Here is a 288,358-nt window from a genome sequence, read left to right on the forward strand (position 1 = left end):
GCCCAGATTTCTTACTCACCCTTTATGTGGGTTGACACATGTGGTCCCCTCTTGTAAAGTTATTAATCTGAGAAAAAATATTAATTTACTAAAGTGTACACAAACTCAAGCTCTAGACTGACCTGAGTAACGAGAAGGATGCAGAGTCTTCCTTTTCCTCTTTTTAGGATGTTCATTCATTTTGAACAGTCTACATGAACTGTAAAGCAGAAACATTACAGAATTAGAATGTTTGCATCTAGTTCATCTTTCAGAACCTTATGAAACAATACAAGCCTTTTGAAAACCTGCATATCAAATACAAAAGCTTTCTCCTACTCCCTCTTCTTGCTCCCCAGCCCATTTTGATACAGTTAAGAACCCACTAAATGCACACAACTGCTGAAGTTATTTCACATTCCTGTCCTGGAGCAAAAGAAGGTTCACCTTAAAGACAGACAGGTCAGAACTCCAGGTACTCCAGCACTCAGAGTCATCTACAAGCCTTCTCTCCAGCACCCTTTTTGTCAGAGACATGACATTCTGAGGCACAGCCCTTCAGAAACAAGTTTTAGTGTTTAAAATACTAACACAGTCATGTTCTCTTACCAAAAATCCTAGATTCTTCAGTATCAGGAAGCAGAGCAACTAAGAAGCTGATGGCTGTACAGCTTCCAAATGTAGTGAATGCATCAAGCCAAGAAGAGCTTCACCTATGGAGTGACAGCATTTAAAAACATTTAAAATTTTAACACAAAACAGAAAAAATACAGAATCAGATACAAGTGATACAAATACTACAATGAATGAATCTATGGAAACTGACGCTAGAAAACAACAAAAGAAGTTGCTATAAATTTCGCTTTAGAGCTAATCAGAATTAGTAAGTTGTATTTATTTTTCTTTTGTCTCAAGTTAGTTGCCTTTTGCTGCACTTGGCAGCTCCTGAGAGCAAGAAAAATATTTGGAAACGAAACACAAATATTTGAGCTATATACGGGACAAACAGTCTTGCAGAAGAAAAGGCTGCGAACAAGGGATGTGATGTGGGCTGCCATGATTGAAGAGCACTCGCGGGCCCAGGATCCTCTGCAGTCCGTGCCATGCACCAGAGGTGAAAGGAGGAAAAAAAGGCCCTCATCAAGTCAACTCTGTCCTCCAGAGATTAAATATTTTATACTGAACGAAAATTTTGTTTCAAAGGATGGAAAAATCATTGATTTTAACGCTCTATCATGATCTAGAAGTATCAGTATCCTCACCGTTTTCTGTGATTGCAAAGGAAGAACCGACAGCGCACTGACACCGCAAGTCTCACCCCAGGTAAGGCGCCTGAAAAGCTCAACCTTTTCTCCCCGGATGGGACCGCGGGGCAGCAAGGCAGGCTGTTCTGTGCCTGCGGCTCTCCCCGGGCCTGAAGGCGGGATCCAGGCCCGGAGAACCGGGATGGCGATGGGCCCCGGGGCGGCGCGGCCTGCGGAGGCCGCACGGGGCACGCCGGGCGGGAGCGCGGCACAGGCACCGCTCCGCCTCGGCCGCGGGCAGGGCGAGGCCGCGACCCCGCAGGGGCGGCGGGAGAGGGCCCGGCCCCGGGGCCGCACCGGGAGAGCCGCGGGCCAGGCCGTGAGCCACAGCTCACCTCCCCGGCGGGGCCGCGGCTCCCCGTGCGCTGCGGCCGGGACTCACCTGCTGGCTGCCAGTGCCGCTCCGCTCCGCTCGGGCCCGCCGCGGCCGCTCCTCCCGCCCCGCCCCGCTCCGTTCTCCCCGCCCCGCTCCTCCCGGGCCCGGCCCCGGCGCTCCGCCCTCCCCGCCCCGCTCGGCGCGGGCCCGGCCCGGCCCGGCCGCTCCGCGGGCGAGGGGCGGGAAAGGCGCGAGCGGCCGCCGCCCGCAGCGCCCCCTGGCGGCCCCGGGCGCCTCCGCACCCGCCCGTCGCCATAGCGACGGGGCCTAAATAAACCTTTAGTTTATATTGTTCTGTGCTCGATACCGTCAGCACGGCCACGCTTGCAGCTACAGGCCTCGGCCAGGGCTGTAAGGCAGCTGGCAGCACGTCAGCCTGCTTCAGAACAGTGTCAGCACTCAGATTTTACACAAATGAGAGGGTGATGGCAAAGCCGAACCTGATAAAGCTCAACTTTACATTTTGTGTCAATGTAGAAGCTGTCCCTTAGAGCTACTGAACAGGAGAATCAATATAAAGTGTATCATAAATATATATACAGTACAAGAAAGAAGTATATACTTATAAGAAAGACAAGAAGTTATTTTTGGAGAGGATCCAGTGGAGGCACAAATTGAGGAGGGTCTGGAGCATCTCTTGTGAGGAGAGACCGCAGGACTGGCCTGGTTAGTCTGGAGAAGAGAAAACTCAGAGGGATCTCATCAATGCACATAAATATTGCAAAGGCAGGGGCCAGAAGATGGTGCCAGACTCTTTGGTGATTCCAAGCAACAGGATGAGGAGCACTGGCCATAAACTGAAACACAAGGAGTTTCACCTCAACACAAGGAAAAATTTCTTCACATTGAGGGTGTCAGAGCCCTGGGACAGCTGCCCAGGGAGGTTGTGGATTGTTCCTCTCTGGAGACATCCCAAACCCTCTGGATGTGTTACCTGCTCCAGGTGACCATGCCTTGGACTGGATGATCTCCAGAGGTCCCTTCAAAAACTAACAATTCCACAAGTCCGTGAAATATGTATAAATAAGGGTTTGAAAATCCAAAAAAATCAACCCTCCCTTTTCCAAATTTATAATCACATCCCTTTTTGCTGATTTCATCTTCACTTTTTATCATGCCAGGGGAAAAATTGTACTGGTTCACAAAGCAGAACACTTCAAACATCATCTTACTATTTTAAAAAAATACCTCATTAATTTTGAAGACATGAGGGAGGCCACTACGGTCCCTCATTTCCATGACTTAGAAAAATTCCATAAGTTATTTTAAGTGCTTCATTCATTGAATTGTTTTGCTCTGGCTTAGCCTGAATTTACCTAGTTCTAAGAAAAAGTTTTGAGTTAGCAGAATCCACAATATCCCTAATGGTGTTGCTCCACTATTAGTGAAAAAGAAACTATATCCTCTTCTGGCCTTAGTTTATTCATTATCTGGCAGATGAAACCAGACTTACTCTGTCTATAAAATCCTACCTTTAGCCTTTGTCCTGAGGCTGGAAATGTGCATTTAGCATAATGTGATTTGCTTAGAGGCAGATGGAAAGGGCTTCATCCTCTGATCACACAGGAGTTTTGGTGGTAAGGAGCAGAACAGAACTCGAGGTGTCCTTTGCTGGTACACTGCTGAGCCCTCAGACATGAAATAAATGTTGTATGTTTGCAATCTCCTGCACTGAGTTACCAATCAGGGAAGATCCTGGTCTCTCAGTTCAATTTGTTCCCTGCTTTTTATTCCAGCCATGGCTGCTGAAGTTCCCTGAGGTTTCCCCAGGACAGCTTGTGTTAAAGGTCTCATGAATTGGCTACAGCCACCCAAATGGGCGGATGCCCACATACTTCTCCCTCTGTTCACCAACATGTTTTCCATGCAAGTGTTCCAGGAAAGCATTTTCTCCAGTTCCCAGCGGAGGGCAGTGATGAGAACCTAAAATCCAAAGAACCAAAAATAGCAAAGGGAGAGGAAAAAAGCCCAAATCCAAGCCCAAGGCTTTGCTTTGAATTCAGTCCTGCTTGTGAGGCAAACTCAGGCGGTCCAAAGCATCTTCTGTACCTTTTAACTGATTCACTCTCCACCCAAAGCAGCACAGCCCAACACCACTTATGTGAGATAAAAAGACAAGGCTTCAAGTGAAAGAAAAACATCTGAGGAGAATCCCCTTTGAAGCTGCAGATCCAGTTCAAAGTCACATGCATCAAACAGAGCTATCAATGCTTTAGACAGAAAAGCCTAAATGAGTCTTGTTTTCTAAACCATCACTTGGGATGTTGAGAGAGCTCTGGGTGAGGTTTTAATCACTCAGAACAGATTCCAGCTAAAAACACAGAAAAGTCTATGTGACATTCACATTCTTGTTTAAATGATGCTCATTTCAATTAGTGGGGATGTATCCTGACCAAAATAAGCATGGGCTAAACCCTTTCTTCAAGGACAGCAGCTAGCATAGCTCACTGGAGGTAGATTTGTTAATGTTTAAAAGGACATGTGGGAGGTTACTTGACATATCTTGTCTAGCATCAGGTTCTTGGCTCTTTTGTCACATGGGTTCAGACTCTAGATTGAGTCTTTCCCAAGGCAGGGTGGAAAACAGACTGATTTCTGAGCATAAAATCAGGAAGGCTTACTGAGATTCCTGTGCTAAAGCAAACTGCCCATTGCAAATCTTTCTTGTTTCACCAGCATTATTTTGGAAATTTTCTGTGATTTTTTCAGGTTTAGCCTTAGAACTACCAAAAAAATCACACCCTGTCACTAAATGGCAGTAAATCTAAAATTGTATTTGAACAAGAGCTGATGATCCTCTTATCCTGAACCATCCTGTGCAACTAACACACAGCTGTAGCCGCTCACAACAATGTAAGAGTTAATAGGAAAAGGTAAAACTCACCTTACATGTAATAAACACAAGTTTAACCTGTTAGTTCAGGTTACTGAAGTAGCTAGCTCCAAACCCCCAGCCATACTTTTCAGACTAGAGCTCTGCTGAAGCTTCAAAATAAACGTAAGGATGATGATGATGTCCATCTTTTATTACAGAGCACAGACTGAGCACCTGCTGGAGCACAGCCCTTCTCAAAGCTGGGCAGTGTGACCTGAAACAGAACTGACCAGTGTAAAAAGATTACTGAAAAAAAAGCTGACTGAAAGGGGCCTGATTAAAAACACTGACACTTGCCTCATCCCTCCAAAAAAAAAAAAAAAAAGTGAAATCCTCAGTAGAGAACTCAAATCCTTCCCAGTTTGTTAGCAACTGGAGTCCAAAGTAGGCCAACATGCCCACAGGAGGAGTTCCTTTGCAGCCTCATGCAATTACACTGCCAGTGAATAATTCCCCCAAATACGTTTGTCACTCTTTCAAAATTAGTATTGGATACAAAATATAGCTTTGTTTGTTTGCTTGCTTGTTTTTTAAAATTGTAATTTTGGTAATGAAAGCATGAAGCATATTTTTCAAAACCAGATTAGTTTAGCAGGGACTGTAAACCATCCAGCTGAAACACTTCAATAACATCATCTTTCTTGTCACAGCTTTTTACAGCCCACGTCTAAAACTAAAATAAAATTACTTATTTTGAGGATCAGCATTTACAAGAACAAATGCCACATGCATATAGGACTTTTCACTCCTAAATAATGCAGATTCTATTTCTGTTCCCCCCAAATTAACTGAGGTATGCAATTTCCATTTCCTTTCTTCTAGCCTTTTTCAAAGGCAAAGCTGCAACACCAAATCACACACCAAGACTGAATAGTCCTTAAATTCTTGCTTCAGAATTCACAAGTGTACCAACCATATCATTTTAATTTAGTTGTTAGTATATACATTAACACTCAAAAGTGTGATAAAAACCAAACAAAAGTAGTTTTTTTTAATAAACAGCATGATACAGACCGCGAAGATAAATAAAAAGCAGACTTTTTACAGTTTCCCATGAACATGAACTACAATAAGTATCATAGGCCAAACTTCTGTTACTTGAGTAGCACAGCAGAAGGGTTAAAAAAGGGGTTGTGGGTTTTTTTTATTTGAAGTACTGCAAGAGTATTCTCAGTATGACAACACATGCATCTTGCTGCATCTTAAATACTTTTTGGCCCATTATTACTAAAAATGTCTTGCTTTCTACCTAGTTTACCACAGACCTTTATCACAGAATGACACACACATGGCAACATCCCCCCCTGCCCCAGTAGTGGTTATTTCAAAGGTAATTGTCTCATTTTCAAAAGATAATTGAAACATTGGTGGGAGTTTTTACTTTCCCTTTGATGCAGCCAGGTAACGGCTCCCAGCTTCAGTGAAGTTACACAGAAGCATTGAGAGCTGACACCCTCCTGGGCTCTATTCACCCAAAATGCCAACAGGATCCTGGGCTGCCTTAGGCAGAGCAGGTCAGGGAGGTGAGCCTTCCTCCTGCCCCTCTGCTCTGCACTGCTGAGGCCACACCTGGAGCACTGGGGTACAAAGCTGATGTGGATGTACTGGAATGGGTCCATGAAGGGCTATAAAGGTGATGGATAGGAGAGGAGGCTGAGAGGGCTGGGACTGGGATCTAGTCAAATACTTGATAGGGAGGAATAAAGACAGGCAAGGCTTTTCTCAGTGCTCACTGAAAGGGTATCAGGCAATGAAACAGAAGATATTTCATATAAACATTTTGAAAAACAATATTGACAGTGCAGTTCTCTTTCTCAGACTCTAAACCCAGCTAGACAATGTCCTGGGCATCCTGTTCTACTGCTGACCCTGCTCTGAACAGGGCTAAATGAACTCCAAAGGTTTTTGCCAGCCTCAATGGTTCTGTGAAAATTCTGCAGTAGTATTGCCATCCACAATGACAACAATACTTACAAAATTTCAAGCCCAAGAAGCCAGGACTTCAGACTGCAGCCATATATATTTAAAGCCCTTTTCTCCACCAGGGAAGTAGATTTTGATAGTGTAGTGGATATTCACAGTTCAAACTTGAAGAGGTGCAAGGGGGCAAAGAGAAAGGATGATACTCCCAGATAATGAATTACACATTTATCTTCACATGAGAAATTAAGAATTTGGACCACAGCTGCTATAAGACAAGAAGATTAATCTATTCCTTTTCTTTTCCCAGCCCCAAATGAAACACTAAGACAATTTTGGACAGCCTGGGGCAGATGATAATTCAGGATATAGAACATTATTAATAAAGCCTGAAAACAGATTAAAAAGTAGTTAAAGAAACAAGGCAGAATGAGATTCCAACCATGAATATCCATATTTTGGCTCACAGGAATTAACTAAACTACAACAGACATAAAGATTCTTGAAAAAACAGCTTCTGCCTGAATTAGGCTTTCAGAAACTTCAGCAATACAATTAAGTCAGGTTTAGCTGTGATTAATTCTATGACTGGAACAGGAGTCTAACAAAATGGATGCAGTTACACTGAACTGAATGGCTCCTGAAGCAGTTTAATAACTACTGGGAATCAGGCACCAGAATTTCAAGAAGAATCAAGACAGAATAGTGTATTTTTGCCTTCCTTCTGCCGCAGGAATATTTCATCACATACAGAAGTGACAGTAAGGACACTTAAAACACACTTACACAAACCTGTGGGGACACTAACTTCAAAGTACAGGCAGAACATTGCTTCAATTGATCTTCTCTTACAGATATTTTATGATGTTCTTATGCTCTGGGCATGTCCCAGAGGGGTGTTGCAGAGAGGAGAAGGGACAGAGGGATTCACCTCTGGCTTAGAGTCAGGAGCACTAACACAGCAAGACCTCAGACTTTTCAGAGTCTAGCCATAAAGCTCAGAAGTCCAGAACACTGTATGGCAAATGAGGAACAATGATTTTTCCTGAGTGTGGGTTCAACAAGTCTGTATGCTACAGAAGAGGAGGAAGAGGACAAGGAACAAAAATATTGAAGTGTCAAGAATGTAACAAACTGTAGACAAGATCACTGTGCTTTTGGAGAGCTGAAAAGGCTTCTTTGCTAGCCTTAATTAGGACTATTTCAAAGTAAAATTATTAAGTGTTTAACTGGGCTGCTACTAAATATTCCTCTCCTTATAAGAACCTTTCATACTGAATCATAGGAATAAATAATCTGGAATTTCATATGCTGTTGTGAATCCAGAGAGATTCTGATGAAGTGTCATGTCAGCATAAAATGAAATCAGAATTTCTCAAAACCTATAGATTTGGTTAGTGTATGCAAATAGAGAACTTCTATAGCCAGTTTCCAGTTGGCATCCCTTCATTAATGTGGATGTAAAAAAAAAAGTAAAATTAAACAAAGAAAAACCCCAAACTAACATGAGCTGCAGGGGTGGTGAGCTACACATCACTAAGGACAGACAGAGCCTTTCCTAAACTGAGAGAACTTCCAGCACAAAACAAAAGATGCAAATTCATTATTTGTATGAAACATGTATTGCAAAATTAAACTGGGATTCAACAATCTGCAACAACATCCACAGCTATATAGTGTTTTTAGAAAACAAGTGTGGTTCTTCCATTCAAGTAAAACTAAAACAAGTGAAAGAAGTTAAAAAAAAATCCTAGAAGCAGCAAGTTACAATTCTTTCTGTAATACCACACCACTTTCATTAACTTGAAGTATTTTCAAGATGTCAAAGACATCAACAAAAATAGTAATTTCAAGTGGCTTTTCTGATATTTGTGTTTTGAATGGGTCCAGCCCAGGTCTGCAACCTGTACAGACATGCAAAACAGGAGGAATTCATAATTACCAATAAGAACAGACATTTGAACATGCCAGTTACACAATGACAAAGCAAAGACAATACCTTCAAATTGTCAATAAACATGGGCTACTGACCACTGAAGGGCATTTAATACTTTACAGAAAAAGCAAAGTTGGCATAAAAACCCACAAACTCGCCAAACCACCAACAGCAGGGTCATCACAAAGTTCTTACAAACCTGGTAATTTCTGTATTGGCCTCAATATGCAGGCTCCTATCTTTTCCACAAAATGCCAAATCACTTAAAATTTTGGCTTTATTAAAAAGCCTTGAAAAAAAATTAAAAATTATACTGGAAGTCTGTTTCACCTATGAAAAAACTACTAATGCACCTTTTCAGGCAAAGAAATATGCATATATAAAATCAGTACAGGTACTTTTTCTGCTACATTTAGGAAAGCAATGAATGTAATTCTAAGTAAAACTAATATGCAGCAGCCTGTTCTGTCTTTATATCAAACACAGTTTCACAGCTGAAAAAGTTACTGGTTTTAAATTTTATTTTGCTAAAACACCATTTCCTAATGCTTTTTGATTAAACACATGGCCCAGCACTGGGCTCCTTGCTCTGGCAGTCTTACAAGGAAGTTCTGCAGGAGCAAGGAGCCCAGATGCACTTCAAGCCCAAAATAAACTACTTTAGTGTTTTGTGCAGTGGATTCCCAGAACAAAGGGAGCATTTTCAAATCTCCGTGAAGTGGGAATAGTTACAAATAAGCCAAATTCCAAGCTATTCTGTAAAAATCTAGGACTCAGTTACAAGTGCTTTCATGGTCTGTAAGCAGATCTTCCTTCTGATACTGAGAGCAGATGACATCCACTCATTTCCACCAGGGTAAGCAAACAGTGCCTCCACTATCCTCAGTGAAGTTACATCAGCACCCAACTGCCGTGACAGGATACAGTAATTAGGGTTCAACACTTTGAAGCTGAGAAAAGGATTGTTGTTCTCTGTGAAACACTGGCAGAATGTTTTTCAAATGCCCATCCTGGTTATGCAAAAAACTGGTTAAAGCCCAGGAGCTTCTCCTACTTTTTAAAAACATTTGTTGAAAGCCTACAATTACCCTGAACTGTGTTATGTCTGTACCACTCTGAAATTTCCTTTCTTTTACTACATGATTCTCATAATAACTTCTACAGTTTATGTACAACATTTAATTGCAGTAACTTCTGGAAACAGAGCCTGACTCCTCATACCTCTGTTTGGGCAAAAAGGGTGCAGAATACTGTGCTTGAACTGAAAGACATTTATACTCATATTTACAGAAGGGCTAGGAAGGGGCAAAGTACAAACAAATTTGGCCTAACAACATCCAATAAATTTGAGTTGATCTTTTCACCCAGGCTGGAAAAGGCTGACCATTTCTTGCATAAACGAGGTAAAGCATTGTTTCAACACCAGATAAATACAGATAATATAGCACCTAATGTGTCTGTGCAACAGTTTTACTCAGTTATATTAAGAATTATAGCCAACAGGGTTTCAGATTTTGTGAACTAAACTTAAACTGAAACTAACCCATTTTAAGAGCTAAACCATTATTGTGTGTTGACTGCAAAGTAATAGATACATGGGTAACTTTGCTCTAAAAAGTACAACCAAGCTTAGCAGGAGTTAAAATATTCATATGAACAAAAAGGAATATGTAACAGTCAATAAAAAGAGCAATGGGAAGTCTATTGGACTACTCCAAAATATTTTGTAGAACTAAGGAAATAAAACTTCACATTTCCCACACTATATTCTTGGAGCTTCTGTAGTTTTCACAAAACCAGGTTTCCCCCCACAACATCAAGTATCCCTGTGTGCAGCAATCAGCTGCAGGATCCTGACTTTGAAAGTGTCTTGAAACATGAAAGCCTTGGCTTTACAATCCCCAAAGTCTTTCATCACGTAATTGATTGCACATTTTTAATATATTACAATTTGCTAAATGAAGCCAACCACTCATTACCTCATCAGTACAGCCTGCACAAAGTACAGTTTATTTATATGCTTATATTCTAATCTAACACCAACTGTCAGCATATTTTATATTACATGTGGTATTGCACTTTCTGAGTGGCACCTTGGTGCGTGTTTGCAAGTGAACAAGCTGAACCCCCAAAAGCCCCAAACCTTTGGAATTCAAGTGCTGCCAATCTAGCAAGTTTAAAATGTCAGGGTGAACATCACCCCCAGAACTATTATGGGCTTCACTAACTTTAAAAAAACCTGTTTAGGAATTAGAAAAACAGTCCTACCTGAAGTTGTGCATAAGGGCAATCTGAAATCCTCGGTACTCTGAACAGTTTCAAAACATGGTGCCAATTTCATTGATTGCACACATTGTAATTGTGTTAAAGGACAACAACTAGATTTACAAATATATATTACACACATGCACAAAACAGACAAAGCTATAAAATGTTTGGTAACTCCACATGCTTTGAGCTAGCCAACATATCTGTCTGCTGAACTGCTAATTATTGATCATATTGAGAATCTAAATTGCTATTTCTGATGTATCTTACTGGATTCAACAACCACTTCCAAAGGAGGAAGAAAGAGGAGAAATGGTAGACCCAAATTTCGAGGGTTTAAATGAGCGCACTTGGAATAGCCACTGTATCACTTCAGTAATGTGAAGAGTGATTCCCAAAAGTTTTTTAGAGACTTAGGCCAAGTTCACCACTGGCTTTAGTGGGTAGATTCCCACTACTTCACTGGTACTTGTGTCCTCTTTCACTAGGGCTGAATTTGGTCCTAGGAGTATGTCTGGTCACCTTCAGTGACGTTAATGAACACGGGAGTCTTGGACAGATAGAACTGGGTTGCAAAATTAAGAGAGTTAATATTGGACAAATCATGTAAATAAAGAATATATATTAATAATAGTTCCTATTATATAAATAGCCTTTATAAAAAAATAATCTTTCAATAATTTTAATAACTCACCTTTCTTTAGGTTCTGGAAAACATGTATGAAAAAAATCTATTCAGTTCAAGTTAGATTAAAGCAAACCTAAGATGAACACTACAGCTCTCTGTTGCACTAAACCCAATTCTGACCATTCAATTTCCAGGTTAGTCAGCTTTTGGGGATGATAGGGAGTTTCTTTGTGAAAGTATGAATTGCACCCCTAGAAATACTGAGCAGAAGAAACACCATACTGAGTGGGCTTATTTCCTACTGCTTTCAGAAACTGTGCACATGACAGACCCAGAAATCGAAGGGCCTCCCAAACCCCACAAATGTTAATGCCTCTGAGCACATTTAAAAGGCACTGTCCTCTCACTACTGCTTTTAGATCTTTGAGCTTCAGATTCTTTCCCTTTAAACTATGCTGCATTCAAGTATTTGCTATCATGTGAATTCTCTTTCCATTCTTCACAATCCAGCATAGTCTCTACCTGCTGTACCAGATCTAAGGTAAGATGTGACAGACTCTTACTTTTGCACTAGCACTATTTTCTTTTTCCTTCTAATTTATCCTATCAAATGAGAAAAGGAAACATTCTTCCAAGTTTACCTTTTTGAGCTTAAGGCATAACATGAATTCTCAAATCACAGAATATGCTGAGTTGGAAGGGACCCACAAGGATCATTGAGTCCAACCCCCAGTCCTGCACAGGACACCCCAGGAATCACACCCTGTGCCTGAGAGCCTTGTCCAAACACTCCTTGAACTCTGTCAGGCTTGGGGCTGTGACCACTTCCCTGGGAGCCTATTCAGTGCCCAACCACCCTCTGGGTGAAAAACCTTTTCCTAATGTCCAACCTAAACCTCCCCTGACTCAGCTCCATGCCATTTCCTCAAGTCCTGTCACTGGCCACCAGAGAGGAGAGTTTGGTACCTGCCCCTCCACTTCCCCCCATGAAGAAGCTGCAGAGCCCAATGAGGTCTGAGCTCAGTCTCTTCTTCTCCAGGCTGGACACAACAAGTGACCTCAGCTGCTCCTCACACAGCCTCCCCTCCAGGCCCTTCACCATCCTCGTGGCCCTCCTTTGGACACTCTCTAATAGCTTAATTATTTTTTTTCAGATTGTGGCACCCAAAACTGCCCACAATATTCAAGGTGAAGCTGCCCCAGTGCAAAGCAGAGTGGGCCAATCCCCTCCCTTGCCCAGCTGGTGCTGCTGTGCCTGATGCTCCCAGGACAGGGTTGGCCCTCCTGGCTGCAGGGCACTGCTGGCTCATGTTCAACTTGCCATCGACCAGGACCCCCAGGTTCCTTTCTGCAGCTGCTGTCCAGCCTCATTCCCCAGTCCATACACACAACCAGGATTGCCCCTTTCCAGGTGCAGAATCTGGCACTTGCCCTTGTTAAACTTCATACACTTGGTGATTGCCCATCTCTCTAATTTGTCGAGGTCCCTGCACACATTGTACTAAAGCTTAATTTTTGAAGTTTATAGTTTTAGTGCTATCTGAAACCCTGTTTTACATTATTTTCCAACAGTTGTCTGAACAATTCATCTCTTTTCTTGCCATAAATTCTAATGTTGTTCATGGTTTGTGCAATTCCTATGCAACCAGTCTTTGCTGCTAATGGGTATTAACAGTGCAGTACCCACGAGCGGGGTATCAGTTCTTGTTTTCTTTGCTGTCAGTTCAGTTCAAAGCGTGCTGCTTTATTGTGTGGAAGATCCAGTCCATTTTTGTTGTCCAGCCACCATGGTGAGCATCATTCATTTGCTTCATGAAGTACTCAAGAGCCTCCTGCTCAGTTTTGTCCAATGCAAGGGTCTTTCGAATGTATGCAATATCATCAAAGGACTGCAGTTCTGGCATTCCTGAGCCAAGCATCATGGAGAAAAGATTGATGAAGAGATTGGCATGCTGCCGAATTGCTAGGTAAGCCTTATAGCACATCTCCTGAAACCTGGAAGAGACCAGGGGAAAAAAGCTCAGTGCATTTCTCTGCTGGATGCATATTACTGCTTCAGCTCCAGAACAGTTTTGCAGGCAACCAGACACTAAAAAAGCAGACAGCCTTAGTCTATGATGTAAGAACACTATAATGTAGCTGAGAAAATGCACTCATTTTCCTACTTAGTTTATCTTCATTTGTGTAAAGATGAATATAGTGGTCAGACTAACACAACATCCAAAGACAGGCTTTCTAGTCTTAAACCCCATCTGCAATTCATACAACTATTCAACAGGAATTTATGTGAGCTCACAGGGCCATTTTCATCACTGCCACTGACATTTCAGATTTCAAAACACATTTCCTCATACACTGTTAAAATCACTGCTTTCCTGGCTATCTTCCAAGTTGCATTTCTCCTGTAGTTTTAGCAGCTGCTGCTCCTTAGGTACTCTGAAAAATGCACTGAAAACAGGGCATTCACTATATCACACTGGATAAGAAATACTCAGGTTAAGGGAAAAAATGCAAAAAAGCTTCACTGCAGTGTTCAGATCAACACTATAATTCAAAATCTGTCTTCCATTGCCATCACCATAATGAAATTAAGATTAAAATTGAAACCTCTCAAAGACTGGATTGCTGGAAAGAGATATTAAGAATGACTATAACAACAGATTTATTTCTTTACTGCTATTATTTTAAAGTTCTTGCTCAGCAGGTTCTGGCCATTGTCACAAACTACACAGGCCAACTGAAGAGCTGATATCAGAGCAGCTACAGGAGAGAAAAGTATGGTTGAATGACCAGCAATGCACACAACATCCTACATTTAAGAATTTTCAGTAGCTGCCATCTCAAGAGCATTTTAAGCGTAAAGTCAAAGGAACTTCAGATGTTTGAAAAATTACCATCTTTATTCGCATGTATGCCAACCCTGCAAATCTCAAGTGAGATTTCATAGACCAAAGGTCATGTCAGTGCTAACATTACCCACTGACTTACAAGTGATGGCTGATCTTCAACTGAAGAACTAGAACATACCCACTGCAAGTAAACTAAAAAACTACTGTTCAGTTAAAAGATCTAAATATGAAAAGTCACCAGTAGTAAAGTGCATTTTAGGTAGAAAACACTCTGGAGGTTAAATGCTTAAAAGAAAGCTCACCTTTCAAACTCCCTCGTTTTGGTACATTCTTGGGCTCCTTTACTGATCACTATTAAGAAGTCTTGTGTTAAGACAAATGGCACACGCTCTCTTTTGTAACCAAATTTTTTCTTCTTGTGATCGAGGAAGTGCCCGAAGTCAATGTGAAACAGCTTGGAAAGACAAAAAGATATTTTAAGACTAATAATTCCTTGTTTAAATGAAGTCACAGTAAAATTGATCACTTACTTATAGTTCAGATAGATTTTTTTTCCCCAAAACAAACTCATACTAAAGTGAGGATGACCTTAGGGTATGACTTTAGAAAAGCATCTCTTACCTGCCCATCATCTTTGACCATGATGTTGCTGTTGTGGCGGTCACCAATGCCCAGGATAAAGGTGGCAACACAGTAGCCAGCACAAGAACGTGTAAACAGGTCAATAGCTGCATCATACCTATTTGAACAAAAAAGGAAACACCTTCCTCAGATATTCTAATAACACAGAAGTGTACATTTCTCTTTTGCAAAAGAGCTACCAGGCAAACAAGGAGGGGTAAAAAACAAAACTAAAACCAGATGAGAATAATTATGAGCATAATCTCCCACTTGATGAACTTCAGTTTCCATCAAGAAGCAGCATATGGCCAAGAAAAGCAGGGAATCTCACATGTCTCCTTTGTTCTTGTCCTTGAGCCACTGGTGCAATGTATGGCTGTTGAACTGCAGGGCTCCTTTTAAGCCTCCTTTACACTGAATCTGCATGATGGTGTGAGAGCTCCTCACCACCTCGATGAGTCCCACGCAGTCACCGATCGACAAACAACCATAAGGCAACATCCTGAAAGACAAAGGTTCATCCTTGGCTTTTTTTCTTTATAGAGAATGGTGGCAAGAGGTGGGAGAGGATTTTTTTGGTTTTTTTGCAGATTCCTGTATCTGACATGGGGAACTGTAACCATTCTGCAAACCACTCTTGGACAAAGGCTTAATTCTGCCACTTGCTACAGCACTGGAGAGAAAACTGTGACCCATGAGAGATGATACAGACCAACAGGTCCTTTTGTCTAGGTAAGGAAATGAAAAGTGGGGGTTTCCAGACAGTGCACAGACAGCTCCTTTGTTCCCACCTAAAAACGTACCGCACAGCAAACACAAATTTGAAGGTGTAGCCTGTCTAGGATCAGTTTTCCAGAAGCAGAACAGTTTATCCTGAATGCCCTGCAGAAGCTGCTGCACCCACACACTGCCTGGAGGTGGAGAAGCTCACACAGACTGGGCAATATCTACTGTGTGACTGAAGATACCACCTACAAAGAGTCACTGCTCAGCAGGGCTGAGGGTTTGGTACCTTGTTCAAAGCTAAACCTACAACACAATCACTTGGCCACAGTGTGGCTACTCTGCCTTAGCTCTTGTATCCATTCCTTGTATGTAGCTCACTCAGACCCACTTGAATGAGAATTAAGTCTTTTTCAAATATGATCTCATGTTTATAAAATCCAGTAGTTTAGTTAACTGAAAAAATTAAATATTGCTCTAACATGCAAAAAATGTCTATTTATAGCATTTCATGTATTACTCTTGGGAAAGCAGAAGCAATCTCTGGAAACAAACCAATAAGATCAGCATGACTTGGGAATGACCTCTAATGCTTACCGAAGATCAAGACCCTGATTTTGCCAGATGTTTTCCATAATTCGAATTATCTGAAGTGTCAGCATGTCCTGACGCAAGTCTGAAATAGTCAGATACATTAAATTTGCAAATTTTGTAACACCAGAACCTTTGGTTAGATCTCACTTTCCTTTCCCCCCAAAACTATGTCTAAATACATCTAAAGGTGATGAGGTTTGCATAGTTTAGTGCAGATTTTGTTCCCTCAGTACAGAAAAGCAGGTTTTAAATAGTGAAAAATGAATATAAAATTGTGGTGGCGATTTTAAAAACCACACAGTAAAACCAGGACAATGGAATCACAGTTTACACATCTGTAATACCTTGAAGACATTTACAAATAAAAGAACAAATATTAAATAGCATAGTGTTCTACCTTGACAGACTGAGCATCTTAGAACATATAAAATCTGCACTTGACTGAGATAAATACTTATTTGTCTCTGCTTAATTGTTCTGGAAAAGAAAACAGCTTGCTCAGCTGATCTTTTAAAAATATATGTACTTTACAAGCTTACAAAAAACACTAATTAAAAGGTTAGGAAAATAAACAGGTATGCAGCTTTTGAATTACAATTATCTTTCCTTACCATCTCCATTTTTAAATATTATCTCATTGTTCTGAAATAACAATTCAGACATAATATCTGGGTTTTCCCAGTTCAACCACAGCGGCCTTTTTGCAGATGACATTATCCTGCACTCCTCAAGCCTAAAAGAGATAAGATTTCTATGAAATAGGCATCACTTGATTCTTATACCACGTTCTCTAATATTGCTAACCTCTCCCTGTTTTGGTCTGAACTAGCACCAAATTAAAGATGCAAAGATAAATGACAATCCACCATTTTTACTTCCAGACTCACACTTAAATTAGTAAGTGCTATGTTAACCAATTGCTAAGAGTTGTGTTGTAAGGGAATATTGTAAACATTCCTTTGGCAATATGAGCTCCTGACAACTGGAAAAAGGACTGCAGTTCCTGGCACCTTAAAGGAACAACTAAAGGTCATGTTGTTCCCTGATTTGTTAAACCATTAGACTGAAATGACTCTACTGTTCATGGATTACTCTGCTACAAATTCTGTTCCGTGCACTTTGAAGATACTGACATTTACTAAGTTAACAGTCAACCTCAATGCTATTATTATTATTATTACCATTACTAAACATTTACTTTAGGGATACAGTACCGAAGGTTTCCCAGTTGATGTGCAGGATTAAGAGGAGAGATAAAACCTTGCAAGGCATCCATAAAATCTGGCCGTCTCATTTGTTCAACAAGGAACTTCATCTGTACCTGATAAATAAACACATTCAGGTCTGGAGAACGCTATTTGCATGTAAATGAAGGCATCAGATTTTAGCTTTGTTTTTCAAGCATGGTTCTGCACAGTTATGACGTAAGTACAGCTCAGCTACATGTTACACAAATTGAAACCTTTAACTTTATATTATATATAACTTTATATTTATATATATTTTGTATTTATATATAACTATAACTTTCTCTTGCCTGGAGAGCTAGACAATGGCATTACACAGAAAAGACTGCAGCTCCCCAGAAAACATAACACCTACTGAAATTAGCCTTAACACTTTCCTCATTGATCCAACAGAGCAGCTCTAAGCAATTTCTGTGACTCAACAACAACAGTTTTGATGTAAGGACAGCTTTTGATACCTTCTGGGTCTCATCCTTTTTTTCCTGCTTGAGAATATCTGTGAGGTTAATCAGCTTCTCCATGGCCTCCACCTGCCTGCTCAGGTGCTTCAGGTACATTCCACACGCTCGACAGTAGGACTCCAGAAGTAAACCAAACCTCTGACTGACAGTTTTGTTGTGCATTTCAGACCTACACAGGGAGCAAGAACAGTTACAGCTTAGAGACAAGACCACTTAGAGGTGCCAAAAATGAAGCTGTACTTCTGACATCTTCACACAGTCCTAAAATACATCCCCTCAAACAATTCCCTCCCTTATCCTTGGTGACACCAAGGCAAGTAGAAAACTGAGAGCACAACAAAGATGCCTTGCTTCTATTTCTGGTCTGATTACACCAGCTTAGAACAGAATTTTTAGGTGACCTCTAGCTACAAGCCAATATGTTGCCGACTGAGCTATCAAGCCTTTAATAAGGAAGTAAAAATAAAGTTTTTACTAGTCTTTTTCAAAGCTTTACCTTGTTGAATTGGGTGGCTTTCTTTAGCTCTCATATATGTGTAAAGTTTTCTGGATGGGGCATTAGGCAGCTAACAATAAGGGAGGTTTTCAGCAGTCTCAGACTACCTTGTTTTTAGAATAAACATCATCAGATACAAAAAAGTACAAGTCTAAGTACTGTTAAGTAGCTTTGGAAACTGCAAGGCATGATTTCTATCACCAAACTATGTATTCAAACTCTTAACCAATATAACCCAGTCTCTAAGTGGTAATGTTTTTCTAAATAAGGTCATTTAATATGTCAAACCTTTAGAACAACTAATTGTTTCTAACAGGAAGCTCACCACCCCTCAACATGATAACAGACTTACTTTAAATGCCAAAAGAAGAAATGTCCTATCCTTTGATTGGTCAGTGCCTTCTTGAGCAAAAATCTCACAAGCTGATTATCTAAATACTGCTCATATTTCAGAACCTTGTTAAGGATAAAGAGAAAATGTTAAAAAGTCAGATGCACTTATTATTTCTATGAACAATATACAGATTAAAGGCAGTTAAATAAAAAGCCATCTATGTTTTACATTATTTTTTTCTGGAATGACTGATCTTGGTATTAATATTTGAATGTGTTAGGCTTTGAACAGTATATGCCAACTGTGCACTGGCTGCCTCTATTTCAGGAACTTACCATCTGATGCTTGCTTTACTGTTACCAAATATTTTAGCCTCAACTTGCTCAAAATTTTGAGAAGATGCTTCTGCTCATCCTTTCCCATATGTTAGGACAGCTGAAATAGCTGCCTGTTCCAGTTGGTGGAACAGTTTCGCATCTCTGCAGAATTCTGACATTTAGTACCAACAAGCAAAACCACAGCACTACAGAAAAATCAGCATTTCATCTCCTAAATATCAGCATAGCAAACAGACTTTTGATGACCTCTTTTGCTGTTTTAAGCCTCTGTGATGATTGAATACACACAAGACAACAAAGATGCCAAGATACCTGTACCAGCTGGATTAGGTACTGGGACAGTTTGTCATCTGTCAGGGACTTCTCCAGACAGCGAACGGCAAAAGCTCGCACCATGGGGTCTGGGTAATTGCAGTCCAGGAGCTCCATGGCTTGCTCTGGTTTGATTGAGGGCCAGTCCTTCACCAAGCAGTACATCTGTGGGCAAGAAGGACAAGCATGTTACACCTTTGCAGTGGTCAGGGAGAAGCTGTAACACTCAGCCATTAGAAGGCATTGTCAGACACAAACTACACTGAGTAGAAGCTGTTTACTTGCTGCTCCTCTTAGTCAGTAATTCAGTATTAGTTGCCAGTTGACTTTGCTTTATCCACTCTAAAAAGAATGAAAACAAAACCTCACATTTAACTGTAACTGACAAGTTGGCAACCTAGCAGGGCTTCAAGTAATGCCAGAAAGAGGAAATCTGAGCTAAAGAACAAGAACTACAGACCAGAGACACCTGTCAATCATAATGGCAACTCCAACTCTTCATTCAGTGTATCATGCACACATAATATGTTTTTAACTTCCAGAAGTTTTCTTTAAAATAGTATATTTTAAAGCTTCTACAAAACCTAGCACTTCTTCAGTGCTTTGTTACCTGGGCCACTTCATCTCTAGAATTCCACTTGACAGACAAAAGTAATTTGGGCAGAATTTCTGGAGTATTCACGCAATAGTGTCTGCAAAAGAGGAAAAACTCGCATGTACAAAACATCACTTTTGCTTTGACAGCCATCAACTACATCCCCACAGCCCCCACCTTCTTCTTTTGTCAGCAAGGTGCTGTCAGGACCCAACCATGCAGGTAAAAACTACAGTAATAAGGAAAATGGGAACTCATTCAACAACTTGCTGTTCTCCACAAGATTATAACCAAACCAAACAATGCAGAATGCTTTACAAGCCTTGTCTAAAACACTAACTCCTCAGCATAGAAAGGAACAAAACCCACAACAAATTTGGAATGAATTGTGGGAAGTTTGATTATAACAAGAAGGGTATTTCTTTGGTTTGGTTTTTGATTTGCAATACCTGTGTCTCCAGAGGAAGTCCTTCTCTTGCTCAGTGATTTCGGACAAAGGGTCTCTGGTACAAATGGCTCGCAGTTGCTCCTTGTCACTCTCTGTTAATTCACTATCCCGAGCTATTCTGTTACTCTGCAGAGACAGTGCCACATTAGCCCTTCACACAACTTCCTTTATTGCCAGACCACACACATGAAATACAGTATTTTAACAGCACAGCAATCACTACAGCCCATGTCATGCAGTACTATCTTGCTGTATCCACTTGTAACTGAGAGTTTAAAATTTAGAAAGAAGATGAAAGACTAGGCCTTTGATCTCTACAACTGCTTTTAGTCACTGCTGGCACAAGAAGAGGTACATTTCAACTAAATCAGCTGTGTGGAGAAATAGCAGCAGTTGACATCTGATGAATGACACAAAGTGAGACTGGTCATTTCCGACCCAGCTTGAGATTGCTGAAGGATGCTGAAAGGAGTGAAAAGGATTCAGAACTGAAAAGGCAGAACATGGGGGATGAAAATAGGTAGAATGCTGTAGGAAAGCCTGAGTAACAGGAAGAGGGAAAATATTAAATCACAGTTAGTGTAAGACATTCCCCAAAGATCACAGAAAACAGAACTGCTACAAACAGAAATTAACTACACTGTCAGTGAAGTGAGTTTCTCCTCCTCACCATTTTTTCTTTGTGCCAGATGGAACAAAACAATGAGCTGAGAGTACAGAAGCCCAGGTATGAGCCTGGGGAATGTTATTTACCAAGAAGACAACTGTCTTTAAGCATTTTTAGGAGCTCTTAGTCACAGCATAAACAGCAGAAATGCTACTGTATGATGGACATCCTGCTGAGTATCAAGAGGAATCAAACGCCCACAACCTGCTGTTCAGGATACACTAGGACAGGATTGCTATAAATACCCCCAGAATTCCCACTCTGGAAGCTCCCTGCCACCTCCAAGCTCTCCAGCACAGCCAAACTCCACCACAGGGCTCTTTTTCACACAGACCACGGGGTTCTCTTGGGCAAACCCAAGGCTTTGAACCACCCTCCAGAAGAAAATGTAAAACACACCAACCAATTTCACAGCCTTGGCTTTAAATAAAGAACATTTTTAGCTTTACTGTTTTTCTGTTTTTACTTCTTTTCATCCTCCAAAAATGTGCTTTGAAGAAAGCTCCAAACCTCACCAAAAAGCGAACTGTAATGCACACATTCTGTCTGTGGAAAAAGTGAGATAAAGGACTACACCCATGTGTATGTCCATCAATTCCCTTAAAATTCCCTGTGCTTGTGGTCATAACTAGCCTACAAAACAGACAGGAAAGAGTTCTAAAGCACCTTTGAGTTACACAGGGAGGCCTAACTATAAACATGAAGCTGCAACAAAGAAAAACAGCATCAATTGAAGGAGAATTGCAACTTTTGAAATGTTAAACAAAGTAGTTTAATACCCGAATAGTGATACAAAAATGGCAAAGCCACAGTAAAACAGTTTCTCTTTGGATTGTTTTGGTTGGTCAGGGAAGCATTAGGTCACTTTACTGCTAATATAAAGAAAAGAGAATATATTGCCCATTTTACCAAGAACGCAACCAAAATTGGATTTTACAATAAATGAGGATGTAAGAAAAGAAGTTTTGTCACTGACACACTAAGCAGTAAATAATACTTTCATATTTGAATAGCTAATCCTGGAGGGGGAGTTTGCCTTACCTGCCCTGCGTAGCTGTAGTTGAATCCCAGCTCCCGTGAAATTGTCCAGTTTGCGTGTTCTTCAATCACTGTCATATCCGGAAACTTTACAGGGTTGCTAAACCAATCAAATTCCAGCTCTAAGCATGGAGTTTCCTAAGTCAAGGGAATTCAAATTACTTTTTCTGCTGAGTGACAGCAACCAGAATACAGCATATTTTGAAAAAGTATTCTTAAGGGGGAAGCTGGCATGCAAATACCTTATTTGGATTTGATCCAGTAACACCAATAGGATTCAACAAATCCTCCAGCCCATGAGGTACTGCCCAAAGATTCAAAGCCATTTTCCCAGATACCAGAGTGTCTGTGTAATCGAACATGTTTATATTTCCCCAAGCCAATGGACAATGCTCCTTTAAAGAGATTAAAATATGATTTTCTTCAGTGTCATCTATGGATTACTGCAGAGCAAGCCAGGAGAAATAACATTTTCACCCCAGATCAAGTTGTTACATTCCCAGATTAGCAGAAAGCAAGTTGTGGAAGCTGTACCATGTTTTTCTATGAATGCTTGTCATGGCAGTCCTTTAACAAAATGCTCCTAAAATGTAAACACATGCACATGTCTTCCTCACACCAGAATAAATCAGGATGATGGAGAAAGTCTTTCTGACAAAGAGATTTTTTACCAAGTCCTGTAGTCACAGAACAAGGGGTAGCAGTTTTAAACTTGAGGTAAATATTTTTAGATTGGACAAAATAAATACAGTTTTTTTATGATAAGGGAGTCAAGCCACTGGCATAGGATGCCCAGAGAAGCTGCCCCATTCCTGGAAGTGTTCAAGGCCAGGCTGGATGGGGTTTGGAGCAACCTGGGCTAGTGGAAGAGGGGTGGAAGGGGATGACCTTCAGGGACCCCTTCTAACCCAAATCATTCTGTAAGGTTCACAGACCTGCTTGTAGACAAACACTCTATATATTACCTGTGACACACACTCAAACCCACAATGTAATGATGCTGTTGGCTAAAAATTAAATGTTGCATGTAGATTCTTAAAAATTACTATTTGAGATCATGCATTAAATGCTAAAGGAATACAAAATTGCTTTGCTTGAAAATTCAACTCTAAAGGTACAAACATTGTCCTTTGAAAATAAATAGGTTAGTAACATGGGTTTTGAAAATTAATTTTAAAAGCATTTCCACCTCAAAACACTAACATGTTTGGCACTGCAGCATAGGCAGGATTTACAGTGCTGAACTGATAAGCTTTTTTCTGTGTTGTTTAATTTCCAAACACGAAAAAACCCCACAAGAAAAGAAACACCCCTATTTTAATCAGATTCAAATCAAACATTGCACTAAGACTCACTGCCAGGACAGCATTTACCAAATATCTTCCCAAACTTGATTTAAGTAGCTTTGGCTGATTAGTGCAATAAGCCCATGAGGTATTTTACCTCCTTAGCACCCTTGCGGCCTTTCACAGAGCAGATGGAGAGGCAGAGCCGAGCAGCACGTGGGAGATCAGGAATGTACATGTCATACAACAGCCATTCATTCCATCTGCAACATTCAAAAGGCAGAATTAAACCAGGTTAAAGGAGACATCATTGACTCAGCCAAAAGGCATTTGTTATATTCCTAAACAGTGTGTTTGCATACAGAGCACAGCTTCTCACTGGAAAAGGGTCCCCATGTATGCATGTGACCACATGCACTGCTTTTGGGAATGGAAACTTCCCCAACAGCCTTCTAGCCCCAACACTGTTTAAAAAGTCATGGTTGGTTCAATTCCTGCAACCTAAAGATAATGGATTTGCATATATGCTACAATGATGTAAGGTTTAGCTTGTGAAACAGTTTTCCCTTCAGGGGAAAAAAGGCTACTGGGAAAAAGAGCTTTCAAAATCAACTAAATTTGAACTAAAGATATCTGCAAGATGGGGACAGAATGTGGAAATCCAAAGCAATATTCCTAAGTCAAATATTTTTCTATTTACTATAGTAATAATAGCACAGATTGGTTCTACAGGAAGAGTTTGAATTTGTTTTCATGAACTTCTCTAAGCAGAATTTAGCTCTCAGTTGGTAGAACTGTGCTTTTGAAGAGGAACTTCTGATCCAGTTTCTTCCCCTAAGCGGACTGTCATACAGAATTTTCTCAGTTGAAAGAGACAGCAGCTTCCAAGGACACCATTCATTTTTCTATGTATCTGTAGCTACTGAAAGCAATTTTACAAAGAAATAACTGTGAAAGCCCTTCTCTAAGAATTAAAGAAATTGGCAGATAAACTTTAATCACTTTTCATATGTTCATTTTATATAATACACATCTGTGTGACCATATCCATGATTTCAAGGCATAACTTTCACCACCTTTCCAAGATTTTCTCTAAAATACTTTTAACTATCAGCTCAAGTACAGCAGTATTCAGGGCAACTCAGGAAGAGAGCCTATTTTTCACCAACTATGTACATTATTGGTCCTTTAATTATAATACCTAATCATATTCATAGAAAATGTACAGATAAAAGTAAGAGTTTAAAAAATTATTATTATTCTGACATGAAGTCAGAAAATGCAAGCAAAGAATTACTTCTGTACACACACTTTGCATCTAATCATAGGAGGTGCTGAAATTTCACACACCTTCATTAGCTACAGTTACGAGAACAGGTGGCTAAAAGATGTCTCTGCTGTTTATATATGCTTTTATAAAACTTCTTTTTACACTTATAGGGTGATTTATTTTCCCCAGGTAATATTGATGGTTTGTCAAATATCCCAAAAATATATTCTATATTGTACTATTATGTGCAAGACAAAATGCTTGTGTTTGAATTAAATTAATGCTATTTATATATATAGGCTTATGCAATATATTTTTACAAAACTTAAGGTAAAGGATGCCCAGCCAGGAGCTCCACCTGAGTAATGGCTAAGCTGAGACTTTACTCCTTCAGTGCTATCATTTATGATGCCCTGAAAGTCAGGTTTTCTACAGTTACTCAGGTATTCATCTTACCTGGGATTAGAACAAGGTACCCTCTGAGTATTCACATTGTCACACAAAGGTTCTCCTCCATGGTAAATACCTGTCCTAACATAGATCTGAAAACAACACCCATATTAGTCTTTGAAACGTTACTATAAACGAAATTTGTCATTGCAATGAACACATACCATGATTACAACACATGATCCTTTCACTTTCAGCAAGTGAAAAACAAAACCAAAACTGAAAACCAAACAGCCCCACCACTCCCCAAATTAATTCATGCTTTGTTGGGTGGGAAGCACTGTTTATAAGTATATCCTTCTAGAAAAAGTATTTTGGTCTTTTTCCTCATTAATTGCAAAACTAGTTCTTAAAAAACAGAGTAACAATAAACACTAAAAAACATTCCTGGAATTTATTCTCAATTCTTCCTGTGTCAAGGTTCTGTGAAAGCAATTCCAAGGAAAGAGGGCTGTAGATGACTTCAATGGAACTGGACCCTACATCTGCCTTTTGCCCCTGTCACTCCGCACCTTTATTTTCATAAACAGAGACAGCATCCCCTCACCAAAAGCACTCTCAGTTACTGCAATACATTCTTAAACATAATTACTTAGAAGACATAACAACATGGGTTTTCTTTTTCTATCCATTACACACTTTGCTGAAGTGCTTTGCAAACTGAGTCCTGCTCCTACCAGGCAGAATATGTAGCTAATTACCACAACTGACACTTTTTAAGCAGAAAAGTTTCCAGATGCTAAAATATGGGTGTGTTCTTTAGAATTAAATACTCCAATTTAAGTAAATTTTCTAACACGTTAAATAACGATTCTTTTCCAACATCAAAACGGAACACTCAGGAGTGAAACCCTGAGCTGCTGAAAAGCCATACCTTGTCTATGTCTCTAATGTTCACATTTACATAGGTTGCACAGAGGATCCTTATTCTCAGAGCACTGTTGATAGTCCAGAGGGATTTGGTGGTGGCCTCTCCGTTCATGTAGGGCGTGGCAGTGGAGATGCGCCTGGAGTAGGATGGCATGGTGAAGGTGTCCAGGGGCAGCTGTGTGTACAGGCTCTCCTTGGCCATCAGCATCAGGTTGGGCATGCGGCCAAGCATGATGCAGCTCCTTATGTACTGCAAGGAAACAACCAAAATGCTGTCTTTTCAAAGTCTACACTCTTCAGGAGATAGAAAAGTGGAAGAGCTTATCATGTCCTGCATGCACACCCAGTGTAGTGGTGCAGCACCCAGCAGTTTGAACATGCTGTTGAGTTCTGAGATGTGGGAGGCTAAACTGGAGAGAGAGATGGGAGCTGACAAAAACACCAGCCAGGTTTCTTCTAGAGCTCCTTAGCCTCAGCACAGTGCAGCACACAGCAGATGCATATGAGCTGCTCCTGGAAGCAACTGAGCTGTTTTGGAACAGCAAGGGCTGTAGCAGCCTGCAGTGCAGCACAGGTGACTGATACTGCCAGTCCCAGGCAGGGAGCACAAGGTAAGCAGCAAACACCAAATTTTGGTTCAGATGTGCTCATTACCTTATGCTCAGCACTGATCCTGACACACTTCACCTGTCCATTCAGGTCTGAGTGCTGAGAGCATTTAGTCTGGCTACACTACCACAAAACACAGTGTGTTAGGACAGGTCCAGCCTGAAGTTAATGAGCAAGCTCTGCTGGGGCACAGCAAAGGCAGGCCAGATGCTTCTGAAGAAACCACGCTAGATCAAATAGGTCTGGTGTTTGATCTTCAGATGACTCTGCAAAATTATTCATGTATGCCTGCACTTGTTCCCCAGCTCCCAGAGTACAGAGATACTTTTCCCATTATTCAGGATCCCTCCTTCTCTCCTCCACTGCTCCAAAGATCAGATGTCAACCATTTTAGCTGAAGGAATGGGAGCAGTTTATTACAATACATTCCTCCAAGAGGAAGCAGCAGGAGCCTGTCAGGAAATCTACAGGGTAATGTTGTCTGCTCCAGAGAGGGCTGCTCAGATGCTCTTCTGTCCCATGTTCTCACACTCCCAGTGCTAACAAACCCAGGGCACACAGACACAAGGAAGGCTCAGCAATGATTTCTGTAGTGCTGGAAATCTACATTTTTTATCTTATTAAAGTAATGATAAAGCTGTAACAGGAAAAGTTTTCTCTTTTACCACCCCTTTAGGACAGGATTTACAGTACAAATGGTTGTTTCATAATTTACAATATGATCAAATTTCCTGCTTTATTACATCAGCACCATTCAAATATAGCTCATCTCTTGCCATCAAATGTCTAGGCTATTTCTGAAAGTACTATCTCTGATTTAGCACTAATGTTAGAGAGAAACATTCAAATAAGAAAAATTACACGAGTGATACAAATTCTAGTTCAAGCTACCTTTTCTCCCCCCTCTCCCTTCTGAAGCACATTTGTGCACACACTGTCACTTCCTATGTTTTGGACTAATTTAATGAAAAAGCCAGACCTAATAATGACCATTTTTCTCCCCACAAATCTGGATTATTTTGGTGTAGCTCAAAAGAAATCCTTTATGTTACTCACCTTATACTGGCTCAGTGGACATTTTTCTAGCAAGTATTCATCACAGCCACAGACTTTTAAAATATATTTGCCCTGGTACTCCAAGACACAAAGTTTCAGTTGTTCAGATGACAGCAACATACTTCGAGTTTTCTTCCTAATTGCTTCGGCAATAACTTGCTCAGGCACACAGTCATGATTGATTTTTAGGGTGTATTTCTGCTTATCATTGTTTGGTGAGACTATTACCCAAATCACCACTATAATTTGCCCTGGAATAAATGTAAAATAATGTCAGGCCTATAATTTTCAATGCAGTTTCCAAACAAAAAGCACAAATCCAAAATAATCCCCAAACCAAATAACTCCCACGCCTCCCCAACACAGAGATTTGCTTTTAGTATTAAAAGAAGATGTAAACAAGATTCATTGCCTAAACTGAGAGAGGGTTTATAATTTCTGCACAGAACAAGATGCATTAGGTCTATTTTTGACTAGTGGAAATTCAAACTTTTAGCCCTGAGGTTAAAAATATTTTTATTAACTGAATACTACTGACTATTTGGCCTCCAAGAAAACAGCAGTAACTCTTTCATATTTGAGGACTGCTAGGTAACTCAGTGATTCAGCATCATTTAATTCCAGATATCTGAATGCCACAGAAAACTGCAAAGCCAACAAGCTGCTCCCACCCACTAAAAAAGTCACCTCTATTTACTGGGTTATATTTAAAGATTCAGTTGGAATAGCACAATTTTAAATGTCCTTTTGAATGTAGAGCCCATCAAGAAAATTATTCTTAAGAACTTAAAGTGCAAGATACTGCTGGAGTGTACTAAATACAGCACATAAAACAGTGACTGCCAAAATCAACAGCTGTACTCTTTGATTTCTAACACTGAAAATATATTCTGTTTCTGCTGTAAATATTGCCCTTACCTTTATCTAGCTTGTTGTATATGTGTTTGGGGAGCTCAGCTGAGGACTCTACATTTGGAGGATAGACATAGAGAGCTCTGCTGTGTGGGGCATTGGCATCTCGCAGATCCACGGCTTCTTTGCAGACATTGAGGATGTTTCTTCTGAAGTCTTGTACTTCTGGATCCTTGACCATGTCAAACTCACAGACAGGCATGCCAATAGCAAAACCTACAGCATTGGAGCAGCATGAGGAGATAATTGTAACTGACAAGTAGAGCTAAAAATTTCTACAATTGGTTACAAAAAAAAGCCAACTTAAAGCAAAACACAGCCTAAAATATGTGCCAGCTTCTACACGTATACATAATTGTTTTATATCATTCAAGAACTACACAGTTCTAATGTTAAGTGCACTCAGCAGACACAGAAAAGGTTAGAAAACAGGTGTACATTCCCTGAAGATCCTGGAAGCCTTAAATCACTGCTCTCACAGCCAACATTCCTCCTGAAGGAAAAGGACCAGGACTCAATTTCCTTTGAGGTCAGCACAGAGTTTCCTAAGGGAACCAGAGGAGCTGTGAAATCTGATTTTTTTTAATCTCAAACCCTGGCAGGATTATTAGTCACTATTAGGACCATAATAAACTTTGCTTACAACTGAATGACAGCCATTAACATTTTTTAAAATTACCTACATTATTTAACAACTGCAAAGAGTGCTCCAAGAGACACTGAACTTCAGCTCTTTACACAGATTCATATAATAACAGTGCATTTCTTTCAGGTCCTCAGTCTCAGATGTAATTCCATTTACTTTAATGAGATTGCTTGGATAAATCATCATTTATGCATGAGTGTTCAAATGGAAACTTTCAATTGTTGTGTTGCATGGTTACCCAAACACTGCTCTCCCCAAGTCCTGAACACGTTGAGCTTTACAAAACTGAAGTAATTTACTTATTATGCATTCGTCACAATTAAATCATTTAACAATTAGTAGCACCTCAGAACAAGTATTTCCAGTTGACAAGTCTCTGCCACTGCAGTACACATTTGTTAGCAATGAAACAGGAGCGGGTATGTTTGTACTGCCCCAATTTAATACTTAAACCAAGATGCTGGAACAAATGTGCTTCCTCAGTGGGTCATGGAAAATCATAAGCTACTCCAGAGATGATTCAAAACATCACAATTTGTCTTGCCTTCTCATCTCCAGCCTCAGGTGTTTTTTTTCCCTCCTCTCCCTATGCTCTTTTGTAAGAAAGGGGAAGGGGAAAGATGAAAAAAAACCACATTTCTGAAATGTGACTTTCTAAGCAAGCTAGAGCAGTATTAAAATCTGTGTCCACAAGTGTGGTTTAAGATTTGTATTTAAATCTAGAACTTACACTTCTTAAACACCAAAATAAATTATAACTGGTTTCCCAAATAATAGGACAGGTGTTGTTCTGTAGTAACATGAAATCCTGCTAATAAAAGATGAGCAAAAAGATTCCCTCTAACCCACAGGTAACTACAAATTCACTTTACAAAGCCAAGGTGAATGAAACACATCAGAAAAAACTCACTGATTATAATTATTGGCTTTACTACGACCAGTATCTTTGGACATTTGATGCAACAACTGGCAGCTATAAAACGTGACAGATACAGGTGACAAGCAAGATCCATTTCAATTTCTTGTATTTTGGAGAGGATAATCAGTTAAACAGATTATGTTTTAGAAAAAAAGATAATCTCACCTATTTCTCTATTAAGAATCTTTTCTTCTCTGTTACCTACTGGTTCAATAACTTTTAGGAAAGGCTGAAACAGTCGCAGGTCACAAAGTCTCCGTGTTTCATCAAAAAACTCTTCTCTCTCTGCTTCTTGCGTAACACTTACAAAAATGTAAGAAGACTCATCCTGAAGGAGCTGATAGAGAGGGTACTTCCTTGCTTCTTTAAAGAGTTCATGTTTAATAGTCAGTAAGGTGGCCTCACGGAGGCATTCTAGAGTCACTATCATTCCATTGGGGAGGAGACACTCCACCAGGATCCTGGGGGGCATCAAGTGGATGCCCCATAGTTCACCGGATGACGGCCGGGGAGGCATTTTTAATTCTTGGGATAACTTTGTACTTCAAGCTTTTCAAGCAGTGGTTCGTAGGTGTAAACCTGAGAGAAAATCAGAAATTTAAATGTTAAAATTTTAAATATAGGCATCATCAGGAATTTCAGATAAAATGGTTCAAATGCCACTTGTAATTGTGGATGAATATTCATGGCTATATTTTACATGCATAAAAAAAAGACTTGATAAAACTAAGCCTAAGAACTTGTATTTAAATCTAAATATCTGGTCAAACAAAAACATTTAATAGACTCACACTAGTTTGGAAAAATGCTAATATATACATATATACTCTTAAAAACAGAGGTTTGTTTTTTTAGCTAAACTTCTAATTCATGAATAGAACTCTTCAGCAGCGAGGGTTGAAAAAATCTAATACTCAAATTATTACAGAAATTTTTAACCAAATCTCAAGACAAGCTCTCCACACTTAATTTGGAAAGTAAAGCATTAATTATCATTTGGATGATAACACCATCAGCTCTCAAGTTTAGCTAAACCAATCTTCCACACTTATTTTTTTTTCCCTCATCTCAAACTTCTAAAGTATTCAAAGAACACATACATAATAGTTTGAAGTATTTACTAAAGACTCCAAACTTGATTTTAAGAATCCATGTACACACAAGGCTTGGCCATAGCTGTTTCAGATCAGTATAAGCTACTTACACCAACAACAAACCCTTTTTTCCATGAATGAGACAGAAGAACTGAGCCCCACTAACACTTTGTAGCTGAGCTTGTTTTATTTAGCGCCAATGCCCAGTTCCAGTTCCCTTTGGCAGCTGCATGAATGTCTCTGCCAAGCCAAAGCAAAGAAAGGGAACACATGTGACCTTCTATCTGTGCTGCTCAGGCCATCTTAGAGCAGAGGAAATGAGTATGAGAGAAAGAGAGAAAATGAGAATGGTTCAGAGTATGAGAAAACCAGAATCTGGACAGAGCAGAGATGTTTTATAGCCCAGTGGGTGAGGGGAGATGCCAAAAAGAGCAGAACTCCCCAGCAGGCACACAGTGATACTTCACCAATGAACACTCCTAATCCCTACCTATTTTTAATTTCCTTAACCAGAGGCAGTATTTGTGTACTTGCAAAAGAAATCTACTTTGTTCAGAATGTTTTCACATACAAACTGTTCACATCTGTAACAAAACAAAGTTGCTGATCTGTGCAGTCATTGCTCTTAAATTTGGAGAGATTCATTGCAGAATCATAGAATATTAAGGGTTGGAAGGACCCTAAAGACCATCTCATTCCAGCCCCCCTGCCATGGGCAGGGACATCTTCCACTAGCCCAGGATGCTCCAAGTCCTGTCCAACCTGGCCTTAAACAATTCCAGGGATGGGGCAGCCACAGTTGCTCTGGGCAACCTGTGCCAGGGCCTCATCTTCCTCACAGTCAAGAATTCCTTCCTAGCCTAAATTTACCCTCATTTAGTTTGTACCCTTTACTCCTTGTCCTATCACTACAGTAACAGACCCTCTGAGGACTGCCCCTGTATCTCAGATTTCTTAACAGAAAGGAAGGGAAACCCACAAACCAACAGCTTCACATCTTTTCTGTTGGATCTGTTAGATCAACTTCCTGAAAGCTCTCACTGTGGAAAAGCAGTGGTTGCAATGCTTGCCCCTTTGCTCAGCAAATTTTTAAAACATGTATTTATATAAAAATGCATTTATATATTATGTACATGTAAAATTCATACATAACATTTAATATATAAGTAAAAGGAAAAAAGTGATCCTCCCTGCTGCATTTCTTTCCTAAAAATTTTCTTCCAAGTACATCCAGTACCTGCTCTTGCCACACTTCAGTTCTTACAAAGAAACATTAGAATGAAAACGATGTTTTCCCAAATCCACCGCTTCCTAAGCAACTCTGAGTAGCAATAGGGTTGTCTTTTTTAATCCCTCCTTTGTAGTTTTTGTTTGGGCTTTTAAAAATATCCACTAAAGTATTGAAGTGCCACTGCAGATTTAGAAAAATGCTTTTCCACTACCACTTCATGCATATTTAGAAACGCTTTGCAACTGACTTCTTTTTAAGAAAGCACTTAAAGAAGCTGTTTTATTCCCCTCATCATGGTAATAGCCTCAGTGAGCGGATGCTGAAACGGAAAGCTCTCAGCACACACAGTGTATTTACAGAGACAAACTTGGGAGGCTTACCAATTACAAAACATTACCAGTGAACCCAAATAACACCGTTCAGAGTAACTTGAAGGTTCCAAACCACTAACTATCCTCAGCTCACAGACAAAACGAAATGCACAAGTTAAATGGCATCTTTTTGATCAGGCACAGAGCTTCCCTCTCCATTTCACTGAATCACATGCCTATTTACATTTCTGAACTGCAAACACAGGCAGAAGCACATCACTATTATGGCACAAACCAGCACAAAGCCCCCAAACAAGCAAGAATATGCAGTCATATGAGCTTTCCTGTCCACACACACACAATGATAGTACAGATAGACCACAACCAGATTAAATATTCACAACACAGACTGAGTTTATACCAGCAGCCTTTTAATTTCAGTTCCACCATCCTGCTGAGGCTCTTCTGAACCATGAGAGCCCATTCTCACCCTGCTCAAGGCATGTGTTCTCACTCCTCACCCTGCTGGCACCGGGGCTCCCTGAGCCAACTGGTTACAGATCAGATGAATGGAAGAGGCAGAGGACAAGTCACTTCCCCTTTCTTGTGCTGCCTTCTGTTGCTTCAGCCCCTTCCTGAGATCCCCACGGAGTCAGCCTAATGCAGGTCTGCACTGGGGGGCTGCCTGACTGCAGCAGTGCTGGGCAAGAGCAGCTGAAAGGATGGTGCCACGTTCCACTGCAAGTCTTCGTCCCTCCCTACCAGCAACAAAGAAACAGAGGCAGGAGTGGGGAATGCACACACATCAAAAATGTAAATCCTTTTAGCCCAGCATCTCTTCAAATTAAGCATCAGCCTTGGCTTCCTTAAAGAACTGAAACCTTAAATGACAACTCAATACCTTTTCTTTAAAAACTTGCAAATGGTCCAAATGTGACATCCCAAAATGTACAATTTTTAGAGCAACTGCACCAAGACAGCAGCTTTTGTTTCAAGCTGGGATACAGCATTTGCTGGAATGGTGCAGGCAGTCACTCTGTGTGCACATTCATTTCACTTGCACATGTAAGCACGCCTCCAGGGTTTGGATTTGGAAAGCAAGAATGTAAACAGAAACAGTTTTGAAGTATAGCTGGCAGCTTGTGTTTCTGTGTACACTTTCAAATCTGGAAGGCTGCCTGGAATAAATAGAATCAATTATGTTCTTCGACAGTAAAAGGACTGTAATTTTAAGGGAATTCTAGAGAGATGTTATTTAATTCAAACTAAGGGGACATGCAAACACTTCAAATGAACACTTCATCACACCTGCAATCCCTGACCCTCCTAAAGCACCTCAAACATTTTTCCCCTGCCAAAAGCTTTGGGACATCTGGACTAGTGAAAAACAATTTCTAGTTCTGAGATTCCATTCAAAAAGAATAAACATATATGAGGGAAAACAGCAGGAAGATAAACATTCCTTCCATAATACAGATTCCTACTTGCTTCCAGAAACACTTGGCATATGAATGCTAATGCACATAACCTATTTTCTTATAGGAAAGAAATCAGCTATCATCTGACATAGATGATATAATTCCTTACTAAGATTATGAGATTCCAAGTCTAGAAAATTTGGTAAACTATGACAGTTTTATTGCCTCACAGATGAAGACACACTCTGCATGTCAGGGGGGCAATCTAGGGGAAAAATATTATTGTTCACTTTAGTAGCCATTTTAAGCCTGTCTGTCATCAGCACAAGTACCTACAGCTACTCTTGAGGCTCTGCAAGAAGTTCTTCCCTCTCTAAAATACCAGCTAGCAAGAAATGTAGAAGCATACCAGGAAGGAAGAAGTACACTGTGCTGTAATATTGTGTTATAAAGTACGGGATGCTTATGCAAAGAGGTACACACATCCCAGTGACTGAGCACTGAATAATCTGCACTGCTGTACACATCAGGCAGTGTTTCAAAACCCATTCAAAAGGACAGACTGAACACTCGATACAATTTTATCAGCCCACGTTTAAAATTGAATGAGTCATTCAGCAAACTGCTACACTTTAATTGAAGTCCATTAGTTTTTCCAGTCACAAGACAAATCCCATTACACTGTTTTTACAGACAGGATGTAGCAATGTTTTATAATATTTTGTGGTATCTTTGGTATCAGAGAGCTGCTCATTAGGATTTGTATCTGGATTTGATTCCTTTTCTAGGCAGAAATTTCCTTTAGATTCCTAGCACTGTCTTCTATTCATTTAATGATCCAACAATTTATGATCCTCATTTCCTGTGCACTCACGTGTAGGTTAAATGATTTTCCTGATTCTCTATCACACTGGCAGAAATATCAATTACAAGTATGACCCCAAATAAACCTTTATGAAGTACTGTGTAATCCCCAAAACAGAAGCTGAGGGTTTGTGCAAATAAAACAGTTCCTGGAACAAGAACAACACTTTTCAGAATGCAAGGGACATCTCAATCTTTCTAAATGCCAAAATGTTTTATTCTCACCATCAGACAGATCAGGCACTCTAAAACATGAAGAGAACTGGGCAGAGTTGTGTCTAATTTTGCTGCTGTCCAAGCCTGCTGTGTGGTGACAGTGAGACTGCCCCAGACTAGGTATTTTCAGTACTGTCCTTTTGTTCTTCCTGTTTGCCAAGCTGGCACTCTTCCAGAATCCAGGAAGACTAGCACAAAGATGTCTGAAACTGTCCTCCATGAAAACATTATTATGCACAGATTTAACTGGTAAAAATACTGCTTTGTTCAGAAGAGAAAACAGTAGACTGTTGCAGGCGTGTCTTATTTCATACGTATTGCTTTCGTCCTTATTTCCCAGAAAATGTGCAGATACCCGGAACTCCTTATCTGATCACAAACAGCAGCCCAAGGGAAGCAAACAGGAGGATTTAACACTGTCAAAAACATCTTAGCATTTAGATTCCTTCTGAAACTGGCAAGTATTTACAAACCCTACCAATTTTATTTGTAGGTACCCATCTCCTTCACCCTTCAAAACCAGTGCTGAGTACATCTGCCTTGTTCTAGACAGAGCTAAAGCCCCCTAAAATTATTGGCAACAACTACAGAATAATAGTACTGCTGAAATCCAAGATCACTCTTTCCTGTGAATGCAAAAGCTCACTAGAAATTAGTGAAAAGAAGTTACACTTTAATTAGATATGAGAATATGGGGTGGTTATGTTTCAGAGCTGCTCTCTTTAAAGTTACCTTACACCGAGATTTTTTTTCAGAATACAATATTCTCCTAGTGACTCTCAGATACTAGGAATAAAATTAATGGTGAGGTCATCCTGAAAAAAGAAGAACTCACTACAAAGTATTTCCCAAGAGGAACTATGTGTGTTATGTTGCTGCAGGATCAAACAGCTGAAACAAATCCAAAATGATCAGTTTAAAAAGATTTACTATTGCTGGAGTATTTTCTTCCTCTCCAAGTGAACCAAAAGACCTTTGTGAATTCTTATTCTGAAATCCCCTTGCTCGCCCTCCCCCACCCATGCAGGCACAGTGTTTATAGCTTCCCTCACTGTCTGGGAGCCATGAAAACGGGATCACAAGAAAGAAGCATTTTCAAGTTGCCGGTGACCTCCAGAACTCCCACTATGACTGTGCCTTCTCCCTAGGGATCCCATGACATACCAAAGGCAGAATATCTGTCCTAGAACATTTTCTTCCAGCTAAAGGCAGAACTTTTTGTTAAACAAAGAAAAGCCTGGAATTAAATTTTCATTTTTAGACCAAAATCATTCAGAATTCCACCTCTAGCTCCACCTCAAAGGGCAGGATTTTGTTATTTATAGAGGACTAGTAGCCATAAAGCACAACAAAGAATTAGAAAAGCAACATACCATCTATTTACACTTCACATATCTGCTTACTCACTATTTCAGCAATTAGCTTGGCTTGCTGTGTAGCAGGATAAGAATTACCTTTCCACCTGGCTCTGTGCTGTTTTTCCACAGTAGGCTGTGAGCTCTGAAGGTCAGTGAGCAGCACCCAAATTCTTCCAAACTGTTTAAATCAAAAGCTTTAAACCTTGGCAACAAAATGAGAGCAACATGCCATTTTTATCCATAGAAATAAGGTCTTCCTCTGATTATACATTTTTGCTTAATACTCCATTTCATATGGCTGACAAACATTGTTTTATGTGAACATCAGGAAGAACATGAAGCCAAAGCACACCACAAAACCTTACTCTGCTCCTTGCTGCAAATATTAGTGGTTTCCATGTCAGCTTTCACATGCAGTTCTGCTTTTGGAAATTAGTGCCAGATGATGTAAACAAAAGCTTACTCTAGAATGTAACTAATGAAACCAGGTTTGAAAAGTAACAAATACTGGTTATATGACTAAAAAAATATTAAAATTCCACCTTAAATAATGCTGTTTACTTTTCTTTCCATGTTTCTTCCCATCCTCCCACCTTCCTGGGATATTTGGAATGCAGACAGTAAACAGGATCTTTAAAAACAGGAAGTGCTGGCACACAGACAAGGAGCCAGAGCAGAGTTAATCCAGGTGTTCTGCGCTCCAGTCCAGTTTGAATCCCCACCCAACACGAGCAGCTGTGGAGCAGACTTGGAGCTCAGACCCAGGGCCTTTCCCAGTGCTGATCTGCCCACATTGGTCACCTTGGCTTTTAGAAGTAACTGCTGCAGCACGATGAACCTCCAGTTGTATTGAGGAAGAGGAAAGATTTCCTCTCCCAAGTTTCCCTACCCAGAAAGGCAGGGAAAGAATTGCAATAAAACTCCGGAGGTGCTGCAGACCTCACACAGCTACACTTGCCTCTCTAACACAAGCAACAGTGTAAAGAGGGTTCAATTATTCATTTACATTCATCTTTACTCAGAATAGTCACCCTGTGAGCCCTTTCTTTACTAAGAAGCAGCTGAAAAAGACATCAGACTCAGACTGACTTACAATATCTTATTTACTTCTCATGTAACATTTCTTAGGATGTAGTCTGGCAGCAACTTTAAATTGAGATAAAAGTGTTTCTGCTGCACCAAGTTACTCCAGACCCTGAAAGCAACCAGTGTGTAAAACCAGAAAAAGCTTTTGGAGTGGTAGTGGATAGCACCATCCTTGCATCTTCACAGATTTTTAATAGCAAGCCTAGAACAGTGAACTGGAAACAGAAGTTTCTGTTCTGTAATCCAAATATAAATTAGCTTTCCATTTATGCTATCTTTACAGATTTCTCTTGCCAAATAGTACTTAACAGGAACATGGGTTTAGTCTGCATGCACTTACTGAATTGAGTTAGCAGAAATCATTATCTTTTATTTACAGGCAAACAGAGGATAGCATGCAACTTCATTTTTGTTAGAGGATTTGTAATGAATCACATGTCTCAGCAAAAGCCATGGAAGTAGGTTGTTTTATTTTTCTCTTTGTTTAAACTCCTCAGCTGAAAAACTGAAACAATGCTTTCTCCACTGAGCTACTCCTTAGCTCCCTTTTCAAAACCATTTGTTGAGCGAAGGAAGTTTGTAGCAGAGTTAACACAAAGGCACAGCCATTGTAATGAAGAAATTCAATTCTGCAGCTACAGCTGTGCTATAAACAGCTGAAACTCACCCAGTTCTCAGCAGGTTACCCTATACATAAGACATGGAATAAGACAGCAGCAAACAAATCTGGTTCCGTGCAAACCCTGCCCTGTGGAAGCTGTTGTCTACTTCCACACAAGCTACAATCACAACAGGAAAACACCACAGCTTTTCAAGGGTCAGTCAGAAATGAAGTCCTACTCTCTATCACTTGTTTGTGACACAGTCAATGGTGATTAACTAAATATTTATTTAGCAGTAGATGATAACCCTGCTGAAAGGTAAACAGCAACAGTTTTCCATAAAATATTTTCAACAGACCAAGACTGTCCTGCCTACCCCCCACACAAAGTGGGGATAATATTCATCTGCAAAGAATTTGGCACTATTAATTGCTCCCATCAGGCTTCATCTTCCTAGAAGTCACAGAACACATCAGTGTATTGCACCTAAGCACAGAGGAAAACTGGGCCTTCTATGGGAAACAACATTGCAAGACTAAATTCACAATTTTGTAAACTTATCTGACTGCTTCACGTAAGTTACAAAGAAAACTAAGTTCCTCTGAAACCTCGAGGAATGTTTGTTCTTGTTGTAGCTGTTGACCCTGGTTGAAAAGTAAGAACTTTTCTCTGCATTTACAGGTTGGATACCACAGTCATGGTGCTCAAGACATCAATAGGTTTGAATTTGTGTTCAACAAGTGCAAACAAACATGATTCACTGTGACTGTGTGTGTCAGCAGGCCCTGCATGCTCCAGCCTGAAGCACAAAACCAGCTCTGGCAAACTGGGACACAGCTCTTCAGCATCCTTAATCAAATGTTTATCATCCCTGTACATGACTGTTAGAAGCACCTGTTATGATTTGATGTTGAAGTTCCATGCACAAATAAGGCTGAAAATGAGACCAAATGCCTGTTCAACAATATCAACATTATTCTGCCACATTAAATGCATAAGGGAAAGAGTAGAGAGAGTGAGTGCAAGCAGAAGAGTTACCAGCATGGATCCTGGGGTGTCCTGTTGGTCCTCCAGTGCCTGGGCTTTTTCACAGTGATGGTAGAATCCCACGAGGTTCACTCCCAGTCAGTTTTAAACCATCCCTCACTAGCACGAGAAGCTTGAGTGGGTTTTGGTTCCTCGTTAGCATGAGAGGTGAGAGTAAGTGTGGTTTTCCGGATTCTCATTAGAATGAGGCAGAGAGGGAGTGGTTTTCGGTTTCTTATTAGCATGAGAGGTGAGAGTGGGAGTGGTCTCACCAATGCACATGGTCAGGTCTTATTTGAGGGGTCCTTAAGGGTCTGCTCTGCTGGTCCTACAACACACACATCCCACAACACCAAGAGTCTTCTTTGTGCTCCCACCCCTTGGCTGGTGCAGTTACACACTTGTTATCTAACACACCGCAATGGAGCATTGCTGTGAAAAGCATCACCTTTGGTCAGAACGGAAACTGTTCATTTTTGTGGCTCATAGAGGCAGCTCTGGTGTTTCTGCAACACGTTTCACCACTGAGCAAGTGCTTAAGGCAGATGCTGCAAATGTTATCACCCCTTTCCTTACAGCATCTGCTTTGCAAACCATGCTGTGCAACACAAGCGTGGGGCTACTGAGACACGAAGCTGTGCATCCTTTTTTCCTCTATTTCAAGCTGCAACCCAAATTGTTTCTCTAACAAGGTCAGTGTAACAGCAATTTGTGGTTGATGCACGAGAAAGAAATGACTAGTGTTTGTCTAAATAGATAATGTTTGTAGTGAACATGAACTTCCCAAAGAAGTGACATAAGCTCATAGGCATTTAAGCAGTGACTATCGGTCACATCTCTGCAGTAGTTCAGGGACTTACCAGCTTCCCAGTTTAGAAAGTCACTTTCATATCCAGATTAAATGGTCTGAGACTAAGGCATATGCAGCCTACTACTACAATCACAGCTCTGTAAGAAGGACATATTAAACTGAAATCCCTTTATTTTAAAAAAGCCAAAAAAATACTGGTACTATCAGTCACTGCCACTGAGAGAATTTTATACATTTGCACAAAGAAGTATTTTTTAAACACACGGATGGTTCTTTGGAAGCATTTCATTAATGTTTTTTAGGTGTATATATTCAAAAAGACTGAAATCAGTTTTCAGCCTGGTGAAGCTTAACCATGCAACAGAACAGAAGACCACAAAAGCTCAAGTGTTTTGGATTTAATTCCCAACCATCAAAAAAACACCAATTATGGAAGCATATCTATCTTGCAAAGCATCTTTTTTGTTGTTTAAATAAATAACCTGCCCACATACCAGGACAACAAGAGACTGGAATCTATAATCACATTCTCATATCACCCTGAAGCTGTTTGTGATACTGCACTATCTGCTGATGTACAATGGAAAGCCTGGAAAAGAGGTGATGAAAGAAGACTCGAAGAGCTGGATTACAAAGCACTTTGACAACATATTTAGGAAGAGTTTCCATAGTCAGGAATAGGTTTTGCTATCCTTTTTTTCAGGTATAAACTCTGCCATTTTCTTGCCCGTTGGCCTCTGTTTTCATCTTTATCTCTTGGTGGTACTTTTTGCCATTGCTCCTAAACTGTCAAAACATTCCAAGCTGGGTATCTGAGATCAAGGCAGTGCTGCTGAGCAGTGATAACAACATTAGTGCTGCATCCTCCATTTCAGAGCAAGCTGAAGAGGAAGGCAAGTTATTAGAATTTTAGATGTTCAACTTTGCTTGAAACACGAGCAAAAGAGTTAATCTCTGCCTTGTCAAATAAAATGTTAAAATCAATTTAAGCCCTTTCTTTTAACTAGAAATCTCTTATCCAAAACTTCATGTAACTATATAAGTTTATTACAGCATTACAATTTCATATATTACCATTTTACACTAAAATACAAATTTATCACAAATCAATCTTTGTAAAAAACTTGCTAGACTGGCAGTGGAACTCACAGGCACATCCTCAACTATACACCCCAATCAAGACTATTCCAGCTGTCTGGCTGTTGTTCAAAAAATAGCTCTTAAATATCAGAGCCCTTCTTGGGACAAGTGCTTTTTACAGTACTTAACACCTTAAAATTGAAGATTTCACAGGTGACAGCAGGAAACTGCAAGAAGATAAAACACAATATATTTATCACTTCCCTCCCACCAGTGGAGACTGCCTTGATAAACTGGTAAGTAGAACTGGTTGTTCAACATCCACAAAGACAGAAGAGCAGTTTTCAGTGTTATTAGTATCACTTCCACTTTTATTACTAGTCACAGCATTTCCTGATTATTCAGTAAAGAGCTGGCGATATAAATTTTAAAAAATGAAGACTAAGAGGTATTTTTTAGAGTCTAAGCAGTTTAATGACATCACCAGCATATTTTGGAGTATTTGGAATGACAGTTTTGTCTTCCCTTTTCCCAGAGGAAGTTAGCTCTATCTAGAAACTTCTTATGCACTGTTAACTTCCATCTTTCAAACTGTGCCTGTAGCCAAGACTCAAGTTAAGTGTTTTCCAGATTTAATGAAAAGCATCTTAATGGCACAAGCACAAAAGCTGGATCATAACATTCCTTGTCACAGAAAGCATTTATTGAGTTTTGTCAGAACTGAAAGGGAAATTTGAGAAAGAAACAATTCCTCTCCACTCTGTCTGCACGGTAAACAAGCCTTTACTCCTCTGCTCATTCTCCCTCTTTTGCACTTTTATTTTCAAGTGTTTCACATTTAGTTTGCCAATGTCTTTGCAGAGATCAATCTCCTCACTTTTCCAGCAATTCAGATGTTGAAGTCCCAAGGTAGTGGAAATTTTGTTCTATTAGATTCAGATCACAGAACAGGCATGTATTTCTACTTATGGCTGAATTAGTCTCAGATGAAATGCTGAATCTTCAATATTTTCCTTTCAGTAATGTTCAAAGTCTCTTTCTTTGTTGATTGCTGATAGCTGAGAGAGGGAATAAGGCTGCAGCAAGGAGCAATTTTTTTATTCAACAATTTAGTGTCCTCTGCAAGGATCCACAGCTAGAGCTGAGAGATAAAGACACTTCCAAGACAACAAATGCAATTTCACCAGAAAATTCATATTTTTGGAAGGAACAGGACCCAATTTAACAGCAAGAGTTAAAAATCAGGAACAGTCTTGGAGCATATTGGGCAAGAGTCATTCATCACCATTAGCTGCTAGATTAAGTATTGGCAAAAGACTAACGAGTATGAAAAAAACAGTGAAGTCCTAATGACAGATAAGTTTTCTGACATGTTGTACAATCTAGGAGGCAACCATCCAGCTTTCTCTTTCCTGTTGGAGAGAAAATAACCCAAGGGATGTTTCTCTACATTTCTTTGCCTTAGAAAAGGATCAGAATATACAGATTTTTTACAATAAATGTGACTCAGCTGTCTCAAAATTTCTGGGAACTTGCAGTCAGTCAATTCAAAAAGTCTCCTGCGTTCAACAAATATGCTTTGTGATTCACAACCCTCAAAAGTTACATTTGCAAAGGTTTCTTTAATCAGAAGGTGTAGGCAAAACTACCAAGCTCTTTCTGCATAAAAATTCACAAAAGTAAGTTAATTAAAGCGAATGTGTTAATGAGTAGATAAAAACCCCCAAACAACAAACCCCACTCTTTGGGATTTACCTAACCCTGTACTGGTGAAAAGCAACAGGGGATGAAACCAGAGATCACTGAGCCTAAAGTTGTATGTTTGATCAATTGTTTGTTCTTAAACTCGACTGAAGCAGCCACTTCTACTGCTGCCAGTCAAGCAACAGCTTCACCAGTGCTCCATCATTTGTCCTGTTCAACTCAGCAAAGATAAGCTGGCCTCTTAGAATTTTGTTTTTACATGTCTGGGGTTCAGGTATGTGAGCACAGTTTTCCAAAGACAGATTATAACCATTTCCAGGGAGTTTCCTTAGCAGACACAATTGCCCAAGTGCTTTTATCCCTGCTTTGCTAGCTTTGAGAACACTGGAAATAGAGAACAAGCGATGATGTCTACCATCCCTCACATTTCTTCTTTGAAATATACAGGAGTCTTAGAGTGCCTTGCACAAAATTTGTGTCAGAATTAGCTAGAAAAATACTTTTCTAGAGTTCAAGTGTAGATATATGCCATATAAAACAACATATGTGCTGCAAAATCATTCAGTATTGCATAGACTGAGAAGTCAGATCCAGAATTACATAAACCATACTCAGCCTGCTGCATTTCCATATGACTACAAGTTAACATGCAGGATTTATAAAAATGCCTCTTTTTCTTTTTTTAAACCAGTTAATTCCCTCTACCCCCTAGGTGGGCTTGGTTTTGTGCTTGATTTTTTGTTTGTTTGATCGTGTGGGTTTGTTTGTTTGGGTTTTGTTAAAGTTAATACTATACCAGTGCTGCAAGAGCAAAAAAACCTGCAGCAGTTAATACCCAGAGTATTACTTCTGGTTCATTTAACACTTCATTAACCATTCAAAAATAGATCTGTAGAACAAATTCAGTTGAGAGGAACCTCTGGAGGTTATCTTGACCAACTCTGTAATCAAAACAAATCACATACATTTGTTGTCCAGCTAAACATAGAGAGAAACAAATCTATTTGCTGCTCCCATTTGGATTAGGATACTACAAAGAGACATTTGTAACAGAATTCTTTGCCATGACACATTCAGCTTCAAGAGCAAAAGAAAATTCCCATCCAGTTTTAGCGTAAATATTTTTGTGGCCTCTTCTAGTCATAGCTACAGACAGGCATCATCCCCTTGGAGCAGCTGGATGTCTGGCTTTTTAAAAGGATGAGACAAAACTCCCACAAGCATGGCACGCAATAAAAAGGCAGAAAAAACCCCAAACCTTAGCTCACACTAGAAGCCAAATCTGTTCTCCAGTTAGCCAAACTCCCATTCTTTCTTCCAAGTGCTCCCGTCCAACACCATCACACACACAAAAAATGCAGATATGGCCCACTTTTTCCTCAGTGGGAGGATTTGTTAGGTCTCACATATTTTTCAGTAATTACAAACCAGTAAGTAGTAAGACAAAACTTAGTTTTAGAATGGTATTTGAAGACTAAACTAGAAAGATGAGTTTTGCAGTACTATTTTTGTCCAGTTATAAATAACAAAACCAGTTTCTGCATCAGTATTGAAGTTAAAACAAAGTACCTTGGCTTCTCCTCACCCAAACACAACACTCCTCAAATGTCCTATTAACTACAATCTTTGTTAACCTTCATTAATGTACTCAACTAGGCACAGCAAAGCTACATGACACCAATCTAGAGCTGCTGTTATTTCTTGTGTGATTTGGAACTTATGTATTATCATACCAATTTCCTCTCCCCCCTAACAGGCAAACAAAACCAATAGAAACAATCTTCCATTTGGAAATGGATATTTGCAAGGTGCTCAGGGTATTCCTGATATCCAGAGAATCTGCACCAGAAATTTCAAAGATTACATAATGAGTTGATGTTTTATGAACATAAGAAGGCAGCTTTTGCAGATGGCATGTCAGCCTTAGGCTTGTTGTCTAGTCGTTTACAGATAGTTTTAACTCAGAAATTAAAGTCATGATGACCATCAAGGTTGTTCCAAGCTCGTATTACACAGGAGCAAGCCATTAAAAAGCACACCACATACACTGAACTCTGAGGATCTGTGGATCAGGAAGTCCATTCCTTATGCCATAACACCTTTTAAAGGTGTGTGTGCTTTTCTTCCAAAAACTGGAAACCTCTTGTGAGGTTACTTAGCTCATTTTGTGAGATAGCATGAGGGTAAAGCATGAACTCCTTGCTGGCTGCAGAAATTATATTCTGAAGCTTTGAGCAACTTTTAAAGAAGAGTTATCCAGGAAAAAGTATCCCCCATTTGCTCACAGAAAGCAGGAATAGCCCGATTATCAGAGAAACTGTTAACTAAGTATTGAACCACTTTATGACTTCCAATAAAAGCACAATTGCTTTGTAAACAAATCAGCTACACCTCCTTTCCCGAAGAATACTCCAGAAAGATGAAAAAAAAAAAAGAAACAAACCCTCTCAGAGACATCATTCATGCAGTAAATAACAAACAAACAAACTTGTCATTGATACAGAATAACAATTTGGAGCAGCCAATTAAAGCACTTTGGCATGGATTTGTAGGCTGGGATTTGCCTGTCCTGAAAAAACGTGAAATGCTGTCTCCAGGTTGCCAAGAATGGTACCAACCTAACACCTAGGAAATGCAGGGCATCTCACCACTCAAATTCCAACTGCACCTCTGGAGCTGCTGCATTTATTATCCTAATGAAAAAGTGGAATATTTCATGGATCCCAAGGAATTCTGTGGTTTCAAAAATTCCTCTGTGAACATTGTGAGCTTGGTTGATGTGTGGTTTCTCTACACTGGCTAACAGATGCTTCTAAATAAGTAACAATTCTGAAAGAAGTTTCCAATGCTATTCTTTGAGAATAAAGTTATTTATTGTAAAGCTTTAAGTGCACATGGGGCTTTATTTTAGAACAGCTTATCCAGTCAGTTCCTCATAGCAGACCCACTATTAAATCCCATCACCCTGAGTACTAGAATATTCCTAGGAACTAACAAAGTTTACACACAAGAAGTGGACTTTGATTACTACACTGCATTATAGAATTGCAGCATGGAAGCAACAAGTATGAGTATATCTTTGTAAAGTAACTGTGAGGTGGAAGAAACTAAAGAATTAGTCAGGTCATGATGGGAAAGTTTAACTTCATCCAATGTGTTAAATTTGAATGCCTGGTATAGAGCTCAAAGCAGAGATCTGAAGGTAAAAATAACTAACAGAACAGATTTTTTTCTATTAAGTTCTACAAAATCTAGACTCAGAACTCAATTTACCACTCCTTTATAAGTTTGCTGCAGAATTAAATCAAGAAAAGCATCATATTCCCTACTGTCTACTTTTAAAGCATATACGCTTGCCTCTTGTTTGTTCTGTATGGGCACTGCTTATAAAGTAACCTGTGTTCAATCAGATCTTTAGTCAAAAAGAAATACAGACAAAAAATTATAAAAAATAGAAACATGTTCATAACAGCTACAGAAGTAATCGGCCTGATATCTTAATAATTTAAGGAATAATGAAAACACCTACAAAACCCCCAAAGAAAAACAAACAGGCAGTTTGCATTAGTTTGGCCAAAGTTTTGCTAATGTAGACTCTACCAGAAAACACACAAATACTGGTAGGAAACAGCAGTTTCATATTTAACATGAGGACAAACCGATCTCTGAGCAGGGTAAAATAAGAAAGAAGGTTTTACAGGTAGCAGGGACGAGGCACTGCCAGTGCCAGCCGAGCGCAGCTGGAAGCAGAGCCCGAGTGCCAGGATCCACACACACACCCATCGGGAGAGGCTCTGCTCCAGCGGCATCACCCACCCCATCCCCAGCACGGTCGGAGCACATCCACAGCAAACAGCTCCGCTCCAGGGGTGGAGGCACCCACGCTGCAAAACAACAAGCCGCTATTCTTCCTCTCGCGGGTCACGTCCCTGCGAGCACCCCGGGATGCGGCGGGGCAGCTGTCCCGGCCGAGCGCAGCCCCACGGCCCCTCACAGCCCCGCGCTGCCGCCGGAGCCCCCGGGGGAGCGGCGCTCCGGGAGCGGCCCCTCACGACCCCGAGAACGGCCCCTCACGACCCCGCCGCGCCCGCCTCACTCACCCGCCCGCCGCGGCCTCCCCGGGCCGGCCGCGCCCGCCGCCTCCCGCCGCTGCGGCCGCCCCGCTCGCCTCGGCCGGTGCCTGTGCCCCGGGCGCGGGCGGCAGCGGCGCCGGCAGCCGCTCCCCGACAGCCGCCGCCTCCCGCACGGGAATAACAGGAAGGGAGCGGGGCTGACCCCGGATGGGGAAGGCACCGCCCGCCGGAACGGGAACCGCGGCGGGGGAGGCGGGAGCGGGCTGGGGGAGCGGGGTGTGCTGAGGGATCGCGGGCTCGCCCTGCCCCGCTTGTTGCCCTAAAGTCACTGATACCCCCGTGCCCTGTACGTCGTGGCCCGCCTGACCCAGTCGTGACCCGTTTTTTCCCACTTGGATCCCAGGTTTCTTTACAATCAGCATCAAGTCGCTGTACGTGAGTCCGGTGTTTTGTTGAGAGAGTGGCCCGCCAAGCGAATGCCCGTACAAATTAGAAATCGAAGAGAAATAACACTGTAAATATGCACTCCCAAGTGGTGTCCGGGTTTTCAGGTGTGAAATGAGAGCGCCGGGCTGGGGTACCTTGGTGAGAGCCAACAAGATGCAACAAGTGAGGGTGGCACTGAGGTGGTGACAGGGAGGAGGACAGGGATAAGCTGCGTTATTAATTGTTAAGGCGTTTTTGGCAAATCACTCTATTGTCAAGGGATATTTAACCTTTCAACAAGAGAGATGGCATAAGCAAGTTTTGGAGCCAGGTGTGAACATGTGAGGGCGTTGGTGAATTCTCCTACATGGAATAGTTCTCCAGGGTTTAGGATGGGACCACATTCCCACCGCGGGCAGGCTGAGATGCTGCAGGGGCAGCGCAGGAGGTGGGAGCAGGGCAGAACACAGCCAGCAAACACAGGGCAGAGCAGGCTCCCTGAGCACTCCTTTGCATTCCAAGCTGCCCCTTTGCTGCTTCTGCTGCACATCACCACAGCTCCCGATTCCACCCTGCAGCATCCCTCCCAAGGGAGCCAACAAGAGAGCCAGAGAGGGACTTGGGACAAGGCCATGTAGTGAGAGGACAAGGGGGAATGGCTTTAAACTGACAGACGGCAGATTTAGATCTGATATTAGGAAGAAATTCTTGACTATGAGGGTGGGGAGGCCCTGGCATAGGTTGCCCAGAGAAGCTGTGGCTGCTCCATGCCTGGAATTGTTTAAGGCCAGGTTGGACAGGGCCTGGAGCAACCTGGGCCAGTGGAAGATATCCCTGCCCATGGCAGGGGAGCTGGAATGAGATGGGCTGTAAGGGGCCTTCCAACCCAAACTGTTCTATGACTCTATGACTCTGATAAATGGATCTTTTTTAAAAGATCTAACAAAAATTAGTAACAATCAGTGTGTGTAACCAGTGGATTGCCAAGTGGGTTGGCTGGTGGCTACTGTAAAATCTGGGTGATGGTTTCAGCTTGCAGTGACTCCTCAGCACTTTCCTGTTCCGACAGAAGGGGAGAAAAACCAACAGAAACTCCATGTGCTTTGAAACAGGGTGGCCCAACCACGCGGGTGAGGCCTTGGTGGCTCGAGGGGAAATCATTACTCATTTTGGCTACGAGCAGCATGAATAAGAAGATGTTTATATATGCAAATCAGGTTCATTGTAATGTCTGCTGTAGAAAAAAAAAAAAGATAATTATATTAAAAAAAAAAAGAAAAAAGGAGTAAATACCCTTGTGCAGAAGCACGGGTGAGGGACTGGAGAGCATTGGAAGCAGCTCGTGGAGGGTGTTTGGCCCGGCGGTGACCCCCGGAGCGGGGCTCGCAGCGGCGGCTCCGCCCCGGCCCGCCCCCGGCCGCCGTCACTTCCCGCAGCTGAGGGAGCGAGCCGGGCCCGGCCCTGCTCCGCGGTAGGTGCGGGGTGTGCGGGGTCTGCCAGGGCTGGGTCGGGGCGGTGCCGCGGGGTCTCGGCCCGGTTCCGAGCCGCTCGGGAGATGCGGATGGCTGTCCCTGCCTCTCGGCTGTGTCTGTGCCTTCCCGGAGCGGCGCGGCGCTGCCGTGAGGCTGCGGTGGTTCCCAGGCAGTAAGGTAGCAGGGCTTGTTTCTATTGCTTTCCATCCCCCAGACTGCGAGGCAAGCGGCTTTGCGGGAATGCCTGCGAGGAGTCGGGATTTACAGCCTGGTTTCTGATAGCCCCGTTGGCGTAAGGGATGGTTCTGGGTCGCTAAATGTGTATCCTCATGGGGAGGGTCAGTGCTCCTTGAGGTCGGGCTGTGCGTGGTGTGTGTTTGTTTGGTGCTGCCTTCAGTCCCTGCAGCGTTACAAAACAACCTGGCTGGCAGCGTGAAGGGTGTAGGCCCGGTCCGTGGCCAAAGGAAACTTCCTGGCACAGTTACATGAAGGGATGTCCATGTATTGATAGACGAGTGAACTTGAGAAGAAACGCTTCCTGTCTTGAAAATAGAGCAGTGAAACTCACAGCTTGTTCACGGCTTTCATCTCTGTCGTTGGGTTTCCTCAGCTGCATTTAAAAAACAATTCTGGTGGGGAGATGTGGCTTTCTCACTGTGGTTTATTCTTTTCACCAAGGAAAGTCACTCCATGCCTTCCCCATCCTTATATTTGGGCCAGATGAGCTCCTTTCCCAGCACTGTGCTGTCAGTGGGGAGTTTGCTCCCCTTTAGGTGGGCATTTCCAGGTTGTGGCACTCGGGGCATGGAGGCTGCGTCTCCTCCTTCGGTGCTGCCCTTGGGATGCCCCAAATGAAGGGAGGGCGAAGGGCTCTGCACCTGTCCCCCTTTCATCCACTCAAGGACAGCTGGAAGGGGATGGAAGTGTGTCCTGGCATGGCTGAGCTCTGAGAGGTGCTGTGCTGAGGCAGAACGGCTCTTCAGCTCACCCTGAGAGCTCCAGGTCCTTACCCTGCCTCGGGCTGTGCTGCCTGGGGTCCCTGGTGATGATGCCTTGTTCCTCTGCTGTGTTGTAGAATAAAGATTTTACAGCTTCTCATGTGAAGGGAAAGAAGGAGTTAAAAATGTTCTTTTTCCTTCTCCTGGGCAGGGTAGCTGTATCAACCAGAGTAGAGGATTAAAGGGACCTGTAAATAAGCTGATTTTTTTTTCTTATAAATAATACCATGAGCATAACTTGAGCAATGTCAGTGAATAAAGATGGCTGTCAGAGGAAAACCAGAATTACGTATATTGCATAAGCCAAATCAAGAAGTCTTACTATCGAAATTGCTCATGCAGCCTTAATTTTATCTTCAGACAACTGCTTACTTTAAGAGACAGTAAATGATCCTACAGTTAAAGATTTTCTATTACATTATACCTTTTCCCCTGTAGATACAGATCCTGTAAGTACTGTGTCCTCTTGTATATGACAAATCCCATTTGTGACAGTTGCAAGAAAATGCGATGCAACAAATGCTCATGCAAAATTAAGCAGATGAATCTCAATTGCCGTTTACTGTACATCGCTTTATGTTGCTCTGTGAAGTATTTGGCTATAATTTACTCTCATTTTAAGGTAAGAGGCCCATTATACTCATGTAATAAAACTCTGAAATTAGCTGGCATGCTTACCTGCTTGCATAGTTGATTTAAACTGCCTTGATAGGCCTGTGTTATGATGTATTTAACCAACATGAATATGAACTTGTTCCATCTGTACTCCCACAGAAATTAATTAGACTGTCTGCAGAGTACTAGTTGAGGAAAATAAAGATAAAAAAGTTGTATTCTGTTCTGTTTAGCCAGGGTCATGTGTGCTGAAAATAGGAGAGGGGTTAGGTAACACTACAGAATTTACACTGCTGATGGATGATTTGCAGCACCATTCGTGTGTGTCCACTTCCTTCTTTGTGGTGGATTCCAGCTCTGAAATTGTACAGAGCCTTGGTGGTGAAGGAATAATATAAACATGAAAACTCATGGTCGCTCTGTTAATGCCTTAAAACATTGTCCCCAAGCCAGTGCATACTGCCCTTTTTTTTTTTTTTAATAATTAAAATTTTTTTTTTCCTTACCTGTAGTTATTAGTAATAATTGAACTGCCTCCAGTCTTGTATTAGAGTAAGTTTGGGTTTGAGATAAACATTTCAGAAATGTTTTTGTCACTTGAGTGCTTTGGTTCCATATATTCATTTAAATTATGTTTTATTTTTCCTTATAGAACATAGATCTCTCTGGGAAGAGAGATCCAAAGATAATGCAGTACCTAAAATTGCAGGTATCAACTGGGATTTTCCATTGCTTGAGTGTAGAAGGTATTTATCTTCAGCTAATTTTAGCAGATTGAAAATCCCGGAAGTTATCCCAGATAAATGCTGTCTGCTTCTTCAGCTTCCTAAATGCCTTTGAGGTCCCTATTTTCAGAAGCAGCTTGGGAACAAAATTCCTTGGTACAATTTCATTTACTTTTCCCTAATTTTCCACAGTTGTTGTTTTAAAATTCAGATGTGTCTCATTATTTGCTTAAACAAATGAGCAAAGCCCAGAGTATAAACATGGTTTGTACCAACGCAGCTCTAGCTGGGAATGATCTACAAAGGCCAAGATAATGCTTTTCTTGATCCCAGTGTGGCACTGAACAGGATTTGTTATGATAAGAAGCTAATAAGACATTAACAAAAGTAGTTGAGCCTTAATTTGTAATGTGACTTCTCTGTCTTATTCTAGGGATGTTCATCTGGGCTATAGATGTGATTTATAAACTTTAATTAAATAAATCTCTCAGAACCTCATGTTGGAAATGTAGAGCTAGTTCTAATAACTTGAATTAACTGAGAAATAATTGAATAAAGGTTAATATGAGATAAGTGTGAGATAGGTTCTCCATGTTGCAGAAGAAAATGTAGCTTTAAATGTTGCATTGGTTGTAGTTAGTAATGGAAATGTGAAAAATAGCTCAAGGTCGTTCAAGAAGACCATGGGAGAGAGCCCTTGGGAGCTGATTGTACAACAAGGTGTGCTCCAGCTCGTTCCCACTCTTTCTCTTTTGTTGGCTTACTGGGGAAAAGCTTTTCCTTAGGAAAGTCTTTGTGAGTATTTGCGGGATAGATGTGATTATGTACTTTACATCTACCTATATACAATAAATCTGCTATGAAGTATTCAGATTCTTTGTAAATGTTCATGGCAGTAATCCGCTGTAATATTTGTTTAGGTCTTGGAGAATGAGTTTACCCTTGGGCTTCCAAAGGAGGATGTGGACAGTGGTCGTATCCCAGCACTGACACAGCTCTGTGTGCTGAGCATGTTGTATGTCCCCACTTCTCTTGGGCATGGAGCAGTGGGGAGAGTGTGCTGTTGTCAGGTGCTGTGGGTGTTAGGAATCTTCACCTGCCAAGAGGGTTCCAGGGGACCTACTTCTTATACAAGTGTCTTGTAATCTGGCCCTGGTTGTCTGGGATGCTGTTGCTGTGGGCGGTAAAGTGTTGCAAACTGACTTTATCCTGCTTGGCATTTTGAAAAGGCATGAAGTAGAGGCAGTGGAGCTACAGGAATTGCCCCTGGATCCTTCATGATCCTGTTCTTGTTGCTTATTTCAGCATTTGTGTCTTTCTGGTCTAGATCTGAAGAAGACTCCTCCTCCTTCAGCAGTAGTATGCTCATAGTCTTCCTGGCCAATGATTCTTCTACAGCAAGCAGGACTTCTTCCTCATCCTGAGAAGCCTTCATCCCTTCCTATGTCAGTGGCTACAAGGCCAAGAGCCAGCTCACCACCAAAGTCTCTCGGACTGGGGCCTTCCTTTCATCACACACAAGAAGAGGAACTTGCCAAGGTGGTGGAGCAGGACCCTATGCTGGAGGAACTATGTAAGCCCCTGTGCTGTAAGCTTTGCAATGTCACTCTGAATTCGGCCCAGCAAGCCCAGGCTCATTACCAGGTAAGGAGAGCAGCAGGAGGCTCAGCTTTTGGGGTTGCTGCATCTGCAGCTTGTGGAGGCATTCCTGTGCCAGCATGAGCTCTGCCAGCAGCGTTGCTGTGGTAGCACAGAGGGAAGTGTGGGCTAATGCAGGAGGACTAACTCAGCTTCTCGAGGGGGTTTTGAGTGCTGCACACCAGCAGCAGCATTCAAGTTACTCATCTGGAGCTACCTCTGCATCACCTCATGGTCTGGAACTGCTCTGTAGAAATATCTTCACTCTACTTGGATTTGCTGGTTTTCCAGACATACTGCAGTGCTTTCATTTAAGGTGTTACTGGAGCTTTTTGCAAAACCTCTGTCCATGGGGACAGAGAAGTGGTGTCAAGATGGCATGGGTGAAAAAGCAGACACTTAGGATTTTTCCTTTGTTTTATGCAGTGTGTATTTCACATCTACACTAGTTTAGTAAAATTCACCTTCTGATTCCAGACATGATTTTGTGAGGCCTGGATAGGTGTTTTCTGCTAGATCCAGCTGTGCCATTGGGAAGGGGGCTGCTGCCATGTGTTTATCAGGGTCTCCTTTCTGAGGCTAAGCACAGCGCTGATCTGGTGGGGCCTTTTAAGCAAACACTCTCATCTGCTGGGTTGCTCAGATCAAATTTATTTTGTTTGAGCTGATCTTGCTGACGTGTCTGAAGTAGGGAAAGGACTCTTTGCATAATGGTTCTTGTTGAGAGATTGAACATGTCAGCCTTCCATTACCCCATTTTGCTACACCCTCTCTGCCTAGTGCTGTGTTTGCATGAGTATTGGAGATAGTGACTTTCTCCACCAGTGAATACAAAAGGGTGGTTGTCTGTAACCTCAGGATAGCAGACACAGATTAGAGATTTGCTATTGGCCCTGAAAAAGTGGTATCCTGCTAGTGAAGGGGTAGGTTGGATTAGTGTTACACTTTTAACATCTTATTTCTGCAGAATTTCTGCCATGAGAGGACAGAAGTGAATTTGTACATACTTTCATTTGCCTTACTCTGCATCCACAATGCATATATATGGTCTCATGTTGTTCTACCAGATTTTCAGGACACCAAAACCAACTATGGTATGTGTTTACCAAGAGAAAATAAAATATTAAGTGGATTTTTATATTTAGTCTCATGATCTAACTCAAGCTTGCAATCTGTGTGTGTGTACAGGCTTATCAAAAAACTGTGCAAAGCAGTTGATAGTCTTAAATCACAAAATACTGGTTTAAAGTGAAATGGAATCAGACTGAGAAACTAATTGTAAGCTTATTGAGAAAATCAGCTGAAGATGAGGCCCAGTCATTCTAGCTGTTGAGCATTTTGGAGAAAGGGAGGATTGCCTGCATCTCTTAAATTCAGAGCTGTTATTTTCTGAGTGACAGCTCCTTTACCTGATCTGCCACCTTCATGGGCACTTTCTCATTTCAGTCTCTGGATGCCTTGTCGTTCAGAGTAAGATACTATTATTAGGACAGTGATTAATGTGGGTTATCTTTGCAGGGTAAAAACCACAGTAAGAAACTCCGGAATTACTATGCTGCCAACAGCTGTCCGGCACCTGCCAGGATGAGTAATTCTGTTGAGCCTGCCCCACCTCAGGTTGTCTCTCTTCCAACTCAGGTAAGGCTGAGAAGGGGACTGAGATCATGCTTGCTTGTCACCTAACCCCCAGTAAGGATAACCAGATCTCAGGCTTTGAAGGATTACCACTGGAGTTGGGAAAGAATTTTCCTTGTGATGGCACATGATGGTAGAAATGGCCTGTTGTGAGCTGTTTGCTTGCCTTTGAAGATGCAGATACTGATCTGCCCTTGCAGCACAATGTTGGACTTCAAATGTTCTGTTTCTGCCTGGCAAATACTTTGATTCCTAGGTAAGTCCGATGTGCTGCTGATTGTAGCTGTTTAAGGGCAGGTATAAAACAGCATTGCTGGAATTGGATTTGGATGTGAGGGTGTGGCGTCCGCTCTGCACAATCATCCCTCTGTTGTGTGAGGGAAGCCTGCATGGAAAAAGTGCTTTGGTACTCCTACACCCATTGCCTAGGGCTGTTAGCTAATTCCTCTTTTGTTGCTCCTTTTGAAGTGCTCATTCCTGTGTGCAGAGTGAATGGATTGTTCCCTCAGTAATCCAGATTAATTCTGTTTTGGGCATATTAGAGCAAAAGAGATGGTTTTTGCTATCTCCTTCTAGAACTCATCCCTTGGGTTTGTCATGAAATGTGACAGCTAACCTGGCTTTTGCCTGTGACTGTGCAGGGAAGCACAGCTGGGCCCCAGGGACTGAAGCTGTGCCTGTCAGTCCCTACAACCTAAACCTGTGTTGTCTGTAGGGAAGCAGAGAGCATTTGCAGAGTGGCAGATTGTTCCTGGCTAGAGGGAGCCACCAGAGGGAGACTTGGCCCCGTGTAAATTGGCTTTTCAGCTCATGGATGTGAGCTGGGATGGGGTGGGTGGGGTCTGGCCTGGGGCACAGGGATGTGGTTGCTGTACCTGCCAGGGTATCTGGTGGTGTGTTTTTAATGGAAGAAATGGCCCATGGCAATAAAAATATGCTCTGGGGCACGTGAGGGTTCACACTGTAAGCCAGAAGTCAGAATTGCATGTCCCCAAGTTTGAGCAGTATCAAAGGAGATGTGAAAGAATGTTGGCTTGTCAAGTGCTGCAGTGACATGGCTGCATGAATCACTGCTGCTGCACTGTTTACAAAACACTTTCCCTGTATGTTGCTTGCTGAGGAGGCATGGTTCCTGCCTGGATCACTGTATGTGGTTTGACTCCACAGACAAGGTGTCCTTCACATAGCAGAAGCTACTCATGTGAGACTGGGTCCTTCCTTTGAAGTCTGGATCCAGGTGTCCTCCTACCTGAATGTTAAGGATCAGAGGTTTGGCAGCTTTGCTGCTGGTTTTTTTTCCCTTCTTGCTGTGGTCGGGGAGCTGTGTAAAGACAGGGTGCTGTGGAGAGATTAGGTGGACTGTAAATAGGAGAGAGAAGCATCCCTACCTCTTTCTCAGTGTGAAAGTCGCTGTTCATCAGCTCCCAGCAGTTAGGAGGAGTTAAATCATTGCTGTGATGTAAACAAGCCTCTGTGGCTATTGCAGAGCTGTTTGTTCAGATTGCTTTTCTCTCTACCTTAGGCCAGGAATTTGCAGGCTCTCCTGGAGGCTGAGGCAGGAAGAATGAATTTCTTGTAAGAGCACTTTGGGGAGAACTTGAGAGTGTCCTAATCCATGGGCTTTAATTCCAGCTCTCCTGCTGTCTGATGAAGACGGCAATGGTCTCAGTCCCTGTGATTGAAATATTTCAGTGATTTACCCTTCTTGTGTTTCACATGCTGTCTCTCCCTTTGCTGCTAGATGGGATCCAGTAAACCAGGTGGCAGAGTGATCTTGGCTACAGAGAATGATTACTGCAAGCTTTGTGATGCCTCATTTAGCTCTCCGGCTGTGGCACAGGCTCACTACCAAGGGAAGAATCACGCCAAGCGGCTGCGTCTTGCAGAGGCACAGAATAACTCATTCTCGTAGGTATTGTTCAACCTCATGCTCAGGCTGAAAGCGTGTGGCAATGTCTCTGGCAGTCCTTTTGTCAGAAAACTCTGAACTGCAGCTGTTCATATTTGTTTAATCTGCAGGGATGCCTCAGAGCTAGGCAAACGAAGGGCAAGGAAAGAAGGGAATGAATATAAGATGGTACAAAACCGAAGAAATACGTATACGGTTCAGAACAACACAGGTAACTTGGAGCTTGCATCTATTCTGTAGTTGGAATAGTAATTAATAATAAACAGACTTATTTTTCTTCTGTTTCTGTGGTCTGTTTTAGGAGAGTCAGGTTGTGAAAGGAGCTGGTCCAAGCTCTGCTTATACTTCATGTCTACATGATTTTTTTCCCCCAGCTGCTAAAGTTGCTTTGTTTTGTCAGCCTGCTTGTTAGTTCTTTTTCTCAGTTTGTAACTTAATTTACCATCTGCCTGTCTCTAAGGCTGCTCTAAGTGGTGACAGTTTTCCTGCTTTATTTTCTTGGCAGGTGGCCAGGTGCTTTGACTCCTGCTGTGGCACATCAACCTGTACTTGCACTCCCATGACCAGAATGAGAGAGCATGTTAGCCTCCCTCTAAGACCATCTGTTCCTAGCATAGAGTCCTTCCTCAGGTGTTAGATACTAACTTTGCCTCTTTACTATGATTTAGAGAGTGTACTACAGTCTCCAGCCAGGCATCTATTTCTCTTTTTCATTTTAAGTTGTTTTACAAGCACACATTAGCTGAAACCCTGATTCCTGGTGAAGCTTGGTTTTATCATGTCATTCTAATCACTGTTATGTGGAAAAGATGAATCTTTGTAAGTTCTATTAAATATAATTTTGTGAGTTTTAAACAGAGGCAGCTAATTCTAATCAAAAGACTGTTCCAGTTCTGGAATTAGATGGTTAAGAAAATAAAAGAATTTATTGATTACCTAAATGGTTAGACTCCTGGTTTTCAATAAGACTGGGGCATTAAGCCCACGCTACTACTTCATAAAATTCCAAGTGCTGCCCTGTGGGCTGCACCTCTGTAAATCTGGAGATCAGCAGAGCAGTTGTGGGGAAAGTAAGGCTTGACTCTAATCAGTTATAGAAGCAAATCTTTGTCTGCTTTTCAGTCATTCATTGGACTTAAGCATTGTCACTGAGCTGCCTCAAGCTTTGATTCCTTACAGGCAAACCAGACTTTTCTGTTTTCTACCCAGGTCCGTACTTCAATCCCCGCTCGCGCCAGCGGATCCCCCGTGACCTGGCCATGTGCGTGACTCCCAGTGGCCAGTTCTACTGCTCCATGTGCAACGCGGGCGCCAGCGAGGAGATGGAGTTCAGGCAGCACCTGGAGAGCAAACAGCACAAGAGCAAAGTGTCTGAGCAGCGGTACAGGAACGAGATGGAGAACCTGGGCTATGTCCAATGACGCGCCACCCTCGGTAGTAGTTTGCAACTAGAGCAGCTTGTCTCTCGCCTGCTGTTTGCCACATGCCCTGCTTTGTGCTCCATTGGGTAGGAGTATGCTCTCGAGCTGTACATGTAACACCTGCAAACTTACTGGTATGGTTAGATTTTTTTTCTATCATAGTCGGCAGGATGACGCTGTGCAGGACATGAAGTGTTTTTGGTGTTTGTTTGCTAATTATCTAAGGCTCTTCATTGTGTTGAGTGGTGGGGAGGAACTGTGTCTTCTCCCCAGCCTTCTGCATGAATATGCAAAGCCCAAGAAGTGCTGGGAACTTCTGTGGTTCTTCCACGTGGGTGGACCATGTGCAAAGCCCACTCCCCTCTTGGCACACCACAGAGCAGTGCTCCAGAATGCTTCCCTACAGCAGACTGAATCTCTGGGCTGCTTGTTAAAGAGGGGCAGGAGTAGGGCCTGTGAATGTGTGAATTAGGTGGTGTGCTTGTCCACACTTTGCTGCTTCTGGCCCCCATTACAGTCCAGAGTAGGTTCTTTTCACATCCTTGTAGAAAGGCTGTGCATACCTCTTCTCCTTGGAGGGTCTTTCCTCTTACTGCTTCCTCTGTGATGCAGATTCCATTCTGAACGTCTGACATGGATTTCAGCTGATTAGCCCCATTCAGAAATATTCTTCTACTTTTGATGTTATTGCCTGGACACCTTAATATACCATGGGTGTAGCTCATCTCCCTGAACAGTGTCTCTGGGGATCTCAGTGACTTAATGGAGTGAACTGGAAAGCAAACCTGCTCAGGTGAGATGTGCTGTGCTCTGATTCTGCCTTAGACTGAGTCAGGTTGAGAATAGATGGAAGGAGCTGTCAGCTGTAATTTCTTTGCATGTTGATGTAGAAGAGAGCAGGAGTTGTTGTCTGTCCTGCAGCCCTTGCTCTGGAAGAGCAGGGCTGCCTGGACTCTGAGTAGCTGATATTGGTGTGTCCCACTTCCATGCCATTCCCTGGGCAAAGCCTAATGGGTGTTCATAGAACAAAAATGAAACTTCTGGCTTTGAGCTAGAGTTACCAATATTGGTTGACCTTTCCCCCTTTCTTTCTTTTTCTGTCTCAGGATGGGTTTTAATTCCATTCCTTGAATTTGACTGTTCTAGGGACCATCAAAAATTCAAAGTTATTTAGGATTTAAATGTCAGGGTGATGATTGTTTGAGTAACAGGCCTCATGAAAGTATTCAAGAAACTTGTTAAGCAACTTTTTAATTGTAGACAAACTCAAAAAGTGTGTGTGTTTGTTTTGATATTCCTTAGCAAAAGTAGGAAGGGGATAAAGAGCAGAAGTAGGGCTGTCAATTATTCTTCTGCTTGTTTGGGTAGATGTGAGGAGCTGTGATGGGAGCCCAGTTCAGTGTCATTAAGACATGGTCTCCAATGGCAAGTGCAGCACGTTGGTGGCTTTTGTTGGACCTCATCCCCCAGTGTGCTGCTGGAGCTGTGCCCTGACAGTGTAGCTTCACTGACCTCAGTGGCAGATGCAGAGAGAGGGTCCAGGAAGCACCATGGTTCATCTCTCACCCCTCTTCAGGCAGCTGCAGTTTTAGATGCAGCTCCATTAGTTTCAGTAGGATTTTACCAGGGATAAATTGTACCTAGTGCATAGTGTTGAAGGTAACTCCCCCACCTCCTTTTATTGCCATTCTGATCCTGCCTCTTGCATTCCAGAAGGACTTTCTGCTTGCCTTAAAAAGTGAAGAATGAGTAACAAAAAAATCCAGATAGTCTATATTCATCTTCCTAGTCCACCTTCAAAAGGTTTGTTGCACTTGGCTGCTCCTCAGAAATTGAATATTGTTTTCTTCAGCTCCCTGAGTGAGCATCAGGGAGCCATACAACCTGAATGCAGCCTCCTTAAATCCAGGCAAGGTGAGTGCTTGCAAAGTAGTTGGAAACAACCCCCTAGATCATTCCTTGCCCTGCAGATAGGGACAGAGGAATGTGTTTCCTCATGGACGGGGTTCCTTCCCCTCCTTTGTGCAAAACTCAGTTAAATGGGGTTTGTGCCCTGGTGTGCATGGGAAGGTAGAGCAGGTGCCCAGGTTGTAGAGCACTCACTGAACAGTTCTGACAGCTTTGTAAGTCTGTTTCTTCTGTGCTTTCCTGCCCCTGCCTCACCTTCTGTGTAGCCTTGAAGAACATTTGCCTTTCTAAAATCTTTCATCAGCCTTTCCCCTCATTATTTGTATTGACAGAAGGACTCTGGTTTTCTCTTTGTGTCCTGTCCTTTGGTTTGCCAGCCTGACACCGCTGTCCAGAGGGACAGAGGGAGTTAGATGAGCCTTACCACAATGTGCTTCAGCACAGAGATCCCTGCATTATGGTTAAACATCCCTCTGGCTGTAAACTAAAGCGTGGCATTTCCCACAGGCTGCAATTAGTGGCAGAAAAACATCCCTTTGTGAAATTTGAGCTGGAGGAGCTGTAGGTACTGGTGCTGTCTGGCTTACTGCTAGGGATGAGGAGGCATTTTTGCTTGCTTTCACATGTTCTAAAAATCAGCTGTTCACCACTTAGCTTTGGTTACTGCTCCTACTCCCAGCCCAGCCATCTGCTCCTCATTTGGCATTTCCAGTGACTGCTGAAGGTGTCAAAACCTGGTTTGCTCCAGCTGTGCAGATGTGCCACAGCACAGCTGTGTGCTGCTGCTTTTGGGAGGGTGTGTGAGGGGCATGCAGGGGTCTGTTCTTGCAGGCTCCTCTCTGCTTGGGGCTGAGTCTGGTTTGGAGTGGTGACTTCAGTCTGCCCTGGACAGAGAAGCCTGAATCTGCTTTGTTCTGTTCAAGGGAGAACAAGTGAATGTGGTCATCCCAGTGGTTTCAGAATGGTGGCTTGTAGAGCAGGTGTACAGCAGGCAGTGGGACTCAAGTGACAAGGCAGGACAGATTTCCTCCATGGAAGGAAAGATGTCTTGCTGGGAGAAGCAGCTGAGACTCACTTTGTCCCAGTGCTCTTTGTGGCCCTTCCTGCAAGCAACCAAGGCTTTCCTCTCCCTCTTCTGCTTTGCTTAATGGCTTGTGATCCTCCCACTCCCATTTCAGCATAGGAAGTTGCTGACTGCAAAGAGAAAACACCCAACCTCCCCATTATCCTCAGGGTTCAGGACAATCCAAACTCATAATTGTCAGCATTAGATACTGAGTAGATCCTGATTCTATTTCTTTTTGTGAAAGGTGTTCTCCTTTCACAAATTCTTCAAAAATTGAAAACACATTCTGGGCAAACCCTTTTGACACAGGTGGGCTGGGGAGAACACTGTACAGCTGAAGTGCCATTTTCCAGACCCAATTAATCTTTTTCTCATGTTAAACCAAGTACCAAACCCAAGAAACAGGACTTCTGTGAAGCTGTCACATTGGCCAGTAGGTTAATGACTTTTGCTGCTAGAAACAAAATGTAAATCAGTATGTTCATATTTATTTTACTGTGCTGACCACTAATTGATTTGTTAATATTTAAGGCATTATGCTGTAGGTTGTTTTTAAGTGGAAAAATTCTACATTGCACTTTGCTTTTGGATCAGAACAATTATTTATTGTATTTGTGAAAATGTTTTTCCTCCCACATAGCTATTATTTTTCTTTTCCTTGAAGCAGAAACCCAACCAAGCCTAAACAGCAAAACCCACCCCCAAACCCCCCAGCCAAATCCAACCTGTGGATCTTTTCATGCTAAGCAAAATGGGGATCTCCTTGAAACTTGTTATTAAATATCCATTTCCAATTTCTTTTTCCTCAAATGATTCCTATGCCAACTTGGGGTGTTATTTTTAGAGACACAAAGTTCATGCTTCATTTAAACATTCATTTCTTTTAAGGCAAGGAAGTAAACCATGTGGAATCCATGAATTTGTGAGGAGTATGAAAGTGATACTATATTTTGTTTGTATTAAGCATTAGCTGTTGTTTTGCTTTCTGCACTAATGAGTAAATCTGTTCTACTCTTGCCTAACATTGGTCTATTTTTGACTTCTTTCTTCATGCACATTGACAGGAACCCTGAAAACTTCTGTGGGTTGCTTAGGATGGTCACCAGTGTAACAAAACGCAGATTTTTTTCTGTAAAGCTGCTTATTTCCTTTCCTAGGTGCCCATTATAGGGCATTAGAAGGGAAAGCTATTGCCATAAGCATGGATTCATATTTTAGCTTACTAATGCATGATGTCCTTTTGCTACATTACTTAAGTGATGCTCCCACTGTAACCAATGGGAAGCTTGCCTGGGTCAGGAGTAAATGAAATACCCAAGGCAAAGATATTGTGTTGGCTGGGGCCAGGCAAGGTACATTGCTAAGTTTGTCTTTTACTCCTCCATTTGGATTACAACAGACTTATGGTTTTGCTTTTTGAGGACCATGTATCTAGTTCTATAAGGATTTGGTCTTGCTCCAGCTAAAATAGTTTGAAGTACCTTGACTTTAGTTGATTTAGGAGCAAGGCTTGAAAACCTTCAGGAATTTCTCACTGCTGATGTTTTATACATGGTTTTGTTTAGTGATTTTTTTTTTTATTTTTAATTTTACAACCACATATACAAGGATGCTCTGGATGAGATGGAGATATGTTGCTGATTATGGGAAAACAAATGCCAAAGGATAACAGAAAATGGAGAAATATGAACCTGGTTTCTTTGAAGTTAGTGGCTAAGCTTCTTTTATTTTGAGCTGGGCTTACCACCTTCATAAAGTTGGAAGGGAAAATAAAATCCACTTTGAAATAAATGTGGTCAAACAGTACTTCTGGCAACCTTCCTTTGAAAAATGTATCACAGATAAAATGTGTCAGCTTACCTGAAATATCTGCAGGTAAAGACAGAATTGAATTTTTGAAAATAGAATGTTTTTCAGTTTGTATTTTGCAGGGGAAAAGTTACTTGATTTAATTTCCTTCTGCATCTGTCCAGCAACATCATTTGCAAGTGCTTTGAACATATTTCATCTAGAGCTTTCTTGTCAGGTTGTTTTGTACATTTTTCCTTATTTCCTTTATATTGTACTGACCCCCGTGAGGGAATACTTGATGAAAATGAATTTTTTTCTTCTTCTTCATTATATAATAAACCATCTTGCTCTTACCATTGTGCTGCCCTGATGTGTTCCTACTGCTCATGGCTGGACTGTTAGCCCAGGACTGAGTGCAACTACATGAACATGTTTTCACACACTGACAAAGGAGTATAATTCAGGAATTTGTTATTCTGGAGGAGGATCAGTGTACTTTCAGCTGTTTCTGAGAGCCAGCTGAGAGCTGTCTTGGCTTTGGGAGTGCTCAGCATCTGGCAGGATGGGAGCCAGGAGGGACACAAAAGGCTCTGTTTCTGTCTGTGCTTTCCCCTTGAGTGGACATCACAAGCTCTGCAGCAGCCCCAGGCTGAACCATGGACTGACTTTCAACTCTGACTGTGAAAAGGTGGGGGACAAGCTGAGCCTGATACTTACATTTGCACATTTTTTTACCAGAGTGCTGTCTCCCCCTTTCATTACTTGAGGGCTCCAGAAGAGCATATGCTTATGCAGCATAAATGACTTTCCAAACAGAAAGGACATTCTGAGTGCAGCTTTGGAAGCAGAGAAAATCTGATTTTTTTGAGTTCAAGGTAAGAGCAAAGCACAACCCTTCAGTGGTGCTGCAGCCATGCTGTTGGTGCAGTGAGCTGTTGGCTTCAAGGGCAGTGTCCTGGGGGCACGCCAAAGATGTTTGGGGGTGTGGCTGCTGTTGGGGTGTGGATCTGTTTGGGTGTAAAAGCAGCTGTGAACAGGGATGTGTCCCTGCACTCCCCTGTCCTCTCATTCCAGACACTGGGCCCTTACAGAGAGCACTGACACTGGTGGAATTATCCTGATTTACCAATTGGAATGAAAGCTGCCTCTGTGCTTAGGTGGCTTCTTCTGTGCTAACAGGGAAATGTTGGAGGCTTTGTGTTCTCACTTATGGTAAATAGAGTCATAAAAACTTGTAAGTGCAGTTTAATGTTAAATCTCACTCCAGCCCTTCACTGTTTATGTTCATCCAGGCTGTGTTTGGTCATCCTGGAAACCAAACCCCTACAAAGCAGCACAATATCAGATTTCTCTGATAAATCACTACCTTTTTAATACTTACATATGGTAATTGTATTTTATATCAATTCTGTAGCAATTTGGTACAGCCAAAAACCATAGTGACACACAGATACCTGGGCAGCCTGAGAGTCACAGGCATTGGCTGAATTACTCAGCAAATAAAGTACTATAAAAAAAAAGATGAAAATCAAAGACTAAATTTGTAATTTGAAAGCATAAATAGCCATCCATCTGCTTCTACAGTTAGCCTGGTGTCTAAGGATTTCACGTAGGTGTCCTGTAACATTTTACAGTTGAGGAAGTAAAATCTGGGGGAAAAATGATTTGTCCAGAAAGTCCATAGCTGAAAAGGAACATTGAACCCAATGCTTTTAAATACCAAGCTGCTGTCCCTGCCTCATCTCCATCCAACCTCCCTGTTCCCAGGATGATGAAAATTACTGGATTTTAAAACCAATTTGATTAATAATAGTTGGATTTTCATTGTTCATGTAGTGGCTTTATAAAGCATTAGGACTTTAGCATGTGATTTAAAAATAGTGAATCCTGGCAGAGAGATCTTCCAATATTGCTTCTGCCATTAAACCTTAGTGGAGACGTGGAAAACAACAGATTTTAGGAGGATTGTAAAGGATGCAGGTTTGTCAAGTGCAGGTTTGGAAGCTCTTCTGTATTCATTTATGTCCCCTTCATATAAATTCTCTTTATTCCTACTTCTAGTTCTCCTAGAACATTTGGAGCGAAGGCTGCTTCTCTCTTTTGAAATAGTAATAAGCTACTGTAACAGATAATATCAAGGATTTATTGGCCTATCCTTCAGGGAATGATGTGCTCTCAACTGGGTTTTCTTCACCTCTCTACCTGTGTGAAACAGCAGAGCTGTGTGAAGTCACTGGAATTACATGAGGGTAAAGAGAGATAGGAAGATTATCCACAGTGTATTATCTGAGACTAAGGAATGTAGCAGGTGTTAGCAGCACATATCAAGATGTTTAAAAAGTATTAATCTAATGCTTGTTTCACAGTATCAAGGTACAAAGATTCTGTGAGTGAAAGAACAAGGTGTAGGGTTCTAAGAAGAAATGAACACAGTTGCATGAGAAATAAAATAGTTTGCATTTGGTGTGTTGGTGGAATTTTGTGCAGGGATTCAGTATTCACCTGAAGAAGCAGACTATGTACTTTACTAAATGCAGCATGACCAATAGTGTGAAAAGCACAAAAGTTGAAACACAGGTATGAAAAAAAAGTCAAATGGCCAAATCCCTGTGCACCAGAAGAGATGATGACATACACCTTAACATCTGATATTTTGGGGAGTCTGGAAAGAATACTTCAGAATTAAGAGACTTGTAGAAACAACATCATGATGTCAAGAATCTCTTATTGCAGCTGACTGGAGAGTTTGGGGGCTGAGATGTCATTTATGACAATAGCTCCTTTTATTCTGGCTGAACCTGTGTAAGTGGGGATTATTTCAACAATTATTTCAACAAAGGGGGAGGCTCCTGTGCAAGGCAGGGCTGTGGTCTCAGTAGCCTCCAGGGGCAAATTCTGCCATGATGTGCTTGCTTGTCTCTTTGAAGACTCTTCCTCCTTGTTCTTGTCCACTAATTATTAAAGATCATTTCCAGTACCTCCTTATTGCAGCTTCCTCTAACACTTCACAGCATCTCAGCAGAAGCTTAATTAGGAAATGGCCAAACCACTCAGCACATGAGATTTTGGACAAGTGGCTCCTGTTTGTAAAAGCTGGTGAAACTCAGAACATGTTTGGATTAGCAGGTCTGAGTTCTGAGAGAGGAGCAAAGCCATTCATCTGCAGGATATTGCATTTATTTGTCAGGTGGGGTTATGGGCTGCCATCCATTCAGCTGCTCTGTAGCTGGCATCAAGGTACCCAGGAATGAGGGCTGGATGCTTCTCCTGCCTCCTCTTGTGCCTTCTCTCAGTGGCTGTGTCTTTGAGGGTCTGTTTTTGCCCAGTGTATCTTTGGTTTGCCTTGTCACAGTCACAAAAGTACAATTAACAGGACACCTTGATTTAACTGCTTTCATGAAGAACAGATTTTTATTATGCAAACTCCAATTTCTAGTGGACATTATTGAAAAGTACAAAGAAAATGGGTAACAGAAGAAGAATATAAATAAGAGATTTTCAAGGTTGTGGTGACCCTAGGCACACAAAGTGAGGAGGTAGGAGTGGGAGGCAGCTGTGGATAGTTCCAAGCTGTTTTTTGCCAATCCCACAGTCCCAAGACACTCTGAGGATTCACTTGCTGTACTTGCAATTATACCCTGAAATTAAGTCTGATAAAATCCAAGCTGCACTGCTGACCATGTGAGTTTCCCTTTCCCCGAGGCTGACCTGCAGCTGCAGACAAGAGGCAGGATGCAGGAGGCTCGGGGTTGTTCTGCAGAGCCAAGCAGGCTCCTCCTCCCACAAGGGCCAAAGGCAGCAGGCTGGGTAAAGCCCATGTCCTTGGGGTGGGCTGCTGTTAGCCTGGTGTCAGCACAGAGACATGACAGCCATTATAAAAATGTAAGATTTAGCCACGTACCTGGAGCTTTGGAGCATCAGAGGCTGCGGGTGAGCAGGACACAGGCACTGGGAGGTCAGAGTGGCTGCATGGAGCAGGATCTCTCCTCTTCACAGGGCTCTTGACAGATGATTGCATCAGCCTGGACTCCTGTCATGCACTGCCCAGGGTCCAACATATGGGACAGGTTTCTGCAGACACCTTGTTCAGATGGATTAGCATTGATCTTCACTCAGCTCCTCACAGCTGCTGGGAAATGCAAAGGTGGGGCAGAGCACAGCTATAGGTGTAGACATGCTGGGGATATATTAGGGCATAATAAGCTTTCAAGGGAGTTCTTCTTAATTTGGGGACAGACTGTATATGCTAATTATATGGCAGCAGTCTTGGCAATTAGCATACATGCTTTCAACTTGCATTTCTGATTGCTGTAACAAAGCCAGCGCTGCCTTCTCCACTCACTGACTTCAAAGGCTTTGTCTTGATTTAAGAAATGCTGTCTGAAGCTGTTAGGAGAAAATGAAGCTGTGGTACTGCCACTGTCAGGCTGCCCACTTAACAAACTGCATGGTAAATGGATGAGCAGCCAAGCTCCCTGCAATGGTTCATGAGAGCTTTGAGGCTGGAAAATGCCAGCCAGCATTTATTGTCATTGGCATACAACATAATATTCCCACAGTGAATACAGCATAGGTCTTCCAAATCAGAGCATGTGTCCCTAAAATATCACCCAAAGGTACACCTTAGGTCCAGACCACAGGCTGTCATACATAAAAGAGAATATTGCAAACACATCCCAAAAGGGAAAGCAATAATCAGTGGAAGAAACAGGAATAGAAACAAAAAGAAAATTTGAAGTTCCCTTGGATGATCCTGCCAATCCTGGGACCCAAGACCAGCACAGGTCCTGAGTAACATTTAAAAGCATTTGGCAACTTAGCTTCTTCATCAACCCCAGCAGATATTTTAAATTGCTGTAGCATTTCTGTAAATCTGGTTTTAAGTTATCTTTGGAAACAAGACTTAAACCCCCAAGCTAGTTAGTCTTTTACAGAATTTAATCCTTAGAGGAGAGTTGTCAGCATGTGGTCGTGCAGCTGCAGTGGGTGAAGTTGTAGCCTTTGAGCCTGGCTAGAACTCTCCAGGGCAATTCCCTGCAGAGAGCCAGAGCTGCCTGAACTGCCTACACCAAAATTAAAGATTACAGTCCCCTGTTGCTGCCAGGGTGCATTTCTGGTTCCAGTCTCAAGCTACATGTTGCACGTAGAAGCTCATCTCAATGCTGCAGTGCCACAGCCAAACTACAAATATTGGAGTGTCTTTCTAGAGACTGGTTGAGGTCACCCTGTGCTCAGCAGGTGCTGCTCAAGTTGATCTAGATTTCCTTCAGAAGGAAGTGAAGCTGTGTCACATCATGCAGGAGAATCATTTACTGCTTGGCATTTGGAATAAAACTTAATGTTACACAATTATAGTGTTGAATGGCTGGTGGCAATTTTGCCAGACAAATATCACATGTCTTTCCCAGAAGGATTGAATCTTTAATATTATTTTGATGCTGGAGGCTTTTCCAATTTCTGTTTATTAGAAATGGCTTATCTATTTTGGAAGTGCTGCCTTTAGCCCAATACAGCTGGTTCCACCTACAGCACTGTGAAAAAATCCTGTCTGCAGCATTTTGCTTCCATAGACTTGCTATATGACCAAAGCAAATTGTCACCTTGCAGAAATTAGGCCTTTGAAGGGCTAAAAGAGTGTTAGCTCTTCATCTGCTTTGTGTGCTTTGAGGCTCTTTCCAAAGAGTTTACAGCCTCAAAGTGTGGAAATGTATTGCTGATGGGAAATGTTGAAAGTTAAGTGGTGTGCATGGAGAACCCATGAAGGAAGAACAGAACAGGGCTGTGCCAGTGCAGAGCCAAGCTGAGGAGGAGTGCAGCCACCTGGCTTCTCTCCCCTTTTTTCTATCTTTCTGTTATTACCTTTTTAAACCCAGATCACCAGCTGCAGTGGAGGTTTTTGCTATGAAGCTAAACTGGTGATGAAATGCAGTGTTTTGGGTGGCAATCTTGTTCATTTGGAGCACAGGTACAAGGCCAGATGCCCTGAGTCCAGGCAGGCTCTATTACTTGGAAAAGATTTCTACTTGCACAGAAAGAGGCCAGTTTTAATCAGCATCCGAAAGCCCAGATTTTCTATAGAGCACAGAACAGGGAACAATTGTTTGCTCCACCTTCACCTATTTGAGCCACTGCTTTTACATTTTTTATTTTTTTTAATGGGACCTTGATGAAGTCATTATATTTTTCTGTCTCATGGAATCTTTTCTGTCTGTCTGGAAAGAGCAAGTGTGGGATGACTGCATTATTCCTATTTCAAGGGAAAAAAAGAGTATTCAAGGTGTAATACTTAAGTGGCAAATCTGACTGTCCTGAATGTTCATGTAAATGCAGTGATACACTTGAACCTCCTTTACTAGGCAGTAAAGAAGGCATTTTTATTATGCATTTTATGGGGCTGAGGAGATGAGTGAGCAATCCCTCCTGAAATTCTCTAACAAGTGTTTCATCTTTATTCCCTGGAGGGATGGCTTTAGTAACTGGAAAGGTGAGAACAATAGAGAACTGAGGTCAGTTTTGGCAGAAATGGGTCACAGTAATTCACAGCTCAAAAATAACTCAGATTAGTTGGTATTCACCTTCTCAGGCTCCAATTTTGCCACCTCCCTGCAGGTGCAGCAGCTTTGCTGTGCTTGGACAGCACTGACCAGCCTCTCACCCACTGCAAGCTCAGGCTGTGATTTTCTAATTGTCTTCCAGAAAATTAAGAGAAAAAATTGCAAAACTCTTGTAGGCCCTTAGCATGTTTCCATGTGTTTGAGCCTCCTGGATGCAGAATTCCCACCAGTCCTCAGCAGGGCTGAGGCTCTCAAGTGCTGGCTGCAGCCAGAGAGGTGCAACAGAGGTGGCAACACCTTGTGGTGACTCTTACAGGTGCCTGGAGCACTCAGGATGCTGCTGCCCCAGAGAGGGGCAGGTGGGATGTCTGTCCCACACCCCTGTGTCTGTCTGTCCTGCTGGCTGCCCTGCCTCACCCAGCAGCTTGGCCCCAGCTCAGCCCAGCCTTCCTATGCTGTGATCACACCTCCTGATGGCACTGCAGACATACTTTTAGAAATCCCCAACAACTCCCTCCTTAGACCCATATTTCAAGCTCTTATTTAATGTTGCCCCGTTTTCAGAGGTTTTAAGAAAGGTGGCAGTGCTCTGTTGAGATTAGGTTGTTGTTTTGAGGCAGGCAGAGTGATGGCATTTTATTTTGATTTCAACAGCACACCCATTAGGATTTTGAAAGGTAGTAATATCCCCTGGAAACAGAAGAGGGCAGCTGCTTTTTGGGAAATGAAGAGTGCATTGACTATTTTTGAGAATGAAATAGCAGTCACTCAGATCTAGAAGAGAGCTTTTTTTTTTTTTTATCCCCATGAATGAATAAAAATAGCACAGTATTTCAGGGCTCGTGCTGGTGTAATTAGTGTGTGAAATAGCTGGACCCCCATCACCTTCCACTGAGTCCCTGGGTTTTGTCTGGCAAAATTAGATTCCTTGCAATTTTATTGCAGTGTAATTAAAAAGTAACCAAGGGAATACAGAACTCGGTCTTCGGAGATGTTCAGCTTCAGACAGGGTAAAAAGCATCTGCAGCTCACTGGATTGAGCCAGTTTCTTTATTTACTGCCCACGAGGAAAAAAAATGCTGTCAACTGTCTGTATGCATGGAAAAATCAAGTTTAGTAAATGTTTTTCAACACCCCCAAATGCACGGGGGTTTTTAAATTGAAAGAGGTTTTCAGTTTGTATTACACAGCAAATGCAAAAATTCCAAACCAAAACATCCTCCTGGAGTGAAACCTTCATTTATAATTTCTCAAATAAGGCATCTTGATTTTTCAAACTTCCATTTCCAACGTTAAAGTTTGACAGGAGATTGCAATGAGGTTAAGTCCATCCAAATCTTTATTTCCTGGCAAATATTTGGCTGAAGACCATGGAGCTGCTCTAGTGTGCAGCTCTGAGCCCTGATTTCAGACCCAGAGCAGCCCTGCTGTGGCACTAGCCCCAGCCTGCATTGCCTTCAGCCTGAACACCAATTTTTCAGTGTACACAAACAGCACACAGGCAGTGCAGCCTCGTAGCACAGCGTGGCCAGGTTTCCATAGGAAATTTCCCATACCTGATTTTCCACATGATTCCTGTTCCTCATGCAAAACCCACAATCTCCTCTCCCAGGTTCCTGTGGCTGGGCTGTGCTGGGGGCATGGCTGGATCCAGAGTCAGGAAATTGGGTCTGTTTTTAAAGCCAAAATAAAAGTACTGAATCCCATGAAAACACATGTCCTGGATGTGTTTGCCTCATGTTTATTGTGTGTTTCCTGGATGCCACATCCTGGATGTGGCTCTTAAAGAGAGGGGCAGTTAATCCCAGTTTATGTGGGACTTGTACTTCCCAGTGCCTTCCTTGGTCCAGGCAGGAGATCTGGAAAACTCAAGTGTGGCTTCTCCCAGTGTCACAGTGACTCCTTCCAGCACCTTCCCAGTGTCACTGTGTCCTTCCAGCTCTGAAAACAAATGGGAATTTTTGTATTTGGCTGTACCAAGAAGCATGTGAAAAACAAATGTTCTTTTTTTTTAAATAGCTCCAAGGCAGAAATAATTAGAGACCCTCCATAATGAAACAGTACTGACTGGAAGGGTAGCCCAAAACAGACTGCTCTTCTGATGCAGGAAATAATGAGGGCTGCCCTGAACTTTTAATCAGAGGCTCAAATTTTATTTGCAGCTCCTGACGAGGATAGCATCCCTTAATAACGCTCCTGACAGTTCCAAACTCCTGAAATTAATATGAGAGCAATGAGGATTTAATGGAAGCGCTAATTACAGATGCTGGAATTATTCTGCTGCAATTCAAAACCTCTGATGTGGAGAAACTCTTAGCACGGTTGGGCTGTCATCTAATTTCTATGAAGTTTTGCTGTGAAAGGTGACCCTGGCTTCACACACCTTCCTTCTGTGAGATGTGAGCATCTTTCCCTCACACTGACTTCCACATCTTGCAGAGAACTGGGGTGCAAGCAATTAATTCTTCCTGCTCTGGAGACAGTACTGCTCATATCCCTCGTGAGTGCTCTTCCCTCTATTTCCCCTCTCATGATCAGTCACAGTGTCCTACAAAAAGCCTGTTCACATTCAGGCTTTTTCCAAACAAGCTGACTGGTTATGCAGGAGGATAAAGCACAGATGGCTGTGGCATTTTGTGCCTGGAGTGCCACCTCTGCAGCAGGAGCAGCTGAACTTCACTGAACAGCTTCTCTGTGCTTCATGGTCTCATTTTTTAGACCAACTGGTACCAGCAAATTGGTGTCACTTCAATTGGTCATTCAGGGATTGGTGGGGCATGGATGGAAGTAGAGCCCAGGCAGCCCTTAGGAGACAGAGAATGATCCATGGGGTGAAGCCACCTCAGCCTCTAACCCTGAGCGCACCTCCCAAAAAACACAGATCTTTGGGAACAATCTGACATCATCAGTAGACTTACTTATGTCTTTGTCCAGAGCCACTCTTTACCCCAGACTTCCTCCCTGGGGCTGGTGGGCTGTGGGAGGTGGTCCCTGGCAAGTGACTCCTTGCCAGGCTGGGCTCCACCCTCAGCACCCACCTGGCTCCTTGGAGCCTTCATGGTGGTGCAGGAGATTGCTGCTGGCCTGACAAGCTGCTCTGAACACCCTGAAGGACCCTGTCATCATCCTCCTAAGGGTTTTGTTGGGGTTTTGGAGACTGGCTGTATGGCAGCAAGCCCAAACTGCCTTCCTTGCATATCCTGAAAATGCTCTCTCTGAATGTTTAGCATCCAGGAAAACAAGAAGTAAATTTAAAGGCTTTAAAGGGAGAGCTTCAATTTCCGAGATCAGAGGAAGTCACAGACTGTGGGGCTGGAGAGGGATCTTCCCCAAAACGTGAATGTCTTTTGATCTATGCAACTTTTTCTAGTTTCTTTTACAGCCAGCTGTAAAACCTGAATCTTGATATTAGTTCCAACTGTTGAATGGCATTAGATGATTCATCTCTGCTATTAACACAAAAAAGTAATACCATTTTCTGCTTTGCACATAATGCCTTTTGAGAAATAGATGAAGACATAAGGGACACCGAAGAATTATTTAATCTAAGCTTTTTTCCTTCAGCCCTGTATTTTGTCACTCTATTGAATGATTACACTCCAGTTCCTGCCCTTCCCCAGTTACTCTGGAGACAGTGACAAAGGCAGGAGCCATCTCATCCTGCTTCACTGCCCCTCTCCTAAGGGAGGGGTGTGCATCTTTTATCAGAAAGTAATAAATGTTCTTTGGTATAACCGAGTGAAAAGAAGGAGGGGAAAATCACCAAGCTGGTTTCAATATGCTCTGTTAATAAGCCAGAGCCACTGTCATAAAAATGCCAGCACCAGCATTGAAAATCGAAATACAATCTCAGCGATTCAGCTGTGAAATCTAATTTGGCCAAAGAGGGGGCTTGGAGATTTTCCACCCTCTCTGGTCAACATGGAGTCATGTGCATAAATACAAATATTCCTGGGAAACTTTGCAATGAATCATATGCTCTGTGGCAATAAAGATGGAGAAGTTTTTATTGTTGTGGTAATTCTTGGCATGGGATGTGGATTTTGCAGCTGAAAGACAATGGCCAATTTTATGGATTTTTGAGTTCTTATTTATTTGTGAGGACCCTGATAGAGTGGGATTTGAACACACCATTCCTCTACCCCTCTGCTATTAAAATGGGGAGCAATAAATCAAAGATTAATTGGTAGAAGTAAAAATTACAGTCAGGAAAAATCTTATGGTATTGAATTTTGGGGAAGGATATTTGTAAACCAAATATTTAATTCCAAATGTCACAGTAAAATAATATTCTCTCTAAATGTCCCTGGAATCATGGACCATGTGCTGACTTGTGGATGCTGGGTGTTGAGCTGTCCTCAACTAAACCTACTAAAAGTAAATAATTTTGAAATAAAAATGTTGTTCTAAAAATTGAGAATTTTGAATGCTGTGAGTGGGGAGAGAATGACATTTTACACAAACATCTTAAAAACTCCAGTTGTCTATATAACTTAGTGGTGGGTGGCCTCATAACATCCATGTTTGTGTTTACTGGGGTTTGTAAGTGCTGTTATAACTATGGGAAATTATACAGAAAGAATGAGCTGACTTCCCAGGGCTGGGAACAGAAAATCTTTTCTTCTTTAGTGCCATTCTTGCACCTGCTAAGGGTTTATCAAGAGGAAGCTGCATTTTTCCCAGCACATTATTACTGTGATTGTTTCCCCAGCACTGACAGCAACTCCAGCACTTCCTCATTATGTGGGAGATGTGCAAGAGCCTGCTCTGCCTCTCATTAAAATCAATAACTATCTTCCTTAATTAGCATTCCAATTACAATCAGTCTTTTAACATTACTATCAATTAGGCACAGCACAGCCATGCCCTGTTGTCTGAATTCTTCCAAGTGAGCCAGGTCCACAGGGGCTGGGTGGGATCATGGGCAGGAGCCAGACCCCAGCAATTTGGGTTGCATCCACTCTCTGAAACAACAGACACAGCTCAGCTGGCTTGATTGCCCTGCTCCAATCAAATGAATAACTTGGAAGTGTCAGAAATGTGATTACATCCACAGAAAAGTGAACCTTTCCTCCTTTTTGCCTCCGTGCTGGATGCTGAGGGCTGGAGCCACTTTGGTATGCAGTGAACTTCGCCCAAAAATGAACACATGCAGGTTCTAAGGCAAATTACAGTACATGGAGCAAAGGATAACTGGCTGTGGAGCTGCAGGTTGGAAAGCCAGAGCATGAATAGTGCTGGGTTTATTCTTCTCCAAGCCCTGGATATCAAGGAACTGATGTAGATGTTGAGGAGGCACCAAGGGAGCTCGAAATGATTGATGTGTCATCATCACTCCTCCAAAGCGCCTGCCAAGGGGGACCTGGGATGGGGCAGTGCAGCTTCCAGGGACTGGAGCTCGTGTTTGCTGTGCAAGATTGTTTCTTCAGATTGGGATCAGAGTATTTGCAGTGCTTCAGTCAAATAAAAGGAAAAAAAAAAGAAAAAAGAAAAGAAGAAAAGGAAAGAAGGAAAGTGTTTTGATGAAGTTAAAGCACAGAACAAACCTGGTTCCCTGATGGCTCTGCCAAGGTTTGCTGAAAATTAGCTGCTCTGCACATGGTGATATTTGCTAGCAAAACAGACTAAATGATCTAAACCAAAGCACATGGGGCTGTTATAAACCTCCTAAGCCTTAAATCAGAAAATTGCTTAGCACTGGCAATTTACTCTAACATGCCTCCTCAATCTAATAGAGATTATCCTCTGAAAAGGTCTGTTTTCTACTCTGAAAACTCAGACTCCCACCTGTTTTGCTCTGTCCCCAAAGCTTACATTACATTTGCACTATTTAAACTCCTGACTGTTTTTTATACTATTCTGTTTTACAACCACATGATACATTTGAATTAATTCTGCATGTGGGAAAGAGAGGCAGACAGAAACCTCTCCTTTGGAAGTGAGGAGTATTTCCCCTTGGAGCTCTGTACTTCACCTCCTCTCTCCATTTTCCTTAGCTGAGCCGATAGAAGACCCTGTTGGCAAGGATAGCAGTTGTCCATGTGGAAAAGTGACCTTTTAATTTATATTTTTCGCTTTCTTGGATCCAGTGAGCATCTGGAAGAAGGAGTGCAGCTAGTGCTGCTCTGCCAGAGGGTTTTCAAGGGCTGCCAGCAGCTGGTCCATGTAGGGAAGGCAGGCTGCTCCAGACCAGAATGCACCTATTAGCATTAATTAAAAGGCAGAAGTGTCTAAGTGTGATGGAGCTCCCTGTGTTGCTCCTGGAATCTCAGTCTTATTTATTAACTCTTTGCTGTCCATTGGAGGGCAGTCTGCTGTGACCACATCAGTGAGGATGGACTGAGCAGGGTTTTGCTGCAGGAGGGAGGATGTGAGCTGCACAAAATGCGAGCATGGCACCCCAATGTTCGGGGCCAGCTGAGCAGGGTCCTGAGGAACCTGATCTGGTGGGTGCCATGGCTGAGGGACTGCAACTAAAAGATCTTTAAAGTCCCTGTTAACCCACACCACGCTGATTCTTGTGGCCATTCAGCCCAGACTGCTGTCAGAGCAGGAGATGGGGACTCAGGGGCAGGAGCAGAGAAACAACCCCCCTTCCATCCCAGCTGCCTTCTTTATTCATTTACATCTCACAACCAGATTGAATTTATCTAGATGTGCCAGCTCAGTGAAACTTCAGTTTCTTCTCTTAACTGCTGTGATAATCTCACCTCTGCTGCCTTCTGAAAATAGAAAAAGCCATGCAGATAAAATGGCCCATTTTGATGAGTATCTTTGAGATATTTCTGCTTTCTTTTCTTCACATCACAGAAAACTTCAAACTTCACCTCAGCACCCGAGGCTGATTTCAATTTACATTAATTTCAGACAGCACAAAGTGATTCCCTAATAGCTGAGAGCATTGTTAACGCCTCTCTTTTTTTGAGGTAAAGAAAGAAGAAAATGGTCTAAAAGAAATTAATATATTGTTCATAATAACAATTTGCAATGAAGCAAACCCCTTAATATCCCTATGAAAGTTCTTGAAATAAAACACGTACAGTTCCCTGTTTGGCTCTTAATTCTTACTTCACACTTTTTATTTGCTGAGCTTTTGGATTTTCTGAGCAAGATGGGAAAAATGAACTCTTGGTGCTCAGCTCACAGGAGCCATCTGATCAAAGAGAAGTGACTTTCCTCCCTAACCCTGAGTAACTCACCTGCCTTCCACAGGTAAGGTGGGGGTGAGGGAAATCCTCACTCTCTGTGGGGTTTTCCAGTTACATTACAAGCTCTGATGGGGAGTGTCCAGGGAGAACTTCAAAGTCTGGTCACTTAAAAACCCCAAATCATGGTACATATTCTGACAGAAAGGTCAGAACTCTTGCTTTAGCTTGGGAAACTGAAGAATGGTTTTATTTAACAGCAGTGCACTTATCCCCCTCGGAATGTGAATGAAGATTAATCCTCGTCACGCTGGGAAAGACTTTGCTTTGAAATGGCTGTTAGAGTGATTTTAAATTAACATACACAGCACACAGAGTGAATTCTTTTCCTCTGAGTGTGTCCACTCTGGGCACTTTTTACCACAATTTAAATTGACTGCCAATTAATGTAAAGTAGTCAGACATTTTTAAGGCCAGGGTAGACATTTTCCCACATTAATCTGCAAGCTGGTTGATAATTAATCTGAGACATCTATCCTCCCCACCCCCAGAGACAGGTAAAACTATCAGGTACCAGACACATGGTACTAAAAAACATAATTATATCTTCATTTATAACAGCTAAGGAACAATGTTTAATTAGTTACATGATGTTATTTGTGGACAACTGACTTCCATATAGTCAATGCCTAGAATGCCTCAAGTCATATATTTGGGTTTGAAAATCATCTCAGGAAATCATTTGCTCCTTTGTGTTTCTCTTCTGACCTCCTTTAACAGCAGAAAAAGAGAATGAAAAGAGCTTTATCAAAGGTAGGATGTGTTCTTTTTAATAATGAGTTTATGGATTTTTTTTTTCAGTCAAGGAAATCTCAAGAAATGAAGCAAAATATTTCTCTCCAAATATTTATTCAGCCTGAAGTTATTTATGACTTCCTTCAGTGAAAAAGGAAGCATTTTTAGAAGAGACAGGCTTCTACAAAGCTGTGGCATGTGTAGGTACCTGCTTCACCTGCCATCCCTTGACTGTGGATGAAGGGACAGGAACCTTTGCATTTATCTGGCATTTTCCATTCCCTCTGTACACAGGATAACCCCAGCCTCACTGCAAGCACAGAACCTGTTTGGTACTTTCATTCCTTGTTTCCCTTGTCTTGCAGAGATACCCAGCACCCACAGAAGGAGCATTACCTCTCTGTGCAAGGCTCCTGCCCCTCCTCAGAGCCCACCCTGTGAGGAGCTCTGCTGTGCCTGGTGGAAGGCACAGGGCAATGAGCAGCTCACAAACCCCAAACCCACCCTTTCCATGCCTTCTCTCACTTCTGAGTGAGCACAACCCCTCCTTACAGCTGCTGGGTGATGAAAACCCTCCACCCTGTGAGCTGATAATGGTGGTTGAGCCAAGCTGGTCCTTGAGAGACAGAAAAAGGAGCTGGCAGAGCCTCCTGCCTTCTGCTGGTACCCACCCAGCTCCAAAGTGCCAGTGCTTAGATCTCCAACAGCAGACATTGCCCAGTGCTGCTGTGACAGATGCTGCCAAAACCTTTGGGGCCACTTTTCTTTGCCAAATCAAGGCAAAATATTTAAGTAAGGGAGACCAAGTGGACTGTTCTGCTCCCAAGACTCTTTGTTGAATTCATTGCCTCAGGACTTGCACCAACACTTCAATGATGAGTTCTGCTGGCCCCCCAAAGCCCCTGAGCCTCAGACAGTGTCTCAAAGTCAGGATGCTGCAGGAAGCTCAGAGGGATCTGGTGAGCACAGTCCAGCCTGGGCTGGTCCATCTTCCTGAGTCTCTCTTACACTAATAGATATATAGATATATAGATATATAGATATATAGATATATAGATATATAGATATATAGATATATAGATATATAGATATATAGATATATAGATATATAGATATATAGATGTATAGATACTGGTCATACTGGGGCAGTGCAGCCTCTGGCAATGCAGACAAGACCCACAGACACCTCCTGTTAAGAACAATAACACAACTGTCCCCTTCACTTGCAGAGATGAGTTTCAGCTTTGTGATTTCTCCCCACACCCCATCAAAGCCCCTCCAATACTGTCGACACCCCTGTGGCTTAAGGACTTGAAAGTTCTTCCAGAAAGGTTGGAGGAAAGCCCCTGCACAAACATAGAAAGGTTCTTAATCAAAGTCAGTAAGTGCCAGAGCAAAATGAAATGAACTTTGGGGTGAAAAATGGCTTTTCTTTTTAAGAAAAGTGGATATTTTCTATTGATTTTTTTCCCTTTACTTAGGATTTTGCAGCAAATCCATAAAGAAACTTTCACTGCACTGTTCTTGGAAATAAATGGTCCACATATTATACACATTCATTTACACCCAGCAGATCTATCTAAAAAGAATAGGAACTGATTGAGTTAGCTTTCTGCAAATGGAAAGGGGCTTGGCTGTACCAATCTTTTTGCAAAGTAATTTATCTGCTTGAAAGTTGGATCATCAGCTGTAGTTAAACCTCATTTTGCTTTCAAGATGCTTGTTTTGTGCTTCCAGTCTAGGCTTTTTCTAAACCATCACGAGCTCAATTTTTAGCTTAAGTTTGCACAAACTTCAGTGAATTGGATCATGACTAGGGATGAGCCTGGCTGCTAGTCCAGTCTAACCACTGTGTGATGTCCTTGGTGGGATAACCAAGGCAGCTCCTGGGAAACAGCCCTGGGTAAACAAGTAACACCAGCATGGGTCATAAGCTCTGAGGAATTCTGCTTTTTTTAGTGGGGATGCTTATTAGATATTCAATAATGCTTCTTGAACCTAAAGCTTTCCACATCCTGTTGCCCTCTTTGTTTGCTGCCTGAACAGCTCACAAACTATACAGAGGCAGAGTGGCTTTTGGACTTTGAAAACTCCTCTCTCCTTCTCTCCTTTCCCCATTGCATTCTTTCAGAGGTGCAGCATTCCCAAATCTTTCACTACCAATAGTCATCTTTGTCTCCTTGATGAGTTTTTTCCTCCACCACCACCACAGGTCTTGAAGATTAGCTGTCCTACTGCCCACTAGCTTCACTTTGATTTCAGCCCTCTCAGACAGAGGTTAAACCTGAGGAAAAAGCCTCCCACAGGATCCTCTTTCCTTTCCACCCACTCACATGAATCAGCGAGTGATTCTGGGGATGGGATGTGGAGGGAGCAGCTCAGGGCACATCCCCAGACCCTGCACGGGGGAGCTGAGAGCTCAGCATTCCAGAGATGCTTTCATGTACTGAGAGCAGCAGCTCCTGGTTTTCTCTGCCCTTAGCTCAGGCTGGCTCTGAGGGATGTCCATGTGCTCCCCATGGCTTTAGGCACACCTGCCCAACTCTGAGGGATGTCCATGTGCTCCCCATGGCTTTGGGCACACCTGTCCCTTGGTGAGGGATGTCCATGTGCTCCCCATGGCTTTAGGCACACCTGTCCTGGCTCCAGGGGATGTCCATGTGCTCCCCATGGCTTTAGGCACACCTGCCCTGGCTCCAGGGGATGTCCATGTGCTCCCCATGGCTTTAGGGAACCTGCCCCTTGGTGAGGGCAAAGCCCAGCGAGCCCCTGGGCTGTCACACCCCAGGAAGATCAAGGTGCTCCAAGTTTGCAGGCACAGCTGAGCCCACAGTCACACCAGCAGAGTGCTGGGGACATCAGTGTCACTCACCCCAGCACGGAGATGAGGTGCTGCTGCTCAAGCTTTTGAGGGCACACACATCATTTTGTGAATGAGGAGGCAGAAAAACAAAGCTGAGAGAACATCCTGAGCCCCAGTGGCTGACAGCAGTCCTTGGATCCAATCCATGGTACCCATGGATCAGGATGAACAGAACCAAACAAGCAGCTGCTTTGTTGATGTCCCCTGACCTGCAGAAATGTCTGAAAGCCTGGCTGGCTCCAGGGGCTCTCCCCTGAGCTGGTGGATTCTGGCTGAGGTCTGGAAGTGATGCTCACCACAGGCAGGGGTGTGCTGCCAGGCCCTGACTGTCTTTTACCTGATTTGCAGCCCTGGGGGAGGAAAAGCATTCAGAAATCAATATTAGTGGATTTTAAATTAAGTACTAAATCATCTCACCTTCAGTCAGTGGATTTACTCCAGAATGGTTCCTTACAAAAATTTACTGGTTTTCCATGCAAAAAAATATGTGGCAAGTACAGCACAGCATGTATTCACACCCACCCTCAAAAAGGAAACAGTAAAAATTCCTTCTTCCTCCCTAAATCTCTATAGAGACATCCAGATTTACCTCACAGCAAGTCACTGGTGAAAATATCATGATGTAACATTATTTGGGGAATAAACCCCTCTTATTGTTGCATGAGGCATAAATACAACAACATCATACATTACTGGTGAGATTATAAATGTATGAATATATGTGAAAATGACCTGCAAGTTGTTTTTCTCTTGGCTGTGAGGCCAGGTGCCAGTAGCTCTGATCAATGTACACTTCCACATTACTGCAATGCAAGGGAATCTTTTTTTATTCTAGGAAACACCTGTGATGGAAAAACAGCAATATAAATACTTCATCATTTCAGCCACAGCTGCTCTGTGGCTCTTGTGCTGAATTCTAAGAGATAGTAAAACCCGTAATCATTTCCCTCTTGTGTAGTTTGTAGCCAAAACATAATTACAGTAAAACACCAAGCTTTGCAGAATGCCAGAGGTGAAATCGTGACCCCTCTCATTTGGATGTTTTCAGCCATGTGTGCCTTTTGCTGTCCCCAGGGGTGCTCCTCAGGTACCCACCACACTCCTGGCAGTGGGAAGGGAGTTTGGAGCTCTCAGTGAGCTTCACCTGGTGCTCTTTGTGCTGCTGTGCTGTGGCTGTGGCCAGAGATGATCAGAGATGCTGGAGGAGAAGCTCTCCTGACAACACATCAGGACAGATGAATTTCTTAATAAATTCTTGTAGCTGTGGGCTCTTGGTTTGACTCCATCAGCGGCTGCTGAAGGCTCCAGATAAGGATGGCCCAGCCTGCCTGGTGGGAGCTCAGGCACTCCAGAGGTTCCTGTGATGCCAAATCTGCCTGGTAATTGATGGGCCACAACCTGCCTGTCAGTGTCCTTTTGTTTGGTGTTTTTTGGCTGTGTCCAGCTGCTGTGGGGAGGTTGTGGTCCTGGGGGAGCTGTATGGTAGCTCTGGAAATAGGGAGCAGCTCTGTCCTTGCATGATACCAAAGGTTTTTGTGAAGAATATGGAGCTGTAGGTGCATGGAAATGCTGATGGATGGCCACATTGTCCTAGGAAAAGTGTTTGTGACACTGGGGGTAGTGCCCCAGTGCTGGCCTCATTCACGCCCTCTGCACGGGGGTCAGGATGGTGTGAACAGACTCACATTTACAAATGAAGAATTATAAACTCTTTCAGGATTCTGTCTCTGAACTGGGCTCTCTGGTCACTAGTGGGAGGATCTGGCATCAGCAAATTTGCTGTGGTGAACACTGGACTTTTTGTGGGAGCCCACTGGCCCTGTCCCAGCCTGGGCTGGGTCAGATGTTCATCCCTTACACTCTTTTTTGCACTCTCTTTGCTTTTCATGTGTCAAAGATCTCCCACCAGTGAATGTCAGGATTTTTTGCTCATGAGCAATTGCAGACATGTTAATTCTTTCTTAAAGAGACTTAGAAAGAGTCAAACTCCATACCCTGGTGCACACATTGTATTTGGTAATTAAAAACTCTTATCACACCAAGTTTTGGTTTAAGTATAGTTCATAATTCCCTCTGGACTACAGAAGGAGAAAGTGATTCTAAAGCAATGTGTGATAGAGCAGACTGTGAAATTCTGAAAGCTGGGTGGGGAGACCTTTCCCAAGGAGAGTTGGAGAGGGGAAACTGGAGAGACAAAGAGAGAGAAAGGGAAGAGAACAAGACTCAAAGCAATGAAATATTCACCCCTTTCTGAATAAATACCTGAACTATTTTAAAATCCCAACTGCATGAGAGAGGAGGGAGGAGAAATATTGAAGGGCAAAAGTAACAATGAAGTTTCACTGTGACTTGAACCAACCCACTGTGGAGGGTGCAGAGAGGCTGGCAGTGCCACCAGGGTGTGACCCTGTCCCTCTGGGCTTCGTGCTGCTCCTGGGGCTCTTTGCTATGGGACCACTGACATGGTTATCATCTTTAGCTCAAAAAAAGAAAGTTTGAAATGATGAATGTGAAAATGAGGATGGGTTTTACTACAATAGAAACCTGCCCCACACCTTGCTCTCCACAGCCCAGGGCATCCTCTGAGGATTCTCTGAGTGCTGTCTTGCCCAATGGCTGAAAAATAATCAGCATTTTTTTGGAGTGTCCATAATGCTCTGCAGAGAAGCCCAATGCAAGCAGATAATCAAAGAATGGGAATGGGTGTTTATTTCTTCACTTTTCTATTCATTCAGCCTGACAATGCACCAAGGGGAAGGTCACCCCCTGTGCTGGGGGTGTCAGGGGTGTCAGCACTCCTCCTGGCTGTGCTGCTGGAGCCCGTGACACGCTGCAGCATCCCCAGATTGCACACACATCTGCTCCAGCACCAATTAGTCATGTGATGTTTGAAACATCAAATATTCCTTCCCTGCTTATCAACACTGCAATTATGGCCTGTCAGGGTTTTATGCTCTACCCAAAATAAACACCCAAATGTTCAGGTTAACCCTTTAGCTCTCTGGACTGTGGGGTTGCAGAGCAGTTTGTGGGGTGAGCAGGGTCCACAGGGCTCCTGCTGTGGGGTAGAAATGGGGGAGAGGGGCAGGGACTTGTGCAGGGTGTGTGGTGCCAAGGCCAGGCTCAGAATTGCAGCTCTCCACTATTTGTTCAAAGGCTTTCATAATATTTCACCTTTTTTGCCTTGTGATGTTATGAGTACAGTGCAGCTACCTTGGCTGTGGCAACATTTTGAAGCATCCTTGGAAGAATTGATGATAATTATTTTAGAGCCCCTTTTTCTCCTGAGTCATGTTTCTTTTTTTTCTGTGTAACTGAATTTCTACAGGAAAGAAACATATTTTAAGGGAGTTTTAATTTTCACTATTAAAGGATGATTTGCTTTTGATCTACCAGCCAAAGATTTTCATTATTTTATTTTACAAAAAGAGAATGAAAACGAAAAGGTTTAACTAATTTTTTCTCTCTCTCTCTTTTTTCTTTCTTTCTTTCTTTTTTTTTCTTTTTCTTTTTCTTTTTTTCTTTTTTGTTTTGTTTTATTTTAGAAGAAGAAGAGGAAGATAACATCCTTCTGCGTTTTACTCAGGAAAACTGAAGTTTTCTTTTTCTCAGCTGCTTGAGCCTATGTTAATACCATCATGGGACACACTGCAAAATCTTTTTCCTGGACAGAGGTTGCAGAGGCTTTGCTTCATTTTGGTGGCCAGACAGGTCTTGTGTGCTGGTCTGCACCACTCACAGCCCCTGCTGCCCTGCTCAAGCCTTACCCAGTGGAGCTGTGAAGGCAAAGAGGGCTTGAGACATTTTGGGGTACAGGGAGGAGAGGTCAGGCTGTGCTGAAATATTTGCTGTGAATACATCCAGCAGTTCACCACTGCTGCAGCCTGGATTTTTAGACCCAAGCAATCTGAGTCATCTTTCCTAGGCCACTTCTGCCTTTTTAGTTTTTGGATGAACTTGGCAGCCAGTGCTCAAGAAAGACCCTTGGCTGTGTCAGGTGAGGAGCAAGGGGAGAGGCAGAGCCATTTGGGAAACCTCCCTGCTTGTGCCTCTGGAAGTGCCAGGGTCCCTGTGTGCTGCTTGGGCTCTGCATTCCCCCCTGAATTCACCCCAAGGTGAGCAAAGGAGCAGAGAGGGGTCACATATGGGCACTGGCTCTGAGGGACAGACCTGACTCTGCTCTTCCCTTCTTCCCCTCCCCACTTTTCACACCTCCCTTGGCTTCTTGTGCAGTGTTTTGTTTGGAAACTTGGAACTACACAGCAGACTGCAGTTAGTAATAATGATGTGCAAGCTTGCTTTTTTTTTTTACTCTCTATTGCTGCTTAATGACCTAAACCTCTTGAATGCTTTTGATAAGTTGACTGAGGTGTATATATTAAATTCCTGGTGTTTCTGCTGTGAAGGGCTCCTAGCAATGAGCAATGCCAGAGCTAATCTGCAGCTCTCAGGGCCTGGGCATGCTGCAGCAGTGTGAGGAACCACAGCCCAGCTCATCTGGAAGCCCTGCTTTATGGATGCTGCTCCAACACCTCCTCTGCAGAAAATGTCAATGTCAAACAGAGAAGAAAAGTGATGGGATTGAGTTGGAGTAAGAGAAGCTCAGCTGTGTCCCAGCCTGCTCTTTATCAGTGTCACACGGGACATTCATTATCCAATTTTATCTTTGCCTTGGGATTTATTTCTTCAAGGGAAAGATTGGTGCTCATTTTCATCTTGAATGGTAGTACTGATCCAGTGCAACATTCCAGGTAAATATACCCAACTTCTACTTTTGCATAAGCAGCCCTTTTCCTACTATTTGTTATTCTACCTTTTGGAGAATAATGTTTGGAAATTTTTTTTCCTCCAGGAGCTGTGTTGGAGGCTGCCTTGCACTGGCTGTTGATGGGATCTGGAAGACAAGCTATTGCACAGGACTCTGTGCCATGCCAGACAGGTTAGCTGAGTGCAAACCTCCTTCAGAGCTGCCTCACAGCCTGCCTGCTTTGCTCAGTGGCTCCTGTGGCAGCTGGAAGCACAGCTGGAATGCAGAGGTTGGGAGCATGCTGCTGATGAGAGGTGCCAGCCCAAACAGCTGGGCTGTCAGCAAATGCTTCTGGGCTTTGGGAGGGCTTCAGGGCTGAGTGGCCAAAATGGCTTTAGTGAGCCTCTAAAAATGCTGCTGTGACATAGCCCTGCTCTTCAGGGCCTCCAAAGACCTGAGTTTTGCATGCATCTGATATTTCCAAGGCAGTTTAGTGAGTCAGAACAGACCACATATGTCCTATTGCCTAAGTCCACATGGCAGCATGAGCTGGGCAGGGCAGCCCCTGCTCTGGGATACTCACAGAAGTTTCATCTCCAGACAGACATGGGCAAATTGTGACTCCAGGGGTGCAAGCTCAGCACTGGGTTTGAAACTTTGCCTCTGTAAGATAAATACCAATTTCCCATGCCTGAGGACAGCCAGCCTGAGTTTCCCCTCTCAGGCAGCCAGCTCAGCTCTCTGGGGTGTGCTGCTCTGCCCATCCCATCCTTGCAGCACCCAGCTCTAGCCCTGCCTGCTCACCAGGGACAACGAGGAACTCAAAATAACCCAGTTCAGCTCCAGCTGCCAAACCCAAACCATCACCTAGAATCTGAGTGCTTTTCCCTGAGCTGTTACTGCTGCAGGTTCTGCTCCAGAACCAACTGCCCCTGACCAAGTCCTTCAGGTCTCCCAGGCCAAATACAGCTGTCATTTCCCTGCTCTATCTCTCTCTGTCCGTTGTGCCTTTTCCCCACGCTCCCAAAGGCTGCAACCTCCCCAACAGCAGATTTGTGTGTTCTGGGGTGTTCAGAGCATGAAATACCTGCTCTGACTGCTGTAGCTGGAGCCTGGAATATGTTTCTCTACACCACGGTCTGGTTTGTGGTTTCTCTCAATGTGATGATTCACTTTAGTGCAAATGCCACAGTTGGGTGATATCTCATTTCAGTACCAAAATGACATTTGATTTGTTTACAGTGGAGAGTAAATGAGAGTAAGAAATATGTTACTTTGAATTTCAAAGAGAAAATCCTCATCTGAAGAGATCAAATGCCTTCTTTGTACCTTTTAGGATAAAATGCTTTTGATACTATCACAACCCACCTTTGGAAATTTTGGGATCAGAAATATTATTATCCAATAGAAAAAGATTTTGCAGAAAAATCAGTTATTCTGCTTCTGAGAGAAATATCTGACACCTGTAGAGAGATATATTACTGGGGAAGCCTTTCAGTGGCTGTACATGAAGCCACAGCTGCTTCTGGCTTGCCTGAGTCCAATTCCCAGCCCAGCAGAGCTGGAGCTTGTAGCTGCTGTGTGTGCTCAGACACCCAAGGACAGCAAGGATGCTGTTATCAGCTCTTGTCCCTTGCAAGGCATGGGCGAGCTCACGCTGGCTGCTGCTGGCAGGTAGCAATTAACCTTGCTAATCAGCAGCTCTCTGAGGAAGGAAGTGTGCTGCTCCTGCAGGGAATTCGTTTTTTGCTTCAGGTTGATTGATATTCATGTACTTCAATATTTCAGCATTCCTCTGCTAAGAGTGTCAGGTCTGGCTGGAGCAGGAGGGATTTTTCCTCTGCTAGAGCAAGGCAGAATTGCTCTGCAGGAGCTGGTACTTCCCTGCAAATCTGATCTGGGCTGGGAGCTGCTGGCATGCTTAATAACACTTGAGGGAATACAGGGGATCAAAATCTACAGGGGAAAACATCAAGTGAATTGAAGTGCCAGAGAGAAAATAAGGATTTGAGGTGGGATTTGGTGGCTCCCAGGAGGTGGCTGCACTGTGCTGTCACTGGTCCCATGAGCCTGGCTCTAATGTGGGTCTTGCACTCGTGGTTATTTAAAACTCAAAGATAAACTGAGTTGGAGAGTGTTGTTTGTCCCATGTGAACAGAGCAGGTTTGGAAAAGCTTGGATTTCAGTTATCCATTGCCAAAGAGAGTGTCTGGAGGAGTGCAGAATGCCTGTGAACCCCTTAGCAGGACCTGGCCCTGGGGTACACTCACTGGTAGCAGGCAGATGTTGCAGTAGGTTTTAAAAGCAAAATTTTTTTCAAACCATGATGTTCTAAGTTTGGATTTTCTCATTACTAATTTTTCCTTCCTGTGAAAGGAATCTTTATTAGCTGTAAACCCCTTCTGCAAGACAGATGAGCATTTTTCTACTTGAGTCATCCTCCAGCAATGAAAGTGAGTCCCCAAATTTGGGGAAAGATATTTCACCCCCTCACACAATCATATGTATTTACAGGCTGTATTTTTGCAAGGGGATGTACTATAATTTTAAAAGGCTGTTCCTTTGCCAAGGCATCTTATAAAAGACCATCAGAACATGCAGATGTGGTGCTCCAGCTCTCTAGGGTGCTGATTTAAGGCATTTCTGGTGCCCTCATTACCTTTCCTCACCATCTTTAACCATGCAGAATTGCAGTTGGAGAGCAGAGTGGTTCTGGGTCCCAGCACTTGCTCCTCCAGGTTGGATGTGGCCTGAGAGATGCTCATGCTTTGTCTTTATTTAATGAAACCATCACTTGTTCACAGATAGTTTTCCCCAGTTGAATTTATCAGTTAAACAACTCAATTAAAAGGCCAGAAAAGAGTCCTTAAGGGCACTGCCTTTCATCACTGATGAGAAGATGAATGCTGTACAAAGAGATTGCAGAGATGTGACAAATAGCATTGCAAGTAAACCCTGAAAATAGAAAGAAAAGGAAAAAACATTCTAAAGCAAATATCTACATCTTCTGTATGTGTTACCCCAACCAGGCCTGGCAAGACAGCACAGCCCCTGCACCCTGGGTGTGCTCTTGGCTGATGGGCTGGAATTGCTTCCTTGTGGCCTGGGGGTCATACAGGGCTGTTGTGGTTGTACCCTCTGCAGTTCCCATCCTGCAGGGATTCAGTCCAGGGCAAAATCGTTCAGACACTCCACCAGGCTCATGCTCTCCTGCAGAAAGGCTTTATTTTTTAAAATTATAGTTTTTATGGAAAATCAGTCATTAAGTTTCCACTGAGGCTGGTGCTTACTTTGGTAGCTGAGGCAGTTTGAGCTGTGTGTGTCAGGGCTCAGCTCTGTAAAACCAGAGCAGAAGATGTGTTTGTGTCCAAGGAGCTCCTGGTCTGTGATGGCACATCCCAGGTGGACACCACTGGGCATGGGGAGCAAGCAGCTGGTACTGGCTAGATGGGAGGGACAAAAATTTTGCTATAGGACAGTTTTCTGTGTCACTGTTCTATGAAAGTGAGCTCCTGGACTCCCATGAAATTTTGCTGGATTTTTTCTTTCTGGGCTTCTGCCTCCTTTTATTAAAGCACAAAGCCAGGGACAGGGCTTGTATTTCTGACCCCAAGGTCAGTTGAGTCAGGAATGGAAGGTGAGGCTCAGGCCCAGACTGAAACACAGAGTCATGGAGAGACATAGGAAAAGTCTTGAGCTGCTACATAGCTCACATCTAGACTGTCTCATCCTTCATAGAATTGAGAATTATTGAGAAGGTAGACATTTTTTTTTCACTTCTAACGCTCAAGTGTTTGCAACTTGTGTACACTTTTTTGTTTCCCAAGAAACTGAAGATGCTACACGGTGCAAATGTGTTATGCATTGAGGTTGCATTAATTCTTTATATTTCCTGTGCTGGAGATATTCTGGAATCACTGAGCAGGAGCTTTGCCAGATTCAAAACAAACATTGAAAAAACCCAAACATGAAGTCACAGAGAGCAGGGACCATTGAGAAAGTCTGTTCCTGCTCTGTCTGTATGGTGCCATGGCTGTGACCCTGCCTGAAGGTCATTCACTAGGGCAGGGTCAGGGGTCCTGTGGGAAATGGGATATCCCTGTATCATCCTGCATATATACAAGTGGTGCAGCATGGAAGCTGCTCAGGCAGCTCTATTTCTGGCATTTTGTAACTTTGGAGTGCCTGCTTTAGCAACCTGAATAATGTTCTTTTAAGTATAGAGTTTAGGAGGGTTTTTTTTTTTTTTTAGGATGTAATTATAATCTTGTTCTACATAATTTAACAGCATCAGGGCAGGAGATTTTTATCCAAGGCTGGAAGTAATTGTCAGGCTAGTATTGAGCAGCCAAGCGGCTCGAGGGAAGGACAAAGCTGTGCATTTCCCAGTCACAGGGTGGAGAAGAGGATGAGCCCACCCTGGGTCTAACACAGAGTCTCTGCAGGGCAGGATGCCTTGTGAACATTGAAGGGGCATGTTGAAGGGTAAAGATCATCACCAAAATATCTGCACCCCAGATGGTGAAGAAGTGAGTGACATTTGGAATTCACTGTTCCATGGGTATGGTGCATGCCCAGAGCTGACTGCCAGCTCCTGTCCTGCTCTTGGTGTGAGGTGTGAGAGCTTTGAGGTTATCTCAGGTGTGGGGCAGTGTGGTTTGGGAGCTGGGAGTGTGGCTCAGCTCAGCAGAAGTGTCACTGATCAGCAACTGCATGAGAGGGCCCTGGGTGCTCCCTCCTCACTGTCCCCTTTGGGACCTTGAGTCCCTCCTGCTGCTGGGTCCATGGCAAGCTGCTGGTGGTGATGGCCAGCACCAAACTCAAGGGGCTGCTTGCCCAAGCATCTGAGTGTGGGCTAGTGCTGATCCAGTTTACACAGCTCTGATGATGGGAACTAGATGGGATTCCATCTTTGCTGCTTTCCTGCATGTGTTGATGTGCATGGCCAAGATCTCACCTGGAGAGAGGCCAGAAGGGGTGGGAGAGGACTCAGAAAGGGTACCAGGGAACAACTGATTTCCTAGACCATTAATTTGCTATTTGCAGCCAGAGTGTTATTGGCTCAAGATGAAGGGCTGCCAGGGACAGCAGTGGAAATCTGGGACTGCAGAGGATTTCTCTACTTAAGGTCACTGCTGAGTGGCACAGAGCTAATGGCACGACACTGGGGAGACAGGAGCAGTGAGTGCCTCCCAAATTCCTGGGCATAGAGCTGTGGGTGCTCAGGTCAAGGAAGTTGTGCTGCTGGGACAGGGACACTTGAAGCTGCCTGGTGTCCCCTGTGCCCTTCTCTAATCTGGGTTGCAGTCCCTCTCTCCTGCCATCTGTCTCAGACTAACCTTCTGGTTGAAGTTATCAGGTAAAGACTCCTCATTTTGACAGCAGAGGATCTGGATTTCCTCTAACGCCAGTTCTAATTTTGGTGCTCTTTAATAGGGGAAAGCCTCCTGGACAGCTCTGCCAGCTCTGTTTCTGATTTTCACTGCATGCTTTGAGTTGAAAGAGTGAAAAATGGACTGTGATGGAGTATTAGCAGAAAATCAGGTTTTTAAATGAGGTTAACCAATTTCTCACAGCCAAGTCCATCACAGCTTCTGACTTGATCTCTCTTCCTTTGACCAGACCTGTACTTGGGGCACTTGCCTACCAGGTGTTGGGATGTCCAAACCCCTGCTCCAGCAGGTTCCCCCACAGCACATTGCTCAGGATTGTGTGCAGATGCTGTTTGAGTAATTCTGTTTTGATACCGAATACTCAAAAGTTCCAGCATCTGGTTCAGTGGGCCTTCCTTGGGAAGCAGAGATTTGTGAAGGGCCAGGTGTTGTGCTCATTAAATGAAAACCTGGATGTTATTTCCAACATGATGTGTCTGCCAACAGAGAATGAGTGCCCTGAACCTTTCCTGCCCTGGGAAACTCCTGTGTGTGAGCAGATAACCCTCAATTCTCCTGAGCAAAGCAGAACATCTCATTTACTCATGTTTGCTGTTTGTCTTTCCTTCCTGGTGGCTGTTTAATGGGAACCTTGGATGTGGCAGTTCACATGCTGTGGAAAATCTGCTCTGGGACAGATTTCTTGGCCTCTGTTTGGCTCTTGGGCAGGAGATCTTGTTTCGTACTTGGGGCTGAGACCCAGAAACCCTGTGTGGGGTTGGGAGCCAGCAGTGCTGGGGGGAAAGGCAGTGCCAGAGATGGAAAATGTGCTGCTGCTGGTACAAATTTGCCTTCCCACTGTCTGTGAGCACACAGGGAAGTGGTGCTGAGCAAGTGGCCACTAATCACCCCCAGATCCCTCTGTGTTGGGTCTGCAGCCTCTCAGTGCTTGCAGCCTCTCATTGCTCAGCTGTCTTGCTGTATTAATGGCTTTGAGCTCCTTCTTCTGAGGGAGTGATTAAGGGGTTGCTGCTTAGTCATCAGACTTTGCTTCCTGTTTAATTTCTGATGAATGTAAGGGAGAGCTCAGGTGCACCGTGATGGAAATCACAAGTGCCTTCCCTGGGGAAGGGTTCCAAGGTGCTTTTCCTTTCTGCCCCCTGGATTTTGGGGACTGAGCAGCTCAGCAGCCTCTGGCACAGCAGAGCCTTGGCTTGTGGTCTGGAGTTAACTGTGCAGGTGTTAAAAAGTGCTTGGTAACTGAGAACAGAACAGTACCTGCAGCTATGCAAAAGAATTACCAAGGGGGAGGCTTTAGGAAGGGCAGATGAAACCTGCCACCTTCTTCATTCACATTTTCACATGGTGGAATCACAGAATGGTTTGGCTTGGAAGGGACCTTACAGATCATTAGTTCCACCCCTGTCACAGGAAAAAACACCTTCCATATGATGCATCAGAAAACCTGTCACAGGAGGCTTAGAGATTTTAGCCTGAGCTGAGTGGGAAGCATGTTTTCAGTTTCACTATATTTTTTTCAGCTGTGAATGGGAAGAAAATCTTCAAAATATTCTGCAGGCCAAAAAGGGTTGAAAAAAAAAAAATAAAGTTGGGTCAATACAAAGAGTTAGGTGAGATAGTGGTAGATCACTCTAGGTTTAGATTTTGCTTTTGCATTTTTTCCAAGTTTCAAAAGAATAAAAGAGACATAGTAGAAATGGTGTCTTTATAAAGGAAGGTAGTTTTTGTGTGCACTGAATGTCACAGCTTTCTAACATTTTTTTCCTGAAACATACTGAAAATTGAGCACACTCCTGGACAAAAAAGCTCTACTTTTTTTCTTTTTTTCCAACCTATAGCAGTGTCTGATCCTGCTGTGCTAGAGTGAAGGGTATGAACATAAATTTATATGTTCATATAAATTTATATTTATTCCCTTAAATCTGACCTGCCTGACTGCCCCTGGAGATGCTTCTAACTTTCACCTGCTTCTCTTGAACTTCCAAATTAAACAAACCTTTTCTATGTGTTCAGTGAGATCTGGTCCTCCATCTCTGCCCATGTTTTATAAGTAATTTGCTGAGTTTCTGCCTGGAAATGGCCATATTTCAACAGAACTTAAAAAGCATTTTAGAATGAGCATCTCTTACCATCTATATTACAATAAATCACTAAGCAATGAAATAAACTAAATTCTTACATAAATAAATGTAGTTCCATTAAAAATAAATGCCTTCCAGCTCCTTCTATGAAAATGGAGAACTAGAAAAAGCAGACAGGCTGTGTGGAGGGCTCTGCTAATATTAACACTTTTTTTTTGAGTGTTTGGAGATATTTGATTTATTTAAAAAATCTTGGTGTGAATTCACCACACAGCATTGTTGATTTTTTTTTTTTTAGGTCATATCCAAAGGATGAAGAAGCACTTTGTGTCCAATGAAGTTTGTTTTACACCTAGCAGCTGCAGGTCAGGGACAAAAAGAGGCTTGTTGGGGAACCAGCAGGTGGCCAAAGGCAGCATCAGCTCCTCCTGGCTCACTGGGATTTATCAAACACAGGAGAGGACAGAGCCTGGAAGAGCCAACTCATAATGGGCCAAATGCTGTGCTGGCCACACTCCTGGGGCTGCAGGACACAGAATCCACTCACCCAGGGCTCTGCATGCAGGGTCCTCCCTGATTTACAGCAGCTCCAACAATTGAGTCCCATGGCCTGACCACTTTGTGTTAAAAAAAAAAAAAAAATATCCAAGCAGCCTGGTTTAAGTTTAAACACAGAGTAGGTCCACATGAACAGCTCAATCCAGCAGCTGTAACACTCCTGGAGGTGCTGGGCTTTGCTTTACCCATCCTGGTGATCCCTGAGCTGACCATGGGCTTGGCTGGGGCTGCTGCTGGTTACATCCTTGTGATGGACACTGCACTTCACTGGTGGGAGATAAAAATGGAAGAACCTTTCTGATCAACCTCACAAAAAAACCCCACCTCAAAATATTCAGTGAACTGATCAGTTGCTGATTTTTTTTTTTTTACATCAGAGGAGCTTTTATGTTTACAACTATTATTTTTCAAGATTTCCTATATAAAATGTTTTCTCATCCCTAGATTTTAAAATGTTTCTTCAGTTCAAACTGAAAAATGGGAACATTTTATTTTCAGAACGCTAAAACAAAATAATTGAAGTTTACTCCTGCTTTTCACTCTATCCTGCAGAACAAAAACAATTTGGCAAAGTTTGTATTCAGTTGTGAGATGTTTGCGAACCCCAAAAGCTGTGTGTGGTTTTCCTCTGCAAAACTGAATGTTGGGAAGTGAAAAGTGCTCAGTGGAGCAGAAAAGTGAGGGATTCTCCCAAATCTCTGATGGATGATGAACAGTACAGTGGCTAATGGAGAGAACATGCTCAGAGTCTCTGGAAAAATTGTGTTGCTGCAGAGATATTGGATAACATCCTTGAATACCTGGAGCTAATTTAATACTGGTGTGACTGTATGAGAAGGGAAATTAGCTGAAAAATTATAAAGGTCATATTAAATGGACAATGCCACTCATGACAGAGTTTGTACTGCTGTGAGGTCAAAGGTTTGGCAGTCAAGTGAGAGCAGGAATCCTCCTGGCACAGATTGACACCAGCCAGTTCTTTCTCAGCAACTTCTTCCATTGAACTGACATTAACCCTAACCCTTACCCCAACACTATTTTTCAAACAGAATTTAAAAATTCATTACCCAAGTTCACTCTTATCCTCTGAACAAAAGAAAAAAAATAAAGTCACAAGGTGGGACTGTATTCCCTATTTGTCCTCCAGGTGGGAAATCACTGCATCCTTGAGATGTGCCTCCTCTTCTTGTGTTTCCTGATCCTTCTCTCCTTGCTGCATTCACCCAAGCTCACCCTGCAGATAGGTATTCTTCTGCTGGGTACATTTTGTGAGATAAATTGACATCTCCTCAATGAAGAAAACGAAATCAAAATAAACTCTCTGTTGTCCTAGCCGGTGACATTTAGTAAATCTGCTGCGAGGTGCCAAATTTCCAAGTATTACAGCAAGGATGTTCACACTTCAGCTTCAGATTTAGATGTTCCAGAATAGGAATAAGGCTTGACATATACAATCTAATTAAGAAAATAACAACTACTAAAAGGCCTTGGGAATTTGGTATCTGAAATACTTATGAATGCTTTAAATCATTTTAAATCACACAAGGGTGCTTGTCACAGGCTTCTGATGCCTGGAAATACTGCACAATCTTGCACCTCTCCCTGTTTTCCAGGACAGGTCTTTCCCTGCTGTCCCAAATGCCCAGCTAGGACATCCAGAGTTGAAATGTTTGTGCTGGGAACAGTCAGAACCAGTGTTAGAAGCAGGGCAGGTTTGCCTGGCTGCTGAATTGCATTACATGTTTTTCTCATTCACTTGAGCTGCCTGTAGGAACATCAATGCCTTTTGCAAGGGAAAATATGACATTAAAACAGAACAGAGAAAGAAATAGGGCAGGCTAACATCCCTGCTGAAACACCACCTCTCTTTGGGGCAGCAGGAGTTGTCAAAAATCCCATTTGCAGTGCTAACACTTCAGTAGGGGGTTAAGAGTGCCAGGGATCAGATGGATAATTCCCTTCAAAATTATTGTTTTACCTCACTCCATCCAATTACTCAAGTTGTTTTGCTATCCCACAGATCTCTCCCTTAATGTCAACAAAATGATTATAGCCTACAACAGCAGCAAGATGTTTCACCCACAGGAGCTCTGGTGAGATGTTTTATGGCACGATATGTTGAAAGCAGCGTTTGATGTGTAAATGTCAGGAACAATCAGCTTCCCTGTCACCGAGCAAAAATACACAAACACAGGCACCAAAAATGTCCCAAGGCACGTAAATCACTGTGCAAATGGCCAGCACAAGTGCTGGTGGTGGTGTGGAAAAGCCACCAGGGCAGAGCTCTGTGCAGCATTCCTGCTTTGGGAATTGTGGTTGGCAGCACAGCCCAGCCCCACTGATGCTGAGGATCCCAAATCTCCAGTGCTGGCTTCTGCAATTCCAACGTATTGATCAAACCTGAGTGTTTGCCAATGGACATTTGTGAATTCCCTGGTGCACCAGCACTGCTCTTGCCTGGGTAATGGAAGCTACAGAAAGCAGTTTGATTAAACAAGCCAGATCTGAAGGCAGAAGATACTGAAATCTGGAAGATTTAATTGAATATTTTTATTACATATTTTTGGAACCTTCATTATCCCCCCACCCTCCAGGAATTTAATTACCTAAGGAAAATTATACTACTGATTACAAGATTGCAGGTTTATTTTCACTGCTGAGAAGTCTTTTTTTTTTTTCTTTTTTTTTTTTTTTACAGCTCACATTACACTTGCATGACTTGTTTTGTAACATCTTGAAATTTTTAATGCTATGTTGAGGAAAGGTACTTACATATATATATAGATGAACTAGGCAGAATACTTGATTTGCAGTCTTTTTGAAGGGAAAAATGTAATTTTCTTGGTTTGAGTAGGCCTGTATATGGTTTCTTTGAGCCATTGGATAATGAGTTTACAGGATTGCTTCCAGGATGTGCCTTGTTTTGTTCTTCAGGCTGGGTGCAACATGAGGAACTGAGAGAGATGTCTTTAAAACGTAAGAAGGAATGTTTTCTATAGGGGAATAAAAGTAAATTATGCAGAAATTGTGACTACAGTGTGTATGAAATTAGACTGGCAAGTATACTGTGGTAAATATCTGACAGATAGGACAACAAGTTAGCCAGATTCTCAGTTTTTCCAATAAATTATTGCACCTGGGTCTTGTAAATCATAATTCATGTCAGCACTGCGTCGTGAGTTAAGGTCAGGAGAGATTTCCAAATGCATCATGATGATTATCTAACAATTCAGCTAATAGAGCCGTAGAACTGGATGAGATTTTTGTCATTTCCCATGTCATAGCAACAGAGACCTTTGACTGAAACAACATCATGAATATTGGATAAGATCCTGCAGTGCTGCTTCTCCATGTTATGATATTATCCAAGAATGAAGGTTACAGATACATGAGTTGTATTGTTCATTTTCCAGTGGGTAAAAATAAAGGAAAAAAAACCCCTAAACAAGTTTCAATACACAACTGGATATAATATAGCTTTTTCTTTATATATATATATATATATATCTGTATATATCAAGTAAAAAAATCTAAAATAGTTGGAAGTAAAAAATGAAAAAATAGCGGATAGTGTTATTTTTTTCTTTACAGTGATATGGTAGCAAATACAAGACAAATGAATAATAAACCTTTACAGAAGGAGTTCTGGTCCCACCTCCATCAATAGGGCTCAGACTAGAATACAAAATGGAACAAGGTGGTTTTTGCTTTTTGGCTACAGCTTCTGCAAGTGACAAAAGTTATGTTGATAAGACAGAAGAAAATTATAGCACTACACAAAATAAAACTCCAAAGTGTTTTCCAAAACACCTTATAAACACCTTAGGGTACAATTGACTTCTGAACTGAGGGAGCAAACACAAAGCATCACCAAGTCCTACTGAGGCTGAAAATACTGTATGCTTATCCCAACCTCAAAATACATTCTTTTTGTGCCATCTTGCCATAAAAAACCCTAATCAGTGCTTTGCCCCTCACCCCTGCAGCCAATATTAAAAAGCCAAAGCCACAAATCCATTGAATGAACTGAACCAGGTGTGAGACCTCAATGATGCACAAGTGCTCGGCTGCCCTTTGTCCAGCAGTGAATTTCCCCAGAATCTTTTACACCAAAAACATCAATTGACTAAAGCCTGGCCAATGGTCACACTGAGCCCTATCTTGGCTGTAGAAAATAAAGTACTAATCCCAGCTTAAAACAAGATCATAGAGACAATCAACACAAAACAGGAACTTCTTCAGTTGTCTGCATAATAATAACATCATGTTTGCATATAGAACAGCTTTTGCATTATTGCTCTACTTAGAAGAATATAGTAAGGAACTTATACCAGACTTGCACATTACAAACTTAAGGTTCTTTGGTGAAGAATGAGAAGAACAGTATTTTTGCTGCAGTTAATTTTCAGAGGAGTCTCCTCTCCTATCTGCTGATCCTCTGGATCCTCTCGCAGAGCAGGGACAGGTACTGAGTCAGCTTGACCATGGCGACGATGGCAACCCCACCGATCATCATGCAGGTGGGCCAGAACAGCGAGTGGAACAGCACGTTGGAGCTGTACAGTTTGGTCAGGATCACGTTCTTCTGCACGCCCTCGGGGTCGTAGAAGCAGGAGAAGCGTTGGTACTTCCTGAAGTTTTCCATCACCACGTTCACCAGCGACATGGATTCCTCGTAATTCTTGCCGCACTTGGGGATGTACGAGCACTGGGGAGAAACCAGAGGGAGAAAAACGTCTCCAAACCTGTTACAGTGTCTGTTTTCAGGTGGCAAGTGGGGAAATCTCGAGATGATTATGCTTTTCACAACAAGAGTGGAATACTATTACGCTAATAATAAATTTATCACAGCAAAACTCAATATTTTGCACATCTACAGAATTTCCCATTGGAGAACCTCCAAGTGCTGTTCAAACATTAATGCTTTAATCTGCACAGTGCCTTGTGAGATAGGTGAATATATTATTACTGCTAATTTACACATGCAAAAATAGAACTGATGAAGTACCTCTTCATCTTAAGTGGCACACATATGCTTGCAGTTAGATGGGTAATTGACTTTCTGTAAATACAAATCTGGTAGTTTAGATCCCACTTGGCTTGGATCAAAGTGATCACAGCGGGCACAGGAGTTCACTCAGAGGGGAGAAGGATGAGGAGAGACCTTTACACAAATATTCTCATGGGGGCAATGCCTCAGCTAGAGACAAATAAGTAGTGTAGGTTTTCCTACTGACTGCCCAGAGGACTTTCATTAGGCCTCTATCTGAAAATCAACCTGGTTGCCAGGGGAGCTCTTAGTGATGTTTTTGCTTTTGAACCCAGCCTAACTCCAACAGTTCCTGCTCTCTGAAGATGATCCTGGAATGTCAGTTTTAGTCCCAAAGGAAATAAGATATGGGGGTGGCTCTGTCTAGCACAGTTGCAACCTAGATTTCCAGCAAATACTAAAGGCAAATTGTTTAAAAAACTGCCTTATGGAGCCCATACATTGAGGATATTTCATGGGAAAGGTAGGACAGTGACCCTGGGCTCTGCTGAGCACTCCCTGCCAAGAGCTGGTGTGGGCTGGAGGCAGACACAAGCACTGAGGCCACATCTGGACAACTTTTGACCTAGAGCAGAAACCCCTGAACTTCCTTTGCTCCTGGTGCTCTGGAAGATGATTGATGGGAGCAGCCCAGGGCCTCTCACTTCCTTCTCTTTTCTGTGCACTTACACCACATCAAATCTGGAAGTTTTCTGCACCTGCACAGGATTTTGAATGGAAATCTGCTCCTTGACTTCTTGTTGGACATGCTGGGAGGGACCCAGCAGGCTGCTTGTCCTGTTGAGAAACTAAAGCAGCCCCACGTAATTTAATGAGAAAGTGAGTTTTGCAAAGGAAAAAAGATGTCTTGACTAAAATAATGTGACCCATGGGTTTTGATTATTACTGTTTTAATGTACATACTTTATAAATGTCCCTCTGTTCTTCTTCGTGACACGCCGTGACTTCTTTTTTTAACATCCTGCAACAAATCTCTAGTCCTAATTATGATCAAAGGATTAACCTCATAACAGGATTTGATTGATTCATTGGCAAGTTATTAACACAGAATATGATTTGAGGCATGGCAGAGAGATTGTCTGTCGTTAGCAGACTGGAGCATTAATGGTGGAGCGTGGCCACACTGCCATTATGAATATTTCATAGAGCTCTAGAAATTAGAGATGAAAAATATCAGAGCATTAATATCTCATCCATCTTGCTGCTGGTGCGTGCCTGCTCCCTATAGGATATTCTCTTGTACTCTGACCAAATTTGTCTTAAATGTCCAAAGTCACGAGCCCTCTTCCAGTGCCCATGAGTCTTCAATAGATCATAATCTGCTAAGTAGGGGAAATTTCTCAGTGAAGCATTCCTCATTTTCCCTTAATAAATTATCTGTTATCACTGTCATAAGAACAGTATTTCCAGTTCAAATCGGTCTGTGTTGTGGTTTTTTGGGGGGATTTGGTTTTTTTCCTTGTTGTTTTCTTGCTATACATTTCTGTTTCTGGTATTCTTATGAAGTATTCTGAATGAGGTGATTAAATGAGAAATTGGCCACTCTTGCAAAATACAACTTCCCATTGACAGAAAAAGGGAAGTTGATTTATTTTGCCTGGTATCCAGACTCCTTGTGCTGTCTCTCCAGGCTGTGCTCTCCAAGGTGTGTGTGCCCTTTACTCTGTGTGCTCTCTGCCTCACTCTGGTTCTCCTGGGATCCTGGAAACACTTTGGTCTTAGCTTTGAGAAGGTCCTCAGCACAAAGACAATAAATTTTGGTTGTGGGGTGCTCCTGGCCTCCTTCAACATCTCAGCTTTCCCAGTGAGATCCCAGGGATAGCACAGGGCTGTGTTTCAGAGGTGTTTGGCAAACAAGTAGGAAGACTCAATAAAAGGATGCATTGATGTTTTCTTTGTTTTGCTTAGTTTAAATTTTTGATAGTCTTCTCCAGTGCCTGGTAAGGAATTTTTTATCAACAACTGTTGTGTTGTACCTGTGGATGTAGATGATTAAATCTATGTTTTTTGACACTTCTGCATTGTCAAACACTTGGAAATCTGCAAGTAAACAAAGTCTGGTGCTCTGCCTCAGGTGAAGGTTCTGTGATACAGCATGAGAAGGGTGATTCTTGTGCTCCTTGCAATCTGAGCACAAGAAGGATCCACCAGACAGTTAAAAATAGAAGTTGTCATAAATGTTTTCATCTCTACTTTCCTAATATGAAGGATTGGGTAGGTATCCTGTGTGAACTACCTCTGGACACATCCAGTCCAGTGCCCTGCTCAGTGCAGAGCTGCTCAGGGACTTGTCCAGTCAGGCTATGAATATCTCCAAGGATGGAGATCACACAACTTCTCCAGGCGAGCTGGAGGCAGTTTCCCTTAAATCAATGAAGATGCACTTAAAAGGCTGCTGCCAGAAAATCCCCCAGCTCAGGCTGAGCAATGAAATGCACAACTCTCATCATACATCTGTGCTTGGGATTGGTGTCCAAGCTGAGCCTGGAAACTGAGGCAGGATGTGAGAAAGTGTCAGGATGTCAACTTACACCTCTTTGGGAAAGTGCAACAAGTTTGGAGAAGGGTTGAAGGAGGAGTTCTGTGTCTGAGTAGGCCTGGATTGATTCCTCCAGATGGAATTCTCAGTTGCAGCCTGGGTCTACGGGAATCCACAGCTGAGCACCTCTGCTTCCCCTCCCTGCACCAAGCAAACTCCTTCTTGGCTTATAAATACCTGAGTCTTCAGTGAGAAACCCTGAGAGTCCACATCACTTCTGAGTCTCAGGCAGCTGGAGCTGATTTTGGTGATTAAATCCTTCTTGTTATCTACTAATGGAGAACTGATAGAAACCAGCAGTAGCTCAAATGACATGAAAAGAGTCAAAACTACATAATATGAGATAAAAATGGGGCCTCTCTAATTGCTTTAACTACCAGAGCCCTTCCTCACAGTGACAGCCTGGCTCTGTGACTGATTTACCTCTTGCAGAGGCTGTTGGAGCCTTTGGCAGCTGAGGAAGGAAAGTGCAGCCATGGAAGCATTTAAACTATTCAGTCTGTAGTAATGACATGGGGCTGGGCTTGTCCTAAAAGGCTAGAGATAAAGTAGGCACAGGGAGAGCAATGAAAAACTAGAAAAAAAATCTTATGTGCTTTTCTTGGAAAGACTAGAGCAGCTTGACAGATATCTGCTGACTTCCCACTGATTCCCACCAGAGACTGGCAGCAGCATGCTGTAGATCTCAGTATAAATTGTACCTACTCCTTATTCCACCTTCTGAGCTGACAGCCAGGTTAGACAGCAATTCTCCTGGATAAACCATTATTTAAAATCAAAGAGGATTTTGCTCCATCCTTGCTGGTTGGTGGGGAGAAGAGAGAGACAGGCTCCAGATGCTGCCCTGTCTCTGTGTGTGGGTGCCCAGCAAAGCAGAGATCTGGGTGGAGGGGTGCTCACCTTTTGAAGGTCACTGGAGTGTCAGGACTGTGCTCTGTGTTGTCTCCAGTAATGTCAGAGTTCAGTGAGCCAGGCATAGTTTTTGTTTCTGGTTTGGTTTTTTTGGTTTGTTTGTTTATTTGGCTTTTGTTGTGTATTTGTGGGTTTTGTTTTTGGGGTTTTGGTTGGTTGGTTGGTTTTTGTTGTGTTTTTGTGGGTTTTGGAGGGTTTTTGTTTTGTTTTGTTTGGCAAGGGTAAAGACAGAGAGCACAGATCTAAGTGGATGGAGAGAGGCAGCTGAGCACCCATCTGGAGCATCACCACCCAGCCCTGCTCAGGACTGCTTTGCTGCTGCATGGGGATGCTCTCTGGCCAGAGATGGGGAAAGCACAACTGGAGTGCTGAGATTGGTTGTGATGATTTGAGCTTGGAAACTCTGCTGATCTGAGCCACGAGCAAGAAGACAGGTAATTTATAGACATTGCAAACTTCCACTCAAAGCTGCTTTTGTATTCAGGTCACATAGCCAGCTGCATGTCAGGAAAACCTAGGAATCCTCCTGAGAGCAGAGCTTAACCTGTAAAACAACCTTGGGCTGGAGAAGTATTAACTGTGCCTACACTAAATTAAGAGGAGGTGGCATCTGGGAGAATTTCAAAGTCCGTTTCAGCAAACAAAAATGATCAATAACAGAATGTGGAGATTTATACTGAATCTCTCGATTTATTTGGATCAGTGGAGCACAGAGATTTATCTGATCTCTTTTAATCAAATTGAGGTGTGAACATCATGATTTTGCTTGTGACCCAGCAGGAGTTCGGTTCTGTCCTGCCTCAGGCTTCACAAACAGTGAAAGCTTCTTCCTGCACTGATGCCAGAGCAGAGGGGAAAAAGGGGGAACTCTTTTCCATTTCACACTTCAGATCCAGAGGACTCCATCTCTCAGCCACAAGAGTTAATTATCCAGCAGAATAAGCAGCCTAGTGCAACCATGCCATGCTTTGACTAATTTTAATATCACTTCATCTTAATATGCAGAAGTAATTTGTTCTACTGAAGGGCTGCCATAAATAGAAACACAATAGGTTACGTTGTCAGCAGCCTGATCTGGGGCTCTGCTGCTCTGGGGTGTGCTTGCCAAGGTTGGGGTTCAGTGACCTTGGATAACCAAGTACAGTAATTTCACGATTATAAGCCGCACTGAGTATAAGCCGCACTTTCGGGTGTCGGCAACTTTTCATTCTTTGTCCATACATAAGCCACACCTGATTATAAGCCACATGTTACAATGCAGAGTGTGATAAAAGGTGTCTGTTCTATCACCATCTGTTGAGGGTGGGGCAGTGATCCTGATCTCTGTGGGAGATATTCTGCTAATGGGCCATCCATTGAAACCAGGCAGGGCATTGTTCTTTATCTTTTCACAGCCCATCCTTCCTCCATGAGTCATTTTCTGCTCATGGCCATTGAGTCCCACTGTGGGACTGATAAAATTACTGCATCCCATTGGGAGTTGCTCCAGCCAGGGGGAAGAGCCCAACATTTCTTACCAAGATAAAAACAGAGGTTTTGGGACACTAAGGGAGCCCCTTTCTCCACTGGACTCCAGAGGAAAACCGGATTTCTCCACATCACCACTGGAGCTCCGGAGGGAAACTGCACCTTGTACAGGAGCACTGCTCCAACTGAGCCACATCTGTCACTGCAGGAGGATGCAGCCACCATGGAATGGGACTGCTGCCAACACCCTGCCTGACGGGTGTCAGGTTGTACTCTGACTGTGTCAGGGTTTGGGGTTTGTTCTTTGTAGCACTGTATTTCTATTTTAATTTCCCTAGAAAAGAACTGTTATTCCTAATTCCCATATTTTTGCCTGAAAGCCCCTGGATTTCAAAATCATAATAATTTGGAGGGAGGGGGTTTACATTCTCCATTTCAAAGAGGAGCTCCTGCCTTTCTCAGCAGACACCTGCCCTCCAAACAAAAACAGCAACTTTTCATTCTTTGTCCATATATAAGCCGCACTTCGGGTTTGGACCAAAATTTTAGTCAAAATGGTGCAAATTATAATTGTGAAATTACTGTAGTTAAAGAAAACCTGGCACCTGTAAATTCATGATTGCACTGCGTCCCAGCTCACTGCAGTTTGTTCTCTCAGGGACAGAGGTGCTGTCAGTATGAAGAAAGGAAGAGGAGAGGGATATTCCCTGTTCCCATCTCGCTTTTCTCTGTGCAAGGAGCTGGAGCTGCCTGTGAAAGGGGAGTGATGCTGGGTCTGGCACACACGGCTGTGCTGCCACTGCTGGAGACCCTTCTGTACCTCTGCTCACCACCTCCTCATCACACAGGAGCTCTCTGCATCCCCTCTGGCTGGAGTTACTATGACATCTGTACTTGCAGAAGCAGAGAGGGGAATTCTTCACACTTGCTCAGAATAATTCCATTAGTTCAGCGTCTGGAATCAGGTAAGTTGTGCTGTCAGGATGAGGCAACTCCTTGTCTTATTTACACCCCAAAGCCAGGCCTTTTATATTTATGCTGCTGCTTTTATCTTGCAGCACTCCCCACTCAGCAAACTTTGAGGATGTTTGCAGGGTAAATGCAGTGACTGTAACCTGGCAGCACAGCTGCCCTCAGTGGAGCTCTCGGGCACAGAGTTTGCCACCAGGGATGGAGATGGGCTCTTGTCTCACCTTGCCTGGCCCAGCAGAATGGCCATTTCCATTCTCACTGCCATATGGATGCTCCCTGCACATTTCTGGGGATGTTCACTGTCATGGGGAGCCATTCGCTGCTGGGAAGTGACTTGTCCACAGCTCCACAAGAATATCAATGTGACAAGTGCTGGGTGATCCCCTGAAAGGATGAGGGAGGCACAGCCCCCCGTGTGGAATGGATGGAGGCAGAAATTTTCCCCTCTCCAGATGTGTGAGCTGGGTTTGTGCACTGATCTCTGCTTTCTCTGCTCTGTATTTGTCAGTGAACAGGAGCTGGAAGCGCTATATTGCTTTTAAGTGAGGAATGGATGTAATGAGATGAGAAGCCCTCCAGAAACCCATTTAGGAACAAATTTTATTCTGTGCTCCTACCTCAGAATTAATTTTCATTGTTTCCTCGGTGTGGTAGAGTAGAAGCTTCTGGCCAGAAGAGGTGAGATTAACATACACCTGCAGGCAGGGGTACTGAGAGATTTTCCAGCACTCTGGACCGCAGTTAAATGAGCAGTTAAAGGTTTCTGTGATGGATGCATTGAGAAGCGAGCACTGAGTCTCTTCTGTCCAGACACTGAGCAGGAAAAAAAGAGACATTAGAGCATGGCAAGAATAGGCAAATAAGCACTAAAGCCATCTCAGGATTCCCATCAGAGAAATTCTGGGGGCAATTTGTAGGAGAGGCTACGTGTTGCAGCAAAGCCTGGGCAGTCTCATGTCACACATTGCATTGTGTTTTATTCTGTAGTACCCAAACTTTAGCCTGTGGCACAAAATTACCCTATTCACTTATGTCTGTGTATAAATGGAACTGGAGCTTTGACCCTGGAGAAGGTGTATTTGAAAGGGTGTCAGCAGAGAGAGGAGAAAATTGAGCAGCCTGTGCTGGGGAGAGCACAACACACACAGTGCTGCCTGACAAGACACCCTAGCTAAGACCTGAGGGTTAACTCAAAATCCAGGTCAATTTGAAGTGAAGGGTGAGAGGACAATTTTGAATTAGCAGGATGGATTCTCATGTACATAAAGATATAGGAACCCTCAAGTGGTACCTCATGCAGCTCTACCTATGGGAAAGCTTTTCCTCGTGGAGCTTGCTTGGTTTTCTATAAATTAAGTCAGTGGTTGTAACTTTCCTGGAGGATTCCATCTCATCTCCAATTCACCAGAGGCTAAAACTGGAACGATGGAGCCTGGCTGCGCACTAGCAGTGTTTGCTGGCATGTATTTAAAGATCTCCAGCTGTGTTTCCCTTGGGGAAAGGGCACACTGAGGGCTCTGCACAGAGCCCTTTGTGGGCTGGGGAAGGTTTCACCCAGGGTCCCCTTTAATCTTGCTCAGCCCATCAGTTCACCCCCAATGTGGCTGTCTTGCCCTACCAGGAAGGGGATGAGGGTCTGCTTGCCCCCCAAAAATCCTATGAGAGTCTTTACACAGTAAGTGATATAAAAGATTTCTGACTAATTCTACAGCTGTTTCACTTTGGCAGTAATTCTGCTTGCATATTCCGTTTTACATTTATATTAAATTATGCTGTATTTTCTGGGGGGAAATTGAATGAAAGGATTTTTTCCCCCCTCCCAGGCAGTATTTGTTGGAGGGGTATTGCTATAAAGGAGAACAGCCCCTGAGGAGAGCTGTATTGAAAAAAGAGACAGCAAAGGCTCCTGGGTTGTCTTCTCCTCACTTTCACATTTCTGGCTGCTGTTTTATTCATGCAGGGGGGTAATAAAGCAACACCTACCTACCACAGACTTGTGAAGATGGAATAGTTGATATTTTGGAGGTGCTTTGATATCTTCTGGCATGGTTTTTTTTTTCACATATCGCATAATATAAATCAACTATTTCCATGTGAGCAATTTTGACCTTAGCAGCCTCTGCAATTGACCCTGATATTGCTGAAAGATCTGGGAGAGCAATTTGGAATAGCAAATGCCCTTGGATACCTAACAGGTCTTGATCTCAGTTTTCAAAATCTAAATCTTGCCTTGATTTAAAAAGGGACAAATAACTTTATCCCATAAATAAGATGCTGCAAATCAGTACAGCTCATCCTCATCTGTATTCCTCATCACTTCAGGGTCGAGAGGGAATATTCTCATGCAGGTGCACCAGTATAATTGAGGATGTTCACACCAGTTAACTGAGGGCACTTCTTGCATGTGCCTAAAGAAGCAGCCTATAGTGTTTTACCCAAAATATTCTAGGTATGTGCCCCTGCCTTAGCGTGGTTTGGAGCATGGCAGACTAATATTTTGATCCCCAGCTACACATTTTTCATTCTCTTAACTCCACCAATCAGGGCAGAAAAAAACCCATCACAGTCTTATTGCAGTCTGAGCTGGATTTTAAATAGAGCTGATGCTTGAAAACTGATTGCAAATGTTGTTAATGAATCACAGTCCAAACTCTCTGCTCGGTGGCAGAGGAGGAAACCAGAGAAAACCTCAGAAAAATTAAGTGCAGCACAGGAATGATGAAAGATGGTCTTTGGCTTTCAGCAAATTACTATCTTTCACGAGGATTTCACTTGTTAAAATGAAAGTAATAACCAACATGGAAAACTACATGCTACAAAGAGCTTGATTTCTTTCCCAGACTAATTCTCCATCCTTCATTTGGAAGCATACCGTTTCTCAAGGCTGCAAAACAATTTTTGCTCTTCTGTCCTGAGTCTGGGCTTTGCAGCAGCAGCCCCTGAGAAGCTCACAAGGCTCAGCAGACTGCAGGCCAGCTGATATGTTATACCGGTGTTAAACTGGGCCAAGTCTAAAGCCTGTGGATCGAGATTTTGTCAAGCAGGGATTTAAATCTTCCCTCACTTTATGCCAGCATTACTCGAACTGCTTTCACTGTGGCCGTGCCTAATTTACCCTGGGGCAAGGAAGTGCAGAGTTAGGCTTGTGCTGACCAAACCAACAATTATAAAACTTTAATAAAAAGAGTCAGAAGAGTAAAGCACATGAAGTCAGCTGGAGCAGGGGGTGTGAAGCCAGGGCCAGGCACGGAATTACCTTTGCATGTAGGAGCGCAGCAGCGTGATTCCCAGCAGGAAGTACATCATGATAGAGCACACCATCATGGCCAGCCCCAGCAGAATGGCCCGGTCCTCTCCAGCTTTTAGGGCTGTCACTGTTTTCCTTTTGTCCAGCAGGTCGTGATCCCTGATTTTTTGGTAAATATTTCTGAGGTTGAAAATAATACATTCTTATGTGAAGTTCATATTTAATCATCAATGCAGACTCTACAGGGTGGGCAGTTCCACCTCCATACCCATCTCGTGGGAGAGAAAGGCTTAAAGGTCCTCAGGTGTCCTTTCTCAGCGGGTTTCACTCTGACCTGGTGGAAATGTATTCATCTCCAAAATAAATTACAGCCATTTCTGAAAAGGTAAAAACCCCTTACAGCAAATACAAACATTAGACACTTGTGCCAGCTCAGTAAATAGTTCTTTGGTACAGCCTCTTTGGCTCAGGAGAATTATCCCAGAGGTGCATTTGACCTGCCAGTGCCATCTTAGGCCACTAGAAGATGTTCAGGTGTATGAGGCATCTTTTCTCCAGCTGAATAGGGTAACAGGTCTTGTGTTACCACATGTAGGAAATATGAAAGAAAGTCATAATTAATATTATCTGAAAGGACCATGCTCTCTTTTGATTCACTACAGGCTATGAGTTTGGGCAATTTTCCACCCTGAATGTGACTCAAAGCTCTTGAAAGACTATGGGGATTTTGCAATTGATTTCTGTGGGGTTTTTTTTTTTATTGGGAGCTTATTTACTTTATTCATAAACCAGCACTTTGGAAGCCCAGTTACTCATTACAGTGAAAACCCTCACAGAGAATTATCCACCAGAGCTATTTGTTCTGGGATTAAAAAAAATAAAAGAAAAGAAAAAGAAAAGAAAAAGAAGATACAACAAACCATTCCCCCTTCAGCAGAGAGTCCTTTGCATTTTCTAACCATAAGTCCTTCTTTCATCTCCGAGCCTTTGATGATTCAATGGGTCATGAGGACACAATGGTGGAGAAGGAAATATTTGAGTACATTTCAAACACACTCAAACTTTGTGGGTTTAAAATGTACTTACAGACCTGAGGCTGGTCAAAATCTCCTGTGTTTTCTGTTATGGTTCTTTTGAATCATCCAGGCAGCACCCGAAGCACCCGCACACCTCTGAGCCCTGGCACCACCATAACATGGACACAGTGGGAGAAGTTCCTCTTCTACTGTCTGCAAAATGGCAGGTGAGCAACATCAACGTCACTTTGGGCTCTAGCAAACCCACCACTCCTTTTAGCTGAAGCCACCACGTTTCACTCATCCGTGGAAAAAAAGAATAAATCACTGAGTCGGGTCAGCCAGAGAACTTATATTGACTATTAAGGATAAAGAAATAGAGATGAGACAGATGTAAAATCATACATAAACACAGTTTGTACAACAGCAAAAAATATGTTTAATCATAGACTCCCTGAGACTGGAATTGAATTTCTATTTAGATGATGAGTCATAGTCAGGAAAAGCACATATGGTGTGGGGTTTTATAGCAAAAATCTTGCTTAGATGGTACTGCAGTCAATAATCTCCTGTACCTAAGAACCCTTGTGTTTTTTTTTATCCAACTGTAGTTTACAGCTTTAGATGTCCATGGTTTCTCTTCAAAACCGTCCTTTAAAACTTGTCAGTGTTTTCCTAGTTGGAAATGAAATGGTAATTCAGCCTGTCAAGATTTTCTCTGCTGTTCAGGAGAAAAAAATATATTGTAAACTGACAGATGCAATTGCCTTCAAAGAAGTAATGTAGAGTAATAATCTAATGTTACTTTTCTATTATTATTTATCAAACTGTATTTAACTGCTGCCACTAGGATTTGCATTGCTCCCAAATGGAAGCAGACAGGAAGGCTCAGATTGTCATGCAGTTCCAGCACATTAAACCATCACACAGCATAACTTATGTCAACGTGTGGGCATAAAACAGGCCCAGGGCAATCACTCACTAATGTCACAGCACATAAAAGGGATACAAATGGACAATTTAAAAACAAATAGCTAATTGAGATTGGTTACAAGTGTTTCCCATGTGGCCTTGAGCCAAGGAACGTGCCATCAGAGGTGGAAAATGATGGACTGAAGGGTGTGTAGTGAAAAGGAGCTGCCTGGCAAAGGTGACTGGTGACCCCTGCCAGGTGCATCCTCCAAGCTCACCCACCACAGGAAATAAAACCAAAGAAAGCTCTGCCTCGGAGGTCAGGCTTGGAGCACTGCTTCCATTGCTCTTTTGTAAATATTTGTTATTCAAAGCTGTGCACAGCAGCAATGTGATAGCCTGGTACACCTCACTGAGAGCTTTTTCCCCCTGAATCCCTGCCAGGAGTCAGCCTGGTGACCCTGCTGGGTGGGTGGTGATGTGGCACATGCCAGCCCATGGCCACAGCCAGGAGACAGCTCTGAGCAACCCTCCCTCCTCCTCCTCCTCCTGCTTGTGCCTGCACTGGGGAGATTCTCTTTGGGTGATACTGGGAACATCTGCTCTTTCAGAACTTCACATTCCTGCCCCTCGAGCCCTGGTTTGGGGAACACAGTGTGTTCTGCCATTATCTGGCCACAAGCAGCAGTGTCAGCACCTCCCTCACCGGGGCAGCAGCAGTGCCTGCACATGAGCTGTGTCAGGGTGGGTTCCGTACCTGTGAACTTCTGGCACAGCCCAGGGGCTCTCTGCTCGGTCAGCTGGAACAATGCCGTGCTTAGCTGGCTGATTTGGGATCCCAGAGCTGCACAGCCACAGTCAGCTGCCTGCTGAGCTGGGTTTAGGCACAGGTCGCTGCATCCCAGACACTGCTCATCTAACACTTGTGATTACCTGGGATAACTCCCTGTAACATCCAGGGGGGCTCTTTTCCAGCTGTCAGAACACAGGGTCTCCCTGACCTGTGCAAAGGCATTTAAAAGGAAGCAAGCCCCCAAGAACAAAAGGTCTTTGTGCCCTTGATCATTTCCAAACTGAGGCTCTCCCCTGCTAAATTTCCAGGGGATAAAGACTGGCTGCTCTCCCCAGGCTGAGATGCCAGAGAGGAGATCCCAGCTGTGCCTGCTGGGGACAGAGCAGAGGTTTCCCTCTGCATGTCCCTGCACAGCAGCAGTGTGGGGATCCCTCTCAGCAGATCCTTCTGTACCCCCTGCTCCAAAATGAGCTGTACTAAGAGCTCTGTAAAGAGTGCTAAGTGTCCTCACAGGAAAGCTAGAATAACCAGGCACCTGCAATTACTTGATTTATTTCAAATAAAGACAGATTGCCTACCTTCAAAGCCCTCCCCTTGCAAATGGACCACGGTTTGACACTGAGGGAGGCTTTGCCTCCTCTGGCTCCACACAGTTGTGGGGCTTGTCAGACAGGGATGCTTGCCTGCCTGAATAATTCAGAATGACTTTGAATTCACATTCATCACAGTTGTTATGCAGATGTCACTCAAATTACCTCATGGTGAGGTGTTTACTGATATCAGAAATCCTTGAATGCAATGGTCAGAAACTACTCCTGTATCTTATCTGCAGAATTCCCTGTGTTCAGGAATTTTTCTGCTCAGAAGCCACCTTCTTCACATTTTTCTTTACAGGTGTATTTGGCTGTAGTTTTTGCTAGTAGACCTATGGAAAAAGGAAATCTCTCTGGAGCACTCAGAATAAACTCAGTGATGGTTGTAGGTGGATTCCTATAGACATTAACAGATTGTTCACTCAGCCTCTTCCTCACCAGACTGGGCCAAACCAAACCAAACCAAACCAAACCAAACCAAACCAAACCAAACCAAACCAAACCAAACCAAACCAAACCAAACCAAACCAAACCAAACCAAACCAAACCAAACCAAACCAAACCAATGCTTTGTTTTTCAGTGGTTGCAATGGTGTGCAGAGCCTCTTTGACAGCTGAGAAAGAATGAGGGCTCCACTACTTTTCCAAAGCAAAAAAAAGTGGTAGCTGGGAATTATCAGTGGCTAAAACAGCAATGAAATGCAGATATTCTGGTGCTGATCCTGCAAAAAGAGGTACCTGAGAGATACCTTCCAGCCAGGAGGAGGTGATTCCTTTAGAGCAAGTGGGTCATTGCAGCCCAGTTAATATTATGGTGCAGCCCCTCAAAAGTCTGTGGTTGTAGCCTATGTTGGGTGACAGGTTTGCTGATCCATATGACAATCTTCCTGTCTGAAGTTGAAAGAACAAAATTCCTGGGAAAGGGTCATTTGAGGTGAGTCATTTCTCTAAAAGGCTCCACCTGTTTGATATAATGATGGCACTGGTGACCTTACATGTGTTACAATCACTGCCAGACACTGGAGGATGAGTTTCTCCCACTAACAGCACTTGCTCTGTGTTCACACCTCTCCTCTGCAGTCCTCAGGCTGCCATCAGCACTCTTATTTCCATCTTCTTTTCCTCCCTTTCCCTCCTGCATTTTATTAATCACTCACAAAGCACTAAGAAGTCCTTCTGTGCAGCACTACAGAACCTTTTGGGAAATAAACCCACCCCAAGGCTTGTCAAGAAATCAGAATTTACCGTGGTTGGTGTGTAGGCACAGAGATGCTGCTCCCAATTCCTGTTCCTGCAGGCAGCAGGGATGAGCTGTGCCTGGATTTACACTGACCAGACTCTGGTGAGCCCTCAGCCCAAGTTAATAAGCCTGGCTTCGAGCCATGGTGAGAGTCATAGGCTGTGCTAATCAGGAGCTTCCAGCCAGCCCAAAGTGTGGGCAGGTATCTCCTCCAAGTGCCTAACTTTGGCCTATGACAGTGTTCCAATGTAGGGGGACATTGGCCTGGGGAAATTCACTTGAAGAAGAGACTGGCAGAAGTACAGGAGGCATTTAAACAACCAGCTCCCATGAAAGTCCATGCTGCAAATCTGGCCTTTTTGTCTTCAAAATATCTGTTTGGGATCAGATAATCCAAAGAACTGAACACCTATGCAACCTTTGCAGAAACAATCAGCAAACTGGCCAATTCTCCAAAGAATCTCAGGGTCCTGAGGGCAGCTCTGCTGCCTGAATTCAGGAGTGCACATTCCCAAGCAGATGCCAACAGTAATGTCTCCTTAGAATTACTGAAGAGTGTGTTTTGGTAATTGGCACTGTAGATACATTGGTATCTGTTTTTGTTTCACTTGAGTGTGATTTTTTGTGATTACATTCAATAGTGGCTGCAAGAGGAACTGAAGGAGAGGTGAGAAAGGGCAAAGGAAAGACAAGAAAGGCAAATGTGTCCTTGTTGGGACAAGACAAGCTGTCCAGCAAATCTTACTACAAAGAGAGGGATTTTGGAAGGATGAGTCTGAGCATTACTGACAATTATTCTTCCATCATTGATATTTAATTTCTTTTATTCCCAACTGAGCCCTGCCTTTGTCTGTGGACTTCAAACCTCTCCTTCCCTTTCCTTCTCTTTGGCACATTTCCCTGCTCCCTTGGGAGATCCAGTAACTCATTTATTCCTCTGTCTCCTTCAGCCTGCTCCCTCCAGCAACACCACTCAAGTGGGCTGGTGAGCCACTTCCAGCAGCTGAGCAACCCCAGCTACTGTGCAATGCATTGCACACATGCTCATCCTCACACGTGGCCCTGTACAACCAGAAATCATCTCTGCAGCTGGATGCACCATGCAGATGTGCAGCAGCTGTGTGGGGCAGTGATCTGCCTGGGGACAGTGTGGCTGGCAGGACACCTGCAGAAAGGTGAAGGCTTCACAGGGGCTGCATTCCTGTGGCTGGGGATTAGTGTGCCCTTAAACCTGAATCAGAGGTGGTCACGGTGTGCTGCTGATGTCCTGAGAACAGGGAAGCCTTTGGCCACGGCTCTGGCATTGCCCCTCTGCTCTGCTTGGCTTGGCACGGTAACTCTGGCACTCCTGGGCTGCTCCTGTGCCTGGGGGAGCACCAGCCAAGGTTGTGAGGCACAGGGAGGACAGGACACCCTTTGCATCCCTCCTGCTGGTCCAGTGCCACCGCTGGGAGAAGCCACGGGCCACACCCATGAATACTCAACCCCAGAGGAGACAATCGGCACGGGTGCCTTTACCTTTTCTCATCGTGTCTGTAAGATGTGGATCCCCGGCCACTGGTCCAAATAAACATTTTAGAGGGTTGCCCAGTGTTGGCTCTGCTCGCTGCAGTGGGACGATGGAAGGACCTGGGGGAAGAGGGATAATTTTTGTCACTGCCCATCCAGCGTGGCAGAGCACATGAAATCCAGCTTGCCATGTGTGCTCTGAAGACGGAGCATTGGTTAACTCGAGGTGAGATGTAAAATAATGGGGATGAGAGACCAGTGTTAGGATGGAGAATAAATCCCATTAGCCCCACTGGCAAAAGATGAGGCTGGCTAATCAGGCTTAGCTCTGCTCCACGCTGCAAAGGATTCCTGCCATGGGCAAGAAATCATCAGTAGTTTAAGAAAAGGTAATAGCTGTGTCCAATGGTCTTATGGCAGTATTTTCTAGGGACAAAATGGCTATTGTTTAAGCACATACACACATTTGGTTGTTCTGCAGCTGTCTGTAAGGTGGAGCTCCAGGGAAGGTGTCTGAATGAGACACAAGTATGAGATGTAAATGCAGCAGTTTGTGGAAATGTAACTGATGTGACAAAGGTATCTTTTCCCATGGAGAAATTACTATCCTGAGGCCATTTGGCAAGACCAGTTAGATCCCTGCCCAAGGACTTCTTTGTTTCACTTCAGGGTATGAGATCTGTTGCTTTCTCTCAGGGTCTCAGGTCATACTGGACCTGCTAGTGAGGCTATGGCTCCCCTTGTAGCCCCTCTTAAATTCTTGTGGTTTTAGTGAAGCTCAGTTTAAAATCTTGGTCTCTGAGAATTGGGCCATTCCTATGAAGGCTGAATTTTACATTCTTTCACAGTGCACAATTTTGTGTTTTAATGCATTCAAATAAAACCTTAAGGAAAAAAAATCCAGATACCAGATACTTCATTGTGAAGTTTTCATACACTGGGGGACACTCTTTACCTCACTGAAAAACAAACCTGATGGCTGAGCTGTCAGCAGAGAAGGCACATGATCTGAGAAAGTCTCTAATGTCACTGTCTCCATAATCATACAAAGGCTAATTTCAATATTTGCATAGTGGTGAACCAGGAGAATGCTTAAACACCACGGAGGTGGCTGCAGGGGAAGACTGACATGGACAGGAGCCAAAATCCATCTGTGTGCAGACACTGATGGGTGCCAAGGGACTGGGCATTCCACCAGCCCAGAGCTCCCAGCACAGGGTCCACGACCCAGCCCCAGGCCAAATTCACACCCTGGTTGGGCAGCTGGCCAGGCAAACTGGGAAAACTGGGCAAACTGGTGTTCCTTGCTTAAAAAAAGAGGTGGCAATATTTGGTGAAGCTTTTGGCTGCTTTTGTGAACAGCAAATTGGACAAGAAGGTGGTGTAAAAGCAGGGAGGAGGAAGGAGGGGAATCTCTCATCTCTCCCTGCCCTTTCCCTGGTTCTGTGGTCATCACTGCAGTCTGAATGCCAAGAACAATTCTGTTCTTTCCTTACAACCACTGTAGTTAAGTATTGAGGAATAATCAACAGGATGAGACACCACCTCCCTGAAATAATTATAGTTTAGAAGGTAAAGTAGCATCTGCTGGGATCTAATTAATATAGCCAAAAACTAAGTGTTTTGATAGTGGTATTGATCAGAAATTTCACTTGTGAGACCTTGAGCCAAATCCTCACACTGCTGGATAAGATTTTACCCACATTACCTCAGCACCACAGTGACCACCCAGCTGGTGCTTCTGCTGCCAGCCTTGCAGGAGGGGTCAGCCCAGCTACCCAAGGGCCACCCTGCATGCTGGACTGAGCCTGCCCCTTAGTGCTGGAAAATAAAATCATGGTTTTGCCACTGCACTCTTTACAGGAACGCCTGGCTGGTTGTGCTGCCACAGCCTGAGTGGTCCCAGAGCCATCAGGAGATGGTGGTGAATGCTATTAGAGAGCCTTTTCTTAATTAAGCAAATCTTGGGCACACATTAGAGGTCATCAGCAGCTTCTGCCACCTGTCTGAGCCTACAGGGCAGGACTCCCTGGGCAGGCAGGCAGATTTATAAACTCCAGAGCAAACTGCAGGAGCACTGCTGGTCTGGGAGCTGGGTGAGGGATCTGTCCCACTGAGGGGATGCCAGAGAAGGAAAAGGGATGCTTCTCTTCCCAGTGAAGTCAGAGGGATTTCAGACTCCCTTACAGTGCCAGTGCCCTGGAGCAGTCCATATGTGACAGCTTTAATGCTGCCTGCTTCGTTAGTTGAGCAATCCAAGCTAACTACCACCATTTAACACACAATTGCACACCTAATTTTCTGTAAAATTGCAACACTGATGACATCATAACACTACTCCAGAGGTTGACATAAGTGACTGAAGTCCATGGTTCCTGTAGGCAGGGGTCAGACATTAGGTAAAAACCTTTTGTGCACCAGCAACAATGCCAACTCCCCAAGACCCTTCTTTGAAGGCCTTTGGAGGATTCATAACCTCCAAATCTGCAGCCTTCACAAGGATGCTCTGCCCCAGCAGGTCAGTTAAACTTCCATGCCTTTCTCCCTCCTGGGTAAGTCTCTGGGTAGGACTGTGAACCATGTTCCTTCACTGCCCTATCTGTCTTTTCTGGGAAAACAAATAACACTATTTTTCTTGGTTTTTTTTCCCCCATTGCTTCTCAGAGTCAGCTGCTGGCAACTTATTTTTATCATGCAACAAGTAATCAGCCTGTGAGACTCATTACTGCAGGATGTCAGCCTTGCATTCAGATGGATTGTGTTACTGCTTGAACAGACGGAGCACCTAAAGTCACAAAAATACCTGTTAGAAACACAATCTTCAAACTGCTTTTTTGACTCCCAGGACTTGTGGTGGATATTCCTACAGGGCAGTTGATGTGTACTTGAGGTGAGTTTTGCTAGTCAGGGTGCTGAGTGGGACTCTGGGCTTCCTGCCTCACCTTGACAGAGCCTCTCTGGCTCCTTCACTGTTTTCACACAGTTGTCTCTTGACATGGTTGCCACAGAGACAGACAAGGAGGCCAAGCTTTGCTTTTTACAAAACACAATTAATTCTTCATTTGTGGGTCTATTCTGAGTAAATGCTCAAAGTTAAGGGCAGAAATGCAGAGTAAAGAGTGCAGTCTGGTACAAACACATGAGTCTGTGATGCTGTCCCACTCCTCCCATCTTCTCATCCTCTCCTTGAACATTACCTGCAGGTGGATTTCATGGAAATCACTAGAAAACCCGACAAGATGTCCAGTTTTTCAGCCACTGCAAGGTGAAGACTTGAGATAGATCTTATAAAATTAGAACTATTCTGCTCTGTCCTAAGGCCTATCAGCACGTCAACCCAACAGCAACTACCTGATTGAGTACTTTAGTGTGAAGAAAACACAACAGAGCAGCATTTGCTTCAAATTGCTGCAAAAAAGGAGTTCTGAGGGTATGTCACAAAATCTCTAGTTGATAGCTTGGGGACTATATTACATACCCTATATTAAATAGCCCATATTACCCTATATTACTCTGTTGTCCTCACTTTCACTCTGGGTTGGCTGCTCTCCTTCATCTGTCTTCAGTTTGTCTCATGATTGGTATGAAAAGTCCCTTGCCTCTAGGTCTCCACAGCTATGAACAGCCAAAGAGATGTTTCAGACCATGTTTTTAGATGGAAATGTGAGTTTTGTATGTGTGTTTGCTTTAATTGCCTTTGTCTATGTTTGTGCTAACCACAGGGTTTCTGAGACCTTGGAGAACCATTCATGGCACCAAACTAATTAGCTTTTTTCTCCTTATGACATTTCATTTCCTGGGCAATGGGGCCACTGTAAAAAGAGAAGCACTTGCATTAATTTTGTCTCATAAAAGACACCCTGATTCATCAAAAGGCAGCAAAAGCTGAACAAAGATACAATCACTGACCACCTCAGCTCTGTCTGAGTGCAGCCCCCACTGTCTGTGCTAAGTGCTGCATGCTTTACCCCAGTATTTCCCAACCAGAAGATTCATTCAAACCCCAAGGGAGTTGTCTGGAAACCCCAAAGTTTTCCTGCTAGTCCTCATGTTAACCTCTCCCCATGCCACCACACAGATTTCAGTGCCAGCTCTTGGACAGACAGGTCAGCTGCTGTTGAGTTGAGGAAATATGTTGTTGTTGAGGAAATACTTGGTTTCTCTCATGCCTGGATAGACCCTTTTTTTGAGTGATCATCACCCATGAGGAAAGGAAGAGACTGAAACCAGGAATCAAAGACAACCTGCAAAGAGACACTCATTCACTTCGAGGTGAATTTACTGAATATCAACAATTAGACTTTGTGCCCTAATAGCCCTTACCTGTGCCTCTGTCTGGTGATAGAATGTTCTCCTATGGCTTTGATGAGCCAGAAAACAGGGAAAAGTGGTCTGTGATGAAGGATGGGAGAATAAATAAAACAGCCTGCTGAAGTTTTCATGTAAAGTGGTGCCTGACTGGTGTTGCCTGACTGGAGGGCAGTCTGCCTTTCTTAGAGCATAGAAGAGTTTCCTAGGCAGAGTGGTGGAAGTAACCACTGTATCAAGATGCTCCTGTCTGATTCAGGAGGGGATCCAGGGCAGTTTTCCAGTCCTGGTATTAAAAGAATTAAATAATTGGACCAAGGACCCGTTTGCACCCAGAACAAGACAGAAAACACCCACCAAGAACAAAATTAAGCTATAACACAAAAACCCCACACATCTGCATTAACAGAAGACAGTCACCACTTAGGGAACATTTAATGCTCTGGCTGCAGCAGCAGCTCTGAATTGAGGAGCATCAAAAGCGACATCAAAGGGTGAATTTTGCCTTGTGATGGAGCTTTGCTGCTGATGGGCACAGGGCAGGACAGGGTGACACAAATTGCTGCTCTTGTTGCAGCATCTGAGGAGCCCCAGCTGGGCTAGCAGAGCAACCCAGCCAGCTGCTGACCTTCAGTCTGGGGCTCCTCTTTATGGCAAGGGGAAAGTGGACAGCGGGCAGCTGGTGCTAATGCTGACAAGAGTGTGGGAAGGCTGATGGTTAATGATGCTTCATTAATGATTCACCTCTGTTTCTGACCCTGCTCTGCAGCTGAGCTCTCCATCTAGATTTTGAGTTGGATGAGGGAGACATCCTGGACACAATGGGTCTTGCTGGATTCCCATGTCACAGGCATGTCCAGGACATTCCATACCCAAAGGAGGAGAACAGGGATGCCAGTGACAACTGAAGGCATCACTCAGAGGTGCAGATCAGCTGCTTGTGGGACACAGTGACATTGGGTATGTTTTCTAAGGCAATATTCCTTTATACTTAAAGTCATCCTTGACAATTGTTAATTTCCTCTTTCCAGTATACACAGGAGAAAGAGGAGTGTTCAGAAAGGCTGAGGTATCTGTATCTCCCTGCTACAAAACAATATGTCCAGATTGAAGTATCCCAATGTAACCTCTGAATCTTCCAGGTTTCCATCTCATGGTGTTTTTCTCTCCAGTGCTGACTTTCTTTGTTTTGAAAAAGCTTTCAAACCTTGCCATTTAATTATGCCCTTTATCCCTTGGCTTCCACTTTCCCAGTCCTACCTAGTTTACTTTCCTAGTCCACCCAGCATGTCTGTAGACTTTTTAGCCTTTATTCCGTGTGATCTTTTTACCTTTAACTTCCTTCTCCAATTTTCTTTTTTTTTCCCCAAGTGTCTCTTCCTATACATTACTATCCCAATGACAACTTGTTTCACTCACCTTGGCCACACTGTGTTAGTCTCAGTTATTCTGATTTAGTTGATTGAAAGAGCAAATTTGAAGAAATCCCTATGGCCCCAGGTCAGCTACAAGGGAGGGAGCTGCTGTCTGTCACTGCAAGAGAGAGATTCACAACTTCTCCTCCTTGGTGAGCTTTTGGTTGCCTTGGGGCACTCTGGAATCACTATCAGTTTCCTTGTGTGTACAAGAGAAGTGCTGGTGCCACTGTACCTGGCTGGGGACACTTCCAGACCATCTCCAGGTGGCAAAGCAGTGAAGAGCCAGCCCTGGTACCATCCTCAGGTTTTGGTGCTGGTGTTTGCAATCCAAGCACGAGGCAATGCCTCTGCTGGCAAGTTGCAGTCGTGAGGATCAACGTTTGTGAGGAACAGCTGAACATAATTGTCCACTTTGCCTGTCAGGATTCTGCAAACACTTTTAGCTTTCTGTGCTGAATTTGAATTTACGTAGCGAGTGACACATTGGACAAGCACTATATTCATCATCTCAGCTGCTCCTGGCTTCAGAGAAAGGCACAATCTGCCTCTAAAATGGGCTGGCTCTGGGAGGGGGTGCAGCAGTGGTGAGTGCAGGGTCACCTCCCTGAAATTTGCTTCTATCCAGCTGAGCCAAGAGAGTTTTATAGGGAGATCTGCTCTGTCAAAGACCAGGTAGGATGATACTGATGGAGAAGGATCCTGGGGGTAAGGAGGAAGGCAGTGAAAATTCTGCACTACCTCACCTGATGCTCTCCTTTAAATCTTAACACAGTTCCCTGCAATTGCAGAGGGATGGATCACCCTGGGTGCTGCACTGCACCACAAGAGCTGGGTCAGGCTGGCTGGGTAAGAGCATATGGGATAAGGGCAGTGAGGAGGCTCTGTGGCTCAGGGCTATGCCCTGATAAACCCACTGGGAAATGGAGATGGGTGAGAGGAAGGAGATGGAGGCACACTGCTGTGGTCAGTCTCTTTGATGGTCATCAGGAGGGAATGACCTTCTCCCCAGCTGTTTTTACAGCTACCTACCTGACCAGATCTTAAAGGATGCTATTTTGGATACTAATAAATCCATTTGTAAGAGTAATTTGTTGCACAGTGGGAGCTGAATGCCTCTGCCTATGCTGAAGTGGACTCCTGTGTCCTTTTCCTGGTGCCATTTGAGGGACCTGGGATTTACACCCCAAAGTGTGAAGCAACTGGGTGTTGGCAGTGCTGATTTAGAAGTGATGAACAGAAGCACAGAGGCTGCTGAGATTTGCCCAAAGGCTCCCAGGAAGTCTGTGGTGGTTGTAGTCAAAAAAACAGCCTAAAGAATGGTGGACAACCACCTTCCACCCAGGGAGGAGGGAGGAGAGCCAAGGCTTGTACAGATGTCTGTGTCAGAGAGCAAAGGCAGAGCCTTGCTTTGTGGTTGTGCCAAGTCCCATCCATGGGGACACCCTTCCAGCTTTGTGCCATTGTGCTTCAGCCTTACACTCCTCCAGAGAAGCTGATCTGAGAAGGACATGGCTTTTAAATGTCCCTGAAGAGGGTTTCACTCCAGCACTGAAGTACTGACGGTGTGTTTGAGGCTAGGAGCACAGGGAGAGGAAGGGAGATGTGCTGCTGGGGACACAGAGGACAGCAGCAGCTTTTAGGGAAACCACGAAGGAGAAGCATATTGCATGTGTGCTGTGGCAGGGGAGGGAGGTGACGGCAGGGAAAGGTAAACAGATGCAAAGCAGCACCCAGAGGAAAAGCACAAACAGGCAGGGCAGATACAGCAGGAGTGGCTTTTCTGTCACCTCATTCCTTGAGCAGGTCAATCATCTTTTATCTCCTTTGAGCCAGTCCCTGTGCCATGGAGAGCACCAGCTGGAACAAAGCAAAGGCAGAGGCGAGCTGAAACTACTGCCCAGCGGGAAGTGAATACTCTGGCACTATTTATTTTTGAGTCTGCATTTGGATTAGCTGTTAAGAGCTATGTGGATAAGCAAGCAGGCAATTACAGCTGGGACGTGCTGCTCATGAATGGAAACAGCTCCAATCTGCTCAGGACATATTGAAATTCTAATTCAGTTAGATTCCTTTAGTTACAGCGCTCATCACAGCCACTAAAAGAGATGGGATTAGAAAATAAATACAACTCCTCCTGCCTTTGGTCTGTCTTCTGTGCTTCCCCCCTTCCCCTCCTCCCCTCCCCTCCCCAGTTTTAGCTGTTGTTTGACTTTATTTTCTGTGTAAAATACAGCAGTCTGCTCTTAGTCTTGGTGATTGTTATGAGCATCTATCAGACCCCGTGTGCTGCTGAGGGGGGACAGTGAGCACCAGCACAAAGCCACTGCTGCAGCCTCTCCTGTCACATCTCACTGAAGGACACTACAGAGACATCTGCAAAGGTCCAGGTGTGACACAGAGAGCAGAGCAGAGCAAGGACATGATCTGCAAAAGCTCTTCCCTGGCATCATCCCTGGTCCAGGCAAGAGCTGCAGCCTGCACTGCTCACCCAGCAAGGAGCTTGGCTCTCTGCTTGGGGTATTGGTGTAAAGCTCCTTGACTACTGCAAGCAACCACTTTTGCACTGTGTTTGTGCAGGCAAGTTCCAAAAAATCTAATTAAAAAAAGTGACCAGGGAAGAGGACTGGGAATGCTGGATCAACCCTGCCAATGTGACCTGGAAATTCAAGAAAGTTACTGACAACTGTGTGCTGCTGGTTTAATTTCTCTGTCTGCCAGTGAAAAATGTTATATTAAATCTGCTGACACAGATAGTTGAGATCTAAAAGTCAGAGACTGCTGGATTGGAGGAACAGGAGGAGCTTGAGTGTGTATCTCCAGCTGACTGGAGTTGTGTTCCATCACATGTGGACTCTTGGACCTGCTGGAGGATCCCTGAAAGCAGGGAATGACTGCAGGTGGGTTGTGAATAGTCCTGACACATCAGCTGAGAAACCTGGTCATGGCAGACACTGGGTACAAAGCCCTTGTCTCCCTTGGAAGTAAGGAAAGGGCTTGATGGAGGAAGACAGTTGTAATTCCCAATATTACTGATACTGAGTCATGGAGCTGTGAAATAAGCAACTCTGGTAAAAACAAACACCCAGCTTGGTTCTCATGAGCATCTTTCCTCTTTGTCTTATTAGAAAAGGGTAAAATTGGCATCATAAGCACTCTGCAATGGCTTGTCTTCCTTTCAGAACACAAACTTCACCATCTGTAGCCCTCTTAGTTGAATATGATAAATTGCTCAGATTCACAAAACAAAATTTTGTGCTCAAGTGCTGTAGAAAAGCTCCAGACATATTTTTTTTCTGCACATATTTCACAAAATTTTCACAGAATTTAAAACTTTATGTCCTTATTTTTTAAGATGTACTTCTGTAGTGCAGCTGTCTATTGGCCCTTGAGTCTGAGCCGTGTGTAACCTGGCTCCAACTCTGTGGATCTTTGAACTCCCACGTGTCCTCTGGAGATCCCTGCTTGCTTTGCCTGATTGCTTTTTGCTGATTGGTGGAGAGGAGCTGTTGTTTTAACAATGAACTCAATATTAAGATAGTAATTGAATGGAAGGGGGTTCTCTCCATTGACTAGTTCTACTATTCATAGCAAAATAGAGCAGTTCTTGGGAATAATGTGGAGATAATATTTCTAATGACCCCTAAACACAGCTAATGGTTACCACGTGGGGACCTGTGCTCCTACATGACCAGATATCTTCTGTAGTAGTCTGTGGAGTGATGTAAGGATGTCCAAGCCCCATATTAGGGACAATAACTGGCTGATTGGAAGAACAATGCAAACCCCTAATTCCTCCTGGGCAGGTACATCCCCCAGAGAACCATTTCCAGTGCAAGAAGAGGGAAGCCTTTCTAGTGGAGTAATCTCTGGTTAGGACACAATCAAATCCAGCCTGATGAGCAAGGCAAGGGAGAAAGGCAGAAACTAAGTGGGTCACATGAAGAAAAACAGGGATCACAACCTGAAAGTGAGCAGTGGTGTGACCACACAAGAGAGAGCAGGAAGAGCAGCATTTTGCAGCAAGATGGTGATGAAAGGGCACAAGGCAGCTGGTGTGAGGTGGATGGAAATCTGGTGAGATCAGGAGTCAATTGACTGCTGAGATGAGGCTGAAGTCCAGTCATGAGGTCAAAAATCAGTGTAAACTCTAAAGCACCTGCTCTGCAGATGAGTTCAGTGCCTGATATGCTGCACAGTACAGATGCAGATTCAGCCCCTTTGGAAAACAAGAGCTCAGGAGTTCATGAATCTCTTTACAAATGTGTTCTTGAAGTATAATTTTTAGAATAAAACAAAAAAAAATTTCTTGAGAGTCAGGAAAAATGGTAGTGAGAAAGAAAAAAAACCTCTAAGCCAGAAGAGTGTGCATATGCCTTCAATGCAGTTTTGAACCAAAGAAGAGAACAAAATCTCTGCTGCTCTCTGAGAGCAGTGAAGCACTGAACAGTGAAAGGGCCACATCCATGAAACAAAAACCCCGTGTATTTTTGGTCTTATAACTGGTCTGGAAATGAAAGGAATGGTAAGAGCAGTCACAGATGCTTCCATTCCTCATATGACAATAATCTATATTAATTACTGCAAGCATCCAGCTTTGAACAATGAGCTGCAGTGCTCTTACTGTGGCAAAGCATTGAGTTTCCAAGGAGGTGAATGTCTTTTTCTCACCCTAATCATGATTACTTGGCTTAGTACTTGGGCCAAGCTTCTATTTAACCAAGATAAATTGCTATTTCCAAAACAAGCAAGTTAACACTATGCATCACATTATTTCTCCCCTCACAGGTTTCTTGCCTCATGTGCTATTTTACTCAGCTGCTAAACACAAATAACAATAAGGAGAGGAAGGTGGAACTATGCAGGATCCTATATGAATTAAAAGCAAAATAATAAATAAATCTGGTTTGGAGCATTACTTTGTCCTGTTCTGTGACAGCACTTTCCCTCAATCAGTACAACACAACAATACTATTTTTTCCTGTAATTTCTCTTCTGTGAAACATGAGCATCCACACCACATTTTTGCAGACACCACCAGCCTCTCTGACTAATATTTTGTCGCTTCCTGCTTGGAATTCTTATTTATCATTTAAGTTTATGTGCCAGCAATGTAGGTTAACATTCAGAAGAGCAGATGGGGAATTAGAGACAAAACTTCTGTCAGTGATAACGGGACTTCCATGCTTCATTTCCCCCAGGGCACAGTGAGTCTTTTCCTTTTCAGCAGTGCTGGGCAAAGCTGCCTTATGGAATTGGTGGCAGCAAAGTGTGAGCTGGCAACACACTGAAATTGTCAGGATGCAGGGATAGATTTTGGGTGGCTGGGCTATTTGTGGGAAGTTATTTTAATAGCTCTCAGGAAGATACCCATCTCAGAACTGGAGTTCCAGTGCAAGATGCTCAGAGAGAATTGACAGGTCTGGCACTGAACAACTTCTCCTGCACTGGTGGCTTCACCTGACAATGTCTGGCTGACCAGGACTAATTCAGGTCTCCAAAACTCTCCAAATCCCACTATTTCAGCATCATCCTGATCCCTGCTGCTCGGGAGTGCATGGGCAGCTCAGTGAGGGTGGGTTTCTCCCTACCCACCTCCCACAGCTTTGCACAGGGGCAGTGCCCAGCACACGTCCTTGTGTCAGGTCCACACCTCTTCTACCTTCCTTCAGGGAAAAACTCCCACTTTTCTCCAGCAGCTCTGTGCACCACCCCCTTTTCCAGGCTCAAGGGAAGCTCATTTGTGTGTTGGGGAGCAGCACTCAGAGGACAAAGGAATTCCCAAATTGGGAAGTGGTTCATGCGCTGCAGGCTCCAAATTCCTCACCACCAAGGAGTCACAGCCAGAGGAACATCCCACCTCTGTCCCCTGAGCCCTGTGGGACCTCCCTGGGCTCAATCACCCCAGACACTGCTGGCTTTGCTGCTGATGCTGGTACAGGACAGGAACGATCAGGATCAAGGCTGCAATCACTATCCTAACTCACCAAATGTCACAGGAGAGATGAAAAACAGATTCTGGCTGCTAAAATGAGCACACAGGAGACCTGCCCAGGGAGCAGGAGCTTGCCCCTGTCCTCTAGTGCCACACAGATGGGATTTGTTCAAATAATTGCCACAGGTACAGCCTGCACCATCTCACCTTCCCTGGTTTTTGTCTCTGAGGTGTCCATCATTTGGCCAGCCTCAACCCACCCTCTTCCAAACAACAAAAGGTTTTTACTAATCATTTGGTACTGCCATTAATGCAACCAGGAAATAGATGCTGAAAATCAGAGCATATGTATTATGTCTGTATTCTCTGCTCTTTAGGAGAGTTTAACAATTACATATTAATTTTCACCCAAATTGATGTTTCTATGGACAGTCTTCCTGCCTCCATCTCTTTTGAGAATCTCTGAGCCTCAGTAATCATGTGAATTACATTTGAATAAAAATGCAGAAAAGCTGTGTTGTCACATTGACCTTGAAATCCTGAAGACCATTTCCATTATAAAGGTGCTGTACAGCAGAGCTTGTGGCTGAGGAGGCTGCTAAGGGAAGTATTACAAAAAATGTTTTTCAAGTGGAGGTATTCTCAGGATACTACCTTGCTCCTGAAAGCTGGTGTTTGAATTCTTCAAATTGTTTGGATCATTTAAGCAGACATACCTGTGGGGTAACTTGTGAAGGTGTCAGCTAATGCCCTGCTCAGGCCTTCAGCTGTCCCTGCTGAAAAATGTGTGCCTTTCTCCCTAACACACTGCAGTCAGTAAATAAAAGCTGCTGGTCTTCCTCCTAACGTGTTTAGAGGGCTTTTACCCCTCATTGATTTCATAGTAATAATTCAGTTAGAGAAAATATTATCAGGAACTGCATTTGTATTGTAGAGGGTGAAAATTTAAACTTTCACCCACACTTGCTCCTCTTCCTTACACTAGAGGTGCTTTTAAAAAATTCTTCTTTTCAAGCTGTTGTACAAGCCTAATGAAGTCCATCATTTCAGTGCTCTTTGAAATGCACTCAGAAGAGACTGGGAACTTGATTTTCTTCTTATTTACACCTGTGAGGTCAGCAGCTGCATGCAGAAGCAAGCAAAGGGCCAGAGCAATGCCACAGAGCCTGCCAGCACCACAGCAAAGGCTTTTGTTCAGTTTGCAGTGGTCCCCTGGGAAATCCTAACAGCTGCACTAATGTTGGATGTAATTGAAGAAAACACTCCTTAAACAGGCAGGCAGTTCAGTATTTAAACATAATGCCTGTTGAAAGAATGCTTGAAAGCTGATTTTTGACCTTCATGAAAGGCAAAAAAAAAGATTTTTTTTCCCGTATCTGTATGAGGAACATTTTGTCCGATAGTAGCTTTTTTTTATTATTATTTCTTCATAGTGTTTGCATTTATTTTTACGTTTTGCCACAATGGAAATTCAATCAAAGTCAAGGATTTTATCACCTTTCCACTCGACTGCCTGAGTCAGATGCTTAAAATGTAACACCAGCAGCCCTGTGAGTAGTCGATTAAAAAAATCAACCTTTTGCACTATAGCTCAGAAAAGTGCCTTTTTGTTTTTTTCTGTAGCCTGGTGGAGTCATTTGCTATCAGAACACGTTTTCACCCAAAGTGATCTGCTATTGGCACATTTCAGGGCTGGAAAACGTTGAACACTGGAGTGTTTCAGTCATCAGAGTGCTCCCCAGTCAGACCAGTTTGCTGGTGCAAAGTTCTGGGCTTGCACATTTTCTGACTGGGGAGCAGCAATTTGCTTCCTCTCACTCAATGCAGAGAAAAGCAAAGTTTATTTAATCTGGAAAGTAGAAAGCAGGAGTGGAACAAAAATAACTATCACTCTGCACCTTTCAGCTTTCCTTTAGGCTCCCAGGAACTTTGCTTTTTTGTCTGTCACCACTTCCAAAGCTCTCACTTGCCTCACCCCAGCAGTGCTTTGGCAGCCAGGTCTTCCTGAGGCTCCAGGCTTGAGGATGGGACAGAGGATGCTGCTGCCAGTACCAGCACTGACTAGGAGACACAAATCCAGCTCTGCTCTGCACATTTTGATGCACAGAATAAATTCCTGTGGGGTATGGGTCACTGAGTGAAGAGACCATGTGTGGGCTCCTATTCCATGCACCCTGCTGTAAATACAAACTACCTGGCAGTGCCCTGGCCCCCCTTCCTGCTCCTCTTTGAAAGGGCATCCCCAGGTGTTAGCTGGGCAGTACTTGGAAGGGCATCAGCAGTCACAATAAGTAACTGATGATATTTCCTCAGTGTCTATTTTCACATCTATGGAACACATTTAGCTGATCTAGGAGCACTTAATTTGGGAGATGCAACTCAATCCCAGCAAAAAGCAGCACTTGGAAGACCACCCGTGGATTTCAGCAGATCAGATCCCCTGCAGTTAAACTAAATGTCTTCACACTGTACACAGCTGCTGATTCCAGGTTTGCTAATTTGTAAAACAATGTGCAGAAGATGCTGCAGTTGTGAGCAGGGCAGCTGAATTATAGGTACTTAAGCAGCACTGTAGGGATATGAATTCTGTTTATTGCACAAACCTGCCTCTATAATTAATAGAAATTGTCCCATTCTCTTGCTCTGTTTTCATTAATTCAGACTGATAGCTTCAGAAGACCAGAACAGATTAGGAAACACATTTTGGAAGAACAAGAGAGAACTAGAAGACTTTCTCAGCTTTTAAGCATCACTCCAGATCTCTTTCAAGGTGTAAGGAGCAAAATTACTAGCAATGGTCTGGGTGTGACAAACCATCTGTCACCATAATTATAGCCTTGTTTTACTTTTCCCTGCTCCTGGGAGGAAAGATCCAAACTTCCCCAGCTACCTGTCTAAATTGAACATTATGAAATGTACTTTAAACCCTCAAGAAACAGCCACACTCAATCCAAAACCTCCTTAAACCCCAACTGCTCTCTAAGACCAGCACGTCCCAATAAAAACAAGCTGCAGGGTTTACCTATCAAGCTGCAAATGAACTGAACAGCCCTGGCTCTTTTAGTGGGAGTTTTATAGGCCTCTTTCCCCTCTCTTAGGAGGTGTAAACACATCAAGGTTTACCATTATGCTTTATTTATCCCAGTGGTGCAGTGTGTTATCATTCCCACGGAAGCACTGGCGATGCTTTATCGCAGTAGAGGGGAGCACTGCACGAACCAGAGCTGCTGCAGGAGCTGGCTTAGCACCTGAAACACAGCACAGGCCTCCTTTGGGTGCTGCTTCATTATTTTGGGTGCTCTGGGGACTGGAAACAAAGTGTGTCCAGAAATGAGCATGAAAATCAGGCAGGTACTCAAGGGGCAGGGGCTTTCCCCTCTCGTGGTGTAAAGATTTTCCCCAGCCCTTTCCTCTCAGGGTAAGAGGTATGTCTGAGATGACTTACTTCCCTCATGATTCATTGAAAATAAGATTAATCCTAATAGCTTTCTAACATAAAGTACCTAGTGACCACTGAACTGCTCTGACTAGGAGGGCTCTTTATTGATGTGACTCCATGGCCAAACGTAATGCAATTAAATGATTGGATCTGGTTACGTATATTGACATGGTGTCAGTGACAATTTCCATTCTCTCTGTTATTTCTATAAATAAAGTCATCTGCTATAATTAGAAAATATGAACGTGCTAAGACCTCCATTAATTCTTCTCCATATTAATCTAAGAGCTGGGCAGATGTTTATTAATACCTTGTTACACTGCGTTCATCAGCTGTTACCAAGAATAGAAAGATTGAGACCTGATCTCATGCTGAAGGTTAAACAAGAGCAGATCTTGCCAGATCTTGGCTTATGATTGATATTTTGACAATGTCTTGGTTTTTATCTTTTTTTTTTTTTTTTTTTTAATTTTGACCCTCTCTCTGTCTTTCTTTCCCTAAGAGCTCCTTTGGACCATGTATGAAACTCAGTGGTGTTTCTCATCCTCCAGGACTGCCTGGTGTGATTTCAGTGGAGCTGAATTACATCAGCCCTCTGCTTTTCCACCTGGAGCTGGGTGAAAGCCAGGTCCTGCACATTCAGAACTGAGCACCTGCTGATGGGTGCCTGGGGATGGGTGTGAGGTACAGAATGTATTGGTGGACCTGCACCAAGATGTGAGGAGGGCTCTGAGCAGCCTCACCAGGACCTCCCAGACCCTCCTGGTATCCTGTGCTTGGCAGGTTTCAGAGCTGGTCTTTGTCCCAAGTTATCTCCCATTGTTGCTTTCACTGGTTCTTTTGCCAAGAAGCTCCACAATTTAATTATGTTCCCTGTCAAAGAGAGTGTGATTTTCCCTGTTTCTTTTAGATACTGTGAGTGGTAACCTGAGGTTACCCCTGATCTTTCTTTTCTGTCTCATTTGCCTGGTGTTTGCTGCCTCTCCCCACTCTGTTCTTTCTCCCCATCACATGGATCTGCTCCCTTGGCTGTTCCTGGGTCAGTGTCCATCAGGGCACCTCACAGTGCCTGCCCTGTCACCTCTGCAGAGAGGACAGCTGCTTGGCTTTGTCTGTGTCCATGTGGCTGTACCAAGGAGCCCTGGTGTTCAGCCTGGTGCCAAACTCCTGCTTGCTGACGTTCCTGGTGTGCTCAGGCTGCCCACAGGGACAGCAGGCACTTGGCTGGGTGAGCCAACCTGGGAAGAGCCAGTGCTGGCTCACACCTGATGTTCTCAGTACTGCTCAAGACTGCAATGGAGCCTATTTATTGATTTAAGGAAAAGTTTAACTCTTTCTGCCAAAACCTGGTGAACTTCTCCTGAAGGACTCAGCTTCTCAGCTTTCCCAGACTAAACAATTTTTTTATTAGCTGGCAATTATTGTAGATTCTACAAACTCTTAACACTAAAGACGAGATGAACAGATACAACTTGTGACCTTTTTTGCACAGAAAACCACACTGTTTCCATTCCTCATTCAAAACCAAGCAAAGCAGGGCTGTTCACAGCTGGGATTTACTTTATAGGGTAAGATTTAACTGAACTGGGTGAGGCAACACTGAACCTGCCTGTATATTTTTGTTTGGGCCACACCTGAATTGAAACCAGAGCAATTTGTGAGTTATTCAGGGCTGAGAATGGCCTTTCTTTACTGCTGTACCCTGCACAGTCCAGTTGGAACTCCTGGAATTCATAAGGCCTTGAAGAAGAATTTAAATAATTTCAAGATTTCAGGATCAGCATGACCCAAACCCTGCCATACAGTCATCAGCAGGAATCCTGAACTGATGAACTGGCTGATACGAACTTTAGAGATTGGTGGCCCATCCCATCCCATCCCATCCCATCCCATCCCATCCCATCCCATCCCATCCCATCCCATCCCATCCCACCCCATTCCTTGCCAAGCTTCAGAGACAACCAAAGCAGATTAAAATGGCTCAGTAAAACACAAAGAGGTTTCATGTCAAAACTCCTCTTGAACTCAAAAAAGAACACGGGTACAAAATTAAACTGTGATTTGTACAAAGTAATTTTAAATTCATAGATGTTAAAAATAATTGAAAAAATAAGTGTTGCTTCCACCACTTCTTAGCCCTTGTCCATCTTCTTTGCTCTGGATGCTGCTTTTCTCTTGTCTACCACCTTGAAATTTTTGCACTCTTTTCCCTGTCTTGGAATTACATTTGAAGACTCAAAAAGCTATTCTTTGGGTCAGCATTTCAATTAATTTTAAGTCTTACATTTCTATTTCCTAAGTCTGTACTTATTTATTATTTGCATTGAATCTTAGCCTGAGTGTTTGCATTGATTCTGAGAACTCTGTACAAATAGATCAGTAGCTTTTGGGCTGCACTTTCTGAAGCAATAAAGCGAGAGACTTGCTTTGAACTTGAAAGCTTCTGTACTGCATTTACTAATACAGAAAACTATTACAGAATCCACAAAATTACTTCAATCCCATGAAAAAGGAAGTAGATTTTTTACCTGTTCTTCCTGGCCATTTTTATTTAAACAGTTGTCAATCTTACATCTCTTTTTTTTTTCATTACAGTCACCCTGAGTTCACCAGGAGAAAGAACACCACTGATGTGATGGTGACATTTTTTCCAGAGTTGACAGGTTTGGGTTAATTGCTGGTCCTAGAAGATCGAGTGTGTGGATCATCCAAGGGAATAATCTATAGAGAGGATCCAACAGGAATCAATCTCCTACCTCAAAAGAGAAATGCTCCCTTCTCTTAAAATGCAGTAAAACAAGCCCTGCTCTAATCTGATCTGAATTAAAACCAGGAACAAACTAAGACTTTAATTTCTATTTCTAGTTTGTTCAAGTGACTCTTTGCACGGTCTGCCTCCAAGCCAATTTTGGGCTAAGCAGAAAAACACAGTTCCACAAAGTCTCTGTGGGAAGGCACCAGGAATGCAGAAAGATTATAGTGCAGCAAGATAAGGGGGATTAAGATTACTTCTGTCTTTTTTAAGACATAAGAGGTGAAAAAGTTAATGGAACACTCAACTGAGAGACATTGCTGAGACCTGCAAAAAGTGATAAACCAAGATAGCTGGGTGAAATATCAGTGAGTACCAGAGTTTTCCACACACAGTGCAGCCTGCTGAATTCCACATGGATTGTGGCATGGAAAGATGCCTGGCAGATGCCTGGGACTACAGGTCAACAGCTGGCCAGACAGGAGTCAGAGGTGGCCAAAAAAGCCAATGGCATCTCATCCTGCAGAGAGTGGCCAGCAGGACCAGGGCAGAGGCTGTCCCCCTGCACTCAGCACTGGTGAGTTGGGTGCTGTGTCCAGTTTTGGGTCCCTCATTACATGAAAAACATTGAGGGGCTGGAGCATGTCCAGAAAAGGGCAACAGAACCTGGAGAGGATCTGGAGCACGAGCCCTGTGAGGAGCAGCTGAGGGAGCTGGGGGTGTTCAGCCTGCAGAAAAGGAGGTGCAGGATGTGTGTGCAGGGGGCATTTATTGCTTTCTATAATCCACTCAAAGGAGGTTTTAGCAAGGTTGGTCTCTTCTCCCAAGTAACAAGCGAGAGAACGAGAGGAAATGGCCACAGGTTGGCCCAGGGGAGATTTAGGAGGACTATTAGTAAAAGTTCCTTCACCAAAACTTTACAACCCATGGAACAAGCTGCCCATGGAAATGGTTGAGTCACCACGCTTGGAAGAGTTCCAAAGAGATGTGGAGGAGTCATGTAGGGACACAGTTTAGTGGTGGACTCAGCAGTGCTGGGTTAGTGGCTGGACTGGATGATCTTAAAGGTCTTTTCCAATCTAAAGGCTGTTATTATTCCACACTTAGAATTTGCTCGTATTGTTGTGGAAATTAGATGTTACTTTAATCGTCATGGCAAATTTGAGTGGATTACTCTGTGGAGACAATAACATCCACTGACAATTCAAATCCAGTGGACACCTGATCTGGCTGGTGTAGAAGCTGATGAAGTATTTCTGTTGTACTTAATGGACATTGGCCTCAGCCTCAGAAGTGAGTGCTTCAGATTGAACTTCTCTGCCTTTGCAGCAATTTTATTAAATTTGCAGAGTTGGTATTAGATTTGCTCAGTGGTATGAGAACATTACTATACTGTTAAATTACTTTCTCAGTTAATAATATATTCTTTTCTACAAAGGTTTTACTTTCTTAAGTCCTTTTCCCCTCTTTGCTTCATCTGGTTAGGGAATTCATTCTCCCTTTCTGCCTTGAACTACTACATGCTGTTACCTGGCAGGGTTAAACAGCTCTTGTCCACTTCTCACAGGAGTGCTCTGTATGCTAAACTGTATTTTTGTTCCTTGGGCAGTCTGTCTCTTTCTAACTGCTGGAACCAAAGCAAGAAGAGCCTCATGAGCCATGAGGAAACTTAAATCAAAACAGGCTCTTGACCCCAGGTTCTTCCAGGTCAAGGCTCAGCACAAGTTTCTGGGAAAGCCCTCCTCATTCCTGAGCCTTTTCTGTCCAACAGAGACACACTTTGTGAGCCCATTCCCAATGAAACGGATCTCTGGGATCCCAACTGTATTATATTATTTGTAGTATTTACACCTGTAATACCAGCAGCATGCTAAGGGCTTTGAAGAGATCTCAGAAGACAAAGTCCCTGCCTAAAGAGCTTAATATTCATATTTTATTCAGAGTATAAAAATATACATACTCTGAGTCGGTAAGATACCGGATTAAAAAGGCTTTTCTCCTTAAATTAGCTGACAGAAATGTAACCCCCTGAAGAGAGCAAATGAGGCAGCTGTGGAGGGAAGGGAGCCAGCATCACTGAGCACAAAGTGTCTCTCAGCTGCCTCATCTGGAGATGCACTTTCAGCCTCAGCTTGGGGTCCTTACAGACACTTTTGATCCCTGTGAGCCCAGCTGGGATCAGAGCATCAGGTCCACCCTGGCCCCCCTGCCTGGTGTTCTTTGCCAGAGCTCCATCTGGAGTGGGTGAACCAGGGCGATGGGAGGGAACCTGAGCCTTTGGATCTGCCTGTTCAAACTGCAGCCCTCCTCAGAGGAACAAAACCAGATCACTCATCCTTTCACTTGGGTGTACAACACACAGCTTCTCAGTTCTGACTGCTGTGCACAAGTCACACCATTCCCAGTATTTTGACACAGTACATTTATTTGCTATTTCTATGCACAACACTGTCAACATTGAAATGTATTAAATTATTTAAGACCAGAGGAAACCCAAATAATAGCATATGAAGAAATCTTTTGGAAAAAGTTGTGTTCCTGCATTAGGTGTCCTTGAAGTTTGGTGGGACTTTTGCCATAACGAACAACAGTGCCAGTGAAATGGAGCACAGTGCTCAGGAAGGGACTGGTGACCAAAATGTTTGTGAGGATAGGGAGTCAGACCCACCACTACACACTGACAGTTGAGGAGCAAAGTGATAAGAGTTCAGAGGGCATAGGTTCCAGTCTGCTGCATAATTTTAATGTGTTTCCACATGAGTGATATTCGGTTAGATATTGTAAGCATAGTGCCGGAAAATTAGGATTAGCAAATGACTAAATTAAACTGAAAATTGGGTAAAGAGATTTGGAAGTAAATGCAAATGCTTCAGTCGTAATGGACTTTGCCTTCTAAGGAATATTTTTTTTTCAAATAGCCTGCTAATTCTTATTTGATTTAAATTTTTTCCCGTAACAGACACTAGAGAGTTTGCAAAGAAATCTGAGGGGGTTATAGAAGAACAACAGAAGAGATGTAGGTTGAAAGTGATGCAATGACCTCTCTTGTGAAATGCTTGTTACAGATTCCTGAGAAAATTTCTGGGATTCATTCCTGGCCACAATGACAAAAATAAATAACATAAACCTCACCAACTCACTCCTGGTTCTCAAGAAAATATCTGTTACAAAGCCAAAATCCACGTCAGTCTTTGCAGGACTGATTATTTGTGAAACCCAAGTGAGACGCAAAGGAAACTGCTCAGACACAAGACATAAATAACTCTGGGCGTTATCTGCAAGCAGGGGAAGCCACTCAGAGGTGGAGGCAAAGGAGATGGTCCATGCTGGACCCCAGGGTACACCACCCTGCCAAATGCACAGAACTGAATCCACATCTGATCAATGGCACTTTGAACAATGCAGGAGCTGGGATGTTCCACAAACCAGCCTCGTGCTGACACCAGAACCAACCAGACAACTCAAACACCCAAAATGGGAAAGGCAAAGAGCTTTAGTGGGTGGTGCCTAGCCCCAGCGGCTGTCTCAGTATATTGTTTTTCCCACGAGGATCTGGAAGATCTGGCACTTCTTGTACTGCTTCCCAAGGAATATTGCAAGAGTATTAGAGACAGGGGGAGAGAGATGCAGAGCAGTCTGATAACTTACCATGATAGTAGCTACCGAGTGAAAATTACATCCAAGGCTTCCCTCTTCAATCTGTGAGGTTTGATGACGCTGATTTTGTCAGCAAGGTCATTTTAGCACCCCAGCTTAATCCAGAATCTGTTCTGATATTTGTTTAGGAGACTTGAGTAATCTCTTTAAGAGTATTAACAAGTCCTAAAGAACAATCTTCTCTCAGCCCTTGCCATAGCAAAAGGATTTGAGGTCAAAGTTAGGTGAAGGTTTTTTTAAGGCAATCTGGAAGCAAATAGAATTATCTTTAGAGCAAGTCATGTTTTGGAGAATAGAGACACAAAGTTTGCAAATGAGTTTAGGTTGGTTTTGGGTTCAGTTTTCTGGCTGCTCTGGAGGCAACCCATGACCTGCTGCATGGTTCAGGTATTGATAGGAGGGCAGAGGAGCTTGATCTGGGGTTTTCTCTCTGAGCCATGTATAACTGCAGTCAGTGGCCAAACAACACGTGAGAATTTACTGCCTATTCCCAATGTCACCATATGCTGCTTGCTGGCTCTTCAATGCTGGCCCTGGAGCTCTGTGTTGGGAGGTAACATCTAGTCAAGGAAGTGGATGGGAAAATTCAGTGAAACAAAGTCACTGATGCTCAAATGCCAAGCTTTTAAATCTTCAGTAAGTCTGTGGAAAAAATAATTTTATTTTTCCTGTGTGTTTGAAGGGTTAGATACAATTAGTGATATAGAGCATGTGACTACTTATGAAAGTATTAATATAGATTTGCTAGAGCTTTTTATGATGAACCACTACTAATAATTTTTATTTTCACCTGTGAGTGGAAGTACACAATAAAGGCATTCCTTAGGAAGTTTTTATTTTTTTTTACTGCATTTACTCTCCAGCCATGACTCACCCCTTACTCAGAGGCAAAGCCCAAGTGACCCAGCTGTGGTGAGCACAGAGCCACCACCGAGGAAGTTTCCTTAGCAACAGGAAAACATCCAAAACCTCTCTACCTCCTGCTTGCTGTTCCTTGAAGTTGTTCTAAGTAAATGGATGCTAAACCTCATGCCTGAATTTCAGAGGTAGAATCAATATATCACAAAGCAAATCCTTTTAATTGCAAGCAAGTTAACTTCAGCTACTGCCCTCCTGAATTCAGGCTTAATAAGGAAAATAACATGATTTTAAAAAATCTGCTCTCTCCAAAAGCTGTCTGGGCTCATAAACAAATAGCAGAAACAGTTTCTGCTTCCTTAGCTGATGCTGAAAATCATTAGGGATTTGTTGAAGATAATGAAACCATGGCAATTCAGAGCAATCAGCCCAGCATGAGCTGGGTGCTTGTGGGTCCTAGGTGCCCATGATCAAGGCTAATGAAGAGCAGATGAATAGTTCACCAGGAGAGAGGAGTCTTGGGGGATTTGTTCTGTGGTGTTTCTTTGTGAGATGTTTTGAAGAAATTTTAAGCTTCTTGGGTTTTTTGTAAGAGGTGTTGGACCAAGGAATGGGGAGCTGCAGACAAGTGGAAAACTGTTCTTTGTGTTCCAAGGTAATGTGTACACTAGTCTGATGTATTTCCTATTTATATATAGATTGTTTCTTAAAATATCTTAATTCCCTGTATTGCACCCCTCTGGGGTGAGATGTGTACATTGTACTGCATCAAGATGCCTCTTTTTGTGTTCACTGTAATCTGTTAAAGTTCAGTGAGGCTCAATGTATGTGCTTCCCTCCCTGCTGTAGGCATGCAGTCATGGAAAAAGAGTGCAGAAATGAGTGTATTGATTTGTGCCTATCACTGTCTGACAGGAGCAGATGGGGGTCTGGGAGCTCCAGTTTAGCTGATGGGCTGCACTAAACCTGACCTGGTTCTGGTGCTGTTACACGTGAGATACCTTAGAGGCAGCTAAGTCACTTTTGAAGTATTGCAGAAGGTGAAGCAGAGCCAGCTTTGTAGGTGATAACAACAGAATGAGATTATTTAGGCTAAAATGAGTCAATATTTGGAAAATTCCACTGTTAATAATCAGACCTTGCCTGAGGGAAGCTGATTGATGCTGCCTGTACCAGATGGTTTGCAGCATGAGACTGAGCCTGAGTGCTCCTGTGCACACCCTGATGGGGGAGCAGCTTGGGGGAAAACACGAGGGTGCAGCCTGGAGATAGATGTGGGCACCAAGTCACCTCACTGGGAAAAGCACAGTCAGGGCTTTCAGTTAAAGGTGGAGGGAAAAAAGCACTTTTGGGAAAGATATAAAGTTAGACAAATTTGAGCTCTGGCAGGGCATTTGAGCTTTTGTCTGTGGTAGCCCTTGATGGTGGCCCTGTCCCCAGCTGGTGCCAAGCATGAGGGTGCCTGTCCTGCTTTTCCAGGGCTGTGAGCTCCTGCTGGCATCAGAAACACGAGGCCTTGGCTGTGTTATGCTGACATTTGTCCTATAAAATTGGCAGCAATAATGAATGATAGCTCATATTTCTGTAATATCTTCTTCCTCAGGACACCTAACAACATGCCATTGATAATGCTTTTTAAGGGCTGGATTTTGGCCAGGTCCTTGAAGAAGCAATAGCTTGGCCATGGTCCCACAAAAGGGAGCTCCAGTCTGTAAAGCTTCTGATCAGGGACCAGGGACTTGCTTTCCCTCCTCCCAGCTGAATACCTCCCCTAAACAAACAACCTTCTCTCACAGCACATGCAGGACTGACTAGAGGGTATTTAATGGCTCTAATTGCCTGACCTGAGTACCTGGCTGTTCTGTTTTTGGCTGATGCTCAAGCTCTGAAGCCACTGTCTCTAGCTGGAGTGCATGTGCTCTAATGGGTGATTTCGGGTGGGAGCAGCTGTCTGTAGAGTCAGACAGCAGATCTAGTGACAAACCACTGAGCTGTTCTGGGTCAGGCCATAGCAATAACTCATTAAATGTAATTCTGAGGGAGCCAATTTTGGGAGTGTTGGAGTGATCACAAACAACTGAGGCATAAACGAGTCTTCTTTCCATCCTTGGTCCACAGCACAGCTCAGGATTTCTCTGGTTGTTTGTGGACAGAATTTATTGATGATTATTGTATTCCTTGGCATGAACTGAAATTTCAGCCTCCAAGTTCATGGCCATTAACCATGGTGAGAACAAATGAGCCATTTGTCTCACATGATGGGTTTGCCTGTGGAAGCTGCAGATGCTTTGACTGACTTATGAGCGTGGCTGGGTGCTCGTGTCAGGTGCAAACAAAAAAAACCAAAAATGGTCAGTCTGGAATGGGTGTTTGTGTGTGTGACACGATGGTCCCTCCTGCAGACACTGGGCTGGGAGCAGTGCTGTGGCTTCCTGGTGCCCTGATGCCTTGTGTGCTTGTAAATATAAAAAGGAGATGGATTAAACTCATCCGATGCTTTACAGTGAATCCTGATAGAGCTTTCTGCTCAAACTTTGTCTTGCTTTCCCTGACTTCTCTGACACCAGTAATTTGCTGGTCTTTTTGATTCACCAGCATAACAAGAAATGCTGATTGTACCCCAGGAGCAAGGATGGGAGCTTTCAAGCACCTTGTGTGTACGCAAAGGAGCCTGGTGCATCCGGGGCTGGGACTGCTCTGAAGACACTTCAGCTCCTCGAGTGTGGGCCTGAGTGGAGTTTGAACAAGCTGCGTGCTTATGCAATTTAAACCAAGCTGTGCTGCTTCTTGAGCACTCACAGCACTCGATGGGGGCACACAGAGCTCAGACACTGCTGTGTAAGCATCTCCTAAACCCCAAACGGAGGGAAATTGGCTCCTGTGCTGCAGGAAGGAGGCTGTGGGTTTCTGTCTCCGGCTGTGCAGCCACAAGCTCGGTTTCTGAGCACTGACTGCACTTTCCAGCAGCACCTGTGCTCTTGGTTTGCTCGTGGTGTTGCTTATTTTTACGGATCAGCAGTCTCCAATCAATTTTAAAAATACCAACAGTACCATTTGAGCCCAGGAGATCAGGGGTGGATGTGTACTTTCAAGAAAGCACTGAAGAAAAAATAACTTTGAAAGCAGTTATTAACTCTATAATTGCTGTAGAGGATAGACACACCAAGGCACTGCTTTTTCACTAAGCAAAACAGAAAAATGAGGAATCAGAACTTCTATATCCTGTTCCATATTTTTCCTTAACTTCTATTTGGAGGCAAACAAGTGCCTTCCTTCTCTGCCTCCTATAGGAAAGGCAAAGCTGCAATGGGAACTGACCTGTCTTGTGGCTTTAAGACTTTGTGATGATGGAAAGCCTTGGTGAATTCTCCTATGGAGATATAAAATGATTAATCTACAGGAATCTGAGCACACTTATGACTTAGCTTTTGGTCTTGTATCTGTTATTTCACTTATGGGGCTGTTAATAATCTCGTAATGCACATCAGGCCGTATCCTAAAGATTAAAAAATGATTAAAAAGGGTCTGCTTTATCTGTAACTGGTGAGAAATGCAGTTATTTTAAGTAGTTCAATGCCAGATGTGGTATTAAATGGTTTTACTAATTTGGTTGGAGGGTTATTTTGAGGTGCTGGATGCACACCATCCCTCAGATGAGAATGTTGTGACAGCTCTGGGGCTGGTGTGGAGGCAAGGCAGGAGGGCAGGAGACCACAGGATGGAGAGCAGAGGGATGGGAAGACAGTGAGAGTAAGGCAATTTGTAGTATCAGATGTGGTGCCTTGGCTTGGGGACAGCTGTGGAAGTAAAATAAGGCCTGGATGGGAAATGTAAAAAGGATGGGACAGAGCTGGGGGACACAGAATGATGGCAGTGAGATGGGCGGGGGGGAAAGCTCCTTTCTTTTTACACTAGGACTTTGTGCTGACAGAAAATCCCAGGAACAACCTTTGCCTCCTAATGCTGACCTGCTGGTCCCTGGAGGGGAGCTGAGATCCTTCAGGTGAGCTGGCAGTGCTGGATCACCTTCCAGTGCTTCCCAACAGGCTCCCCTGCCTCTGGAATGTCCAGTGCTCCTCAAAACCTCACAGCTTCACTCACAGATAATTACCTGTGTTGTTAGCAGGGATCAGACTTCAGTTTTAAGCAGAATAAACCCAACTGTAAGAATGTGGGTGGGACATGGAGGGGCTTAAAGCACTTCTGAGGTTTCTCACTTGTGCTTCCCTCCTATGGGATGCATTTCATCTCCCCACCAGCCTTTACACATCAACATCAGAGTAAAGAATTAAGACAGTTTTTCGAGTTTCTCGTATTTCTAGTGTGGAGGGCTACTGTTCAGCTCAAACCCCCTGCAGAAGCTAATTGCTGAGAAACAGGGGGATACCAGTTAGCAAGAGCAGCTTACCAGCTGAGGGGTACAACTGACCTGTGTTAGAAATGGGCAAGGCTGTGATTAAACTGACTGGTATTATATGGAAATTTGGTCTCTTATCCCTCCTGCACACCCCAGCAGTGCAGCTGGGAGATGGTTGGGCACTATGGGGCAGGTGTGTGCCTGTGCTAAGTGAAGCCAACTCCACCTGGATGCAGCCCAGCAGGAATATCAATGTGTCTGGAGCACAAGGGTTACCAGCCTCTGTGGGGCTGCATCCAAAGTGCAAATCTTCAGTTCTGTCCTGGGGAACTTTTACATAAATGACATTTAAGTGTTTTTCTGCCTAATTTCTGGTGAAACACTTTATGAAGTTATACTGCCTCATACATTTTGTTAACATCCAAATGTTCCAGCTGGCAGTGCCTGGACACACAGAAGTGAGTCCCTGGCCACATGGGAGTCAGAGGCACCGAGTTCAACCAGCACTAGAGCTGCTCCTGTAAAGTGCATTTCTACAGTTGCACTGTGATACCTCCACTCTAGACCTCTAGTTAAATGCATGTTAAAGTCTAGGATCAATCTGCCTGGCAGTAAGTTAATGGTCCATGGTGTAGCTACTGCTGTGATGCCTCTTTTCCATTAAGAGAGAGGCAGTGTTGCTCTAAGTGGCTTATCTGTCCAGAATAATGCTGCTTGTGGCTCGCACCTGCGTGGGGAGGATGCTTGTAGCATTTAAACTAGATGATGTGAGCCAAAAGGATTGCTCAGCCCAAGAGGCACTGCAGAGCTGCAGTGCTCCCAAGGGACACTCCTGTGGGAGTGGGAACTTCTGGCATGTCCCCCCAAGGATTATTTCAGGAAGCTTGTGCAGACTCCTTTGCTGATTGGGTTTTGCTGCCCCTGCCTGTCCTTTGCCTTCACACTGCTGCAAGCATCAGTACTTCCATGTTTGCAGCCTCTGAAGAAGCATGCAAAAACCCAGGAGACTTCTCTGCTCTCCCTGCCCTCTGTTGGCACAACATCCTGCATCTGGCTCAGGATGCACACTGACCCACCAAATGATCCTGGAGTACAAAGGGGACAGATGTTGGCCCAGTCTGGTTACATGCAATGCTCCAGTCTGCTGGGTTGCCTCTGGCATTTTGGATGGTATCCTGAAAGGCACTGGACCTGGGAGATTCAGTGTTGGGTGTTGGGATCCCCCAGCAGTCTGTACCTGACATGCACAGCAGCATAGAGAAGGGATGACTTCTCCAGCTCCTTTAAAAGTAAAAGTAGAAAGGGAAGTAAGAAACAATCACCAGCTTTGAAGGTGGGAAGGGTGCTGAGGCCTTCTGCTTTCCTTTCCCTTGCCTCCCATGTTGTAATTCCTATGCTCCCCTCTCACCACCTCTGGCTGCAGGCTCCCTCCAGAGCCCATTGGTGCAACCTGGGTCATCATGTCAGGGATGATCCTGCACCTCCCTGCTGTGCCAGCACAGAGCTTGGCCTTCCAGGGTGTGGGAGGTGCTGGGATGGTCCTGAGTCCTGCTTTTAAACCTGAAACCACTGCAGCCTTGGGGCTCCTGGGGTGATGGCTGAGGCTGGGCAATGCTGGGACACCATGCTGGGGACACGGGGACAACACCTTGTGGCATCTATCTGCCCACATTTTTTGGGTGGTGAGGACCCAGTGACTGAGGCTGCTGCAGGTCATCTCTGTGAAGCAAAACCCACCTGCCCTGCCAAGGGGCTGCTGCAGAATAAGATTTCTAGTGGGGCAATGAAGGCCTCCTAGGGAAAGGCAGGATTTCCTCCAGTGGGACTGAGTAGATGATGACAGAGAGCTAATCTGTATGGCTGTTTCATAAGTTTCCCCAGTGCCTGGACTCCGTGCTCAGCAACAGACACTCTATGTGCTGAGAATCACTGATTGCCCAGAAGCACCATGTAAGAACGTGTGGAGGTCTGGAGAAAGCTCTGCCAGTCTCTTTGTATTTTAGGGTTATCTAACTAAATCTCTCCTCATTCCCACACCAGGTTAGTAGGAGGGACAAAATGTGCTGTCATGCACCCCTGCTTGGTGGGAACCACCCTTCACCTGGCAGTTTGCATTCCTCCTGAATCCCCACCTCTTCCCTTGACCTTACTCACCACAAACAGGCAAAAGTTTGCTGTGGCAAACCTGACCCCAAAGCCACTGTGCAGACCACTGTCAATCTCCTACTCACTTACTGCAGTCAAAATTCACAAGGAAAGGCAGAATGCAGGTACTGCTCCAGCCCAGGGATCACCCCTCAAGGGACTTTGCTACTGCTGGTCCCTGTGCTCACACCAACTGTGCTGTGCAGCAAAAACCACAAACAAACAATGTCCAAGGCTTTCCAAATTGTTATTACAAACCGTTTAAGTTCCCCATCTGGACACTTGTTCTATTCAGCTTCAAGTTTTTATCCAAATTATTTGAATGCTCACTGCCTTAGTTTTTCGGTCTATAAATCTCTAACCCGCCTGTTTGCTATTCTTGGATTAAAATCACTGTGTATAATACAATTCCTGTTCCAGCAGCTTCTGCTGCTTGGTACACATTTGGACACACGACCTCTGAATGCATTCTGAGGAATATGGATATTCCAAATCAGGCCAGGGCTGGAGTGATGGCACTGCTGTGCTGTAGCACGATGCTTGGAAGCTGGGGAGAGTGTGGAAGTTTGTGCTCTGTCTGTGTGCAGATACAGCTCCCTCAGTATCTTTCTATCTCAAATGAAAATGCATAAATGACTTCAAGTTCACCCTAAAATAAAGATCATAAATATGAAGTCAACTAAGACCCAAACCCCAATAAGTGCATTAAAGCTGGCAGCCTGTTTTAATTTGTTACTCCTGAACCTTTGGTTTGCCTGACACAGCTGGGGAGCGCTGCCTGTGAATGCTGTATGAACTCCTGTGTGTGAGTTAGAAGGGAATGGACAGTGAGCTCCCCCCTGGCTGTGAGCCACAGCCTGGAATTTCCTGACAGTTTTTCTTTGTGGGTTTGAGAGCAGCTTGCTGTCAGGGAGTGTTTCTTGTGTCCCTTCCCTACCCCATATACTGTTTTCAGTCTCTATTGCAGCTTTCTGGAGTATTTTGCTTTCCAAATGAGGTCCACAGGGTACACTAATAAGTTGAAACATCACAATATGCATCAGTTAGACATTACTGTAAGCCTCTAGCTCCAGCTCACAAATGCTACCAACAGCGAATTCATTCCTCAGATGAGCAAGTGTAATTTATAACTCAAAGCAGCACTTGAAACTGTTTGACTAATAAAATGTCCTTCACTCGACTCCTTGGTTAAAGCCTGGCTGGTGCCAGCCTCTTGTCAGATGTAATTGCTCTAGGAAATCCTTTTGCAGAGTGCAGTTAGCAGCAGAACCTGAATGTGCTCTAATACAGGCTTTACTCTCCACTCCCCAGTACTTCCCTAAGTTCTCCCACCATCCCCATCCCGAATTCCTTGGCCCATCCAGCAGCTTCCCCCCATAAGGATCAGGTTTACCTGAGCAGCAGAGGAGCAGCAGTGCCTAAAATGGAGATTTCAATGGGATGTGACAGGGAGATTTTCCCTCTCATCTACGAACTTCTGTAGTTGCCACCTTTGGGAAAACAGCCTATCTACCAGCAGAAGGCTTCCAAATATCTTGTCTCACAATGTGTCCAAGTATTTCTTGCTGCTTTCACAGTTCCCAGGAAGTTTTAATTACTTTTGGTTTTTAAATAGAGGCAAAGCACCAGAATTCAGCAACTACACAGAAACAAGCTGTCAGAAGGAAGTGGGTGTGAAGACCCTCTGAATAAAGTCAACCCAAAAAAAGCTGAGCTTTCTCTCTCCAAACTTTATTTCACGAAGCTCCTTGTTCTCCCCACATTTATGAAAGCTTTTCTTGAGATCCACTCTGCCTGCACATCCTTGGCTGCCGTGACTCTGGGGCATGATGGCCATTTCCACGAGGGCAGGATGCTCCGTGTGGGGTAGGCGCCTTCTCTGTCATTTGGCAAAGCTCATCCCTCTCACCTGCTCCTTGGAAAACAGCTGCAGGAGTCAGGCAGAAAAGTGAGAGCAGGGCTGTGGCAGTCCCACAGTTCTGAGCCCAGCACACGGACAGGCAGCACCTCGCTGCACCCTCTGCTTCCCGAAATGTCAGGGCTGTGCAGGAGCGGGCGTGCGGCTCTTTCTCCAGTGCTCACTCATCCCTGCGTACCCTTGCCCGTGCTGCTGTGAAATCAGGGGCTTCCCAGCCCTTCCCTCAGTCACCTCCATCGGACCACTTTGTCCTTGGGTGGAATTTGCTTTCCTGAGTCCAGAACGTGCTGGAGAGACGCTCCCGTTCGTCTCCGGCTGCTCACTGATTTCCCATTCTGCACTCTTGTTGTTTGCTTCTATGGCAAAAAGAAAAGCAGCTTTTGCTGGTGAAGTCCACAGCTAGTTGTGGTAGGATCTTTTTTTCCCGTTTAAAATGTAAGGTCTCGAAAATTAAGAAGCTACAGCCTGTCTAGGTCTTATACCAGTCAGTCTCTGATTCATCAGAGAATCTCCTTGGTAACTAGCAGTTCCTCTCTGATGATTTGCTACTAAAAAGCTCTCCCAATTTAAAGATAAAACACAGTGAAAGCAGAAAGAGGAGCTACACTATACAGATACCTTATACAGAAACATATGCCTTGTGTGCACACAGCTATACTGGATATTTTCTGATGTGTGTGGGCAGCAGCCTCTCTGTGAGACAGCATGGTATTACCCTATGGTGGCACATGTGCCCCAACTGCCTCATCCGTGCTAGAAATCCCTTTTGCTGCTCCAGGGTCAGTAACCCCACCTGCAGGGTAAATAATTCCCCAGGAGCAGATGAGGTTGGCATTTAACGAGGGGCTCAGCAGTTCGTGCTTTAATAAGCCAGATTCCTGGCCTTGCGTGGGACTGATTGCCAAGTACAAAGATTCAGAGATTCAGAGACAGGGTGACTTTCTGCAGGAGGTGTGCCTGGTGTGTTTGATGCTGCCTGGCTGCCCTCTGGCTCTGGTAACGAGCCCCTGCTGCCTGACCCCTCCTCACACACAGCAAAGTGCTGCCTGTGCTCTGGTGCTTGCTCAAGCTCCAGGGAAGGTGCTCGCTGAAGATTTTTTTTTCCTAGGAATCAGTTTTGCTGGAAAAGTTGGTCCAAGGTGAGGCTAAGAACGCTCTCTGTTTGAAACAGTGAGTAATTGTGCTTAGAAAGTCAGTGTAAGTGAAGATGCCAGAGGCCAGGAAGCTCTGTGGTGAGAATTGCCTGGGGTTCCTCAGGGATGAGGGAATATTTTGGCCTGGAGGTGACTGTTTGTGCTGTGTGTGTCTGGTACACCCACAGCCAGAAAGCTCCAGCTCCCTGTGCATGCTGTGCCTGCCCCAGCAGGACTGTCCTGCTCTGTCTGGGGCTCTCTGTGATGCTGACACCCCTGGTGTAGTGGGTGGGACATCAAATTCCAAATGAGTGGAACTGAGCTGCTTCCAACTCTTGTTACCAGATAAATCAGCAATTAATATCACCCCTGGATTTCTCTTGCAAAGCCCTTCCAGCAGCCCTTGGCAGAAGTGAACAGAGGGAGGATGAAGGGAAGGCAGGGTCACAAGGCAGACACTGGGCAAACCACATCCTCCTCTGTATTCCCTCACTTCCCTTATGCTCCATGGCACTAATTCCTCTGAATCATTACAACAAACAGCAACAAAGCACCAGATCCATGAGATGATTTTCTGTCCCTGCAAGAGGGTTTTGAGCTCACTGTGAAAGCTTGCCCAGCTCTGGGAAGCACCAGCAGCTGGAGGGCGGCTCTGGCAGCAGGGAGATCATGCTCCATGGATGTCAGCAATTTGGGACAAAATCTCTGTTCCCATAAGGTGGTGTGGCACCTCTAATATCTGAGCAGGAGAGTTCCACCATCATAAGCTCTGCCTGGGGAGGACTGATCCAGCCCTGCTTAGATTCAGACCTGTGGTTTCAGGGTCTTTAATTTTAGCAGGAAAAAGCTTGAGTGTAAATGTGCTGCCCATACCAGCAAAGCCAAAAGGCTCACACCTACATTTATCAAGGAATATGGGTGACAATAAACTGTTTCTGATAAATGAGGGCTGATATGTTCAAGCCCACTTTTGATGCAATTGAACATGTCAGGAACACGACCTCATTCTGGTTAAGGGATGAATTTTTAGATAATCAAAGTTCTGATAAACAAGGCCTGACTTCCACCTCAGTTAGGAAGAAAAGGGGAGGTTGATTCTCATCCTTCCCCTTCCTGCTCTCCTCTGCCACTGTGGGTGCTGAGGTCTGACATGGTGAGACCCTGCTCTGGGGCCAGGTGCTGCTGCTTCAGGCTTGAGGGGAAATTACAAGGGGAAGCCTCTCCTCCACCTCTCTCCTGCTTTTAAATTTCCTTCCTGAAGTTTGTAAGCCTTTGCTGCTCTCAGATCTGTGAGCCTGAGGCTCTTGGTGGGAGGGCAGCAGATGGATGGGAGGGATGTCTGCAGGCATGTCCTGGCTGGCCTCATCTCTAGGGTCCCTTCCTGGAGGGAAGGATGCAGAGAGGGCAGGTCCAGCAGCACTGTCACTCAGTGCCATTCTGTCACCAGAAGCCACCAGGCTGGGAATAGCAGGATCAGTTTTGTTTTGCCCAGGGGAACAGGAGCTCCTCTCCCCAGGGGAGCATCAGAGCAGAGCCTGGGTGCCATCCCCTGCACACAACTCTTCTGGAGCAGGAGAGGCTCCCTCAAAGCCTTACTGACCTGAAGATGGACTGTGTACCTTTGCTGCAACTCTGGAGCAGCCAGATCTCAATTTTCATGTTATACATTTTAATGGCAGTGTTGTGACTTGGACCATGTCACAGGGAGAAAGTGGAAAAGCATCAAACCCTTCTTGTTCCTCACCCCCCAAATGGTGCCTGCATCCATCCCTCCCTGCATCCATCCTTCCCTACATCCATCCCTCCCTGCATCCATCCTTCCCTGCATCCATCCTTCCCTGCATCCATCCTTCCCTGCACACAGCATCTCCTCAGCTGGGCTATTGCCCACCCTGCGTGGGTTTGGTTACAAATTCATATTTATAGATAGAAAATCAGAGCTTGTGTACAGTGTTTTGCTCTTCCTATCTCCTTTGCAATGTGTCTCTATTTTGGGAAGTGGAATAAAGGTGTCTGCAGCTATTTATAGCAGGGGAAGGTGCACAATGCCTTCAGCCTGGGTGGGCACTGGGCTGCCTGGCTGAGGGTGATGTGAGGTCCCTGCCATCAGAGATGATGGTGGGGTTTTTTCTGCTTTTCTGTGTCTCTTCCCTTTTATTTCAATTGTTGGTCTAATGCTGAATAAGATATGAACTTAAAGGACTGTTAATGGCAGTTTAAAAAAAAAAAAGAAAATGTGCAAAGCCTAGGCAAGTATTTTTTTATGAATTGAATCTCTTGAGATGAAAGCTTCATTACTGTGAAACAATGAACCTGCTACACTTTTAGTAGTACAAATGGGTTTCATTTGTATTAGGAAGATACAAGCTTATTATTTTTAGTTTGTTCCTGTAGTACCGGGAATGTTTAATGTGATAATCAATGTAATTGAGGAACTGAAAGTACAGAAAATCACAGCACTCTCAGAAGTGATAAAAACTGCAACTGCAGCCTGGCCAAAAGGTCTGGGCCATGGTAGAGCAGTGGTTAAAGCAGATCCTATCCCAGTGATGATCCCTCGCTGTGATGGGGGCTGTGGGAGGACAGTGCAGCCCCTGCACCTCCCCAGCTCTGCTGGGATGTTCCCAGTCCTGAGCACCCAGCAGGAAGCTCAGAGCTGTGGAGCACACTTGGCAGGGCTTGAAGGAGTTTTTGCTTTGGTCCCCAAACCCAAGGACTTGGGAGAGGAAGTTTGCCTGTTGGGATCTGTGGGGTAAGGACATTTGGGAGCAAACCTGACTGCTGCAGAATTTGGCACCTATGTTTGAGCAGGTCTTTACTGAGTATTTGCAAAGCTGGGTAGGATAACAATTTGGCCAGTTTGGCTTGTTTTTATTTCTTTTTTTTCTCCCCAGAAACAGTAAAAGACACACATTTGACACCAAAAACCTACAGTCAAATTCGCAGCTCCTCTTCCTAAGTACAGCGTTGCTAAAGATTTTCAATTAAATGCTTCAGAGCCCTTAACACAGCGAAAACACAGCATTTCCTCTCCAGGCCACTGCTTGTAAACTGTGGTGCTATTTCGTGAAACTTTGACAGTAGAAACTCAGCAGCAGGCACCCACCACACAACTTCAGCCCAAATTCTTTGAAAAGCATAAGCAGCAAACTCATGGGAGGACCTACCACAATAGTCTGTCACCTATAACCCAGCACCTTGGAGGTCCTGCTCCAGCTTTGGGGAGCTGCTGGTTGCCATGTACCAAATCCAGCATTTCCTGCACCTTCAGGCAATTTCCCTCCTCATTTCATTCCCTCCCTGATGCAGCTGGGTTTTTTGTGATTTACTGTGTGTGTTAGAACACAGGAGAGGTGAGGGGGAGGAAGGCAGCTCCTGTGTCTGCCCTGGCACCTGGGGCAAGGAGGCTGTGAGGCAGCTGGATTCCACTGTGGGCTGCTGGACATCAGCCTGGGTAGTGATGGGTGAGGAGAAATGCATACAACCCAGGGCACAATAAATATGTTGTGGATGCAGCCTCTGAAGCTGCTAAATTCAGAGCAAGTCTAAAAGAAACAACAGTGTGCAAAGCTGCAGCCAGGTTTGTTTTCAGCCTTCTCCATTTTAATTTGTTTCACTTTGAGGAGGGAAATTTTCTGTGTTAGAAAAGTTGCCTTGTTCTAGTGGTCTCTAATAAATCAAGGCTGTAGACCCCTAAAAGCATTTGGTGCCCTCTGGAAATGCTGCTGGAGCTCTCTTCCCATGCCAGGACAAGCTGGTGGCCAGCCTTGCCCCACAGTGCAGGGCTGCCTCCCTCTGCCACTCTTGAACTGATAAACACAGAGAAACAAGTCTGTCCATTAAATGAACTCATTGAGCTTTTGCCATGAGTTAGATTTTAGCCTATTGCAGTCAGGGTTGTTTTGAGGGAGATGACTGAAGGCAGAGCTGATGGTGATGCATGGGCTGTGGTGTTCATGCTCATAATGCAATTGTTTACATTACAAAACAATTATCAGAGTTTAAAATTCCAATAGCATTTAGAAAGGCATATATGCCCGGGGGTTTTCCATTTGCAGAGATGTTTCTTTTATTGTACCTACTTGCCTAGTAACTTCGCTGTTTTAAACACATCAAAGTGTTTTAGAAATCTATTTGTGATCTTTGTTGAAAAACAAAGGCAATCCTGCCAGGTCCACATAGAATACTTGCTCTGTTGCAAGCAGCTCCTAAGGCCCAGTTTAGGTTTTGTGAGATTTAATGAGGTAAAACCCCCTGTACAGCGTTTCCTGCTCCCTTTGGTAAATTTTGGCAGCACATTCTTTAGCTGGGGCAGCACACTTCAGTGCTCTCTATCACTGCAATGCCATCAGCTTTTCCCTATCTGTCCAACTCCTCCAGGAGCAGCAGTCACTCTTGCAGTAAATTTTTGCCTGGAATAGCACATTATTCTTGTGGCCTGCTCCTGGTGCTCTGCAGACAGGCTGAGGGGGTGGGGAGGGCAAACCTCCTCCATCAGCTGCTGAAGATGAAGTCTCTGCCTGATAATTCAGGTGGTGCCATGTTGGCTAGCAGGGCTCTGGGCAGCTACAGCCCAGCCCAGGGCCAGAACTGAACTGGGACCACTGCAGGAGGTAATTCAGACAACCCAAATCACTTAGCTAGGGACTCTCTGCAGAGAGGAAGATGTTCGACAAAAATTCTCCTCCCAGCAGTGCTACAGTTCCCTCCAACAGCATCAACAGACTAATTGTTTATCACAGTTTATCACGTGCAAAATGCATGTGAAATTGCCTGAGTAATTTCCATAGTAACCATAATCATCACCTGTCCATGTAGGGATTGGAATGTCAGGGTGTTGTACACTCCAGAGTACCACATGTACCTGTGTCCTTGTGCAGAGCACATCCTCTTCTGGCAGCCAGCCTTTTGTTTTTGGGTTTCCACTGCTTGGTTTATAAGCATTTGCAAAGCCTTGATTACTCATCAATACCCCTGCATGAGACACATGCTTCTGTAATGTCTTTAAGGTTATGTGGAATTCTGTTTGCAATCCCTTTCATAAAAAAATAACACAAACCACTTGCTGCTAAATCTGGCTGTCAGCAAGCAAATGCCAGGAACCAAAATGACTATTATTATTACTGTTATTTGCACCATTCCAAAATCCATTAATTTGCTTGTTGCAGTGTTAGGTAATGAACACTTCTGCAGCAAGGTCACACCTCCATTTTACATCAAATAACTATCTTTACTCATGTTTGATATATGAAGCATATTTCTTGCTTAGGGCATAATGTTTTATTAACATTATTTTCCTTTGTTCTTTCTTACAGATTGTCTATTATGACTCTAAAGATTGCCTGCATGACATCTCTTTTTAAATTCAATGCATAATTACATAAAACAGAAATTCATTTGATGCTACATTAATAAATATCTCATAATTTTCTTTGAACAGGAGGACACGCTGCTATTATTTACCAGAAAACACGGATTTAGTTAAGCTTCATGGAATTTTGCAGTCACTGACACACGTATTGGATATGGGCAGAGCAATGATGGAAATAATGTGAAGGCAAACTGTTCACTTCAAGCCAAAAACACCGATGGAAATAGTAAAAATAGTAGAGATATGAAAGCAAGAGGTGCTGAAATAAGTATCTGACATGGGGACTCGCAGGGAAGGTTCACTGCAGCTGCAGCTGTGCCTGGCTGAATGTCAGCCTGGGTTAATTTGCAAGGTGACAGATGTCTTGGGAACGGGCAAATGCTGAAGAACAGAGCTGGTGTCCCTGGGCCAGGTCTGCTCCTGGAGCTCAGCTACCCCTGGGTGTCCTTGGAGCATCAGTGACTTTCTGCAGCTGTGGCTTTGGCACTTGTCTTTGAGGATGATTGTGCAGTCCTGCACCTTCGCAAAAGAAATGTCACCTGCCCTCCTGGCAGCACAAACAGAGCTTTGACCGACTGACCCTACCCTGGTCCATCTGCTTCACCCACTTCAGCTGCTCCTGGCTCACCTCTGACCCTTTGAGCCCAATTTTCCCCGGCTGGGGGTGTCACCCATTGCTGGGCTTCTCGGTGCTGTCAGCCACTGTGTCCAGATGTTTCTGGTTACCCCAGCAGGGCTGCTCCTAAACACCTCCCTGGTGACCTTGAGCTGTAATTTCAGTCCCCTTGCTGAGGCTGAAGGAGTCTTAAGGGTGTTCACAACCATTATGGAATGCACCATGCAAGGACAGAGCAGAAAAGAGGTCCTCACACCCCAAACTTCGAATTTGCAGGAGGTAAGAGCTGCTGTTACTGCTTTGCAGATAGAAACCTGCTGGCTGGCAGATATTAAGTGTTTGGCTCAAGGTCACAGTGAGTATCTTTGAAGTCACTTGATAAACACTTTGTTCTCAGCAAAGGATGTGCCTTGGGCTGTGATCTTATCCTGTAACAAAAGCTGAGATACGTTCCTCCTCGTTTATTCCAGTCTGCTAGTATAAGTTGCTCACAGTTAATAATAAGTGGAAGACCATTAATTGTGCCTTCTGATATATGTTTTTAATTTCTTTATTCATAATGAGCTCATTGCTGCAGCAGCAGGAGTGAAATATGTGATACTACTGGAATTTCTTTGCAATTCAGCATTAATTAATGTCCACTTCTCGCACAGCGTTAATAATAACGTGCCTAATGTTTCAGAGGCTGTTGTGGAAAATTCTTCTCTAGCTGGCAGGAGCTGAGATTTGCATTTTAGCCTTTTGTTTAAAAAAGCCTCTGAAGGGCTTTGAAGTATTAGAATGAAGTTGGATGCAGCACCCATGTCCGAGCCAGCACCATGTAATTGGAATTCTGGTCTCTCCGCTCCCCTTGTCTCTTCGTGTTTACCAGCTGGTGCAGGGAAGGACACCTCATTTCCACAGAGGCCATGATGAACTTTTTGTTAGGAGAGCAGGTCTGTCAGCCCTTATTCCTGCTGCTCCAGCAGAGTTTTGGTTAAATGCTCTGTGGCATTGCTCCCTCTGACATCATCCGTGTCCCCTTGTGTGGGACGGGCTCCTGGGGCTGTGTGGTGATTTTCCTCACCTGTCTGTTGCAATAAAAACATGCTGCAGGTTTTGCTGGTCTTTGTCCCTCTGGAGGATTAGACATGCTATTTAGCAAGACTGGCCATCCAGTCTTGGATAAAAATATGCCACTAAAATTAAGTTGCTGTTTGCCTGTTCTGTGAGATTTGTGTCAATACTGTTGCAAGGTTAAACCCTTTTCTTCGCAGGTTAAAGAGGATGGATTAACTGGCCTGAAATGTTGATTTTTCAGCATACCTTGCTGCTGTTTCATGCATGTTCATCTCCTCAGCCCTGTCCAGGGAAAGGAGGGGCTGGGTGTGGACCTGTGTCTTTTGGTAGGGACTGGGGAACAGTCAGACTGATGGTCAATGGCTCACAAATATAGTGTAACCCTCTGCATTTAATGATGTCCCTAGTTCAGCAGCAGAACTGGGTAGATTTTAGAATCTCAGCACCACAGTGAATGTCTCTGCTGTGAGGATTAAAGGAGTAACTTGCTGTCAGAAGTCAAAGGCTGTTGCATTTCCTATTCCTGACCCTTTACTGCATGGAGTGACCCTTTCAGTACATAGAGAGTTGAGAAATTCATAAATGCACACAGATTTAAACAAGAGATGCTGCTTCCTTTTCTGAGAGCCCTGTCAGGCTGTGTGGGAGTGGAATGATGTTGCATGGCAAACTTGGGAGTTTCTGTGTGACCTTGCTGCTAAAAGCTTCATCTTGTGGCACCAGGGGATAACACTGGACTCTAAATTTTCACTGTTTTTAGGCTGCTGAATGAGCAGCTGTGGAATCTGCTGCTTCACCCTGCATGCTTGGGATGGCATTCCCAAAGCTCTTGTCATGCCCAGGTTGGAAACACCCTTGTCTAGGGGCAGCCTGGGGATGGAACAGCCTTGAGGTGTGGAGGAGTGTGTTAGAGGTGTGTCACCTTGTCCCCGTGGTCATCTCTGACCCCTTGCCTTGTGCACCATGTGTGTCTGAGCTTGAGAAACAGCTTTGCTGGCTGGGCCAGGTGTGGTCAGGAAATCCTGCACCCCAGCAAGAGTCACTTCTTTGCTGCTTCTTTTCCAGCCCAGCTTTGCTGCAGGTTGGAGCTCACCCAGTGCAAAGCAGCAATCACAAAGCCAAATCCTGGACAGGCTGTGTTGGGAGTGGGGACAGACCCTGGGGTCTCCATGCACAGGGAATGGAATGTACCAGGGACTGTGTTTGGCTGCTTTGTCCCACGAGGGCAGCTGGGGAAATTTGCTCCTTTTGTGCCTCTGCACTGTCACATTGGAATGAAAATGGGAGGTGACAATTATTGCATTGCCCATCCCTGCTCACCAAATCTTGGCAGGAAAGTGGCACTGCTTGTCACAGCCTAGCCTGCCATCTCTGACCCAACAGCTCTGGGGGGAAAGCTCAGAGGGAGGGATGCTGCATCCTGCTCCATCCTGCTGCACTGAGTTGCCTTTAGGAAGGTTCCTTGCTTTTGGTTTTGTGTCTTATTTGGAATACGTGTAGATTTGTTCAAGAAAAACAAAAAGTGAAGAATACTAATTACTGCACCCTGAGGGTAATAGCCTCAGTGTCCCCATGTTACATCTGACTTTAGGATTAAGTGGGGGGCTAAATACAAATTCAGGTGGTAGCTCAGGCTCTTCAGTAATTTATCATTTCACTTACTAATGCGCTTTGCAGAAAAATAACTAAACCTTTCTCTTTGCTGCACTCACTCACAAATATAGCTCTGAATTAGTATAATGCTGTCTTTCCAAAGCTCCCATTCACATCTGTCTGTGCTGAATTCACACACGGAAGTTTTTACTAAGAAATGAATTGCTGAAATTCCTAATGAATGTGGTTATCAGAGAGGCCTTCTAATAAAGATAATATACATCAGCAGAGCTGGCAGGTTTTTATTGGGGTAGTCCTTCATTGAGTCCAGAGTAGATGCTGTGTGATAAATCTTGTTAGTGCTGTCACTCTTGGCCCTAATGGTGTGAATAACCATTTAGCCTGCAGAGCAGCAGGGCCATTCAGTGGCTCGTGCTTTTTGGCATCGTGCTCAAGTGTTCTCCAGCCTTTCTTTTGCCAGTCTCTCTGACTAATCCACCACCTCTTTTGTAATGCATGTGCTCCTCCTGCAATGTATTTTTAACCTCCGGTGTTGGGACTTTAGTGATGCCTGCTGTCACTGCAGATACCTGGCTCAGTGAGCAGACATCGAGGTAACACTTTGTTCTTAGAACACCTGTGTGATTTGTTTTCTATCTTTCCCTTTCAAAACCTTCTGAGCAGGATTCCTCTGTGTCTTTCACAGACAGTTGTAGCTCTAGGCTGAACTGGAGACCAAGAGATAAACCAAATTCTGTGGGGATTTTGTGCAGAGGAGAACTGGTTCATTCCTTCTAGAGGATGCTGCTGCTTGTTGAGCCACCCCCAACCAGCTGGGTGTTCCTTGAGCATCACGGTTTGTCTCATGGAGACACCCACACCCTGAGGCTGTGAGTCCCCAGCTTCAATGTTTGCTTGCTATCATGATGACCATGACCTTGATTTCCTGGCTGGGTAGGAGCTGTTGCTGTGTAATGCAGGGTGCACACTCTGCAAACAGGGACAAGCAGGAATTTAAAACCCGCCTGTACCTGGAACTTGTGCTCCTTCCTTGCCTGTGCAGGACCACTGGATCTTAGTTCCACTGTGCCAGCTGCTCTCTGGCAAGTGGTGGAAGGGTTTTTTATGTTTCTTCTTCCAAAGTATCTATTACTGATCTTATGTGTCAACAAACTTAAGTGTTTGCAGCAGAGACAGTATCTTACTGAGTTGTTTCACATCAGTGGAGATCTCAGCAAAAACAAAACAAAAAAAGAATAAATGCTAGAGAGTTCAGTGACACCTGCACCAGCTTTGTCTAATACAAATCTTGCAAGAAGTCCTTGGATGATGTGAACTGGCTGTTATTGCTAGCAGAGAAAATAAAGCTGCAGCAGTTTATACCAGCTGAGCACCTGGTCATTATCTCATGCTGTAAAAGCTACACTGGAAGCACAGGTTAAAATGGTCATTCCTCTTTGATCCCTTAGCAGTGCTAGAGTCTGTAGTAATCTCTAAGATTAGGGTAATAGAGAACTCAAATTTTATATAAAGCCTGCTAAACCGTGTTTAGAAAGTGTTTCAGTTCACAGGGAAATGCTGCATGTGCAGTGTGGAGTGGATCTCCCCTCCTCCCTTCCTCTGCTGGCCTTTGAACATCTGAAAGTCTGATTTGGCAGTGCTGTGGGTGCTCTGAGCTGAAGGCTGGCACTGCTGGCCCCAGCACCTGGCATTTCCAGGCGAAAAAGTGTAGCTGGGGAGTAGGTACCACATATTTATGGAATTACCCATTCTCTGGGAACAGACATGGAGCCAGGCTGCACCTGAGAGATGATGTAAAGCCAACTTAGAGGAATATACTGCCATGCAGGACTGGAGTCAGTGCCTTTGCTGTTGCTCACGTTTCCAGGTGGCTTTAATTACACTCCTATGCAGGAGAGGGTGTAAAACATGATGGCACAAACAAACAAAACCATCCAGGCAACAGGAGGCACAGTTGCAGGTTCTTAGTTTCCAATCCAACATATGCTCCAGCTATTGTTCCTAGGTTCCCTCTTACTAATACTAGTCTTTAAAAAAGGAATTAATGAGAAGGTTTTCAAATACCAAAACAGAAAGTTACTGAGGCCAGGAACCAGCTAATCCTTGAGCCAAGCCTGGGATTGCTCACCAGGCTTCAGTGGAGTGATAGTGGGTTTGCCCTGGGAGAAAAAGAGTTTGTCTGACCATCAAGAGAAAACACAACTCAGACTGCAAAGCAGAACAGAGCGGATTTTGTAGCTTGCTTGCTGAAATCTTGTTCTTTGAAAATCTGCTCTGGTCTTCTGTAGGAGAATGGATTTGGTAAAGGTTGGAGTGCTTCAGTGATGAATGGAAAAATTTCTTCCCTTTTAGCTTGCAGTAGTAATTCTATGTATCTGTTCGTAGATTTCTCAGAAAATTATTTTCATCCTTCCAGCAATACTTGATACCCTGTGTATTCTGCAGACTGCAGGAAATGTTTACTCTGTCTTGTTTGCCCTTCTCCCAACAATGCACACACACAAAGGACAGTTTTTGAAGTGTTTGTGCCTTTTGATTGACAATAAAAACCTTTTGCTGTGAATTCTGGCAAAAAGTTCATGGTCCTCAGAATGCTTTACAGTTAATTCTCATTTCATTTGCATGACTAAACAGTGGTTCTGCATCACCTCATTACAAAAGATTTGCAGAGCTTTCAAAGTGTTTCATTGCTGGAGAAAAACCCAGCAGTAAATCCAGCTTCCATGTATGGTTAAATTGCTTCAAGCCTAAAACCACAATAGGAACAATTCTTTTTCATAGAATCATAGAAGGTTTTGGGTTGGAAGGGACCTTAAAGATCATCTTGTTCCAACCCCTGCCATGTGCAGGGATACATTCCACCAGACCAGGTTGCCCCAATCCCAATCCAACCTGGCCTTGGACACTTCCAGGGATGGAGCATCCACAGCTCCTCTGGGCAATCTGTGCCAGGGCCTGCCCACCCTCATAGTCAAGAATTTCTTCCCAATATCCATTCTAAACCTATTCTATTTAATTTTAACACCATTCTCCTGCTCCACATCTCCATTCCCTTGTCAAAAGTCCCTGTGCAGGTCTCCTGCAGGCCACCTTTAGGCACTGGAAGGAGCTCCAAGGTGTCCCCAGAGCCTTCTCCAGCCTGAACAGCTCCAGCTTTCAGCCTGTCTCCATAGCAGAGGTGCTCCAGCCCTCTGAGCATCCCCCTCCAACAGGTCCTTGACCTTTTTACATTGAGGACCCTGGAGATGGATTCAGCACTGCAGGTGGGGTCTCATGAGAGCAGAGGGGAAGAATCATTGCCAGGTCATGTGGAGCTTGTCAATCAACACTCCCAAGCCTTCTCCTCAGGCTGCAGATGCCTTTTATCCCTTCAAATGCAGCCTTAGCTAAGAGGAGACAGTGAGGCTTCAGCCCCAGGAGAATCTGGGTGTGGATGGTGGAAACAATGGAAGATGTCTTTGATTGTGAGAAACAATCCAAGTTACTGTCAGCAGGATGATGTGAAACACTGGTGATTCACTGCTGGAACTTCCTGACACATCAAATGAATTGCCATGAATTATTTAGCAAGCCTAATTGAATGTAATTTTGCTATTGGAGATAAGTAGCCACTAAGCTTAAAAATCAATTTGCATATGTCACAGAACTGATATCCCTTAGAACTGGCTTGGGATCATCCATAGTGCAGTTTCTTTCCTGCTGCAGTTTTATGCCCTTCTTTTGATGTTAGTTTGGGATGTTCAACAGCCCATGGCTCTCTGGGATTTCACATGCAGCAGGATGTAAATTTTCAGAGTGACACACATCTCAAACATTTCCTTTCCTTTCTGGAGGGTTTATAATGTTTTGGGGTGGTATGGCAGAGGCACTGAGTGGTGCAGAAGGGCTGGGGTTTGTCCAGAGAAGCTGGCAGGACTCACAGTGGATTTGCCATGGAACTTCTGAGCAGGTGGAAGCAAGCCAGGAGGAAGCACAGCTGGGAAGTGTCTCTGCAATGGAGCTAGGAAACACTGTAAAGGGGCTGTGTAGGCTAAGAAACCTAGATTTGGTCTATCGAGGTCAACATCATCTACTGGGGATTAGGTAGGATCAAGTAATTAATGAAAAGGATAATTCATACCAGTTTTCTAATCCCTGCAGACAGTGCAGATGACACACTTCTGCTGCTGACCCTTCTAGATATGTTTTCATTGTAGAGTGCAGAGAGGGGAAGAATGGGCAACAGGCTGCAGAAGTTGCCACTAACTCTTTCCAAGTGGAATTTTTTGCTTCAGTGTTACTCAGACTTTTCACAACGATGTCCTGAGCCAGAGTGATGTTTTTGGTCGCAGAATTTTTTGGTTCAGAACTTCCAAAACTGTTTCTGTTTTAAAGCTCACAAGATACTGTTTCAATAATTTAAATTAAACTCTTGGACTCTGTTTCGAAATAATTTTCTAGTTTTAAAATGTCCCTTAGTTAAAAAAAAAAAAAACAAAAGTATTTTAAAATACTTAGAGCAGACTTGAAATGAAATGTGGATTTTATTAATTATCATTTTCAGATCAACTGCAAGTAAATTTTTCTTCTCTGACCTACTTTGTCCACCAGACTGGAAACTCCATTACCTGTCCATTTCTACAAGGGCTATTGGCTGCTCAGCAAATGGAAATGCTGATCTCCAGAAATGAGTGCTGCTCCTGCCAGTGCCCACCCTGGAGGGGAGGGAGCACAGCTGGGCTGGCCACAGGAGGAGCTTGCTCCAGGGAATCCCTGCTGGGTGCTGCAGCAGAGGAGGGATGTTCAGTGCTCTGCTGCACTGCCTGTCCTGGCAGAGCAGCTCTGATGCCAAGGAAGCAGAGCCTGAGTGCTCTGTATGGCTGTCCAAGGTTGTTTCCCACAATGTTCTCACTTTTAGTGCTGGAACATGATCCTTCAAATTCAGAGTTCAGCCCTGCTGCCCTGGTGCAGGGGTGTCCAGGATGACAGGATGTCCAGGGTGACAGGATGGAGAGGAGCAGGGAGAGCTGTTCTGGGTTTTTCTGGAGCAGCTGCCCAAGCAGCCAGAGTCTGGCAGAAAGTAAAAGGAAGAAGAATTTGGAGAAGGTGGGAGAGGAAAATGTAATAACCCCAATCCCTATTTTCATAGATCTGTGGTTGATTAGGATTGTCCTGAAGAGTTAATGTGGGGTTGAAGCTCCAGGAAATCAATCCACAGGCATTTGTGCATTGATCTGTTTGGAAACATTAACCTGAGGAATTTCTCCATCTACACTTGTTTTCATTTGGGTACATGTTCACAGGGATTGATTTTCTTAAGATCTAAGCATTGAATCAGATGTTTTTCTGGATGCACTGGTTCAGCCTCAGCTTTTATAAGGAGGCAACAACTGGGATTTCACCTAATTTGGCTTTGTTTTTGAGACTCACTGACAGTAAGCAGTAGCTGTGTGACTGCATTTTCCTCAGCAGACCTTGGAAGGGCAGAGGGCTCTTTCATCTGTAAGGCTGAGCTGTGTTTTTACTCAAAAGCTGTGGGAACTGGGGGCCAAATCCAGCTGTGTGACAGGGTCATGTGGCATGACAGAAGGATGGATTCCTACCCCAAAAAAACACAGAGACCTCTTGACAGGGAAAGGAGACACTGAAGTGTCATCTTTTCTTAGGAAAAGCAGTGTGGCTAGGTACATAAGATGTGCATGTAAATGTATGAGTGTGTTCATGTATTTTCTTAGCAAACTGCTTTGTTGTTCTCTGGCTGTGGAGGAATGAGAGTGAAGCCTATAAAGTGAAAGCCATGTGGCCCAATGCTCTGCAGTTCTAGAGAGAAGGAGATCCCAAACTGCACCAGAGGACTACAGGAGAGATTCCTCTGGAGTTTATATCTGCTGGGTGATGGTGCTGCCCATCTCCAGCTCATCTCATGTGGGTGCCAGCACACCTGCCCTTTGCTGGCTCTGTCTGTGCCAAGCCCCTTTAATGAAAGCAGTGGATATCTGTACCCAAATTGCTATAACAGGCAAAACTCTGGGTTTGTTTTCTTTGTCTTCACCCTCCCCATGGGATCTGTGCACTGTTTGCCACTTAGCCCAGCATGGACTGCCCCGAATCACAGGGGGAGTGCTCCAAAGCCTTCTGTCAGTGGAGCCACTGCAAAGGTACACAAGGAAAAGTGGCTTTGTCCCCTGCAGGCTTAGAACCTCTTTACCTTGAACCTGTGGAGAGCTTGACTTGCAGGGGTCAAGTCAGAGTGAGATAAAGCACAATTCATTACAGTGTTATTCTGTATGCAGGGACTGAGCTCAGGCACTCTGTGTTACCAAAAGCTGATAACAAACAGATATGAAACACCTTTGAAATGTTAACTTATCCTAAAAAGCCTATTTCTTCAACACTTCTAAGAAGCATAAAGCTTCATCCTAGACAATCTGCTCCCTTCTCCCTATTTTAATAAGCAAGAAGCATAGCATCTGTCTGGAAAGAAAGCAACAAATATTTTTACATTCACACAGCTCAGGAAAGAAATGTTGCAAAACTTGAAGAAATCCCAGTTTCAAAGTAGAGAGATGAACAGACAAAAGAAAAAGCTGGGAACAGAGAGCTTTCAGGCAGGATTGTGCTTCCTCCCAGCTGTACTGTTCCATCTTTTCTCTATGGGCTGGAAGGGGATATATTTTCTCTTAGGCTGTGTCCTTCCAGGGGATATATTTTTTTTGACCTGCATGCAAAAGCAGCCAGAAGCCCAGGTTTCTGCCATAGCAGGCTAAGTTCAGTGCAATGTGCACTTTCTCTCCCCAGCTGCCTTTTCCCTGGGCTCCCTCTGAAGTCAGGTTTGCTGCTGAACTCCTTGTGTGGGTACACTGTGACCCATTTCAGTTCAAATGAACTAGGTTAGCTAAAGCAGTGGGAAATGTAGGTTTTTGCTATTTTGCCTCGCTTTGAGTGAGATCCACTGGATGTGGAAGACCAGTCCCTGGGCTGATGTAAGGCAATGTACCTCCTTTGACTTTGATGGAGGCTCATCTCTTTGTTCCAGCTGCTGATCTCCCCTGGCATCTGGGACAATCTATCCTGTGAGGTGTTTATTTTAATAGCCTGATAAAACTATTATTCTCAAGGGGAGATAGAGGCTGCTGGCTGTGTGTGTAGACAAATCTGCACCCATACAGATTCCATAAGTGTTTGCTTCAAAGATGTAAACACCACATTACCCAATTAAAGGAGTGTCCTTAATAATTTATCAGGCAATTAAAATGTTCATTGCCCTTTATCCCAGAGAGCTCCACCAGTGATATATAATCTGAACCTAAGTTAAAATGCCATAATAAATGAACAGTGATGCCATGCATCAAACATAATGGGAACATTAAGGCAATGAAGGGTGGTTTGTCAAGAATGGAAGGTATAACACAGTTAGTGGAGCTAACTTAATTTCTGGAAATACCACTGCTCCTGAGGAGTGGGGCATGGCAAAAAAAAATTTCAGTAATATGTTCCAGGGAAAACTTACCCATTACAGAAGGGATCTCTGTCCCCAGTTATTATCAATAATCCTCTTGAGAATGTCATGAGAAAGGGAAATGAGCAAAAGAGAGGGATTATAGCAGGAGTGGTGTTTCAGCTTAGCTCTGGCTGCTTGTCATAGTACAGTATTGCTTCATACTTGTGTAATGGAAAATGCAGAAGTAAAGGAGGGGGATAAAAAAAGGCAAATGCTTTTGTTACTAATTCTGTTCTGGATGTTTTTAGAAAATGACCCCAGAGGTTGGGAGTCCAATTCACACTGAGCTAGAATCAGATTTGGACAGTTTGCTTCCCCTTTGAAAATCTCAGTCATGACTGTAAAAATGCCAGAGCCTTGGTGGTGCCCAATCCCCTGCCTGTGCTGTTCCTTCTGCTCCTGGGAGCTGCTCCTGGGAGTATTTTGGGGTGTGAAGGTGTCCCAAAGATGTGTGGGTCATGCAAACACACAGCTGGGATGTGTTGCCCTGTGGGTGAAGGAAGGGTGATTGATAATTTCATCTTTCCTGTGTCTACTAGTGCCTTAAGGTGGGAGGAGGATTAAGGACAACTATTACTGTTTTTGAAGAACTCCTCTGGATATGAAAAAGGATGGGATGGAAGTGAATGGCAACATAAAAATGATGGTCCTGCAGTTCCCCTTTCCAAGCTCTGAGGCTCAGGCATGTCAAGTGATTTTCTTCAGTGGGGAAAACCCAAATGTGACTTATTCTGTGGGCAGAGTTTTGAGGCTTCACAAGTACCCACAGCTGCTTTGACTGTGGGTGTGAAAGCAGCACACTTTGAAAAGAGGTTCCCAGAGCTGCATCTCTGATCTTTCCTTGGGCACACACATCCTCTGCCATCTCAGGAAGAGCTGACCTGTTCCAGACACTATTCCATGCTTGTTGGTTTATTTGCCAGCCTGTACAAACCTGCATGATGCCTGTGGAAGCTGTAACTGTGGTTATTAACACTGGATTCTTAACACAGCATCTTGCCTCAAGTGGAGCTATGCAACCACAGATTGCATGGAGCCCACTGCAAGGGCAGGAGGGACATGGGATGGCCTTTGTTCCTGCTTCAGTTACTGACTTGCTGCCTAATCCTGGACACTTGGTGCTGTTATTATCCTCCCTGTGCCTATTTGGTCCCTCGTGGATGCTTTGGAGAGGGAGCAGCTGCTTGCAGCAGGATTGAGGTGCTTAGCACTGTCACTACACAGACACTCATAACAATAGCAGGGAGGGCTATTGGGTAGTGAGCTTTACACTGAGTCATTTGGAGTGGATTATATGGACTAGAACAGGGTAATGGAATGCAGGGCTCATCCTTTCCCCACCACTTGCAGTATACATTAACTCTATTTATTTATACTGCCACTCTTTCACCTTCACGTGATGCAGAGGAGAGTCAAACTCGTTTTGCCTGTTAGAAACCCCCCAAAAATTTTTGGGGCTGGGATCTGCTCTTTACTATGCAGAGCAATCTTTTACATAGCTTTGGAAAAAGCTGCTTCCAGCTGTACAAGCAGCTCTGCCATCCAGCCTGCAGAGCAGCATCCATGCAGTGCCCTGCACTGCCTGCCTCCCTGGAGTAATAGCCTGGGGAGCTGGACACTTCTTGTCAATCCCCTGCCCCAGTTTGAAGAACAGCCCCATGTGACAGGATAAAATATTTTGGTTTGTCACATCTCTTTAGACTAATTCTTTTTTGCTGCATAAAACTTAAGGATAAAAGAATACAATTAAACAGAAGCACAAGCCACAAAAACAGCAGCAAAATGTGCTTTTAGAGTGATACCTTGCTCAAATAGCTTTTTATTAGTTTAACTCTGCCAGCTTTTAATTCTTTGTGATAAGTTAAAGCAGGCATTCCTCTCTTAGCCTCAGAAAGGTACACACAAAAATTTACATCCCCACTTCTGCCATCAGGCGCCTGCATGTCCTTGCATTTTCACTCTTGCCTTTTGTGCTTGGTTTCCTTCTTTTGGCAAATCAGCATTTGGATGCTGTTCAGCCCCGTGGGGGACTACAGCTGTTCTTTCCCTCCTTGTTGTTCTGGCCACTTGGCTGACACTCCCAGCACCTAAACTTTCCCACTCCTGGACTCACTCTGCTTTTCCTTGCACACCTCTGAAGGCACAACAGCAAGACATTTTGTATTGTTATGAGATTTTAAAAAAACCCAGTCTTTTTAGGACACTCATAACTATTTTCTCTTGACTTTAGATGGTTAAATGAAAAATGGCTTGTGTGGTTTACTGATGCTCAACCTCACTGTAAGTTATAGGGACTGCTGAAGGTCCTTCTGCAGTCAGATGCTGCCATTACTTCCTTTGTATAAGTGCTATTCCTTGGCATAAAACTTAGAGCACCTGAAACAAAGCCAGAGATCTAATATCCCATCCTCAGAAAATCAGGAAAATGTCAGCTCTAAATTTGCTGTGAAAACATTTGATTTGTGATGAATTTCTAGAGGAAAATAAAAATAAAAACTGCTGCCTTGCAGAAACCACAAGAATTTCAGTAGCTCACAAGAGAAGAGTTCTTTTTGATGACTGCCTGAATCCTCCTAATGTCATATAATTTATGTTAATTAAATGCTGATGGAATCTGAATAAGCATATTGATGGAAGATGTATTTGAGATACTGTTATTAATTCATCATTCAGTAGCTAGTGTGTGAAATAATCCATTCCTAGGCTCTGATTTAGGACATTTCATTTTCAGTATTACCAAGATGTCTGTTTCCAACAGAAATAACCCTTTAATCTACTGAAAAAACCCAACCAAAGCACAGAACAACAACAATTAAACAACAACAAAAACTCACCAAAAACCTTATTGGAGGCAGCCTGATTAAGCAACTCTGAAGCAGCAATTATTTATGTTTTTCAGAGCTATAGCACATACTGACCCCAATTCTCCAGGCACAGGGCATAAAACAGTTATTAAAATATAGTTACAGCATTCAAATATGAAGAAGGAGAACCTCTAAACCCAACAGCTTGTGCTTTATTGCACCCCAAGTTTATGTTCTGGTAAGTGTAAGGACATGGCAACCTGTCTGGAACTGTGCTTTGTACCTAAATCCTGACTTTGGTGGTGATTGGTGATTGAGATGTGGCCAGGACTCAGCATCCTCCACCCAGGTGGGAGAGCTGGGCTGGCCAGAAACTTCACTTTGATGGCCAAGTGTTCCCCACCATGCCACGACATTTGCTGGTGCTGGAGATGGTTTCATAGATCATCTCTAAATGCTCAGTAAGTCTCTTATAAATTCATTTTGGGAGTCAGCAGTGCCTAGGAACATAACTGCTCCCATTCCTCTGAGCTTTACTGGAGGAAGGGGAGCAGTGTGACCTCCAGAAGCTGCTTTCCTTTGTAAAGGGTGAACCTGTCCCTCCAGCTGTGCTCAGAGACCCCGGGAGGAAGGAGTGACAGAGGCACACTGAGCTTTCTTCAGCTCAGGGACAGGGAGGTTTAACCCCAAATCCAGGCTGGGACATGCAACTCCCTCCAACACTCCAGCATCTCTGAATGAACCCGGCTGGTTCTGTGGGATCAGTGAATCTGGCTCCTGGTTTTTCTGCAAAGGTTTTCAGGTGTTCACCCAAGGCTTACAGCTCTGTCCTCTCTGTAAAAGAGTCACTGCCTCAGGAGGTGGGGGAGCACTGATGCTGGCAGGAGCTGTGTTAATTCGTGAGGCTGTTCACACCTTCCCCATCGCTGCACTGAGCCCTGGGGAGGAGCTCAGAAACAATGGAGAAACGGAATGATGAGCTTCACTGAGAGAATTACAAATGTAATAGGGAATGGAATGAGGTAAACAATGAAAACCAAGGTGAAATTTCCTGACTAACTGAAGCTGAACTAACTGTGGGCACTGCTGGGGGAAGCTGTCTCATCTCCTAGCTCTGCAGGCTTGGCCACTTTCTTCACCCAACAGCATCACACAGGGGCAGGCTGGGCTCTCTTCAGACCTCTGGGGTTTTCAGTGGATCACTGGGTGTAAATCAGGGGGGATTTCTGCTCATGCTCAAGATGAAGTGCAGTGGCAGCATTGCCAAGCTGCTGTACAATTGGGAGTGTAATGTGGAAAGGGGGGATGCTCTAGGTTGGATATATGGGCACACATGACAAATATGCTCTCTCTGCAGTGGGGAAATACTGGTTTCACAATGCTCACAAATAACTGAAAGTGTTTAATATCAGGATTTAGATTCCAGTGACCTTCCTACTGCACCATCAAGAGAGAAATAAAAATCTGGGAAGAGATTTCTTTGAGCATCTGCACAGACAGGACAGAGGTGCTCCAGATTGCAAACAGCCACTTTCCCCTTCTGCTCCCCGAGACTTAGCAATGCCACACTCATTCCACATTTCCTCATAACCATTCAGAGCAGTGAATTATTTAAATATTATGCCTATGGCTTCTCAAATGGTAGCTGGAAACCTTTCCTTGGGTTGTTTGGAAAAAGGTGTTTTTAGACTGCTGTGTTTTGCTGGGGAGATCCTGCTATTCGAGTGAGTATGAAAGGGGTTTGAAAAGAGTCTGTGTGTTTGTGTACAACAGGGAGCAGAGCCTGCTCACTTTAATTCCCAGTTCAGGCTATGCTTGGGGGTGGCTCTGACTACCCCAAAGACCAAAGGTGCCTGTGTTTGTACCCTGCTGCTGGGCTGCTTTCTGCTGCTGGTGCTGTCTGGCCCAGCTATCAGCAGTTATAGCACATGGACGGGTCTGTGTAAGAGGCACAGAGCTGGAAATACTCGAGAAATGCTCTTTGCACCCCCAAACCATGTGAATTCCTGGAGGATTGACTGAAAAAGGTCCTCACAGCAGACATGGCCAGGAGCTGCATCTCACAGGGGTGGCACTCATGGATTCAGGCATCTCTGAACCTGTAAACCTGTGCTTTCCTTCCCAGCTATCATTTTTACTGTTTAGATGGATTTGACAGTAAGGCTTGTGAATATTTCTTGCTAGAACTGGTATTTGCCTCTGGTTTTGGCTTCTCCTCATCCCAGGGTAGGGCACAGTGCACCTTCAGGAGCCGTGAGCTCTGCAGAACAAAGCACGAGAACTTTTAAGCTCTTGCCTTCACACCCTCTCTATTTTTACATTACTGTGGGTTTATGTACATCCACTTGCCTGGGGAATTGTCATCTTATTTGTAATCTATTGTTTTAATTATTTTCTGTGAAGGTGCCCAAAGACCTTAGGGTATTGAGACACAAATACATTATTTATTCATTAATTATTCATTACTGCTAACTACTCCCTACAATGTAGCTGTCTGCAGTAATGAGCCTGGGTGAACCCTCTCCCCTGGATAAGAGGGTAGCTGCTTTATTTGCCAGCTATTTCTTGGTCAGGAACAACACTGTTAAAAAAATTGGAGGGAGAAATATTTACATTGGGCCAATAAAACATTTTCTTATGTGAATCTCTAAGAGGTGACCTAAAAATCATCAGATGGAATGTAGGCTTCCTAATACACCTCTGGGGTTTATAACCCATTGCTAATTTGTCCCAGAACTGCCTGGAGGAAGATTTACCAAGGGGTAAAAGTGATTTAATTTCCTTGGTTATCATGGGATTTTCCCACTTAAGAAATGTCCCCTTCTGCAGCTTCTCCTGCATCTGAAACCACCCCAGTTACCTCTGCAATTCCGTGCACAGGTAGTTGTCTGCACTGCATTTTGTTTGAAAGGCAGAAATAAGCACAGAAATGTTAAAAATAGAAATAACCCTGAGCTGAAATGATTTCCCCTTCCTGGCTGGCTGCCTCACCAGACTTCAGTCATAGATCATCTGAGATTGTTGGGGCTGGAGCTACCAGTGCTAATCTCTGCATTGGTTTTCTCCGAGAGATACCTGGTCCAAATTTTTCATGGCCTTTACATATTCCTTGTCCCTCAGTGGTCTGTTTTCCATGATTTCCCTGCACTGACTGCAACAAAAGAGGGGACTGCAGCAAACCTCTGGGTGCAGGAGGTGTTCTTGCACAGAAGTCAGTGATTTCAGCCTGCCCTCCTCCCTGCAGTGCTGCAGTTCTCTGCACCCCTTGGTACAGGGGCAGCTCTGTGGTTTGAGCTCAGATTTGGTGTGGGATCCTCTCCCAGCCCAACCATGCACATGTGGCTGTGGGTGACACCTGGGGCTGCTTGGGAGATGCTGAGTGAGCTCTGACATCAGTGAAGCTGTAAAGAAGGTCCTGGGAAACCCCAGTGAAACTTTAACAGGATTTTGGTATTTTGTTTAAAATAAATAATAGTTGATGAACTTCTGATTTTTAGCTTGAGGGGAAAGCAGTCATGTAAGAGCTGGGTGATCCTTGGGGGCTCCTTCCAACTCAGAATACTCTGTGGTTCTGTGAATTGCAAACATTTTGGTTAGTGAATTGACAGGTATCCGGTCAGAGAAGTTGAAGTGCCTCAGATGGATTGGTGAGACCAGGATTTCTGGGGATGGAAATGCAGACTGGAGAGGTCTGAGGTGGAGGAGAGCTGTGAGTAATATACAGTGATGGTGTTTGTCCCTCCTGAAAGGCCATCTCCTCAGGGACTATCACAGCAACCTGGCTTTGTGTGAGCAATTCTGGAAATAAAACTCACCCACTCAGGAAAATCAATGCAGGCTGCTGGGCACTGCTGTGACTAGCAGGTCTGTAGAATATTTTTAATGTCTTAAGATCATTTCTGGGAGCTCTAAAACTGTATTAAAATCTGTATTAAAAACCTCTGTGGCCTCACAGTCTTATCAGAAATCCCCCTTGGACACTGTGGACACTGTGATTGTCTGCTCAAGAAATTTTTGCATCTGCTTGATTATTGTGTTGTTATACACTGATGCTGTTGTGGATTGCTACAGTAATCAAGGAAAAAAAGTGGTATGGAAAGATATTCTAACAGTCCTAGAGAGAGGAAATTTGGGTAAAAAATCCTGATATTGGAAGGGGAAATCAAACACCCAGCATGCTGTCAGCCTTTTAATGGAAAGCAGCTCAATCTCTGGCAGGATCAATCCCTATAGACTGAGCCCATGGCTATTATCAACTTTCCCTATGTCCTTGCTGCTTGTAAATTTAACTCCACCTCTCAAAAATTTTAAATGAAAGGCACAGCAACACTGCAGATAAAGGAAACAAAATGCTTCCCTAACACATTGCTCTTTGAATACACCTCTTCTCTGTATGAAACTTAGCTTCTGCCCCCTGCTTATGCTTGAATTTGTACCCCTCTTTGCTCTCTGCTGTGGTTGAGAGCAGTTCCAGTGTGATACCTGCAAGTACCTCCCATAGTCACAAAATCCATTCTAAAGAAAGTGTTCTCAGGAGAGCCAAGCCCATTGCACACAGTTGTGGGTCTCTCTAGCAGAACAGCATCTATTAAATGGTAATCATCTCAGAAGTGTTGGGTAATTCTCCCTCTGCTGCTCTCTCCAGTGCTCCTACCCTCCTGGAGCTGTGGAAGTGGGACTCGAGTGCTTTCAGTCTGCTGCTGATCTGCCTGGAGAGATCTGGAAAGCAAAGTGCCTGCCAGCCCTCCTGCTTGCACTTCCCCAGAGGTTTGGAGCTGTGCTGCTCACCTGCCACCTCCCTTTGAGAGAAGCACAGAAAGGACCAGTGAGCACTCCAGAGCTGAGTGTGGCTGGCTCAGATGCTGGGAGGAGATAGCCTGGAGCTGGGCTAAGAAATGACACAAAATCTGCACGCTCCAAATTTGGCTGTGGGCACACAGGGAGTATTTTTAGCTTTCCCCAGCACTTGGGTGTTAATCTCAGAGCCCTGCAGTGTGTTTGCCTGCCTCACACAGCCCCGTGCCTGCTCTGAGCACGGGCACCATGCCAGAGACTGGAGCCACTGGATATGGCAGCAACAGGAGCATCCTATGCCAAAACACCTCCTAGGCCTGGGTTAATGGAACACTGATCAAATGCTTGCTCAGTTTAACAGAAAAACCCAGAAATGTCAACATGTGCTGGCAGCTGAAAGGCTTCGTGTGGCTGTGTAGTGACTGCAGAAGGTGACAAACTCTGAGGGTATCTCAGCATTTATGGGAGCACATGCACATACATTACTATCATTTAAATTATCACCTTCTCTATACTTCCCAATTGCACTATAATCTTTCCTAGTGCTGCTCCTTACCGTGCAAGGAGCAACAAGGGAGCTGGTGCCTCACACAGCTTTTCACAGAAGAAAAGTGCAGCATTGTTGTGACAGCATTTGGTGAGTGCCCCTGTGCCTGGAGCACATCCAGAGCCATCCACCCCACACCTGGGAGATGAGCAGAGCTAATCTGACACTGCATCTGCCTCCTCTGTCCAATGCTCCTCATAAACACAAACAATTCACACCAACAGCTGTGGAAACTGGCTCTCACAAGCCTTGCTGCCACATATATTTCAATCTTTGCTTAAAGGAGAGAGAAGCAGAATTCTGGAGACTTCAGTCTCTAGAGATAGAGAAAAGATCCTACCTTTGATGCATGGTTGCCATAGTAAAACCAAACTTGTTTTGTGCAAAGGGTGTGAAAAGGTAAAAGTTTGAACTTAGACCAAGTAAGTTCATTATAGCAAAGAAAATAATAGAGGTAAGAGCTGCAGGGAAGGAAAAGACTCCTTCAGATACTCTCACTTGATCCGTGATGAAATAAGGAGCCATTGAAAAAGGTCTTAATGCATTTCAATTATCTTGCTTTCAACAGAACTTGCCAAAGTCTGAAACCACAAGGTTTCAGTAGGAATGTGATCATGATGGAGATGGGGCTCAAAAACATAAACAAGGGAAACTGAATCTGATTTGGGCAGTTTGCTTGAGGTTGTTTTTAAAAAGCAGAATTTTTCTCCAAATCCTGCCTGTCTTAGTCTGTCAAGAAGATGTATCTGTGTGTACAGGATGTGCTCAACACCAGCATGATATATCACTGATGAATAATGGACTTTGTAGATGGATACCTGCAGATTCAACACATAAACAAACCCTCTTTCCATAGTCCCCTGCTACCTGTTGCAACCTAATGAGCAGAAATGTGTCAGGGAATGCTAACAGCTTTTTTCCAGCAGATTGTCTCCAAATGCATAATTGGTACCAAGTCATGACACTACAGAAGCTTGCAAAAATTGTGACTGGTGATCAGAAAGCCGTGTTTGCCAGACAGAAATGAGATTTCTCCCTGGGTCTGTAGCCCCAGTTTGAAGCTGAGTTAATTTAGCTGACCATGTAGGTGGTGCAGCACCTTACGGCTCCCCAGGTGCCTACAGAAGCTCTCCATGCTTCTCTCTTGACCATTTCTCATGGCTAGCTTGATCCCAGCAATATTTTGCAAACCCTTGAGGAGTTTGCAAAGTGACATTACCCCACACCATCCTTGCCTCTCCTGCCTGGCATGGGAGCACAGGGCTGCAGGAATGGAGCTGTGAGGACACTTCAGGGAGAGCTCTGGGATCTTTCCATTAGAAAAGCAAAATAGGACCCATCCTCAGGAATTTTTTCCTGTATTAAGGCAATTTCTATCCAGTTTTTCTATCTGTCACAATACACAAATGAGCCCATCCTCCCTTTACCTGTGCCAGCCAGTCTGAATGTCATGTGCCACTCACAGGGATTACAAGGTCACTTTGTAATCCACCATGGGCAGATCCTGGGGCTTTTACTCAGATTTTTCTCTTTTTTTATTTCATGGCAAAGATCTCCTTTAGACAAGCCATCTGTAATTATAGCTGAGCTAATGTTTACAGCATTCTCCCAGAAATTCTCTCATTTCCACAGCCCTGGTTTTGCCTTGCCTGGCTCAGAACCTCGTTTTGCCTTGGAGGAGCTCGAAGGAGGCCAAGGTGAGATGCTGTGATCTGACCTGACTCTAGCTGAAGTCAATGCCTCCTTTCTTCCTATCATCCTGTTCATTTAACATGCAGCAGAGTGGGGTTTTCCACGTGGGGATGATGTTTGTAATGCTGCTGTGGCGTGGTGAATAAACCTAAGGCCACTATGACTACAGAAAATAAATAAATTTATCACAGTGAACTCGCAATGCAGGGCAGGGGTAGCTGTGGTAAGTTGAAAAAGGCACCAAATATAAGGACCTGAAGGTAAGAATAATAACCAAGAAACTCTGCATGTACATTGGAGGTTTCTGATCTAAAGCAACACATTTTTAAGATTATGGAAATTTATGAACAGTATCTGGGGAATTGTAACTGGTACAAATGAAAGGAGCTTGTCCTCCCCTCCCTGCAATTTGTCAGTCTCTAACTTCTCACCTCCTGGCTGCACAACTGAAAACTGGGCTTTTATCTGAGGAAATGAAATTTAGTACAAAATATTTTCTAAGAAGTGATCTGATCCCTGAGACTGGGGGGAAAAAACATTACAGCTGCAGTATTTAATATAATTTAAAAGCTGATTACTCTGCATGTGGAATAAGTACTTTTCATAGGCCTTCTACTACATCTGGTATGCACCCTAATTTGTATTAATGGCTCCTAAGGAGCCATCATAGTTTATCAAGGAAGTAATATGCATTTTAAAAGCATTCAAATAAAGATTTACATGATAAACCTTAATAACTCTGGAATGCATTATTAGCTAACATATACTCCCAGAAGCAGTCACTTACTTCTGGCAAATTAGATAATTCAAGAAGCCATGAAAAACTTCAGGTCAGGACTAAGCTGTTGCTTGGTCACTCTCTAGGATTTATTCAATGCATTAAGGGGCACTTTCCATCTCAGCCTTTGTATTGTAAGTGGCTATTTTGTGCATAGGAGAATTGCTATGATTTCTTCTGAAGAAAACAACCTGTTAAGCTTTAAAGCTCATTATTTATCACAAAATGGCCTTATATCTCTGGCAATATTTCCCTGCAATTGTCCTGTCAGCCAGATGCTAAGTAAGATATCAGTATAAACCACTTTCCCAATATCTGTGAAATATTGCTGCTAGATAACAATGTTACTGAGATGATGCTTTTAAATCATGAGAAAAGCCAGGCAGTAAATTGATGGCTTCCATAAAGCCAAAGGAAAAATTAATACTGTGGGGGAGTGGGGCTGGAAACTGCATTTACTCCAGCAAGATGAGAAAAAAGCAACAGTGCAAATGAAAATTCAATAAACTCTTAATTGTGTTAAGACTGGGACCCCTCTGCTACAAAAACTCGCATGGAAAAAGAAAAAAATACATCCTAGGGAATGTGTTCCAAGTAAAAGGATTAACTGACCTTTCTCTGCTGTACTCAAGATAATTTAACTTTAAATGTACTTCTTAGTGAAACTAGTCATGTCCTTAAAAATGAGTGATTTACACATTTTTTCCCCCCACTGAGTTCTGAGGTGACATTTTCATGCTGTTGACTCCATTTTCTGGCTATTCTGTATTTGCAATTATTCTTGTGGGGACAGCACTAGGGACTAATTTTGTGCTCCTTGCTGCTCAGCTTCATGGTGCTGGCTGGGCAGGAAAGGCTGCTGCCCAAAAAAGAGGAAATGTTTAACTGCCCAGACCCATCGTCTGCATCTGTGTTGTATGTATTGACACGGTGCTGCCTAAAAGTGGGGTTTGGGTTTTTTTTGGTCCTTAGACTTTGCTTACCCTGTGGGCTTGTGCTCTGTGCTTCATCACCTTCTCTGAAACCTTGGAGGGACTGTAACTATTTGTATTTTCCACTGCTAGCTGGGACTAATGAGAGCAAAATAACAGGTCTTAAGTGCACTACATATTTTAGATATTTAGGTGCTGGAGACTCTTAGCTGGAGCAAACTTTGATAGCGAACAGCTGGTGAGGCAAATTGTTCTGAAAGATTAAAGGCCTTAAATTGAGTTGCACTATAAATGTGCACCTGCCTTTGTGGGACATGTGCTGCTGAAGATCACTCACTGTGGTCAGGAGAAGGAGGTAATGAGGGGAAAATGGGATGGAAGGAGACAGGGGCAATTCTACTGAAGTGATTTGATTTTTAGCCATGGCTCTGGAAGTGTGTGCCAAGGTGAATTACAGCTGAGCAGGGCAAGCAGGAGCTGGTAGAGCATTTGGCAGGGGTGGGGATTTCACTGCCCAAAAGTCACAGTCTGCTGGAGTGCAGAGCAATTGGTGGGGCAAAACCCCCTGGAGCTGGGCTGTGACAAGTGGGGAGCTCAGTGCACCTCTGGCTCCTCACCTGGGCTCCATCCCAGCCACAGGGAGAGCAGGGCTGGTGGCAAGGCACAGCTCAGCCCAGCCAGGCTGCTCATGCTGGAAAAGGCTTTTCTGGGGATTTGCCTGGATGGTTTGTTGTTTCAAAAGGTTGCATAGCAGGGTGTGAGGAAGGGAATTATTCCATCTTTGCTCTTTTGAACCAAAGAGCACAACTTTTGGGGAGTTGTGTGTATCTTGTAGGGCAGAGATAATTGAGTTACTGCCTTTGGAGCCCCTCTGCTGAGGCTGCTTTCAGGCCAAGCAGGAGTTCACTGCAAGGGGAGTTCTACTGAGGGAAAGAAGCTGCCCTGACCTGAACTTGTTACCTGCTTACAAAACAGCTAAATGTCCATGAGCAAAATGGCAAATCAGAAAAACTGGGCTGTCCCCAAATAACCTGCAGCTGCCATTGGGGTAAAGGACACCCAGCTTTGTTTCATGCTGGGGAGGGGAAGGGAAAAGGTTTGGGAAGTGCTGCACTCTGAGATCTGGAGGCTGGGAGCTGTCCCTGCCTCCCCTTGGACAGGGTGACAGTTCTGCCTCAATCCTTGCCTCATTTTCCCTTTTATTGTACATCTGTATGTCTCTAATGAGGCACCTGAGAGAAGGCACGTTCATGGTCTTGGCCATCTCCTTCTTCTTGTGCAGTGAACTCCCCTCACAGCCTGGTTTGGGGTGCAGGACAGCTCGTGGTGAGACCATGGAGGCAGCAGAGGGGGGCAAAGCATCCCCTGGGGTGTTTGGAGGGAGTGGGATGACAGGTGAGGGCAATGGGGGGGTGTTTTTCATCAGTGCAGGAAGGAGAAATGATCCTCCACTGTTATTTCTCTGTCAAATAACCCACTCAAGATAAGGAAACACAGACTGGACTCATGGTCCCCTTCCTTCCCCTGAGTGTCTCACTGATACAGCCTGGGATGGATTTCCAGCTGGGTTAATTACCTCTGATTGCCTGCAGCTTTCTGGCCAGCCTCCCCCTCCCCAGGAGGTGCTGGCCCCACTGGGAACAGCTGTGCTTTGATGCCCAAGGAGCTGCTCCTGCTGCCTGACACCAGCTGCACACCTCTCCTCCCTGCTCAGCCCTGAATTGCTGTGGGCTTCTTGTAAATTCAGTTACTTGAGGGAAAACAAATGTTTTGGTACACACTAGTTTGATAAAAACTTTAGAAATGTGCATGTAAAAATAGTGGGTTTTCCACATGGGTTTGTTGTCACAGATTTCCTCCAGCTGCCTGATGTTCATCTCCACTGCAGCATTTTTGTAGTTTCTGGGGGTTGTAATGGGAAAAAATGACCCTTGAAAAGAGAGTTCAAATATTCCTATAAAGGCACAATAAAGTTTTCCTTTTCTTCCTACCTAAAGCTATGCTTTGTTTTGGGTGCTTGGGAGAAAATAATAATAATAAAAAGCTGATTAAGAGGTTTAGGTGCATTTGGTATCTGTTTACGCAAAATCCAGGGCTTAGTTGTGATGAGATAAAAGCAAATCTGGCTTTATTGTTTCTCTTCCACATTTAAGTGATCACAGAAAGAGCAGCCACAGCCCAACTGCTCAAACACAGTATTTTCTCCTTTGGCTGTTGCTTGTATTAGTGTAAGTCAGACTTTGAAATGAATTTTCTGCAAATTTGTTTGTATGAAGTTGGGCACAGTGCAATTCAAAGCTTGGCATGGCAACAGCAAAGGGGAAGCAATTCAGAAATCCAGGGAAACAAGGCTGGCAGCATTTCAGTGTTATTTACCTTCCTCTATAATCTCACTTGTGAATACTGGGACTAGTCAAAAATACGTGTGCTCCTCTCCATTCTCCTCCTTCATTAACCTGTGGTGCTCATTAACCAAAAAAACCTCTGGGTTTCACATGATCCTCTACTGCCCATCACAAATAATTGTGCTAATTAAGCAGGTAACTGAGTGGTTCAGCATGGGAGTGCAGCTCCTCAGATGGAATGGACACGTCTGCAAGCTAGGAGAGCTCTTGGAGTAATAATATTTAGCACTAACAAATTAAATTTTGGAACTCCATAAAAATTCATGCTTCAAGGCTTAAAGTTAATCTCTGCCAGGGTAAAACCACTGTTGGCATAGATTATCCTGTGTTTACCAATTAAGGAATTTCTTGTAGCTTCCTCAGAAGGCTGTTGCTGGCTGGCTTTGGAGGCAGGATTGCATCTAGGCAGAGCATTTGTCTTACCTGGGTGGCAGCTCTCACACCAGGTGCACTGACCCAGGAGAATAAAGCAAAAATGGGCATTAATATAGGAGACATCAGCTGGGGTTTGGTCATTGTGCTGGGGTTTGGGAGACTGCTAACTTTCTTTTAGGCTTCCTATGTGTTTTGGTACAATACAGGCAATTTTTCTGTGCCTTTGTTCATCTGCTTTCAAATGAGAAAATGTAATCCCTGTTCTGACACCTTTTCAGTTGAAACACACACCCTGTATTGAGGAGGGGTCAGTTCTTGCTGTGGGCTGGTGCAATCAGTGCCTGGCATCGTGGAACATTGAATTTGAGGGTTTTCATTTTTAGCTGTGATGCTGCTGCCATTCTTGATGATAAGGATGACAGCTGTAGCTTTGCTTTTTCTGAAGTTTATGGGTTTCAGCATTTGTTTTTATGTTTCATTTTCTTACAGTAAAAACTGCTTTTCACATATAACAGCCTGTTACTTTGATTTTTCAATTGTGAGGATAGATAGTAAAGACAACCAGGAGTTAGCAGAAGGTGAAGCAATTTGACAAAATTTCTAGAATCTGAATGCAGAAATGAGGGTTAATTTATGATAAAACACTTCTTTTGCAACACATATTCTGTCTTATTCACACAGATTTAGTGACAGGGATACCAGAGCACAAACACATCTGAAATCTCAGGAGCTGGGGAGATGCTGTCATATAATTTGTAGCTGTTTTTTCATGTCTGGCAATAAAATAAGTTATAGATGAAAAAGATGAGTTAGAGAGGGAAAGGAATTCTGTTTGGATAAGCAATGTTTCCTAGTGATGTGCACATGAAAGCCAGAAATAGAACATATGAAAAAGCACATAAGAAGAAATAGGAAAAAAGTGCAATCCTGGGAAATGAGAGCTTGAGAATCCGAAAGGCAGTCACTGCTTCAGAGAGGGAAGGTTTGTTTCTGCAGTCACTATGAAACCTCATGAATGAAAATGTCATTCTGCTGTATTTGTGCTACTATGCACTGCAATTTACTGGCAGGTAACAAGCTCTTTGAAAGAAAAGCTGATGGTCCCGTTACTGTGATGCTGTAAACACACAACCCAGAAAAAAAACTGCCAGAGAGAAAGAGCTAGAAAATGGTGTGGTCTCTAATAAATTATCCCCCTGCCTTTCAGTTGCCTGGCCCCACCACTTTGCTCTCCCTGTCTCCACCCCAGGGCATCACTTCTCACCCATCCAGCCTCTGAGAGCTGCAGAATCATCAATCAGTACCTGTGATACCACAATTCATTTGCAGCTGCTCCTGTCCCAATCTTTCATTCCTCTCTGCTGCTCAGATCAGAAATCTGCCTCCAGGAGGCTGAGCAGGCAGAGAGGAGGGGTGTGTGAGATGTTGAGGGGCTGGCTCTGTGCATCCCCCCTGCTCACACTGGCTCATGGCCCAGCACGTTCTTGGGCTGCATGTTGTACTCGTGTGCAACCTCCTAAATGCATTTAATTGATCTTTATGGACACATGTTTGACTTCCACCTGGCTCAACACGAGGCTTTAATTGGCTACCATGTCACCCACATTAATAATAAATATGGCAATTAGCTAAAATCGTGCTGGTTATTTGGGTAGCTCCTGTGTGTCATGTATCATGCATGAGGGCTGTATGAGCCCCAGGAGCTGAACACAGGCACACATCCAGAGCTGGGGATGGGCTCAGAGCCTGCAGCAGCTCAGGATGCCAGTGTTTCACCCCAAAAAATAGAGACTTTGGATATTAGGTGACACCTACAAAACAGGTTTGTGTGAGACCATTTGCAACTGTGAAATTCCTTTAACATAAAATCACTTGCCCACATCTCTGTTGTCTAGCCTGCAGGGAAGGTGTGAAGCCTGTTAGTTGTTTAGTAGGCTGGGAATGAAAGATCAGTGCCCCTGTTCTCAGTTCTGCTTCCCAGGGAGGGCTGAAGGCACTCTTGATGATGAGCAGCTTTGAAGAATGTAACTCTTAATTCCGACAACTCTTTGAAGATAAAATGTTTTTATTGTTGGTGTTTCCAGCTTCCAACAGATACCAAATTTGTGATATTTTATTTCTGTCTCACACCAGTCAGAACAGGGCATGGCCTCAACCGTGTAAATTGTAGTAAATAGAAGAAAGGCAAGTGGCTTTCTCAGGCCTCTGATGAAATACTTGTGTTGGATTTTGTATCATCTTTGTGTTGGTTTTTGTTCATCTTTAGCTGACAAACAAGATTAAAATCCTATTTATGCTCAGTCTCTGGCTATTGTTGACACTGTCCTGTATAATCCCTTCTGTTGGGTTATCAAACTCCATCGCAAAAATAGTCAGGGTTTATTCCCCCATCACTGAGAGATGCTTTTCATATCCTAATCCTTTTAGGGTAAGGTGATTTGACACCTAATATTTCAAGACAGAATCTATTATGCAAGCAAAATTAGGCAACAACATTTATTCTCTGATTTCCTTTATAAACTCCAACATATCTTGGCACTTCACTTTTGCATCGCTGACTGATGCATAAGAGATGAAAGCTATCACAGTAAAAAATGTTAAAATCATTAAAGATGCTGTCACAGGTGACTGTGATATTTATTCATGTGCATCTGGGGGCTTCTAAGGCTGATGATGGGGTTCAATAGAAATTACAGAGTGGGAGGTTTTTTTAGCATTAACAGTTGTTAAGTGTGTCAAAGCTGGTGAAGTCAGAGGAGCTTTACAAAGACAAATGCACAAGAAGCATGACAGCTGGTGAAATTCATTGATGAATTCTAGTAAGATTGATTGGAGAGAATCACCTCAACTTCTTATGTGTTGGCAGATTTTAAATTAATTATATTTTAACTGCTTTGGAAACAGACCTGAGAACAAATTTGTGGAGCCCAACGTAAGTGGCGGTTCAATAAGTGAAAAATATATAGAAAAGTAATCATCATTTTAGCTGTGTACAGAATGAAAAAGAAATCAAACACTGAAAATATTATTACAGTGCCATTAACATAAATCAATTGCATGCTCTATCCTCAGAATCTTTTTTCATTTCTGGTCATCCTATCTCATAAAGTCTTAAATGGTTATAAAAGGAGTGCAGAGATTGACAGTAAAAATGATTAGAGACGTGTAAAGATTTTTGTAAGAGGGGAGGCAGCAGCTTGGAACTGCTTAGAAAAAAGCTTTGCTGCACTGGGAGATCTAAGCAGCTCAGCAGGACCAAGACAGGTTGGAGGTGCTGAACGTGGTCCCTCTATCACCTTGCTCACCTTCACCCTAACCCTCAGGGCTCCTGAACTCTATAAACCACAGGGATTTTAATCAAGCCCCCAGAGCTCAGGGCTGTGGATCTGAGAGGCAGTTCCTGCTCCAGCTGGGTGTCACACTCTCTTTGGGACTGGCCAAAAACCACAGCCCAGCCTGGACTCTTCCTGAGACTGGTGCTTATGGAAACAGCCAAAAACAACCAAAATGCTATTTTAAAAGGCACAGTTCTCTAAACCATAGACTGAAGATCTCACCCTTGAGATCTCACCCTGGTTCTATCCCACATACCTCTTGGTGGAAATGGGGTTTCAAGCCTTTCCTGTCAGGTGCTGGCCCAGATCCCTTGGTTTGGGAATGTCCAGCACAGTGTACCAGCTGGCTCTGGGGATTTTCACTCCCTGTCCCCTCCAGCACCAACTGCTAAAATCAATCTGCTGGAACTTCTGCATTATGCTACAATATTTACCTCAGGATACACAGCAATTACAGCAATTACAATGCACAGCTTAATAGGATTTTAGAAAACCCCTAGAAATTTCTGCAGGTAAAGAGAGCATCTACCCATTTTATTGGGCAGGCTGAGTGTTTTCAAGGATATGCCACCTCAGGCATTAAGGTGTGAGTCAAACATGCAGCTACAGCAGATTCAGGCCATGGCTCCCTTCTTGGCAGGTTGCTCTGCAGTTTTGTGCCATTCCTGGGAGGATTTGCCCTGGCTGTTGGGATTCCCAGCATATGGAACTGGGAGTTCCCTGGGGCACACAGATCTGTGTCCCCTGCCATTGCATCTGGGGTGGGCTCAGCCCCCATTCCCACAGGTGCTTCTGGCACCTTTCTCCTGATAAAATGGAAGAGAGGAACAGTGTTTCTGAGGTGTAAATAATGTTTAACAAGTGGGCCTTGGAGTTGTAAAGGAACTCCTGCACTTATGCTATAATCATTTTGGTGGTTGATTTAGAGCCAAGTCCTGCTGGCCTGACTGAAGCAATTAGCCTGATTACTGCCAGAGGGATGCTCGTGCAATTAAGGTGAGCAGTGTTTGCTCTTTATTCTGGAAACCAGTTGCCTGTATAAAAGCAGTTGACACAGTGCAGTGGTGCTGTGGCAGGAGGGTGATGGGCTCTGAGACAAACCTTCAAACCCTGACAGAACCTGGCGTCTTTCACAGGAGAAGGATGGACAGATGGACGTTGTCTGACACTGCTCTGGGGGGAAAGCTAAAACCTGACAGTGAGAGACATGTCCTGGTGTGTTTGCTCTGTGGGATTGCAACTGTTGTTGTTTCCCCAGCTTCTCAAAAGGATGGAGCTGGCTAATTAGATCTACAGTTGCCATTTATCAAAAAGAGCATCTGAAGTCTTCAGTGATATTTTTCCCCCCTCTCTCCCTGCTATTTCTAAGGCACCTATCAATGTGGTGCAGAAATACCATCTGGATACCTGGCTAGTGACCAGCAGGCTGTGGTATGTGAGGGTTTTAAATAGAGACAGGAGAACAGAGAGTGGAAAGGGTAAACAAACAGCATGTTTTAATGGAGGCTGAAGAGGGTATGAATGAACTGAAAAGCAAAGCAGGGTGGAAAAATACCTTTTCTTCAAATTTTCCCAGTGACAGAAGCAGGGTATGTTAGATCTTCTGGGATTCCCTAGGATTTAAACACTCTTGGGAACGGTTCCTGCAGATGAGCAGGGCTGCTGCATTGACACTGTGGATGAGCACTCACCAGAGAGCAGGAACATCTCTGCAGAGAAAACTTCTTCCTGCCCTGCCAGGAGAACCTCTGCACCTTGCTCTGGGTGCCAGCACTGCTCTGCACTCTCAGCTCAGAGTTTTACTAAGGGCAGGCACAGCTTCAGGGTCAAGAGTTCTGACTCATCCCTCCCCCCGAATTCAAGGAAATTGAGAGGTTTTATTTGATCCCAGAGAAGTGAAATACACTTTACAATGTGGGAATTTGCCTTTTTGCTGGATCTGAAGGGTCTGTGAATAGCCTAATCCAAGGTTTTGGTGTGAAGCCACTTGTGTGGTATTAGTGATGATGAATTCACTCATACCAATAGAGTTTGCTCTTTGTGTTAGCACTGGCCCCCAGGTGGGTGTCTGTGTGTGCACAAAATAATGGCTCAGTCTGGCAGAATATCTTTGCTAAGAAAACATCACTTGTCAATTACTGGGGATTTTCCCTGAACTCCAATGGTTCTGGAGCAGAGTTTGGGCTTCTGGTGTTATGACAGAATTTTGCAGGTTCAGTGATGGCTTTTGACAGCTCAGGTCCCAGTAGGGAAAGACTCCTCACTTGAAATCAATCAACTTTATCACACAGCAAAAAAAGAAAATTAAAACCCACCTGAAACTCAAACCTGCTTTAACAGGGGCTCCTCTCTGACTGAGCTGTTACTGCAGATATCCCTACACAACGAGCATATTTGTGTGGGGAAATATCAAAAGGTAGGTGCACCTAACAAAGACATCCTGCTCATGCTTAATGCACCAGATAAATTGTTTAAAATGCAGAGGATTTTCTGAGTTTTTAGTGAATAGGCACATCCACATATGCATCTATGAAGAGTTTTTAAATTAATTGCTTTCAGTCATTTCCTTTCATAAAATTAGAACAATGATGGAATAGACTAGCTGTGGAGTTTGGCCGAGGAAAGATTATACTAATCCACTTGAAATATAACTAAAGCAGAAAGCAAGGAGAGATAAAAGCAATTCTTTTCCCAAAGCTTGTTTACCTGTGACAAAATCCTTCCAAATCAGCTGCACACAAAATACTGGATCATCTTAATTAAACTCAACCAAAAGAGATTTTGCTTTGGTCTTCTTGGGATATTTCATATCCAGAGAGTTTGTCCTGTGATGCTTTTAGCCAGATGGGGGAATGTGTTTCATGCAATTAATAATTAGGAGAGCAGCACTGCTTTTAAAGAGCAGAGTGACACCCAGATCAACTTGCTACATGGAAGCAAAGAAAAAGGGGGAATTTGTCAGAAGTTTTTTATATACCCTGAGGCATCACTGAGAGTGGTTTTCAAGAGTCAGGGGACATTTCATTTGCATATTCTCCAGTTACTAATAGGCTATGGTTACAAATGAACTTCCTTTGTTCCCTCCATGGGTTATGGCTCCCTAAGCCTTGAACTATATATTCTGTTTTGAAGAAATAAAAAGATGTCCTAGTTAATGTGATGCTTACCACTCAGACTTTCTTTCCAAAACTCTTCCAAACCAGTCAACTTTGCCAAACCACTACAGCCCTCCAAACACCAGCTCCACGAAGACTGGTTTTCACAGATGAATCAATTATTTCCTTATCTCCACAACAGCAGCTCTGGAATTCCACATATAACCTTAAAACTGGCTCATCAATAACCAGATGGGCCCTGAGGATCGAAGCCCAACCAGTGCAGACACTGTTGTCCTTCTCTGCCCTTCAGCCAGCCCTTCCTGGGCTCTGCCACACTCAGCCTGTTTGTCTGGAGCCTGTTTCTGCAGCAGCCTCACCAGGTCAGCAAGGCAGAGCAATCCAGGGGTGCTCAGCTGGGCCAGGACTGTGGCTGCTCCTTGCTCCCCATGCTTGCACCTGACTGTGCCCTTCTCCTGCTTTTCCTGCACCAGCTCTGGAGCTCATTGGCTCCCTCACAAAACCAAAGCACAATTTTCAGGAGGTTCCATGGGCTTGGAGGGTCAGGAGAGCCTGGAAGGTGCAGGAGTGGGTGGCTAGATGGGAATGGGAAGGCAGCAAGAGAACAAGGGGTGATGCCAGCCCTGGGGCAGCCTGGCTGATGGGTTCCCTGAGCTGTATCCCCAAAAAGCCCACACAACCCTGAGCAAGGTCAGGGAGTCAGGGTATTTGGCAGCTGCACTGAGGAGTACTGGACACAGGTCTCCACGAGGGTTTAATATTCCTTTATTCCCCCTGACTTTGATTTAACCATGGGCTGTGATGCTTTAAGTACCAGATATTAATTAGAAGTGGTAGTAGGTCCCAAAGGGACCATACTCCAGATCTTCTCACCATTCCTAGTTTGACTTATTTCAAGTTACTACTCTGAAACATTATTTATGCACTCGGGAGCCTGACATTTATAAGACCTAACTAAATTTGCAAATAACTAATGGCTGTCAGTGAGGAGTATCACTCTGCTGAGGTGGAAAATAGCTTGCCCACGAGTAAAACATAGCCAAGGATATTGGATGTTTTCTACAGCACTTCTTTAAGGCAGGCAATTATCTTGTCCCTTCTTTGGTATCACACCTAAACAGGCACAAAGGAACAGTGCTGTGTGGATGGGTCCCACCAGGATGGTGACCTTGGAGAATGAATCACTTTGGGCTTAAGCAGAAACTTCATTCTGAGCTCTGATCCTCTGGGAGGGAAGTGGGGAAGTGGGACAAATGCTCTTTTGGCTCCTCTGGTCTTCAAAGCCCTTCTGGCAGTGGTTGATTCAGGACAGTGCAGTGGCACAGAGTGGGAGTAGCACAGAATTCAGGCAAAATTGCTGGGTACCTGGGAATGGCTGGGGCATCCCATTTGGCACAAGCAGAGATAAAAGTTATTTGTGGGTAGCTGGACAGCTTTGTATTAAGAAAGAAAAAGAAGACATTATAGGAAGACATTTAACAGTATCTAGGGAGACTCTCAAGTTGGGATTTTATTCCAGACTACATTGAGTCAATTTTTGTCCTCTGTATTTGCTCTGATTTTATTTCCTCTAATTCTTCTCATTCTCTTACTCTCCCCAGGCAGTATCAGCTTGGTGTTATGTGTGCTCTGACAGAGCATGAATACACGTGTGCTGCCTGTAGTGACTCTCACTGTGTGACTCACAGCACTTGCAATTTAGTCCCACTTCTATTTTTAGAATGAAAAAAGGATATCTAGGATCATTGGACTTTAAAATCATTGAAAAGGTAAAAAGGGGCCATCTGACGGGGGTGTAACTGCTGGTTGCCTCTATGAAGTCTTAGCAACCCTGTTGATTTAGCTCACACCAGACTTTCTATATAAAGTACACAGACAATAGAGCTCACTCAGTGGGAGACGTGAGGTTTCCTCCTATATGACATAAGTACAGTGCAAAAATATCTCAAAAGGCAAATATATTCATGTTTTATAACCTTCTCCTCTTGATTTGTTTCTGAGTAAAAGAGCTTGGTGTTTTGACAGCTGAATTTTTTGGTGTCTGTGAGGAAATACGTTTGACAGAAATTCTTCACCCAGCTGGTTTTGACTGCTTTTAAACCATATATTAGGGGTTAGTTTTCTTCTCATCTGCCACTTTCACAACTCTTCCATACCTCCATGGTGTGTCATCAGACTTCTGCAGGACAAAAAGCAAACTATGTCACCCCCTTGCTTGGTGCCACTTTTGGTGAGCACAGGGAGGGACTGGGAGCAACATCTGCAGGGCTTGCTGTGGGCTGAGTCTGGTAAAGCCATAGACCTTGAGGGCCCAAATTCACTAGATTCACTGTTAAAAATTGTACTTGTGTATTAGGTGTTCCTGCTGCTCCCATTCCTACCTCCTCTGCACCTGCTCTGTGTGCCACTGATCCCTCCTTCTGCCTGTCACCCTTATTTTCCCCCTCTCTCAGTGTTTTCTCCTGCACTCATTGTCTCACTGTTGATGCTCTCTTGCTGTCCTCCCTGTCGGTTCTCTTCGTGTCACAGAATGTGCAAGACAGGCACGACAGGAGAGGTTATAATGTGGAAAAATTAGAAATTTCCATTATGGTGTTTTTTCCTTCTGAATTGGCTGCACAAACAGTTTCCACTGGCACTGTGGACTTACACAGGAGAGTTGGGGAGAATATGGGGATGTGACAAGTGCTGTGAGAGAAAGGCCCATGCAATGCACGATGGATGATGCCAACTATTCATTTTAACAGAGCTGCAGGAATCCAAACACTTTCCATGAATATTCATAAGAAATTGAAAGCTGTTTAACCTGGCTCTCACATCTGTCTGGTGGGAGCACTTCAGTGCTTATGTGTTGCTCCTGTGACTACTTGCAAGACGTGAATTTTAAACCTGGCTGCTCAGAGTGTGATGGAAATCCAGTATGAAACAGTACACTTGGTTGTGAAATTTGCAATTCGTTTTCTGCCAGTTAGCTGCACAAGTCATCTCATCAAGGCACACCACAGGACAGAACCAAGCAACACAACATGAATTTGCAAACATTTGCCATTCCCAAAAAATCTGTAAGCCAAGAGTTGTTTGCTGAAGAAAACCCTAAATAATATCAAATAAATAAATTAGAAAATTGCTTGACCTCCACAGACAATTCATAACAGAAGGGCCAGTGAAATTCGTGGCAAAAAAAGTGCTCATTGGGCTTCTGAAGAAAACAGGGAAATCATTTCTCAGCACAGTGAATCAATCTGATGTAGTTTGCTTCACTCCCTGCACATTGATGGAGTGATGGGAGGTTTGGAGTCACTTCTGACAGGCTCCTGAGAGCCTGGGTATTTGGTCCTGGCAGAAGTTTTTCTAAGTGGCCAATTTTTCTGGGATGCTTTTGAGAGCAGATTTAGTTTTGGATCACGGGATTTGCGTTGTGTCATATTTTACAATTGAAAATGACTGAAACATTAACCTCCTTCTGCGACACAATTTGGCTTTGCATTTTTTCCTATCTGGAGCCCTGTGTTCAGCCTCACTCCCTGGGCACCACGAGCTCATTTCCATTGCATCATTACCACATTAGCCTTGTTGCACTGCCCATTGCCCACAGAGGCTGAGGGATTTGCCCAAGTCTCCCAAAGAAGTCTGGACACAGGTTGACTGCAGTCTCCCACCTCCTCATGGTTTTATCCCTTCAGACCCCTCTCTCAGAGACGCACTGAAATAAATAAATTAAAATTGTCTAAGCTTCTGGACAAAAGAGAGATGGAGAAGAAAATCCATACTTGATTTCCACATGCATTGCTCATTTCTGGCACAGATTTCCTATCTCTGCATAACAACTCTTTGATCCATATTGCAAACTGCTGCAACAATTTCTTTGGAAGAAAGTTTCCACTGTTATCTTTATGTACTCAGTAGAGTACATAACATGGGCTGAAATGATTTGCCCCCAAATTTGCAATGCAAAGTAATGCAGTTAACTGAAAAGTTCTTGCTTGGATCAAAGAGGGAATATTTATGTTTCTTAAAAGCAATTCTTACTGTTCCTGATCCAATATTGCTTCTTTTTGGCACAACCAGTATTCACTTAGACTGCATGCATTTAGCACTTTTGTTGTTAAATTGTCATTGGTGTTTTGTTTTTAAATTAATTATATCACGACCTATTTACAATGCAGTATAACCCAGTAAAGTTCTCCTTAAAGAGAACATTAGTTAGGATGAGTAAATTCAAATTACTTGGTAAGTCCCTCTATGTAGGAATTCTTTTGCTGATGAAGATTTAATGAAAACAATCAGTCTAACAGAATTCTCCAAGTTGTGAGCTTTTGACAGCAGTATTGTAAAGCATCCTTAGTGACATCCACATTAAAGTAGATTTAAAATGGTATCATAACCTTAATTTTAACATTTAGCACAGCAAGTGACTCCATACCTCTTGCTGCAAGATATGACTCTCAGCTTCTTTAAGTGCATTTTTAATGGGTCCTGCGAGAAGCATTTCCACAGGCAGAACATTTTATTGTTGCTAAATACCACTCACTCTGAAGTCTCTCCGTTGTTTGGAAATGAAACTTTAATGAACAAGTTGAAACAATTCATCAGCCCAGGGAACATCACACTCAGATAAAGCACACCAAATGATAAGGGCTCTGCATATGCATGCAAATATGATTTTCATTCATTATGTTCCTGCTGCTCATGCTGGCCAGGGTCACACTCCCCAAAGCAGGAACTCACAGCCCAGCCCTGCCCAGGATCCTGTGCAGACCCCACTGCCCTGTCTGGCCACGCAGACCTGACTCTGATGTTTGGACATTTTCCTGTCTAGTGATGCTAAATCATAAAAAAGTACATGAGGCTTCTAACTTTTCCTATCACCTCTTGGACTCCTGGCGGGGGAGGAACAAGCTTTTTCAAGGGGAAGCTTTCCTGAGTGTTCATTCTCCCCCCAGCCCTTGCTCACAGTCCTTTCAGCATCCACCTAAACACTGTGTACATCCTTCCCCACGCTGGTTTCTCAGGGGGCTGGCAGTGACACGGGAGGAAATCGTGCCTTTTTCTGTCTGAAACTACATCTCTCGTCCAGCAAAACAATGCCAACAGCGCAGAGAAAGCTTCGATTATGCAAAATGGATGGACACATCACGCCTGCTTTTGCAATAGGTTATAACCTAAGGAGTCCCTCACCCGGAAAATTCCTCCCACCACCTTCCCCCGCGAATGTTTTCCCCCTTTCAAATGACATCGGTGGCACTCCAGACACATTTTACGCATTAATAGCATGTTATATGCTCCACAGCTTTCCTCTTCCCATTTTATTTTAGGGCAGCTTCCCCCTCTCCCTTCTCCCATCTCAGACCAGCCCGGCTGGCTCGGCAGAAAAGGAGTAAAGTGTTTTCTTGCATGACCTCTATGCATTGCACTCCGCGGGAAGAACTACGTGGAATGCCCACTCCGCAGGCAGCGAGGCTTGAGCCAGGCTGCCCTGGAGGCATTTCTGCCACAAACCACAGGACTGTGCCCAGAATTTCCACCCCCACGGCAGCCCCCTCCCCAGCGCTGCGCTCCGGGAGCCGGGGAGCGCAGCAGCAGCAACAGCTCCCTTTGTTCCCCTGCAAATCCTACCTCCGAGAGCTGTCACATCTTCCTCCGGGAATTGTTAACAAACAGACATCCAGCGGAATCCTCCGAACTGCCACCGGGTGCTAAGTGCTGTCATCGTTCCCTGCCGGTGCTGGAGCCTTTTTGGACCATTAATGTCACAACCCCTGCTAACTCATCGCTCGGTACTCGCTGCTCAAAATGTCCGAAATAGTTTGGAAGGATAATAGGAATGACAGGCACACTAGACAGCCATGCTTGAAATTAGTTTTCTCAGCTGACTTAAGGCTGTTTCGTAGTGCTTTTAGGCATGCACTCCGTGGGGTTTATTAACCTAGGCTAGACATGCCATCCCTGCGTTTATTCAGGGCTGGAATAGGATGGCTGCTAGGAATGCAGCGCTAGCTCTCACTCCATTCATCCCTCCCTGGTCCTTAAACCTTCCTGGGAGCGGAAATAGCTTCAGTCATCCTTAAACTTACTGAGGCTACTGTTTTCTGCAGAGCAGGCTTTCACACATGGTTTTGAAACTAAAGAGAAAATCCCTCCGGGAATGGAAGGTGCCGTCGCTCTCCCGGCTGGTGCGAGCAGAGCCGGCAGCATCCGCCCCCGCCGCAAGCTGAGGCTGGCGCAGGACTCGCTGCAAGTACTGATTGGAAGCTGAAAGTTCTTCAAACTCTGTGAGGCAGCTGTGGCATAAAGAGAACGAGGGGGATGGAGGGACCGCGCTGTGCTTTGTATGCCAGAGTCACAGATGTACACCACGCTGCTCAAAAGGCAAAATACTCTTTGCAGATGGTGGGGACTCGCCGTCTGAATTTCTAAGCAGCACCTGGGATGATGGTGGGCAGAAGAAATGAGACCAAAGCACAGCACTCGAGGTGCCTCGATGTGGGGAGGAGAGGTGGTGAGGGATGCTACACGACACTGCTGTTTTCAGTGAAACTGTGCTAATCACCAAATCTCAGCTCTGAGACGCTTGGGCTCTGCTGAGATCTTGGAATCTCTTTCTTCTTGGTGGTCACTTAAGGACCAGCCCAGGTCAAGATGCAGAAAGGCTTGTGAGCATCTGCTACCGCTGGTGTTGCTGATCGCAGTGTGGTCCCTAGTGGACAAAAGTGAGAGCCACCAGCACAGACGTGTCTCTGCCAGAGCAGTGGCACACACGGGCTGAAGGACTGGAGAGGCACCCTGGAGCCAAGGCAGGCTGGGGCAGAGCAAGTGGGGACTTGGCTCTTTTGCTGCTTGTTCCACTCCTGCCTGTTTTTTCAGTACCACCTGGTTCACAGCCCTTTACACAAAAGAAAATACCACACAGGAGACATCTCAGAAATGAATGGCATCGGGAGAGATAAAGGAGGAAAGCAGATCACAGTAAACCCCAGGCTGCCTTACACCCTGGGAAGGAGAGGGTTAGGATAGCACTAATGGCAGATTTGCTTTACCAAACAGCAAATCAGTGTTTGTGCACAGTGTGAGCCACTGGTCTCTCCTCCTTCTGCACTGGCCTTCACTGAAACTGTGAGTGACAGCAAGCTCGAGTGCTGGTGCAAGCCAGCCATAGATGGGGACATCTGGAGGGACCAGGAGCATGATGATTGCTCCTGAATCAGTGCTGCTCCTAACAGAGCTGCCTTTGCTCTCTGTGCTCCCCCATGCCCACACTTGCTGTTGCTCTTGCACATTCTCCCTTTCCCTCTTTAGCCACTGCTCCTTACACAGTCAGTGGGTTTGAGGGGAGGCTCAAGGCTCCAGTTTTGTTTCTCACTTTACAGTGGGGTATTATTAGCTCATCAAACTTCTCCCAGGACTGGTGGCAGCAAAGGGGACTTTGAATTTTGTAGGCAGGAATCTCAAGGTGGGCAACTACATGCTGACTGATAGCAGGGCTGACTGAACAATACCTACTTTCTGAATAATTTAAAGAAATTTCTTTCGTGTCACCTGTCTTGCATCTTTCATGTGCCCTTCATTCACCTTAAGGTAGAAAAAGAAAAGGGAAAAAAATAAAAGTTCTCACTGTCCCAAGAAACAAATTTCTGTTTCAGTAAGTGTCTCAATGTAAGTGGGATGATTTGTAAGTGGGATGACACAGCAGTTCAAGAGACATAAGATTCTGGTTGGAGATACCCAGGTCTAGGAGTTCTGACTTTGCTGATGATCTTCTGAGAGCTTTCAATGCTGAACTGGAGACAAGAATGATCAGTGCCAGGTTAAAGCAGGTGGTAGGTGCCACCCAAGCTCACAGTTCCCCAGTTGTGTATGCTGACTATAAGAAGAATCATAAAAAGCTCCCCCAGCTCCCCCTCCTTCATGGACCTTTCTGCCAGGGTGATCCCAAAGGCCTCAGTCCTTCCCAGTAGGTTAAAGTCACTCAGACTGGGGGATCAGCAGCTGCCTGTGAGAGTTGTGTGACTGAATGGAGAGGAGAGGTTCTTACACTGGGTAGTAATTGAAGGGGAGAATAAACTGTTCAGGGTGTGTAGACTAGGCAGGGAATGACCAGAAAGACATTCTGGGGCTGATCAGTTAACATGGTTCAGTCTTGGGGAGAGATTCCATGGTACTCCCCCTTTCCTCACTTTTCCTAATCGTGAGCAGCAACAGTGGCTGCCCTCAGTGATGGCTCTGGTGTAATCCCTGTCCTTACTATGGCTCTGTGCTGTTGCTTTATTCTGGCACACCAATCTGCTCCCTGCTGGAAAGAAGATACAGGGAGCAGTGGAGTGGTGATCTGATCAGGTATCCAATTTTCTGTTTTCCTGGACTGTATGAATGTTGCACAGTAGGATTGCCCAGGGAAGCAGAGGGCTCACACGTGCTTTCCCTCTGCGTTCCATCAGGAAAATCCTATTCTGTAGGAGAGGAAATTGCTGCTCAGCTGTACAGCAGTGGACCCCATTTGAGAAAACCACACAGGTTTCAAAGGAGTTGCAACAATTTAAAATGCCTTTGTTGGTTTCTGACCAGTACTCACTTAGGAAATGGCCAAGGAGGATGAAGGACAGGAGGAATTCAGGACATTTGCAGTTTGCAGGCTGACAGTAAGCCAAACAATATAATGAGCAGAGCAACTAATGCGTAATTGCATTATGAGTCATCCTCACTATAACAGGAATTTGATAGATACGTAACTAGAAAGTGTAACTATCAGTTACAAATACACATTTCTGCTTGCAAAAGAAAGGACACGATATAATTAAAGCTTCAGGTTGCACACACAATAACCTTTTCTCCTCCTGTGGTCACAAATTCTCTAGGAACAGTAGGAGCATATTTTGAAGTTTCATACCTATCAGACAGCATTCCTTCTACCCACTTGCTGAGTCTTTTTGAAACAGCAGCAGGCAGCCTCACTAATCCATAGGTACTTGGTGTGAATGGTGTATTAAAGGGATTGCAGGAATGATCTGTCGATGACTCTTCCACGCTGGGTGTCTCTGTAGAGTGTCAGTGCTCACTGCAGCATTGGCCTGGCAGGCTGCAGGTGTGGTGTGCACAACAGGTAACAGTTGTGTCCAGGACGTATAATCACAGTGTCAGTGAAAATTAGTCTAGCAGGAAAAAGGATCCTCCAGAAATGACCAAAATCTGTCATGCACATCTAGATACTCGTGGGTGTTGTGGAGCTCAGACTTGAGTTTTGCAGAGGGCAGCTATTCCCTAAAAATTATGAGTCCAGTGTGGGGGAAGATAAGTTCCTAACAATTATCTTGGCAGCAAGCATTAATCTCACCTCTGTCATTCAAATAAAAAAAAATATCAAGAAACCCTGTTGAAGTCAGCCCCCAGATTTACAGCTCTGCCTGGTTTCCCTTCCTTCTTTTTCCTGTGGCAGAGCAGGCAGCACCTGTGTGATTGCATCCTGTGTTTGACCACAGTCTTGCAGTCTTGTGCTGAGAACCACAGGACACCCAAGTGTTCATTTAACTGAGTTACATCACAGTGACTGGCTAATCGCTTCCACATGCTGCTTGATTGTCCCCCTTGATATGCCAGCTCTGCCTTTTTCTTGCACAGCTCTTTTTGAGCCACTTGCCTAAGAGAAAATAACTACATCTGGAGTGTTGTTAAATGACCCAGAAGCTGCTGTTTTGCAGACTGACAGTGTTTGATGCAAATAGATGGCTTCTCGCTGTGAAAATCTCCTTGGCTGACAATCCATCGGGTACTTTCAACGATAGTTGTCTGAATTAAAACACAGGCTCCTCTTTGTATATTCACACTATCATTCTCACAGAACTGCTGGTATTAAATTCTTCCTGTGCAGTTTCAGTGGAGGCCTCTCTACTCCCCATTTGTGCACCAGCTGCTGGTGCACATCGCTCCCTCTCTTTGCCTTCAGCTTTTGCCATCTGCCACCATTAAGTTGCCCAGGTGTCGGAAATCTTCTTGCTTTTCTCTGGCAAACATTACTCTGCCTTCTTCTTCACTAATTCAACCTTCATGTATATGGAGGCTGATAGATCAGGATCAAACATCTGCTGCATTTCATACTTCACAGGGGCAGATGGGGAACAGAGCACATATAGCTGCTGGCAAAAATAAAGGCTGGTTAACCCTTCCTTCCCTAACTTTCCACTCCATCTTTGAGAGCTTACAGTTTTCCTGCACTTCTAGATGTGCCAATTATTTAATACTTGCCAGTCAGGATGTTACCTAGAGCAAATATATCCTAAAGCAGAGTTAATTTTCAGAAACATCAAAGCTTTCACAAACTGCAACAGGGTTTAGTCCTGAGGTGTTGAGGAGCAGCAGAGTTGGAACATATCTAAGACAGTTATCAGCAAAGACACCAGAATAAACCTTTTTTCCTCTTTAGACTGCTTCTGCTGGTGCAAACAGGGGCCACACCACTGACTTTATTATGCTCTCCACAGAGATACAGGTCAGGCATCCTTTGTGATTGCCTGCAGGGGAAATCCAGGCTCACTGATCATCCTTCACAACAATGGGTTGTGTAAACTATTGAATTATTTTGGTAGAGATGATGAAAATAAATGATTTCCAGTGTGCCCAATCCTCTTCAACAAATCACTGAAGATTGACTGCAAGTTTGGCCAGCAACAAACCAGAATTCAACAAAACCAGGCTGCTTACACAATGCTGCTTGCTGGGCCCAGGGAATGTTTCCTGCTTAAAGGCTGGTAAAATATGTATCTGAGGATGCACACCCAGCTGCTGGGGCCAGTCTCCAGTGTGATTGTTGAGTAATTCCAACAGGATTTCACACTTCAGCAGTTTTACTCTCCTCAGCCTGGCTCTCAGGAGCAGTGCTTTCTGAGCCTGATACTGTGTGAGACTCTGGGCAGAGATGGTTCCCTGCTCTGAGCAGTTCTGCTGAGCAGCAATTGCTGCCTGCTGCTTTCCCATTTGTTAAGCAATGGATTACTGCTCAGACATTTGCAGGCCACGTTGTCTAAGCCCTGTGTGCAATTCTGTGGATTTACTCCTCTCCTGGAATGCCATGATCAGAGGTTGTTTCTCGGCTGTTCAATAATTTCCTGAAGCACTGCTCCAGTTGACACTGCTGTGATTTCCCTGCTCCGTGGCAGATAAAGCATTGTGCAATTCACCTTTCACAGGAACACCAAATTGGCCACTTAGATGCTCACTGATTTTATACACAGTGCCTGGCTGTTTCTCCAACTCTTGATTGCTTTTTCTGTCCACACTTTCCTATTCCTATGTTAATATTCCTTCTCCAGCAACTTTAGCAAGATATTACTAGATAATTCTTTTGCCTTTTTTTGTCACCGCCCTGCAAATCATTTGCTATTGCAGAACTCTCCTTTTTTTTTCAGGATTCAATATCTCCTTTAATCTGTTCTTCTTTTTATTCTTTACTCAGCTGCTGCTGGCTTGCTTTGGTGGAACAGTCACTCGTCTGATGAAGCTCATGCTTCTATTTCTGTTCTCTCTCTTTTGAAAGGTCCTTTGCATCAGTGAGATGCCTCTCTGGGTTTCTTTGATGATTTGGTGCTGTACACTGAGCTCTGCACTCCAGGAGTGAAAGAACCAGTTGTGGAGAGAGTGTGCACAGGGGGAGGGAAAGGGGTTTTGCCATGGCCCAGTGAGGGAGTTTTCAGTGAACAATAACAGAAGCAGACAGGTAAATGGCCAGGCCAGGAGCAGGACTGTAGGGAGGATGATTTGTAGCACAGTGCCTCAGTTTCCCCACTTGTAAATGAAGAATAATCTCAGCTTTTATAAATTCCTTTGTGAGCTTTGCCTGAGAACTGAAACAGGATGACTGAAATTCAGTCTTGCTAAGCTTATATTGTTGCTGTTTTGCTGATGAACTTTAAATTCAGAAGAACAAGGGTCTAAAGCTGCCTGAGAAGCCTCTACATTGTGCAGGGTGTTTGGTGCTGTGTGATCTCACACACCCACTCATGAAGGCACAATGTCTGGTGTCCTTTGGCTGTTCTGTCTGAGAACACCCCAGACTCTCATGGGGATGTTTTTGGGTGAAGGAGGGGTTTGGTGGCAGCTCCACAGCAGCCAGGGAGCAGGAGGGACATTGCCTGGGCTGCATTCAAAGCCCAGCCTGTCTGGAGAAAATGCCTGCTGGCAGGGACAAAACCTCACACAAGATGCCACTTTTTAATTTTCCTGATCTATATTCTGCAGCAGGTGCTCAGAGTGGCTCTTAAATCCACCAGCACAGGATTTATGGTTGTGAACACCAAATATTCACCAAAGCTCAAAATCTCTTCTCAGTTTTCCTGTGGAGTGACCAGAGGGATTTCACTACATTTACTGAAGCAGAGTTGTTGGGATTTATACCACTGAGGACAACATTTGGACCTAAACATACATCTCCCACATTTATGTACGTTTTGTACAAAATTATTCACTCCCCATGAAGAAAAGCTTACAGTCCCTGTACAAACCTGCCACCTCTTCCCCATCACCACAGCACTGAGGACACAGGATGTGTTTATGAATAAATTAGCTGGGGAAAAATGGCTTTGGAAACCAGGCAGAGGCTTTCCAAGAGGAAATAGGCAGAAGGATAAATCTTTGCTTTTAAGACCAGCTACAGGGATACTCCTCTGGCATAAACACACATTTTTTCATTGATAAAGCTGGTCTCTTTTTTCCACCCTCTCTGATGAATTTTTCAATTCTGCATATGCAAAAATATCAATGCATCACCAAAAGCTGAAGTAGACTCCAGAGGAATTTAGCCAGTCAGTTGTCTCTGGTTTTAATTACCTAATGGTATTTGTTTACATCTGCTTGAAATGATTTTATACTCATTATGGGTATTGAAGTAATGTTTCATATTTTCTCCACTTTCATGAGTTTTTAAAAAAAAAAACAACAACAAAAAAAGGGAACAAGTTGTCCACAGATACACCTGAAATCTGACCTTTTCTCTGCCCTGCAAAGTTTTAAGAAGATTATTTAAGTTTTTGTGTCTGTACTTGCTCTATTTTCAGAGTCTTAGAAGTAACCTTGACTCACAATTTGGCCTCTGAGAGAGGCACAGAAGATGCAAGACAAGCTGTGGAGTTCATCCCTACTGGGGTGAGGGGCCACATCCTCACTGCATGACAATTTCTCCAACAATACACAAACCCCTGTTGCAGCAGCTCCCAGCTGGAGCTTCACACCACAGAAACCAGTGATGCTTTAATGGTGGGATAAAACAGACCTGGAAAAACAGTCCCAGGAAGTCTGTACTTCTGCCCAGCTGCATCGTGACCAGGGTGTTGCAGGATCAGGCTCTGGGGATGCATTTGGGTCTCAGCTGCCTGTGTTTGAGGACAAAGGCACTCAGATGTGCCACCCAGACTCACCCTGTGGCTCTGACCCTTGGCTCGCTCCTCTAATCCCCTCTCCTCCCACCCACAGCCACTGCAGGAAGGATGCTTTTCTTTACTTGATTTCCCTGCTCAGATTTCAAAAGCCTCTTGGTGCGGTAAATGAGTAAAAAACCCCCAGTCCCTGGAAATGCTTTCCCTTTGGGGGAAGCACGATGGATCTGGTAGTGCAGGAACAAACATCCCCAGGGTCTCATTTATCTCACACACCTGGAATTTTTCCCCCTCAGAATCGCTATTATTTTTGCACAGATGACTAAAACAACTCCCCCTCTTCTTGCCTCGATGCTCACTGGCTCCTGCTTGCTCTGCTGGTAGTCCCAGCTGGATCTTTATTCCTGCCAGGCTGGTGGGCTTGAGCAGGGCTCAACCCCCCCAGCAGCTCCAGTGTAATCCCTCAGGAAAGCAAAGGTGACTCCCTGGAGTGGCTGCCTGGCTCTCCAGACAGGCTGTGCTGTTTGCACAGCAGAGGGGAATAACTGATCCTCACATGTCTCCCCAAATCCTGGGTGAATCCACCAAACAAGCAAAGAACCTCTGTCCCTCCTGTCTGATACAGCAGCTGTGCTGTGAGCAGGCTGAGTGGGATAGAAGGGTCAGGCAGCCCAGGTGGGCAGGGAGGGCTCTGTGAAGGCTGTGCAGGCACAGTGCAGGGTGAAAGATGCTCCTGGAATGGAGCCCTGGTTCCCTCTGTCCTCGCAGATGTGTGTGGGGCACTGTGTGGTGTAGCTGCTGCAAAGGAGCACTGGCAGGATGCTGGGGATGGCAGGGAAAGTCCTGGAGTGTGAAGCATCCTGTGATGGGGATTTGTTTAGCCAGGCTTCCCTCCTGAGCCTGGCACAGCCTGGCACAGCTGTGAGAGCTCTGGAACTTCCCCAGACTGAGGGGTATGAGAGGCTCACACCCTACACCAGGGATGGGCTCCTGCCTGCACAGAGCCTGTAGGATTTGAAATATCTGAGACAGCTCCAAACTGGAGCCACTGGCCTGTTTGGGAGGCAGAGCAGGGCCCCTGTGGGCAGTGGTGTGGGTGTGTGGGCAGCCAGCATTGGTGGTGCCACTGTCACTGCTGCCCTCTTGTCTCTGTTAGAAAACTCAGGGCAGAACCAAAACAGGGGCAGCATCTGCATTGGAGGTCAGAGATACTTCAGTGTTTGTCAAGACAGGATTTCAAGACAGAAGAAATCAAAATTATACCCATCAAAGGGGGAAAGAAATGGTGACATGATTAATCTCTCAGCTCCACCTGTGTAAATACAGAGCAGGGGATGGAGATGCTCCCACCTGTGCCAGAATTTGGCAGGGCTGAATGCAGGATAGCACCAAGGAACATTGGTGTGGAGCCAAACAGGAACCCAGTGTTACTGGATTGATTGCAAGGGATGTCTCTCCCACACAGCACAATGAGGAATACAAGTCTGGGTCCAAAAGCAGATGTGCTTTTTTTGTCCTCTCTTTTGCAGAGAAAACAATCGTGTGCGTTAATTACTTTGGCCAGCTCAGTCCTTTCAGGGTTCTTTTCCAGGGACTGCTCTATTGTGTCAAGAGCAGTGCAGCACTGAACAAAAAGACATTGTGTGCCCAGTGTTATTTATGTGCTTTATTTCAGTATCTTTCAATATTTTAGTTACTAGAATATTCCTTGGAATATCTGACATGAAGAAATTTCATGCCATCAATTTTTAGTAGAGCTATTTCTAATGACATAGAGGATCAAGAGTCTACATTTATGTACTTGGCATGATATATGTCTAATATTCTCTACTGTATAAGCAATACTGTCTGCTCTAATTTCTGTCTCCAGATACACAAATGCATTTTGCTTTGAAAAACTTCGTTCCTGACATTGGATTTTTCTCCAGAGAATTAAATAATAACAGTCAATAATATTTGAGTATGATGGGAGAACCATCTAAATGTAAGTATGAGCCCTGTTACTGTCAAGCTATATAGTTTTACAAAGTAATTCTTAAACTTTCCTGAAGCTCTTCTGATTTCAGTGGTTTGACAAGAATATAAATGAGAAGGAAATTTCCCCTTTGCTGGCATCCGATTTCTGAGTTGGATTAATTATGGCAAGAGTCTTTTCCTTGCACAATCAGATTTGCAAAATTTTCTTTATTTGGTTCATAAAACTCTTTCTGAAAATTAAGTGGGGAATTTTTTGCAACTAAATTCAGATTTGTCTGAACTTTTAACTGGACTCTAGTATCCTATTAGAGCCTGTCTTTGATAATAATCATATTTGAATTTCATTACTTTCTCTTCTAATTCCAGGCACTGACCATTTTACTTTTTCCTAATAGCAGTACAAGGTAAATTACCCATGCAAGGCTGTTTAAGATGGTCCTAGAGCAGCTCAGATAAAATGCCTTCATTTTTCTTAATTTTCATTAACTTGCCATCTTCATTGTGTGTGTGTGTAGTACAAACAGTTAGTAAAAATACCTTCCTGCAGACCTGCACAGATCTGTCTCAGTAGCCAGGAACAGTCCCAGTGGATGCTAAAACTGAGAGGATGCTAAAACTGAGCAGAGCACAGCCAAGGGCTGAGCAAAGGAGTAGTAGAGGAGCAAGCAATGAATGACAGACTCTTCCTCAGGCATGAGGATATGAAAAAGAATCATAAAGATGTGATATGACCTGCAAAATCCACATTTCTGGCACTGAAACCTCTCCAGCCCACGGTCTCCTACCCTCCTGTGCCCCATCTTCCTCCCTCACATAACCTGCACATCTGTGGGTTCTTGATCTCTCAGGGCTTCCTCACAGACCAGAGCTGTGAAAAGCTGGCACTGCAATCACACCTGGTCATCCTCAGGGGGAGGAATACCACCAAAGTTAGGTTTCAGGGAGAAAAGTGAAAAAGCTGCCCTGGCTGAGGCAAGAACAAGGAGTTCCTCAGTGGGTAGGATGAAGGGAGGAGGGGAAACAGGGGGAAAATAAGTTAATATGGAAAACTTGGTAACATAAATTTAGCACATAGGAGCCCACCAGGTTCCCAGGTCCTTTTTCATGAGTGACCAAAGGACATAGAAATGCTTAAAAATTAGATCTCCAGCCAGAAAGCTGAGAGCATCTAATACCCATTACCTGCACCATCCAGAACCCTTTGGAGCAAACCCAACAAAACACATGTAATATTCACAATTTTATTTTCATTTCTAATCACCTGCTTCTATGCACTTTTACATTCTCTGGCCTCTTTTAGGGAAGAGATTTCCTCACTGCCACGAGAAGATTCAGCATTTTGTTTCTACAGGACTTGTGAAAATCCAGATATTACATTATTTTACTGGGACTTGGTCTGCTTGACTCCTAAATGCATGAGTCTGTGCTTTGACACAGTAAAAGCACACTTTCAAACCTCTTTTGAATTAAAGACTATAAAAAAGCCCAAACATTTTTTTTAAAAAAAGGTAGAAAGGCTGGTAATAGAGGTGAGGTGCTATTCTTCTGTGGCTTTGCTAGAGCCAATTTGTGTGGAATGTGGCTCCAGATGGGGCACTGCTCCTGTCACCCCTTTGTCACTGTTCCTCTCACCCCTTTGTGTAGTACTCACTTAGTGTATTTTTTAAAGGAAAAATATGATTTATGTGACTAAAGGCTGGTTTGTCTGACCTCAAAGTTACACAAAGCTTCAGGAAGTAAAAGGACCTCTTTTTGAAGGAAAGAATGCAGCAAAGCTTCACCAAAGCAGTGTTGTGTCAGATGCATTTGATGTTTTTATTTGATAGGATAATTGATTTTCTTAACAAAAGCAGTGCAGTAGATCTAATCTCTCTGGACTTCTACAGTGTATTTGACACGGTGACAAGATTAGTCAAACTGCAGAAAACAGGGATTAGTGGAATTGTGCAGGAAATGTCTGGAGAACTACAGAGAGTATATTTTGGGAAATTTTGGGGTGTAGTGGTGACCCTGGTGTCCCTTGAGGGTTGGTGGGGGAGATTAATTTCATTTATAACTCTAATTTTCCAGGCACAAAAGAAGATGCTTCAAAATTTGTGGCTGAGATGAAATCAGGGTGGATAAGCACAATAGTGGAGGTTCAGAAAACTATTCAAAAAATGGGATAGACTTGAAGGCTGCAGCAGGAGAGATGGAAGTGTGAAGAAGGATGTGATCACATGAAGGGCAAGGCTGGGCACTGAGAGAATCCTGACATGCACTGTTCTGTGAAACGGGGCTTATCCTTTCAAAATGATAGAGAAAAAAAGTGAAGTCAGATGTTCTGGCACGCCCCAAGAGACTTTGCGAATCTGTGATGATGCATCAGACATCCAGTGTGAACATCCCTGCTCCAGGGCTTGAGGAGATCTTATCTGGAGCACCAGGCACTCAGTCCTGGCACAGAAACTCAGGAAAGGTCTACTAAAACCAGAAACAGCTGCAGAGAAGTGCAGCAAATGCAGCCTTTCCTTTCTATGGCTTTGAGAGATGTCATTGCTGTCTGCAACTGCAGTGGGGAGGAGGGCTAAGGCTGGAGGGTGGGAAGAACTATTTCCACTCAAGAACAGCATTGACACAAGAACAAATAGGTAGAAGGCTAGAAATTTTGGGAAGATTTCCAGCCATCAGAAGAATGAGACATTAAATTAGTCCTCTTGACAAAGAGGTGCAGGTAAAGAAAGTAAAGAAAGTAAACTAGGTGAAACCAGTTTTATGATAACAGCTTCACTGCTGGATGAAGGGGATCTTATGAAATATTGGCCTGTGACTGCAGGCAATTGAGCTCAGTGATGCAGAACCTTCTCCCAGCCCTCTGTTTTTCTGCTCCTGCCAGGACAGTTCTGCAGTGATTCTGTGAAATCCTGTGCCTTGCAAGGCAGGGTCTGAGGAGGGCAAGAAAAGAGAGAGATTTTGCAGCAGTCAGGGACACAGACAATATGTACTGAAGGGCAGCTCTGGGAGACCATGTGTGACTATCCTGGTGTGCACATTTGTGGTGTCAGCATCTTTCTGGCCTCTGGATGAAGGGAGCAGCTCTCCCTGGGCTGGGCACTCCAGCCAGGCAGGACAGAGCTTGGCAGGCACAGCAGAGCAGCTGCTCTCCTGTTCCCACCCCGCAGGAAAAATGCTCAGAATCCCTTGCAACCGAGGGAGTCACGACCTGTGACTGAAACTTTTATCTAAATCCTGAAAATAGAACTGGTCTGATCCTCAGCTCCCAGGAAACAGCAGCAGCAGGAGGAGCAAGCAGGCTACACAGCACGGGCAGCTCTCCTTTTCCCTCCTGAGACCCTCAGTGGGTGACCCCCAGCTCTTGCTGCTTTGCTCAGGGAACAGCACTGACCCCAGGCAGGTCCCTGGGAGGGCTGTGGCATCCCCAGGAGCAGTGAGGATTGCTGCAGGCTCTGCTGCAGGGCTGCTGCTCTGCTGCAGTGCTGCTCACAGCCCAGTGCTCACAGGACTGGCAGGCACAGCTCCTGCAGAGAGCCAGCAGCTCTTGACCCCCAGCCTAACCCCCCTGAGCCCTGCAGGGCTGTGTCAGCCCAGTCTGGCCTCCTGCTGAAACACAAGGCACAGGGGTGTGAGGCCAGGTCAGGGCTGTGCTGTGCATCTCACATGGTGAGCCTGCCCCGGTACTTTGGGCTGGGCTTGCTCTGATCTGCTGGAAAATGCCACAGCTCTGTGCCACAGTGATGCTCCTCAGCAGAATGACACCATTCTCATGGGGAAATGTTCTCCTTCTACTGGCACAAAGCAGATGTCTCTTTAGCTCATGTAAAGCAGGCTAGCTGGGAACAGCATGGCTAAGATGTCATGTCGCCCATGAAAATACCTCTTGACACATTTTCAGAGGGGTGACTGAAGCAGCAACACTGCCAGTCAAGGAATTGTTGTTTTCTGAGCAAACATCTCCTCAGTTTCCCCTTTCTGAGGGGAGAGGAGGGGCAGGCACTGATCCCTTCCCTGTGGTGAGGAGCAGTAAGACCCAAGGGAATGGCTGGAGCTGTGTCAGGGCAGGTTTAGGCTGAGTATCAGGAGAGCATTCTTCACCCAGAGGTGGTCAGGCACTGAACAGGCTCCCCAGGGAAGTGGCCACAGCCCCAAGGCTTCCAGACCTCCCAGAGCATGTGGACAAGGCTCCCAGGCACAGGGTGTGGTTCTTGGGGTGTCCTGAGCAGGGCCAGGACTGGACTCTGTGATCCTTGTGGGTCCCCTCCAACTTAAAACATTCTGTGATTCTGTATTAAAACTCATCAGATCTGCCTTCTGAGCATGAAGGTACTTGCAAAGTCCATAAATTTACTATGATATTCAAGTCAGGAAGGAAAAGGAACTCTTCCTGCAAATGTGTGAACATTTTCTTTCATAAAGGCCATGAAGAGTAAGTGCACTGTGTCAGGTGGTGTTGTCTGAAATGGAAACCAGTGCGTGTGTGAGTGTCCAGATCCTTAATGCATTTCAGAAGTCCTGGTACCTCAGGAGAAAAGAGTGAACATTTACTTCTGGGAAGGTTCTTAATGTCACAGGGTTAAAAATGGGAAAATAAGCCTGCCCAAAGGCAAAGAGCTTGGACCAAACCTCCCTTCCTTTGGTGCTGTGTGCCACCTAATAGAGTTTCTCCAGCAGAGAAATCTTCCCTGCAGTCCTTTGTACCTGGTGCTGATATGCCCACAGCTTCTTCTTTTTCTTTTTCTTTCTTTTTTTTCCCCAGAGAAACTGAAAAGACCGTGCCAAATAAAAAGCACAAATCTTGTCTTTGACAAAAATAGCAGAGAGAAGAATTAAAAAGACCCAGAGGACAGAAAATTAGTGTTTAAAAGAAGGAAAAAAAAGTAGATACAGGCCCATTTTTCAGCTTGACTGAATTGAGTTTTGGCTTCCATTTTCTTGTATTCTCTATATGAAAGCCAGCATTTCTTAGAGTCAGAGGTGCACTGCTGGGTCTGCTACCACCATGGAGAATGCAGACACCTTGGGGCAGCTCCTGCACCTCCAGGGTTGTGGAAGGAAGAGACCTGCCCTCCTGAAGCTACCTGAGATTTTCAATGATGAACTTCTCTAGAGAAGCACATTCAGGAAGTGCCCATTAAGGAAATTGCTGTTGTGCTTGTGAACACCTTTGGAGTTACTCTGGTGATGAAGGATTCCTTGCCCTCTTTTGACAGTGACATACTGATACTTTCCCCAGCTCACTCCCAAGGAGAATGCAGCTACAGAGATGGACTGGCAGCCACAGTCTGTCCCTGCTGGATGTGCTGTTGGATTCTTGGGCATCTCCTTGTGTTTTGGTTTGCTCCTTTGTAAAGCAAGTATTTTTTCTGATGCTGAAGATATTAGTAAAACCAGGTGGTATCCATGGAATGCTCTGCATTCCCTGACTCCACTGGAGAGGATGGAGTGGTGCTGCTCAAACCCAAGGTCATGCTGACCTTGATTGTTGCACATGACTAAGCCACCCTTTTTTTTCCTTGCTCCTAAAATAGATGCACTGAGAACAACAGTTCACTCACTCCTGCCATTTGGGCAGATTCCCTTTTCCTCTGAGCGCTTTCCTCAAGTCAAATGGTCAAATTGTAAAAGGTTTCTGTGCATCCAGTGGATGCCTCAGAGTGAGAGGAAGCCAGCAAAGGTATCACCACAGCAGACAGAAGCTGAACTCAGCTATTACAGAAGACTTTTCCCCATCACCTCATCTGAGCACTGAACAGCTGAGAAGTAATTATGCCTAATGTTCCCTGATCTCTTCCCTCTCTGCACATGGCAGGGTATTCTGTTTCTGAAACACTCGCCTCATGTCCATGGCATTTGGCCTGTAGCAGGGAGGTTGAGTCCAGCCCCAGAATGTCTAAAACATTTCCTTCTAATAGATGGCTCACCATAAGCTGGAAATGCGTCACACACCAGCCAGTTATTTCCACATCATAAACTCCTAATGCTTCTTTAGACTGATGGGGTTTTGTATTTGCTAAGACCTGGAAACAAGCCAAATATTCCTCCATGCATGACGCTTCTTTTATTTCAGTCACTGCTGAGTTAATCGTTGGGTATTTCTGGTGCCTGAAAGCCCCTCCATTTGCTCCTGGGTTTGAGCTTAAAGCTGCTCCACACTCACAGCACTCTGCCTAGCAGGGACAGAAAACATTTGTGCTGAGATGTGAGCTCCCACCCTGGCCATGGGGTTTGCATTGCAGGTGTTCCCAGGACTCCAGGGAATTCCTGGGGCTGGGACCTGAGCTGTCCTCACATCCAGGGCTCCACTCAATGAACTCCTAGATATTTTCTTCAAGCTCTGCATGCCACCAATCCTATTCCTCCACTTCTCTGCTTTTTTACCTCTTCCACCAAGCTTGCCCACTAAAATCCCAGTAGATCTGGGAAGTTCAGCTTATCAGCATTTGCTGGGAGGAGAGGTATTTGGGAGGGCAGTGAGAACAAGTGCAGATTTTCAGCGATGGCTTGGCTTCTGTGCTCAGATCTCTGGTGATCCCGTTGGGATGCAATTGACTGTTAGTCCCAAGAACCAAAAGGCAATTCTGTTCCATTAATCACTCTGCTAGCTGGCTTTTAATGGCCTTATCAACACACTTTCTTGTCTGCAGACTGTTCCATCTTTGAAGTGCTCTGCCTGCTCACCTCTTCCTTTAATTTGTTCCTTTTATGGCAAGACTCTGGTAACCTCAGAATTTCCTCTTTTCCCCACAGACCCCAAGTCTAATGTGCTTTCCAGATTCTCCAGCTGCTCAACACTAGTTAAGACTGTGCCAACTCATCAGATAACTCGTTTATTTTTTTGTCCCCCCAGAGGTTTGTATGTACAAAGCTTCAAGCATAAAAATTGCTTCGGTCCTGAAGCTTGGCAGACACACCACAGGACACTAGCAAATACCTTTGCCAGGTTAAAAACAGTGATAATACTTTTGACCATTTTTTTTTTAGTACTGAGAGTGTAAAACGAATACTTTGTATGATGGGGGAGTGTATGAGTTATTTAACTGAAGCAGGTTTGATTTAGCATGAGGATTTTGCAAGGGATTCAGCCTCAACAGAGCCTTTTGCAGTGCTTTAAATCCCTCTTCTTTCCTCTTTCGAGGTTGATATAGTGCTTACACAGGGAGGAGGGTGTATTCTGCAGCTTGACACTCTGTTTTCCAAATGCACCCAGGAACGAGGAGTTAATTACACCCACAGACCCACCTGCAAAAGCACATGCATGCAAATGCACACAGGCAATGCCTGCAAATGCACACAGGCAGTGCATGCATGGTTTGTTTTCTCGCTGCCCTTTCTGAAGGCTCTGCCCTTGCACCAGCTCTCCTGTAGCTGCAGAGCTGCTCCTTCCAGAGCTCTGCAGAGCTGCTCCCCACAAACAAAAGCTTTAGCTCCTCACAAAGTCCCTGTGAGTGCTCCTGAATCCTGGCTTGCCTGGCTGACACCACACCTCACCACATCCAGGGAATCCTTCCAATGTCAGCTCCCCAGGGACTGCTTTGAAAGGACTGCAACAATAGTGATGCTTTTCACTTCTGCCACACTTCTCATCACAGAGAGCATTTCCTCAGCACTGGGTCCTGACTACAGAGGGGCATGCTGACATCCTCTACCCTTAAAACACAAAAAAATTCTTGTCTTGAGTGCAAACCTCGACAGAAATTCCCATTGTGGTTGTGGCTACTTTGCACTGATCTGGACATGGCTACAGGCAGCAGGATGTCATCCATTGAGGAAAGGGAGGAAGAAAGGATAAGGAAGTTAGAAGAATGAAATCCTGCCTTTACTGCATCCAGGCTGTGTGAATTAACCAGATTCAGCCCAAAGTATTTTCAGATCACATCAAACTGCCATAAATAATAGTAAACATAAATGTCTACATGATCACCTCTGCATTATCAGTCTACCCCTGATCTAGAGTCTTACACAGCTGTGTAGAGGTGGGCAGAACCTCACACTTAACAGAGACAGAATGTCTAAACATTTTGCTTAGAAAACAGTTTAAACAATGCAGTAAGTTTAGTCTGAGTCATAATAGACAACAATTAATGACAAGGGCACGGTTCCTGCCCAAATCCCTAAAAGCACAAAACAAAAGCCTTGCTGGTATAAACACAGAATCATACCATATTTCTTAATTCTACCCCAAAACCCTTCAGATCCCCAGTCCCACTGCAGAGCTTTATATTTATCAAAAATCCAGTAGATGAAACAATAAGGCATGGCAGAACCCAGCCTGTCCAAATTAAAGCCTCTGAGATTCTCTGAAAATCCATCACAGAGCATAAAAATCATTAATTTATCTCCTGGTTTCACATCCTTCTGATAACTCAGTATCCAAATGCATTATTAGTGGCCATTTCTTTGCAGTTGGTAGCTAAAAGGGAATTGGGAGGGAAAGGGCTTGTGGTTCCCACCACAGACCAGGAGCTGAACTTTGCCACAGGTTTCTGTATCCTCTTGGTCAAGTTCCTTAACCTTTTTATGCCCCATTTTGCTCTCTGTCCTGGATAACAGCTGCTGATTTACTTCACAAGACTTTTGTGAAGCTCCATTTGTCAGTGCCTGTGATGTATTATTTATTGTCAAAGACATAAACAATCACATCCCCAGGATGCTGAGCACATCACCTGCATTTTGATTTCTGCCAAAACCTGTCTTCCACTCAGGACAAACCTTTTCTCCTTCACTAGCATAACAATATTTTATCAAACCATAATATATTTTAAACAGGACAATATGCATGTTTGGGGCTATGAAGTCACTTCCCAGTTACTGACTTTCTGGATCAGGGGAGGCTCAAGGGAAAGCCACTGGAATTGTGATGCAGTGGTGACAAAAATTTGCTGTTAGTTTTGAGGACTCTTTGCAGGACACTTAAAATTGGTGGTCCTGTCAGTATCTTCAGCAGAGTGTTGAAGGACAGATTTTAGGGTGATGAAATGCCCTGCACAGAGCAGCAGAATAATCATAGGTGAAGAAAAGCTGAACAGAGCCCAGATAAAGCACATCTATCCCTGTTAAAGATACACAGGGTAAATGTATCTGAGGAGAGACACATAAAAAGAAGTACATTTTTTATAAATCTTGGTAAAAATATTGACTTAGTTTTTGTATTTTTTCTTCTGGGGATTCTGGTCTATCAGGCTTCCTTGTTCCTGTTACAAAACGTGATGACAAACTAGGCAGGGGCTAGATTTAACATCCTGACTGACCTTATCTAACTGACCTTGCACCAAAACAGAACAGTGTGCTGCCAAATTCTCCCATTCTCTTCAGGATCTGAAGTCTCAGGAGGTCCATTTCCTAAATAATTCTGCATCTGCTGACCTTATCTCACTGCCCAAAAGCAAAAGTCCCAGTCAGGCAGCGGGGGCCTGCTTAGAAAATGCTCAGAAATTTCAGCCTGCTCAGAAATGGGTGAGCTCTGGGTACAAAGCTCTTCTCTGGAAATACAGAAACACTCAGCTTGTGGGTGGTGGGGCTGTTGTAAATCATGGCAAACAACAAAGTCTGTGTCACTGAAGTACCTTTATCTTCCACATTCAACCAAGAGCAAGTGTTTAACTAAAACCCTGCCAAACTCTGGAAGACTGAACGTACAAAGTGTTGCAATTTTAAAGATGCATGGCTTCAGTTTGGGGAGAACTCTTCTCAATACTTAAAAATAAAACAAAGAAAGTCAGAAATCTTTCTTATGACTCTCTGAAAGTTTTATGCTGTTTCACTTGTTATGCAAGCCAAAAATGGGTTTAATACAAAATAGCATTGACTTTTCAATCATTAATGGCACAATCAACTAAAATACATAATCTGTTGCAGTGTTTGTAAACATGTGCAATTAAAGTGGAATAAGATTCAATTATAATGGATTATGTGTGCATAATAATGCAGATCATGCAATTCTTATTAGTTGGGCTGTACCCTGAGCTCGGTTCAGGAGGAAATTATATTGAAATGCTCTCTAATGAAGAGGAAATTTTAATGGGAAGACAAGGTTGAAAAAATATTACTCAAAGCAAGAGGAACGAAAGTATCCGGAGGCAGAATACAAATGGCAATAACACAAAGCCATTTGACTCCATCTCCGGCTTTCTGCAGAGATCAGGAATTCACACTTGACAGCTGCTGGGAACAAGGTAGGCACAGTTCACCCCTCTGGCTGCCACTGTTCACAGAGCAGGGCTGTGCCTCCTCTCAGATAAGCTCCCTACAAGCTGTGCTCATTTTAGGAGTTGGTGCAAGAGGCCGAAGAATTCAGCTCTCTGTTCTAAAAGTGTGTCTCCTTCTCCTCGGCTTCTACTTTTTGGGTGGGGGCAAACAGTACTCCCAAAGATGCTTAATTTAGTTGATCTTCACTTTTCTCCTCTATCTATCAGCTTATATCCAAGGTTGATATGCAGCTATCCACTCATTCATGGAAGGTGGTTTACTGCACATGAATTGGTTTAATTAACTATCATTAGGAGTGGGTGAGGGCTAAACTACATTTTCTAATGCACAGAAAATTACTCCTGAGGAGAACATAGGTGGTACAGAACACATAAGAGCTGATCTCAGCTGAAACATGCAGACCTTGTCTCATTCTGGACACAGATAGCTGGTGGGCTCATGTGTGTACCAGTGCAAACTGTGCTGCACTGATCAGTGCTGTGGGAACCCAGAATATTCCCCTGCCTTCCCTAGAACCTGGGCAGGGGGCTCAGATGCCTTGGCAAGGTGCCCAAAACCTCTGTGAGTTCGATCTAAGTCCCTGGGAGAAATTACCATCTTTATATGAAGAATTACAAAGTCACAAAAATAAATAGAGTATAAATTAGAGTACTAAAAGATAGAAAAGTGAAGTTTTAAAAATTGTTTATATTAGGGGTCTGAACACAAGATGGAGGAATTAGGGTGTGGTATGTCTTTCTTCTTCATGTCATCCATCTTTTGGGTTAGGATGTCAATTCTGGATTGGTTTAAGGGAAAACTGGACAATGCAATGTATGTGTCATGTATTGGAGATTAATTGTAAACAATGTATGCATAATTTAGAGTATAAAAGATAAGTCCCGCCCAGGAGGGCAGGCAGAAAGCCTTGAACAAGATACAGGGTGAACCGCTGTAAGCCAGAGAGAAAATTCCTCAGATAAGAAAGAATAAACAACCTTGGAAACCTCAGAAAACAGCTTCTGACTCTTTCTTCGGTGCCCTGGCTGTGAAACAAGAATTCTCAAACCACCACTACTGTGCAGTGAGGATCTCAGGCCATAAAAGAGATCTCCACCCGTCACAAGTGCAAGGCTTGGGCTCCACTCAGTCAGTATTTGAGAGGTGAAAGCAATAGTGCCTATGAAGTAAAACAAAACAGATGAGGAACTCAAGCTGATGTGTTGCACCAGCCACACAATCCTTAGGTGGCTGAAATCCTGAAGGAGGATCTGTGTTGACTTGGCCAAGGCACAAAGGATATCTGCCCTGAGTTTGATGCTGTTGGCACAGAGCATAAAGGTGCACTTCTGTAGAGTGATGACAAGTGACTTAAGTGTGGGAAATTAAACTGGAAATTTTACATAGAGAAGAAAATTTCTGTGTGTGTCTGGTCCCACGGTACCACCAAGCATTAAATCTCTCAGATAATCAAGGGAAAAATTGCCCAGAGACCAGAATCCAAATTCTCCATTCTGAACAAACGCTTGCTGGAGGAAATTTGAAATTATATGAAGGAAATTATACTGTCACCTCAGCTCACAGTGAACAATAGTCTCATACATATTCATACATTCATTGCTCTCGTGTCACCCCCAGAGGGGGATTTGTGCCCATCCCAGGGAGAGCAGGGGCAGCACGGTGATCTCCTGGCTCTGGGGGCACTGGGTGATCCCACTGCACATCTGGCTTTTTCTTCCCTTTAACTTCTAGTGTTGCAACACATGGGAGTTCCCTTGTCAGGAATCCTTTCTGAATATTTAATCTGTTTCCCTTTCTCATTTTTAATTTTCATACTTCCTTTTACCCCCCACCACTTAATTCTTCCCTGTCTTTGGCGTTTATACCTTTCAGCACTAGATTGTAACATCTCTCTGTAGCCATTTTTCTCTGAGTGTATTAGAGATTCAGTTCTTCCAGTACTGATTTAGTTCCTTTAATCTTCCATTATAAATGAATCTCCCTATCCCCTTGATAATTTTTGTTACTCTTCTCTGAACTCACTACAATTTTTCAATATCTCCTTGCTAATGAGCTTCCCAGAACTGAACACAATGTTCCAGGTGCAGAAAGAGCACAAAGGTGATGTGAGCCTGTCCTGCCCCAAACTGCATTGCCTTTTTGCTGCCATAGCTCATTTCTAGTTGGGTTCTAACTTGTGCCCACAAGTTTGAAGAGAGTAGATGGAATTTGTACTGTTCTGTTTCACATGTTTAGCAGGCAAAGTCTAAAATTTCTTTTTTATTTTTATTTTTTTTTAGCGAGTATTATTGAGTATCCACATCTGTCCTGAAGACTGCAGTCTGAAAATGTCACCCATGTGGAAGTCAAATCCTGCCTTATGTAAAGTGTCCAAATTGTACATGCTGGGTAGAAGTGGATTTTCATAAGCCTTCAGGCTCTCAAGACTCACATCCACAGAAGCAGACATACAAAATTATGAACCCAAACCTCCTTTCCTCCTACCAATGAAAACTAATGATCTGTTTGTTCCAGTAAAAGGGAAAACTGGTCCCAGTCTCCTGCTGTGTAACTAACCCTGGATGCATTTTATACTGTCCTGACCCAGCTGCTTCTCTCTGGATCTGTTTGTGGAGGATTTAATCCCTCCTAGTTTCATCTCATCTGCATATCTTATTAAAATGTTGTTTCCTTCACCATTTCTAGATGAACAGTGAAGATATTAAATATAAATTAAGAGTAAGCTTTGTGGTTCTTCTGCAATCTCCTCATCTTCAACTCCATGCTTTGCCACTCCCTGTCAGCCTCTCTTTATGGCTTTCCAGCCTGTTTTCAATTAAGAAGACAGTGTTCATCTTCAAGCTGATTTAAATTAATTTTTCTAGAAAGATTTCATGAGGCACAGTATCAAATGCACTGCTCAGATGCAAATATATTACAGCTCCAGCATTCCCTTCATCCGTTAATTTTCTGTTTCTATCAGAAAAGCAATCAAGTTTGTCTGGTGAGATTTATTCTTGCTAGACCAGCGCTGCTGGAGGCTCTGTGCTGCTGGGCCCAGCTCTCAGATGCCAAAAACCTGTGACTAGAATTGTCTCTGAGGTAGCTGGATGTGTCAACACCTTCAAAAATTGGTATTTGGGGGCACTGTTATGCTAATTCTACATAGAATTGTGGGCTCAGGTAACTGGCAGTGCTGTTGTCATTGTAGCAATGCAAGCCCAGGTGAAAATACTGACTTGTGATTTCAGTCCCAAATTGTGATCCTGTACAGCAACCTGGGATGCAACTTCCCTCCTGGAGGGCTGCAGCCAGGGTTTGTGGTCCCTCCAGCTGCTGAAAGCAGAAGCCCTTTGGTTGTGGTGAGGCCACCCAGGAGACCTCAGAGAGCTGAGAGCTGACATTTGTGCCTCTGCACCACCTGCAGAGCATCCTGCTCCCTGTCCTGTTTCCTATCCCATTCCTTATCCTGCTCCCTATCCTGCTCCCTGTCCCATTCCCTGTCCCATTCCCTGTCCCATTCCCTATCCTATTCCCAATCCCATCCCAAATCCCATTCCCATTCCCTATCCCATTCCCTATCCCATTCCCCATCCCATTTCCAATCGCATTCCCTATTCCCTATCCTGCTCCCTGTCCTGTTCCTTATCCTGCTCCCTGTCCCGTTCCCTATCCCATTTCCTATCCCATTCCCAGTCCCATTCCCTCTCCCATTCCCTGTCCCATTCCCCATCCCATTCCCAGTCCCATTCCCCATCCCATTCCCTGTCCCATTCCCTCTCCCATTCCCCATCCCATTCCCTCTCCCATTCCCTGCCTGCTGGCTCTCCCAGGGCAGTGCCTGGCCAGGATGGCACCTCCTGCCTCCAGTCCCATCCCAGACTTGGCACAGAGCTGCTGGCAGCAGTGGCCGCTGCCACGAGGGACTGCAGCCACCCAGGGACCTCTGCAGGGGACATTTGATGGGCCACTAATTGTGCCACTTCTGTATTCCTCACCTTCACTGCCTTCCAGAGCAATGATGATTAGTTTAGAAAGGGTATTAGCTGGATAGTCAGAAAATAGTGTTTGGAATAATTTATTTCACATTCTAAGTGTCTATATAGCCTTTTCTTTCGTCAATTCTTAGTCTTCTGGTGGCTAATTAGGAGGAATAATCACATGCAGCATGGCATTTTCATCACTTCCCTCAATAACACAGACTGATCTGTATCAGCTGATTTAGGTATCAGCTCATTTTCCTTGAAGTATTTTCTCATATGCCACTAAGAAAAGGTATTTTATTGGCTTTTCCTCGTTTCTGAATTGTTCACATTTCTTTTATCTGTCTCATTAAAGATAGATTCTAGTCATCATTATTTTCATACCAACTTAGTTTACTAATTAATGGACATATCGTCTGTCTAGGATTTGTGCTTGTCTTCCCTCGATACTCATATAATAACAATCTTTCATATTCCCTTTAAACCCTTTGACAGCATTAATTCACTCTGATTTTTCCTATCCTTATCATTCCCTGATGAGCTTTAAACAAATCTGTATTCTTGTTTGATTCCCCTCCCACCATTTCCTATTCCAGCACAGGATTTTAACCTCACATCTTTGAGCAGTCCCTTGTGAAGTGACTGTAACTGTGGCAGATAAAAAACTTTGTGTGCACACTTATTAATCATGCAGATTTTGCACCCTGGCTGCTGGAGAGATTGGAGGGGTCGTTTCTGGAAATGGTCCTTTGTGAATTATGGGTGCAGGACAGGGACCACTGGCTCCTCCTAAGCTGAGCATCCTCCCATGGGCCAGACAAGCTAAAGTTGGGCTCCCACCCCAACACATCAGCCATTAACCCCCCAGAGCAAGCTGCAGCCCCAGCAAATTCATCAGGGTCCTTCAGAGGATCCCTGGCATACACCTGATGCTCAGAAAAAGCAGTAAACTCCTTGCTGCCAGTAATTAGTTCCTTAAATAATTATTTCCTTAAATAATTAGTTAATATTTGTATAGTACTTTGAAGGTGTTAAGTGTTCTGTAAGTGCACACATTATTTTTGGCATTTCAGGGCCCTTTCAGTCTCTGCTGGCAGTGCCTGGTTCTCAGCATTAATGAATTATGTGACATTGCTTAGGGGTAGATGTGTTCAGCAGAAAGGATTAGTTGCTATCTCTCCCCACACTCAAAAAAAAAAAAAAAAAGAAAAACAAACCCAAACGAACATACCATTTGCCAGGAAAGGGAATATCCACCTTTACCACTCCCTTAGGGCAGCAGAGAGCCTCATCCTGCTCCAAACTGGACAGTTGTTGTCCTAGGGATGGGGGCAGACTGAGGTGGTCTGTCCATTCTGTGTTCCAGCTGCAAACCCTTCCCTCACTCCCTTAATTCTTAGTGGGGTAAGGGAAAAGGCAAATTCTCTTCCTCAGGCCATGTAAGTAATTACATTTTTTCCTGTCACCTCTCGAGTGGGAGTTCTGAATATGAATGATTTTGTTTTTTAAGAGTCACTACATTTCCAGCAGGGACACTGGTGAAGTTATTCTCAAAGTCAGGCTATTAACATATTAAGTAGCTTCTTGATGTGATCTGTCTAAATCAAGTGAAAATGGTGTTTGTGATGGTACTGTTTATATTGTTCTTACAAACTTACTTAAAGTTCCTGGCTAATTTATTATTCTGGCAGCCTAATGCAAGGCAGCAGGTACTACAGTTTCCCTGCAGAGTCTATTTTCAATATTAATTATCTTGCTGTGCATTAAGTAGTTTTTGTTTTTACGTTAAAAGGTTTATGAAAATTAGATTATTAAAATGATAAAAACTAATTTTCTCAAGTGTAGCCACTCTGCAGCAGTCAACTAAAAAGAGAAAAATATGTGCACTTAGTTGTCTTGGAAAAATGGCACCATAACTAAATTATCCTATGTGGAGGAAGGGAACAGTGGGAAAGGCTGCTTAATCACAAATGTTGTTGCTGTCCCGCTGGCCACACACTTGTGCTTGTGTTGATGGGTGTGCTGCTCATTTTCATTCCCAATAAAGCAGATTTTTGTCTGAGAAATTAATTTCAGTATATGACAGGAAGGGCTATCACTTGCAAACGTGGCACATCTGCTGTGAAGCTCAGCCCAGTGTGACAGCAGGGCGTGCTCTGGCTGCTCCTGCAGGGGCTGGGGCTGCTGACACCTCCCTGGGGCTGGGGCTGCCTTCAGGGCACCAGGCTGGGCAGCCTCTCACAGGGGCTGTTCCTGCAGGATGATCCTTTGGGTAAAGGAATCTCTGTTACCAACACCACTGCTGTGCCTCGGTTCCCTGGCTGCAAACTGATGAGGAAGCTCTGGAGGAGAGGGATAAGTCACAGCCCTGCCTTCTGTGAGACATTGCCATTAGTCTGCTGATGCTGAGGGATATCTGCTTTCACTCCTTTCTTTATCCCCAGTGACACCCAGAGCTGGTACAGCTTATTACCATTTATTGCTAAATTTGGGGCTGTTGGACCTCAGCAGATTTGCTGGTTTAATTTTGGCCAAACAGCAAACTCTGAGGTGAGGACTGAATGGCGAAGAAAGATTTATCCATCCTTTTCCTCTTTGACCCAGTGGGCTGGGAGTGTGATCCCAGTGGTGCTGCAGCAGAGGTGGGTGCAGCTCTGGAGCCTTTTCCTGCAGGGCTGCCATCCTGAGGGACCTGTGCTGCAGTTTGCTGTGCTGCAGTTTGCTGTCCTGCCACCCCTGCTGCTCCCATCACCTTGTCACTCTTGCTGCTCCCATCACTTTGTCACCTCTGCTGCTCCCATCACTTGTTGGGTGACAGAGGACCAATTGTGCAAAGCAGCAGCGATGCCATCCCCATCCACTGTGCTCCACATCCTCCCCTGTGACCCTGCCACAGAATATCCTTCCCTCTCCCCCATCGTTATAAACACGGGGACTTTTAAGCAGCACAACACGTTTTGTTATAACAAAGTTTCCTGCCTGTCAGGCAGAGGGATCTGCAGAGAATTTGCTAATGCCAAAGCCACAGGAATTAATGTCACTCTTATCTTTAGCAGTTGTCACCCCCATTGCACGTGAGAGGATGAAACCAAAAGAGCAAAAGGTGCTTTGTGAGATACCAGCATAAGCTAAGAAGCTGAGGAATTGCAGGAGAATTGCTCTGATTATTTTTTCATGCTGCAAATATCCATTTTATGTGGTCCTGTAGTGGTTTCTGCATTTTGGAACACTTTCCTTCAATGACTAGCATTCTAAATATCATTTTTTCTATGAGGTTGTTATTGTTAGTGTTATGAACTGTTTATTTGTTGATATCATGCAGTTTTTCAATGTTCTATAATTTATTATGGGTATTAGAGATGCCAGTGTTTTTCCATTTTACACCTTCATTATCTGATCTAGCCCCATCATTACTCCAGATACATACAATGGCATTATCATTGTTGTCTTGTTTCATTATAACTCTCATTTGTTTCGTGCTTTATTTCTAAAAAATAATTTGTTAGAAAACATGCTGAAGCATAATCAGCCCCCATATTACATATGTTTGGATCTCAGGCATTTGACAGAAAATATCTGTGACTGAGAGGTGGCACATCATCTGTTTTACATCAGTGTTCAGAGACTGGGCCAACAAACACAGTTAATGCTAGACCCTAACAGCCTCTGAGAGCCTAAAATGTGTGTGGTGGGTACCCCAGCCTCTCACATGTCCACAGGGAAGGTTTCCCCCATGTTGAGTATAGTCTCTGTTCTCAGAAAATGAGCCATTTGCCATATGAATATATGCCTCAACCAAAGGTAAAAATGACTGATGTGTGTTTGATCTTTTTCCCTTAGTTCTTCTGAACTGAATCTCTCTGTTGTGGGAGCCTACACTCAGTTGTAGAGAGGGGAAAAGAGTGGGGTAGGAAGAAATTAAAGCAGGGTTCAGCTGCCTCTGACTGGGATGGACACAGATGTCACCCTGTTGTGGTGGCAACTGTTAGATTTTTATGCTGAGAAGGATTTCAAGGATCAACTCAATAAAAAGCAAGCTGATAGGAGAATGCAGAACATAGAAGGGCCAGAAAGACAGCTGTGACATGTGTGACATGAGGGGACTCCTGGTAAAGCAAACTGCCTGCCCACCCTGGGCAGAGGAAGTGTGCTCCCAGCCTAGGACAAATCACTGAATGTCCTGCCTGAGAGAAAGCAGTGAAAAAGCTGACCTGAATCCATTTTTAGCAGTGATTGTTCTGACTGAAAGTGTTCTCCAGCTCCAGGGAAGCTGCACTCAGCTGTGAGCAGGTTCTGCCTTGCTGGATTCCCAGCAGGTCCTCAGTGAGAGGTGCTGGATCCCACCAGCACTCCAGGCTGGGTTTGCTCAGCACCTGGGCTTGTTCAACAGCCCTTCCTCTGATTGCACTGAGCAGCTCATGGCAATCATTGGCCACAAGTAACACAGAATCACAGGAGGTCTTGTAAGAGCATCTGCTGCAATGAAAGCAGGTAATTGTATCTGTGTTTTTTTTTAGGGAAGCTTGCAGTGAGTCTGAGTTAGTGACCCCAAACACAGCCCTTCATTCCTGCTAAAGGCTGGAAGGGAAAAGTCCCAGTTTCTCAGCTTGTGAGGGGTCATTAATAAACAACCCTTGAAAATACCAGAAACAGTGTTTTGGAACAAATGACATGATTAAAAAAGTATATTTCATCCAGCAAGTAATTATCACACCCGCTGACATTTGCTAAGATATAATTCAGTGAAAAATAGAACCTGTTTCTGCTATAAATTCTGGCTCAATTCCCACAGATAGCAATCCTCAATCTTTAGCCAAAATTTGCTGAGGCATTGTCTGACACAGAAAATGGACTCTGAGTTCTAATGTAAAAGCTAATTACAGGAGGTACTGCAAGACAGAGCAAGAGATAATGCCTGTAGTGCTTAAGAAGACAGGGTTTGTCCAGGAAAAACCTCCCTGATATCAGTAACACTGCCATAGAAGCAGAACATACCCACAGACACATCCTACTCCAGTATTGAAAAGCATAAACTGCCTTCTTTCCTCATCACTCAAACCCCAAACACCTGCAGCAGTATCAACAAAAACTGTAAAAATTAGAAATAACATTCTGAATGCAAAGAAGCTGTGCTATGTCTGTGTGCACACAGGGGGAAGTGTGAGGATTTGGCTGATAGGTGAGAAGTCAAGATTGATTCTATACAAGGTTATATTTGGAAAGGCTGTCTCTCTGTTCATCAGGAGAGGCTTCATGCCTGGGCAGAGATGGCTCAGTCAGGGCAGCAGTGCCCATCTAGGGACAGCAGAATATTGAGGGGGGCATTAATGTCTCTGCAGGCATGAAGACCTTTGGCATCAGGTCCGGATTCCCCAGATGCCTTTTCCCTGCTTAGCACCAGGAAGCTGCACTTTGCTTTGACAGTTTTGCCTGCAGGCTGTGTGTTCACACACAGGAGAAGTTTGCCATCGGCTGTGTGAAGCTGCACAGGAATGAGGGGGCTGCAAAGGCAGGGTGGCTGCATGGCTCTGGGTTAGGCTGCAGGGAAAGTGCTGCAGAATGCACCTTGGTGGGGGAGCTGCTCAGTTGTGGGAGCATCAGGGGCTGAGAGCAGCAGTGCCAGCTCCCAAACTGAGCTCAGGCATCAGGAGAGAACTCAGGTACCCCCTCCCAGGGCTCAGTGACTTGGAGCAAACACCATCATTCCTTACAGAGAAAGGACAAACAGAGATCTCTGCTCTCCTGCAGGTGCAGGGAAGCTGTCCAGAGCTCTGTCAGGGAGGTGGCACAGCCTGTGGTACAGGCTGTAAGGCACCTCTGGCTCCCTGCTGTTTCTCAAGCACCATTTCTCATTTAGGGCATGGTTTGACACAGCAGAGCAGTGGGTAGGGGCCATTCTTTTGTAGGTTCATCTCTTGTCTGTATCTGGCCAGGACCTCTCACCCACAGATCAATATTCCTGCTGGATTGCCTGGACACTGCTGGATCTGTGGTTCCTGCCAGGCACTGTTTTCTACATGCTGAAGTGGCAAGAGCTGAACATCCCAAGGTTAACAAGGCTTGTCCTCCCCTGAGGTATTGCCTCCTGTGTCTCAGGATCACCTGCTGGATTGTGCTCCAGAAGAGCACCTTCTGAGCTCCCATCACTGCACCTGCCCTACACTGACACAGCTCTCTGCCACCCAACTCATTCTCATGGCATGCCTGAGACCTTCCCATCCTGTGAGCAGCATCCCACAACTCTCTGACATTTCAGCATGCAAAGGCCACCAGAGATCACATTTAGGCATTAAATGAATTTGTTGAAAGGAGGGTTCCCAGATGGAAAAACTGAAGAGCTGTTCTCCAAGGTTTGTGCCAGATCATGCACCTTCCCTGCCCTAATCTGAGATTATTGTTTCAAAGGAAATCAATGCAGTGTCCTGTGGGCATTTTCAGAAAGGTCCTGCAGACCAGCTCAACCAGGGTAAACTTGTAAGAGGCACAGTCTCCTTCCTTCTTTCTCTCTGCAGTACATATAGGAATAAACTACTTATGTAAGTCTACATGTGCTATCAGGGATGCAATGTGAACTTTGATAGTTCTCATTACCCAGGGACACAGAGCTCTGCTAACCACTTTGTGGGATGGTGTTGAGGGTTCATCTGGCCACAAAGAACTCATGCTAAGTCCTGCACAGCATGGGACTCACACAGGAAAACAGTTAATACAGCATCTCTGGATGGTGGAGAGACAAAATCAATTGTCATAGCTGGCATGGGATCAGCTGGGTATGGAACACCTTAAGTTTGTGTAGCTTGGGGCATCAGGAAAGGAGGAACAACACCTTACCTTAATGCAAGGTGAAAATCATTGTATCCAGTAAAGGGGAAAACTGAGGCTGCCCTTGGGAAACAGCAATATTTGTCACTCATTTAGGAAACAGCAGGATAGGACTTGCAGATTGGCTAAATGTCTGGGTAAGGTTCCAGGAGGAGAAGGGATTAATGTGCTTTCTGGTACATGTTCTAATTTTCCGTCACACTGTGGTAAGCTTACGGTGGTCATGACATGCTTTGTGATGGTGATCAATATCTAATTAGGCAAAATGCTAATTTGCTAATGCCTGAAGCCTTAAACCTCACTCTCCAGAACCAGCCCCATGTGCATTACTGCTGTGTGTGACAAATCACTCGTGTCCTTGCTCTTGACCAGGGTTAACTCCTGTCCTGACAATGCCACTAGTTCAGTTTAACCTCTTCTTCTTCCTTTGTGTGAGAAGCTAAACTAGAGCTGTCCCTCAGTCAAAGTATGATGCAGAAGGTGATTCCAAGGCTTGTCCCCTCTGCTGCCATCCCTGCAGGGGATGTGAGGGATAGCTGTGCCTGGTGTGCTGCTTTATGCAAGAATTAACACCACGCTTTAAAAAAGGCTCATTTTGGTGATTCGGAACTGCTGCAGTTTCCTCCTGCAGCAAGAAGTTGTTGCTGCCATCCCTCTCCCGTTTTTCCTGCCGGGAAATCCATAGCTGGTAGTAGAGCAGCACCTAGAGGTGGATTCCAGGGACAGCCCTGCCCAGGGGGTGCACAGAGGGGACAGGGGCTGCACAGAGGGGACAGGGGGGTGCACAGAGGGGACAGGGGCTGCACAGAAGGGACAGGGGCTGCACAGAGGGGACAGGGGATACACAGAGGGGACAGGGGCTGCACAGAGGGGACAGGGCTGTACAGAGGGGACAGGGATGTACAGAGGGGACAGGGCTGTACAGAGGGGACAGGGGCTGTACAGAGGGGATAGGGGCTGTACAGAGGGGACAGGGGATACACAGAGGGGACAGGGGCTGCACAGAGGGGACAGGGCTGTACAGAGGGGACAGGGGCTGCACAGAGGGGACAGGGGGGTGCACAGAGGGGACAGGGGCTGTACAGAGGGGACAGGGGCTGCACTGAGGGCACAGGGGGGTGCACAGAGGGTACAGGGGGTGCACAGAGGGGACAGGGCTGTACAGAGGGGACAGGGCTGCACAGAGGGGACAGGGGCTGCACAGAGGGCACAGGGCTGCACAGAGGGGACAGGGGCTGCACAGAGGGGACAGGGCTGCACAGAGGGGACAGGGGCTGCACAGAGGGCACAGGGCTGCACAGAGGGGACAGGGGGTGCACAGAGGGGACAGGGGCTGCACTGAGGGCACAGGGGGTGCACAGAGGGCACAGGGGCTGCACTGAGGGGACAGGGGCTGAAGAGAGGGGACAGGGGCTGCACAGAGGGGACAGGGGGGTGCACAGAGGGGACAGGGGGGTGCACAGAGGGGATAGGGCTGCACAGAGGGCACAGGGAGCACCCACAGAGCTGCAGGGCTGTAAAGAGACTGACCCAGAGCTTTCCCAGTGTCCCAGAGGGTTTGGGGTCAAAGCAGAATGCACCCAACCTTCCTGGATCTCAGGATCTCAGGATCTTCTCTGTCAGACCCACCAGATCTGTGAGACCAGAGACCACCAGAAATGATCTCTGGGGGATCCTTCTGATCACTCACCTTCTCTGCAGGAAGGGAAAGGGAAAGCACAGCCAATTTTTACTCAGTGATCCCTCCTTCTCTCCTTGAACCAGAGGTTCCCAGGCAATCCCTGCAGCCCTGGCCTGCCTATACTCCCTTCTGCTTGTCTTACTTAAACTAAGCCTGATCCTGGTACAGATGGAACAACACTAAGGTCAGGAACACCCCTTGGGGCAGGGCCTCAGTCCCATGCCACATCCTACACATCCTACAGGCTTTCCTTGCCGGCTGGTGGCCAGTGTCACTTCCAGTGTTATGCTGGCACATGCAGAAGTGCAGCTTTTGTCCATTATCCCTTTGTACATAACCTTTGACAAATTTATAAGTATGCATTAGAAGACAGTCCTGGCATAAAATGGGCAAACATAGAGACAGATCCAGAGAGAAAAGGGAATGGAAGCAATTTTTACAAGTGAGACAAGCTCCTCACTGCTGCCCTGCCACAGGACACTTCATTTTTTTTGTGCTTTCCTTGTAACCAGTTGTTTTCTTTCACCCTGTTTTTCCTGCCATTCTCCCCATTTCCCACAGCTGCACAAGCTGTGGTCATGCTTTGTACAAAAGCTTTCTTGCAACCCAGGCATGGTGAAAACTTAATATTTTTCAGTGTCCTACCATCTCCAAACCAGCAAGGTAATTCATCTCAGCCCTCCCTGTGCCAGGCAAGCTAGAAGGCACCTTTAGGTGTCAGTGACTGTAATGGTCATTGTATTTTCAGTTGCTGGTTCCTATGTGCTGGTCACCAACCTGAAGTAAGCAGGGGCCCTTTCTCACTCCTGCAGCCCCAGCTGAGTCACTAACCAGCATTCCTGGGTGTTTTTGGCTATTGAGAGCCCTAGGTGTGGTCACAGCACGGAGCTGTGGTTACTGAAGGGGAAGGTGAAATTCATCTCACTCTCATGTGATAAGCAGCAACATCATGCAGCTCTGAAAATTCCTCATTTCTTAATCAAAACCAGCAAGAAATGGTCTATGGAGCCATGCAGGTAAATAAAGCATGTCTGAAAACACATTTATTGTTAACACTCATGAGCAGGACTCTGTGCAGGTGGGATGCTTTGCAAGGATCAGGACTGTGCAGGTGTGCCTGAGACTGTTGCCTTCTCTCCTACTTGACCAGCACCATTGAGAGGTCTCTTTCTTGCTTTTGAGAGCAGTGTTCTGTAACTTTATCTCTGTTTCTGACTTTCAAAGGGATAAAATCAGTAGAATTTTGATTCCCACTCCCTCATTAGCTTCCAAGGCTAAGCAAAGCTGAGCTCTGTGACTTGGTTTTCCTTTCTAGGAGAAGAGAGGTGGCTCAATCCCATCTTCTTGTCCAACAAGGTTACCAAGGCACACTTTGTGCTATCCAAAGTTTTCCTTTCCAACACCTAGCTAGTATCCTCAAATGAGCATCTTTGCTACTGCAGCTTTTCTTAGCCTTTTGGGAAAAAAAAGGAAAAAGCTTTCTGTAATCTGCATCTAAAATGTTTGTCTAGAGGGAAGATGAAAAGGGCTAAAGGAAGATATACTCCATAGAGGAAGTTGCATAATTGCAAATAAAACCTATCCTGTGCAGGCCCAGACATTGCTCTGCAGAGAGGCCAGTTCTGGCAGTAACTTCACTGATGCTAATAAATTAATATGAGTGTGTATTTCATCAAACCTATGAAAATTGATAAGGGCAAGTGGCCAGCTGGCCTGTGTCAGTGCAGCTCCACCATTTGGTTTGTGCCTCTGGTCAGCACTGGCCATGAGGCCAGAGCACTCGTGTGCCACAGGGGGAGAGCTGCTCCAAATGAGGGGCCCTGCAGAGCCCCTGCTCACCAGATGCTGCATGCAGTCCATTAATTGCTTAAAGAGCAGCAGATGAGCTGGGTGTTTTGTCAGGAAACATGGAGAAAGGTGGAGTGAGAGCATCTGCAGCTGGAGCAGCTGGTGGGCTGGGCAGTGGGAGGCAGCAGGATGGGCTCTGTTTGCTCACATCACTTGGCATTAATCAAATCTGCTGGGCTTCTCCTTCAAAACTTCCGTGGGAGATCAGGTGTGGCATGTCTTTAGAACTGTCTGGAAACCATGCCAGAAGGGAAATTCACAGTGCATGGCCCTTGGTTTTGCAGCCTGTGAGCAGCCTTGTCTGGTTTTTCAGCAGGTATTGGGCTGATGTTATGCTCCTGATTTTCAGTGGAAGGGATACAAATAGTAGCTGTCTTGCTCAATGTCATGAATGACTATTGAAGTCAATATTGGCTGTGAGAGACATTTCCCTCGTTGAATTAATCCTGGTGTGCAAGGTTTCATTAAATACAAGAATCAGACATTGACCAAGTGCTGCAAATCCTCTCCCAACTGCAGTTATTCCTTCTTGTCCTTTATTTATAGACTGAATCCATACTGGAACTGTACAGGTGACAATTCACTTAAAAACTGGCAGCAATTGTACTGATGGAAACACACAAATAGGAATTATTTGGCTCCAGAGAGGGAAAGGTTGTATTTTCCATCCTAAAGGAGGAGGTTTGAAGCCCAAACCTTGCCTAGGGTCTCTCCTGTTTCCTAAGAGCAAGGAGTCAGCTCTGCTGTACTCCAGCCCAACTCTAACTACAGGGATATTCTCTAATCTCTTATTCCTGAAAGTCATTACTCTATAAACATGATAAATAGACTGGCAGAAGTGTTTAGCATTGAATATTCCTGAAGCATAATTATTCCAGCATCCCTTGGCAGCAGAAACATTACTCTTATGTCAAAGATGAGGAAACAGGGGCACAGTGCTTGGTCCAGGCTTGCAGCACTGTTCAGCCCTGGGCTGTGGCCCCAGGTCAATCCTCTGAACTGTGTTCCAGTCAGTGCCAGCTACTGCCAGTGAATTAAATAATAGCTCAGTGGAAGGGGAAAATGAAGCAGTACTGCAGAGGAAGGCAAGGTATGGTTTTCAATGAGATTTGAAAATTGAGACAGGAGTTGATTAGGTTCATATCACTGTGCAATCTAGAGATGTTTAACAGCCAGCTCTCCACAGCTGGGCTGGTGGGAATATTGACCAGGTGGAATTACTCCTCCTGAAATGCAGTTACCTGCTAGTACTGCAGTGCTGCTTGGAGGGGTGATTCTGTCGTGGGAGGGGAGAAACAAACCTTTCCTTCTCTGCCCCCCAAAATCTTAGGGAAGCCTGGTGCAGTAACATGGTACTTGAATTTTCCTTTAGTTCTTGGTAAAGAAGAGAATGTCAGAGGAGCAATGGAAACACAGTGGAAGAGAGAAAGTTTATAGGAAATAATTATTAACAGTGTAAGGAGCACACCTCTAATTTCATGCACTCTGTGATGGGAAAAGTCGCAGGAGAGACAAATTTGAGTGTGCTGAGCCCTGAGCATGATTCCTGCTGTCCCTGGCACAAGCTGTGCTGTGGCTGTGGTTCAGATGGGCTGGATGGAGGGGACACCAGGAGGCAAAGGTGAGCTTGCTCTGCAGGCCCTGTGCCTGAATTGGGGCAGCTCACTGAACTCTGGATCTCCCTTTCCAGACTAGGGAGTGTCAGATGGCAACAGGGGAGGGTGACACTGAGAACTCAGCTGAGAACACAGCTGAGAACTGCAGTGAGCTGACAAGTGGTAGAGAGAGACATGGGTGTGCAAACACCCACACCCTAAATGTGCAAGACTTCAGACAGAGAGGGGGGTTACAGATGCTGAAACTTTTGAAATGCTAGTTGTCCAAGAATATCTGTCTTTGCTCTGATGCTCCCTCTCCAAGTGCATTGTAAGAGGTTTGTTATGTGAAATCCAGTTCCAGCTGACTGAGCCATGTTATCAAACAAGGCACACCGTGAATTGTATGTCAGCCTGGTGAACTAAAGAGCAAAAGAACATAAATCCCCATTTCTGAAAACTGTCTTAAAAAATATTAAACCCTACACAAACAGAATTACCAAACAAGCTGCCTGTATATCTCATGCTTTACAACTGCATGACCAAGCACTGCTGCTCTCTACTGACACGTGTCTGCTGGTTGTGCCTGAGTTAATGGGGTACCTGGAGTCCAGCAGGGTCCCCTCAGGGTGAATCCTCTGCAGTTCCCTTTATGAAGTGTTGTCTGCAGCTCCATTCCCCTTTACACACCACACTGTGTGGGATGAGTGAGCTGAACAGAGTTCCACCACTAGTGGAGGTTTCCCTGCTCCTTTCCAAACTGCAAAATAACTTTTTTTGTTTGAGTGGAATTGCTTAGGGACTATTGACAAACATCCCAACTCCTAAGGGTTTGGGAAGCTTTGCTGCAGGTTTATCTGGTTGCAGTGTGGTCTCTGTCAAAGCACCCAGCCTCTCTTGTGCCCTGCTCTGCCTTTGGAATCCTGTTTCCTCTGTGATGAGGAGCCTGCAGACAGGTTCCTTGCTCTGACTGCTCCCAGGGATGCTCCTGCTGTCCAGGAGAAGCCTCAGGGAGCCCTGGCTCAGCCTGGGAGGCTTGGGTGGCTGAGGGGGACACAGCATGGGGAGTTGAAGACAGGGTACCAAAGGTTTCATGGAACACAAGCAGCATTTCTGGATGGCTGTGCACAGTGGTGAATTTATATGGATTTTCTGCTGCCTCAAAAAGCAGAGCAGGGGCAGAGATGCATGGATGAGGGGGAGAGGATCAGCATTGATTAAGCTGACAGTTCTGCTAATGTCACTGTGGACACAGCCACTTTCCTTTCCTCTGCCAGCAGCGACTTCAGTAATAAGATGCAGAGGGAGAAGAGGGAATGTTGCTGCTCACAGTGCTGCTGGCAGTATTTAGATGAGAATCTGGTGGTGTGATGGATGGCCATGATGCAAAGATACATAGTGATCAGTGCTCTGGAAATGCAGGCAGATTAAGCAGCACTGTGCCTGACTGGTCTGAAGGTGACTCTACCGAGAGCCAGTGGTTAGATGCTAATCTCTTTTTGCTGCCCACAAATAATATTTGTGCAGAACTCACACCAGTCCTTGCAAATACAGGTGGTGCTTTCTCACTTTGTCCTAGATCTGCTCTCTGGGCTCTGGGGCTCAGAGGCAGAGGAGAACTTGCTTGGTCCTGACCAGCCAAGGTGCCACTGAGCCTTGGCTGAACTGATCCTGTGTCCTGCCCTGCACCCAGATCCCACTGGCCAGACTGAATGGCACTCTTGTCTCACCATGGCCTGCAGACAAACGCTATTCTTGAGCTCTGCACTGTTCTATAGCAGCCTTTTTTCCTGATTTTACCTTTCTCCTGGCAGCCAAGAAGGGCTGATACAGCTCTGCCCAAGCACCTCTAGCTTCAGTGTAAGGCAGTGTGTTCCTGGTGGGTCTGGAATGTGCTTGCAGGCTGTGTGAGATGGGACAGTCTTTGTCATCTTCACAGGCACCAATTAGGGCTGGATTGAATAGGGATAAGCCACAGCTAAGGAATGTGAATCATGGTGACTGTGCCCTGTACCTGTGTCGAGCCTGATGAATGGAACTAAATCTTTTTACACCCACAGTTTTAGCCCTAAACCATTTCAGAAAAGGAGGAGGGTGATGTAGAAATACTGTCTAGGCTGGTTGGTTTTATTGTAATCATCAGCACATGGGCTGGCTCACTGACTTTAATTGTAGTTAAGAACCATGTCCACCAAATCTTGTACCTCACATGGTGGATCCTAAGTCTTACATTAGACTGCTGGACTAGGATTTAGGGCTCATTCCATCCATTTTCATGGGCAGATTCAGATTAAGTAAAAGATGCTTCTGGTTTATAAACTTCATGTGTATTTGGCAAAATTAGTATTTGTATATGTATTTGGCTGCTGTGATGGGCAGCTCTGAGAAGAACCATTCATATAAATACCCAGACATCATTATTTGGATTCACATCTCCAAGGTCATTATGAAGAGGTAATCTTTGACACCTTTTAAAACACCAAGTCAGGCTATTTCCAAGCAGGTCTCTGCTTTAGTTTTAATTCTGTAGGAGTTAAACTGAAAATTATTAACATCTCCAACACTAGACTTCATATATAGAGCATTGTGGATATCTATCTCATGTCTCCACTTAGCCAGGGGCACTGTCTTTGCTGTCTCTTTCATCCAAGGACAAAAGGAATTTGTTAGGATGGCAAATGTTCTCCCATTCTTGCAAATTAGCATTAGAGCATCACTGTAGAAATGTTCCATGCTCTCTGGATTATGGCAATTAAATTTCTATCAATGAAAGCTGCTTTCTAAACTAATATTTAAAGAAGATGAGAGAGAGATGTCTACATGAGGGGCATTACTAAACAGATTTCAGTATTTATTTTTCTGACAGAGATTCTGTTTCTCCTGAAAGGGTAATGTACATCTATCTTGCAAGGAGTTTCCTTAGAGGGTTTAAATGAAGAGTGAAGCTTTGAGAACAAAGTGAAAATGGAAGAAGAAATATACTGCCACGAGAAGATCAAAAATGAGGCACTTGGGGCTTCAGAGAGTTATCATTAATCCCCTCCTGCCCAGAGGGCATTCCTGTGTGACCATCAAAGTGACACACATGCAGCTGCCTGGCAGTTTGCCACTTCTCTGGGTTTGATGGACTTTGCTCTGGGGATGGCTAAACCTCCAGCTGTTCAGAATGGCAGCTTGTTTTTCTCAACAAATTTGCTCCCATGTTTATTTGACCTATCTGGAGCCACGAAAGTTGATTATAAATGGTTTATAAATTATAAATGTGTTTTCAACAGCTTTTCCTTACCAAAACCTGGAAAAACAAGCAGCCATCAAAACCTGAAAGCTTGTCCTGCCTGAGCACAGCTTTGCCTTTAGATTAGGATCAATGTCCAGACTGGGTTGTACTCCTAAAACTGCTGTTGTACTCATGGCTTAATAAAACATGTAATAATGTTCACCTTATTAATATAGGGGGAAATGCAGGTGTATCTCTCAGGTGTGCTGATAAGGCTGTGAGGGTGACATTTGCCCCCAGGACAGCACAAAGAAGTCCCTGGCTGCTTCTGTGAGGCACTACTGCCCAAGCAGTTGCATGGCAAAAGCATATACTTCAAATAGGTAAAAGGAGGCAAAGGTCAGAAATGCACTCCAAGAGGCAAAGTGAGCTCTTCTTCAAAGTGAGAGGAGCTCAGGGACAGAGCTGAGGGTCTCACTGAACCAGCAGGGCCTGAAATGGTTTGGTTCTGTTCACATCATTGGCTTGGGCATTCTCCAAATCAAGGGATTTAGAGCCCTGAAGACCTGTTCAGTAATGACTGACAAAATGTACGCATTGACTTTGAAATGCTGCACAGGTATGACAAAAGAGTAGATATGTGATGGATGACAGAGAGAGGTGGGAAGCACTTGTTTGGCTTTGCTTGGGTTGAGTAAAAGATGAGAAGGATCTCCTAACAGTGGCATGAATATGAGCAGTGTAAGACACACTCAGACCACATAACAAATTTCAGAGCCTCCTTTCCCACCCTGTGCAGCTGCACACAGATACAGGGATGGTTACCAAGACAATATCTGATGCCTGCAGATAAAATGCTTTGCTTTGTTTGTAATTTGCTTTTATATAAAAAGTGAGCTGGAAGCACAGCACATGATTGCAAACTGGGAAAGAGGACAGATATTTCCAAAGCTACTGCCAATCCCCTTACAAGGGCAAGATTTGACTCCTGCACATTCTGAAGAGCAACCCGTGACTCAACACGTGGATCTGAACTGAATTGCATTCACAGGTTTTTATTCATTATGACTCCTAAGCTCCAAAAATAAAAAAAAATTAGAAGACAGCAGGGGGTGATGTTAAAAACTACCAATAAACCAACCCTTCTGAAATAATGGGAACAACTGTACACATTTCTCAGCAGTGAAAGAACTAAAACGCAGGTGGATTCTGACTCAGATAAATCTTAAGTTTCCCCTGTGCACAATTGAGACTGTAAATTGGAGAAAGACTGATGTGAGGAGATGAAAGTTTCCTTGCCAGATGAGGACTTGGTTCTTCTGGCTCAAATACACTTATTTTCAAGACTATTTGCTTTGTGATAGCTCTGAATCCAGGGCTTTCAATCTCTTGACAAAACTCCTGAGCACAGTAAATGCAGAGCAGTAGGATGCAGGGGAGCTATCACTGGAGGCAGCAGGACCTGCTGTGATTCCACCCAGCGTGGGTGAGAGTGGAATGGATGATGTTTCCTCTCCCCTTGCTCCATTTCCCAGTGCCACCAGTAACACACAGTGCTGCATCACTTCCAAGCAGCCTCAACACCTGGAAGTGGTGAGTTCATTATCCTGCATGCAGGCAAGGCCAGGACACCATCAGGAATTCAGGGTTAACTGCATTAACCTGGCTCATGTTTGAGCACACTGACAGCAGCCTCTCTAAAGAGACCAAAGTTCTCAGGGCTCAGCTGGAGGGTAAGGTCAGGAACTGACATTTTTTTATAGTAGTTTTTAGAACTTCTGCCTCCAAACATACAGATGAAGTCTGTTGCCTCACTTAAAAGTCAATATTGTGACAGGAATTCTAATGCAATGGAGGAATATGTGCCTCACAAGCAGTATCACAGACTAGGGTAGGCAACTGGGTATTTTCTATAAAAGCTGTGAAATGGATGGTGTTTGCATGCACAACCTTTCTTTTGCAGGGAGGGATTTCAGCTTTTCAGCTGTCTGGAAACCCAGACAGCACCTGGCCATGCATGGAGCCTGTTAGCTCTCCTCCAGAGCCCATGGCTGCTCCTGAATGCAAGCAAAACATCCAAAGTGGCCTCATCTAAACTATCCTCCATCATTTGTCTTTTTTGTTGACTAATACAGGGCTAGCTGTCTAGTTGGTGAGACAGAAGCATTAAGATAGAGAAATGATAGAAAAGAAAGACTGGGAGGCCCCTCAGGGGTCACTTAATCCATCTGCTGCCCCATGGCAGGTTCAGCTTTACCTGCACCACTTCTCTCTGTTTTCCAAAATCATTTCCAAAATTCCTGAATCACCCACCACTCCACTAGGTATAAAGTAGAAGATGTGCTTGATGAAAACCACAACTGTTCAGCCAGCAGCTTTTCCCTGGAATGTTAATTTGATGTAGAACATCCACTGTTGTTGTGGTTTCCTACTGCTTTCAGGAATCACTCTGCTCCTTTGGGGACATGCAAATCCCAGGACTGGAAAGTGGAAGATGCAGGCTAACATTTGCCTGTGAGGTTGTTACTGGTAATGTGCACAGGGGAATTTTGGCTAGATGGGGTTTTTGGTCTAATGTACTTCTGCAGTTGCCTTTGAGACCTGAATTGGAACAGAAGGGATGAGAGCTGAACAGCAGCTCTCAGGTAGTGCTCTAGTAGTGATCTCACTGAGGTTACTCTCCTCTTTCTTGTCCTTCCCAGGGCATGAGGTAAAGTGGAGCTACTCTCTGGTTCATCCTCTTCTTTTCCTTTTGCTTTTCATCCTTGAGCACATTTTTGTGGAGTGCATAAAGGTGCCCCACAAAAGGCACCCCCAGGCTCTGTGTCACTGTCACAGGGAGAAGGTTGCTGCATGTTCCACACTTCAAATCCAGGGACTTCTCCCCAGGAATGGCCCCAAACCTGCTTCCAGCATCCCACCAGTGCTGTCAAACTGGCACCATCTCAGAGCTCCTACAGCCAGTGCCAGAGTAACAGGAGCATTTAAGGATACTGCCAGCACATTATGGATTTTAAAAATTGCTTTTATTATCTAATGTCCACATCTAAATCCCAGTCAAATTAGCTGAGCTCCTAAACACTTGTAGGGACTGTAAGTAAGTGAAAAGGAAGAATGTTTGTGAATGGATGTGAGGAAACAGCAGGGAGATTTCACAGAAGAGGCAATTGAGAGCTAATCCCAGGCTCTGCTGCGTGGCAGTGCCTCTGAATGCTCTCTTATTTACTGATGAAGAGCAATTGACTGAATTGTACTATTTATATGTTTTAAGCATCTTTCCAAAACTGCATACTTCACAGGAATGTGTGGGACAAACTGGCAATGGAAAGGAGCAATTCTCAAGTAGCTAGCAGACCTGTCATTTTTATTCCATTCGTATATGCAAAGCTTTTTAAAAGTAGTTTTAAGGAAAATGAGAATCGACACTCTTGAGCTTACATTGTCTCTTACAGTTTGAGGAGTTAGCACAAATCTTGCATTCCCTTCTTCACTTCATGGAATATAAATCAGACAATATTATAATTTAAAAATATAATTCTGGTCTGGCTAACAGCAGGAAAATCCATGATTCCACATTCCAATAAGTATAAAACTTATTTATTCACATCGTGTACTGCAGGTTTTAGCATCAATTCCTGACTTGCCATTTTACATTCTCTACATTACTGGGACTTTCTTCATAGCCTCATATTCCAGTATTTTCCTAGCCTGAAGATTCCTAATTTGAAAGATGTGCTTTGATGCTGACCATACAAAACAATCTCTTCTCTGGCAGATAAAAGCAGAGCAGACACACACACCACTTGCTTCCTAACCCAGGACTTGCAGAGTTTCCCTTTTTGGCATCACTTCCAAAGCTTTGGGGTTACAGAAGGATGTACACCAAAAGATTTGAGGCTCTGAGGGGTTGCACTGCAAGCTGGGTGTTTGTTGTTTGTTTGGGTTTTTGCTGATTTTTTTTCTCTATGCATTTGTTTTTCTTATTTTGAACCTTCTGCAAAGTACTTAAATGTGGTGGAATTCAAGTGCCAGATTGCTGCCCCTGCACGTGTTACCTTTTTCTCCCTACAAATTATCGTCCTGTTTGGTAATTGCTCTTGTTTGAGAAGATTTATTGGGATGTAGCTTTTGTTGGGGTATTTTACACTGCTCTGAGAATAAGGTCCCAAAGAGAAAACTGAGGGAGAGGAAATTGCTGGGGGTAGAGAAATTGAGCTAAAATACTATTCTCACATTCAGAACATTCACAGATGCCTTTAATATCATATATCCAAAAGAGAAATATATCTACCAGAGGGTTGCCTTTGCCAGTATTTCATGATAAATCTCCAGAAGCTTTTGGTTATGCAAGAAACACAGAATATTTTCCCCACATTTTTAAACATCACAGTATAATCAGAAATAAATAGATTGCTGTTAGCTTCAACATAATTTCATGCTGTCCAGAAATAAGATGGGAGAAAAACCTTTTAGGTAAAAGCAGAAATTTCATTAAGAAGCAACATGTGAAACACTTTCTTTGTTAAGCATAATTAGCAGTTCAAAGACACTTGCCTTTCAAAGTGTCTGCTTTGATTCCTGTCAGATGCAGAGGCAGTGATATATGACACGACATTCATCAACTAACTCTCAACATAAAATGATGTGATGATTTTTCTCTAATTGATGGGATGGGAAGGCAAGCCTTTTTTTTTTTCCCCTTAAATGAGCTTGAGAAATAATTTAAATGGCTGTCAGATCTCCAGCAGCAGGTAGCAAAACACTGGATGGAAGATTTTCAAATTACGTTTTTGCCCATTCCCAATGTTTTTCTTTTGAAAGTACTTTACTTTCTGACAGTTATGTCAGTTATTACTTATAGGAATAGTTTTTGCCTGTTTTTAAGACATCTCCTGTTCAAATTTGCCAGCTGACTTCAATTTGCTGTTCTGACAGCTTTCTTTGAGACTAGGTGGCTCTTCTGAAATGTATTCCAACTGAGAGGTTTCAAACAGTTTCATTTTATTTTTGATCTTCCTGTGACTATCAAGTCTTGTGCTGGCCTTTTTTTCTAGTTGGCTGCTCTGGTGTTTCTTTCTCTTCACTCTCCACTGACTCCCCAGCACATTTTTATTTTACAGGTGGATATTTTGTCTACTCCTCCTCGTATGATATTTTTCTTAGTCTCAGGATTCTACAATTCTACAATTAACATGCTTCTGCCTCTTTTTTTCAGCGTAGAATAATTATTAAAATAGTCTAAAATAACTAATATATAGCCAGGTATTACGACTCAGTAGCAGAGGGATTGCTGAGCATGAACTGCTCACAGCAGAAATCCAAGGTCCAGCTCCAGGAGAGAAGGGGTGACTGGTCCTACATCACCTTGAGTACCTTGATGTGGCTCTGATGACTGCAGTAGCTTATTTCCATGTGCCCAAAACCTGCCCCTTCAGATTTTACACAGGCTGTGGGCAGCATTTCAAGCTGTCCAAAAAGAGAAACTGGAAAGCCAGTAGAAATACTGCCTTACATAAAGTCAGGTTGTGAAAATAACTATTCAGGTTATTTTTAATTCTTTTCTCTGCGTCTGTGGTTCGAGGTTTTAAACACGATCCAGGCCTCCCTTCTGGGTTTGTTTATGACACAGGACTCTCTCTTCCCTTGTTACCAAGTGTGTGGCTGCCTGTGTTTTTGTCTCAGTGTAGCATATGAAAAGCAAAGTTCTGCTGCAAGAAGTGTCCTGGAAGCTTTGTGAAAGAGGAAAATTGTACTTTGGAAAAGCAAATGTTCAAAGCTGCTGCTTTGTGTGGAGTGACTCAGCTGTGTGGGCTTGGGCTTGCCAACAAAAAGGCAGCTAAACTCAGTTCTTCCATGAAACCAGTGAGCAGTCATCTCTGAGCTCTGGTATGGACCTGTAAAATCTTCCATCAGCTGCAGTGAGCTCTCTGCCATGGAGGGGGATGAGTAAAGCCAGAGCACTCTGTGAACACCCAGTCAGGAGTGTTGGGTCCACATGGGAGAGTGGGGAGAAGCCAGAGGCAATGACCAAGAGAAAGATCATTTTTATATCCCCTTGTCCCTCTCTGACACCCTTGCTGAGTTTTAGTGTCCCCTCAGAAGTTGAATTTCCTTCATGCACCAAAACACAACTCTGCTTTCTGCTGCTTTACCTGAGGGAGCAGTGTCTGAGCTCTGTCAACTGCAGAGGAAACGAATCTAAAACGTTTGTTGATCCACCATTATTAGAATTGTTGATTCTACATTACATCAGGTATTTTATGAATATAAAATTGTTCATTCTGTTTCATACATGAACTAGCTCTGTGCTCTCTGACCTGCAGTTGTTTGCTATCAGTATTTTCCTAGAAAATAGACTTAAGATTGAATTATCAGCAAAGAGGAAATAACAGTGTTTTCTTTTTTGGAAGTTGACTCAGGAAACCTGGCTCCAAACTTCATGAAAAAAACAGCAGAAGACCAACACACCATAGGAGTGCATGCAAAACTAACACAACCTGAAAGTTTGATATTAGAAATACTCATTGAACAGTACAGGAAAAAACCTTCCATTCCAATAAATTTCAAGATTCTAAAAAGATAAGTTAGAAAGAAGGAGTGTCAAGAATATTTAGTCTTTAATTGCCTATTTTTGACTCACGTGGAGTCTTGTTTGTACAACAGAAAATCATTCTCATCCACCCAACTTCCAGGTATGACACCCTATGAGTAAAAGATCTTCATGTCATCAAACCCCATACACAGTAATTTTCCTTTAGAGACACCATTTTAAATTTATCTCAAAGCCCAGCTTAGCTCTCAGCACCATTTTTATGCCAGTACCACCAAACTGTGCCAGCATTATCGGATTATGAACTGGGATCACTTACCCTGTCAAGTCTGGTTTCACACTGACACTTCCAGCAGGACAGGTGCTATATTTTATTAGTTACAGAGATTCACTGTGCATCCAGAACCTGCCCTCTGCTCCCTGCTTTTATAGCAGGATTCAATACAGCTGAGCAAATACAACCTCTGCATTATATATGAGATACAGGGAGGGGATGGGAGCAGGGTAAATGCTCTCATCAGGTGTAGTGTGCACGGGGAATCAGAAACACAGAGACACTGTGAGACCAGGGAAAAGGAGGAGGGAAAACGTGTTTGAGTCTGCCATGAAGGCCCAGGAAACCCTGCTCAAAGGATTTCTGTCCCAACCAACTCTGCAATCCCTACCCAAGGCCTGGATGCAATTACAACTCCGCTTTATTTCCATGCCTGACTTTAGTTAAATTCCCAACACTGCAGCCAAACAGGGGGAAAACCCCAAACAAATCCAATGTAATAGTTGCCAATAACTTCTGAACAGCACACTGAGAGCAATTCCCCAGCCCACACTTGTTCCTACTCACCTCCATTTGTCTCGGGGATATTTAAGGCAAAGGCTCATTTTTGTCCTGCAGATTCCGTGCTGCTGCTCAGCGCTATTTTGCCAGGTCGTAAAAAGGCTCCTGACCAAAAGGAAGAGGAAAGCAACACGTAAAGCAAACACAGAAGCCCCAGAGGAAAGCTACACCCTACAGACCAGCGCTAATAGCAACGGCGAGGCTGGGAAGGAAACACTCCCAGTTAGTAACTTTTTCCATCCATACATCTGTTACAAAACAGTTTAGCTGCAAACTTCTCTTCCTCCTTGCAAGCAATGCTTTGCTGTAAAGGAGACCTCAGATAAACTATGTGATGAATGTGGAGTTTGTCAGGGCTTTTTTTTTTTTTTTTTGGGAATTGTTTTTTTTACCAAGTAAGCAAATTGTTGAAATATAAACTAAAGGCTCAGCTGACTGCTTTAAAAATACACTGCTAGGCAGTAATTATGGCAAGGTGCATTTGCCCATACTTCAAGTTTTTTTTTAAATTCAAAAGTCTTCAACAGAAGCAGAGTCATATTTGAAATAACCACCTATGGGAGTTTCTGGTCAGCAAGTGCAGCAGAGGTGAATGCTCAGATGATTAATAACTTAATTTTTTAAGAGCTTGATGGGCAGACAAGGAAAATATGCCAAACTGTCCTTGCCTCAAGAAGGATTTTTAGTGCCAAAACAGAACTGCAATGAGAAGGAAAACTCATGATTTCACCTCTAAAGACTTTGAGGGTAGAGAGATGTGTGGAGGGGCAAAGGGATTTACTGCAGCAGCAGAAACTGCTGCGCCCAGCTGTGTTTTCACATTCCTGCCTCGGTGGATTTGAGCTTCTCCAAGAGCCAGGGCTGTTCCTTGGTGTAGGTCACAGGGTAGCTACGTGTGTGAGCCCACAGAGCACTGTGGAAACTTTTGTGCTGACTGTTGATGTGTGGCTTGGAAGAAATAACAATTAGATTTGAATTTAAAAATGTTGACAGGTGTGTTTTGACATATATTGACATATTTTGACATATATTGTGTATGAAAATTCCCAGGGTGTAGCAAATTCATTTGTTTTCCAAAATCCAGTATCAGGTTCTTCCCTTGCCTCAGAATAAACTTGGAACTACTTCAGGGAGGTTGAGAGAAATTAAGATTCCATTTACCAGGGTAAATGAAGTCTGCCTTGAGCACAGAGTCAGAAAATGCTGCATGCAGTAGCAGAGGTGTGAAAGAACTGCTGCAGGAGCTGTCCTATTAAATGTAATATTAAACCCCACCCCTGTGTCCCTGTAACTCTGTGACATCTTTCCATCTCCATGGGCTGGTGGATTTTAAAAAGTTGTGAATTACGTAAGGAGACACACAGATGATGTAATAAGATCATGGGAGAGTCATCTGGCTCCCATCTGGAATATTAAAAGAGACCTGAATCCACTTGGTTCCCACATCCCCTCAGACCATGGAGCAGGTGTTCCTGTGCCCCTGGTGCTCCTTGAAAACTGCACTCAGCATCTCCTCCCAGTCCTGTTTTCTGAAGGACTTTTCCTGTACGAGTTCTCTCAGCCAGGAGCAAACATAAAACCTCTCCCCCCATGCTGCCAAGCAAGGTGAGGGGTGGCTTTGGGACACGCACCCAGGAGAAAGAAGGGTCCCCAGCCTGGCTTGCCCTTTGTCCTCCAACTGAGAGCTGCTCCCTGGTCAGGAGCAGCTGCAGGAGAAATTGAAGGTGCATCTTCCCCTCCAGTGCAGTGGCTGTGCACACCCCAGAGCAGCATCTGGCCAAAGCTTGAAGACTGAGGACTGGAAACACTGTACAAGAGAACTGATTTTGGAAGGACAGGACAAGTGATTTACACCACTAAAGTCCCTGTGAATAAAACCAGACCTTTAGAAGAACATAGAACTCTGTATTTTTTTTGTTATTCCTTTAAGAATGTTCCTTTAGGTATGGTACAACATGGAGTGACATGACAGCACACTTTCCCCTCCCTTATAATTTTCTCTCAGAAAGAGCATCTGGCCTTGCTGCCTTTGTAGCTGGTTGAAAGCTTGACATGTCATCTCTGAATAATTGAGCCAGGTTAATGGTAGAACATAATTTACAAGCCTCCCAGGATATAAATGGGTGGTACAACTGTTTGGAGTAATTGCCAGCAATGGATTTGTGCTTTCTCACTATTCACAGAGCTGGTCACCTTATGAAGGAAAAGCAGAGAAGTACTTCCAGCACAATTATATTTAAGCTACTGGCTTTCAAAGGGCCTTTGAAGCAAGGTATTTTCTTCCTCATTACTAAAGCAGCACTTCCAGAAGCATGGGCAAATTTTTATGTACCAAACCTGGCTCTATGTGCAACAAGGTTTATAGTCAATCCAGGGGCTGGTTACTACCCAAAATACTGAAATTGTCCTGCTGTGCCCTCTCTGTATCATTCTATATGTTAATTTTATTAATATTTGAACAGGGTGCATATTTAACTTCTGTAATTAATTACAATTAATTATATAATTGCATCTCAGTGGGTACACATCCCCTTGCATCACTCTTGTCCTCGCATAGGACACTGGTTCAGAGGACACAAAGTCTCTCCATTCCCTGCCCATTTCCCTCCCTGCCTGTGTCTCCAAGAAGGCAGAGAGCAGCACACCTTTCACCTTTCGGAGACATTTGAATTTTTGGGATTGCTTTTGACCTCTCAGTGATCTTTGACCCTCAGCAGGAGAATTTGATCCTTTGAGTGAAGTTTCACATTTCAGGATGACTTTTGGCCTGTTGAGATGACCTTGGATCTTTTGGGATGACCTTTTACATTTGGTTGGTCTTCCAACTTTGGAATTTTGGGATGACTTTTGACCTTTCAGGAAAAAAAAAAATCACTGTCAGGATGACCTTTGACCTTTCTGTTACCCATGATCTTTTAGATCACTTTACATTTCTGGCTAATCTTTGAATTTTTGATGACCTTTGATATTGTGTGACCTTTGAGCTGTCCTTGACCTTTTACCTTTATGTAATCTTTGATGTGTTAGTGACATTTTACATCTCTAGTGACCTTTGAGATTTCAGTGACCCTCAGCCTTTTCAGTAACCTTTGACCTTTCTGATAATTTTCTGCTTTTTGGTATGATCTTTAACCATTCTGGATGACCTTGACCTTTCTGTATTGCCTCTGGGGATTGCCTTTGGCTTCTGATGTTTTGAGTATGATCATTTACCTTTCTTCCCCTATTTGTTTTCAGGTTATTTTATACCTTATTTAAAAGACAGACCCAGAAGGTGTTCTCCACTCCACTTTTTCTTCAAGAAAATCCCCTTCACATGATAGTTTTGTGGTGCTTGACTATCTGTGTTTTCATAGGATAATACATAGTTTGTGATAGAAGTTGTGTTTCAGCACTTACAAAAATTCCCTCTCACATTTTATTCATGGTTAAAATTATCTGGATATTCTTATTGATAGAAACAGCTGAATGTTTTTGAGTCGTGCTAATTTGACCTCATAGTAATTCATAGCAGATGCATCACAAATTAATTATGTGTTCTGGGAAAAAAAGATTCCCTATCATCCCTTCCTCTGGTTGCTGCAATTTAATTTCACTGGTGCATCTCTTGTTGTGTGAGACACAGGAAATCTTTACAGTCTCTCTTCTGTCCGTTGTTCATAAACATCTGTTGGTGTCACTTTTAATTTACTTTCCCCTTCCACTAAATTTTATTTGATCTGTATCCTCATTAATGACTTCTGCATGTTAATAAGTGATCTTGCTCTTCTCCATTCCTGTTTTATGGTTTGTCAACAGGGGATTCTAGCTGAGGCAGCAGTATTGAAAAGATGAGTGTGGAAGGTGGAAGGGCTGATGTGATGCCCTATTCCAGGCAGGAATGCTGTACAGGATGGGGCTGTGTCCATGGCAAGCCCTGTCTCAGTGCCTTTGGTGTCAAACCCTCCTGGCAGTAGATCCAAATGCAGGTTGAAAATGTGGGAGGGAAGAGCCATGAAAACATTGAACACCTTGGATGACCTTACCTGCAGGGATAACTTTCTGTTTAGTTCTAAGAATTTAAGGCATATTTGATTAGTCTTAAGCACCCTACAGAAAAAAATACAAATACAATAATAAGGAAATCTTCAGTCAGCTGAAATAAAAGTTAAATAGATAGTGAGGATAGTCAAATGCAGATTTGCAAGAACCTGCAAAATCCTAACAGGAGAATTTGCTGTCAGGAGAATTCTCTGGAGGCTTTCTAGACCCTCTGTCCTTGGGGGTTTAAATATGACCTACCTAAAGATCCTATAATGAAATGGGCTTGAGGACATGATGTGTCATCAAAACCACCAATTAAAACAAAAGTCACCAGTCTGGACTCTGGTGGATAGGCCACCTTTACATAACCTGGAGAGGGACCATAAATAAATTACATATAAACATTATATATAGAAATTACATTCAATAAATAACATGTTTTTGCTACATTTCCTGAGCATTTCTGATAAAAAACAGGACCCAGAACCAGAACTTTAAAAATACAGTTTGTTTCATGTAAGATCAACAAAAGCAGCCAAGCAAACATTTACAGGAATTAGGTGCATAAAAGGAATGTGTCTCATGGAAATAATATTTAGAACAGCTGAGATTAAAGAATGGACATTGGCCCAGAGGCTATTCTAAGATCTTGGATGGTTCCTCATGCAGCCAAATTTCCTGGGAGATTGTGAACAATGTTTAGTGGCCTAAGATGTAGTCTCACCTCCTCTGGATAAAAACCACTCTCAAACTCACACACTGTTGGGTTACACTGGGGAGGGGAAGGCATATTTCCAAACCCAGTCTGTACTTCACTGAAATTCCCTTTGGTGATACAAATTCACCCTGGGGTTTTACATCCAAAAGCAGAGAACTTTTAACTAGGGTTCTTGCTGATTCCCTCCCAGCTCTGTCTGTCTGTCTATCTATCTATCTATCTATCTATCTATCTATCTATCTATCTATCTATCTATCTATCTATCTATCTATCTATCTATCTATCTAATCTATCTTTCTTTCTTTCTGAGGCAAGCTGTGTCAGCTGTTCCCAGGGGTGGTGCCTGGGATGCCCTGCTGCTCAGCACAGCCTGCCCACTCTGCTCCCTCCTTGGGCAATCCTGGGAATGTCTGATCTGCTTTCATTTTGATTTTATTTGCTAACAGGGGAAGGAAACACTGGCAGTGCAGGAGTGGGAGGGAAGCAGTGTGGGTAGTGTCTGTTATCCCAAATTACAGCAATGCCAGCCCCAAATGTGAGCTCTAGTCGTGGGCTGGTGTGTGCTGCTCAGGTGAAAATCAAACCCAGTGTCCTGATGGCTTAGACTCAGCTCTTTTATGCCACACCACCTTGGAGGAGACCTACCCAGCTAAATTTTTACACCTTGTTTTGCAAACTTTTAATCAGCATTGCTGTACAAGGTCTCTGCTTGCAAATTCCACTCTACAAGGGCTGCATTTTAATGGGGAGGAAACTGAATCCTGTAACTCAAGCTGTCTGTGATGTGAATGAGTAAACCATGGGAAAACATGAGAGGAAACATTGACTACAATATGAGAACAAACAAACAAACTTGATATTTACCTTCCCAGAGAAACAAGACAGAATTTGAGATTCTTTTGTTGCTATTAGCATACAAAAACCTGAGCAGACCTGACCAAATCCCTTTGGGATGACTGTGTATTATTGCCCAACTCCTCTGGGTTTTTAGCATAGATGCAACTGGATATGTGATTGCTCCCAGTGTAAGAGTTTGGAAAGGAAACTAAAGACTATGAATGCATTGAAAAATCCACGTTTTCCACCTTGGGTCTCTATGCTCAGTGTGACCTCCATGGCTGTCCTTTATTCACATGGAAATGTTCTTGTCCTTAGCCCTGCTGCCAGGAGTTAATTTCTCTGCTGGGCTCTGCTGTCAGCTCCTGGCACTCCTAGCCAAAGGCACTTCCATTGCATGTGCCTCCTCTTTGGCACCCTGTCTTGGGAGCTGAGAGCTGCAGTGCACCAAGGTCTACTCAGATCTGCAATGGATTTTTCTCTGTAGTCTCTTCCTGGTTTTTTTCTCTGTGCTATTTGTCTCCTATCTCATTATCTTAAAGCTGATTTTTTCTGACCTTGTCTTGGATTTGACACTGTCTTTGTGCTTTTCTTCCTTGCACTACTGCTGTTCTAAATGTTTAAAGTTTGGGGTTCTGCTTTCAACTTCACTCTGCTGTTCCAGTGCATCTTCCATCTCTGGCTTTTAGTTTTCAGGTATCATTTCTTGTGAACCTGCTGCCTCTAAGCCTTGCTCCCACTAATTGTGCCTGTTTGCTTCAAGGAGATTCTTTCCCTGTAAAGCCTCCATCTGTGGAGTGCAGGTGTGAGAGGTGGGCATGGAGGGCAGCCCCAGGGCTGGGGGTAGGACAGGTTAATACAGCTCTGCTCCAAATTTCTGCAGCCTTGGCCACTGGGGAATGGCAGTCTGAAACTGCCATAATGGTTTATCTTGGATAACTTCCAAATTGTCCTTTTGTGGGACTGAGAATGGCACTGAGAGGTTCCATGTGGCTCATGCAAACGCCAAAAACATTTTAATACAACGAGAGCATTGAGAAGACGTGGCTGCCATATGGTGTGTCCGAGACATGGGCACTTATCCAAACTTTAATTCTCTCACTGCACTTATTTCTTTGGGGTGACAATGATGAGGGATTTCCTTTAACATCAACAGAGGACACATGGGTCTGCAATGTTCTTTTTAGAAAGGTTTTTCAACAATAGATATTTTCTAATTATTATACACAGTACAGTATCTGCTTACAGAGTTATTGCTTTAGTAGAGAGCCATTTTATAGAAGTATTATTCATTGATAATGGTCATATTCTTGCCATTTATTGCCAAATAAATATAACAATAAATGAGCAAATGTGCCTGTCTGAACACCTGCAGTCACTGAAGGTTATCAGTGCAGACAGACTGAAACAACCAGGCATCTGCAGCCTCCTCTGTGCCTTTCTCTTCTTTCAGGGGTGTGCATGACCCATTCCTGTAGCACCTTGGGCTTCTCTGATGCTGTTACCACTTTGTTAATATTTTCATTGGAAATGCCCCAAAAAAAAAAACTTGGTCCACCTACCTTTTTAATATATATTTATCTGCAATGTGTAGGTCTGGTGTTTTTGTTCTTCAATAAAATCAGATAAATCAATACTTAGGCTGGGGTTCCTCCAGAGGCAGTTTCACATTGTGGTCAGTGGAGGCCAGGCTCAGCCAAACCCCTTGGGATCTCTGGTTGGGTCTGCTGGATGATTTCACACCTTTGCTGGATTCTGAGTTCCAAAACACAGGCTCCAGGCCCCTGGGCCTTTCCCTCTCCCTTAGCTGCTGTAAATATATTTTCTTGAAGTCACGGTGCTGTCTGCAGGAACATTCTGTAAATTGCTGTCCTGGCACTTAGGAGATGCATAAAATACAACCTTTGTTTGTGTGTCAGAGCAGCCTTGAACATGGTTATAGCTGTTATAATTTCCAATCTGTTGAACTCACATTGTACTGTAAAATACCTTGCCAGAAAGGAGGCAGCTCCTTGGTTTGTCTACTTTGAGCAGGTCATTTAGGATGAAATGCTGCATGAACCCTTGTGAGGTGATGCCATAAATTGCAAACCAAGTGTATTCCCCTAATACCCAATGATACCTCAGGAGATTGATGTGATCTTTCTTTTCTTCTTACACATGAAAACTTGTTACTGCCAGGCAAGAGAGGTCCCAGGACATGGAGGTGAATCCTGGGAGAATCTAATTTTTAAAAAATGTCTTTCTAAGTAATCAGATGAGCAAACTTTATATTTTCAAAACATTCCTCCTAACTTCAAAGCATTTCTGACAGTTTTCTGTCTCTCATTTTCTCCATTGGAGTCAGGAGGAGATTGTATATTAATTATTAAGGCAAGAGAAAGGCACACACCCCACTCAGATGTCCCAGCCTGGAATGAGAAATCAGAGACCTACACTGACTGGAGCTCTGCTTCCTGCCCAGGGGGAAGCAGAAGGAAGGAAAACAGCTCCTCTCAGTGCTCTGCAATCCTGATTCAAGCCTCTGGTGGCTGTAGGGAAGTGTTGGGAGCTCTGCTTGGCACCATTAACCCTGACTGCCAGGTGAGCCCAGGGGAAAAGAGGCTCTCTGACTTATTGCTCTGACCCCCTAACATGCCAGCCTAGCTCCAGTTTAATTCCACTAAATTCAATACAGTTACACCAGAGATCAATTTGTTCTGAAGTATTTTTGGTGTGTTCATACATAGAAGTGTCAGATATTATTAGCAACAGAAGTTTATCTTGTGAGATAGTATTAGGAGCCTGATAGAAGTGTGATTTGGTTTCATACTGGCAGTGAGTGTAGGAAATGCTGTTTGACTCTCTTCACAGCATGGATTAGCAAAATTAGACTTGTCTCCTTTGCACTAACAAGCCCCAGAACAGAATGTGAGCTGTTAAATGAAGGAAATTCCTTTCAGACACACACACAAAAAGCCATGGGAAGAAAACCATCAAGGCTTCCAGGAGGACAGATTATTGCAGAGTTCATATCTGTAGGGCATCCACTCTGTGGGATTTTTTTGTGCACAATGACATGACTTTATGTTTTTATTTACATTTTCTGAAGAGCTCACAGGATGTTGCCATGGGGAATGCTGCAGTTGTCTGGGATACCCTTTTATATTTACATCACAAACAATTCTGCCTATATACTGACTTGATGCTGTTTGACAATCAGTAACTATGGTGGGGCTGTTAACAGTTTGAGTCAGGTTTTAATATTGTTGGATTATTGTTGTGTCTTCCTTTTATTTTACCTTCTGTTTATTTTTAATTTCTTTGAATTTTGCATGAGCAATGCCTTTGGAACCCAGACAAACCTGGAAGCTGGCAAATCCTGTTCTCTGAGGCTGTACAGAGCACTGCTTGCCCTAGGCAAGATTTGCAGAGAAGATCATTTCCATATAAGCAGCCAAGTAACGGACCAAATTCTAACTCAGCTTCAGGGACAGGGTGAGCCTGGGTGCCAGGTGTCCCCTGGTCAGGTGTTTGAGCATTTCTGTAACAACCAGCAATAGTGAACACTTGAATTTTTCCCTGGAACCTTTTGAAACTCTGCCCTCAAGGCTGAACCCTGAGCTGATGTAGTGAGAGACTTTCTTAATTTTCATCTGGTGGGCCTTGAAGCTGGCCCAAACTAGTTAGCTTAGAAATAAAGTTCAGCTTCTAGGAGAAGTTAGGTGAGGACAAAAAGCATGAGTTTCAAAGCAGGGCTCTGTGGAAGTTTAGTTCACAGGCTCTCTGTTCACACAGAGTAAACAGGAATGCTTCAAAGTATTCCTGGAAATTTCTTCCCATGGCTGTCACTATAAGCACACACTTTTCTCTGTGTGGCTTTAAAGAGGATTACTCTTGGATTCAGAGCTCACACCTCTGGCAGCAAGGCTTCAGGGCGCAATGAGAAAATTGCCATTTTTAACCCAACAGATTCTTTTGAGCTGAAGCGTCCCTTCCATGATATTTTATATTTTCCACTCTTCACTGCTTCCTTTTTTCACCTCCTCTACTCCCTCTGAACTTTTCAAGATACTTGGCTTCCAAATGTCAGAAATGAGCCTGACACTACAAAGCTTTAGAACTTCATGAACTCTTCAGAGAACTGTTTGAATGCCACAAAAGCATTGCACATGTCCAAATGACATTATTTCAGTCCTCAATGGCTGTGCATCTTGACCACACTCATGACCATTATTGATTCACCTCAGATGTTCACACCAGACTTCTCTTGCTCACACATTTGATGAATCACTGTCTTGCAGAGGAATTGAATTATTTGACGTTTGTTCCTAGAAAAGGTATTAACTGCCTGTCATGTATTATCTGCTATTTCATTAATTATTTATCACTTGTAATCCTTATTTAGGAAGTTCTAGCTATTCATCCAAGAATGGTATCATGCAACTTGTGCCATAATTGTGCAATCATATAAAATAATGAAAAGCTGTCACTATTTCTGGAGGCTGGTGCTGCTGCCTGCCCATTCTTGTCTCTCATCCTACACAGTCCCCTCTTGCTTTTTCACAGAAAGAGGCCAAGAAAGTGATCTAGGTTAAAGCTAACACTACAAAGGGAAATCCTGGCCAGACAAATGCTTGTTTTGGGACAGAAAGGAGCTGGCAGCATGGGGAGATTTTGGAAGAGAATTTGACTTTGTCTTCAGACAACCTGTGCAAAGTGATTTGTGGGAAATGACATTGTAAAATGGCTGCTACCCTTCCTGAAGAGGAACTGCTGTGTAGCCAAAACAACAAGATTGTGACTGCCCTGGACGTCCAACATGTTTTAACTTCTCTGAGATGTGGATGCTTTCCCTTGCAGGGGTGAAGGGATCTCCTGAGTGCCCTTGGCAGCTCTGTGGCACCAGGACTCCCCACCACAGCACCATACCCTGTCATATCAACACACTGGACAGTGGTTCTCTGTCCCCAGTAGAAATGCTGGCCTAATTTATCAACAGGACAAAAACAAACAAACAAAAACCAAAACAAAACAAAAAAACCCAAAACCCCAAAAAACCCCAAAAGATCAAGTAATGCCTCTGTCCAGTACAAGCTGGGAAATTCCTGTTCACAAAATGGTTTTGTCCTGCCCCACTCCTCTGTCCCCAGTGCTGTCACTTGATGCGTTTTTTTCTACATTGATAACCTGATCTAATCACACGTTGGCAGCCAAGTGTGTGCCACTGCTTTTTAATTTAAGTTATTCAATGAAGAGCAGCATGGCAGAGCATGGATACAAACCCAGCACACTCTGAGGGTCTTACAGACAAATACAAAACACAGCACCCAATGCATCATCATCTGTATTTGTATTTTCTACCTATATTTATGAAAACTTTCTGGCAGTTTCCCTCAGCTTGGCCCACAGGACTTCAGCCACTGCCCTCTGCTCCTCACTCAAGAGCCAAGCACTTACTAAATGAGAGAATCAATAATGAATGACAGCAACAGGGTTAATTATGTTCATTTCTGGGTCAGCAGTAGAGTGAAACACATTTAGAGATATAAAATAAAAAAGATGGAAACAGCATGGCAGTTAGAAGGAAAACCAAGAAAGCCCAGCATAGTGCCAATTACCAAACACTCTTTAGGCTTCCTCTTGGCTGCTGATCAGCCAAGATGCTCTTGAAACAGAAAACTGCATCTCCCATGAGAGCAGGAATGAAGAGTCACCCTTGACCTGTGTATTTGCCCCATGCAGAGTGTTTCCTCCAGCTCCTGATGGAGCTGCTGGGAGATCTGCACTCCCCCCTTGACATGCCTTGTCCTCTCCCTCTCCCTTTTGCTTTTCTCATTGTCTTCTGGGTTGTTGACTTTTGATTATTTATCTACTTGTCCCCCTCCCAGTGCTGCCCTGGAGGATGCACACAATGGGTCAGGTCTTCTGTTTCTCTTTACTCTGGGATTAAAAAACAAAGCAGCACATCTTGACAACCCACACTGGTTTTTGACCTTGAGCAGCTTGCTATGAGTTTGGTTTTCTGCCTCCTTCTCCTCCTGTAACCTCAAGTCTCTTGAGCACCTCTCATCTTCTCTCCAAGATCTTCTCCTGCTTTGTGTTCCCAGAGCTGTTTATCATGCAGGCAAGGGGAAGCATCAGTTTACTAGAAAAAGAATTATCCATTTAAACATCACTAGTGTGACACATATTGATTTTTATTTTAGGAGGTAGCATGTAAAACATAAATAAAATGCAGGCTTTGGTGGCTTCCTTCTAGGTCAGTTCCACCACTGATATCTCATCACAGCAATGTTCAGCAGCCTGTGCAAGCCAGGTCCCCACACTGACCTTCCCTGAAGGTGTAATTGGCATCACACCCTTGTGTGTGTTTAACCCCAAAGTGGTGCATCACACACCTCCAGCCCTCAACACGCCTTGTCTTCCTTGAATCCACGTGCTGAGGGTGACTCTGTGCTCCACTCCTGCCATAATCAACCAATTGTCCATTGGCAATTGAATGTGTGCTAAGGTTTGGGAGTGAGAAATGTCAGCACCCAAGTACAGAGACACCCTGGGACTGCTGGGGGGGTCAACAGTGCTGAGAGCAGGACAAAAATGGGCTCAGAGAAGAACTCTGTGTATTGCTACAGATATGGGCCTCCTTAATAAAACAAAATGCATTTTAAGGTCCATCAGTTAGAGAGCTGATATTAACTTCCCTGCAGTCTTTAAGGTTATCCCAAAGCCCCTGCAGCCCCATTGCAGTGGGTGAGAGTGTTTGGCATTGTCTATGCACAGCTTCTCCCTGCAGCACCAGGACAGGATTATCTTTAGCTGCCCAGTGAGATCCTCAAGGGGATGTTTCACAGCTCTGAAAGGGTCTTCAGGGGCAGCTGGTGTGTGCACAGGGTGTGTTAGTCAGGGGGATTGTCCCTGAGGGATCTGACTGCCCCTGCTGCCTCATTGCTGTCCTCTGGGGACAGTGGAGGTGCCAGCTGTGCTGCAGGGGGTGAGTACCTGTGTGTTTGCTGTGAGTGACTGCAGCCCTCTCTGGCAGTGCTGTTTGCTGTTCCACAGAGCACAATGATCTCAGCATGAACCACTGAGCCCCTTCTGCTGGAGGCTGCCAGGTGCTTCCATCCAGGCACTTGCTGTAGTCTGGAAAAAAAACAAAACCCAAACCTTTCTGCAGAAAGCTGTTTTACCCTCTGTTGCCTAACTCTGCTCCCCGTGCTTTAACACCAGGTTGGTTGTGACTCTGCCATTTCGTGCTTAGCTCCTGCCTGCTTGAAATACTTTAATGCTGACCTGTATTTACTGACAATTGAGCTGTTCATGGTTTTGTGGAAAAGTACATGCTGCTTTTGATCCTGAAGGGAATTAATGCAGAAAATCAGCACAAGCTGTGTACCTTTTGAAATCTTAAGCATGAGGCTTTCTTTTCATTTAACGTCTCATTGGAAGTTGCTATTTTTAAAAATCATAGAAAAGCTTTTTGTAGTGCCACATACATCTTGGGAGGGCTTTTTAAGTATCAATGTAATTCTTAGAGAATCTTTTTTTTTAATAGAAAAACTTTTACTATGCTGTTTTTGAATTTACTCTGAGTTTGGCTGCAGTAATGCAGAAGATCAAAGGAAGTGGCTTTCTGCCTTCCAGTCAGCAGAAGTTCAGAGGTCTTGCCTGTGACTGTACCTGTTTACAACAGATTGGTTTGACTTCACCTGGGGGAATGAGGGAACAGAAATAGCTGACTTAAACTGGAAAAAAAAGAAAAAAAAATGTTGTTGCTGGATATGAGGAACTACTGTAAATTGTTGAAGGCGATCACTGTGCAAATCCATCGCACCAAAATATCTCCAAATTGATTGTGAGACAGCTTCAAAAGTCCAGAGAACTTTACATCCTGTACTCCAGATGTAAAATGAAATTTTTAGACCTTTGGCTGACACTGTAACTCAACCAGCTAATTCTGTGGGCAGTTCCTGAAAGTGGCAGGGGTTGTCCATATATAAATGTTCCACACTGCTCTTGTGGGCTGTGCAGAGCCTGAATGGGAGCCATGTGTCTCTTTGGATTGTCTCAACCTTAGTAATGTGTTCTCAGGCATTTTTATTTCTTGGCTATACCTAAGAGACCGTCCAGTCAATATGGGGTAAAGCAGCTATTTTTCACTCACATTTCAATGCTTTACCAGTAAGAGTCTGTAGGGGTTTCCTGGAGAAATCCAGGTGAAGACAAGCCTACTTTCAATCTGAGTCTTTTTGGAATGTGCTTTTGAAGCCTTGGAAAGTTTTCCTGAAGAGAGCTCACTCATACTTGAAAAGTATTGTAATCAATATTTCAGCTGAGTGCTCAGAAAAAGGAAAAGAGAAGGCAAAGGAAATTGATATCATTAGAGAAAACTGTGAACATATTTTTTATTGCTTTCCCTAGAGGAGATATAACTCAGAACATGTTCAGATCTTAAAATACTATTGTTTGAAAAGTGAAAATGAGAGTAAAGAGCTAGAGCTGTGTGAACCATTGCCAGTCCATATGAGCCTGAAGTTTTCTAATCCTCAGGACGTGAATCAAAATGTAAAATGCTGCATGGGGTGTTGTGAGACTCCCAGTCCTGCTCATGAAGGATAAGGCATGGCCAGAACCTTAATCCATATTATCAGCTCAACCAGATCCATTTCAGCCTCAAGGGCTCTGTGCTGTCCCAGTGCTTCGCTCCTGGGACCTGTCCTGAGGGCAGACAGCTTCTGAGAGAGAAAAATGAGAGACCTCATTTCACTTTCTTCTTCTCTCTGAGCTACCCAGGCGATTTGTCAGGTGTGCAGCACTTCTTACTCTAGAGGTCAGTATAGTGTTAGGAATGGAAATGATGCATAGCCAATTCTTTTTCCCTGATGAGATGTTCCAGGGTGAACTCTGAATCATACTCCTTCCCATACAAGATGGGAGAGGAATTTCATACTGGGGAAGTGTATTTGTAAAAGCACAAGAGCCAGTATGGGAAGCTCAGAGGGCGTTTAAGAAAACAATCATTGAGGCTCTTTGTTGAATGGAAGTTATGCATGCACTAGTAGTAATTTTCTGAAGCCATAGACAATAACATAATGTGAGTGGGTGATGGCAGAAATTACATAGGGTGAAATTTAGGGAGCTGACAGCAGCCTATGCATCACTTAAGGCCTATTTCTGAGGCTTAATTGTGGCTTAAATAACCTTGTGCTCATCTTCTGTGGAGAAACAAATTCTGTCTGGAATGAGCACCACGAGAACAGAAAGTGGAATGTGACCTGTGTAAAACTCCTGTGCCAGGGAAGGGGGTGCTCTGTACGAGAACAGATGTGGGAAATTCAGATTTATGTTGTAGCTCGCACACTATCGAGGTCTGATGCTTTGCCATAGGATGTGCTGATGTTAGTCCAGAGAAAAGCCATGAGAATATCAATCTTTAAACAATGGGAAAGCAGAGCAATGAGCAGACCCCAGGCAGGGTGGTGGTTCACTCCATTTGTGTGTGTCTGATGACACCAAAAGCAATCCCACTGTCCAGTGCTTCAGAGGCATCTGCTTTGCTTTTGGGTTGGCTTTCTGCAAACAGCCAGACTTGGTGTTGGGATGCCTGCAAAGAAAGCTCTTTTTTAGCTCTGTTGTGTGACTTCAGGAGAAATCAGAACTGGACTGTCACATCTGCCTTTGCTACGAAATGGTTGCATGTGGTTCAGGAAGAGAAGAGGCTCTGAGAGAGATCAACCTTCCAAGCACTTTGCACAGTGCATGTTGAACAGTGAATTTTTCAGTCAGTTCTCAAGATGTGTTTTAAAAGCTGTGATGGGCAGAACCCATCAAACTCTTCCTTATCTTTACATACTTGTATTTCTTGTAATATTTAACTTTTTTTCTTTGCATTTCCTGGACTTAGAATTCTTTGTTCTGAGATAGTCAATATTCCCCTGTAATGTATTCTGTCATATGTTCTAGATAAGCATTTTCTACTTGAAGTCCTAATAAATGTTATTTTTGTCAGAAAAGGTAAATTGAAGTAGTCTCCTGAAAGCCACTTTGAAAACTGAAAATACAGATGAAATATTAGGATTACAATAATAGCACTTTTGAAAGCACAAAGCTTGATGGATTTAACTGTTCCCTTTTTAATTAAGAAGCAACCTGCAAATCACTGCTGTTGTCTGGAAAGAGATCTGTTATTCAGATGTCTGCTAAATTGTTTTCATGAATTCTATTCTGATTCTGGGTTTGTTCACAAATTGTCTACTCTTATTATTCACAATGTGTGACTGGGCATGTGGTATATTTTCTGCTCTCTGGTTTAATGACTGAAACATTTTGACAGGGAGTAGCAAATGGTGAATGACAACTAGGAAGCAACATGCAACTTGGGGCATTTGCAAACATTTTCAAGAATATTAACAGTCAGAAGAGCACTGCTGAAGCCTGGGTAGTCTGACCTCCATGAATGATAATGATTACATCTCAGCCATTTAGTTACAGATGTATTTCAGTCAGTTTGTCATTTGTCCACATCCATTAGGTCTGCAAGCAAACTCATTGTCTATGAGTGATGTGTCTTTCAGTCCGTCTGAGCTTTGATTTACTTGTAAATAAAGCCTAATTCTGAAACTCGGCCACAGGGGAGCAAGTTTTCTGATTTCCATATCAGGGAAGTGAACTAAAATTATGTATTTGTGTCCTCTAGGACTGACACAGAGGCGGGTACTGTGTTCTTGTTCTAAGAGTTATAAATGTGGTGCTAAAGTCAGTGTGCCTGCACATTAGCATTAGAAACACTGCATTTCTGAGGTACAGAACTAAGCTAAGGTCATTTAAAAATATCCTGACACTTTAATTCACGAATAAGGAATAGCTTATTTTATTTGATAAACCTCATTCTCTGTCAAACAGAGAATGCAAAAACCCATCGAGTTTCTTCACTTCTTCACTTGGCAATTGAAAAACAGCCCTATTCCAGTTCAGAAGGTTTTGAGATGGTGGATGGTGTGATTCTCACACAGAATATGTGCAACTTTTTTTTTTTTTTTTTTTTTTTCTTTTCTGCAGCCTGGGGTTCTCGAGCTGGATGAATGATTAAGATTTCGTAACACTGCAGGCAAAATTCCTTCCCTTGATCCACGCTGTAGATATCGTTTGCATTGTCTGCACACATGGTACTTTCATTTACATCAATGGGAATTCCACATGCTGAATAAGGAAGAAATATTTGCATTCTGGATAAGTGCCTTATTTGGGCACTTATTAATGCTTAACTCACTCGGGCAGAGCTCCCACTGACTTTGATCTTGTTGGCAAGCTGCCCACTGGGTTTGAAGCCCTGGTTTGAAGAGTTGCTAAATGGCATTTTAATGGCAGGGGTCAGCAGTGATTGCCATACAATTTTTCTTGCTTTCCCCATCACAAAGTTATCATCCAGAGTAAGTCCTTGCAGCTCTTTTTGGAAGATTAATAGCTCTCCACTAGTAACAGAAAGCAGTACACCCACTGATGAGTTTATCATTTGAACTTTGAATCCAGTCAGGAAGCTGAGATGTAAGCTCTTCCATGGTGGTGATTTGTGGTTATTTCCAGTTTCCAGGGTCAGGTTATTAACCAGAGTAACAGTGATATAAGCACATGTCGTAGAGAGCATGAATCAGAGGAAGTGTCTGACAACGACTCCACTGTGCAGGCAGCTTTCCTGGGATGCTCTGCAAGTCTGACATGTGTCATGAAGCTCCAGGTGTCAGGCTTGAAAATCCCACAAGCATTAACAACCTGCATGTGTGGATATAGAGCTTTCCTTGGCAGTGCTCTTGGTACTCAAAAGATTTTGTGCTGTGGCCTGTCTATAGGAGGATTTAATTTTCCTCTAGGATATACACTTCCTAGAAGTTTTCTTTCCTTTTCTCTTTCACTTAGAGGGAGAAAAATAGTGACAACCACTTCTATTGGGTAACTTGTAAGTTTTTTAATGGGTGGAGTGTTCCTCACTTTGTGTTTAGTAACAATGCTCTGGGTTGCTATCAAAATTAAGATATCAGAAGACCAGAATTGTCTACAAATTTCTAATGCTTGTTCTGTCATTCTGAGAGTCATCCTGAAACATAAAATATTCTGGGAGAAAACCTGTGCTGAAAAATGCAAATATTATTTGAGCTATGCTAACACTGGAAATCATTACCCATAGAAAATTCTGATGTTCTGCCATGTTTCTGTCTTGAACTGGAATAAATACTGAAAAAATTTATGAACAGGGAGTTCTGAAGAGCACTGTAGTATAGAAGTATTTAACCTTTTGTTTAGATCCAGTGCAATGTTATGGGAATATTTTATGGAAAAAGTAGTTCAGGTGTCTCTTGCCTCTATCCAAGTGCAGGATTAGATGGTTTTGCAATGTCTATTGCATGCTACACTCCCTTTAACAGCTTCCATAAAGTACTAAACAGAGAGAAGAGACCAGAAAGTACTTCCCAAGGCAAATTCCCGTCTGGGAAAATCTGATTTTGTTGGGGTTTTTTGGTTAGCTTAATTGACTTCTTTTTTCTCCTCTCAAATCACTTTGAGTAAAAACTCACAGTCATATCTAATAATAATAATATGGAGTTAAATTTCTCTAATAGTAGTAATATGGAATTCAGCTTTTTTTTTCATAGTTGCACTCAGAGTTATGGATGTCAAGTTCTCCTTCTACCTGTGTTGTAACAATCTGTTCAAATCCACTGTGACAGTGGAAAAAGTCTGCCCTGCAACTGCATCCAAAATAATGCTGAGCCCCCTTTCTGCAGGGGAAGACTGAGATTTGAGGGTAATTCATGTGCACTGAAATCACCCAAATTTGTGGGCTAGGTGAATATCCTGTGAGCCACAAGTAGCCCTTGGGTTGGGCTGGAGAGGAGAAGCATTTGTGCTCTGCTCTGCTCTTAAGCCATGCCTGGGTCGCCTTTATCTGAGAAGGACCTGCCTGGCTCCTCTTCTGTGGAATAACTTCTGCTTTCTACCTTGTAAGGGAAGGTAGCTCCCACTGAGGAGCTATTTTCATATATTTAGGTATTCATTAATATTAACACTCTAAATAAAAAATGCACCTCCCAAACAACACAAATGGTACTTATTGCATGCATTATATAATTCTGTGCGTTATAAAAGTGAGAGGCAGAAGCACTGGGGAAGGATTTCCTTTCTCAGGAGTGTCCTTGCTCCTCTGAAGGCTTTGCTTTGGCCACTAGGTGATGCAGCAGCTTCTCTTTGTGTCCTGGGAAGTGGTGGAGGGAGAAGCTTGGAGAGTCTGGCATATGAATTAGGAATGAGTAATTGGAGAAGATCTCCACTCCTCTAGAAGCGATACAGAGCAGATAATAGCCCTTGGAAAACTAACGAGATGATAGGATTTCCAACTTTACATTTTCTAATTGCTTTAAATGAAACCCCATTAGAAACAGCTGGTCTGATTCTCAACTGATATAAATTGTCATATATTTTTAGATTTAAATAGCACTCGGCTGGCCTACCCCAGATGTAAACTCTGGCCTAGATTATGTGATTGCTATCAGCTTGGAATGGAAACTTCAGCACTACTTTTACAGGCAAATTTATTTTAATGTATTATCAGGAAAACCCAGTATATTTCCAGGTATTGTGTATCTGAAAAAATAATCACCAAGACAACTAAGAAGACAGTTAAAGCAATGCACGTATCCACATCATCGCTGCTCAGGGCAGGGAGATGAAACTTGAGCCCCAGCCACATGCTGGAAACAGGTAATCCAGGGCTGGGTGCTCTGAGCCAAGGACATCTTCAGCTTCCTGAATCCAGGGAAAGAAAAAGGCTTTTTGTATTTTTCATTATCTGCTGAGACCCACGCTGAACTGGAAATACGTGGAGTAAGATGATGGAAAATAGCTTTTTAGTGAAAGTAGAATGAATCATATTTAAACATATTTAACCCATGAGATGGTGCAATTCTTGTTTGGAAGGAATTTAACAAATTATTTCTTGCTCATTCTGGGCCAGATTCTCATCTACCTTAAATTCAGGAAGAAAAAAAAAATCCTAAATCTGGCCCTTCATGTTTTCTTTTCATTGGAGCTTGGATGGCTTTGAACAGTCCATTCCTACAACCCCTTCCAGCAACATTGTTTTTATAGATCTTTGACCTGTGTTGAAAGAATTGTCTTACTCCTGGATCTAAGGCCTGAGGGAATTGGGTCACAGCATCTGAAATCTGCACTGAAGCAGAATTATAGGGGTGGGGAAGTTTAATTGTCTTTTGTTTTTACTTTTCTGTGTTGTGTTTGTTTTCTAAAGAAGGAGGAAAAAACCCAATTAGAGCAGGATTAAAGAGGGAGGGAGAAATGTTTTCCAGTAACCATGAGCTAACCACTGATCTATAGTAGATAAGACTTTTATAGGCAATAGGTCTATTTCTGATCTAACTTAAACTAATTTCAGAGCAGTCAATGCCAATATACATTGCTTTAAAAGAATGACTTCAAATGAGCTCGCTCAGGGAATGATATAGCACTGAAGTTTTTAAATATTTGAAGCTGTGGGAGTTATTTTGAGGAATAAATTGTCTGAAAGAATTGGATTCCAGATTATTTTCCAAATTAATGACGACTTTCCTGCATGTTTGTTGTTTTATAGAATTAGACAATCAAGCAATATAGAGCTTTCTGAGTTATAAAGGGTTAGAAACCCAAAGTCCCATATTGTTGATATCAATATATCAATATAAATATATTTAGCAATAAAGGATTGTAGTGTAAATCTATATATTGATCAGCTAAAATTATTAAAAATGCCATATTCAAAACCACAGTTTTAATGGGACATTAGTTGATTCAAATTTTCACATCACAGATGGTAAATATTCTTTAATAGTACAACATTAGCTTGAAACTTGGAAAATTCCTAAAATACAATGGGCTGGTTGCTTACGTTTCTCTCAATGCAGACAGCATAAACCACTGTTCACATTATTGTTATTTACATATCTCTATTTCCTGTCATCTGTTTTGAGTCAGCCTTGCCCCAGTTCACGTTTGAATCACAGCCATGGCTGGAGAATGTTTTGCCACAATTGTTTCCACTGCGCTTAAAACATAGGAGGTATTATTAACATTGACCTTGGGTTTTTCAGATGAGTTGTTCTATCAAAACTTAAGTCTGGGGATGGATTTTATTTGTCCTGATGGAAAACATGAAGGCAGTGCACAGGAAATCAAGACTGGGCAGAAAAACACAAAACAAAAAGTTATCTTGTAGGCTTTGTAAATTGAAATCTCTCTGTTGGTTTCAGTACCTTAGAGGTCTCATGCTTTTGTGTCCCACCTTATGACTAAAATTTACTTTCTGAAAATATGAAGGCCAAGGTTTTCACAGAGTTATATGCTTCCAAGAGGAGTTTCAATCATTAATCCTGTAAAACCTGTTGTTAAGGGTGGGGGGTGGCCAAGTGGAGGGAAAACACACTTGTATATATAGATCAAATTCTATTTCAGGAAATAAAGTAATCCAGAATTGACATCACCTGGCCATCTGTCCCAGTCAGAATTGTATTACATTCCAGGTTAAATTAATCTAGAGGGACTATACCTTTTTCTGGACATATTTAGTGAGATTTTTTTTACTCGGAGCTTATGTTGATCTGTTGATAACCGTGTCTCTGAAACCAACTGAATTGAATGCAGATACACGTAAAATTCAGAAATATTTGGTCTCATTTGCTTCTCTCCTTTCTTTTAAGAATTTATTTTGCACTGATGAATGCTGATGTTTTTAGTGAAGTTTCATCAGATAGTTTCTGGTATTGCCCTGTTTCTTCATGTGCCATAAAGGATTGTATTTACATTCACTCAGTTCAGACACTTCAGCTAACTCTGGGCTGAAGACAAAGGAGCTCTTCTGATGCCAGGGTTTGTGGGGCTGGAGAGCTGTGGAGTTCCTCTCTGCGTGCATATCCTCATGGAAGAGAGGAAGGAAAAAAGGAGAGAAAGGAAAAGCAAACATTGCAAAACATCCTTCCCTACTTCAGGTCTGTTCCTTCTACCATTCTCAGATTATCCTCTCTGTCATGGACAAGAGTGACAAGTCCAGTTCAAGCCAAAATCTGGTAATAAATCTTCATACTCATATTTCTGCTTCTAGCTCTTTTTCTGGACACGTTTCCAGAGCAGCTGCCAATGCCACTTATCAGTGAGTAGGGCTGAGGAGTGAGAATTTGAATAAGGTGCCTACTTAGAGGCAAGCATAGACCCTTTAAAATCCCAAACCTTGTATTGTTCTTTGTTTTAGGACCCAAACTGGAACATGCATTTTTCAATATTTACTGGCTTTCCATCATGGGAGAGGCTGACTGTGGCTGCTTATGGCTTTTAATCTTTTTAATCACACGTCATTTGGGCTGAAAAGAGAAGTTACACTGCAGATGTCAAAGAGCAGAGATTTAGGAGCCATTCACTCCAATGCTATCACCTGTAAGGGAGGGACTGGGTTTGCTCCTTGGAAGCTGATGACATGTCCTGATAGCCTTGCAGGAATAATAAAGTGGCAGAATGCAAAGACACCCCAGCCTGACCTATGGAAAGAGCTTTGGGAACACCAAACCTCTCATTCACACCCATCCTTCATGCTGAGAGAAGGCCATGGAGATGCTTTCTCAGTGTCCAAACAGAGAATGTGCCAGACAATGTGCTGCAGTGTGCACCAAGCTGGTCCCTCCTGATGCTGGTGCTGAGCCTGCCCTCCCTGCTGCAGGGACAGCCCCACTGATGATGGGTGGGAGCCCATTCAGCTGCTGAGCCCTCCTCCACCAGGCACCAAAAGACTCACTTTCTGAGACCCTGTCATAATTTCATGTGTGTGGAAAGTAATTATCCTAAAAATGCAAGGAACAAAGGGAATTTTTTTTCCCCTTTTAATCCCCTTGCATCTCAGTTTTGCATCTGTAAAATGACAACAATACACTGCTGCTCATAAAAGTGAAGATGTGTGTTGTATTCCTCATGAATCATGCAAGTGCTGTGTGATGTCCCACATTCTAGGTGAGTGTACAAGGAAACAAGCAGTGCTATTGTCAGAGCTCAGCCTCGAGAGAGGTGGGAGGGAAAAGGCTGAGAGGTTTATCCAAGTGAGAATATCTAAGGAAAGCACTGACTAATTGCTCTTCCTGCAAAATGATTTCCCCCCTTTTCACTTAATAAGCAGGGGTTCTTGAGGAATGGTGATGTATCAGAGAAGGACAAAATTTATATTCCCAGGCATATCAGGATGGAGTGAAAACAGTGATATCTTTGGTGTTCTGGACCTTCTGAGTATGAATAAAATGGAATTTGCAGATAGCTTTCTTGCTGACTTCAAGCCCCAGGACTGACATGGATGAAGGGTTTGGTTAAACAGGTATTAGTGAGTTTTGGGGATCCACTTGATAAGGGAGATGACTATAATAAATTCTGGTTTTGTAGCAGATCCTCCTTTGTCTCCTGCTTGTGGCTGCATCCTCACTCCTGTCCAAGCCTTTATTTCCAGACTGTGTCTGCAAGCAGGGCCTCATTCCTGGGTGTGAGTGGGTTTTTTGTGAGGTGGGGAGGGCTCCTCTCCTTTGGCAGACTTGGTCCTGTGCTCTCCCAGGCTCCCACCTCACACAGTCCTTCTCATGGGTGCAGACACATTTGCTGTGTGATGCAGAAATATTGCATTTCCCTCCCAAGTGCTCTGCTCACACAATGGAAAGTTGTGGCTGTAGGTATCCTTGAGGTGAGGATGTTCCCATTGCTGATCCCAAGGCCACAGAGGAGAGGAGGTGGTATGACTCAATCTTATTAGAAGGTATTAAACCACTTCATCTTTTATCCCTACAAGCATAACCCGAGGACAGCTGTGGGTGGCTGTAATCTTGCTGTCTCATTTTTCTTTGTATTTCTGTTGCTCAATAAACATTAACACGCTGTAGGAGAGTTAGAGATTTTATTTAGCTGGAGCTGTAAAGATGCCTCTTCCCCTCAAATTTCATCTCCTTTCTTTTCCTTTGTTCCACTGATGACTGGCATCATCTGTTCATCTCCTGGAGGGTTTTGAAGTCTGTTATTATGATTGTCTCTTGCTGCCCTTGTTTTCTGTGCACAGTTTCTGAATTCCCATTGTCTTAGATTAAATTAACCCAAATCCCATCCCTAGCCTTAGCAAATTTGAGCCTCAATATGGGTAAGAACATTCCTAATTTTTAAGATGGGAATTGTCTTGCTGGCTTGGGAATTTTTGAAGCTTTTTAAAAAGCAGTGATATTGTTTCCTGCAGGATCTCAGTGGATGTTCTTTCATTTTCTGCTTCTCTCCTCATGTTCTGTCTGCCCAAGACACACAGCTCATGTTTTAGCACCTTGGTTTCACAGTTCGTAAAAACTGGCCTAGCCTTGCAGTTTTCACTTGAACAAATATTTTTTTACACTTACCTAAATTACAATCAGGTCCCAAAACATTGGGGTATTCTAACTATAACAGCAACTGCCTTTTCCAATAAAGATGACTTCTTTACCCACAAATCTAAGAAAATAATTTTGTGTGAAAGTGAGCTTTGACCCAAAATGTAGGGAGGGAAAGCTTCTGCTCATGGAGACCTTAGAATATCCTATGCCAAATGCAAAAGAAATAATGCTGATGCAAAACAGAAAGATGAGACTTGTTGTTTCAAACTACCCGAATAAAATATGCATATTTTTATTTTAGAAGCTTGTTTTCCCTTCTTTTACTAAACCACCAAGGCAATTCAATGAATTTGATCTACATTTGCAAATCATTTCAGTTGAGAAATAAGTCCTTTTTTGTGAATAAAATATTTGCCTGAAAAATATTTGCTTGGCTCTGGCAACGTGGCATATGGGCCTGTGTAATTCCTCTCTGTGGGATGTGTTTAACCCTGGGTGACAAGCATACTGTCAGTGCTTAATAATCCTCAGTGGAGAATGCATTGGGAATAACTGCTCGGGATCCCACTTTATTTTATCCTCACCTCCAGCCAAGGAAGATGGATTGCCTCAGGGGCTCCTTCCCAGGTGCAAATATCTCTTGTAGCTGAAAGTTTCTTTTCACACTCTCCGACTGCCAGCCCAAGAAACACACCCACAGGGAGTCCTGTACAGCAGAAATGTTGCTGAACCAGGCTTCTTTTAAAATTCCTCACTGCCTCCTTGTTGCTGATTACTCTCCCAAGGAGAGGGGGATGGTGTAACACTTGGTAGTACATTGGAGAAATGATGACCACAGGGTTCTGCATCCCTTCAGAACATTTCAGCTATTTTAACTCTAGGTCCAGCCCTACTTCAGAGCATGGTAATACATTAATTTTAATGACTGAAGAAATGAAGGGTACTTGGTTAGCTGAAGTTCTAATACAATATGTAAGACAGAATGAAAAATAAATTAATTTTAAATGGTTTGCAGACATACAAAAGGTTCATTCGCTGCATATAACATGCTCAGTAAAATAATATCCTTTAATGTGCTGAACTCTTCATGCTTTTCATGAAGCTGCATCTAATTGTACTATTCAGAGTTGACTTATTCTGCCACTGCCTTCCTTTGAGAAAAATAGCATTTAAAGACATGACTAGCACTCTAAGTAGTCATTAATTCCTAATTAATTCAGAATGAAAATTAAAATTCTGTACTGTATACATCAACCTGAACACCATACACAACACATACCTTCAGAAGAATTACTCTGGAGAGCACAAATGCAAGGTGAACACTAGTGAGTGTGTACAGAAACACACCTGGGTCTGAAGGCACAGATACACCTGCATGTCTGTGCCAAACCAGTGGGACATTTTGATGTTTGCTTCTAAGGAAAATTCAGCTTTATCAGTCCTTTATGCCTTTGATTTTCCCATCAGAAGTGATTAAATAATGAAATCTGGAAGAAGTTTGGGCATCATACAGCAAGATATGAAAAGAAAAATTGTCTTTGAAGGAAGACATGACTTTACTAAGAATTGTTTGTTAACATAAGAAGGAGGTAAATTAGTTTAATCCATTTTCAATGTAGTACAGTGAGAAATTATATGAAAACCAAATGAAAATGGTTGTGACAAACTGTCCAGATGGTGGGGATAGTTCCAGAAGAGAGAGGATGTTCAGCAAGGGACAAGCCTGTCTAGAAGGTGAGAATAGGAAAATCATTTTGGGAGTAGGCTGATAGGAAGTTTCAAACCCCTGTGAAGACATGATTGAAAACATTCCTTTTGAAGATCTGGAACTGAACCCAAAGGCTGTTTGGACATTTTAGCACATGGTAGGTTACATTCATTTTGAATTCCATCCTCTTGCAGCCTCTGAGCATCAGACTGAGCAGCTGTTTCTTTCTTTTCATCCTTTCTCTTTTTGCCAGGACCTGGAATTATTTATCCCATGGGCAGCAGTCACTGAAAATAGGTTCCTGACCCCTCAGAAACAAGTGGAGAGTGGTGTTCTGAAATTTAAAGCTTTTAATGAAGAGCTTAGGAGAGGTATCCAGCCTGTTCAAAGGCCTGTCCACCCATTAGACACAGAGCTGCACAGAAATCTGTGGCTGTCAGACTGCCAGCCAGAAGACAATACAATTCTTTCTGAACCCCTGACCAATTTTTTTGTTCATCTCTGGAATTGGTTGTTCCTGCCTCTTACATTCAGTCTCTTAGCGGAAAAAAAAAAAAAAAAAAAAAAAAAAAAAAAAAAAAAAAAAAAAAAAAAAAAAAAAAGACAGCTGAATTTTAAACCATAATATCAGTGCAGCTCTAACTCCTGTGCTGGTAATCAGGACACAATGTACTGCTGAGGATGCACACTGTATTATGCAACTCATTCAGCCTGTAATTATCCCTGATTCCCCTCCTGTTGTAGCAGAACAGCTCCAGACTCTTCCATGACCATTCCAGGCTGTGCAGCTCCTGCTGTTTGCTAACTGCTCAGAAAACAAATTGTACTGGTGGTGGTGAGCTGGCTTTCTGGGATACAAAGGCCTTTAAAATTCAAGTTAATTTATTTTTAGGATTCTCATCAACATGTCATACATCTAATGTTCACAGACCAGGAGCAGGATTTCTACTGTACAGATCTTTTAATATTCCCAAGTGTTGAGTGCTGGAGTGTTTTAAACCCTTCCACTTGGTTCTTCAGTGGAAGTTGGTCTGGGCAGCTGTTCTGCTTGAAATGTTAAATGGTTGCAAAACTTTTCCAATTTTGGGTCCCTCAGAAGTCAACAGAGAGATGGATTAAAAGGGGGAAATGCATTATATTGACTGAAACTACCTATAAACAGCAGGGAAGAGCAAGGGCAGCAGTAGGTATGGCCAGAAGTGCTGGTTTGATTGGCATTAAAACAAAGTGGAAAAGGTATACTTCTCTTTTTCAGAAGTATCCAAGTGCTGGGATCAGGCTTTGACAGAACTGCTGGTCATGGAAGATGAGGAGAAATTTTTTACCTGTTTTTGTGTCTTGGACACAATCTGTGCCTTTGGCAGCACAGGGTTAAACTCTGCACAAATGCAACCTTATCCAAAATTTCAGGAATTCCTTGAAACAGAGTTCTTACAGCTTCTTGACCTGAATTTCATTCAAATAGAGCCACTGAATTGCAGCTAGTGATACTTGATTATTAGTAAGAAAAGTGAGTTTCTCCCTTCACCCTCAGACCTCAAATCTCAGTAAGATTATGATCAAACTGTGGCTTTGTTAGGATTTCTAAAATAAATGAGATGGGATAAGTCCACCTATACTTAATGTGGTTTGCATATTTGCAAGAAGGAAATGGTAATGGAAATCTGAATGCCTGAATTATTGCTGCACTTCATTTAAAAAACCATTTCATACAGAAATCAGACCTGCCAAGAGTACATACCTGTGAACCCAGCAAGGACACCCCTACACACGCTCCTCCTGTGGGTATAATTATGGTATTTGCCTTTTAAATCTCTACATGTTCTAGCACGATGATGACTGGAATAATAATTGAAAAATCTCATGTTACCTAGCAATGATGCAGTTTATGCCTTACCAGTGTGTTCTTAGGTTATGCCTAATAAAAGATGACAGGACTAGCTTGAAGTCTTAATCCTGCAGCAACACTATAATCTGCTCAGGTGAGCTGTATTTTCCTTTTTGCACAGATAAATAGCATAAAAATTGGATAATTTCAAGAAACTTTGAAGCAATGTTGTGAAACAGTAACTGTGTACATCGGTTTTCTTTTGTCCTTCCTGCCTGGCCCAGCTTCAGAAAGTGCCTCTTCACTGAGGAATTCTGAGCTATTGCAATTGGGGCTGATTTCTCTCTGAAGAGAAGCTCATCTTTTTCTCCTCTGTGATGAGAGGGAGGTGCACATCTGAGACCAGAAGACCAAGTGTGGCTTCCATGGGTGTGTTTGACCAAGGCCAAGGGTGAGGGACAAGATATTTTTGCTTTTTCATCCCCATTCCTTGTTATTAAGGTGGCCAACCCTTCTGGGCAAGGGCTGTCTCTGTCACATACATGCACTGATGGCAAGTGAAAGTGCAGCAGCAGACAGAGCTTTGTCAATGACAGTCACTTGTTTCCTTATTTATCCAACACCTGCCTTTCTCTCCTCCAAAAACCATTGCACTGGTTGGAAAATGGGAATGACAGTGGGGAAACCACAGAGCCTGTTCATGTCTGTGCTTGGTCATTGGTGGCATCCTTCTTTAAATTAAAGCTATGGACAGAAACTTCACGTGCCAGCAACGTGATTTAGTCACTGTAGAGAGCCAGCTCCCATTATTTGGTCCCAGAACTAAAGATGTAATTTTAGAGAAGTGTATGAAAGGTCAATTAATTTTCCCAAACCTTAATCTTGAAATATCTGTGTTTATTTGACCTTCCAGTTCAGTCAGAATTGGCGTGGATTCAACCTGCAGCTAAATGAATGCTGCCTATTGATTCACACAGACCAGCACCAGTTCAGGGATATTCAAAAGGCATTCCTTCAGCTTTCTGAGGCTCAGAAATTGCAGTATTGTAAGGCTGCCAGGGGTGGGTTACCTGGACAAAATATTGCAAATGAAAGTCCTTTGTAAAATAACAAATAATATTTTTCACATGGTAAGGGGCAGATCCTGGGCTGGGGGTTTGCTGGCTGTGACCTTTGGGCCATCAGCTGATGTCTTTGAGTTTTCATTTCTGTGTCTGTTACAGTAAAACTGGTTAAAAAGCTTTTGGATAATACCTAAATGTTGAAAAACTTCAAGACATATTCTGTTTGCTACTGGGGAAAAAAAATAATTTTTTACATTAGGAAAAAAAAAAAGAAAAGAAGAGGGTTTTATCCTTGAGTTTTCCTTATGGAAAAGATGTGGATTTCCTGGCGTGCTCCTCCATCCTAGCATACAAACCTTGCATTGCATCATCATAATTTCTGGGAAGGGGCTGCATTTCAATGCAAGAAGCTGGACAAAGCATTTGGGATGCTCTGTGTTGTGCATGTCCTTGTGTGGGTGAGGGGAGATGGCTCAGAAGGTTTAATGAGAGATGTTGGGAGCAGTGTGAAGCCTCTGAGAATGTGAATACAACAGACCTGCAACACAGGACCTCTGTTATTTTGTAGATATTTAACTCAATGAGATTTCTAAATGTGAAGTTACAACAGCAGTTGCATACTTGGCCTATTTAATCTTGTATTTTTAGTTTAACTCTCCCTTCTTGAACACAACTATAAAAATCTACTTATTCTTTCCCTCAGTTTCAATACCTAGCTTTAACTTTTAATCTGTTTTCCAATGACTCACTTGTGAATTGGAAGGACATGTTACTCTGTGCCTTTATTTCATTCCTTTGTTAAATTTTGAAACTTTGTAGGGATTACATTTTGTGCTTCTAATAATTACAGGGTAATTTCCTCTTGTTTTTAATCTATCATACTACAACTTGGTCAGCCATTATTTACATCGATTACTGCATCTATTTTTCACCAATTTGTCCAGAATATAAGATGCTTTACTTAATTTTCCTTCTTCCAGTTAAGGTTTTCTCATCTACATAATAAAACAAGCTGGCTAGCTGATGGGAAATAGTTCCCTTCACAACTTCAGCACAGATTTTTATCATTGTCCTTTCAGTACCTGCAAGACTTTATCTACAGGAGTGTGAAATCCTCCAAAATTTGCTCTGTATCTTATTGTTTATTTGATTGATTGATTGATTGTATTGATATTGATATTGATATTGATATTGATATTGATATTGAGATAAATCTCATGTATGTATGATATAACAGCACAGGCATACTGGCCATTAAATACCTGACACTGTCTAGCCCACAAAATGGCTCAAAACTCCATATCCAGGCAACTTTCAGCACCATTTTCCAGCATGTTCAGATAGGTCTGCTTGACTTTTTTCTTTTTATTTTTTCCCCCTCCTTTTTATTTAAAGCTTCTGAGGTCTTTTAATCACTTACTCTGTTTGATTGGAGTTTTTTTTCATATCTTAAAATAAAATACATGCTCACCCTTAGAACTGCATATCTCAAAGGAAGGTTTAAAATTAAATTATTAAATTTATAAGACACTTATTGAGGGATATATTTGCCAAATGCTACAAGATTATTAAGCAAAGCTTAATGATGTTTTTTGGCCAGGTTTGTACACTGTGCTGTAGGAGCTCAGTGAAGTTTTCATCAGTGTTATTTAAAATATGGTAACCAACTATTTTGGTTGCATTGAGCTGCTGTGTTTTCTGCAGGGCTGTGAGTCTGGGAGCAGTGCAGTGCTTTAATGAAACACTGGAGCTGTTCAGAGATCTCACTGAACACCTCTGGGATGGCTGGTCAGCTTGGAGAGCTGGGAGTCAGCTCCAGAGCAGGATTCCTCAGTGCAGTGAAAATGTGCTTTAAACTTTCTTTACTTTTCACTTTTACTTTTGTGAAAGAGACTCTACTCTCTATGTTTTTGGAAAAGCCACCTAAGTGCCATGATCTGCTGGGAGCTCCATGTCAGCTGGCTCATTTGGGAAGAAATATGATTTCAGGAACAAGAAAGACAGTAGAACACCTAATTAAACACCTGATAAGTAAAGGTAGATTTGCTTGGTTCTGTTATGAGCAATAGGATCTTGTAGACTTTGAAATTTACCCTCTGAACATTCACAGGGAGTGTGTTTAAATTTGAAATGTGGTGTGGCAGAATGACCTGGAGGGTGTGATTTTTATGGACTGGGTTTGGGGTCTGTGTTTGGGCACCAAGTTTGTTTTCCAAAGCACTAAAGCACCTCAGAAACCTTAGTCTCACTGCAGAGGATATTTAAGCAAATGAACTCCTTAGTATGTTGACTTCTATATGAAATGTGGCTTCTAATTGCATGAAGGCCATTTCTGCAAAGGAATTCAGATGCTTATTACAATTTTAAAAAATACATAACTAACCAGGATGCCTACTCCCATTGATTTAAAGTAATTTTGTTCTAAGTTATTCTTGCTGTTCTCCTTAGATTTTATGCTACCTACTAAACAATTTAACTGTTTTGGCTGAACTTCTCCCCAGTGTAAGGGCACTTACTTAACATACTTGTTCCCAAGAAAGATCTTGCATTTTGTTCTTCATTTCCAGAACAGAAAAAAACCCCAAACAACCCTTAGATTGTCTCTTTGGAGCTGCCTACCTTTTAATCTGTGCATTTTAAGATTCACAGAGAGTATTAGATATTTAAAAGTCCTCATTATTCTGTGTTTGTCAGCTTTGAACTGTCTTTGCTATTAGCTCTAAATGATCTAAGTCTTTCTATAACTGACTGGAGTGTTCCTCATTTACTGTTCCCCAGACTTTAACACTATCAGTTTATAAGCACTTCTTAATTTGCTTCTAGTTACAATGCTTTTTGTATTCTGGGCCAGCTTTCTCCATCTCTTCTGCCACTTGTGGTATTGCAGGTATTTACTATTGACCTTGAATTAGGGTTTTATTGAAAAGAACAAACAAACCTTATTTTTTGATTAAAAGAATCTGTGCAGCCATCATTATATCACAGTAAAATGAAATACATGAATGTTTCAGACATTAATCTTTCTGCCACCAAACTCCTCCAGGTGCCTGAGGGCATCCACTGGCCTTGTCAGCAACACAACTGTGAGTGCAGGGATGCTGTTGACAATCATTATTTACCAAAAGTTACCCTAAAATCCCTTTTACCAAGCTGCCAAGCCCCTGCCATCACTCCTGCACTTGGCTCATCTCCTGTGGTGAATTTTGCTGCTGTCAGGGTAGTGTGGGCAGGGAGAAAGCAGAGCTGTGCAAAAAGGACTGGCTTGCTTTGTGTTCCCTCCCTCTGACATCCTGTACCTTTTCCTGTGTCCTCACAAGAGTTAATTTGGAGAAAAAAAACTCTCTTTGGGTTGACAAATTTGCACTGCACCAAGAGGAACAGTATTTATTTTTTTTTTTTTATCCCTGGCTGGATCTACTTGCTGCAAGACAAGATCTTGGCTAGAGAAGTCAAAAGGCAAATCTGACAGCTCTTCAACTGCTTAATTGATAGATGATTGTTTCTATTGTATCAACGATTGTATCTATTACAGCAGAAAGTGTTTCCATGGTTTTCCTTCTTTCAGTTAGCACAACTTTTTCAAACATTTTTTTAATAAGCTCCTAACTATGAGGAAAATTGTGTGATAATTAGGTGTAAATGCTACATTGGATCCTATTTTGTACCAGTTCAAGGTTTTTACTTCTTACAAAAATACACCAGCAAAGAAAAAATTCCTAGCAATTTTTTTTCCCAAAACAAAGTAAAAAATTAAATATTGCACATGTTAGTGGTCTTTTTTGTTCTCCTTCCCCCTTCTCCAGATAGCCCTGGAACCATTTATCAGTAGGAAAGACATATACTGTATGAAAGAATTATGCTGCCCACCACTCTTGAGTAATTTGTTGACAACCCTCTAATTAAACTTTCCTCCTTCCTCCCTTTCAGCCCAATTTAAATCAAAATACCTGTGGAAACAATTTCTGTGAGAAAAATGGAAAAGTTCCTAGGGTAGCTGAAATCCCACTGCCTTCTCCATTAAGGTGCCTGGGTGTTTATACCATTTATGTTTTATTTATCCTGCTCCTGAGGTGTATCATGAGCAGCATTTGTAAGGCATTCCTACTCGATAATGTGGGTATTGTGAAGAAGCAATATCCCATATAAGAACAAGACATGTTCACAATGATAGTTGTGCACAAGGAAACACTGTCAAATTAGGCATTGCTTTCACTCTTGGCAAACTTGCTTGGGTATCAGCAGAGCTCCAGGGTGGGCTCAGCAGAGCTCCAGGGGTGGGCTCAGCAGAGCTCTGTTTCCAGCTCTGGCAAACAGCTTTGCTCTGACCTTGGGTCAATCACTTCACCTCTCTGTGCCTTTTCTCTCCCATCTCTCTCTGCTTTGATATTTGGTGCTGGGACTATCTGCTTGTTCCTCCACCCCAGTGTGACCCACTCCCTGCAGTGACCTCTTGGCACAGCTCTGATGGAAGGTGCACAGTCCCACCTTCCCTTTCCTGGGGCTGGGCAGTGTTAATAATCTGCATTCACTGATGTGCCAGCATCCCTAGTGCAAAGTGCTGTGCCCTCAGCACTGCTATCACCTCCAGGTGCCCAAAACAGAAATGCACTGGCTTTGTGGCAAGTAAATCTGCCTGGGAGCATAGATTTACCTCCTTGAAAGTGCCACACTTGTTTTTAAATGGAAAATATAATAATGCAAAACTTTAAAAAGGGCAGTAGAAGAGGTATGGATGTGAGTGGTGGAAGCAAATTTGCTGGCAGCTCTGTTTGCTGGCTGGAGCTGGTGTTTGCCCAGCCTGCCCTGAGGCCAGTCAGGAGCAAGAGAAATAAGGATTTCTGCTGATTTTGGTGTTCCAGCTTCCCTCTGTTTGACCAGTGACCCACAAAGGTGCAGGTTTCCCCTTTGCTGGCTCCTTTCTCATCCTCTGGGAAAGCAGAAAATGCTCCTTGTGAGCCAGTGCCAGAACAAGGCATTGCACAACACTTCCCATGGAGAAGGGAAAATACTTGTTTTGGCAAGCAAGCCAAGGATTTCAAAGAGAAAGTGCAAACACATGCACTAAACTAAGCAGCTATATTTCTTCTTACTGGTAAGTGCAGGTATGACACAATTCCCAGGCTGAATAACACTCCCAGTAATGCACAGGTAGCTCCATCAGAAGCAGCAAAGTTACTCCAGATTTATGCCAGTGATCCCAGGAGTTTACTGTGTTTTTCAGTCATCTTTAAGAACAATCACTGCAATCCCAATGAGCTCATAAAAAGGGTAGAAAGTATTTTTGAAGCCTAAAACAGCACAGACATCAGTGTGATATTAAATGAGTTTTTCCAGTAGCCTCTCCAAAGATTTATATCCATTCATCAATGCCTTTTCTAGATTGCATACATAAAATCTTTACATGCAACATAACAAAAAGTCACGAACAGTATCAGTATTCAGATGGTATTAGTGACATTCAGCATGACAAACTGCGTAGGAAGCTGCTTGTCAGAGCCCTGCGATGGTGAAAATGCCTCTGCTCACAGCACCAAGATATTACTGCTCTCTCCTGAAGTCTGAAAGGCTGCTTAAAAAATCTCTGATATATTTTGCAATAATGTTGGAGGCATCAACATACCATTAAAGTGTTCAGTGTTTGGTATCCATTGCTCCACTGAGGATATGTGGGAGCAGTCCAGCCTTTCCACGTCATCCCACTTCCCCAAGAAACAAAAACTCTTAAACTTGAGCTACTAAAACTAAAACTCTTAAACTTGAGCTACTAAAACTAAAACTCTTAAACTTGAGCTACTAAAACTATCTGGTTTTTTATTTGTTTGGGTTTTTTAACACAGTGCTACACACAAAGCAGTGTTCAGTATCTTCTAAGAGCAATCTGAAGACACTGAAATAAATTACTGAGAATTACTACAGATGGCTGATTTCCACACCTGGAAGCACACTCTGTCCAGGAGTACAAACCTGAATCTGCACAGCTTCTCTCCTGAATTAGCTGCAAAAAGGGAAATCCTGAACATTTCAGGATGATGTATAACAGAAGCAACAGAGCCATAAAGAATTATCCTCTGTTTACTTTAGTACACTTGGAGATTAGAAAGCTCCCAGAAGCACAGGAACCAATAGAGTAAATTAGGGAAGGGATTGAGGTGTTTGAGTTCTGTTGGTTTCAATGGGAGATTGATACCTCAGCATCTTTGTACATCAGACCCAAGGTGCTACAAGATGTGCAGCTTGCCAAACAAATGCAGCAGATGCCCAGGACGGGCATGCACCTGATCAGAGCTGTCCTCATGGTGCCTGGAGCAGCGAGGGGATGTGGCCAGCAGTGTTCAGCACATCTGTGGGATCCTCACTGGGTGTGGGGCTCACAAATGATACCTGAGGTGAGTCAGAGTTAAGTCTGAGCAGAGTGTGCTGGGGGGGATGGTTTCCACATGAACCTGAAGGTTTTCTCCATGCCACTGTTAGTGCAGCAAAAAATGCAAATGCAGATGTTACTCTGATTTGGGATTCAAGAGCATTGCTCAAAGTCACAGTGTGAAAGATGCTTCTCCTGAGTACCTCTGGGTTGTAAGCAGCACCATGGCCAGTTTTTCATATTTATCCAGTGCTGTTGCTCAAGATCTGTGGAACATGTCCATTGAATCAGAGAGACAGAGGAGAACAGAGGGAACAGCACTGTGTGCTCTGCCAACCTGCAGCTGTGACCTTTCTGTTTACTGCATGTAGATATATATATATATATATTTATTTTTTAATTTTTTTTCCACATTTGTTGAAGGAATGAAGCAGCAAATCACCAACAATAACAGAAAAATCAATACCCGCCTCTGCTTCTTTTGTGAGATCTGGAACATGGCCTCAATCTGTCAGACTGAATTACAGAGAGTGTGGGTGTCAGCAGGGGCTCAAACAAATAGACCTGCCACGCTGCTCATTGATAAAAGGCTTAGGTCTGCACCAGTGTCACCAGTGCTGCTGCCTCCAAAAGGCAGGAGAGAACATGAACCTTTCAGAGCAGTTACAGAGCCATGGATGTGTTCCCTTGCACTCTGCATGTAAGATTGCACTAATCTCCGGAATAAAAAGGGTAAACAAACAATTTGACAAATACAAGGCTCTGGGGCATTACCTTGCTAATGGATGTTAAATCAAATGGATGAGTTTGAATGGAAGGTGATATATCAACACGGGAATGTCATCCCAAAATAGGCCATTGATCCACTAGCTGAGAATCCAGTCTTTGACAAAGGTCAATGCATCAGAGAGAGGAACAACCTCTTCCAAACTCATCATTTTCCCAGGCAACAGTAAAAGGCTGTATCAGTATATAGAGGAAAGCCTCCTCCTGTGACTCCAGATGGTAATTAGTTTATACCCTGGAGCATGAAGATTAACATCCCTTATCACTTTTAATTTTGCCAGTGGATATTAAGGCACTGCAATGAGCTTTTGAATCTTTGAGTAGTACACCATGAGATTTTCATCTTACAAAAAGGAACTGGTGGTAAAGTCCAGCACAGTGTTTGTATTGTCCCACTGCCCAAACAGAGCAGCCAGGACAGCTGCTTGTGCCAGTGGTGGAAGAAGGTGGTGCCCAGCAGTGCTGCCAGGAGCAGCATGAGATAAACCAAAAGTCAGCACTGGGGATTTATAGGCACAGAAACAAGCTTACAACAGGAGCTGAGTATAACTTCACTGATACCTTCAATTTTCTTAATTAGAGGTGCTTGACAGCGTGCAGCACAGTGCAGATTCCTGAGCAGTGAAGGTGGCACTGGTGGGTTTGTCTGGCAAACTGCAGCACACAGAGCAGTGCAGGGCTTGGGCTGCTGCTGGGCAGAGTTGCCTGGCTCCTGGAAGGCACAGGCTCAGCACTCTGCCTTCTGTCCCCTCTGGGCCCGGGCAGTGCCACCTCAGTGTCCCTGTGCCTGCTGTTCCTGATCCTCCCCAGTTCTGCAAGGCAATTCTGACTTGTCCCAGCCACCCCTCCCACTGTGGGATAGACAGAGCTGTCCCTCCTGCTCCAGAGTCTACCTAGACATCTGAAGCTCTTCGTCTTCTTGGCTCTGCATCTCACCCTTCCCTCCAGGGCAATGTCTTTCAAGCATCCTATTCTAAGCCTCCTTCTCTTAAATACCTTGCTAATGCAGCCAGAAAACCAAAAGTTCCCACAAGGGCCTCATGCAGACCAATTCCTCCTGTTTCATATTTTCTTTTAACTCAAATATTTCCTTGCTACTTTATTTCAAAATGAGCTTTGATGATGTGAATGTCACTAGATTCCACATTACAAAAAGGACACGGAAAATATGATCTTGTTCTTCCCTGCTCTGAGTAGGCAGCAGTTAATTTCACAGACTGGTTATAAACCATGTTTAAAGAGGAGAAGTCTTCCCTTTAATCTGTATCAGCCTTTGCAGCCTTTCTAATTTCATGAAATGTCTCCTCATTCTTGCCCTGTTCTATGGGCAGAATAGGAAAAATCCAAGGGGCTTTCATGGCATTGTTCATTATTTCAGATGCCTTTGTCATTCTGTATCTATCTATGCAGCGATGAAATATTGTTAATAGGGGAGCAGAAGCCTTTTGTTGAGGACAGGAGCTGATTGCCATGGACATGTAGCTAATAATATATGTGGTTAAGATTGTAATTTGGAGCAAGGCTAGCACAGGAGAAAGCAGAGAGGAACATACTGTTTCTCCTGATGAAAAGAGTGAATGCCATAAAGGAAGCAAAATAACGATGAGAATCCAGAAAGGGGGGGAAAATCCTCTTTTTGAGATTGTGTTCACCTCCATTCCAAATGCTCCCTTTTCTGCCTTTCTTCAGTTCTCAGTGTAGCAGCAGTGCTGTGAGAAGGGTTGGCCTTGCAGTATCCTCATTTTCAAGACTCTTCTGGTAACGTTTGCTCTTGCAAAGTGCAAAAGTCTTGGTAATTTCATTTATTCAACAGATCTAGACAAGCCTTTGAACTTTTGTGTGCCTGAACCAAACCTGAATTCACAGCCTTCATTACTGACCTGATTCAGCTTCCCATGAAGTCAGCTGGAGTCTTTCCATTGAAGTCAGCGTGGCCACTTAGGAGCTAACAGGCTTGCATAGCTTTGTACTAACTTGATTTTGGGTATATTCTTTAGAATTGTTTCTACACAGACCCAAAAGGGGAAATGACAAGCAACAGATATTTAAAATGATAAGTGATAAAAGATCATGCAGTCTGAGAGTGCTTGAATTTTTACAGATGTCTACGGTTAGAAGTCAAGCACCATATTGACAGAAATTTGAATGCATAATTTCTACCCCAAGCTCTCCAAATCCTGGCCTGACTAGACCTGAGTTGGATGTCAGATCATACTGCTCCCTGAAACACAACCTTCAATGAGGTGTTATCCATATTTTCTATGGAGATAACAATCCATAGCAAACAAGGATCTGACTATTATTATAAATAAACCTGGCTAGAAGCTGAAACTCCTGTTTGAAACCAGGATATAGGGAAAAAATTCAAAAACCTGTCGGCTGTGAAGTGTTGAGAAAACTCCTCTGCATAACCAGAGACTCTGCAGTGTCCAGTACCTGGAGCCACAGCCTAATTTGCAAAGAGATGGAAGAAAGTGGGATTTTAGGTAGGACAGGGGGTGGTGGCACTTGGCAGACAAGGTGCTCGCCGTGTTTCTGCCATACCCCTTCCTGGTTTGCTCTGCAGCCACAAACAGCCTGGCTCTGCAGAGTGTTCTTGTTTTCATGAACCAATATTCTCCTCTGTTTCTGAGGGTGCTGCAGCGCTGCTTCCAGTGAAATTTTCTGCTGAGGTTCTGTGAGATGCTGCTGGAGGTCTCTTGCAGGCACAGCTAATTCCCTGCTGCTCGTGTGCCAAAGTCTTATCAGCCATTACAATGCCAGCAGAAAGCCCAGCCAGTGCTCAGCCTGTCATCTCCAAGATTCACCAAGGATCGCCTTTGGAAACGGATTATGCTGAATTTTCTTTTCATCTGTATTTATGAATTTTTTTGGCTTGGCTTTGCGCTGTGCCAATCTTGTGCTTGCCCCAGGGGGCTGTGAAATGCAGCAATCTTCTTGCCAGCTATTTCCTGAATACCTGTGGTAGCAGTTTCCAAGGGGCCGTGCCACTTATTTGTTCCTCTAAATGGAAGCGTATTGCAGCAGCAGAGCTCACTGCAAACTGGAGGGAATTGCAGGAGAGTGAAATTGCTACAAATTGAAGAGTTAGGAAAATATGACTTAGCCTTGCCTGGAAAATAAGCCACAACACACAGCAGACCCTTTTAAACGAAGCACACAAATATGCAAATGCCAGCGTGGCTGCATGTCTTATGGAGTTGTTTTGTGAGCACGTTTCTCCTTGGCAAAAGCATTGCAGGGCCACATTCAGTCGGTTTTAGGAGAGTGCACAGCTTTGCAGAGTGATGGCAAGGCACAGTCATCCATATGTGTGTCCACAGCTGATTCTACACTGCACTGATGTAGGATCTCAGTAGCTCAAGAATGGCAAACAGAACTTGTATTCACCGTGCACAGCTCTCTGAATAATTCACAACCCAGACTATCTGTCCTGAGCACCAGGAAAGGTGGTAAGCAGATAATCAAAAGTATCCCACACAGGAAAGCCAGCCAAGTGACAGGAAGCTTCAAGGATGTGTGAGATATTCCAGGATTATCTTACACAGCAAAAGGGAACTAGAAAGAGCTGCTGTTCTTATGCACCCACACAGTCCTTTGAAGTCAAGCAACTTAATGCTGTGGTCTGTGGCTCCAAGAATAAATCTGTAGCACAGAGCTGGGGAGAGTTGTGGTTTTACTCGTGGTTCCACTTGATTTTAAAGAGGTCACTTCATCGGTTTCCTTCTCTACCTTCTGTAGTTTAAGCAGGAACCCTGCACAGACAGGACATTGTGCTGCTGATCACGGGTGCCATGAAGTGACTCCTCAGGGGTGGGGATGGCACTTTTTAGGGAATCCCTCCATCCCAGGCTGGACCCCTGGATTCAGGAGTCACAGTGCCTGGCTGCACATATCCAGGGCAGGTGACAAGTGGCCTGTGGAGAAGCCAGGGACTGTCCCCTCTGTGGCTGTTTGCTGTGCAGAGCTGTAAAACAGTGGGAGTTTCTTGTGCTGGGCAAGTTTAGGACAGCAGTGTATATTCAGTGTATTTTCATTAACAGAGGGGGATTACCTGCAATGTCAGCCTGGTGGGAAAATTTATAGTTCATGGAGCTATGGAGCCTGTTGTCCCTTTTGGTCCCCAGAAAAATAAAGCCACAAGTGCACAAGTAATGACTCTTGTCTGGCAACTGATTGGTGTCTGGCTTTTCATGTGGTTGTGCCCTTCAGCTGCTGTGTCTTTGGTGGCACCATGCTAGCAGTTATATTCCTGCAGAATAATCACATGCAGCAATGTGTTTTCTTTTGTTTGGTTGGGAGCCTTTTTATTGGCTGGAAGTTTTTGTTTTGTTTTGTTTTGTGATTTATTTTTTGGTTGGTTGATTGGCTTGTTTGGGTTTTTTTTTCCCCCTCCACCCACCCTTCTAGTTATTATTTTAAAAGCAACAAATGGTTTTGCTTAACAAAATCCCAGCACCCAGCAACACAGCATTTGGTAGGTGAAACTGTGGCCACAGCAAAGGTGTAGGGAGAAATCCTCCAAGCAATGACAGATGTTTTGTTTTGTTCTTCTCAGGTCAGCAGAGGCTGGAGAGAGCTGGACTGATGGGTTCTGCTGCCCAGCACGCAGGAACAGGGTCCAGGCACTGCCCTCCAGCACTGGCTCTGCTCTGCCACTTGCTGTGATGTTTTTCTGACGGCAGATAACTGGGGGGAATATAATCCAAACTGAGTAAGTGCATGCACCAAACCCTAAGGAATATATTTTAGCATTAGTTTGTTCTCTCTGAGAAGGCTGAGTGGTTTGAGGTGGTGTAGACACAACCACTTCCTCAAGCTGACTCAGGCCTCCCCACCCAGCATGTGAAAACCACGTTAGCTCTCCTTTAATATCCTTTGGAAAAGACTTCTATTCACGTTGGTGGCAGTTTTTGTTTTTTTTTTTTAAACTTTTTTCCTTGAGACTCTTCAGGCACAAGAGTGTTTCACAGCTGGTTTAGCAAGGATGCATCTAATTTAGAGGACATGGAGGGTTCCCACAAGCTGCAGTGACACGAGCACATGGACAAAGCAAAGCACTGTGGAGGGTCTCTCCTGAAATGTCTGCCCAGCACATTGATGCTGAAAAAGGGATGTAAAACACTGAGCAGCCTCAGAGCAGCTCTGAGTGACAGCTCAGACCTGGGACATGTTGGATTCTTTGCTCTCTACTTTTATTCTGCCTCTGGTACCAAGCTTTCCACTTTTAATTTTATTTTAAAGCCTTTCCACAAGCTTGTCACTTTAACACTGGGTATTCACTTCCTCAGTCCCCACCTTTCCTGGTGCCCAGGACACATTGCCATGTAACACCAGCACAGGTTTTGTGCTCCCCAGGCCTGTGAGTTCACCTGCACCCTGCACTGGCCAGGCTGTGGAGGGAAGGGACAGAGAAGCTCCCCTTGGGATGTGCAGCCCACAGTGCACCCAGCAGAATGAGTATGCAGTGTGCCATCAGAGCCTGGCAGAGCTGGCCTTACTGTGAGGCTGTGAAATGGTGAAAAGTTCATTGATGCATGTGATTAACAAATACAAACAAAATGCCAAGTGCACAAGAGGCTGTGAGAGGAGGCAGTGGCAGGGTTGTGTAATGACTCTGAGCACTGGCTTGAGCAGCCCAGGCTCTACCCCTGCTTTGGTAAATTCCCAAATCCTCCAAATAGAAACAGCCCTTGGACAGGGACAAGATGTACAAGTAATGCAATTTAAATTTTTCTTTGCTGTTTTGCTAGAAGGATGTGGTTTCTTGTGCCAGCTCAGTTAAGCCTTGGGGACATCAGGAGGAGCTGAGGACTTCCCACCCGAAATCTCTCAATTGTGGTACTTAGTGCTTTTTTATCTTTAGAGAATTGAAGTGCAGTGTGGGTCACATGTGGTTTTCATGTTGAACCAAAACTTCCACATGGTTCTCTTTTTAATCCTGAGCAATGCCAGCAGTGACAGCAGGACAGCCCCACAGGTCTCCCCATCGTCACGGGGGAGGACGTGTGGTGCTTCAAAGCAGATGAGGAACATGTGATATGAAAGGGCCTTTGTAGCCCACAGTCACACTACAATAACTCTGTGCTCAACAACAGGTTGTGGTTTGAAGAAATATTGCTTCTGTCAGCCTTGCATAATGGAAACAGTAATCAGCCTCCATTAGGTCAGAATGCATTGTCAATCCACAGTGAAGCAGAAAGGACTACATCTCGGAAAACCTTTTCATTAAGCAAAGAAAATTGATACCAGTGCTTGGCTCAGCCTAACACTTTGTTCATGAGGCCAAGTGTGGATAATGGCTGGGTTTGTTTTCCTTTCATTCGTTTCTCTATGCACAGCTATTTTGATTAGGAAACATCCACCTTTCATTCTAGATGAACAATTGTAAAAACTTTCTCCCAACATTTATTATCTTGTGTACACAATCAATGTTTGTGTAAAGAACAGCGTTAGAACACAGTTCAGGAAAAAATATTTTGGCTTGTGATTGAAGTCACATAGTCTTATTCTAGTTGAAAAACATTTTTTTTTTCTGCATGACAACTACAGTATCAATTTTTTTTTTTCTTTGTGGATTTTGTAAAAATAGCTGAGGGTCATGTTTGTGGGGAATATTGTGCCTCTTAGCAGCTCACAAGTACATTTGTGCATTAATGATGCAGTACCTGCTACACAGGGCCCTGCATGGGTAACTGTGCAGCCAGTGCATGAAGGGACTGAGGTTTAAAGGGTGGATACAAGATGTACACAAAATAATACAGGATGATGAAATGTCTTTGTGGAGGCATTTTGTGAGAGTAGCAATGTAAATGATGCCAAGCCTGATTGGTTAACCAGAAATCATTGCTGTGTATCAGCCTTGCAAATGCCACTGTCCCCTTAGCAGGATGAGCTGATGGTGGTAATGAAAAAGAGTAAATGGATGGGTGGGCTTTTGCATAACCCTGCCTGATCTAATCCTAGAAGTGGTGAATCACTTCTACTCCTATTGCTGGAGGATTTTCTCTCTCAATATTTTTCCTGTTTTCATTAAGCTTCTCTTTGTAGAAAGGAGGATCGTTTCAAGCCTTCTTTCCAGCCCTTCTAATTCCATGTATTACATGCTTGCCTCAAACCCCCTTTGTTTATGAGGATGTAATTAGGAGTAGCTCTTTCCCTCACATTTATACTATCAATAAACCTTCTTGGTTAAAAAAAAAACCAAACTAATTTCAGGAGACAGAGAAAGCACTTTACTTTTGCTCTGTTGCAGGTGGCTTTGGGAAACCTTAATATTGTGGGTAATGAAACATTAAACAAGAGGTCAAGGGCTGAGAATTGCAATGCTGTGCTATTTGCAATATCACTTCTTCCTCTTCCCCTGTATAATTCATGAAGGATTGTGGAGAAGGGAGTTTGATGCTGGGGTTTCCCCTGTGCCCTTTCCTCACACCCTGCTGGGGGTGTGGGCTCAGTCAGGGGTCACAGAGAGCAGGCAGAGCTGGCTGTGCCATGGGGCTCCCTCCTTGGCTGTGGCCAGCCCATCTCCACCCCTTGATGGCATTTGCTCAGCTGTGGTGTGGTCACACAGCTCCAGCCCTCCCACACTGCAGGACTGGCTTGTTTGCCAGAGCTGGGCAGGGGATGAAATGTCCTGCAGTCCCTTGCTGTGGGTATCCTCTGATATCTGAGATAGATAAGCACAGCCCCACACTGCTGGGAAAGTTGGATCAGGCTGAATCCAATATTTATGAACATGAAGGATGAATATGAACATAGGGAATATGCACAGGAAGGATTTGTACTGATATATAGTGTAACATGTTAAACCATCACCCTGAATAACTGTTCTTTGTAGCTAAAGTCACCCCAAACTTCTCAGTACATAAAACCTCTGGGATCCTGATTTTTTTTCTTTTTTCTTGCATTGCTTCACCCATTGTTTGCTGCTCTTACTGCTTGTCTGTCTCCAGATACAAATGGCTCTTTTCACTGCAGGAACTGAACATCATGAATAAAATGAGACTGTAAATCCCTGTCAGGGACATCTAGCCCACAGCAAGTGCTATATAAATAATGATCCATCTAGAAAGAAGGGACAAGAGAAACATGAAGTTATGGTTGCTTCTGTGGTATGTACATCTGATACTGGTCAGCTGGCAAAAATCTGATCAACAAGCCCCTGATCACAGAGCTCTAGAACAATTCCTCCCCAGACAAAACTTTCTTCTCTCCCTGTGCATTTATCTCTTAGTATTTTGGACCACAGTCATACATTAGGCTGTCAGCTTTATGTTTCCTTTCTACTATCACTCATAAATTATGCTTAGTCACAAAATCTCAGCTAAGGAAAAAATTAGTGCATCTGCTGTTGTTAGGAAGCCTTCATGTCATCATCCATGCTCAGTGTTTCTTTGATTCTTCATTTGTGACCTATCACAAATGAGAGGAGAGATTTTTCTGGCAGAGAAGATTTTCATCCTTATCTGATGTACTCATTTAAAGGAAGAAGCCTGTTCTCCATGTTATTCCCTTCTTTGCCTGTTTACAGCATGAATCTTTCAGGAATACAGTAATTTTGAGTAGGGGTTTTTCAGTGGATCTGACCCTGGGTGAGATGTGAAAAATGAAGGAATCCCAAGAATTCTTGTGTGAAGGTGAGGACTGCAATAACCTGAAGGTCAGCACAGACACAGAAGTGTGCTAGAGTGTCATGAGAAAGATATACAAAATATAAGACCTGTCCCAAAAGATGCAATCCAAAATAAGTACTGTGGGGGTTGCTCTGGCTTTAATCTTATTTTGGGGCTTTCTTTAAAACTTGCATCTTTTAATGGCATTGAGGTCCTACTCAAGTTCCCAGAAAAATTTCTGCATGAATTTTCTAAACTTTCCCTACTTGAATTATTTTTTAACTAGACCAGAATGTATTTGGTTTAGCTGCAATTTAAATGCAAGATAGAAGAAAAATGTCAAAAAGGCCCTCAATAAGTCTGTTTCAATATTTTAATTATGATTTTTCTCATGTGAAAGCATTTGTCTCAAAAGCTTATTTCAATTGTTATTTAAGCAAAAACTAATTAGAAAGTTAAAAAAATATTGAAGTTTTATTCCTTTGCTGATAGATGTTTTGCTTTCTATTTGGGAGTTAAAATGAACTCCCAAGTGTAGTTCCCAGCACATGACAGAATTCTGCCAGCTTTTCAGAGATTCTCCTGTAGGAAATGTCCTCTTAGATTGGACAACCTTGCTGATGAAGTTGGTACAAAAAACTGTCTAATTATGGTTGAAAACTGGTAAGGTCTTAAGGAGCCTACACTGCACCACCTACACTGTGTACCAACAAAAAAAAATTTGCTACTCTGAGAGTTCAGATCTCCTCAGTAAGGTCTGGCCTAAAACAGGAGACCTTGCTTTGCTTCCCTGGGCTTTTCCCATTGCCAGTGTCTTGTTCTTTCACCTCACTTGAAGCTCTCTGCTGGAGGAGGGACACAGTCTCTCCTCACCCAGGAGAGGGTTGGAAAGGGAGAAACCAGCTCAGGGTGAAAATTTAATATTCCTTCTTAGGTCCAGAAAAATCAGCTTCCATGGCTGATGTACCAGCTCCAAAACTGTGCTGGAGATAAAGCAGCTTTTTCTAAGACTGACTCCAAAGAAAAAGAAAGAAAAAAGGAAAAAAAAAGATGAATATAAAAATGTAGAAAATGTGCTATTTTCTGACTAGCTCATGCTTGGAGAATGCCACTTTTCTTTTGTGTTTTAGCCATTATATCATCAAAACCTGGCACTTTTCCCTCTGCCTGCAAGGACTGCCAGTACAGCAAGACTGTACCTGGAAGCCTGAACCTTGCCTTAACTATTTAATGTTGTGCAATGATTAGGCCATGTCTCCAGGCCCATTTACTCCATCAGATTAACACATTGGGCAAGAACACATACTTAGAGAGAAGTATATCCTGACAGATATAATCAAACACCATTTAAATCAAGGCAGAGGATGGTAACATTAATCTGCCCTGGTATAACAGCCCATTTAAATGAGTAGGAGGAGGGAGGTGGTACAAGTGAGGATAGATGGTGTGTTTAAGGAGAGAAATGAAATCTCTAGAATGACATCAGTGGAGATAGTTTTGATTGAAGTCAAGTAGTAAAATGAGCAAGTGAGAGAGATAAATTTCTTTAAGCTGGAGACACTTCAGGTTAACAAAGGTGTGTGTGTGTACCAGGGATCTGTAACCTGCTCAGACCCACAGAGATCTGTGCTCTTTATACAGGTAAAGTAACAAACTAGAACAAAATGGCTCAGATTCCTTGTGGGAGCCTAAAAATTGCTTTGTACATTTTACAAATCATTCAGCGTGAGCTTGAGTTAGTAGATTAAGGCCAACCAGATTATAAATAAGAGGATTTTTTGAGACTAGAGGCCAGTTAAAATTGCCAGCTGTGAAGGAAGGGAAAAAGGATAAAGCAGATTCATGGAGAGCTATGACAAACAATGCCACTGATGTTCCTGAAATGATGTAATTTTTTATCTTTTTTCCCCATATCTGACACACAGCTGTGAGTTGATAATTGTGCTTTCTCAAGAAGCTTGAGGTGGTGTGTGCCCTCCTGCACATCAGAGCCCAGGTAAATCAGGCTGTGAAGAGGCAAAAGCCACATGAAGCACATGAGTTGTTCTTTGGAGTAGCATAGGAAGCTATTCATGCTCTGCTCTAACTAAATGCCACTATAAATTACACAAAAAGAGATCAGGATTGAAAGGTACTTGCTGTGCTGTTCTGGAATGACTAATTAGCTGATGCAAATCCAGTCCAAAGTGCTGCTAAGGAAATCAGGCCTAGGAGGTAGGTATGAGTATTGTGTAACTCTCACCAGGAAGAAAATTAAGACTAGACTGAGCTTGCTACATACAAATATAAAATTTTTTAATCATAGTGAGACATAAATAATCCTGAGATTACAGCCTTTCTATTAAATTCTTACCTTTTCAAACTCAATCAAAAATGTATCCTGAAGATAAAACTACAAATCACTACTACACTTCAAAAAAATTCATTGGATGAGCAGAAATCAACCAAGGAAAAGCATTTTTAATAAAGCACCTTACAAATACAGATTTTTTTTTGTCCAAAAACTGTTTTTTCTTTAAAGATTATTTTAGCAACCATCTTCCTTTGACCTCAGTAAAGTGGGTACATGAGGTTTATAGAGCTGTGGGTAGAGGATTCATGAGAAGCAGATAAGGCACATGTTCTGTCACATACCTCCAACCCTGTTCTACAGGATTCCTCAAAGCTGGACGTGCATGGGCCTTTCCTTTTACCTCTCTCTTCTGTTTCACTGTTCTCTGGTTTTGGGCAGGGGCACTGTTGGAAGAAAAGCATTTCTCAGGTTTGCTCTCTTTATCAGGAGTTTTTTCTCTCTAACATTTTCACTTATATACACACTGCACTTTTTTATAACACAATGACTGTTTTGTCATGCTGAATAAGTTTTCCTACTCTTCATCTTCCATTTGGGAATATGGGCTAAACCTTACAACAAAGGGCATGATAAAAGACTGGTGTAGCACTTTCATTAGGAGGACAGGGAGCTTTTGAAGTACAGTCCTGAAGTCAGCAAACAAAAACTAGGCAGCAAAGTGTGCTGCCTGCTAAAAAGTGCTTCAGAGATGAGACTAAACCCAAGTGAAATATTATGCTTTTTAGTCACAGGTCCTGCTCCCAAGTGATGAAAGGGATCTGATGACTTTCTCCTGAGTCAGAGCTTTCATTGCCCCTGAGAAAGGGATGCACTGGTTATATAAATGACAATTAATTGAAGTACCCCAGAGCCTGGGAAACTCCAGAGCAGAGACACACAAGCCTTTGTAGGTAGCACATAGAAGCTATCAATCAGGAAAGCTGCAGCTTCATTTTTTTTTTTCTCCTAAGATGCAATTGTTCCTGCTAATATATTTATTTCTGAAATCCCACATCCAGCCCCTGGAGGCTCAAAGATGATGTGAAATATCATTACAAAACCAAACTCTCACATTTGAAATGCACTGAATATAATGAGGAAAGCCTCATCAAACTAGAGCAGCCACTCTTGCTATTTTGCCTGAAACTGTCTCTGTATCCCAGATGAGAGCTCTTCCCCACGCTCATCTTCTAAAGATGTAAGACCTACTTTAGAGAATGACATTTCTGAGTAAGGAGGGCAGAGCTATGAAAAGCCCTGGGGATATTGGACTGGCTTTGGATTCCTCTCTACCGAGTTTGTTCAACTGTGCTCTATCTGCAGTCTGTACGATTAATTAATGTGTGATAGATTAGGAACTCCCAAATAGGAAATAATGTTTTCGCCACAGGCTGTAGCAGAAGTGCACAGGGTCTTATTCTGACATTATTTTTGCTGATAAATGCTGGGAGGAACTCTGCTGAGTCTATCAGGCAAAGTCATCACAAGGAAGATCTGATAGGGCTCGGCGGGCGAGCAAAGCCACCCATCATCCTCACATCTGATCAGCCACTGCCAGGGAACAGACACACAAATGCCCTACATGGTCTCCATCCTTTTGTTTAATGGCATGAAAAATCATAAGCATTCAGCACAGCTAAAAAGGCTCTGGGGAGATGTTCCAGAAGCCTTCCAGTACCTGAAGAGGGCTGCAAGAACACTGGAAAGGGGATTTTCATAAGGACATGAAGTGATAGGACCAGGGGGAATAGCTTTAACTTGAAGGATGGTAGAATTAGGTTAGATATGAGAAGAAATTCTTTACTGTGAGGGTGGTAAGGACCTAGTTGCTCTGATTGTTGTGTCCTTGGAATTGTTCAAGGCCAGGTTGGATGGGGCTCTGAGCAGCCTGATCTAGTGGAAGATGGCCCTGCCCACAGCAGGGCAGTTGGAACTGGTTTAAGGTCCTTTCCAACCCAAACCATTCTGATTCTAAATAGCAGTGAAGCAGCTCCACATAAATATTAGTATTTTATTTAAAATCTTATGAAAATGCAATGCTAATTGCAAATCCACCCACTATTATTATCCCATAAACAGAAAGAACTGTGAGTAGGCAATCCTTCGAGACATATCTTTAAGTGCTATATTTAACCCAACTTCTCCTAACAAAATAGATTGATTTGTACCAAATCTGGACATTGGAATCAAGCACAGCATGTTTTTTCTGGAGAGGGTTTTAATAAAAGGTCAAACTACATCAGTACTGTGGCTGTGGTCTGCAGAACAATCACCCTGTAATTTTGTCTTTCTCAGTGAAATCCCAATGTATTTGAATTTAGACACATCCAATGTTGAAATTTTATCTCTACCAAAGGGTGGAAACCCATTTATTTCAGTGGGGTACCAAAAATGTATGTGTGGCTTTGTTGTATTTGTCTTGTATCAGGCTATGACACCCAGAATTTATGAGTTCTTTCTCATCAAAGCCCCCATGCATTTGTACATCATTTCCCCCCTCTATCCAGATCTCACCTTGTTAATCAGTGTATTACAATGCTGTTAGCTCACTGCACTAACATTGCTCAGTTCAGTGACTTGATATTCTGCCCAGAGACCACCCAGCTGTGTTTGGGTATCACCTTCCACACAGGCACAGTAGTTTGGATCTGACACGACTGTGTTTCACTTTGCTTGGATCATGTGTTCTCTTCCATTTACTTTTGTCACTATTTATCATTTTCTGAAATCAGCTGCACAGATTCTCTCTCTCCACCCGCTACCTTAGCACGAAAGGGCTCTTTGCTGAATACATATATTTAAGGCTTGCTTTCCATAAATGTTTCTCAGAATTTGGCAACATGTGCAGGCGATAAACAATTATGCCAACAAACCTGTTTTGAGAATAGCTGTAGAAATTTGCATTCTGTCCTAGTTTCTGACACAGACTTCCCTTCTAAGGATGGAAAATTGCTCAGTTCTTATCTGTCTCAATTCTCCAGCTCTAAGGTGGGAATAACAACATTTCCTTTCCCCAGTGCTTTCTCTGTATATTTAGATTAGAGGCACAAAAGGCACAACGGCTGCTTGATTATTTTCTGTGGTAGTTGCTGACACACAGAATTGCTTCTCTGTCTTAGTATTAACATACATAAAAATAATGCTTTCAAATACAAAGGAAAATTAGCTTTAAATTTGAACAAATACAGATTTGCAGTATTATATGAAGTCTAATTAGTTACAAGTGAAGGGACTTCTTCCTTCATGATGTTTACATCATTGTGCTGCTTTGCCATGTCATGGTAATTCTGGTGCTAAATCTCAGTGCTTTCCATGCACATTATCCAAGGGATTTTTCTAGGCTGCTCCTGATATGCCATAGCCCTCAAGTCTGTAAATGGACAAGACCTTTCTGGTTTTCCAACAAATTTTTTCTCTCTTTTTTTTCTTTTTTCTTTTTTTTTAATAGTTATTCAGAGAGAGAGTTGCGCTGTAGCTTTCAGTTATATTTACAGACTGGGCCAGTAAGTATTCTGTCAATCCTCGAGAATATTTCCCTACTGTTTCCATATTTCTGTTTTGCTTTGATATTTATTCATTCTTAATAGCGAGAGCAGCCAAGTGGGAAGCCATATTTCCTCCTTGCAGCAAAAATAAAATTAAAAAAAATCATCACCATCAGGTTATCTGCAAAAGTTTTCAGTTTCTGCGTTTCAAAAAGGTGTTGTTTGTCTGAATGGGAATGCTTTCCAACTTAAACATGTGGCTCAGATGAGTATACTAAATTTTCCTCTGGTTTTGAAAGTGTGACTAGGGCCATTTAACCTCCTTTATTCCTGTTAACTGTCTGCAGTATATCTGATTTGCTGGGTTTCTAAGATGCTTGCTTTGTTTTTAACAAGCTTTGAGGCACAGGTTAAGCGATGTCTTTATAGCACATCTGACTACAATCTGCCCAGCTGAAATTTGTAGCTCAGCTGTCTCTTTTCATATCCTAAGCAATTCACCATTTTTATGATTTTACCCCTACTTTGACCCTGGGGGGGAAAGAACTTCTTTAGATCACCTTGCAGTCTGAGCTCTGTGCCTGGCAAGGGACTCTTCCTGCTAATTACCAGAGCTGTTAATTCTGTTGTCAGGTTTGACAGTGCAGAGACAGTGGCTGCCAATGCCCATTTCCTACCAGTGGAGTGAAGAGGTAAGGGAAGCTCTGTAAAAGGATGGAAAGCAATTTCAAAAGCATTTCTGTTGTTCTCAGTGTAATATTGTAAGATTTCAGCAATCTGTTTCCAAAGGAGGGGCCAGCTCCTGTTTGCTGGGTATCCCTGCAGGGACAGTGACCTGTGTGATGAGGGGCTTGCTGCAGGTTTGACAGGCTGTTTACTGGGGTAAATCTTCAGAAACACTGCACAGTAACTTTGAATGGATGGACTGTAAGAACCCAGCAGCTCCTTGCAAACAAGAGTAACCACATGGCTATCTCATGGCAATACTGCTGCTTTATCTCCTGGTAAGATGACAAATAATTTTAGCCAGAGCTGCAAGCAGTGAATTCAATGCAGGGCTACCCCCATGCTGGATGTTAAATTCTAGGTTTGACTGAAATGCTTTTGCCCCTGCAGATTGCTTAGCAGAGATGTGAACATCCGTCTCTGTATCCACATTGTGGGATTTCCTGCTAGGAACCAGCAGCACAAACAAGGGTATTTCTTCTTGCTGTGGTCTCTCTTGTCATCCTCTAAGCCTCTTGCCTTTTCATGATTTCGAAATCTGGTATCAGCACCTTACTTTGCATCTGATGCACACAAAAATGTAACATCACATTTGGAACAAGGACTAAGCACCACTGCTCATCTGTGTGCCACAAGCACTGGTTGTTAAAGGAAAGGGAATTGTTCTCAGCTCAATGCACTGGGGGGTTGGAGGAGGTAAAGGTGTTTGTAAGCACAGGTTGCCAGGGGACTGTACTGTAGCTCCAGTCACTGGAGAGTTTTAGGAACACTCAGCAGCACCTCTGCTCTCCTCTCATAAGAAAACAGAAAAATGTTGACATATATACATACACATAGGTTCCATACAAGGGGTCTGTGCTGGGAAACTCTGCATTTTTGACTGCCAAAATCTGGCACAGCTTTGGATGTACTTGGCAGAGTCCAAGGACATCCACTGTTTCCTGTTTCCCAGTTCTGCAAGAAGTTAGTTACTCCCTCGTGTTTTAAACACCTGATAGCTTACAAATGTGGCTGCTGCCATTCAGTTCCCAGATCAACACAGGTGTCCATCAAAGTTGTACTGATTGTGTTTAGATTATTTTTTTTTAGCAAATAATTTCTTTCACTATCCCTTAAGCACATCAATCTTTGAAGTTAAAAGTCTTCTCAAGAATAGCTAGTGAACCTGCTTCAATCACAGAGCTGATCTAGCTATTGATCATCAAAAACCCTCTGAAAAGCTTAATTTAACCTTCCTAAAGAATCTGGTCATCCACAAATACTTTAAAGTTTATTAAGCGTGTATTTGTTTTTTACATGCAGAAAAAGTGGAGAAGATATGTATTTTACAGAAGCCTGTGGCTCTTTGTACTAATCTGGGAGGTTTAAAACATTTCATTAGAGTCTGGTTCCACTTCTGTGGAGCAGATGTTCTCTCCACAAATTATTTTTTACAGATAACTTGTTCCCTGAGTTTACTTGCCTCAGCTTTCAGCAGGCAGCACATTGTTAATGGAGCAGAGAGATGCAAACAAGAACATCTTGAAAATTTAGTCATTGTGGCTGGACCCTGGTTTCTCTGCTTTTCTGTAAGCAACTGGAGCTTCCTGTCCACATGAGACAAGTATTTATGGGGAAAATATTCCACTCTTGTTTAATTATTTTTATTTGCATAAGGCTGGATGGGGTTATTATGGAAAAATGTGGTCTCTGAACTTCAAAATAGGAATTTAGCATGAAAAGGTTTATTTTCCCTCATGAAAATGCTCTAAGAGAGGTTTTTCTTTTGTTATTTCCCCATATCATTTTGTATCCTCAGCTGACCCCTGCCCTGCGGGGTCTGTATGTCCATTGCCAACCATGACAGCTTCTCTGCTTCTCTGTTCTGCACCTCACTATCAGCCTCTTGCCTTATTCTAGGAGATATTTCTCTGAGGAGGGATTCCTGAGGGGAATGTCTCTTGCTCTTCAAAACAAAACCTCCTCTGAGGCTTGAAGGAGCTGCTATAACTGAAAACAGTACTATTGTGTGGACATCCTCAAACCCTGAAAGTGTTCTTTGCATTTTTGCAGGAAAAGATGATGAAAAGCTTGATATTTTTCCCCCAGTGATATTTCACTTTGAAGATGTATTTTTCTGAATATTGATTGAAAAGCAGAGCACAAGATCTCAAAATCAAGCTACCCTGAACAGCAAAGTTCCCCTGTGAACCACTTGGAGCTAAACCCATGGTGTTTTTCTTAATCTTGCCACAGAGGATGAGGAGAGCAGGGGAGCCTGTTACACTGCTCCTGCTGCCTCTGGGCATAACCATGTTTTGCCTTAGCTGCCAGCTTATCTTTGTGGAACAGAGATACTGCAGATTTTTCTTTTTTCAAATTAGGGTTGTTCATATATTGAAGTTCTCTATCTCCCTACTGATAACTGAGAAAACAAAGCCTGCTGATGGTTGTCTCCCCCAGTGCAGACTTCAGTACATTTGACCCACTTGTCATATTCTTGGCATCACAGCCTGTGTGTTTTACAGAGGTTGCTTTGGGAATGGGCTAATTGCACAAATGGGGGATTTGTGGGGTTGCACAACTGCATGGAATGAGAGCTTTAGGAACAGGGAGAAGAGCTCTGCAGTCTCTTGCTTGAAATGTAGATCACAGCAGGGCTGGACCTATTTAAAAATCACCAGAGGTCTTGCTAGTTAACTTCCCTTTCATGTAATAGAAGAAAAGGTTGAATGAGTCATGTGAAGCCAGCCATGAGATTAATATAGACAAAGATGTCATATCCTCATGCATGCAGCTGTGAATGGCGTATCTGCTTTGCCATCTGCAGATTAAATGGACACAGTGTCTGAGTGGCTGCTGCAGGGCTTGGTATAACTCAGTTATCATCAGGCAGATTTCCTGTTGCCTAATACCCACACACAATGGTTGTTCAGCGTCAGGCTCTGGTTTCTGGAGCAGTTTCAAAAGCCAACAGCCAGAGTGTGCAGCTTTATAACAACACCACCGTTAACTAATTGCGCTCGCTCACAGAATTATGAAACCCGAGAGGATAATTTGGTGCATCATGAGTACATCTCTGTGAATTTTTCATAGGGTTATTTTCCTGCAGATCTGTTTGCTCTAATTTCTTTCCTCCTGGTAATTTGGGGCTTTCTTCTCCAACAATTAGAAAAACAACATTCTGTTTAATTACAATATTTACAGAAACAGCTTTTTTTTTTTTTTCCATATTCCAAGTTGTAACAAGTTTTATGTCAATTAACCTCTATATTTGCAAAGACAGATCTGTATTGACCCTTAAGTGTCATTCATTCAATTTTCAAATTGGACAGCTCAATGTGAGCACTCAATTTATAAAAAACGTTTAAGGAGGTAATATGTTAAGCACGCACTTAATCTTGACAGGATGATACTGTACCTCCCTCAGATCATTCTGGTTCAGGGCTGGTACCACTGAGCAAGTCTAACTCTATCCAGAATCTTCATCAAAACTTGTTTGTGAGTTCATTCCAAAAGGCCAAAGCTGAGAGAAAAATCTGTGCTCTTCATACTGAAATCTTTGATGCAGTCACGTAATTCCCATTTACTTCAGTGAGTCACCCATGTGCACAGAGATGAGAATTCTCCCTTGTTAGGCCTTTAAAGATTTCCATGGGAGTTTGCTTCCTTGAATATTTTATTTTCAGCTTTGTTATGGTAAGATGATTTTTCTGACATTTCGCTG

The 288,358-nt window shown here is 43.5% G+C and overlaps 4 protein-coding genes across 13 annotated transcripts in view; 1 reads left to right on the forward strand and 3 right to left on the reverse strand.

Moving 5' to 3' along the window:
* Window positions 1-1,411, reverse strand: part of ZNF639 (zinc finger protein 639) — a 6,162-nt gene extending 4,751 nt beyond the window's left edge. Inside the window, exons 1-3 of one of the 3 annotated variants that reach the window (XM_033068193.2) lie at window positions 1,242-1,411; window positions 589-692; window positions 123-199 (exon numbers count right to left, since the gene is read on the reverse strand). In XM_033068193.2, coding sequence (XP_032924084.1) covers window positions 123-180 — 58 coding nt within the window. In that variant the 5' untranslated portion in view covers window positions 181-199; window positions 589-692; window positions 1,242-1,411. Of the gene's footprint in view, window positions 1-122; window positions 218-588; window positions 693-1,241 lie in introns of those variants that run through there. The other 2 variants (XM_033068194.2, XM_033068192.1) reach the window with 2 other exon arrangements.
* Window positions 1,412-12,794: 11,383 nt separating this feature from the next.
* PIK3CA (phosphatidylinositol-4,5-bisphosphate 3-kinase catalytic subunit alpha) lies at window positions 12,795-46,965 on the reverse strand. The gene is made up of 21 exons (XM_033068191.1): window positions 46,929-46,965; window positions 30,193-30,606; window positions 28,469-28,678; window positions 27,551-27,801; window positions 25,890-26,135; window positions 25,022-25,107; window positions 23,453-23,558; window positions 22,252-22,404; window positions 22,013-22,147; window positions 20,306-20,430; window positions 19,872-19,953; window positions 19,262-19,426; window positions 18,630-18,733; window positions 17,779-17,950; window positions 17,288-17,394; window positions 16,685-16,806; window positions 16,077-16,155; window positions 15,088-15,258; window positions 14,757-14,874; window positions 14,438-14,589; window positions 12,795-13,281 (listed from the first exon to the last, which is right to left on the reverse strand). Exons 2-21 carry the CDS (start codon window positions 30,542-30,544, stop codon window positions 13,011-13,013), a joined length of 3,207 nt encoding a protein of 1,068 aa, XP_032924082.1. The 5' UTR covers window positions 30,545-30,606; window positions 46,929-46,965; the 3' UTR covers window positions 12,795-13,010.
* Window positions 46,966-47,309: 344 nt separating this feature from the next.
* Window positions 47,310-62,858, forward strand: ZMAT3 (zinc finger matrin-type 3). 3 transcript variants are annotated; one of them, XM_033068635.2, is made up of 6 exons: window positions 47,310-47,332; window positions 52,465-52,781; window positions 54,294-54,413; window positions 56,152-56,318; window positions 56,430-56,530; window positions 57,529-62,858. In XM_033068635.2, exons 2-6 carry the CDS (start codon window positions 52,521-52,523, stop codon window positions 57,738-57,740), a joined length of 861 nt encoding a protein of 286 aa, XP_032924526.1. In that variant the 5' UTR covers window positions 47,310-47,332; window positions 52,465-52,520; the 3' UTR covers window positions 57,741-62,858. The 3 variants fall into 3 exon arrangements, with proteins under 3 accessions (XP_032924526.1, XP_032924524.1, XP_032924525.1); XM_033068633.2 differs by lacking the exon at window positions 47,310-47,332 and adding an exon at window positions 48,720-48,798; XM_033068634.2 differs by lacking the exon at window positions 47,310-47,332 and adding an exon at window positions 48,818-48,976.
* A 32,301-nt stretch (window positions 62,859-95,159) lies between these two features.
* On the reverse strand, window positions 95,160-233,864 carry KCNMB2 (potassium calcium-activated channel subfamily M regulatory beta subunit 2). 6 transcript variants are annotated; one of them, XM_033068721.1, is made up of 5 exons: window positions 233,781-233,864; window positions 112,901-113,011; window positions 106,838-106,987; window positions 104,199-104,394; window positions 95,160-97,349 (listed from the first exon to the last, which is right to left on the reverse strand). In XM_033068721.1, the coding sequence occupies exons 1-5, from the start codon at window positions 233,816-233,818 to the stop codon at window positions 97,065-97,067; spliced, it is 780 nt and encodes a 259-aa protein (XP_032924612.1). In that variant the 5' UTR covers window positions 233,819-233,864; the 3' UTR covers window positions 95,160-97,064. The 6 variants fall into 6 exon arrangements, with proteins under 6 accessions (XP_032924612.1, XP_032924611.1, XP_032924613.1 ...); XM_033068720.1 differs by having other exon boundaries at window positions 106,838-107,008; window positions 233,781-233,826; XM_033068722.2 differs by lacking the exon at window positions 233,781-233,864 and adding an exon at window positions 187,343-188,154 and having other exon boundaries at window positions 106,838-107,008.
* Window positions 233,865-288,358: the final 54,494 nt, after the last annotated feature.

This window comes from Catharus ustulatus, chromosome 10 (genome assembly GCF_009819885.2).
Source record: "Catharus ustulatus isolate bCatUst1 chromosome 10, bCatUst1.pri.v2, whole genome shotgun sequence".
Lineage (NCBI taxonomy): Eukaryota > Metazoa > Chordata > Aves > Passeriformes > Turdidae > Catharus > Catharus ustulatus.

Excerpts from the sequence above, each read along its gene's own strand:
- PIK3CA (XM_033068191.1), bottom strand. The coding sequence starts at position 30,544 with ATGCCTCCCCGGCCGTCATCCGGTGAACTATGGGGCATCCACTTGATG. Across the intron at positions 28,679-30,192 it reads GATTCTTAATAGAGAAATAG|GTTTTGCTATTGGCATGCCT; the intron begins GTGAGATTATCT and ends CCAATGCTGTAG. Across the intron at positions 17,395-17,778 it reads AAAAGGATGAGACCCAGAAG|GTACAGATGAAGTTCCTTGT; the intron begins GTATCAAAAGCT and ends TTTATTTATCAG.
- ZMAT3 (XM_033068635.2), top strand. The coding sequence starts at position 52,521 with ATGATTCTTCTACAGCAAGCAGGACTTCTTCCTCATCCTGAGAAGCCT. Across the intron at positions 54,414-56,151 it reads TTGTCTCTCTTCCAACTCAG|ATGGGATCCAGTAAACCAGG; the intron begins GTAAGGCTGAGA and ends CTTTGCTGCTAG. Across the intron at positions 56,319-56,429 it reads GCACAGAATAACTCATTCTC|GGATGCCTCAGAGCTAGGCA; the intron begins GTAGGTATTGTT and ends TTTAATCTGCAG.
- KCNMB2 (XM_033068718.2), bottom strand. The coding sequence starts at position 143,224 with ATGAGAGGGAAAATCTCCCTGTCACATCCCATTGAAATCTCCATTTTA. Across the intron at positions 107,009-112,900 it reads TACAGACACGATGAGAAAAG|AAATATTTACCAAAAAATCA; the intron begins GTAAAGGCACCC and ends TTTCAACCTCAG. Across the intron at positions 97,350-104,198 it reads CAATGAAAATTAATTCTGAG|TGCTCGTACATCCCCAAGTG; the intron begins GTAGGAGCACAG and ends GTTTCTCCCCAG.